Source organism: Emydura macquarii, unplaced genomic scaffold (assembly GCF_026122565.2).
Source record: "Emydura macquarii macquarii isolate MOO-44397 ecotype Brisbane River unplaced genomic scaffold, CSIRO-AGI_Emac_v2 contig_480, whole genome shotgun sequence".
Lineage (NCBI taxonomy): Eukaryota > Metazoa > Chordata > Testudines > Chelidae > Emydura > Emydura macquarii.
This window is the reverse complement of record NW_027130617.1, coordinates 6,037,425-6,325,782: the sequence shown is the minus strand read 5'-3', so window position 1 is coordinate 6,325,782 and position 288,358 is coordinate 6,037,425. Positions and strand designations below refer to the sequence as shown.

The following is a 288,358-nucleotide window of genomic DNA, read 5'->3' as shown; positions in this document are numbered from 1 at the left end:
ATCTCCAAGTGGATTACTGCCTGCATTAAAGCATGCTATGAGCAGGCAGGAGTACCCCTCCCAGGGCCGGTGAGAGCACACTCCACTAGGGCCCAGGCCTCTTCCGCAGCCTTTCTAGAGAGGGTTCCCCTGCAGGACATCTGCAGGGCAGCGACCTGGTCGTCAGTCCATACGTTCACGTCGCATTACGCCATCGTGGAACAAGCAAGGGAAGACGCAGGGTTCGGCAGAGCCGTGCTGTCTAGAGCAGGTCACCGATAACTCCTACCCTCCTCCAAGGTACGGCTACGCAATCACCTACATTGGAATGCATATGAGCAATCACTCGAAGAGAGAAAACAAGGTTACTTACCAGTAACTGTTGTTCTTCGAGATGTGTTGCTCATATCCATTCCAAACCCACCCCCGTCCCCGCTGTCGGAGTTGGCAGAAAGAAGGGACTGGGGACCCGCGCAGCCAGCAGCGCCCTTTATACCGCGACATGAGCGCGGCACTCCAGGGGGCGCCTGAGCTGGCCATGCGGGGCTTGCTAGGGAAAAGTTCCGGGAATCTGTGCACGGGGCGCGCACACACCTACATTGGAATGGATATGAGCAACACATCTCGAAGAACAACAGTTACTGGTAAGTAACCTTGTTTTTTTCAGCTATCCAAATGGGCCACTTAAAAGGGAGCAACACAATGAGCAGAAAAGGGAAAAGGACAGCAGCCTGAATTCATTTCACGAAACAGGTTCACTGTTGGCTATATGATTTACAAGGAGTTCGTGTACTCTACATGGGGAATGCATGCAACTTGTCAGGTAAGAAAGAAGCAAGAATTTAAGGAAAACCTAAATCTCAGCAATGCAATGTCACACAAGTTCATTCTGTAGCCATACTCTCCTGGTTTACAAAGCATTTTGCAGAGTTAACTGTAACAAGGTTAAACAAATAAGGGCCAAGGGAAGGAGAGAAATAGGCGATAAGCCCGTGTTTTCAAGACAAGAATTGAAAAAAGGAAGCTAGTCATTAAGGTGGATTGATAAAGGTGATTAAATGAAAACCACCGTTTTTTGTGGGCAATCTGCGGAAAAGTCCTGTGTGAAATTGTGTATAATCTTTCTAAATGAATATAGTTAAGTTAAATTACGGTATAAAAGTTCAATTATATTTTAGTTCATTGAGCACTGAATGGGACTAAATCAAATAAGTCAAATTTACCAGCTGTAGGCTCGATCCTCAACTGATGTCAATTGCTATAGTCTGTTTGGTTACTTAATAGTTTCTCATGCATAGTTCTCATGCACTAGTCATCAAAATAGGGGTGGAACACCTCATGGATACTCCATGAAATATGCCAACTCATTTCTCCTGTGAAATGACCAAATTACAGAAATGTTCAGGTGGCAGATAACAGAGATAAGTAGTCACTGTGTAACCTAATACTTGAAGATAAGATATACCAGCAAACACCATGATCTGACATTACCAAAAGAACTGCAACCAAAAAAAAAAAAAAGCTTTCGTAAGGCCACGAGTTGTGATGACTATGCCAGTAAATCTGTATTTTTGGAGTTGTAAGATTATCAGAGGAGACAGAGCCTTCTAATAAAGCAGCTTCCCTGTGAGTAAACAAATGTATGAATACTAAAAGAATTGTCCTTCCAGCAGCCTAGTATTTCTGGCGTCTCTGCAGGTAGCTAAATCTCATGGGAGCACCTTTTGATATAGTCTGTGGTAAAGTATGTATAGTCAGATTTATTTAATCCCATTAGATGCTTCTTTGTAACAAAGATTCAAGGGGTAACCCAATAATAATTATTCTAAACTATTCAGAACTTCTTAAATATATAAATGAATTGACAAAGACACCCAGCCATCAAGCTCTCTGAGATAAACAGTAGAATATGACTTGGGCGTAAAGTAGAAAACAAAGCCAAGAAAAGTGCTCCCAATGTGCAAAGCCCTTGGAAATAATGAGTTGATATCACATAAGAGATTGCAAAATAGTCTGACAATTGATGGAGAGATAATAGGTGTTATTAAAGCCTGCCACACCCAACTTTTCATTTCACAGGCCAGATGAATAAGATTCGTCTTTGCAACTGTAAACGTAGCCACACCTCTGCCATTCCATTTGTTGTGAGCATAGGAAAGCTCCCTTTGAGAAATTACACCATATTTGGAAGCTGACACCCTCCTAATAATATGATTAGTCACTTAGAAATCTTCCAAGGTGGAGAAGGTAATTCCTCTCCTTGCTGATCCTGCCAGTATTGTTGTTACTAGTTTCTAAACTCCATTTTTAGGAATCTGGTCTTAGATGGTTCCAGAGACAAGAACTGCTTCAATTACCAGTTCAGTTTCTGTTTTCTCTCACATTCTGTTTGTTTTTATTTTAACTTTTTAAAATTTTTATAATTTTTTAGAAATACTCTCATTATGGACTAACATGTCAAGCAAGTTTTTCTACCTTCTGAGCTTCACTTATTCTTAGAAATTTTCTTTTTAGACTTCTTGAACTCATTTCACTGCGGTTTTACGACCAGCTAGTTTCTTGTGTCTTCTAGCCTCACAGTCAAAAAATTCTGTGTTTAAGCCATTTAAGAGCTTGTACGTTGTGCTTTCCATCCTGACTCAACCATGGGGAGTTAATTTTCTAAATTCCATTTACTTTCTGTTTGTATGGCAGACAACTGCTTCAAAGAGTCCCCTTTGTGTGGGGGGTGGTTTGTGAGGGGTTTTGATTAGGGTTCAAAGTAAAAACTGTAGATAGTTTAGGAAGTAACACACAGCCCCATGGTAGAGTCAAGTGTGAGTCTCAAGCTTAATGCTTTGCTCTATGGTTTGGGAATGCCACAGAATAGTTAGTGTATTTGACCTCTGGGCAGACTTTAGGGTAGCTGGAGAAGGCCTCGGTCTCCGTGGCTAGAAGAACTGTTGACTCAGTGTGGGGTTATTAGGAGCAAAATGGGTGAAAGAGTGGATATCCTTGGGGTGCTGTGAGATCTGCTCCTAAAAATAATTATAGGTGAAACCTAATGAAGCTGTTCAAAATAGGATATGTTGAAGCACACAACATTCCTTCTGCAGTTCTCCCACACATATATTATGTATGGCAAAGTTCTATCTACATCTGCATCAGGATAAACAGCTGCAGGTCCTTGGTATGAGAACACCACAAATGCCACATGTTCCTTTTATAGAGTCTGGGTGGTTATTGTTCTAAATATTGGCTATCGAGAGTTACCATGTGTGTGTGGTGTTTCTCTCTCTCTCTCTCTCTCTCTCATATTCCCATTCCTTTCTCCCATTTAAGCCTACCAGTTGCGTACCCACAACCCTGGAAATTGCACTCATGGAGCTGATGGGATGACTGGATGACAGGAATTTATGGGCCCACATTGGTTTTTTGTTTTTTTTTAAATAATAATAATTACTTTGTCTCTACCAGTATGTGGGCATTAAAGAAGTAAAAATATCTTTATAGGATTATTGTTACATCACTGGAGCTGGTTGCTTTCTTTAGGCACATGAGGGTTAAGCCTCCTCCGATGTCACAATATTTAATTTACTCAGAGTTGCACCCATTCCAAATTTTTCACTACAGTGAAAAATCCAACTCAGCAACTTTCCAGGTTGCACAGAACAGCTGGATTTCCTTGTTTTTGTCCCATGTTATCCAAAAGTCCAAAAAGTTTTACTGCACAACATTCCTGGTGTATATGAGAATGAGTGGAAAGGTTCTAATTAAAATGAGAACCAATCCAGAAGTTTGCCCATCCTTTGAACTGAATTTGAACTTTACCCCTGTACTTCCTGTTTTAGTGGTAACAGAGGAAGAAATATTATTTACTATTGTTAGCATTTCTAAAGCACGCATTGCCATAGTATCAGAGCACAATTGCTAAAAAATGTGCTAGACATCTTTCTTGCTGGGCACATGGGGTAAAAAGAACTTGAGCCCACATAGTTAAGAATTTCTTCTGGCAAAATGTATATTTTTGTGTGAGAGGATATTGTCACATGTTATGCAAGACAGAGGCGTTTGGAAGGGTGGTGGGGAAGCTGTAGAGCTCCCACGTACCACAGTGTAAGCTCGGAACTGTAGACACAATGCAACTAGCCAATGTTTGCAAATCTGCAGCATCCTCCCTTTAGAGATCCCAGATTAGCCCAGGTGGGGTGCAGAATGGAGAAAATCAGCCATTGTCTCTAATGGCTTCTCCCTTGCAGCTGTGGGTAAAGCAGCAAGTGATTACCTGAAAATCACTTGTCTTCCATCCCTGCTCCCACAGGAGCTCCTAATGCAGCCCTCCACAGGAGCAGCTCTCAGGTGCTTGGCTGCATGCTCAGATAGCACAGCAGCCCTCAGTCTGAAGCTTCTCTCCTCTGTTCCTATAGCTCTCAGCTCAACTGCCAGAGCATATGTAATCCAACCCAATACCGCCACCAACGGATGCTCCAAATCCCAGTGGTGTGTCATCTTCTGCTAAGCAGAAAACAGGGAGGGAGAGTCACAAAACAAGCTTCTCTTCTCCAGGTCCCCATTCTTTGCTTACCAGTATCCCCAGTGCTTGGGAGAATCCTCCAGTTGACCTAGCTACTGCCTCTCAGGGAGGTGGAATATCTACACTGAGGGTTGATCTCCTGTCAGCATAGGTAACATCTTCACTGAAGTGCTACAGCAGCGCAGCTGCAGCGGTGCCTCTGTGCCATCATAGTGGTTTATGTGTAGACAAGTCCCAACAGAAAAATCCTGTCAGGGTACACTGCCTCTACACTGGGGGATATGCTGGCATAGCTATGTCAGCACAGGCTCCACAGTGTAGACGGAGCCATATACTCATTTAGGCTTACTTGATCTTAATGAAATTCTGATCTATTTACACATCTTGCAAACACATTTACTGCAGTGGGATTGCATAGGAAATAGGTCAGAACAGAATTTGGCCCTTAAAGTCACACACACGTACCAATATAAAACTCACATCCCCTTCCCCATCCAATACCTCTCTTATTTGCATGAGGAATTCAGAACATTAATCCAAATTAAAGGTGGGAATTTAAACTAGGAGTTTCATGCAGTTTAATTAGTCCACTTTAAAAATGAATTTGGTTTTAACTTTCCTGATTGCTCCCAAGTAGACCAGTTTAATTGGGTGTAAGGAAAGTTAAATGTATCCAAGGTGGTGTAACCACATAGCAAGGGGCCTGAAAGGAGCAAAAGAAGCAACTTCTAAAGCCTGGTCTATGTGAAAGAACTCCACTGGTGTGAACCGTTACTGTCCATCATATAAGATGACCTGGAGTCTGAACACAGTTGAGCAGTCAGTGTGGACCAGGGCAAATCACATTCATCATCCCGTCAGCTAATTGTGGGCAGATGCTGAGATTTGCTGACATGGTTTGTCCTGATATACACTGTGCTGCTGAATTATCTAATGTGATTATTGACAGTTGTATTCAAATATGCCAACAGTTCAGAGAGGGGACCGGAGCTCACATGCTTTTCTCGCTTCCATTCTGACCCTTTGGCATGTGCTTACAACAATTTAGATTCATAGAGAAGGCTTTACAGGGAGGTGTAGGAAGGTGCAAGCTAAAGAAGGCTGAACAGTATTTAACACCATCATCCTGCTCCTTGGCCTATAGGTTACACCAGCTTGCACTCCCTTCCACTCACATGCTCATCAGTAAGGCTGCAAGGAGGACTAAGGTATTAAGCATACAGAAGTCTGCATTATTGCATAGGCATCCAACTTGTATCACTTTTTATATCACTTCTGAATCCAAAGCCAAAACGGAATCCAAACCTAGTTTTACAAAAACATGTCCCACCCAATGATAATCTGCAAAACCAGAAAGGCATTCAGTCCTGCCAATTTCAGATGCTCCTGTGACTGCTCCAAAGAGACATTCACTTTACTCTCCTATAGACAGAGGCAAAGTGAGAGAAGTCACTCATGTACAGTGCCTTCATCCTGAACTAGGCAGGGAGAGGACTTTTTGCTGATTATTCTGCGTTATACATTGGGTAACTCATATTTAGGTAGCCAACTGGGTTACAGTCTCCTGTTCAGCCTCATGTGGGTGGGGGGAACAATACTGGATGCCTTTTTTCTTCTATAAATCCAGGATCATCAAGGTGTCTAGCAGAATACATAGACAACAACCCATAGCAGAAAAAGATGGCATTACATTCCTGAACTGAAGGTGTATCCCTGGTCAGTAAAATGAAATTAGTATTAGGTTCAACATCTGCAGGGCCTCATGTAATTATAGGCCTAGATAAATTGCTCCTTAGTTGCCCTTCTTTCTGAAATTGCCACATAATTATGCTCCAGAATGTAAGCTTTCATGTAAAAAATAAAAAAATGTCTCTGGCCCTTATGGTGGCAAAGAAAACGTATAAAATGTGAATGACGCGTAACCAATGCAATGATTTCTGCCTGAGTCTGCAGACAGCCTGAAACAAGAACTCTAAAGGTAGAAAGTGCCCCCTTCATCTCGGTGAAGTGTTAAGTCTGAAGCCTAAAGATCCTAGTTTTAATTTTAGCATGTACCATTTATCTGCTGATCATTTTAGACAGAAAAAGCAGTAAGCTAATGTGCTTCACCACCATTGTTGGGTGTGATGACAGATCGTGAGGTAGAGTACAGTGGGACGGATAGTTGCTGTCAAATGTTGCTAGGTGCAGAAAGATGAGAACCTTTGGCTGCTTTTTGTTTCTCTCGTGGAGCAAAGCAGTCAGAAAGCAAGCTTCCCCCGATACTTGGGGATTTCTCTTACATAAGAGAAACCTGGGGCAGAGAACTAGCTAAACTGCTCCTGTTCCCCAGTACAGGAGGTATTTTGGAGAAAGGCATACACCTGTGCACTCTGGTTTTCTTTGACTGTTGGAATGGTCCCTTGGGGGTTGTAGGCAGCCAGAAGTAGATTAGAGCAGCATTTGGGTGCTTTTTTTTAACTCAAGGGACTGGAGCAGGCCCTGGCCAGTTCCCAGAGCCAAGGGCCACAGAGTTGGTGTAAAGCCACCTGTGTCTCCACTGAGCACAGCTGAGACAGACCAGAGGCTCTGGCTCAGTGTTTTCATAACAAAGTATATATTTTACTAGTACACTGTCTGTGAATCAATTATAGGAAAACCACAATGACACACCCTCTACAGCTGTAGCTAGCAATTCCCAGAGCCTCCCTCCTCTCACAGCCTGTCTCTCCTTTTTGTTTTCTCAGGTCCTCAAGTGCCAAACACTTATCTTTAAATACAATAGAAATAATTACCCTATTACTGGACCCTTTAGTAAACTCTCTAGATATGGCTTGATGGATATTGTGAGGAAACCTGCCATGGGACAGCTTCCTATACTGTATCTGTTTGGTGTGGAGTAAAAGAAGACTAATGTTACCAGAGCTGTCAATCTGATGCCTTTCTCAAGCCTCACATTCAGTTTTAAAGAAAAAAAGAAAACCATCTCCCTTCTCCATTGAACAGGGAGGGATGGGTAGATACAGGTGTGGAAGAAGAGATGATGCTACATTATCTTCTGAATTAAAGCAAAGAAAGCCTAAATAACGTAAAACAAAGAGCAGGACAAGACAAGATGATGCTCATGAAAGCAAAAAATATCAAACTTGTGTGTCTTTAGGCACGGAAATCCATATACAGGGACCTAAAAAGTGCCCTGATTTTCAGAGATGCTGAAAAACTGCAGCTCCAACTAGTATTGTTAAGCTCAGTGACTAAATTTGTCCTTCACCTTGGGGTATGCTCATTTATTAGGGCTACCTTCCTGGAAGAGGATGTGATTCTACTAATGTACTGCTTGTGTTACTTGTGTGTTCAGAGGGCTACAAAAGCCCCCTCCCAATGGAGCTATCCTGCAGGACCTAAGGTTTTCAGGGCTGGGTTCCTCCAGCACCAGATTCAAATAAACCCCCCACAGATACACACACACATTTCAGATTAACTGAGTGCGTCTGAGCGGACTGGGCTGTCAGCTGACCCCTTATGCATCCCTGAACTCAGCAGGCTGGGTGACACCACACTTTCAGTGGCCACCCTTATATGCCCCTTTGCAATGCACCAGACTAGAGCATGCTGGGTCCAAACAGCACCTTTTTTGGCTACTCCCCTTAATTGACCCTGGATTCAATCATGCTGGGTCAAACAGCATTTAAGCTGCATCCTTATTTGCCCCTGGACTCCGTAGGCTAGGCAGAGCAGCACTTCTCAGTTGTCCCCTTCATATGCCCCTTTTACACCACAATTGTTCTAGCAGTAACCCCCTTGATGAGCAAACCGCATAGGATTTTTGGGCACTCCAGAGATCTTTGGCTTAAGTAAGAGAAGGGTTGCTACAGAGCAAGATAGGGACCACGAACACAAAGGAGTAAAATAAAGTTTGGAGAGATAGAGAGAAAAAGAGGCAACCAGCTTGATTATAACAGTTATTTTATTGCTAAGTATATAAACCTTATGATACTAATAGTAATACCATACAAGGAGAGAAAAACAATACTACACAATTACAGTTGGGGTGTTGGAGAAAGCTATCCCAGGTTTGATTACAAAAATAGAAAGTTATACCTGGACTGAGAGAGGGAGAGAGACAAAAAGTGTGTTGAGGAAGAAGGGGCAGGGGCGGGCGGTCTCATCACTCCACACAGCTCAGAGGTTCCCAGGAACCAGCTTGGCAGCTTAGGGTCTGGAGGCCTTTGACTCTGGCAGAATCCCCGCAGGATCAGTCAGGAAGAGAGGGAAGTTACAGTGGAACTGATGCAGAATTTTGGATCCAAGCATCAGAACAGAGGTTTGAACTTTGATAGGGGATTTGTAGATGCCAGGTTTGTTTATGGATAAACAATGTCTGGACAAAAGGATCTGATCCTTCCTGGAAGGGTTTTTTTCCTTGAGAGAGAGCTCACAATGCAATCAGGTTTCAGTGTTTTGCATACCAATAACTAGAATGGTCTGATAACTGCGGAGCTGGATGTGTACAGGTGTTAGTTCATTTACATCAAGAGCATAGATCTCCCAACATGCAGTGCTTCCCTGTTTCAGCAATCCCAGAGTTCAGTGCGTGTTCCATCTTTGATGTAGATGAGGCTTCTATTCTACATTCATGTGCTAACTGAGATGCTTATGAGGCATGGGGAGTTGTCTCACCCTTGAAGGGAGGGTTTTAGTTGTGTATCCTGCCTTTTCATATTGAGAATGCCTTTGGTTTCTGGTTCAAGCAGCCTTTGGTTTCTGGTGGGGGGGTAATCCAGGTGAGCCAAAGAGAGAGAGTCGGGGTTTTGCGCCCTGGTTCCCCAAGAACACAGAGCTGCCAGGTAACAGACAGCTTCCTATACTGTATCTGTTTGGTGTGGAGTAAAAGAAGACTAATGTTACCAGAGCTGTCAATCTGATGCCTTTCTCAAGCCTTACATTCAGTTTTAAAGAAAAAAAGAAAACCATCTCCCTTTTCCATTGAACAGGGAGGATGGGTAGATGCAGGTGTGGAAGAAGAGATGATGCTACATTATCTTCTGAATCAAAGCAAAGAAAGCCTAAATAAAGTAAAACAAAGAGCGGGACAAGACAAGATGATGCTCATGAAAGCAAAAAATATCAAACGTGTGTGTCTTTAGGCACATAAATCCATATACAGGGACCTAAAAAGTGCCCAGATTTTCAGAGATGCTGAAAAACTGCAGCTCCAATTACTATCGTCGAGCTCAGTGACTATATTTAGGCATTAAAGTTTGACTATTTGGGCCAAAATCTCTAGGTTTGATGCCATTCAGGGGCATGGGATTGACAGAGTTCCTGCAAGATCCAACATTTTCTGTCGGAGTCGTGAAAAAGGGTATCAGGGAAGTAACATCAATCTGTACTGTGCTACCCACAGTGAATCTGACCCTTCACATGGAGGTTGGAGGGCATAGCACCATATAACAATGCTTGAAAATCCCACTATGGACCCCCATCCTTTTTGCAGGGGAGCTTTCAGAGGACAGAAAAAGTCCTCTAGGGAAAGCGCTAGGAGTTAAATCATCAGGCCAGACAGGAAGCATCAGTCTTAGGGTGTATCTACACTTGGCACTGGGGATGTGATTTCCAGCTCATGTAGACATATTTTCATTAGCTCAATGAAAGCTAGCATGCTAAAAACCCATAGTGTAGCTGGGGTAGCAAAGACAGTGGCACAGGTTAGCTGTACTGAGTATGTACTCAAAGGATTCAGGTGGGTTTGTACTCAGGGCAGCTAGCTTAAGACACTGCTTGCTGCTGCCCATGCTACTGTGGCCATGCTACTATTTTTTGAGTGCTACCTCAATGAGAGCTAGCATGAGTATGTCTATGCAAGCTGGGAACCTCACCCCTACCTCATAGCATAAACATAGCCTTAGAAAGATAAAGGTGTCACTTTCCACTGAGCTACTAGGTGTTTACCATGGAGGGTGTGATGGTGTGGGCCAGGTGGGCTGAATCAGCTAATCAGGCTGCAAAGTGGGGGAGCTTGAAGCTGGAGGCAGCTAATTAGAGAGACGCTCACCTGTGGGGGATTGGTGGGGCTTCTACAAAAGACAGGAAATTGAAAGCAGAGGGCCCACAGGGACAAGTTGCCTAAAGTCTCGCTGGGAGAAGGCACAGCTGGGAAAGGCTGCAGAGATGAGTTGCCTAAAGTTGCTCCCTGGGAGAAGGGAAGGAAGAAACTGGCAAAAAAAAAAAAGTGGAAGTTAAAATCCTATTGAGGAAAATAGAAAGGAGCATAAACTCTGGCAAGTGAACTGTAAAAATATAATTAGGAAGGCCAAAAAAGAATCTGCAGAACATCTTTGAGTGAAAGACTCAAAAAAGTAATAGCAAAAAAATGTTTAAGTATATCAGAAGCAGGAAGCCAGCTGAACAACCAGTGGGGCGACTCAACAATCGAGATGTTAAAGGAGCACTCAAAGAAAATAAGGCTATTGTAGAGAAACTAAATGAATGTTATATATCGGTCTTCATGGTTGAAGATGTGAGGGAGATTCCCACACCTCAACCATTCTTTTTAGGTGACAAATCAGAAAACTTGTACCAGATTGAGGTGTTATTAGAGGAGACTTTGGAACACACTGATCAATTAAACAGTAATAAGTCACCAGGACCAGATGGTATCCACCCAAGGGTTCTGAAGAAACTCAAATGTGAAATTGCAAAACTACTAATTGGTATGTAACCTATCATTTAAATCAGCTTCTGTACCAGATGACTGGAGGATAGCTAATGGGATGCAAATTTTTTAAAAAGGCTCCAGAGGCAATCCCAGCAATTACAATCTGGTAAACCTAACTTCAGTACCAGGCAAACTGGTTGAAATTACAGTAAAGAACAGAATTATCAGACACATAGATGATTACAATTTGTTGGAGAACAGTCAATATGTTTTTTGTAAAGGCAAATCATGCCTCACCAATCTATTAGAATTCTTTACGGGGGTCAACAAACATGTGGACAATGGTGATCCAGTGGATATAGAGTACTTAAACTTTCAGAAAGCCTTTGATAAGGTCACTCACCAAAGATTCTTAAGCTAAGTAAGCGATCACGGAATAAGAGAGAAGGTCCTCTCCTGGATCAGTAACTGGTTAAAAGATAGGAAACAAAGAGTAAGAATACATGGTCAGTTTTCAGAATGGAGAGAGGTAAATAGCAGTGTCCCCCAGGGATCTATACTAGGACCAGTACTGTTCAACATATTCATAAACAATCTGGAAAAAGGGGTAAACAGTGAGATGGTAAAATTTGCACAGATACAAAACTACTCAAGATAGGTAAGTCCAAAGCAGACTGAAGAGTTACAAATGGATCTCACAAAACTGGGTGACTGGGCAACAAAATGGCTGATGAAATTCAGTGTTGATAAATGCAAAGTAATGCACACTGGACAACATAATCCCAACTATACATATTAAATGATGGGCTCTAAATTAGCTGTCACCACTCAAGAAAGAGATCTTGGAGTCATTGTGGATAGTTCTCTGAAAACATCCACTCAATGTGCAGCGGCAGTCAAAAAAGCTAACAGAATGTTGGGAATCATTAGGAAAGGGATAGATAATAAGACAAAAAATATCTTATTGCCTCTTTAAACCCACGGTACTCCCACATCTTGAATGCTGCTTGCAGACCTGATCGCCCCATCTCCGAAAAGATATAGTGGAATTGGAAAAGGTACAGAAAAGGCAACTAAAATGATTAGGGGTATGGAAAAGCTTCCATATGAGAAGAGATTAATAAGACTGGGACTTTTCAGCTTGGAAAAGAGACAACTAAAGAGTGGATATGATAGAGGTCTATAAATTCATGACTGGCGTGAAGAAAGTAAAAAGGAAGTATTATTTGTTCCTTCTCATAACACAAAAACTAAGGGTCACCAAATGAAATTAATAGGCAACAGGTTTAAAACAAGCAAAAAGAAATATTTCTTCCCCCAACTCATAATCAACCGGTGGAACTCCTTGCCAGAGGATGTTTTGAAGGCAAAGACTGTAATGGGGTTCAAAAAAGGACTAGCTAAGTTCATGAAGGATAGGTCCGTCAATGGCTATTAGTCAGGATAGACTGGGACTACTGTTTGCTAGAGGCTGGGTATGGGTGATGGGGGATGAATCACTTGATGATTATCTGTTCTATTCATTCCCTCTGAAGCACCTGGAATTGGCCACTGTTGGAAGACAAGATACTGGGCTAGTTGGACTATTGGTCTGACCCAGTATGGCCATTCTTATATTCTTAAACACAAAGGAGAGGGGAAGGCTGGAAGGTATGGAAGTGGCTCAGGGAAAGGCAGTAAGATGTGGGGAATGGACAGAACCCCTGAGCCAGAACCCAAAGTTGAGGGAGGGCTTGGGTTTCCCTGCCAGCTACTGCAGGAGTGGCATCATGAGGCAGTGAAGCAGGAGACTGCTGGAGCAGGAACTTGATACACTCCAAATGGGAAACCACAATAGTGACCTGGCCAGAGGGCTGAGTCACGAAGAGGCAGATGCAGCTGCTGGAGCAAGAGAGGGACTGCAGAGTGGCAGAGAGAGACAGAGTGACAGTGTGCAACCATGTGATGGGGTATTGCCCTGGCGAGCTATTCCCCAGAGTGACCAGGAGGAGGCGCTATCCTAGCAGTCAGAAGAGCAACCAGCATGACAGAGGGAAAGTGAGTACAAATAAAACAATTTATTTAAAACACAAACAAGCCATCATTTCTGCCTCATTGATTAACCTGATTGACCAAGCTTCCCTGCATAATGCAGACAGAGCTGTCATAGTGATGTCACAAGGACTCTTCAAACACCTGCACAGCAAACACAATAATTGGGCAACTATTGTGCACTCATACAGCATCTTCTATCTGAGGAGCTCAGCTACTTCACAACCATTAATTAAGCCTCCCAACATCTCTATGAGTTAGGTATAGATCATCAGCCCCATTTTTCAGATGAGGAAATTAAAGCACAGAGATTAAGTGACTTATCCAAGGTCACACCAGAAGTGGGAGGTAGAGCAGAGACTAGAACCCCACTCCCTGACTCCACTCCTGTGTCTTAACTGTAACCCCAGCCTTTCTCCCCACAACCATAACCATAAACGTGACTGGTGTCTGAGCACCACCTCTAATGCCACTTACTGAAGGAGGGGGAAAGTTGCTGAGTGGTATTTTCAAAAGTGCTAAGCATTAGCCAAATTCTGCCCCCATTGAAGTCAGTGAAAATTCCTATTGACTTCAGTGAGAGCAAAATTAAGCCAATGCTGAGCACTTTTTAAAATTTTCCTCTCTGAATTAAAAAGAGCTTGTTCTGGTCGTTCTGTCTCATCTTTAGCTAGCAGCCTCCTTGCAGCATCTCCTACATCCTCACAGGAATATCCATGGTATTTTCCTTGTCTTCCTGCACCACATCTTCCTCAACTCTGAACTCCCTACAATGGAAGAGGAATCAAAGAGGAACATTTGAAGAGGGGGATATCTATGAGGGGATATCTTCTTTGCCATCTGGAGCAAATTTCTCATGCCTTCTTTAGATATATCTCTTTCTTCTGCTGTAGAGATAAATAGCAGAAACTGTACTAAAAGAGAATAACATGAGATTGAAGGATGAAAAATGTCTCTTGATTTACATTGTCACATTTGGACCAAAATTCAGAGATGATATTTTAGATCCCCATACATCATCCCCATATATCTCCTCTGCACCCCATCCAAAGATTCCAGTAGCATCCACTATGCAGACCCTTGCTTCTCGGGTTAAGCCAGTAAAACTGCATGAGTACTGATTCAATTGGCCTGTTCCCAAATCCTCACCCTGATGTTAGATCAAGGAGTACGAATAGAAAGGCTTCCTGAGTAGTGTCTTCACTCCTACTCCACATAGTACAGCAGAACCCCACTCAGTACATGAGCACAATATTAAACTAAAATAAAACTTTAGTTGTCAGAGATGCTGAGACACCCCTCCACCCCAACTCCCATTGACTTTACGTTTAATGTTTCTCATTATTGCCATAGAGGTAGAGTGATTCCACTAATCGTTTATAATACCGTTAGGGATTTATCCAAAGTACATTGTGGTAGGTGGAAAGTCTCCCACTGACTTCACTGGGCTTTGGATCAGGATCTTATTTTCTAAGATATTTTATTAAATTTTGGTAAACTGCAGACAAATATTTATTATCTTGCAATGTGTAATTTCAGGGCATATGATTTAACAAATGCTTTTAGAAAAAAATTAGGATATTCCATCGTTACACATGCAGGACTAAAATTCTGGTATAAGAAGCACATGGGGGCATGTCTACACTTAAAACTCTACAGTGTAGACACTGCTTATTCCAATGATAGGTGTTCTTCTGTGGGTGTAGGTAACCCACCTCTCTGAGAGGTGGTAGCTAGGTTGCTGGAATAATTCCTCCATCGATCTAGTGCTGTCTACGCTGGAGGTGAAGTTGGTATAGCTGTGTCTCTCAGAGGTATGGATTTTCACACCCCTTTGAGATATAGCTATATCAATGTAAGTTACAAGTGTAGGCCAGGCCCGGTTGTTCAGGTTCAGAAAGAGAACAATTGAATGTGTGGAAGCTATTAAGAAATTGCTGAGGGTTAAGCAAGTATTCTGGCAGTGTGAAAATGTATGGCAAAGATCCTTCCATAGATGCTAAGCTGGACAAGAGGACAAGGAACGTGGTTTATACTAAGGTGGGAGTATTACATATGAAAAGAGTTTAAACTCTTCTGAGTGCAAAACCAGCAGATGCAATTGCACACACTCTCAGATTAATTTTTTCATTTAAGGGTGAAATAAAACTAACCACAAAGGCACAAACCACACGAGATGCAGAAATTAATTAATGGAATTCTATGGCTTGTGTTATACAGGAAATCAGATTAGATGATCAAAATGCTCCCTTCTGACTGTGAAAGCCATAAATCTATAAATGTTCGTATGCAACCTCAAATCTGACGATGAGTGAAAACTATAATGCTGGTGGGTATACATTTACACATGCACATCTATTTTTGAAAAGCACTTGGAGTGTCTTTGAATGAAAAGCACTATATAAGTGCAAATTTATTATTTTATGTATTATTATTATTACTATTATTTATTGTTATATGTTATTGCCTCTGAGGTTTATGTAGCTGGAGATTTACAACTGTAATATAAAAGTGACTATATGTAAGTAATTGTGCTAGTTATTACTTAGTAATAGGTAGTTACAATGAATGACATGAATGATATAGAAATTTCTGTTGTTTGAATGTGTTGTGCAGAGAAAGAAGAACTGTCCTGTAGGTATAGTGCAGGACAAGCAATCAGGAGACCTGGAGTCTCTTCATGCTCTGTTTAGAGAATGAAGGAAATATCTACGTTATTTTTTATAAATATCATGCACCTGAATGATATTATCCTGCCTGAATGCATAGAGTTAATCAAAGGAGTTTGTTAGAGGAAAACCAACAAGAAATGGAGCTATGGCAACGCTAAGCTGTAGTCCAGAGTCTAGCAGGGGGTCTTGGAGAAACAATGAGGAAGCTATTAATTCTGGGATGTATTCTTCCTGTCCCAACTAGGCTGGCAAAGTTTGTTCTTCCCAGGCCAAACCTAGGATCGATGGGGATACTAAAACAAAGATGCTGGACTAGACAGGGAAGTGGGGGTTAAAGTGGAAGTGAAAGTTTCGGCGGCTGCCCAAGGAATGTCAGCAAGTGCTGACAGGGATGGAAGGAGACAGTGAGAGAGAGACAGAGAGAAACAGCAGCAAGCAAGCTGCCTCCCAACCCAGAGATGGAGGTAACTGGCTGAATGGAACTTACCAAAACTCACAAGGAAAGATTAATGTTTAGGTATGAGGAAATATGTGTCTAGGCCTTTATTGTTTTATCTCTTTGCTCTGTGAGCTGTCTACCTTTGGGTGAATAAATAATACTCGGTTTTAAATAAGCTATTTTTGAGTAACTTTAATCAGCCACTGTCACTGGCTCCCAGAGGAAAAGAGCTTGCTGGTGCCAATCTGAGTTGGGCCTGTCGTATTAACACAGTTATTAAGCAGGGAGGTTGCTACCCAGACACTCAATCTAGTTGTGGCTCCCCAGTTCAAGAGAGGTGCAGGAAGCCAGATCTGTCACCTGAGGGGAGCACTCAGGGTAGGTTTGAGAGGTATATTAAGTTAAACCTTCCACTACTTTCCTTCAGGAGGTAAATTACACCAATTTAAATATTTGTAGATAGGGGAAAAGAAATCTGAGTGGAAGGCGACCTCATTTAGGAGGTGAATTTAAGAGGGAATGAAAAAGGTCTAAAGCACAATTTGCCCTCTAACCATGATACTGTCACAAGCTTTCTGAGTGACGTTGGCCAAGTCCCTTAATCTCTCTGTGATTCATCTGTATCTCATCTAGAAATGCTTCCTTACCTCACAGGGTGTTGTGACGATTAATTCATCAACCTTTGTAAGTAGTTTTGAGATTCTAATAAGGGAGGAATTGAAAAGTGTTGTTGTTTATTATTGTTGGAAACTTGTACAATATATATAAAACACTGCTGATCACCCTCTGGAAAAAGGGTTATTAACTGGAGGTTGTGGAGATTTGATGTTATCTGAAAGATTACAAGCCTAGCATATCCTCTCTGACTCATCTGTTGCCTTCTGCTTTTATAGTCTTCTTTCTTAGTACTCATGCATAAGTCATGGACATAACCAAATCTTCATTTCTGCAACGATCTCTGTGCGTAATCAGAGCATGCCTGTTTCCATGACAAGAAGCATCTGTGACAGCTACCCTCTTAGCCAACATACCAACTGAACCAGGGACTTCCAGAACTAAAAACGTAAGCTGCTGCAGATTGAGCTAAAGCTCCCTAGTTGGGATCCAAAACAACTCATATCCTCTGTAGATTGGCACAGGGAGGGGGACCGATAACACACACACACCACCAGGTTACATGTGTACATAGACACTTGACATCAACGTATACACACAATTGTGTCTGAGTCCCCTTGGCCACAACACTGATTCAGCACTTCTGCTATTTTTCAAATGGCCTTTCCCATACATACACTCGGGTTACACAATATAAAATATTTGCAAACACAAATATTAAGTGATTCTAATAGGTGTTTTGTGCAAGAAAAACCCTATTGATTGCCTATGACAGCAAAATTAATGACACCGTACATCAGTATTATGGCTCCTTCCTGTTGCATGGCTATAACCTTGTAATCACATCCTGGTTCTATAGCATGCCCTCAACATGGTGAATGGATGTTTAAATTGTGTATCTATGGCCAGGTGTAAAATCTACCATGGTTGGGCATGGTATATCACCTGTAAATGGTAGTTAATTAGATGTGACTTTGCCTTACAACATGTACTGCATATGTTAGCAGTTACACCCAAATACCTAGCTCAAAAGTACACAGAAACCATGTCATGTCTTGAGCTGCATTATATTGCAAAATGCATGAGATAAAAATTAAACAAGTATCATCACCCTTACACATGCTGCTTACGTCTCTTGACACTCTAAAGCAGCATGTAAATATGCAGCAGCAATGAACTATAGTAGGGTGTGGTTTGGTGGGATACCAATGAATATCTCAGGTGCACCTATAGCTTTCTTATTACACTGTTGGCATAATTGATTGCTATTAGTGTATGGCTCCTTTATTTTGAATTTAATATTTTTAAATATTTTAAAATGAATCTTCAGAAGGATTTGTGCAGTGTCTTTCTACTGTGGAAAATAGCTCACAGCAGAGCTGACCAAATGCTTATTCCATTTCTACTCAATCATACTCATGTGACAGTCGCACTGACATCACCTGAGTAAGAACTTCAGGATGTGGACCATTTTTATTATTTATATAGTACCATAGGTGTGCATAACACTTTAGAGAAGACAAGAAATGTGATAAGATGAGTAAAGATAAGAAACCATAAGAGGCAGAGATCACTGGGGAGACAAAACAAAAGATGGCCTGGGAGAGGAAGGGGAAGCAATTGGCACTTCAAAGGGAACAAGTACTGTCTCTTGGCAGGCCCTCAGATAACAGTGAGAGGAAAAAATAGGAAAAATCTCTCTCTCCAATTCCCTTATGTTTTATCATAAGGACAAGTGATGTGATCCCATTACATACGAATGAACTTTGATATGTGGCTGTGACATCACCACAAAAGACCAACATGAACATAATTTTATACAGCCAGTGTCCAAACGCACATACTTATATGCATTGTTCCTTGTTTTATGTTCTGTTCATCCCACTTGTCAGTGTTCAATCAACTCTTCTGTAAAGTCACTATAACTCTAACTATAACTTTTCTGTACAGTCACTATAACCTTGTATGTCAGATTCTGGAAATTGCCTCTTGTTCCTTGCAACCCGTTTATAGTAATGGTATGCACATTCTTTGGGATCAAATTTTGCACAATTAACAAGGCACATTGAGTTGGTTGATCCCAGCTGCCTCAAAAAGTACCTGTTCCTATTCCTTGTTGAACATGAACATCAATAAACATTAGGGAGCTGATCTCTCTTGTAATCCCTGGACATTGTCCAATATAGGCCACTTTGAGGCAGGGGCATGTGTATCTTTGATTTTCTGCATGTATTGAAGACTATTGTTGAACAATTGTCTGCCAGCAATTCCTGCATGGAGGTTGGTTCAGAGGTTTCAACTACGTCATTGGCAGCTTCTTGCTGCTCAAAACATCTGCTTTGCCATGGTCCCCCTTGTAATAAACAGTAACCATATTCAAACATATTTTGAAACAGTAACCGTATTGGTATACCCAAAGTGCCATTCACCTACATGAGCCCTGATAAGTTGTTGGTTCTTGATCTTGAAGTCATCATACCAATTGTTGGATTCAATCAGTCAGACTCCCATACTTCATTATTATGCATTGGCCAAAGGATTTCACCTGTGCTTTGAGCTCTTTGAAAAAACACGAGTATCCTCAAATGGGTTAAGCACAACATCAGCTGTGCACCCTTTTGACATCTGATATGAAGGAATACTTGAGACAGTTCATTTCCCACCACTGTCCTACTACCAAGGTCCTATGCATTCCACAGCAAGCAGAACCTAAATTTTGCTGCAAAATCCCTGGATTCTTTGGCACTTCTATGCTGCAACTGAAAACTCAGCAGCAGCTTCATTTAGATACTAACCAGTGATGTTTTTATATCTGATAACCACAGCTTTCATCCTGTGTTATTTTAAATAGAATTTATTTTATGCTTTCCAACATTTTCAGTGTTCAGTATGCCAAGGATTATTTTTAATGGACAATGCATGATAGCTTCACAGAAGTTGTCAGAAGAACACTGGAGGTTTTGGCAGTTGGGTAGGGGACAACTGGGGAGGTGTGAGAGGCACTTTGGGACTGCATGGTAAGCACATTAGCTGGATATATTTCTGCTAAATTGATCAGCAGTAAAATAAATAAACACTCACAGTAAAAATGTCATCTTTAATTAATAACCCAATGAGAAGAATGAAGAATTTCATCCCTCTCTGAGAACTTATGTTTCAGGCACTCTGCAGATTCAGGAATACAACACTATAGCACCTTACATTCAGTTCATGTTTTCAAGGTTGTCTGTATGACCACAAAGATCAGAAACAAAAGAACCGAAACCAAAGCCTAGATTCTACAGTCAGGGTGGATTGGTGGAATACATGAAGCCCTGCCTATGACTCAGATCAAACAACAAATTCCTCTGAAATAAACCAGAAGAAGAGAGAGGCAATCCTTATAGGATTGAGGTACTAGGTTTACAACCACTGCCCCATAACCTAATGGCTTAAGTCTCACCCAGCTGCCTTTGCACAATGTCTTACCAATGTTATCGCAAACAAAAGCATGTAACTAACTTTATCAGTCTCTCTTTATAACTAATCATGCACTGTAGTGCCACTGCTAGCATTATACCTTTCCATAAAACATTTTTTAAATTATATCAGATGACACAATCCAGATTCATCTGGCTCTTCAGAAGAGAGAGGATGCAGGGGGTACTTAATAGCATCACCTCTGATTTAAATGTCCCATGCTGTAATACTGGGTGAAACTGTGAAAAGCTGAAGACACGAGACATGGAGCTAAAGTGAAACATAATATAATATGATTTCATTTGAGATCCTTTATGAAATATTGATGTCTCTTGTATGTCTATTTTCCCATAAGTTTTAACCAATAAATATTACTTTAAGCTCACCCCTCAAAAGTTTTATGTACCCCAATAGCAGTCATGGCTTTAAGGTTAGAGAAGGCATGACTCATCTGTGATCAGTATGAGTTGTTATTTCCCCATCAGAATGGGGGAATTCCATCTGTGTCCTAATTTCCAAGGTGGAGATGCCAGTGTCACTGATTGGCTGCTTTCCTTTCTCCACCCTGTCTGTGATTGGTGGAATCTCCCATTTCTGCCTTGCTTTCTCTCTCTTTCTTTGCTCAGGCTCTTGCACTTCCCAGCTGCAGCTGTTCCACACTGACCACAGTGGGACCAGAAGTTGCTCACTGATCAGGACTCAACCAGTAAGGTGCGTTGCTGGGATTTTGGAGGGAAGATGCACTTTGATCAAATGCTATTTGTTCTCAAAGGCTTTAGAGTGTATTTATGGCTAATGAACAGGATTTAGGACTAAAAAGGGAAGGAGAAAGATGTGTGAAAAAAATGAGTCTGGGAAGAGGGTGTTTGTTGGGCTTAGGGGCTGAAGATTGAGCCCTAAATTGCATGCATGGAAAGGCTTATCAGGACTATATTTCAAAGGGAAATGTTTAGATTTAATTAAAGTGACATTGTTCATTATATTTTAAGGTTTTGTTTTTAAACAATTTTAGTCTTGATACAAGGATTTACCCAAAATTCTAAGGGACAATGAGAATCAAGTCACCAAATTGTCTGTATCTGAGCCCTCCAGATTTGGGACAGGGGAAGGATCTATATTTAAATAATTAAATACATCTGCAAGGACTTACATTGACATGAAGTTATACTAAATTAAATGTGGATGGAAGTTTCCAGAGCAAGGGCTTAGAAACTACGGTGATGGGGGCCCATGGAAGTATTTAGAAGGGAATGTATCTAAGATGGGGATCGCAAGGAAAAGAATTAGAATTTTGCTATCAGATATGTGCAGTACGGACCACTGCAATCAGTGGGAGCTGACTATGGGTATCTGAGGGCACAGGCCTTCAAATATGTTTTGTTTTGTTTTGTTTTGTTTTAAACCTCTTAAAAGCATGAAAATAACATTTTCCCCTAGAAATTTTGCCTACTTCCATTTGACAAATATTAATTTTTAGGTTTGCATCAGAAAGATGTTTTCATGAAGAAAATTATAGCTTTAGGCCAGCAAGAAATCATCATTACACTGGAATCTCTGTACTAAAGCAAAGGTTCCATGGGACTTATTTTTTCTTTTGGGATCTTTTTGCATTTATCTCTAGTCCAGACTTGGAATTTAATAAGGTGTTAAGATATCTCACCATTTTTACTCATTTTTAAATCCCATTCCCCAAGATGCCATTGCACAGATATATCTCCTCACCAGAAAATGATTGGACTTTCTTTCAGAAGTCCTTAGCATTGCTTTTCAACTGAAGGCTGATACACAGGGAAGTCTCTGTCATTCATAGTTAAAGATACAATTCTGTCACGGAAGTCACGGATTCCGTGACTTTCCAGGACCTCCAAGACTACTTCTGTGGGAGGGCTGTAGCAGCTGTCAGCCCCGTAGCTGCCAGAACAGTGGCTGCTGGAGCAGCTGACCAGTGGGCAGCCCCGAGGCCGCTGGAGCAGCAGCCCCACCTTACCGGAGCAGCAGTCCAGGTTGAGTCAGCCCCCTGGGCCTGGAACATCAGTGTCAGCTCCCGTGGCAGGAGCAATGGCAGGGCTGAAGCAGCTGCAAGCCCCAGCAGCTCTGTTGGTCCCCCCCTTACCTAGGGTATTTTTAGAAGTCAGAGACAGGTCATGGGCTTCTGTGAATTTTTGTTTATTGCCCGTGACCTGTCCCTGACATTTACTAAAAATACCCATGACTGAATCTTAACCTTACTCATGGTTCAGCACGCTGCCTTTGGTCCTCTGTCTCCCTACCAGCCAGAAATTGAGAAAATATGAGACTTAAGCCCAGTTTTCTTGCATGACAGACCAGGGTACATCTAACTACAGAACAGCTCCAGAAAACAAATATTTGAGGGTGAATTTTCTTGTCTCAGCTAGTTTAAATGCCATGGCTGTTACACTTAAAAATAGAGCAGCTAATTAGAAACCAAAACACTTCTATCTATGACATGAGTCAGACAGAAGGATCTCAACAACACAAAGACTAATTCATATTAAATCGCTGCTTATCTCAGCAGTTAATACAATAGCACCACATGCTGTACTTAAATTTTAATTAGAAGTGCGCCAAATCAACACTATCTCAGGAAAGTGAGTAACCACACCCACCTGAACATACCTGATCTCCAAGAACTCCATCTAAATGGCATTTTCCATGAGAGTTTTGGGAGAGAGAGTCTCTCCTTTAAAAGACATGGTCATTTGTTTAGATCCAATTGCTCACCACACTTACTGATTGTGGCATTTCACAAACCCTCATCAACTTCTCCCAGTGGGATGAATTATGATGCAGATGTTACAGCTGCCCATTTTGTTATGTCCTGACATGGTGGCGTGTGGCAAGTCATTCAGTTTCAGTTCAAAGTTAACCCAATGTATTCTTGGTCCCTTGCATCAGCTTTTAATATTTTTCTTACACACAGTGTGTAACACAAAGTGGTTTACTCTTTTTTTCACTAGCATGTACAAAATCAAATATTCTTCTCTTCTAAATGTGGAGCCAGAAATGAAGAAATGCAGCTTGATGAAAAAAGGACAGGCATCACTCGTACACAGTGTTAGAAGTCCTTTAAGAAATCCTGACCCAATTTCCACTTTTTGATTTATACTGCAGGCTAACGTGTCACCACAAGACAACCCAGCAACAGCAGAGATGAGAAATAGGGGAGGACTTTTAAATAGTACTTGGGATTTCACATTATATCAGCACAACTATCATTGGAACAAAGTAGAATATTCAAAAGGTTTCATGGCCTTATCAAATTATATGGTAGTATGGTTTAATATTAAGATTGCTTAGACAGTTGAGCAATAAAATCTAATTTTACTGGATTTAGAAAACTTCTGGAAAAAGTTCTCTGTCTTCTTCAAGAAGACTGCACCATTAGAGCCACCCCTGGGGTGAATTATAAGAACACTTCCTTCTTCCTCTGCTTTTTGTCTCATTGAAGTTCTCTGCAGCATGGATGTATTTTCACTCCTGCTCCCCATCATTTTTTGTGAAGTTGCACTTCTGAGTGTCATTTATTGTTAACTTATCTGAAATAGATACAGTAACAAAAAATCAAAGGAAGAGTTTAACAGGGGAGTTAAAAAAAATTCCTGGCAACCATTTGCGGTGGAATGGACGGGAAGAGACCACGCCAGTCATGATTTTTCTTAACAAGAAGCATCCTGAGGGACAAGGGCTTTTAAACTGGACATGTCTTGACTGTAGAGGGGTCTGAACCAAAACTCTGGATCCACAAATCTAGGACTTTAGTAAAGGCCTCTTTCTAATTGTGAGAGGCCATCATGAAACCAAAAAACTGGAGCCTTCAATTAAAGGAAGCTCATTGTTTCTGAGAAAGTATTGGTTAGCATCATTTACTGCACTGTTGCAATCACTATTTATAGGCATTTTATATTAACTGGTTTTCTGTAAAATATCTGAATGTGGTGGAAATCAAACCTTTTAGGTTTGTTCTGTTTTCTGGTCTGCAGGAGGAGAGCAAGAATGAGCTGTTGATAGGGGCTGGTCTGCACTGAAGAGTTACATCAGCATAGCTACGTCTCTGGGGTGTGAAAAATCCACATCCCTGAGAGAAGCAGCTAAGTCAGCCTCACCCCTGGTGTAGACAGCACTAAATCAATGAAAGAAGGACTAGCCTACACTAGAAAATTAGATCAACCCAGCTACGTTGCTCAGGGGTGTCAAAAATCCACACCCCTGAGTGACATAGGTAAAAGTCCCTGTGTAGAATTCTTCTATCACACCTGGCTGCCGCCTCTCTGAGAGGTGCATTTACTATAGCAATGCGAGAACCTCTCCCATTGCTGTAGTAAGTGTCTACACTGAAGATGTTACAGTGGCTCAGCTGCACCACTGTTGCATTTTAAGTGTAGACATAACCATAGCAACTTCTCTATGTTTTCTATTTTTCCACAGATGGACCGATATCCCTTCTTTGTGTTTGTGTTCTGTGGTGTATTTTTGCCACAAGTCCTTTGTTTTCCACATGGAACTCCTTCGATAGATTGTGATACTATGTTATTGCACCATGGAGGTGAACCACAAAACTCTACTCCACCCTATGTTATTGCTGTATCTTCTGATAAATATGATCCAGGAAACGAAATCCAAGGTAAACCATATAACTCATTTAAAAACTCTGTCTCCTTGTAAAGGTGCAGGCAGTCCTTGAGCTCCCTCTTGCAGCACAGCGTGGCCATGCAAGTGTGACCCATCTTCATTTCCCAAACAAAGCAGCAATAGATTCAGTTTAACAGCTCCGTGGCAAGGAGGAGCCGCCACATATTAACAAAATGCCCTCTCGCTTTAATCAGGTTTCAGGCCAGGAATCTTTACAACAAACAGTTCATCAGATCCCAGGCTCAGGACTCCCAAATTTATAGTCCACACCCAAGTCTTTGAATCAGCTTAGACTTGTCTCAAAATGCCTGAGAGAGAAACCACCGCCCACTGCAGCCTGCCTATCTTCTTCTCCCCGCCTGGTCTGCTTCCAATCCGGTTCCTGTTTATATGGCTCAGCCCTCAGGGTGGGCAGGGCCTCCTTCATTATCCCAGGCTGCGAGCTCTGTCTGTCTGTCTTTTCCCCATACACTGATTCTCCCAGTTTAGGCTGTGCCAATATTCCACCTTGTTTGCTTCTCCTGCATCTCCAAAATATGTCCATTTTTCCATCCCCATTTTTCCATACCCAGATCATATCATATACCTCTCCTTTTGGGAAGAGTTTTTCTCCAGTTTCTATAATTCTATAATTTTTCCTTTGCCTGTTGGGCAAATATGATTTCACCCCATTCCACAATGTCTATGATGAAATGAAAGTCAACTGGCAAAACTGGGCTACATTATTATTTATTTCATTTCATTTCATTTGTTGCACACCAGTTGTGTGCTCAGCGCTGTACAGAAGAAAGGGGTCCTACCCTCAAGTTGTAACCATCCTGCGGGAGAGTAAAATTTGCTTACAAACTCAACATGTTAAACTGCAAAGGGTGATATTGAATGTTGTGCCTGTCAGAGGTTCAGCACAGAATTTGCAGCCCAGACTTTATACCACCTTTGTACCGTCCCAATCCTGGGCTGGAGCAGTGCCTGGCCTGTCTAGGTCCCAGCAGCCTTCCTGCTGTCCTGTGAACCACAGCGCTGCTCAGATTCTCAGTTTTGCCAGCCTCAAGCAGTCAACACACATGAATCAGACTCTGGAATTTCATGAGACTGGATTAAAAAATCATGAACTCTTTTCAGAAATAATACATTTTGGTTGCTTTTTGTTTGCCTTCTAGTTTCTGAGTCTTTAGATCATACTCGCTTCATGTTTTCAAGTATTTCTCTGAAACTGAGAGGGCTAGAAACTGCCTTTTAAAAAAAAACAAACCCCAGCAAAAGCTAAATTCTCCTGTAATCTCTAGTTCACCAGCTGGGGCTTTAAGAAACACACCAAATATTGCAAAACTTTGATTGTTTTGAGAGAGAGTTGGCAACAAAGTGTCCACGGTGCTGCAAGCTACAGTCCCACCCGGACATATTCTTCCCTCTACTATTCCTGCCCTTAGCATACCTCTTATGCTGAGGTTTGAAAGGGGTCCTCAGAAGTAGCATGGTTTCAGCCCTTTCAAGAGGACAGCACAGGGGTAAGAATCTCTCTCTCTGAAGCCACAAGAAACTCAGGACCAAACTTAGCAGATCTCAGGCCTGCTCCTCAGCTCTGATCTGTGGATCCCTCTCTGCTTGGTGGCAAGGACCTAAAGAAAACCTAATGACTATTGACTAACCCCAACAACAAGCCTATATGTTACCTCACTAAGATGAACAGGCTGTGTGAAACGGAATTAAAATCAGGTCAGTTTCTACTTTAAAGTCCAGGCAGCTCAAAAGGGAGAACAGAGCAGCCGCTGTCCTACTGTGCCCCTAGAATGCCTTTGGAATCCCAGGAATCTTCCTTTCCTATCCCTCTGGCCATGCCCTTTTTAAATCTTGCCACCAGCTCCCTATTTTCCCTTGCTTCAGGTTTTAAGGTTCCTATTCTTGCCTTCAAGACCCTGCATAATTCTGCCTCTCCCTGCTCATCTGCTCTTCCCCTTTTTTCATTGTCCCCAGTTCCACCAGCGACTTGCTATTTATCTGCTTCTTTTAAAGCCACTTCTGTGCCTTAGTCCAGACTGCCTCCCAGTGTACGGACTTCCCTGAGTTGGCCTGTAGGCCACTATTCTTTCCTTTTTCAAATCCCTCTTCTTCCATGACATCTACAAGAAATTAGTTGATGATTATGGGCAAGTTGAGATATTCTACTGTTCTATTCTCTTTTAAATGTATTTTCAAGTACTGTATTATCAAGATGTGGCCATTCACTACCTTGACCTTGACTTGTATGTTGTCCCCTGGTCCTCCTTCATTTGTCTGGCTACCTTTGTTCTTAAGACAAGTTCTTTATATTTGGGAAAGCAGCTAGTACTTTGTTGCAATTACCAGAATACATTTATAATAATGAAAACTTGTCTGCATCCCTTTAAAGTATGGTTCCACTTTGCAAAGTGACTGTTCAAAATTGGTATTGTGCGGTTCTCTGTTTGTCTCTCAATTCTTTCAATAACATAATCGTTTACGAGTCAAACAGTGTGTTTCCTAACTTGCAACTCTGCATACTCAGCAGCCTGGGATATGAGAGTCAAGTTGGGGTTTTTTTTGCCTTGTACATCACTGAAAATAAAGATTCTGCAGTTGGAACTTAGCTCACAAAACACTGGCCCCTACTTCTGGGACTTAGCCAGAAGAGAAATCGTCTCTCTCAGTACCTCTTAGCCCCCTGCTGTGTTGGCTCTGCGAGCTGTAGAAGTAGAAAAATCTTTGTCACTAAAGTCAGCAAGCAGGACTCCGAATATACACAAGGAGCAGGTTGGAAGAATAGGAAGGTTTTGGTTTTACAGTTCACTTTGTAGAGCATCTGTATAGCATTTAAAAGTTGTTTGTAAATTATATGTGGTATTAAGTTACATCACAAATGTATTTAGTAAAATGTCACACGCATGCCTATGCTCCTTTGTTTCTTTTCCGCCTTGTCATTCTCAGTATTTTTAAAAAAAACTGCAGTTAGACACAACATTTTGAAAATATATATAATGGAGCTTAAGGCATTTCTGTAGATGTAAGATGCTTTGATGCATGGGAAATGTGATGTTAAATGTTATTTAAGACAGATCCACAGCATATGAAACTTTCTTTTCTTAAAATGTCTGTTTTCTCAGTGACTCTACAGGGAACTGCAAAGCATGGTTTCCAAGGATTTCATCTACAGGCTCGAGAACTTGAAGGAGATATTCCTGTTGGTTCCTTTAAAATTATAGATCCAAACACACAAGCCCTTGCATGTCATAAGGTTTCGGTATGTGCTCACTCTTTCATATTAGTTACATAGCTGGGTTAACTTTTATGTACTTCTGTTGATACTGATCAAAAGAAACATACATTTTTTCATTATGCAATATATGTGAAATTGTATCAGAACTCCAGCATTCTGGCTCACAAAAAGGAAAGGATTCTTGTTCAGTCAAATCATTAGAAGTGTTCACCTGTTTGTGGCCTATGATTTCCAAGCTTTTTGTTATATGATATGTGAGACTTCATTGTGACTGGAATTCAATGTCTAGAAGACACATTTGGATGCAGATCCAAATGGGTACTTATGCACAATATTGCAGAGGGTCGACTGCAAAACCAGAGTAAAATACCTGTAGTGCATGGCCCAATTCTTAGCACAGACCCAATGTTCCATCATGGTGCCAGAGGATTCTGCTATGCTGCTAGATATGCTGTCTTTTGGATGAGGTATAAATCCAAAGTCCTGACTTCTTGCAGCCATGTAAGATCGTTTGTCATGGCATTTTTTAACAAAAATCATGGAGATGTCATGGTAAATTTAGTTTGAAAAAGCAAACCATGGATTCAAGGGGAAATTACTTGCAATGTGAAGTCACAGGAGAGGAGGGAGAAACAGAGGAGAGGGTCAGGTCCTGTGCACAACCCCATGCATCAGGTCGCAGTGCCACTTACTCAGATTTGACCCAGCTACCTCCCCATCACAACAGAGGCAGCTGGGCCAAATCTGAGCGGTGCTGGGACCTCATATGCCAGGTCACTGCTCTTGGGGGAGCTGGGTCTAGTCCTGCAGGACAGGAGCTGCTGCTGTGGGGTGAGTCCAAAACCTCTTCTCCCCCCACCCCGGAGTCTCTCCTCTGCATAGGTGCTTTAGTAAAATCATTGACAGAAAGAAAAGTCATGGACAAACAGAGTAATCACTGTATCTGTGATGTTTCTACCACTTTGACAAACCTGCAGCCCTAACCATGATGTGGTAGCCAATTTCCTTTACTAATACTGTGTATTCAAGGACCTATAGGTGAAAAAATACTTCCAATTTTCATATGTATTTTTTTGTATTACAGAATTCAGCAGTAAGCCACACAAATTCAGAGGTGAAGCACAAAGTTACAGCTACTTGGATTGCACCTTCGGACATCAAGAGTATTCAATTTAGGTATACATTTGATTTTTTTTCCTTTGGCATTTTATTTTCATGGGACAATTCAATATGGTTTCCCTAAGTCTGCACTGACCTTTCATTCTGGCATGACCATGCTACGCTTTCCATATGTTGCCCCGGCATTGTTTTGTTCATAGTTTGCATTAGCTTCCCATTGTATTAATATAATAAAGTTACTACCATTTCAATATAAACTTTATTTAAAGTAGCTACTGTATATGAGGCCCAGTTCTACAAAGACTGACTCACCCAAATAGTTCCATGAAGGTCATGGCATTGCTAGTAGACCCTTGCTCAGAAAGCAATTTGTATGCCTGAGGTCCCCATTCCTCATGTACATGAGAAACTATACGCATGTGAGTAGTCCCATTCTACTGAAAGAAGCCTTGTATTGATTTCAGTGGGCTTTGGTTCAATATTGATAAAAGATTTGTTTTTTTAATAAAATAAATAATAAAATATATTTCTTTCATATATTTCATATGGAAAAAAATAATGATTAGAGGTGGGACTCCTTGAAGACTAATTTTAAACATCACTTTCTTTCGTTCTTTGTGGAAATGACCCAAGAAAGACACACACTGATTGAGCGAAGAAAGCAGCTAAATCCAAGTTATGCCATGTTTTTCATAACTTTAATTAGCTTGGCTTATTACAAAGCTTTGATTAACAACAAAAAGTAATATCTGGGCTAACAATATGTATGCTAAGTGTTAGCCAAAATTGGTTTGAAACAGCTGAGATATTAAACTTCTGAAATCTGAAGTTTACCGTGGAAAAGCCAAATCATTCTTAACTCCCTTCAGTCCTTACATGCAAAGAGAAGCAGAAAGACACACAAATGAAGTAACTCTTCTAGAGTCTGATAATCTCCTCTCCCTGATCCCAACAAAGCCAGGCTTCAGCCATGGGGTGAGACTATATGAATGTGAGAAAATCTGCCAAGGCCTCTCCAAACCCTGGTAGATATTTGAGCAGATATCCAGACAGGAGCCTATGCATCCCCAAGCAGCTTTCATTCCTCTTCTGCATCTTCTAACCTTTTATTTTGTTGATTCTTTAATGCTGGGCATTAATATAAGAATTACAAAATGAAAATGTTTTTAAGATTATTTACATATATTTCAAACTTTTTCTGACACCTTTTCTTGAAGGCTGCAGCATGAATTCATACGGAAAAATCATACATTTTCAAATAACTCGAGTGAGTTTTCTTAGCTGAAAGAAATCTTGTGACTTTATTTCATAATACACTGAAATATAATTTGCTAGAAAAAATAAATCTCACTGATCTTATTTTGCCTCCAGAGCAACATTTGTTCAAGATTCAGAGAACTTCTGGGTTGGAGTTCACAGCAAAACTATCACTCCTAGACATTCTCAGTCAGTCAACGTCACAAAAAGAAGGACTAGGAAGAAGGTACATTTTGGAATATCTTTGTCTGAATAGTGCAAATAAATGTGGAAGTTAAAATATACTTGCATGACAATGGGTCCCATCTGAGGTGTTTCAAGTTGGGCACCCATAAATTGTGTCAGGCAAAATCAGTGGCAGCTTTAGAAAATTTGACCCTATCTACTTAATCCTCACAATACTCTGTGTTAGTTACAGTATTATTATCCCATCTGACGCTAAGTAAACTCAGATGCAGAGGATCTAGAAAGTTTAGCCTATGAATACCATACAAAGAACAGAAGAGGGGTTAAATTGCAGCTTCAGGTGATCCAAGAGGCATAAGGCACATCATAAGCCCTGTCCTCCATGGCTACCACAGTCCATAAGGTTTGGGTGACTACACTGGATGTTCTTATGAATGTAAGTTTAAGTATCCAATTAATTTTTATTTTCAAAGAACTCCTCATACTAAACTTTCCCATAGTGTAGGAAGATGAAGTGAAGGAAGATAAACCAGAGGACCAGATTTTCCGCTGACGTAAATCACCATTGTTCCATTGAGTTCAATGAAGCAATGCTCATTTGCACCAGCTGATGATTTAACTGAGAATGAACATCTTTCTCTGGTCCTTCATTTAACCAACTGTATGGGAGTTTCTTTCCCAGAAAAAGGATAATATTCAAACAAACTCTTTTACAAAGTAATAACTGGCATCTGTTTTCTTTATAGTCTTCACGGATTCTGATAGAGATAGAATGTACCAAGGTAAGAACTATTTCTCTACATTTTCGCACAGTGTTTCTTATTTTTCGATTGCATGAAATTCATTATTTGTTTTGTGGAAGTATTTAAAGAAAGATATCACCATGTCCATAAATATTTTTCTCCTGAATGGTCAATGTGGCTCTCACAGGAAATCTTAATAAGACAGAATGACTTCTAAAGGAATGGCATTAATTTGAGGCTTCGGTTATCTCAACTTTAGAATTCCCATTCTCCATACCCTTCATCCAATAAATTCTGGTCCATTCATTCTATTAAGGCTATAGTAAGACATGGACAATGCCATTCAAACTCTTTCACAGAAAAGTGACACTGCCACTAGTTTGTACTCAAATCTGAGTGCATCTTTATCCGATTTGTTTTTATTTTCAAAGAGACACTCTATCAGTTCTCATATCAGAGCATTACAAAAAGTAGGGTGATAGAATGGAATCAAACGCCTCTGGTCCTTCACTCAAACCAAGCATGTTTTCTTTTCTTTCATGTGTTTCTTTTCCTGAAACAATATGGTATTTATACAACCCCTTTAAGAAAAAGTAACTGGATTCTGCTTTTCTTACAGAAAGGAGGAACTTACTCAAGCAGGGGTGGATGTGTCCAGGTAAACATTCCTTCTCTAGAGCACACCAACTCACTACTTGCCATCTACAAATATCAAGAATTTCTCACTTAGAGTTTCTCTCTTTTAAATTTAAACTGGTTGCAGCAGGGAGAAATGATATAGGTCAGCCTCTGTAAAATAGATCAGCTTCTGTGATAGACGAAGCTATCACACGTAGAAACATTCTTAGAAATTCTGATTGATGTAAATGGAACGATGCCAGTATAAGCCCACTGAAGATGTGGCCCTATAATATGTATATTTAGGTTTGTTTGGGGGGAGAGGGAAAGAGGGTTAAGCTGCCTGTAGTAAACTTTTTAATAGTGTGGATTGGTGAAATGAAATGATCAAAAAATGTCCCTTGTTGTATTTCATTCCACAAGGTAGTTCTTTTTTCCTGAAGCACTAGTTTATATAGAACTAGTCCTCTACAAAATTAATAACTGATTTCTGATTTGTTTACAGGGTGGATCCTCTGGTTCCTCTCAGACCGGTTATGCTATTGGTCAAGTGAGTACACAAACTCCCCTCTATTTATAATTTTGCCTCAGTATAACACCTAGTATACTTGAGTATCGAAAATTATAGAGGTAGAGACTGATGTTATTCAGAATTGTGGTAAAATGATAAGTCTCTGTCAGTAAGCTCAGGGATTCCAAACAGTTACTGACCCCCAGATGCATGGTAATAGGCAATAACCATACAAGATCTAAGTCCTTTCAGTCTAATTTGTTATTTAACTCAGAACTCACAATCCATATCCTCACAACAAACATAGCCACCTCTGCTTTATTAACCAAGCATTAAGATGATACTCTCAACAAAATAATAAGTAAATCCTTGTTTCTTTATTTATGGTGTTAATCTGGAATTATTAAAAAGGATTTTATTCAATGTATCCAACATGCTTTTTCACTATTTTGCTAGTTGCCTACTGCCCCCGTTGCGCCCGCCCGCGCGCGCCCCTTCCCCCCCCGACTTGGACAATAAAAATAGAATGGACAGTTTCTTTTTGTTTCTAGCCATCTTCATTTTCTCCTTCTCTTTCATTTGCAAAATGTTACCAAAGTTTCTGGCCTAATATCCTTGACATTCACTTAATTCAATAATCTCTGCAACATCATCTCCAGTGCACAACATATGATGACCCCTTTAATTCAGGACTACTTTTGAGATTGATTTCATTATCCATTCCTATTGGCCTTTTTAAATTCAAAGTGTAGTTATATCTGTATTATTATGGAACAAGTTACATCTTTTTAAATCAAAGGTTTTTTACACAATTATATTTGCACTTAATTTCCATCCTAATAGATATGGGCCTTTATAAACTTCCAGAGTCAAATTCCTTATTTTATTGCTATTGGCTTGAACTAAGTTAAACTACAGATATACTTGGTGTTTTTATTAGTGAGTTATTTGGAAACAGTTTCCACTTCACATACCCCCATCCCCATTACTTCCAGTTGGTACTTTTTACATACCTTGTTGATTCCAGTTATATCCAGCTATTGTGACGCTCTCTAAATAGGTATTTTTTAAGCAACACTGTTGCACAGCAAATACAGATTTCCTTAATCTTCATTTTCAAGAAATAATTATTCTATTTACTCTCTTTTCACCATGTGTATAGACTGGGGTTTAGATAGCCATGGCTTGTGGATCCTTTTCCTGGATTTTGCTTACGCTTAGGAAATCTTACTAAATCAGACTGACTCCTGAAGGAGAGGTGTTAAATTGCCACAGTGTTAAATGGCTCACTTTCATTAGAATTTCTTTCCTCCATTCTACTTGGGCTTGACCCAAATCCCACTGAAGTCAATGAATGTCTTTTCATTGACCTCACTGGGATTTGAATTAGGCTCCATATAACTAATTCAGGTCAAATATCCCCTCAGGACATGTGGTGTTTTTTCAAGTCTGATGGTTCTTCAGGTAAACAAAATTCTTCTGCCACCGCTATATTAAACCTTTCTAATGTAGAGCAATAGATTAAAGGCAGAGAAAATGGAGCGTGAAACTTCTTTTACTCTTTACCACACAGGAAATTACAGGAATGTTATTTTTCTAAAATAGTATGGTGTTTGAACAAGCCCTTCTACAAAGAAATTGCTGATTTATGGTTTCTTTACAGGGTGTGCAAGGTTCCTCAGTGGGGTGGCAACACCTAAAGCCAGGAAAGCTCTATTTCTCTAAAGCATTAGAATTAGTTTATTTATTTATATAGTTGATTAGCATCCAGCTCAGTAAGGCCCTGATACAAAGTGAACTGAAATCAATTTAAATACTCCCACTGATGTCAATGGGCTTTGGGTCAGGTCTACACTGCAGTGATAGTTATCAATTTCATCAGGTTCCTTACTTTTTGTTGTTGAGGCTCTTGCTGAGAGGTCACATTATTACAGACAGAAAGCAAGAGGATGACAATACCTCTTTTCCCTTTGACATCCCAGTACATTGCTTTCTATTTGCTGCATTTCAGACCTCTTCATCCCCATCTCTTTGCAGTTTGCAAAGCCATCTCACTAAATTGCATGTGAAAAGATTGCTTTCTTCCTGAATTTTTCCTCACATGGCACTTCTAGGAAATTTTATTAACACAGTCTTGTCTCCTGAAGGCTGAGTATGGAATTTTTGTGGGCCTAGGTACCTCGCCTTCCATTTTCCTCCCTTCCTTCCTGCTCCCTTATGTGATTAGCTCAGCTCACTGCATTTATTCCAAACAATGGGCTATCTTCCATTTTCAGTACCTTTCAGACAAACAAAACTCTTTCTCCAGTAAACTGATATCTTCTGTAGCATGGGCTTGATAACTCACTCATATGTCGTCCGTTTACTTTTATTTTCAAAGAAACCATTCCTTCACACCCAAATTTTATTTTTATTTAGCATGTTCATTACAGTGGTTCCTGAGGCCCAACCAAGAGTAAGACCCCATTGTACTAGGCACTGTGCAAACACAGAGAAGTAGATGGTCCTTGCTCCAAAGAGCTTACAGTCCAAATAGACAAGACAGACACAGGATGGCGGAATGGATAGAGCACACAAGCAGAATGAATAATATAATGGCAGCAAATATCATGTTAATTCCATGATTTTTGGAGGTTGTTTGTTTGTTTGTTTGTTTGTTTTTTGTTTTTTTTTTTGATGGGGTGGCATTTAAGAGTGGATCAGCTACACAGGAAAAAAAAGGAGGGGAAGGAGTGAGTGGGGCAGGGCAGGGGAAGAGAGGGTAAGAGGAGAAGATATGGAGCAAAGTTGAGGTGAAGGGACAATGAAAGAGGAGGGAGAAGGGGAAGCAGGAGGGTTGGATGAACAGCCAGTCAGCACAAGGCAGAGAATATCCAGTCAAAACTGTAGAAAGTTCTCTGACTGTCTGAAGGACCAGAGGTCCCTGCTTTGGCTATTTCTGCCTATATTGGCTGGGGTCTTTGGCTCGTTAATCTCTCCAGTTTTCCTCCAAGCCCCATAACAAGGAGGAGGGAGGCACCTCCTGGGTCCTACAGTCCCCAGAGTCAGTGTGGGGCTTCTCCCCTTCACAGTGTTAGGACCAGGAGGGTGTTGGGGTGTTTCTATCTGGGTCCATTTGGCCCCTTCCCTGCCAGTGCTGCTTTTGGCTGCTTCTGCCTCTACCAACTAGAAACTCAAACTGAAGGAGGGAAACTCTTCAGAGGTGAAGGGCAGGAGAATCGATGGAGGCATAATGGAACAATGAACCTGCCTTTATCCTTCATGTCACTAGAGAGGTAAATTGAGGGAATTTTCTGTTCCTAAAACAGTAGCTTAGTTTTGCAAGCCCTGTTACAAGGAAATAAATTATTTCCAATTTTTTTTATCATTTATCCATGTTGTCTCATAGGACAGCAACAGCTATTCCCAAGCCACCCCTCTTTCAACAGTTTGTAGAGGGTTTCCCCACAATATGATTTTTAGTAACTTTCCAGGTAGAGAACTAGTTCCCCACTTTTGTTGTGAGGAGTTTGTTGAAGGGCTACATGCCTGAGGATAAAGTTATATGGAAACTAAGAGGATGGCTGAGGTTATCCTATGGAAATGGAATTGTTCCAGGCAATCACATCACATGTGTATGCCAGAGTTACTGACTCAAACTGTATGATAACATCCACAGGTACATATTCCCAGTCTCCACATACGTTGCTAGCTGGATGGCAATGCAGACTTTTGGTGCTGTAAATTGCCGATTTATTTTCCTTTGTTTCATAAAGCATGTAAATAACTGCCATCTTCTTTCTTTCAGATTGGAATAATAAAGCCACAAGGCAGCCGTGGTGGATGTGTCCCAGTAAGCTCTTTTCTCATCTTCGCTTAATTTTGTCCGAATGTGACTATTTTAACTACAATGCTTAGCCATCAATTACATTATTGGTAATGTGGGAACTTTTGTTCTATGGCAAAAGTAATGTAGAAAAACTAAGAGATGGTTTTGACACTGTACTCAAATAGAATAGTCTCAGCTAATCAGAGAGAGAAGCTGCTGCACAGTTCATAGACTCACAATGTTCATAGACTATGCCAGTCTGTTTTCTGATTTGCTACTGACCTCAGAATTCAGCACTCCATGATAAATATGGCCACTTCCATTTTATATTCCTTCCTGTATTAAAGAGACACTGTCAGGTTAAAAATCTTAGATAGGTAAATCCATTTTCCAATAGGATATTAAGCACACTCAGTGTCCACTGAAGTCTGTGGGAGTTGAGAACACTTAGCACCTCACAGGACTGAGTTCTTGGAAAACATCTGAAACATTCATATCATGAAAGCTCGGAATAAATAAAACTCACTTCTATATGAATTTTGGATTCAGAAGAGAGAAACTACATTTTACTAATCAGTGTTTACCTTTATTTTGGAAAAAAATATCCTTGCTTGTGTTACTTACAACACATAAGATTGTTAACATTAAAACAACTTTTAAAATATACACTACTTTTCACCATTTATGCTGATTCTTGACATTTTACATTTCATTCACTTGGAACAATGAACATGGAAGGCTCCATTTAACTTTAGTTTCTGTTCAGTTTAAGCTTTCTGTTTTACATGCACCAGCAAAATACTACAATGTCGGGCTGTGTAATTGGGTCCACAAAACCCATACTGAGCATGGGCAGCGGGGGGAAGAAAGTTTCTCCTATTTACAAGCAAGCAGCTTGATCACAGCCCCACACAGCTGCCAGAGCTGCCACTCAAGGAGGCAGGCGCACACGGGCTACAACCAATAGAGGAGACAAGGGCTGCTGTAAAGAGGAGAATGTACAGAGCAGGTAGATGGAGGCAAAAAGGCCTGGCACAGCAAAAAGGCACACCCCTGCATCAGGCTGCTTGTATGAACACAGCCAAGAGACTGAAGGAGACTTCTGGATTGAATTAGAGGTGCAGGGCTAAGAACTGTCCCAACTGAAGGCAAACTAGCAAGGGCCAGTCAGGCAGGCTGCAAACATAATGTGGATGCTTTTTAAAAGCTAATTTAAATTATTTTTCTATTATATAATTTATTTACAAAATCTGTCAGAAACATTTCTGTTAATACCAGCATATATTAATTTATGTATAGCCCTTATGGGGAGGTACAGTGCAAAATTGGGGGAGGATCTTTTTCATCTCCTAGTCATGAGAACCAGACATAGTTGAGGTTCTATGTACTTGTGCCTGCTTTCCTTTAGTAACTACAACAACAATAACAAAAATATTACTTTTTGTTTCCTCTTCAGGGCACTGATGGCGTATACAGCAAATATGGCTGTAGAGATGTAAGTATTCGTTTGCCTGTGAATTTGATGTTTTCTCCCAAAATGTTATGTCATAACTCAACACTTCATTGCAAACTGTTTTAGATCCATTACAGACATTGTGCTGCAGAGTTATATTATTCTGAATAAATATGAGGAGGGAGCTAGAGGATGTCTGAGGTTAGTTAGCATTATATTGAAATGAAATTATCTCCGCTGACCAAGGCACAAAGATATTGTAGGGTTTCTGACCCAAAAATATGTGCTAATTGTCAATCTGTGTAATCCCCTGATTTGTTTGAGGCCTGACATGTCAACATACATATCCCTAAAACAAGAAAGGCAACCATAATTGTTAGGTTCTGTTCCCAGTTCCATATCCTGCTATTCCTTACCTTCATCTCAGATGATGCTCTTTGTATTATTTCTATTCAAGTATTGCCTGCTTTTAGGGTTCCTTCATTTAAATATTGTAGCTCATCCATCCCATATTCTGCATATATCACATTCACTACTCAGTTTGTTCCTTCTTTTCTTGGGGGAGTTCCCTTTGCATGGCTGAATAACATGTCCCATAACATCAATTTATTCGTTTAGCAACCCTTTTTTTATTTTTGTATCAATCTAAAGGACCTATATATTGTCAGCTTCCTCTTTTTTCCCTTTATCTTATAATTATATTGAGGTGACATTGTTTTTCATTTCTATTTTGAATACCATTGAAAAAAGCAAAATATTTTCACCAGAAAGGTGGCACTGTCCCCCATGGCTACTGAGAACTAAGGCCGTGAGCTAGCAAAGCATTGTCTACAATGACACTGCTTCCAGGCCATGCTTAAAATTAGTCATGTATTTACATGCTGTGCTGGATCATGACCTAAACATATGAGTGTACACTTTAATTTCAAAAGAACACCATCCATTAAACTTACATATGATGTAAGGTAGCTGAATGTTGGAAAAGTCTGATTTCACTTACCTTGGAGTAAATCTAAGATAGTTTAACTGAAGTCAGAGGAGTTGCTCTGAATTTATTCAGATGTAACTGAAATCAGAATTTGTCTTAATGTTTGTACCTTCCCCTAGCCCTCTACTCCACTAAACAGAGAATTCCATATAGGTTTCATTTCCAAAAATGGTATTTTATTAAAACATACTATTTTACAAAGAAATAACAGGTCTGTGGTTTGTTTACAGGATGGTGCCTCTTACAACACTGGCGTTTCCTATGGCGAGGTAAGCACACAGTCTCCACTGTACTTAGCGTTTCAACTTGCTATGCAGCTAAGTAACTAAACAGGTAGGCTCAAATGTTTCCTTACTGTGGGGTAATCCATGGGAAGACCTCAGAGAGGGATGCCCTGAAATTATTGGGTAATATTGCTAGTCTAAATGATTTCAGCAGATGAATGCTGCATTTGTGGAGCACTCCACAGTTCCATCTTCGTTAGTTTCCTTCTTCCTGATGAAACTGATCCTGGACGCATCATTCTTTCTGCAAGTGGACGGCAGATATTTTCTATTTTGATTACTATTGGAAGCAAACAGAATACTTTCTCTGGTGGATACTAAGAACAAAAAGCAAAGTTTTCATATAGGAGTTTCCCCTGGCTCTTCCATATGGGGAGTGTATGTGTGGGTCGGTGTGGTGGGAGGTTCCTGGAAATTGTTTTAAATTTCATAAAAACATTTCTGTTCATACGGAGAATTTCATTACTTCCAGGGGCTCTGTTCTACAGTCTTTCGTTGTGTTCTCCTGATGTTTACCTCTGATCAAAGGAATTGGAGTCTAACTTTCTACTGTCAACATATGACTTATCTTCCATTTCAAACAATAATTTCACTAAGCTTCCACCTAGATCTGTTACTTCAACTATTTGAAACTTTCTTTTCAACACTAAATTTGTTGTATGTGAAACTGGCAGAAATAATTGGCTATTGTGCCAGAAACAATTGGTGACAACTGGGTTACAATAACCCTTTTCCCTCTTCTGCTCCCATTAGTCAGTTACCAGTTTTATTCATTAATTGTCCCACATAAGAATACTTTTCTTTCAAATGTTTCGTGGTTTAGCACTCCAAGAAGATCTGATAGCTATTACTGTCTCCTGTCCAATAGGTACTGAATTAAATTTGGCAAACTCTTGTCTAAGTAAATAATTGGTTTCTGTATTCTTCACAGTCTATCTCCTCAGGCAGTGCACATGCTGCTCAAAAGGTAAGCACTCACTCTCTGTTGAATTTAAAGGGCCAGATCCTCTGCAGGTGTGAATCAGCATAGTGCCTTTGACTTGAATGAAGCTATACTAGTTTACACCAGCTGTTTCCTGTACTAACTGAGTGCTTGGTTTACTAGCTTTCAAATACATTAGGCTCGTTGGTTATATCATGGCAACTTTTGTTGATTGATTGACTGTGCTGTGCTGTGGATAAAGCTAATTTAGTTACAAATTGTTATATACTGTCTATATGTTTTTTTTAAGACATCCTAGAGTGGAAGGCATTATAGTTATTGTTACAATGGGAACTATAGGATGAGATTAGTCTAAATTCATGCCTGGTTTGAGGCCAATGAAATCAATGGAATTGGCACTAGGAATTAATTTGGTCCATAATATTGAAACGGAATAGTCTCAGACAAACAATTGGAGTAAGGATGTTGTACAGGGACCGAGTCACTATTGTATGGAAATGATCAATAAACACATAGGAGGCAAGTCCCTATACTCAGATTTGCTACTGGTTTGACCTCACCATCCAAACTGCTGTAAGTATGGCCACCTCAATTTTCTATTTATTCGAGTATTAAAAGAATACTGTCAGTTTTTTTTTTTTAAATCGCCCGTTTTTAAAATCAAATGGCCCATTCCTCTCTCTCATCAGTATTCCCCTGTAAATGTGATAAAATCACTTCCTGTCACAGTAATTACTACACTGAAGGAGATGGGCTATTTTCCTTTTTTTATTTCAGTAAGAACAAACTTTTCAGCAAAAAAATAACATTATGATCCAAACAGAACAACATATCACTATTCAGTTTATTTTAATTTTCAAAGGACCTGCATATTAAACCTTTCCATAGAATAGGAGTGAATGAATGGAATGAAAGGAGACAAAATGGAATGTGCATCCTCTTTTGGCCTTCCAGTCAAAGGACACAGTATGAGCCAATGGATACATGAGGAGACATAGGGTATGTCTACGCTACACTGCACAGCAGCAACAGCCTGCTGTAGCAAGTCTGAGTCCAGGTCTATAGACGCAAGCTCTGGGGCTCATGCTATGGCACTAAAAACAGCTGCATAGATCTTGCAGCTAAGGCTGGAGTTCAGGTTCTGCCCATTCTCCACCCTAGGCTTCAGATCCTTAGCTCCAGTCCAATCCTGAACATCTACAGAACTATTTTTAGCGCTGTAGCATAAGCTCCTCCAGCCTGAGTCTGTAGGCTCGGGTTCTGAGATTCACTGCTAGGGGCTGCCACTTGTAGTGTAGACGTATCGCAGAGTCCTATCCCTGACTCTGCCAGTGATTCACTGTTCGCTTTGGGCAAGTCACTTACTTCTTTGTGCTTCAGTTCCTCCATCTGTAAAATGGGTATAATAATACTTATCCTTTTTGTAATGTGGTTTGAGATGTATAAAAAAGCTGTACTGTATAAGTGCTAGTCATTATTATTCCATCAGACTTTTAAGTACAGAGAGGTTTCTTTTCATGGAAGTATACTGAATTTTAAATAAACCCCCATTATGAGAAAATAACTTGTTTCTGGTTTCTTTACAGCCAGTGTCCTATCCTGATAGCAAACCCTACCCACCTGAAGTAAGTACCCTTTCTCCACAACTCTTAGAGTTACGAATCCAAGTGCTTTTGAATATCCACATGCTTAGCTCTCAGATAGATCTAGTAGTCTAGTTGTTGGGCAGAAGTTTTTGTTGAGCAGGATTATATTACTGATGCAATTTTACATAGAGAAAGAGGTTGACTACATAACTGAAAGTTACATAGAAAGCTAAGAGATCACTGCAACTATTTGATGTTGTGCAGAAGTGAAATTGTCTCAGTCAGGTTGCAGGAATGTTGTTGTTTACTCACAAGTATATGATTACATTCTATAATTGTACAGTGGTCTTATTCACTGCTGATCCCAGAACACGCTATCCATTGTAGCTACCTCAAACAAGACCACTTCAACTTCCTGTTTCTACTGCAACTTTCTTCTGTAAACTTACCTCTGTCTTTAGTTTCCAGCTGTTATATTTCTACTTTACCCATTCACTTTGAAATCTTTCTTTCAGACTAAAATAATTTCTTCCTAAAAGTGAGTGAAATATTTAGGGTTTGTTTCAGAAGGAAATGTGGCAACAGAATAATGTGGCAAAATACCTTTTTTCCTTTGGCCTCCAGTAACATTCCTTAGTACTAAATCCTTCAAATTCCTCTATTCTTGGTGCAGTCAGCTGACTGAAAAGCCGAACATCTCTCCTGAATTATGGGTGTAAAATGTCTGGGGCTATGGACACCTCACCATGCATCAGAATTCTCCACCCATATCTCCACACGCACAATATGCTGAGGTTCAAAGCGATGACTCCAACAGACTCCAGCAGGCTTTGGATCAGACTCTGTGTACTCTATAGGAAGATATAGACTGCTATCATTTTAGTTGCTATTCAAATGAACAGAACTCCTTCACTAGGGGAAAAAAAGTGTCATCATTTCTACTGTGTATTCAAAACCAAATGGAGAAGTATATACACTACTTTAATTTTCAAAGAATCATCATATGTGGGAAACCTTTTCATAGTGTAGGTGGTGCAGTGAAGAGAGACAAACTAGAGTGTGCCCTCTTCTTTGGTCCTTCACTCCACCCGATTGATAGGGTTCTTTTTCTGAAGCAGCATTCTATTTAAACAAACCCTGGCACAAAATAATCAGATTTCTGATTTCTTTTACAGCGCCACACCTACCCATCGGTAAGCATGTATTTTCTTCTGTATTTATAATTTCATGCTAGTGTGAGTGCAAATGCTGTGCCTGGTTTTCCCCAGCCTACTCCCTTGTCCCGCCTATGGATGTCCATGATACCCGCGGAACCAGTGAGACTGATCTATATGGAAGTGGCATAGGATTCTGAGTGGCTTGCTGTTAGGAGATGAAATGGAGCTTCACCAGACAGCTTTCATTACACAAGATAAAAGGATCAAAGGACAGATATTACGCATCCATATAAGGCCCAGGCAGAGAGGGTGAGGGTGCATGAAGGCTTGTCCCCAACCTATCACTGTCCATATAAAGGCGAGGCAGAGTTCCAGTTTGTTCAAGGGCTGCTCTATCCCTATTCACACTGCAAGTGCACAGTGCCCTAACAGAGATAGGAAGGTCACCCTATGGGGATCACACCACCAGCTCTAATTGTAGATATACCCTAAGCTAAGCTTCTGCCCCCTGCCAGCCTGCTTCCTCAGACCTGCAGAGCATATGTCTGCAACATCTGAGGTAAGGATCTAGCCCAGAATTATACCCAGTTTATTTTTAGTTTCAAAGACTCTCTACAGTAAACCTTTCCATAGTATTGTGTGATGGAAATGGGAGACAAAATATAGTGTCACCTGCTCCTTCACTTCTTTAAGCAGGGAAGTATAAATCATTCTTTTCCTGAAAAGATATTTCATTTAAACAAGCCAAACTAAATGGCCCCTGGTTTCTTTACAGGTCTTGGCCAATTCTGGATACGGCCGCATTATCCATTCACAAGTAAGCACACTTTTTCCTGATTGTGTTTAGATTTTTATCCCAACATGTGTCAAGGTGAACTGAATGCTTATTCAGCTCCACAGGATTAGTTGAATGGGAGCCTTCATTAAAAATGGATAAACTATGGACAGAGAGCTAGGAGATGTCTAAGATTATGTAACAGTTGTCTGAGCAAGTCAGAGATGCTATAAATTAGTGACCCAAGTTATTTTCAGTAACAATACAATACGGAAGCCTTTGATTATTTAGTTCTCTCAATATCTACATAACTCTAACCATCTAGGCCTGCTCATCTTCCAAGGCCAGACCATAAGGTGATATAAACTGGCAAAGCTTCAGTCAAGTCCATGAAGATAGATGGATTTGTACCAGCTGAGGATCTGCCCTGAGTTTTATTCAGTTTTAAAAGGATTTTGCAGTTACAAGTCATACATATATAAAATTGTAATCTGAAAATGTATAAGCTCTTTTACATGGTAATAACAACTAGTTTCTGATTTCTCGACAGAGTTCTTCCTCATATGAGACAAAAGTGCATACTCAGGTGAGCATTTTCCTCTCTGTACCTATAGTTTTGTGACAGCATGTCTCTTTGTAATTAAACAGTTAATTAGCAATTAGATTATGTCCATTACTTTTATTGAAGGGTTACATCATACTATTCTATAGGCAGTTCAGTGCTCATACCCTACAAAGAGATAAATGGTTTCTGGATTATATACAATTTTACCCACCAGGCAAACAGTCATCTCTCCTCCGCTCTCCCTCTATATTATGATCAGTAAATCCGTGAGCCAGATTCTTAGTTTCACTGAAGTAGCTACACCAGTTTACAAAAGCTGAGAATCTGGCCCAGTGTGTTTTGTTATGACTTTCATGGCAAAAAAAAAAGCTACTTTAAGGATTTTTTCATACAAAATTATGCATTTGCCAGCCCAGTAAGTACTGAGTGAGATCCCTCCATGATTTTTTTCTAATTTGGCTCTATAAATGGTCACTGAAGTGGAATTTGGTTTTTTAAATGGTTTTAAACAACTTGTGTTGTAAAGTGAAGATGATTTATTTGGTTCCTCATAATTTCACATGATTTTTATTTTAAACTTGTGTGCCATGGCTTTTCTTTTTTAAAAACAAACTATAATTATGTCTGCATTTTGCATTTGGCCATGGCAAACAACCAGTCTTAATATAAGTGTAAGCTTATATGATTTTAAAACAAACCTGTGTTTGGTGAACAAGATTATTTGGACCCATAGGAAGTTCTATAAAATCAAACAGAACTTATTCTATAAAATGACATTTTTTCTAAGAGTATATGACAGCTAGATGTATAAATATTTTACTTTTATTTATGAAGAATCCCCCATAGTAAATCAGTCCACTAGATAGTGATGGAATGATAGGAGGGAAAACTGAACCTCATCTGGTTTTTCATACCGCAAGTATAGTGTGGTTTCTTTTCTTGAAACAATATACTTGAAACAATATACTATTTGAATTAAGCAATAAGCGGTTTCTGGGTTCTTTATAGATTGGACACAGTTTCTCAGGCAGTAGCAATATTTATGTAAGCACTCTGTATACACTTTGGGAACTTTGCCATTGACTTCAGTAGGAGCAGGAACAGTAGTATTTTGAAACTACTTCCCTGGTATTTTTATCCATTGTTTAATTCCATTTTAGGTTTCCCAGAACTTTTTCTAGATTAATTTATGATTTTCTTTGCTGAAAATTCATCTTTATGCTCCCTAATGGATGTACGTAAAATGCTAGGGCCCCAAGACATCCTTATCCATATTTCTGTGTGTGATAAACAAAGACAAATGAGTATATTCCACTCATTAGAGTTTCTCTTTGGAAACAGTACACAAACAATTAGAATTACGTTGCTGAAAGATTACATTTTCTCTTACTTACCTCTCTTACTTAGAAAAAAAAACACTCATTAAAACGTCCCATAGGTGTCCTTTGTACAAACAGTACACTCTTTTAACAAACCTATTTTCCAGGTGATAATTGGTTTCTGGTTTCTTTAAAGGGCTCCCAAAAAGGCCAGTCCTATGGCTGGGTAAGCCTCTCCCACTGCAGTTTTGCTTCCATGTGTTGCTTTCTAACTAAACACGTGCTTAGCATTTGATTACGGCTAATAGTCATAGAATCATAGAATCATAGAGTTGGAGGGGACCTCAGGAGGTCATCTAGTCCAACCCCCTGCTCAAAGCAGGACTAACCTCAATTAAATAATCCCAGCGAGGGTTTTGTCGAGCAGCAGCTTAAAAACCTCTAAAGATGGAGATTCCACCACCTCCCTAGGTAACCCATTCCAGTGCTTCACCACCCTCGTAGTGAAAAACTTTTTCCTAATGTCCAACCTAGACCTCCCCCTGCAACTTGAGACCGTTGCTCCTTGTTCTGTCGTCTGCCACCACTGAGAACAGCCTAGCCCCATCCTCCCTGGAACCCCCTTTCAGGTAGTTAAAGGCTGCTATCAAATCCCTCCTCATTCTTCTCTTCTGCAGGCTAAACAAGCCTAGTTCCCTCAGCCTCTCCTCATAAGTCTTGTGCTCCAGCCCCCTAATCATTTTTGTTGCCCTCCGCTGGACTCTCTCCAACTTGTCCACATCCTTTTTGTAGTGGGGGACCCAAAACTGGACACAATACTCCAAATGCGGCCTCACCAATGCCGAATAGAGGGGAATAATCACTTCCTGCGATCTGCTGGCAATGCTCCTACTAATGCAGCCCAATATGCTATTAGCCTTCTTGGCAAACAGGGCACACTGCTGGATCATATCCAGCTTTTTATACACTGTAATCCCCAGGTCCTTTTCTGCAGAACTGCTGCCTAGCTTGTTAGTCCCCAGTCTGTAGCTGTGCATCGGATTCTTCCGTCCTAAGTGCAGGACTCTGCACTTGTCCTTGTTGAACCTCATCAGATTTCTTTTGGCCCAATCCTCTAGTTTGTTTAGGTCCTTCTGTAGCCTATCCCTACCTTCCAGGGTATCTACCACTCCCCCCATCTTAGTGTCATCTGCAAACTTGCTGAGGGTGCAATCTACCCCATCTTCCAGATCATTAATGAAGATGTTGAACAAAACTGGCCCCAGGACCGACCCCTGGGGCACTCCACTTGTGACCAGCTGCCAGTCATGATTGTTGGAGCCTTGCTTAAAGAATTAAATAAATGTGATTAAAAATTGAGAGAGGTGAGTGAAGCACTTCAGGACAGCTCATCTAGCCAGCCAGTTTGGGATTCTCATGTCATGCAGAGCCAATATTGGCAGCACATCACCTTGTAGGGTATGTAGGTGATATAATACATCACTTTGCCCCCCTAAGCCCAGCACAGTATGTGTGGCAGGGAGAGGAGGCATAATAAAAACTGCTGTGCTCTATCAATTGCCAACTGTGGAACAGTCACTTGGGGAGATGTCGTCTACTCTAGATCTTACACTATCCAATTGGTAGCACTCCACCAGTGTGTTAGAATAGACAGGATTCACCCATTTTTAACACAGTTTACTGACGTGATAAAACCACTTGTGCCTGTTCTACAGTAGTACTTCATCTCGTACTAGCAGGAGAGTAGCACATCCCATTGGGAACATGTATGAAAATTTCTGGTGCAGCCATGGTTACAGCGGAGTCTTCTCCCTTCTCTGGTCTTTCCTCCACAAATAGGCAAATAAAAATAGGTGTCTTTTGAGCAACCAGTACAATAGTCAACATACAAACCCATTTACAAGAAAATAACTGGCTTCTTTACAGGGTTCATCTTCACAAGGTAGCCAGTTGTCTTCATCACAGAGTGGCGATAACTTTGGCCAGGCAACCACCATACAAACAAACAGAGCCCTTTGAATGAAAATATTACATTTCTCAAAACCAAACTATGTATTCAATTTATTTGATTTTTGGAGGAACCCCACCCACACTAAACCAATCCATAGTGCAGGGTAGATGAACAAAGGGAGGCAAATGTAAAACCCCCTTGATCTTTCACTCCACCAAGCAATTTACACATTTCTTTTCTTGAAACAGTGTTCTATTTAAACAATCCATTTTACAAGGAAATGACTAGGTTTCTGGTTTCTTTACAGGATGGACAACGTGGCAATCCTTGTGATCGAGTGAGTACTCTTCTCCCCCGTTCGTCCACTGTACTTGTATTTTTACCTAACTTGCCTCTTAGTCCAACTTGCAACAAAACATTTATTTACTAATTCTGTTATTTGTTGTGTGGGAGCTTTTGTTGAAAGGTAGCATTACTATGGCTAAAGTAATAGAGAGATCTAGAGGATGGAGGTAGCTGTTTGAATAATAAGTAGAGGGTTCTTCCTTTTTTACAAGGTAATAACAATATCCTGGGTGGAGTAAATCCTGAGGTTGAAAACCAAGGTATATATAAGGGAAAAAAAACCTTGACCAGAGGTGGAGTTTACTAGCCATTATATGATTTATTATGAAGTTGAAAGGTTATTCATTTTATTATTATTATTATTACACTGACATTTTTAATTATATTTTTTTAAATTTTCAATTAAATAGAAGAAAAAATACAAATAAACCAAATGGGTTGTAAAACTGCTGAGTGACAAATTGTTTAAAAATTCATTTCCCACTCCACATTCATATTTATTTACTATTACTTTCTTTCCCTCCCTCTCCTAGAATTTTCCTCATTCAGGTCAGCACCGCATTTCTCCACATTATAACTCTAATGTGTGTTTACACTGCATTTCTCTGAGTAGAGCAGTAGAGTAGACAAATGGAAATAGTTTTCTTTTCCTAAGATATGGTTGTATTGAAACAGCCCTGCTTACACGGAAGTAATTGTTGTTGGGTTTCTTTACAGAGTTCATCCTCCTACAACATCATTATCTGTAAACTGGTAAGCACACTCTTACCACTGTGTTTAAAGATTTGTCTTGATGTGCCTCTTACAGCAACCAGAGATGTAGGGCTAGATTCTGGCAGGGCCCTTACACAGGCATGCAGTGGGGGAAAGGGAGTTTTAAAGGATGACCAAAATTGCATCCCTTTCACAAAGGGGAGCACTGTACCTGAAGGGCCAGATAGGATTGGAAGGGGCATAAGTTAGCCATGACTCTGCCCTCCTTATGGTGAGACGTGTATGACATCATATCCCTTTAAAGGGGCAAAGCAGTTTGCACCTCACCCACTGTACTGGGGAAGTGTGGGAAGCTTTATGAGGCAGAATGTGTCTTCACTGCTCCCTGTCAATGGTAAAAAGGAAAATAGAGGCTTATCCAGCACTCTTGACTTAAGCAAAACTCCCATCAGATTAATATTCTGGCAAAACACTTCAGATTCCTCTGTAATTAAATAATTGTGTATGTACATTTGTCTCCTGATGGTTCATTATTCTGATTTTCCTGGGAGATGCTACTACCTCAGACTGACACCGAAAGAATGATCACTGAATGTACACACATCTGGACACCTCGGTGTTCATTAGAATTTGCCTCCTCTATGTCTCTGTATAATAGATTCAGGCCCACTCACTATATTTTCTCTGGAGGAGAAGATTTGGTTACCATTCAGTAAATGGTGCTGTTTCACCAGATATGACCCTTTCTTAAGAGTATACTCTCAACTTTCCACACTGTAGCCTAATGGAATGGAGACAAAAATCTGTACCCTTCTCTGCTCATTCCTTTAACCCTCCAGATAAATACAGATGAGTTTCTTTTCCTGAGACAGTATGGCATTTAATCAAGCCTTTTCACAACAAAATTACTGATTTATGGTTTCTTTACAGGGTCAATCTTCTACTTCACAGAACAGCAATACCAATGGCCAAGTATGTACTTTTTATCCATTCTATTTATGGAGGGGTTTGTGGTTTTTTTTTGTTTTGTTTTGTTTTTTTTTTAATCACTGTAAGCTTCTAAGCAACCAAACTCTTAAAATGTGGATTTGGTATATTGGTACCATTCGTGATGTGAGAGCTGTAAATTAATTAATTTTTTTTTTTGCAGCTACAGAAATCAAGTTTACTTTCTGTGACTATTTTAGCAAAGCATGCATGTGGAGAACCAAAACAAACGGCCTAACGTCAAATAAACAGCCATTGGGCTGACTGCAATTATTTGTGTTATTCTTAAACAAGAGCAGAAGGATGCTGTATAATTACTGCCAATCAACTCTATCTCTAGCTGTAACCATGCAGTGGATAAATTCCTTTATGTTGATTTGCTCCTCTCTGAACTCAATAATACATAGATAAATAACAGCTAGGGCCTCCATGGTTTCTCATTTTGTTTAACATTAATGTTAATTTAATTTTATAATTTAGATAAGTACTCAAGTTGCTGAGATTCATACAGTTAGTTTAAAAACCAAGAACGATTTTTCACATCTCTGCTCATTCAAACTGTCCTCTTTATTCCTGTACTAACTTTATATTTCTTGCTAAATAATTCTGGAACAGTTTCCATTTCCTCTGTTTCTTTTTCTTTCATCTTTTTGACCTCTCCCAATTTTCCCAAATTCCGTTTTAAAATGTGCTTGTCAGAAAATAAACACACCTATTTTCATTATGGTCACTATTGGTTAGGGAAGCTGTAATATGGTTTCCAGCCCTTTTGCATTCTAGTCATGTCCTCCATTTTATTCAAATGCCAAGAATTATTCATATTTAGATTCTCTCTTAAATGTTGTACAGAAGTCGTCATGTAGTTTATCCTTTTGCAAAGAAATAACTGGCTTCTTTAGAGAAATCAATCCTCCTCACAGAGCCAGGTAAACCATATTTATTTTCCCCCCGTTTTTTTCCTCAACTTTGCTTGCATTAGTTGAGCTACCATAAGAAAATTTACTAGCTCAAACCAGCTTCTAAAGGATGGTCATTCCATTGATGGTATCTTGGTACCTCATACTTCCTTAAAGGCTCAGGTGCACTCAACGACACAGACTCCATATTTTGAGATAGACTTTTGAATACAATTTAAACGAACAGCACTCTTGCATCTGAAAATCAAAAATGTCTATGTGTGCTCAAAACACAACATAACATCACTTTAACTTCTGGAAGCCCCATATTAGAACAGTGTAGTGGAGTCAAAGGTGACTGATACAGGGTTCTCCCCCTGTTCCTTTCGTCTCACAAGTAGGCAAATACAAAAGGTGTCCTTTGCACAAAGAGTATAGTATTCAAATACACTTTTTTACAAGGAAATAAATGGCTTCTGCTTCCTTCACCGGGTCAGTCCTCTTTCTCACAGGGCAACGAAGTAAGCAATCTTTTCTCCTCTACACTTAGTTTTCTTTTGAATAACCAATCACGTCCCTATTGTTTGGAAGATGTCCTTTAGTTTTGGTATAATTTGTTGTTGCAAGGTTAAATTACTACAGGTTAACCTATAGAGAGAGGGCTGATGGCAGGGAATGCAGAAATGCTCTTTGTAACTGGTCCAAACTAGAGTTGTCACTACACTGGGCAAATCACTGCACTCTTTTTTACTAATGCCCTGAAAGTATGCCAAAATATATGGGTCAAATTATCTACTGGTGTAAATTGGCACCACTCTATTGAAGTTAATAGTGCTGTGATGATTTATATCAGCAGAGAATTTGGCCTCATTTGTCTGTGTGAAATATGACTTCCTTGGCTTCTTGTTTCTTCCAGTTGAACACCATTAACAGGCTAGTTGTGCATTTTTACCAGAAGAGCAGTGATAGCTGGTGAGCTTTGGAGCAAATGGGGCAAAGCAGGGGGAAAAAAGAGCCTGGTCCCATGAATAACCTACCTGGCCTCTGGAGTCTGCATCAGGGCATGTGAAGCTGGTCCCAGAAATGTGTATGTGGACTGGAAGGGAGTAAACTGTAGAGCACGCTAAAGTGTTGCAAGCTAACTGCTCCACATAGGGCCCGCTGGCGAACTCTAAAGGGTACCTAGAGCATATTAACATAGCCCTGTTTGAAAGGGGACTACATCAATGAGAACTAGGTACCTTTTAGCATACCCCCTCAAGGTTTAACATGGGTCAGTAAGAGATGAACACTAGAGCACTCTACAGACACTGCAGCCTGTGGCTTGGGAAGTGAATCTAGTAATCCCAAACCCCACTGAAAATCAGTGTTGGCTTCACCTTTGGTTAGACCTTAACTACGTGTGTGCCAGTGGGGTGGTGGTGGTGAACACCCCTCTACAAAATACAAATGACAAACAGCAAATCTGTAGCAGAGTGCTATAGATTTGCTGTGTTTGCGATTCATATTTAGTCTCTCTCTCACACACACTCACTCTATATGTGCTTGCATACTTCGTTGAGGCAGTGCTCTCTATAGACAAGCTGCCACTGCAGAAAAGTAACATCTGTTTTCAGTGTATTCACAACTAAGGACTCCCATTTTCAAGAGTTACTTAGACACGTCGGAGCCTAAATCCCATTGAAAGACTACTAAACTGGCCTAAGTCACTTTTGACAATAAGAGTTAGGTTCCTAAGTCACTCAGGTGCTTCTGAAAATTGTATCCTGGGTTCAAACCCCATTGTAGTCAATGAGAGTCTTTCCATTGACTTGCGTGGACATTGGATCAGGCCCTAAATGTGTAAGTACCTTCTTCACTTTCATTTTGAAAGGTAAATCTTTCCATAGTGTAGGGATGGCAAGATAAAGGGAGATAAGTTGGAGAACTTACTATTCTCTGGCATGTCTCTCCTTCAGACAGAGCCATGTAGATTTATCTATCTGAAACATTATTTTTACAATGAAAATAAATTGTTGGGATTTTTTTTTCAGGTGGGTGGATCATCTTCCTTGGGTGTCAGTACTGGTTGTGGAGAGGTAAGTCCCCTTCCTGTCTGTATTTGGAGATTTGTCTCAATTTGCTACCTAGTATTAAAACATTTTGTTATAAATTGGGTTGTGCCCATTAACTGTAGTTGGAGCTTTGTTTCCATTTTTGTGTCTGAAATTTTACGGTGCAGAGAACCAAAGAGACTGATACTGACTACTGTACTGAACTGGAATAGCTTCGGTTAGACACTAGTATACAAGTAATATATACAATTAATGACCCATCCATTTTAAGAATAATCATTAACCATATAGTTCATAAATACCTGAATTCTGAGTCTCTACTCCTCTAAAACCAAGAACAAACATAGCTATGTTTGAATATTTTTCAGCTAAATGTTGAATTAGTAGTTTCCTGGTCAAAGACACCCTTCGTTAGAATTCCACTCCCCCATGTGCACACTTGTAATGAGCTCAGACCCAGTAACTCTGTATTGAATAGTGAGAACCAGACTATGGAAGGAGGAAAAAGGAATCCAATATGAGGCCAAAGTAGTGATAATGAAATTAGCTAAAATAATATAGTGGGGTTAATAATGAAAAAGCCAGATAGAGACAAGAAGCTTCAAGAGGAAAAAGAAGTTATTTTGCAAGGAAATGAATTGTTTGGGTGTTTTTTTACACAGGGTACTTCATCTGGCAGCAATCCCTGCCACCAGGTGAGTAATCTTTTTCTCCATTATTTTTAAGATTTGTCTTAATCTGTTTTTTTGTAATGAACTGTATTGTTGTAAATTGAATTTTTGTTCTCAAATGGTGGAGCAGTGCTGCAGACAAAATAATGATATTTCTCTGAAAAATGTGTACAAACCTCATTAAGTTTTTTATTAATATTAGATTTAGTTTTTTTTAAAAGCGTGCACACACCTACATACAATTTAGACCATTTGACTTTAGTGACAAAGTGCTTAAATGACTTAGGGCAAAATTTGATGAGCACCTAACTTACCTGGCACTTTCTTTTTCATTTAATTAAATTGGAGCTCCAGATCATTCCCCTCCCACCTATAGGAGTAGGTGTAGGGAAGGAAGTAGGCTCCCAACACCAACGTGGTACCTTTGAGGCAGTGAGATTTGGCCCCCTGCTAGACCTGAACCCAAACTCAACCATGTACTGGCCCATGGAGGGCACCCTGGCTCCCTGTCATTGTGACTACACTGAACCCATACCAACAGTATTTTTATATTTTGAAACTCATTTTAAGCACAAGAAGAGAGGGTCCCTCACTGTGCTGGGTGCTGCTGCAGAAGCAGCTCCTCAGCACCAGAGATCTGAAAGACAAGTGACCACAGAATAGAACATGAGCAAAGACAAAAAATTCCAGGGCCCTATGATGGGAGGGGGTCGTGTCTCCTAGTGGGGAGAGTACTAGCTCACAATCCTTCTTGTGGCTTAAGTCTGTGGTCAGCAGTCAGGGAACCCGGGCCCTCCCACTCCACCAGTTCCAACCCAGAGCCCTGGGACTGTCAGTTCAGGCATGCAGCCTGGGCAAGAGCATCACCAACCCTGCTCCCTAGGTCACTTCCTACAGCACTCAGTCTCTTTGGAGGCCCAATGTGGGCCCAGCTGTCAATTCACAACATGCCCACAACTGAAAAGGGTCCAGGGCTTGTCTCCTTCACCCATGGGCAGGCGCACCACAGTCTCTCTGGAGGTGGCCTGCAGTTCCCTATTAAGGTCTTTTCCAGGTAGCATGGGACTCCTGCTGTCCCCCAGCAGGAACTACCTGTGCAGGTCTACTCCCTTGCACTGACCACCTTGACTGTGCTGCGCCCTTTTACGCTCCAGCTCCAAACGTAGTCCATGTCCAGCAGACACAGCTGAGTGAGCCTCCTGAGCCCAGAGCTGCTCGTTAACAGAGCTGCTGTTTCCCAGTGTGGGGGTTGTATTCCTCACCACAGGCCCCCATCAGTTCCCAGAATAGCTCTTTACCCTTTGCACACAGGACACAGGAGAGTGTTGCAAACATAGGGATAAAAAGAAAACAAGGAAAGAAGGTACTGGCAGATTTGTGGTACAATGGTATTTGGATAGAAGGTGAAGTGATGGGAGCAGAAATTGCCCAGAGAGCAAGTGTGCAGGTGAGGAGGATGGAGATCCCCAGTAAATGACAAGTGAAATGGGGAAGAAAAGAGATGTTGCTAAAGTAAATGATAAAGAGGTCTACCAGGTATTCCAGAGGATATGAGGAACTTCCACAATTAGTGTATCCAATTGACTTATCTCTTTTGATTTTTTAATGTCACCCCATACCAAACTTTATCTTGGAGTAAAGTGATGGAATGAAGGGAACAAAGTGGAGTGTGCATCCTCCACTGCTCCTTCGATCCATGGGCGAGTAAGGAAGTGTAGATATGATCCTTTCCCTGAAATAAGTCTTATGCTTAAGCATGCACTTTTACAATGAACTAATTAATTTCTGGTTTCTTTATAGGATCAGCCAGCATTACAAAGCAACAGCAGTTTGGGCCAGGTAAGGGCCTTTTTCCATGAGAATACTGTTCCCCCACCTTGACTGGATAACTGAATCCTCTGTAATTCATTGCATTATTATTTCTATTAATTGGCATGTGTGCAGGGACAGGGCAGAGCAGAGGTTGGTGATGAACATTACACAGAAAGGAATGAGTCTGGGGAGGCATTTGAAGGAAGAGATAGAAATCTCTCCACGCACAGGAGGATGGCCTTCAAAATAAGGAAAGAGATAATAAGTGATGGGATCAGAAGTTGCTCAGGGATCAATTTGGAAGGGAGGGAAGGAAGGAGGGGACAACCTAGAGATCCCCAATAAATAGCAAGAAAACTGAGAAGTTGCTGAAGGAGATGATTCAGACATCCCTTGATTTCTGGTTTCTTTACAGGGTCAATCTTCCTCACAAAGTACTTATGGCCAAATAAGAGCTCTTTCTCCCTGAGAACACTTTTCCCAACCTGATGAAGTCTGCAAAGTATTTCATAAGACAACATACCCAAAACCACAGAATGAGAAACATGATCCTTCTACTGAGCGTATCTAATTCACCTTTATTTGTAAATGCACCCAGTGTTAAATCATTCTAAAACAAGCAGTGATGGGATGGAGAGAGACAGCCCCTCTAGTTTTTCAGTCCTCGGAGAGATTCTTACAGCTAAATTTCTTTTCCTGAGGCTTTATTGCATTTATATAAGTCCAATTACAAGGAAATAAATGTTGTGGGATTTTTGTTTTCTTTTTCACAGAGTGATTCATCCTCTTCAGGAAGCAGCAGTCCTTGTGGACAGGTAGGTTCCTTTTGTCCAGCCTCTTTAGATTTCTCCCAATTTGTTACTAATAATAGAATAATTATTAGATTTTTCCCATTAATTAATGTGGGAGCTTTTGGTGAAGGGTTATATTATTCTGCATGAAATTATAAAGAGCTAGATTGTGAATGAAATAATTTTTTGCTATACTCAATGAAATAGTTTCATCTAAAGAGAGCAGCAGGATGCTGAAAAGTAACTTCTTTCCTCACAGAGCTAGGGAGAACAGGGCATCACTCCAACTTCCGCATTGCTCCAACTGCCCTTCCCCCATCTGCTCCGGAACCTTCCATGTCACACCATCTGCTGACCCCCTAACCACTCCGGAACCTTCCACATCGCTCCCCACAGAGCCAGGGAGAACAAGGAAAGGAAGTGTGTTCTCTGGGACACTATTCCTTCCGAGAGCTCCTCCTAGAGATGCAGCCTTGCTATGCACCTTACATTGGGCTGAGCCTAATGACTCAATCTAGCCAACCGTGATTAAACCTTTCAGTATTGCAGAACAGTAAAATAAATGGTGACAAAAAGGAGTTTGCATCCTCCTTGGCTGTTCGTTCCATTGAACAAATATGTTCACAGAGGTTATTTTACAGAGAAATAACTGATTTGGGATTTTTTTCCCCAGGATGACGTTTCTGGCTCATACAGTAGCAGTGGCTGCGCCCAGGTAAGCATCCTTTCCTCATCATATTGAAATTTATTCCAGTATGCCTCTTGGCACTGGAACACTTCACTGTAATTTGCATTGTATCCATTAACTGTGATGTAAGAATTTTTGTCTGAAGGATGAAGTTATGTACAAAATAAGAGGTTGAATTATATTATTTGCTACTAGAGACACAAGATGGATGAGGTCCTATCTTTTACTGGACTAACTTCTGTTGGTAGAAGAAGCTTTCAAGCTTCACAGAGCTCTTCTAGAGTGTCACAGATAAATACAAGGTGGAACAGACTGTTAAATATAAGAGGTTAACACATGTTGCAGAAAACCACCTAAAATGAAGTGGGCAATTAATACCCCTGCAGTCCTTGAATAAAGGAAGGGTTAGTAGATTACAAATTGTTATAATGAGCTATAAAATCAATGTCTCTGCTCGTTTCCAAACTATTATGACTTTAATATACCTCTAGTTCAAAACAAATGTGTTATCTCAATTCATTTGCAATTTTTCTTTGAACAAAAAATTGTTTCAGCCCAAATTGGAGTAAATATTTGAATTTTGTTTCCTGAAAAACTGGTAAAAATAGAAGAAAATGCCTTTTTTTCCTTTTCTACTCCCAGTAACCTATAGTGGCTGAAATTCTTGGCTCTGTGAAGTCAATGGGAGAACTCCCATTGACTTCAATGGGGCCAGGATTTCATCCATTCTTTGTTATACATTTTGGATTTCCCTCTGGTTAGAAAGGTCATCTTGCTGCCTGACCTATGTATGAACTATTGTCAATTATTTTGGCATTCCAAGGAGATATTACTATTGTAGATCAGAGTTCCTCCTCATGGATGAATGTTGAACATCCTGGAGCCTTCATTTCAGACCATTCATTAAAATTACTCTCCTTGAAGCTTCCAGGTTCACATGTGACAAACTCATGCACAGTCACTATATTAATGCAATAGAAAGACCATATGAGGAGTGCTCCATTTTCAATGCCATCCATTTAAACAGAATTTTTACTGGAAAAATGATACTTTCTGTGGAGACTGTTTAAAATTGGACATATGAGTGCAATGTGAAACATTTAAAAATGGATGTTTATTGCGTCCCAATATTTATCTTTATACTATCAGATCTGCAGTGTTCACCATTCCCTAGTCCTTCCTTCCTTCCCCTAAATAAATACCAATAGAGTTCTTTTCCTTTACACAATCATAGTCAACCAATCCCTTTCACAAAGAAATACTTTATTTTTGGTTTATTTTACAGGCTGGATCATTGTCTACACAAAGTTATGGCAGTAGCCAGATAAATAGCTCTTCATTTTGCCTGTTATGGTCTTATTTTACTCTTGATCACAAACCTAACTAGGCTTTAGGGACCCTTTACACTACCAGAACTTTTTATTTGTGTGACCTTAATTTCCAGGCTGCAGGCCCCAGGATCTGTCCATTGTATTTAAACAATTCCTTTTATGAGAAAATAACTGATTTCTGATGTATTAATTTACAGGGTTCAAATTCAGGCAGAAGTAGCAATGGTTGTGATCCGGTGAGTACTTGTTCTCCAGCGTGTCTAGGCTTTTGTCCCAACTTGCCTCTTAGTACATGAGCACTAATTTGCTTGTCATTCTATATACACTCATCTACCAGTCACCTTTCATTCAGCTGTGAAAACTACTAACCAGTGTAACTTCTGTTTTTAGACACTATCACTTTTTTTTCAGGCACTAATATGGTGTTGCAATGTTTTTATTGAAAACACCAAAGAGAATGTCTCTAAATCCCAGATAAAAACTCCTGAAAACATTTGCATTAATATTGAAATTTGTAAACTATTATATGTATGACAAAATGTATTTAATCATAGGCAAATCAAACCCTCATTAAAATGCTTTCAGTTGAAGCAACACAAATTTATGCCAGTAAAGAATTTGGCTCAGAATGTACCAGTTTTAATGTCATTTCCTGGTAACGCTAGGAAGTCTTTCATTAGCATAAGGTGCGGGAATAACAAGAGACAAAATTGCGCCTGATACACTCCCTGTTTTGCACATTGTGCAAAGAGAGTGTAGACTGCTAACAGATCAGAATGGTAGGATTTCACATGCATTTGGAATTCATTTTACACCAGTATAAATAACTAGCCAAGATACAAGACAGTAAAGAATCAGGCCCACAGTACTCAATCTTCTATGCTCTTTCATTGCACAAGAGAAGGCAAGTTTCTGTAACTTTATTCTATTTAAATAAATCCTTTAACAAATAAATAATTGGTTTCTTTCCAGGCTGATTCCTTGTCATGGGGTGCTGGCCCCTTCCTGGGTAGCCTGGGCCCAGAGTCCCCTTAAAGAGCTAATTTTAAAGGGAAGGTGCCTATCTAGGCAGTTAATTGAATAATAAGCAGCTGAGCTCAATAAAAGGCCATCAGGACTAAGCTGTAGGGAGGTGCCCACACCCTCACGGAGAGAGATGCTATCTTATGGGACAGGAGCTCTCTGAGACTGTAGGCTCTAAGTAGGAGGGCTATGTAGCCCTAGAGCCAAGGAGTGAGACTTTATTTCAAGTTTATTTGAATTTAGTATAGTAAAATCCCAGCAAGGGAATTTTGCCTTACACTCTTTTGGACCGTGCTGAGTTCTTAACATGTCCTGGGAAAAGGGAAACTGAGGCACAGAGTGCCAGCAACACATACCACGTCAGAAGTGGGTGCTCTGGGGTAAACACACCCTGTGACACTTCTCTACATATGATGTTAGTGCTCAGGTAAGCTCTCTTTCTTTCTCCACAATACTGAAGTTCTTGTGCTGAGGTGCTTCCTACTAACAGAACACTTCAACATCAAAGATCATGGCCAGTAGTGTGGTGTACGGGTGTTTTACAGTTCAGTTGATAGTCATATAAAGATTGAAGCTATTTGAAACTATATTGATCTGTATAGACCCCTTCAATCAGCTTTCAAGACTGCTGCACAGTTGTTCCCAAATGTATAATACTTTTTAACACCATACAGTAACTCAATATTTAGCAACCATATAGTACTCAAACCCATGTGCTCTTACTGGATTCTTCCCTGAGAACTCACCATGCATATGCACACGGCACATAGGCACCTCAAGCTCTTGTCACCCAGAGTTAGCATTCGTTTAAATCTCTATGTATGCCATTTAAAAAAAAATAGTTCTCCCATGGCTGCATTTACCCCACCAGCGCTCTGCTCCTGGGCTTTCATCTGGTCAGAATCTGTCCCAGGGAATTTACCTTTGTGTATGTGAAAGAACTATCTTGTTACTTCTACAAGACAATAACTGTCTTCTGGTTTCTTCACAGAGTTCATCCAGTTGTTCAGGCAGCAAGGTTGTCGTTGCTCGGGTAAGCACCATATTTCTTCACTATATTTAGGGGATTTGCTCTAGTATGCCTCTAAGAAAATGAACAATTCATTTATTTACTTCAAGAGTAATATTATTGTAAAGAGAGTTAGTTTTAGGAGAAGGCCTGATCTTGTAAGGTCCTACTATGGTGTTCTGGACACCCTCGGTTTCCATTCATCTTGTAGAATTGGGCCAGACTGAAATTAGTGGACATTAAACGGGAATATTATGTCATCCAAACAGCACTTAGGAACGCTGTACAGTTGTTGCACTCAACAAACATAGGAGGCATGGACCTGGACTTTGAGTAGCCTCTCATCAGCCCATAAATAGAATTATGTACAAATAAGCCTTTATATTATAATTATGTATTATACCATTTAATGTATAGGCCAAAAGGTGTCTATATATCATAACAAATAAAAATATAGTCTGAATTGAAGCTTGTGCCTGAGTGTACATGTCAAAATTTTCTTGGTTACTAGCTCATTTCATTATCTTTTGACAGGACACATCTCATGCTCTAAACAGAAGCAGTTACAATGGACAGGTAAAGCAATACCTGTAATTTTTTCCAGAATTTTGTCTCAGAGTAAAGCTGTTGTAATGCTAGTATTTGAGTTCCTTGGTATGTTATCTGCAAAAATAAGAGATCCAGTCTTCAAGGAACCAGGCTTTTCTATTGAGTGGGAAAGGGTTTCTAGGAAGACGTTTCTGTTGCTTGTGGGGCAGCAGGTCTCAATGCCTAACCACCTCCCTGTAAGGCTGGTCTATGCTAAAAAATTAAATTAGCTTAACTATGTCACTTGGGATTGTGAAATCCATCTCCCGAGTGATGTAGTTAACTGACCTAATCTCTGGGGTAGATAGTGCTAAATTGGCTGAAGAATTCTTCCATCGACCTAGCGACTGATTCTCAGGGAGGTGGATTGCCTACCTTACAGGAGAATCCCTTCCGGTGGCATAGATAGTATCTACACTGAAGCGCTAGGACAGCACAGCTGTGCTGCTGTAGTGTTTCAAGGGTAGACCTACTCTACAAGATAGCAAGCAGAAGATGGCTAGCTGTCACCTAAACTAGTGGATAGAGACAAGGATAAAAGGTCACTGGACCATATTCCCCTGTTTTCCCTGGCTCCTGGCAAGTAGTAGCTTTTCAGGATAAAAGACCCAAGGTGATATATGCCTAGAGAGTAGTATTCAGAGTCTCTTTCTGTGTTGACCCCTCAGAACAGAATAAATTCTGTTAGTGACATGAAGAGCTAAGAGACAGATCAATCCAGAGGAGACAGAGCACTTCCTACTACAAGTGCATTCTAGATAGAATAATCTGTGTGAATATGCATGGAGAACCCGATATATACATATTGGCAAACCAGAATGTAAATCTCTAAACCAGTACAGTACTACATTTTGGGGGAAATCTTCCTGTAAAATTATTGTATTGTAATCAGTTGTTCTCACAGGGAAATTACTCCTTTTGTTTTTTACAGAATGAATTCTCTACCACAAATAGCAGCAGTGCCAATGTCCAGGTAATAACACATTCTCTGTTGTATTTAAAGTCTCCTCTCCAATATCCAAGTAAGACCTTTCTCACTCTATTTTAGTGTTTTGTTCTAAGGTGCCTCCTAGATTTGGAGTACTTAAATATAAAAAAAATAGGTCTATTAGTTGTAGTGTGTGAGTGAATTTCAGTATTTCTTTTGCAGACTGTGGATTAAAAGTATTTTAATTTACATTGATCTGGAATTCATTTATTTCAGTAGAGTTATAAAGCTATTGAACTTCTAAAGGGATGGCACATGGTATTGAGTGACCTCTGAACCTGTACTTAATGTTTTCCCAATTTTTTAAATAGGGATCCTCTTTCTTAGGACCAACCAATTTGGTGGACAGCACACTCTCCTCACGATATTTACCACTTTTTTTGGTTAAAAGTATTCTGTCAATTGAATGGTGTCCATCAGTTACTTGTGGGGCAGAAAATAAACTGTACAGCTACCTTACTCTGGGTAAATATTTGACAATACTGGCTGTTAATGTGAAAGGAAGTAGTCTCAAGAGGCTGAGTAAAAGAATTTGGCACAATCAAGTACACTTCTCTGTACAATTTTGATGCTCTTGACAATCAGCAAATGAACATATTCTCATTTAAATAACGTCTAATAGTTGTGAGGTAGCATCTTTTATTGAAGAGTTGCTTCAATTTAAAACAGTGATACTTAGAAGGTTTCTGTTCTTCCATCTGAGGTCTCAGAAAAATTTAAAGTAATTGAGATATATCAGTGTATGTTTGGGGTTTTGGTTTTGGTTTTCATTTACCCAATTGAAGATTGGGTCATCTCGCCAAAACAAAATGAGGGCTACTGTTTAAAAGTGCCTATTATCATCTTGATTGATCGTTCCTTCAGCCCTCATATAGACTGTGCCGATCACAACGTCTTCCATCTTCTCTTATGCTAGCCTTCTTTCTCCATGTGCGGCCATGTCTTTTCATGACAAAATCTGGCCACCTCTTTGGAGGTCGGCCAAGTGGTCATTTCAATTCCTGTGGGTACCACTTAGTCCATCAATTGTCAGTGAGCCTAGCTATACGGCTGGCCCATCACATTTTATTGTATCTGCTTTCAGCAACGACATCCTGCACTCCATTCTGCAGTCTGATCACTTCACTGGGGATTTGGTCGCAGATTGAAGTCCCCAGAATTTTTCTCTCCAGTGCCCTCTCTGTGACAGACAGTTGTTGCTCCTCTGTCTTCATCAGCACCCATGTTTCTCTGCCATACAACATTGTCAGAAGAACGGTTGAGTTGAAGAGGTTGGCGCTTGCTGCCTTATTGATTTTTCCTTGGATGACACCCTTGATAGAATTAAATGTGCGTCAACCAGCTTTCTTTCTCTGTGAGAGTTCACCTTCCTGACTGTGACGCATATTAATTTCTTGGGCCAAGTAGACATATTGTTCAACTTCTTCTATTTGTTCTCACTTAATTGTTATTTGGACTTTTGGCAGGGCATCAGACCGCATTAATTTTGTTTTGGAGCGGTTCATTTTCAGTCCAATTTGGCTGCTTTTTGTGTTTGTGCCTATTATAATCTCTTTTATTCCTAGTAAATTGGTCTTCCTGCTTTACAGCTGAGACATCATTCACCTCATTGCAGTCAGCTTCCTAATTGTTTTGTATATGAATATTGTTTAACTGAATGTGGCTTAGTATCTCAGTGGCAGAAAATCCCACTAGCACAGACAGACTGCTAAAAGAGAACTATTAAACATACAAGGATCAAAATACCTCACTCTTTATTAGCTTTCCCGACCTCAACATTTCAGTGTGTGACAAACCAGGGCATAATAACTGTTTACTCCATGGAGATACAAGACCTATTTTCCATGATGGATTCCATTCAATTAGACAAAATACTTTTACAGTTTCATGTGTGCATGGTAAACAATGAGTGTTTAAGAATCCACTTTTATTTTCAGACCAGCCCTTATTACCCTTTCTCATAGAGTAGGGTTGCGAAATGAAGGGAAACACAGTAGTGTTTTCACTCTCCTATGTTTTTGTTTGTTTGTTTGGTGGTGTTTTCATTCCATCAAGCAGGAAAGTACAAATAAAGCAGATGTCTGTTCCTCAAACTGAACTGTATTTTACCCTTTTACACTAAAATAACTGTTTTTCACCTTTTTTAAAAGGGATCATCTTTAGGAGGAAGCCATTCTGATGGAGATGTAAGTCCTATTTTCCCCATAGCGTTTACCATTTTCTTCCAGTAAACTGAAAACATAGATATCATTTGGATTAGTCTGTCAGTTCTAATGTGAAAAATATGATCAAAAATTACTTTACTCTGGACCAAAAAAATATGTAAGAATACTGGCGATTACTCTGCAATGAGGTAGTAGCACCAATGCTGCACTTCATAATGGGGAGTCATTACAGTTTTAATCCATTCTGCCACTTAACAAATCAACACGTGTGTAGCATAATGTAGTTCTCGTTGTAGGTCTTCAGGCTCAGTCCGTAAGAGTCATCTTGTCATGTAACTAAAAGAGTTGTAGTTTGAACTTTATATTCCTGCTCTCATTCTGAGTGCCTGAAATATAAAGGCTACAGTACACTCATGAGAAGATATTCTGAGAACTGACCATGTTAGAAAGCACAACAGCCTGGTTGTCATTTGAACTACACCTATAGTTGAGGCATGGGATATTTAATTGAAGACTTCCTTCAGTTTCAAACCATAATGACTCCACAGTAATCCCATACAAGGACTCGCATCTGAATGGCTCTGAATTTTCTGTCAACATCAACTTCCTTTTTCATTAACCAGAATGAAATAGCTTGGTCTCCTCAAAGGAAAAAATAGTGGCTGCTGTTTTGAAAATACTTGGGTTTTTAATCTTGCTGTAGCCAGACTTTTCTGCTGTGTATTTAAGACCACATATCTTACTGTAGTCAGCTCATTTAATGGTGAAATTCACACTAGTACAGAGGGTCAGCATAAATAAATGTTAGTGTACTTTTCCTTGCAGATCTGTAATCACAGAAGTTTTTTTAATACATTAAAATAACTGGTTTCCAATTTTTTAAAGGGTTCATATATCTCAGCCAGTTCGGTGGATATGCCACTTGCTACTTTGAAAATGTGGATGATATTTTGATTATATGTTTCCCTTGTGTGGGACATACAATGAAATACTCCTTTAATCTAGCCAAATGTCTGAGAATATTGGTCCTTCTGCTGAAATGGAATACTTTCAGAAAATATGAACACACAGATACTAGAAATCTCACTCTCTACTATACAGTTTTGGACCAATATGCCACTTAGTAACTAAACACACATTTATTATGAATTAAGTTTGTTAGTCATGGTGTGGGATTTTTATATGACTTGCTAAAATTTAAAGCCATAAAGTAGAAGTAGGCTCTGTAGTTCTAACCAAGGACATACTTGTAAATCACTTTAAACTTTGTTCAGCATAAACCTATTTTTACATTAATCTGACTTAAATATTTGGCTTTTCTTGCTAAAGAAAAATAACTACTCTTTAAAAATAACTGATTTCATTTTCTACCCCCTTTAATCCACCATTTTTGCTATGTACAGCAGACTCCAATCCACTTAATATCATCTGCTCACTAACAAATTGCATGTTAAATTGCTTTGCTGATTCTGGGCATGATATTATTATTATTTTATTTTATTATTAAAACCATCTAGCTCTTACACAGTGTTTTTCATCAATAGCTCTTTAAAAACGTAGGTTAGTCTCTTGGTGGTAGAAATCCTTAGTAGGAGAGGCTGATACGTGGAGAAGAGTTGTTTCATTTATTGAGCCCAAGATATCTCACCCTTCTCTAGCATTCTTCTCAGTATTTCAACATGTCATAATTGGAGGACAAATATATATTTATTCTATTCAATAACTTGAGCTACATTCCCTTTGGATTATTATTAAAAAATACTTACACCAGAAAAAATGACTGTGTTTATTTAAAAATAATATGCTATGGTCAAATTTCCCTTAGATTAGAGTTGTTTGATTGGAGACAAACTAGTTTACTCTCCTCAAGTCCTTCATTCCATGTAGCAGAAACATACTGGTAAAGTACAGTTAAACAGTGCTAGAGTCAAATAAGTCATGTTACATAAACCAAATATGGTTTTTAATTTTTTCATAGGGTTCATCTTCCTTGGAAAACAGACAACATGGAAAACCAGTAAGCACAATCCCCAAATTGTTTTTTCTTCCAACATGTCATTTACCAAATTGAAAACATAGATGTTGTTAAGTCATTTAGCAGTGATGTGGGGGATTTAAGAATTACTTTAAAGTGGATAGCTGTCTGAAAATAGTGAACACGATATTTAAATCAAATAGTTTTAGCAATGGAAGGATGCTGCAGAATTAATGACTCCCTACTGCAAAGTTTTGATTTAATATGACATTTAGTAATTAGAACATGTAATAATAATTTGGTCTAGGCCTCCTAGGTGTGATGCAAAAAGTGATGTAGGATCTTAGGTCTATTAATTCTGGGATGGAATCTTTCATTAAGGAGTTTTCAATTTCAAGATGAAATGACAATACATTTTTGTAGTTCAACAAACATCTCATATTACAATAACTTTGAAGGCTTTCTGACAAATATAGAGAAATTTTGCCTTAACCTGGATGTAATATGTGGCTTTTCATGTTTATGAAAATGGTGGCTAATCTTTGAAAATGCCTATTTCACCTTCTTATTTCTCAATAAGATAGCTAGTCTCCTATGCATTGTGAACCTTAGTCCTCTTATTAAGTGTGTTCAAGTTAGTGGAAAGATTCTCATTGATTTTAATGGGTTCTGGATCTACCCCTAAATGTCTTGTGTCTTTTCTCCTTGACGTACTTTTGATTCTCAATGGAAGAAAATCTTACTAGCACAGACTGATTATAAAGGGAAAATAGTTTCATTTGGGGCCATTTTGCTGTGCACAGTAGACCCCAATCCACTTATTGTATCAGCTTATTTTGGGTCCAGTTCCACCTTTCTTATTCACATTGAGTTAGCAGTACCTTACTCCACAAATAGTCCCACTGACTTCAATGGGCCTTTTGTAGATTAAGGTACTACTCTGTGTGAGTAAGAATGGCAAAATTGGGACTATATATCTTACGTAGAATGAGAATTCTCCTGAATGTAGCTTACTTTTAGTGCTAGAAGATCTTACTAGCACAGTCTGACACCTAAAGGAGAGCTAATAGGTCTAGGGCACCTCACCCTTTATTAGCATTCCCTACACTGGCGTTTCAGTACATAATCGTATATGCAACAATATATTTATTCCATAGGAGGATGTAGCCTATTCTCCATTTGGAAACTCATTCGAACAAATCCTCTGTATCAAAAGTTACAATTTCTGTGGTTTGTGCTCACTATCTGGTTATACAGTTCACTTTTTATTACAAAAAACTTCTCATATTATATTTTTGCATGGAGTTGTGTGGTGAAATGAAAGGAGACACAATTGTGTTTACCCACTTGGGATTAGCAGAAAAATACCAGTTAGAGGAAAAATTCTCACTGACTTCAATCTGGCCACGATTTTCCCCCAAGGAGTGTGTATTCTCATATAGATCTCTACTTAAAAGGCTTCTTTAACACAGAAATGAAACAAATGGCTTAAAAAAAGGTTTCATCTTCCTCAGGAGGCAGTCAATCTGGTAAACTGGTAAGCAAGTACTTTCCGTGGTATTTACTGTTTTAAATGCCACTTAAACAGAAAAGCTGGCTATCTGACTATGTTGTGGTAGACTTTTTTTTCTTCATATATTCTAAAGTCCAAAGGGACCCTTCTGATCATTCAGTTTGACCTCCTGCAATAACACAGGTTTTGGGACTTCTCTGATTTTAATTCTGTTTGAACTACAACATACCTTCTAGAAAAACATCCAGTCTTGATTTAAAACTTCCTAGTGATGGAGAATCCACCATAACCATTCACAAGTTGTTCCAATTTGTGCCTTATTTCAAGTCTGGATTTGTCTAGCCATTGGGACTTGTTATAACTTTGTCTGCTAGACTGAAGGATTCCTCTGTTATGAAATTTCTGTTTTTCGTGTAGGTACTTACAGACTGTGATCAAGTCACCCTTTAACCTTCTCTTCTTTTTTGATAAACTAAACAGATTGATCTCCCTTGAGTCTTTCACTATAAGGGATGTTTTCTAATCCTTTAACCATCATCATGCCTCCTTTCTGAACTCTCTTCATGTTTTTCAATATCCTTCTTGAATTGTGGACCCCATAATTGTGTGTAGTGTAAGTTAGCTGAAGGATAAGAAACAAAATAAATGTTCTTTCATTTCATTTAGCAGGACTTCTTAGCTCAAGTAGGTGAGCCTGATTCACTGCTCCATTTGTTCCATTTTATGTCCAGGCAACTTTGTTTTTGTGAAGTTACAACCGTTTAAATCCACTTTCCCAGAATAGAGAATCAAACCCCGCATACCATAATTTAAAAGCCATTTTACATATGGAGAGAAATAACTGTTTCCAATTTTTTTAACAGGGCTCAAATTCCTCAGAAGGCGGCCAAACAGTAAGCACTCTTCCCCCTAAAGCTTTTACTACAGTATTTTCTTCCAGTATGCAACTTACATTGAAAACATGGATATCATTTTGATTAGGTCTGTTTGTGGTATGAAGGATCTATCAGAGTTCCTTTAGTCTGGACAAGTATCTGAGAATATTGGAGAATTATAGTGAAGTAGAATAGTTTCATAAAACTTCAGTACAAGAATAATACAAAATACTGAATTTCCACCGTATTGCCTCGATTCAGCCTACCATTTAGAAACTGAACGCATGGTTATTACTTACTTTAGGTCTAATAATTGGGATAGTTCATTATTCAGAATCCTCTGCCTTAAAGGACCAGTATTTCCTTTTCAGTACCAAGTAACTGAACACAGTGCCCCATTGAAACTCAATAAAGTGAGCACAGCTCTACAGGAATCTATGGCATGTACCTCCTTAAACCAAGTCTCAATTTGGTGCACAGGTTCTGAGTTCTGCAGACAAGCCAAAAAAGCTAATTGTCACACATCCTCCTCCCATACAGTATATTTTTTTAACCCCATCATAGAAATAACTTTATGTAACACACTGGCTAGCCAGTACCTCTACCCAAAGAGATGATAATTAGTGCAGTTCTCTGGAATTTACCATGCTTTGAGACTCACAATGAATAAAACTGTTCTTTGCTTTGGATTTATCAAATTGTTCCCCCATTGCCTGGTTGTTTCTGAGACTGAATAAGATGTATTTCTATTCTCTGTAGAGCTCTGCTGGGAAACAGTCCAGCCCTGGTCTTTTGCTGCTCTTCAGTGTTTTGAGTGCCTTTGCCATCTCTTCTTCTGTTGTGCCCAAGTGGTTTATATGAACTTCTGAAGATATGACTGGAGTCCACAAAGTGTATTCTATAATAAGATTAATTTTCTGTACAAAATTCAAGTCAAATTTGAATACATAATTTGTCTGTTTGTTGTAATGTCGTTATGTATGGTTAATATGCCATACTTTTGATTAGTTCTACCTTTTTCAGTCTACAGTATGCCAGTTTATTTTTCAGTATTTTAGACATCAGTATTTTAGAGCTCTCACTTGTCATCACATAAAATAGAGCCAATCCTATAATTTTTATAAAAAGGCCTCAATGGAACAGAATGAGACAGAAAGAAAAGCAGTGTTGGAATATACTTACAAAAACACCATGTGTCTAGACCAGTGGTTTTCAACCTTTTTTCGTTTGCAGACCCCTAAAAAATTTCAATGGAGGTGCAAACTCCTTTGGAAATATTAGACAGTCTGTGGACCTCCAGAGATCTGCAGACAACAGATTGAAAACAACTGGTCTAGACCCACTCCCACTGTCTAGAGCTTTATAGAGAACCATAGTAGGGAGTGTAGCCCAGAAGAGGCTTTGGAAGGCAAATAACCTTGGAACTGTTAGGAATGTTTGAGAATTAGTCTGGCAACTGAAACTGCTAGTATCTCTGTATCAGCTCCCTGTCAGCAAGTATTTTGCCTAAACTATGAGACCTGATCTATTAGCAAATTTAATTCCAAGAATGATATTGAGATCCACAAACTAGTATTGCTATGCAGCAAACATGTGGTCCCAGAGATCTTTGACTGGCAAGGATTTTAAGGAAAGAAAGTTTCACATATTGCATCTTTTAGCAGTGTTTTCCTCTGGAGCTCTACTCAGAAGTGTTGCCTTTGAAAGGTTGAATATGTAATCTGGGAAGTTGCAGATGACTCCCAGAAAATGCAAATGCTAGTAGTTTTAAAATGTAACCTGCTCATATTCACTTTCACGCAATAAGTTCCTAGAGGCAGGTATATGGTGTTTTATAAATTACATCTTTATTGTATTGCTTCTAACATGTGTATGACTGTTGTAATTCTAATAGCATGGTGTTTTAAGATAGTGTCAAACGTTAACCAAGTGCACCTAAAATACTTTAAAAAAAAAATTAATCCAAGACCTATAGATGTTGTATTTAGTCTTAAGGCTACTTCGAACTATATTCATGATGGCTATAGTTTCTGTAAACCCCCTTGGATAGGTACATGGATGAAGGCCAGTCCCCATTGAAATCAATGGGAATTTTGCCATTGACTTCAATAGGGCCAGGATTTCACCCATTGTTTTGTTTTTCTATGTTCTGTACAGAGCACACTGTCAGCACTCCATAAATACTTAATACTATCAAACCAAATTCTGAAGTCATTACTCACTCAAAATGAGTTTTGCCTGAATAAGAACTCCCAGATTTGGCCCATAGTGCATATCTTTTCAACAGATTAATATATACAATAAAATAGTTATCTGATATGCTATACTGTGTAAGTGTTCATTGGCATAGGTATTGCACTGCTTTAATAAAGTTCATTGAATCCATACAATGTCTTGTCATTCATCACTTTTATCAGGTATAAAAAGACTTACAAATATTTTTAAACTGTTTTTAGTGTAATACTTGTATACAGTTGTATGTGAGTTTCATAACATACCATAATTAAGTGTGGGTAGGATGGAAATGCAAGGATTGTAGGTGTAAATATGTGGACCTGAGAATTAAGAGTTTGGGTGAAGTGATGTTTGAGAGAAAAATACCACCATTTTCCCTTATTACAAATTTTTTCTAAAATATTTATTGTGTGGCTTTGTATACTCTCTAAATCAATAGCAGGAACAAAGGTAAAATGAGATAGTTGGAGGTTCTAGGCAGAAACTCTACAGTGAATCAATGAGAGAAAAAGAGAGGTTGTATAGGTAATATTGTTTTCCTTATTCTAAAACTTCTTCAGCCATTAGAAATTTTCTGTGATTCTTTACCATTGGCACAAAACCACACACAGATAGATATGATCTGAGCAGTTTCTATAGTTAGTTGGGAGTTTTGGGCTGCCCACCTTTAGATGGGAAAGAAACTGAGTCAAAACTATTCTTTGAGTAGGATAAGCATCCAAGCTGCAACTCTGACAACCAAACAGAATACACATGTGTCATGAAGAAAGCTGTGGAAATTATTGTGTGTTTAACTTTGATCCAAGCACTTGCTGGGATTATTGTTTTCTATAGCACTTTTCAGAAGCATTAAATGGCTTTACAGAATTACAAACCACATTTACATGATAATTTCATTAAATCCTCTTGTGAACGGAGTAGCCTAAGCCATAACGTCATATAGCAAAATTGCACAACAGTTTGATTGGGAAGTGAAGAATATTGGATTAAACTGAAGTGAGGGGATGTATGCGGGCAAGAAGTAACTACCCAAACTGGAAGTTGGCCATGACATCAGGGTTTAGATCTTTACTCTTGCAAAAAAATGTCATGTGCTGTTTAACAAATGTTAATGTGCTGTTTAATATCTTTGATTTTGTGTCATCTGAAACATGGCATTTCATGTCCCTTAACACCATAGTAGGAAACTTGCTCAGTACTACCTGAAAGTCCTTATCTACATTAGAGAAAGTTTGCAAATCTTTTTCTCTGTTTCAGACAGACACTGAGAGCCTCAATGTTCACTGGCTGTTTGCTGCCCTGACTCTTTCTGATGTCATCTAACCATACTCAGGGTATGTCTACACTGCGGAGTGAAGTCGATTTATTCTAAATTGACTTTCACCTGATGAATTTTGAAGTCACAGGAGTGTGATCACACCACGCTCATTGCATCGGGGTCTTGCATCTCCACTAGCCATGCTTGGGTCGACAGTCAAAGCAGTGCACCGTGGGTAGCTATCCCACACAGCAACTAGAAGCAGAGGCTTTTAGGAAGGTTATTGTCCTCCCATGTTGTAACGTGCTCCCTCCCCATCCCAAACAAACAGCAAATGCTTTTTTGCACCGTTTTTCTCTGCCATGTGCACGCTGTTGCCGGAGAGGTTGTAGTCTCCCTCCGGGTCACTGGGGTAGAAAACAAGCGGCAGTCCCACAAGTCCCTCGCGATCAACCGGTGGCAGGTCTGGAAACCCCTCTGGCTTATCAGCAGCGGGCAGCTCCTCCAGGTCATAGGGCTCCAGGGGTTCCTCTGGTCCAGAGGGTTCCGTCAGTTCCCAGGGGTCCCCAGCATCAGGCAGCTCCTCCAGGTCAGGGCTGGCCTCGGGGTATTTCCCACCCAGGAGTCTCAGGTGGCTCGTTCCAGCTACTAGGGCCTGGCAGCCTCATCCAATCACTAGGGACCAGCAATCCGGGCAGGTTTTGGATGCTCCGCTCAGTGGGGCGGTTGTGCCAAACAGCCTCTGGATCTGGCCTAGGCCGTAGCCTCTAGGATGACATGTCTGCCTCCAGCGGCAGCTTCCCCCTTATTGAGCTGCTAGGCCGGCCTTTTATAGTTTCCCTTCCTGCCTTGGCTCTGTCTCTCTGTTGCTGGGCAGTTTGGCCTGTAGGGCCCTTCCTTGGGCCCAGACTCTGAAGAAGGCCATAGAGCCTTGCTACATGGGGTCACCACCAAGAATTGCATGCAGCTCCTCATAAAAGTGGCATGTCTTTGGTGACGAGTCAAAACGACTATTCACCTCCCTAGTTTCTGATATGCCTGTCTCAGCTCTTTAATTTTAACACGGCACTGCTGCGCGTCCTTGTTGTGGCCCTTCTACACCATACCACGCAATATCTTCTCATATATATCTAAATTTCTTTTGCTGGCTCAGAGCTCAGCCAGAACGGATTCTTCGCCCCACAGGCTGATGAGATCCAAGACCTCAGGTCAATCCATACTGGAGCACATTTGGGGCATGCAGTCACCATGAGCAATTCAGCTACAAAGCTCTCTTCAGTCTCCACGCAGACTAAACAGGAAATGAGAATTTAAAATTTCCTGGGGCTTGAGGGGAGGAGCTATTTCCTGTTTACATGGCCGCGGTGCAGCAGAGCATGAATGTCCAGAGCGGTTACAATAAAGTGTTATGGAATACCTTCTGGAAGCCAATGACGTCAATTTATGTTGTGCTCTGCCTACACTGACACTGATTCGACCCATAGAATTCGACTTCAGCGCTACGCCAATTGTGGAAGTGGTTTTATTAAGTCGAATTTTACCGCAATTTAGGTCGGTGGAACTGACATGTCAGTGGGGTCGATGTAAGCAGTGTTACATTCTATTGTCAGTGTAGACCAGGCCTCAGATGGATTAAAATGTCACTATCAGCTGGCCCATGGGAGGAATGCCAACAGTTAATGCTGAATCAGTGCTAACAACAATGAGAAATCTTTCTAAAAACTCCCTTACTGTACACACATTAGAAGAGAAGTGTTAGCTTGAAAACTCACGAAATCAGTCTGACTTTGATGGCAGTTTAACTGATAGCTAATATTTTAGGTTTACTTCTTTCAGCCTCAGTTTTATGATTTCTTCCCATTAAATCTGCCATTTGTTGTTTTATTTTCCCATTGAACAATTTAAGGGGTGGAACCATGTCTGCCTAAGGCATGCTTGTGAGGCCAGACTGGTTTTTCCTGTTTAGCGTAGAATTTCAGTTCAGTAGTTCGACCTTCTTTTTTTAAAAACTATCTCACTTATAAACAATGTATAACTAAGTTTGGGATTTTATTGTCTTTTTCATGCAAAAGAGCAGGTTGCTAACTGTGCCATAAATGCAAAACCTTATTTCCTTGAAATGAGATGTTGTGCATGCATAAGTACCGCATGTGTCATACTTTACACATGGGAAAGTGAATCATTTCAGGTTATCGTAATGTTAAAGGTTTACTGCTGTGGAAAGCATACAACAAACTGGGTTTCCTATGCACTGGAGGTTTCCATTCCAACAGACAAACAACACACAATGCCCGGGGGGAGGAAGGTTCTGTCTTAGGTCCTTTTACAAAGCTCTTGTTATAGGTGAGTTACATCCATCACCCAGAGGCCATGACCTCTCCTCACCATTGTTCCCCTGCCCCCTCTCTGACTCACAGCGAGTTTGGCGCAGCATAGTTTTGCTTGTCTACCTGCCCCCTCCTCTTAGTACCTGTGAGGGGAGACAGCGTGTGTCTCCGTAACCAGGCTGTCTTCCAGGCACTGCCCCAGTGCACCTGCACCTGCACCTATATGGCTGGGTATCATCCTCACACTCACCGCCTCCAGGTGCAGACCCCGCCCACCGCTCCTGCCCGTGCCCTGCCCTGTCCTGTCCCTCTTCCCGCCAAGGTAAGCAGCCCCCCCCCCCAATCCGTCTCCTCCCGTCGGGCTGGGCGGCCGGCGGCTGCTCCGGGCCGGCCCCTCCCCGCTGCGCACGAGGCAGAGCCGGGCCAGCCGGCTCAGAGCAAGCCTCGCCTCGCCTCGCCGCGCGCCGGGCCTGGGAACGGAGCGGCCGGGGCAGCGGCTGTAGCCGGGGCCTTTGCGGAGCGGGACCGAGAGGGACCGGGGCACCCGGAAGCGCCTGCACAGCGTCGGGCGGCTGCAGCGAGCGGGGCGCCTGGGGCACCCCGGGCCGGTAGCGAGGGGCTGGCAGGGAGCGGGGCCGGGCTCCCAGCGCGGGAGGTGAGACGCTTCCTCGGCTCGGTCAGGGCCGGCAGCCAGTGTTAGCGGGTAGCGCGGGATTGAGGGGCCGGTGTGGTAGGATTGGGGGGAATGTGTGGGGGGCATGGCACGGGATTGGGGTAGTCCGGGGCAGAGGATAAATTAGGGGTTCTCAAACTGGGGGTCATGACCCCCTCAGGGGGTCGCCTGGTTATTGGGGGGGGTCCTGAGCTGTCAGCCCCCATGTATGCTGGTAGGGATGGCATGGCATGGAGGTGATCATCCTTTTTGTGTGTGTGTGGGGGGGGAAGGGGTCATCAGCCTGAAATATTTTCAAAGGGGGTCCCAGCAAAAAAAGTTTAAAAACCTCTGTGATAAATGATGGGTTGAGGGACAGGGAGCTGTGTTGAAATAGCCAGGGAGAGGATGGTGTGAGCTCAGGAAGCAAAAAACATGGACAGCAGATGTTTCTTAGTTCCTGATGATGGAATCCCAGTTGTCACTCATCTGTCTTGGATTGTTTCTCTGGTTCACACCAATATAAAATAAACACAGAAAATATACATAGAAAAATATACACACCAAATAGCACATACATTAAACCACTTTTAACACAGTGCTAGGTGTACTTTGTTTGAAATATGTTACACCATCATAACTTTGCTTGGTAATTTTGAGATAAAAAAGACGTGGCTCCAAAAATCTTAGAATCCACATCAAGCAAACAGAAAATGAAGACAACGAAGGACACAGTAGTTCAAGAGTAACCAAAGATACTGAGAGTTGCATTATATTTTGAATGAATCTTACAGTCTATATTTTTAAATTGAGAATGTGGCAGATCAGGAATATATAGTACAGTAAAGGAGATCACTTGCAAAAAGCAAGAGAAAAGAAGTGACTTTTGAGGAAGAATTTGGAGGAGACAGAGAACATTTGGTTCTCTGAAAGCATGATGTTATTTGAGACAAAGGGAGCAATGTGGAAAACACATACAACAGACCATTCAAAAGTTAAGCTTCACATTGTCACAACAATGTTAACTCATCTGCATGGTACAGAGTATAATTTTATTTCTAATTACCTTTTTTTGCTGATAAGCGCCAGTGGGCTCATCTTCGTTGTGACAGTTAGCTTGAGTGAGAGTGGCCATATGTGAAACAACACTTGAACTACACAGAGTGTAATTATATTAGCAGTTATTTGTTGTGCTAACCCAGTCTGTAGCTGCATCTCCATTACTGGTTTGGATATCAGCAGCATTCATGCTTCAACCCATAACCCCTAGCTAGCTTGAATTTAAAGCATCACTTAATTCAAATTAGAGGCTTTTGTGTGTGGACAGGAATTGGAATGGGAGCAGTACTTGAGTTATAACGGGAACTAACACTGTAGTGAAGACAAGCCCTATGTATATGTTTATGTTCTAAGTGGGGCCTGAACTGAAACCCAGAACTGAACACCCCAAATTTTGGGGAAATTCAGATTAGGATCTGAAGTGTGCAGCTTGGGTCTGTCTCTACAGTGATCTATACAATGAATACAGTGTATGCACAGTTTAAAAAAAAAAAAAAAAAGAGTGGGAGGGAGGGAGGGAGGGAGAGAGAAATGTAATACTGCATGCCTTACTGCCTATGCTGACAGACAGGGTTTGGCTTGGTAACTGTTAGGTCAATATAAAACTTCTGCGCCAGTACACGTGTACAGTAACTCTTAATCTACTAAGGACTATTGATATTAGATTTAACTCGGCAACTTCCTCAATTTCTTACGTAAAGGAACACTGAAGTTTTATGGGTTCAGTATTTGATCTCTCTGACCAGTCCTCTCTAACTTGCAAGATGACGTTCCTGGGTTCTACATTTGTGTGTAAGAGGTGAGGCAGAGAAGGAGCTACAGATAACCCAGGTAACTTTAAATACCTGATGTGATACTTTCCAATTTCCAAGTTCTTGCTGTTCACATGTATGCATACAGGGTTGTGGTTTGTTTGTTTATTTTAAATAAAAAAGTTTCCCAAGAGATTTCTTTCATTGTAAGAATGTAAAGATGATTTGTTTTGCAATAGCACACAAAATTCTTTGCTTTCCAATAGCACCCAAAAGCCACAATCAGAATTGAATTCCCCACTCTGCTAGGCTTTCTACAAATACTTAGGAAGACATGGCCCTTGCCCCAAAGAAGTCACAGTAGTATTTGAATGTAGACACAGGCAAGTGAGGACATCATTGGACTATCTGACTTCAGTGATATTGGAGTCTTCCACTTAGATGATGTGCCAAAGTGTCACTGGCCTAGCCTCACTACCCTTGAAGGGGCCCTGACTCTTAGCCACAGAAGGCAATCAATTTGAAGCAGAGTTGAGTAGAATTCATAAAGAGAGAGAATTTTTAGCAAATAAGTTTTCTTATGTAACTATCCTGTGGAGAATTTTTTTTTTTTAAATGCATGTTCTGACACTCCATGATAGCAGCATGATTGTAAAAGAGGGAAATATGGTATTGTGCTGTGGGATCTCAAGAGCTGTGCTGGAACAAGGTGGAATCAATGTGTTTTTTGTACTGGATGCATTTTATTATTCCCATCGTGAAAATATTATTCAGTTCAAGTTATTTTGTTAAACTCCTTAACTGGATAGAAAAAGTAGAAAAGCTCCTATTGAACACAAAGCTTTGTTGAATGAGCAGGTTGTTCAGTTTCCGTAGGTGAAGAGAGGGGAGAAACTTTGCTAGAGCATTTTTGTATTTAATGTGGAAACATTGCTGAAGGAAGTAAGTACCAAGAGAAATACAGCTTGCTTTTACAGTGTTTTCTGTAAAGTGCCTTACCACAAACAAAACAAAAGAAAGTCACTGAGGTGAGATTTGAAATGACAAACTGATTCAATGGCTTGGATGGAAGAAGTTCCAGCTGTATGAAGCGGTACAGTTGAAAGTTAATAGGAGGGGCAGAGAGGAAACTAACGTTAAGTGTGATGTTTGATAGGTAGAGTGGAGCAAGTCTGTGGAGAGTTTTTAAAACAAGCAGCACAGTAATTGTGATTACTCCAAGTGAAATTATTTACAAAACCAATTGTGACTGTACATACACAGTATAGAGACTACATATGGAAAAATATCTTTTTTCTGATACTTATCATTTAGCAAAGCTTGTGACATTTAGGAAGTGTTAGTGGATATCAAAATTGCAGCACAGAAAATAGTTCAACAATACTTCTTGGTAGACTCTCAGTTGATATGAGTTTCTGTGCACTCTCATTGCCATCTGTGTACTGCTTCCCACTCACAGAATCTTTTACTACCTTAGATATACTTTAGTGAGCCCTTTGATCTTGTGCAGAAAGATGTACTGACACACACAGCTCCTGAAAAAGATTTAAGATATAGAACCATCATAGGGGAAATTTAGTTTTGTTATTTTAAATATTTCATGTTATCTGATATTGACAGAAGAATAAAATGTGAGAGTTGGACTGGAGTTTAGGAAGAAAGAGAAGGCACATATGACATTGTGCAGAGAAATCGCATTTGAAAATGGGTGCTTCAAATTCTATGTATCAGTAGCTTTGTATTCTATGCATTGCCTCAGTTTTTAGTAGAATTCAGACAGGTTTCCTTTCCACTCAGTTTTTCTGGTTCATTTTTCCCTTCTTGTTTGCCAAAGTCTTGTTAAATAATATTTCCCTCTGTAGTATATTTGTCAATTGTTGCATTAACAACTCCGTTCATGTCCCTCTTTTGTCCTCCATTTTCAGACAGCAAATGCAGATGGTATGCACATACCTGTTTAACTTGAAAGAATTTACAAACCTTTTCACCTTATTTATTTGAATGAGGCCAAATCCTGCAGAGTTTACTTTCTGGCAAACTCTCTTTAATATCCTGTTGTGGGTTTCAGAACTTGAACCATAGTTAAACTTACCCGATGCATTTACTTAGGTCCCGAGACTCCATTTCCCTTGAATCTCACTTTTTGCAGAAATGCAGATGTGTCTCTATAAAATGTTTTTCTGTTTTGATTATTTTTTTCTGTGCAAAAACATCTTGATAGTCAGATGAACTAACATTTCATAGAAGTGGAACGTCCTATCACTCAGCGCCTATGTTCTAATTAGTTTAGTTTCTAGCCATTCTGAGTGCAGCTTATGTTAGCAGATTAGGCTGAAAATATAACAATAAGAACAATTTAACACTGTATTTTATTTATTTTAAAATTTAACTTTTAATAAAACAAAAAAAACCCAAGATAAGACAGGAGCAAAAATTATTTTAACGCCAAACATTTTTGTGAATCAGTACAAAGCTGTTTAAATATTTACTCTAGCACTCTGTTATGGCACATGAAACAATGTTGTTAACACAAACTTTGTGTTTATTCTTATGCTGTTGTTTGTGATCTGTAGCCACAAACTAAGGCCCTAATCTTGCAAGCTATTACCAGTGGGTGAATACCTGCAGCTGCGTGGAGTCCCAGGGTCTGCCCATGTGCTACATGTTACAGGAATAAAGTCTAAAATGGCAATAAATATGCCTTCACTATTCTTACTTTCAATGTCCCTGGTTCAGTCAATACTGGAATATTCTGAGGATGCATCAATGATCACCAAAGTTAAATACACCCTGATGTATAGACAGCATGTTATGAAGATGTCTTCAGCATGCTTTAGTTTTACAATTGGAATACTTCTGCACTGAATCTGAGAGGTGCTGACCTCCTGCAGCTCACATTGCCTAAGTCCTTAAGGACTTGATCCTCAAAAGCAGTGGCTCTCAACCTTTCCAGACTATGGTACCCCTTTACAAAAGATTTATCTTGTGTACCTCACTTAAAAACTACTTGACTACAAAATCAGACATAAAAATACAGAAGTGTCACAGCAGACTATTATTGGAAAATTGCTTACTTGCTCATTTTTACCATATAATTATAAAATAAATCAATTGGAATATAAATATTGTACTCTCATTTCCGTGTATAGTATATAGAACAGTATAAACAAGTCACTGTCTGTATGAAATTTTAGTTTGTATTGTCTCTGCTAGTGCTTTTTATGTAGCCTGTTGTAAAACTAGACAAATATCTAGATGAGTTGATGTACCCCCTGGAAGACCTCTGTGTACCCCCAAGGTACACATACTCCTGGTTGAGAACCACTGTACAAAAGTACAGGGTGCCTGCAATTCGTGATGAGGCCTATGGGAGAAGTAGACTCTAAAATTGTGAATTAATTTTTTTTTAATCCCAGGACCTGACAGAAAATTACAGTTAAAAGAATTGTAAATGGATAACACCTAATAACAAAAGTAAGGAAATAATTGTGTATTATAGGAAGAATAGAGCCAGAATATTCATAGAATCGTAGAAAATTAGGGTTGGAAGGGACTTCAGGAGGTCATGTAGTTCAACTAGACATCAAGCCGTTGATCACTACCTGTTGAACCAGACAATCCCGCCAGCTTTCTATCCACTTAATAGTCCATTTATCCAACCATCTCATACTTCTTTAAATTGCTGACAAGAATACTGTGGGAAACTATATCAAAAGCTTTGCTAAAGTCAAGATATATCACGTCCACTGCTTTCCCTACATCTCATCATAGAAGGCAATCAGGTTGGTCAGGCATGACTTGCTCTTGGTGAATCCATGCTGACTGTTCCTGATCACCTTCCTCTCCTCCAAGTGCTTCAAAATGGATTCCCTTGAGGACTGCTCCATGATTTTTCCAAGGACGGAGGTGAGACTGACTGATGTGCAGTTCCCCAGATCATCCTTCTTTCCTTTTTTAAAGATGGCCACTATATTTGCCTTTTTCCAATTGTTCAGGACCTTGCCCAATTGCCACAAGTTTTCAAAGATAATTGCCAATGGCTCTGCAATCACATATGCCAACTCCCTCAGCACCCTCGGATGCATTGCATCCAGCCCCATAGACTTGTGCATGTCCAGCTTTTCTAAATAGTCCTGAACCTGTTTTTTTCACCACTGAGGGCTGCTCACCTCCTTCCCATACTGTGCTGCACAGTGCAGTAGTCCGGGAGCTGACCTTGTCTGTGAAGACCGAGGCAAAAGAAGCACTGAGTACTTCAGCTTTTTCCACATCTTCTGTCACTAGGTTGCCTCCCCCATTCAGTAAGGGGCCCACACTTTCCCATACCTCCTTGTTGTTAACATACTTGTAGAAACCCTTCTTGTTAGCCTTCATGTCTCTTGTTAACTGCAACTCCAATTGTGCTTTGGCCTTCCTGATTTCACTCCTGGATGCTCAAGCAATATTTTTATACTCCTCCCTAGTTGTCCAAGCTTCCACTTCTTGTAAGCTTCATTTTTGTGTTTAAGCTCACCGAAGATTTCTCTATTAAGTCAATCTGGTTGCTTACCATATTTGCTATTCTTTCTGCAAATTAGGCTGGTTTGTTCCTGAGCCCTTAATAAGGTTTTTTTAAAATACAGCCAGTCTCCTGGACTCCTTTCCCCCTCATATTAGCCTCTCAGGGGATCTTGCCCATCAGCTTCCTGAGAGAGTCAAAGTCTGCTTTTCTGAAGTCCAGTGAAATATTCTGCTGCTCTCCTTTCTTCCTTTTGTCAGGATCCTGAACTTGACTATCTCATGGTCTCTGCTGCCCAGGTTGCCATCCACTTCTATTTTCCCTACCAATTCTTCTGTTTGTGAGCAGCAGGTCAAGAGGTGCTCAACACCTAGTTGGTTCTTCCAGCACTTGCACAAGGAACTTGTCCCCAGCAGTCTCCAAAAACTTCCTGGATTGTCTGTGCACTGCTGTATTGCTATCCAAGCAGATCTTAGCATGATTGAAGTCCCCCATGAGAACCAGGGCCTGTGATCTGGAAATTTCTGTTAGTTGTCTGAAGAAAGCCTCGTCTATCTCATCCTCCTGGTCTGGTAGACTATAGGAGATGGCCCACAACATTACCCTTGTTGCTCTCACCTCTAATTCAGAGACTCTGAACAGACTTCTCTACAGTTTCATACTGGAGCTCTGAGCAGTCATATACTGCTCTCTTATATACAGTGCAACTCCTCCACCTTTTTTTCCCTGCCTGTCCTTCCTGAATAGTTTATACCCATCCATGACAGTGCTTCAGTCATGTGAGTTACCCCACCAAGTCTCAGTTATTCCAATCACATCATAGTTCCTTGACTGTCAGGACTTCCAATTCTTTCTGCTTGTTTCCCAGGCTTCTTGCATTCGTGCACAGGCACCTAAGATAACTGGCTGTTTGCCCTACCTTCTCAATATGAATAAGGAGGCCTTCCCTGTTGTACCCTCCTCTTCCTTGTGCTTCCTCCTGGTATCCCACTTCCCTGCTTACCTCAGGGCTTAGGTCTCCATCCACTGGATCATTATGTGGCTGCTTTTGAGTATTAGTCTCTTTATAACTCAGAACAGAATACTTAGATCTTTCTCATCTTGTAATGATAATAGTCTAACTTTTACAAATGTTTAATATCATAATGTGAAAATCCTAGTTGCATTGGAATTTGTAACAAATTCATTGTTTAAAACTACTACTTTTATAACATTTTTGGGACTCAAATAGAATACAAATTATAGTTACTAGTACTAAATCTGCATATTCCGTTCTGAAATTTTTTACAACTACCATAGAAGTTTTGTAACTTTGTAATCTCGCTACATCTAATCAAAATCTTTTTGATTTCAGTAAGACTGGCAATTTGTTACTTGGATGAGAATATATGAATCAATAGTAATAGTATGAAGTTTAGGGTTGGTAGCTCAGTTATTTAACAAGAAACTGCATGGTAAATCCATTGGTTTTATTTAGTGTTATATTCAATTGTGACTTTAATTGGCCCTTTTCTTTTTCCCTTGGCTTGTTACTATGAGGGATTACTTGCATTGTACTTTGCCTGTTCATCTGTGCAATGTAATGTTGTCACAGTGCTTTCTCTTTTACCTTTTCATTTGGGCACTCCTTGTTTTGGTATTCTGTTCTGGCGCTCACCACTTCTCTTTTTAATAATCCTAAAAAAGTATTAATCAGACTACGAAGCTGACCTTTCTGGAGAAGTTTCAGCAAGTCCAGGGAAAATGATGTGTAGGTGAGCTGTAGTAGTTGTGGAAAGTGGAATACAACCGTTCAACTTGAATTATTCAAATATAATGGAGGATACTGCATAATTTTGAATAATCAGAACACTGTCAGTGTGATTGATAGACTGAAGCAAGGAGCCCAGAGTCAGATGACTGAAATTTGGATAACCATGGTTAATCATAGTGGTGGTGGTTGTTTAGTTCTTGCCAAAACTAGAACCCAGGATTGATTAATTTAGTACTGACTCCTCAATAGTTTCTGTATATAGAGGCCAAATTGAAAATCACCCAGCAAGAAAGAAAAAGCAACAGCCTGCCTCCATCCAAATCATTGAGATATATTTCCCAAAACAATTTATTTTCTATTTCCCCCCCAAAATACTTGTGTAACAATAAAAAACAAGTTTGCAGCAGGAGAGGCCTCAGTACTTTTTCAGTGTTTCAGGAAGAAATGCTGTGAGAGCTATCAGAGCTAAGCACAGAGTACTGGGCTGTCTGATAGACAGTGGGCCAAATGTTCATTCCTGTGGAAAGTGTGAGTATAGTAAATAAGCTTTCTTTGGGGGTTTTCTGTGGGGATCAGTTTAGGATAGAATCTTATTCCTTCCTAAACTGTATAGCAGCAGTGGAGCTGCTCCATGTCGCTACTGCAGCAGCAGCTACAGCCTTTTCCCACTTCCTCCAGGCAAAGTTGGTAAGTCATGGAATTGCTGATAATGCTCCTGCTTTCAAAATCTCTTGAGTGGTGTGGTATGGGGAGCTACCACACAGCATTCTTCTATGTCAGGCAGGCGGAGCTAAGTACTCCTGTGAAGCATCTCTGCAGCTGGGACTCACACACAATGGAAAAGTGCTAGTTTTGCTGCTCTCGGAGCATTCTGCAGATCTTCAACAGGATTTGACCTTTAGTGAGCAAACTTAATGTATAGCTCATCAAAATTGGATACAGTACATATAAAATACTTGATGAGACCATAGTACTCAGACATAAAGTTTTTGCTGGGTCCCTCCTTCCTAAAAGATGTTGGGGGCCTTTGGAAGGACCACTTCTCCCAGGAAATTCCAGCCACTTGGTGCACTTGCAAAGGGAGTTGGGGAGCTGCTGAGACCAATGCGATGTATGGCAAAGGAAGAAAGGTATGATTTTAACACTTGTTAAAATCCTAGTGTAGCCAATGCTTTTTGTAGTTTTAGCATGTTAGTTGGTCAAGGTAAACCGTGGGCGGGAGCCTGGTTTCCCTCAACCAGCTAACGTATTAAAATTTCAAATTGTTTTGTCTACACTAAGATGTTTACACATGGTTAAAAACACACTTTTTCCTTCATGAAAACAAAGTGCCTATGCCACCAAATTCCTAGCTTTGATTAGCCCCCACCTCTGCCCTAGGTGTTGCTCGCAGCCACTGCTACTTTAATGTCTTGCAAAGTGCTGAGCACTGTGGCTCCAGCCCAGCAACTCACCTAAGCTTAACACCAAGCATGTGAGTAGTCCCAGTGAAGCCAATGAAACTATTCAAATGCTCAAAGTTCAGTACCCGTCTGTGTTTTACTGGATCCAAGCCAAAGATTGTACTGAGTTGTACAAGCTGATATGTGATTCTTCGGGAAAAGAAAGGGAAGAAAGACACAAAGAAAAGCTAATACACTTACTGGGAAGTTGCAAAGTGAAATGGGTGGGTGATTGTTTTTTTTGGAATATATAAATTCAACTGTTACACAATTTCTGGCATGTGACTTATCTGATATATAGTACCAGCCTACAGTTTAGAATTCAGTGTGATTATTGTGTACAAGCCTGTGTTGCTAAACACTGATGAGGCCACTTTTCATGGATTCTGTCCTAAATTCAACTCTCAACTTGTAGATTAATCTTTCCTCTACATCATTAACAATACTTAGTTTATTTTGCATCGTTTGTAAAACTCTGAGGCTTCTTAAGGGAATTATGAAATGAAAATATGACATTCTGCTGCTGCTACTTTTTTAAGGCACTTTATCCTGTTTAAAAATCTGCTTGGAAGGAGAGGGGAAAAAAGATATGGTTGGAAAAAAAAACAAACCCAAGGATTTGTGATGAATTTTAAGGAGGCACGGTTAAATAAATAATCTTACTGTCTTAAAATTGCTGTTTTTGGGAATCATGGCAGCTAATGAACAGAAGATTGTACTACAAAACAACATTTCTGTATGTATTTTTCACATTTGTCTAGTGTGTGTTTGTTTTGTTTTAATAGAAAAAATTTTGTGATGGTATTTATCTGTGCTGAATATTAATTTGACAATCATTGTAGCTAAACCATTAGTGCTATTTTTAAATGATTTAATACAATGATATGTGTTTCATCAATAAATGGAAATGCACAGTACTTACTGATGATGTGACCCATTTTAAAAATCATCTCAGAGCACTGTTCAAAATTCCATCTGTAGGGATGATATATATTTCAATATTGCTTTGCTAGTTCACAGAATACAGAAGTTCATAATCAAAGGATTCTGCAAAGGTCTTTATTTTAATTTATATATATTTATTTCAAAGGAATTTGGTTCAGAAGCATTTTGATTGTGAGTTTTAAAAGTTTTGAAAAAACCTATCTGTAAATGTGTTTTAGGAGAAATGCATATTCTCTTTAACCATCGAATGATGATTATATAGCGAGATCCCCAACACTCCTTGTTAAAAGAATGAATGGGTAGGTGGAATAGAAGGTGGGAGGAAAAAATGAATAAAAGTGAGAATTGGCAAAACTCTCATATTTAATATGCAAGATCACCTTCATCCAAAAAAAGAACAAGAAGAAAATATGGTGGCTTGGAATTCATACAATTTTTAATATGAAATTAATTTCATAAATACTACTGGGTTTCAGCCCTAAGATCTGCTGGCTTCAGAAGCAATCTAATGCAACATGGACACGTTGTAATCCCACACTTATAAAAATAAAACGGAAATATTAGGTCTCTTCTATACTGAGAAAATTAGCTCCCCTTTTTCACCTCTAATGTAGCTTCACTGTGCCAGCAACCGTGAAGGCTGTAGTGTAGACAGGATTCAGATGTTTGTCTACTGTATAGCCTCCACCATTGCTACCACAGATGGAAAGTTATCTAATTTTTCTTTGCGTAGGCAGCCTAAGCATAATGTGTTTATCCCACAGACTCAAATGCTGCCTCCTATACCATTCCAGGTGTCAAAACCCCAAGTACAGAAATCTTCAGTTTTACTTTAACATCTTCTCTAAAATAGTTATGCATTTTCAGTACGAAATCTACAATTAATTGAAAATATAAAAACGTTGGAGCAGCATAAAACTAAATTTAATATCAAATTATGTAAAGAGATGATATTGCAATTAACTGTATCATTCATTTTCATAGTTAAATAACTCAGTTTTTGCATTGATCTAAAACTGCTACAAAATCTCCAGTGTGCTGTACTGAATTGGCACAGCATGAAGGTCAGACTTGCTGCAAAGTATACAGGACCTAGTTTATATTGCTCAATTCTGGTTGATGCTCAACCAGATAATTTTCAACACCAGTAATCTTGTACTATCTCTTACTCTAGAAGTTTTTCTACTTGATTTATTCCAGTAAATACTACAAACAGTACCAATGGGTTTTTACAAAAATGTTTGCAGCCACATACTACATGCTGCAAATAATCTTACTACTTCAAGAATAGAAATGCAGTTAATCTCAGTCTATGGCTGAATGGTTACAAATCTTGTCATATTTTTGTTGTTTCCTTAAGGATCCATAGTTTATAGCCATTTTACTTACTTACCTGGAGAAAATCTATCTCAGCTCTGAGACACCATATCTGTGTAAGACAGAAATATATTAATAATACAAGTGTCCTGATCTGGGAAAGAAAACTACAGTTTTATAAAATGTATTTTGATACAGAACTAAAGTAATTGAAAAATAGCTTTAATTTCAGGTGCAAGTTTTCAAAGGTACATGTACCTTTATGCACAAAGCCTGATACTTACTTGGAAGTCAAGATTTCTATATGACCTATGTATGCATGTTCACTTCTCCACATTATGCATGCATTGGGCATTGCATGTATCAAGCACACAAACTTAAAAATGTGGACCACAATTTCTTGTCTGGAATATTACTGTTTGTTTATTCTACTTAGAGTAAAATAGTTCATGGACTTCCATTTTGTTTTATTTTTTATCTTTAGCGTTATTAAAGTATTACAATTTTGGTTCAATATACAAATAGTAAATGCTGTTTTTGGTACATTTTCCATGGAATGTAAAGTAGATATATCTTCTGTTTGAATCTATTTGTATGGGAAGCATTCATAACTAATAACTGGGAGGCGTAGAAGAAAATGAGGTAACTATAATGTACTTAATACCAGTGATACTGCTCTGGATTTCCTTGTTAAAATAAAGCATTTTGCTAGTTCTCCTAAAACAGGCCTAATCATCTCTCTTACTTTCTGTACTAGGTACTACTTAGATCAGGTTTGATAACTATGTGCTTAAAGTGATGGTAGCAGCCAGAGGATTCCCTCTTTTAGGATTCCTGATGTTTCAGTATTAGCTTCAGTGAATTTTCATACTGTAGATAGGTCTTTTACGCTTTGCCACTTGCTGATCTCTTTGCAGAAGTGGTTTTTTGTTCTTTTCATCTTACAGATATGATGTAATTGAAGTTACATCTGTAGTTATTCAGTGTTGGCCTTTCTCAGGGCTACATCATTTGGCATTTTTCTATTGTTTTCAGTTTACATAGCATGGACATTTGGACAGACGAATGAATTTTCAGCATAGGGATTAAGGTCCATCAACTCCACTGATAGTATCTGAAGTTACCGTGAATGTAATTAAGTAACTTGTATTGTACTGTGAAACATGTTAAATATGTGCATAAATGTTGCCCGGTTTAGGGCCTTTCTCAAAATTTCAAAAGTAGAGATTAGATGGGCTACCTTACTGACAACTATTTGGTAAATTAGACTATTTGGTAAACTAACTGGTAAATTAGAAGATACATAGAAATATGCATGTACCCTGAGAGAACCTGCATTAATAGTTATTGTGAAGATGTCTGTGACATTACTTTTCATTACCCAGTGCAAAGGGAGTATTTAATTTTAATACAATAATCAGTATATTATTTCTGCCCTCACTGACATGTTTGTTATCACATCTATATTCTTCTTATGTATAATCATGTATTATGAAAAGCATTTAAGGTTTTTATATCCCCCTTTTTATAAACATTGTCAAATTAGATGTATTTGTTTCAATGGAGCTTTGAGTGTGCAGGGAACCATTTTATTCATGACTACCATGTTACTATACTAAACCTTGTTACATGGAATATTTACTTTCCATAATCTTCAAGTATCAAAGTCCTATTTTATTCCATCCTTAACTGGAATGAAGTATGGCTAGTAATAAATATAGAGTGAGAATCGAGAGCATTATTATTGTAGGTGTTTCTTGCGTAATAATAATTATTCTTCCTAAGATTTTGGTAGTATCACTACACATTATTTTGCCCCACACAGCCGCCTTGAAATGAATTCGTTCTTTACACTGTTGTTTTATGATTAGGGAATTGGATAGACAAACTCTCTCTTCATTCCCTTCAGTGACTGTGTTCCCTGGATACCCTTTTAATATGTTAATTCACAGAAGAAATGTCTATTTGTGGTTTTAACTTTTTTCCCCCTTTTTATTCTGTTTCAGGAAAGTGAAAGTCAAGCAATGTCTACCAATTTAAAATATCTTTCCTTGGGGATCTTGGTCTTTCAGACCACTAGTTTAGTTTTGACTATGCGATATTCTCGGACATTGAAAGAGGAAGGACCTCGTTATTTATCCTCTACTGCAGTAGTTGTTGCTGAACTTTTGAAGATTATGGCCTGCATTTTATTGGTCTACAAAGACAGCAGTATGTTTCAGGTTTTAATCTAGAAGTAGCTTTCCTATATTTTATCCATTGTTGTATTTCATTGACAGCTGCAAAAACAGGTGTGAATGCTATGATAATGAGCTATGTGAAAGCCAATATCAAGAGAACAAAAAATTGCCCTTCCCACATCAAAATATATATGAAGGAGATCTAAATGTATTACCATGGGAAAGTTAACCTATTAACAGGGAAGACCTCTGTTTGTACCTCACACCTAAGCACACAGTATAACCATCTGTAAATTTAGTATAAATATATACCCAAGAGATTTCTATTGTGGGTCAGGATGTAGGGTAAGAACTATTGTCTGGCCATAATGAGGTCATGCAAGAGTGGAAGGAGGGAAGCTGTTCAAGTGTTATGGAAAGAAGCACAATATTCAAAAGAACTCACTTTATTTTCAAACTCACTTTAGTTCTCACATTGTAGATTTTATATAGCACAATCATTTTCCACTTTCCAGGACCTCAACATCTTGTATTTGGTTTTCATCTCTCAAACAAAAATCTTCACATCTGCTTCAACATTGACATATCCATAAACACATACGAGGTTTTCATAAGCTTGGTATAATGTTAAAGAAAAGATTTAGCGGCAAAATGAAACTGGTGAAGTTTCATGGGGAAAGATTTGCACTTAATAGACTTTCACTTTTTCTTTTTTTAGGAAGCCCTATTAAATTCTTAGCCACAGAAATTATAATCAACGTAGGATTTATTAAAATTATTTTGAATAATTGTTTCAGTTTTAGTATTTTGGGCTAATGTGGACACTTTGTATGATAGCAAAGTATCAGGAGTTGCATACCTTATAGAATAAATGTAAAAACCTGAGAGAGATCATACTTTTTTGAAAGCAAAAGTGCTACACACTTCTTATGATAAAGCTAAAAGAGCAATTTGTAGCCCTCCTGTTTTCCTTCCCTTTTTGAATCTTTATCTCTTTTATTATTTCTGTGAATAGAATGCAATTTACGGGCTCTGAACAGAGTGTTACATGATGAAATCCTTAACAAGCCTATGGAAACACTTAAACTTGCTATTCCGTCAGGGATTTATACTCTCCAGAATAACTTGCTGTATATTGCGCTGTCAAACCTAGATGCAGCCACTTATCAGGTATTGTATTTTTAGATTTTTCCATAATTGTACAGACAAACTAATGGGTTATGTAATAATAACTTTATTTTGTCTTTTCAGGTCACATATCAATTAAAAATTCTTACAACTGCATTATTTTCTGTGTCTATGTTAAGTAAGAAATTAGGTGTATACCAGTGGCTATCATTAGTGATTTTGATGACGGGAGTTGCATTTGTACAGGTAAATATCAATAATATGTGTCTAAGTGACCTAGGATTGTTTTCTTTTTATTAAGGGACTCAAGTATTTGAATGTAGGTAATTATATTCTGCCCCCGAAACTAATGAATTCAGATATAAAGTTTCAATAATTTCCAGGGAAGAATCGTAGGATAGAAGAGTTTGCTGATATGGATTACATATTTTTTGTCTGCTCTGTGGTTTTTGAGTTACCTTTTAATTTTTTTAAATCTCTTATGGTTCTTAAGAGACTTTTCAATATGCCTCTGCCTACAGCCTTGCAACATTTTTGTAAAATAATAAACATCATAAACATAAATACTACATATAATATCTTTCCTGCGATTGATTGAGAGTGGCCATTCATAAAATATGTTGGGTGAAATCCTGACCCTCTTTAAGCTAATGAGAGTTTTGCCATTAAGTTCAGTGAGGCCAGAATTTCACCCCTTATTCAACAGAATAAAAAGGAAAAAATTGTAGTGGTAGATTTGGCTGAAATTTTCAAAAATATTTGATAGAATATCAGACTTTACAATAGCACAGTAAACTGCATTTATCAGCAGTATAGATCCTTAATAGAAGACAAACTTGCATTCTATAAACATTACAACCTAATTTTATGAAATAATTTTTATCATTTTTTAAAATGTTCACTTATTGTTTTGTTTTTTCACTTAGTTGCCCTCAGATTCTCAAGCAACAACTACTAAAGAGTTGTCAGCAGGATCTCAATTTGTTGGCCTTATGGCAGTCCTTATAGCCTGCTTTTCAAGTGGATTTGCTGGGGTTTATTTTGAGAAAATTTTAAAAGAAACCAAACAGTCTGTGTGGATCAGAAACATCCAACTTGGTAAGTCCTGTTTTGACTATTTAAAGAAAAAGATACTGCATTCAGAAGAACTGTGAACGAAGATTCAGATGGACATTAACATTTTAGCATGCTGTGTATAATCAAATTCTTTCAAAACATTTAGCAAGTTTGATATCTGCTTTGCTAACAGGAACTCCAGGAGTTGCATCCTGCTCTGAACTCAGTTACTGTATTTAACTTGCTAATTCAGTGTTTGTAAGTCTGTTTGCTTTGATTTATAATAGAAATTAATGCCTTCTGGAGAATAGTTCCTACAGTATGTTGAATTTGGACTGTGGAGCATTTGAAATAATGTAATCTAGTGCAGTGTCTGTATATCCTATGTGATTTATTTGAAATATGGTTGTGACTATCTTCTAAAGTAATTAGGTAGACTTGATGTCTGTGTAGAAATATGAATCCAACACTTCACAAACACTGAATTGATTTTAAAGTATTGACATTTTATCTAGTAAGGTTTTTATAGAATTTAGAAAAACAGTAGAACAAAATAAATGTTTAAAGCTATATTTTTGTAAGAGAATTTGAAAATAAACATAACCCCTATGTCTATAACTAGAGGGATTATAGACTGACATTTTTAAAGACAAAGTGAACTCCTTTATCACCCAGATGAATTATGATCCTAACTCTCGTGCTAGGATCATGATTCTACCATTTCACTATCCTCATCTACTGCACATGCTCTCTCTCTCACCACCCATCTCAAAAGTGGTTCTGAATCCCCTGGAAACTGACTTTTGAAGATGACCAACACTATCCATTTTGAACTGGCTTCCACTTTGAAACCAGTTTCCTCACATAGGTGAGTGGAAAATATCTGTAAGCAGCAATATCTCCTCCCTTGTTCCCCTGCTTCTTATCTCCCCCCTTGTTCACCTTCTTCTTCTGATAGGCAGAAGGTGAACATATTGTCTCCATCTATGTGCAACTGTAGTCTAAGTACTTACATGTAAATAAATGCATCCAGCAGGATTTGAACTTTCCAGTGTCTCAGTAATGAGTACTGATGATCACACAGTGCCACAGTACTAGATCATATTGTCCCCTCACAGGGATTTGGCTCATATACTGGGGCTGGCATGCTACTGAATATGGACAAGGTACCCTGACAACTGCAGGGAGTGCTTCTTTATTAGATATTTGAAGAAGGTGGTAAAAAATTATGGATGTTTGGAAGTATGAAATCTTTTATTTTTCCTTTGACTCTGCTTGTTGCAATGAATTGAACTAAAAATACTCATAATTTGACTAGAACATAGAGTATTATAAGATTGCAATACATATTGAAGAGGTATTTTAATTTAGGGAACTGCATAAATCTTTCAAACTAGAGGGAAAATTAATGTAACTGTTTACTTACGGCTACTTACTGAAGTTGTATATATTTACACAATCTTCTTAATCTATTTTCTGGTTCCTTTCCTCGTGCTTAACAGGAAACCAAGACTCACTGTATTTCTGTCTACAAATCCCCCTATGCTCCGTTCTGAACACATTAGTTATGCTTACTCTCTCTTCGTGTCCCACACAGATTTGATCTCACCCACCCTTTGGGTAGAGGGCAAGAAACTTGCACTGAATCTTGGGTTTTCGGATGTGGACCACAAATACGAGTACTTTGTAGGGAAATATACATTTATTTGATTTAGGCCTTCATTAAGGCCAAGTCTAAAATTTCACTAGAGTTCTGAAGTAATTCACACTGTAAAGATGTAACAGCAGAGCACACATTTGAAATGATGACAAAGCAAATATTCATAACTGTTGAAAAGTGATTATTCTTTGATAAATTGTTTTGCAGTTTTTTTGCTACAGTGTAGAAAGGAATCTACAAAAACGGACAATTTTTATCAGTTTGATGTTGTCCCTGGTCCCTCATTAGTGTTCCACTGCTTGCTGTATGAGAACAATTACATTCTCAAAATATGCAAAGTGACTGCATGCGGTAGTGATACATTGACCTATGAGTTTAAATTTGAGGTTTATAATAGTGAAAGGCATAAGTCAACTTTTTCGGAAAAATATTTTAACATTTTCAGTTATTTTAACTTACCGTGGCGAAATAGTTTAGGAATGTCTGTTTCATTATGTTAAACATTTAGAAAGTTTTAAGTTTTCTCTTCAGAAATTAGAGGAATATTAGCCACAATTTCCTTTTAAATATTTTTATAAAATTTCTATAAAATAGGATCACGAAGTAATGCTCCAACAATTCCAACTCCAGTACAAGCACAATATTCAGGAGAATTCTATAGTAACAAACGAGTTTGTGAAATAAAACTATTTAAAAAAATATAAAGGAACAGACTTTCAGTTTCAAGCTTCTTAAAGATTCGTTATAAATTGCAAATAATTTTTAAAATAAAAAAATACTTTGAGAGTATCCCTTTTAAAAATTACACCCGTACACAGGAGTTATCTGCAAACCTAAAGTGTAAAGCAATATAGGCCAAGAATAAATCAGTCTTATAACTGAAATAATCAAAATCTATTATAAGAGGAAAAAATATTTTTAAAAAAGGTTTCTGTCAGACCCACTGGTTTGGTTTAAACGTGGTTGTTATATTGCAAACCAAGGCATGATCTTGAAACTTGATTTACGTGGGCAGACCCCAGAAGTCATGCAGATCCAGTTATAGGAGTAGGGACCCCCTTTTTTTTTCATTTCAAGCTTTCAAGTCTGTCTTTTTCCTTTTAGGATTTTTTGGTAGCATATTTGGATTGATGGGTGTGTACATTTATGATGGAGAACTACTGTCAAAGAATGGATTTTTTCAAGGATATAACAAACTTACCTGGATAGTTGTAGTTCTACAGGTAATGTATCTAAACTCATATGCTTACATAAAAGTGACTTGAAACTTATTCCCCCATGAATGCTTGGGGAAATCATGCTGCTAGTTCCCATTAGTGCTAAAAAGAATTTTGCAAGTAAATGACCTGTGCATCAGTGGCAAAATAGACCTCTAAACAGAGAAACTGGCACATTATTAGCAATCCAAACATTGAGTTATCAAGCATTGTGCAGAGTAAAATTATACAACAACATTAAATTTGTAATGTTAAAAATGAATTAATAAAGAAAATAAAGCCTACCACAAATTATACAGCCCTCCCCCATAACCATCTTTATAAGCCAAAAATGTAGCACACCCACTCACTAGTAATGTCGTCTGGCTAATATAATTGATGATCTCTGTGCTACGGAAGGAGTTCTGTTGTCAATTGCTTTCATCCACCATATCTACAACAGCATAAAATATACCTAATGCCTTTATACAGAACTAAAAACTTTTTAAGAAATGTGTGCAAGGTACTGAAATAGATGTTAACACTGAAATCATCTATTACGTGTCACAGTTTCAGGTAACTGCACCTTTAATCCTCATCTGTGGTCTTCTCAAGGAATGTCCACTCAGATTTCAGGCCTCTAGCCTTCAGCTCTCTTCTGGTCAGAGGCCTGCATCCCAGTATCTTTTGAGCAGGATTTTAGGCTGTGGCTGCCTGTTGTTCCATTGTGATTTTCTGCAGGCAGGTCTGACTAATGTCTAGCTCTTGCTCTCTGATTTCTCTCCAAGAACAAGGACAATGTTCTTACCGGTGGTTAGAGTTCTTACTAGTGGTTACAAGTTACCACACAGCTTTTTCAAAGTAGACTACATTTAATCTAGGATAAAAAGAGAATTTATAAAACAAAACCAGGATCTTAAACGTTTGACCACTAGTTCCCCATCAGTCCTGTGGAGACCCTGACAGACTCTAGTCTTTTAATTCTAACACATTGACATGGTTGGGTCCTCCAAAAGGTCATGTCCATTTCCCAAATCAAAAAGATGACTCTTGAATCTGTTTAAACTCAGCCTTCATACCCCAAAGGCCTTTGTTTCTCAGCTTTCCAAAAACAGGTAAAACCAGTCATTGCCCCTTCCTCTTCAGACAGCCCAAGCCTCAAGGGGCCAGGAATCTGCATAGTCAGCTTTGGGATTTTACAGTGATTGCCCCTTAGTGATTCCAGATTCCACAGGAAGTCTCCCTCCTCACCCCATGAGCTAGGAACATACAAATATATAGAGCATGTATTGATATAAAGATCTATAAATATTCCACTGGCTCATATCTTCTTGCCCATCTCATTATAATGATATGTGAAGAGTTTCCATGCTTTCAGGGCCTGGCTCAAACATACTGATGATATCTCTTATTATTAAATACAATAGTCTGAGGATAGGCCTGTGTTTGCCATATCTGTCACAGTAGATTTTTTAAAATATCTAAAATCTGTGCATATCTTAAGAGTGTCTCAATCTTTTTTTAGGCACTAGGGGGCCTTGTGATTGCTGCTGTTATAAAATATGCAGACAATATTTTAAAAGGATTTGCAACATCTTTGTCTATTATATTGTCAACATTGATCTCCTATTTCTGGCTGCAAGATTTTGTCCCTACCAGGTGAGAGTTTATTGTCCATGTATATGTGAATATAAAAGTTGCTGAAGATTTAGGTGCTTGGTAATATTGGTGGATAATAATGTATAGAAGTATGGTTGAAATTATTTTTAAAGGATTAGATGGTTTTCTGAACTAAAATATGGAGGTAAGGATTCTGACCTTAGTTTCATAATATGATAATTCATTAAATTTTCCTTAAGTATTGTAGTATAGGTGACAAAATTAAGTCTTCTCTGAGAGCCCTCCAGTCAGAGCCCAGGAAGTGATGTGGCAATGAACTTCCTGCTGCTATTTTTCTCAAAGCACTCTGCCCCAATCTCCTCCCCCATGCTTTCTAGCTTGCTCTTCTCCTTCCTCTCTCTTTCCTGTTTGCCACCCAGTTATTTTGCTTCCCCAAACCTTTGTTCAAGCATGTGGTTTCTCACTGCCTGTTTCCCTCCTGCCCTTCCATGTAGTTTTTAACTTGTCCTTTCTTTATCTTAGTTGGCCTGGTTCCACATTTCTTCTCTGTTTCTCTTTAGCTGGTTCTACCCCACCAGCTCCTCAGTTTTTACCTTACCCCATCCCCCTAAGTGTTTGTTCTTTTTCCATTCCCAATTTTGCACTTTACTTCTCCCACTCACTTTTCTGTGGGGCCTGGGACTTGTCTATACGTAGCCTATATGCACTGCTATACCACATGTCCAAGCTGTGCTCCCCTGATGATGGTTCTTTGTTCCCCCTGGTTCTTCAGACTGACTGCTGTTGCCTCTCCATGCTCATTTTCACTTTTGTTCCCCTTTAGAGCAGCATCCCAATCCCCAAGGTTGTCACAATAGTATTATCTGTCTTCCCCCTGCCATTGGCCTTATTTTTTTGTTTCTTGGCACAAGTTGTTATGGTTTCATAAAAATACCTAGCTCTTCTATAATGCTTTACAAAGGAGATAAGTACCATTATCCCCATTTTACAGGTGGGGAAACTGGTACATGGGAAGGTGAAGTGACTTGCCCAAGGCCAGTGGCAGAGCCAGGAATATAATCCAGGTCTCCTGAGTTTCTTTTTGGTGATGATTTTTTTTCCAAAAACAATATTGTATGTTTTAATGGGAGTATTTTCTTTAAAAAAAGACACAAATTCAAAGACCCCTCCAGACCTAGTATAATGTAACATGACCTTATGATTCTTCAGATTTTGAAAGGTCGTGTATACTGCCCTTATTGTGCATTGATAAACCATGCTATAATGACTTTTAATACTGCAACACATTTTAAGAATATTATGTATTGGGGCAACACTATGCCAACTTTTAGTTAAGTTAATGGGACTTTGCACAGGATTGTAATGGATCTACATTATTCAGAGTGGACTAAAGATTCAGACTGGAAAGTAGTTTTAAAAATAGTTGCTTGCGATGCACAGACGTTTCTTTCCAAAATAAAGTATAATTATTTGTAATATTTTAAAAGGTAAGTTACATTCTGTATTAACATTTTCCAAATTGTCTAAAAATGAAATAAGGCAATTATAGGGCCACAAAAAACAAAAATAAAACCTACACATTTTAGATTTTTGCTATCAATAATAAGAAGCTGACACTTATTTTGCCAAATAAAAATAAATTTAAAATGTAGTTAGCTATGTTGAGTTTCAGCCAGAAATACATTTTAATACTTAACTTGTCAGACCCTGAAAAATGTGGTTTATAATGGAAATATGAGTAAATATTTGAATGCAATTCATCCCATAAGGAGGATTCAAAACTTAAGGTATAAGCTAGTGTTAATCTATATATACCATATTGGAACAGTTTAACCCTATCTACACTTAAACTGATTCTTGGGTAACAACAACAATCTGGTTGCTGCTCATCTGTGTTCTGATCTGATTTGTCACGTTATCATAACAGGGTTAAAATAAACATACCCTAGCCTTAGTCTCTAAAACAGAAAAGCTTTAGCACGGTTTGACACATTGCATATAGGACTGGCAAAACTATATTAAAACATAGTTGGACAGCAAATAAATATAACTACTGTGGTTAGTTTTGCATGCTTGTGTATTGTAGATTGAACAAAGGGGACTAAATATGCAGCTACACTAATTATCCTTTGGCAGTTGCTTCGTGAAAGGACAATCCTGTTTAATCTTTGGAGTATGTCAGTGAAATACCATGTTTTTTACTTCACCGTTGATAGGTTCAGTCTTCTTAGTTGCTTTTCATCTCTCCCTATACTCATAGTTTAAGAATAACAGATGAGTAAATTGCCAGTTCATTATAAATTGAAGGAACATATTTTTCCTCCACTAGAAATACCCTAGAGAATGAATGTCATTTCTCCTGACCAGATAATACAAATAATATTTCACTGACTGAAAAAAGTCTTTTGTTTTTTGTTTTTTTTTCCATGTTCCATTCAGTGTCTTTTTCTTTGGAGCCATTCTTGTGATAGCAGCTACATTCCTATATGGTTATGATCCAAAACCTGCAGGAAATCCTATCAAGGCATAGCAAACTTCGTTATCAGCCTCTTTCTCAAGATTGTGCATTAGGGACCTCAACAAGAATTCCGTATGTCAGATTTCATCATGCACTGGAAGGAAAGGATCACTACACTGAATGTGAGGAAGAACATGTTAATGGTTTTGAAGAACCAAAGGGTTGAAGACAGAAAATAATGTATGTAAAGCTGATGAAAAAAATTAAAGGGGAAAGCCTAGTGCAAGTTGGTAATAAAAACTTGAACAAAATGTTTCCAAGTAACTACAATTAGGAATGTTTACAGTTTGAACTTGAGGTTATATCTAATGATTTTACTGTTTTGATTGCTGCAGAAATATATCCTATGCACTCTTTGCAAGAGCACATGACAGTTTTTGTCAGGTTATATCTGTTTTTGCGAATTTACTATATTTAATCTTAGTAAATGTGTTTTTAACTGTTTGTCTCTAGAGATCAAATCAGATTGAATATAATGGTTCTAATTAGGGATTCCTTATTAAAGCTGTGAAAACTGTGATTGAAATACATTTTCACACATCCAAGATTTTTATATTTATAGGTTGATTTTAATAAATAGAAATCTGAATTCTGTTGCTTAACGATATAAAGTTCTTATAACGTCAAGGTTCTGATTTAAATCTGTAAAAGAGAGAAATTCAGAGTGACGGCTAGACATTCCAGCTTTAACTGAGATGATCATTTGTGTTATAAGCCACCTAATAATTCTGCATCAAACACACCATAGACTCCTGCAATAACCAGGCACAATGGCATTGGTGTTAAAGATGGAGTGTTTGCTTGGATGACATTCATTCCCTTATTTCTATTGATATAAATCAACTTCTTAATATTATCTTAAAATAGCTTTTATTATTTCAGTTTTCTTTGGAGATTTTTTAAATTGTGTTTTTAAAAAAAAACGCTTAAATAAATGTTTTTAATTATTGTTATCTCTAACAGCTTGTTTTGGAGCCATTATGGTATATAATGTATATACTGTAGTGTACCATATTACGAAGTTATTTTTAAATGGGTGTTGTTTACTCATAAGAACTCCTCCAAGGCTTTTAGTACATATGTATATAATGGCTTGCTTAAAGATTTTTTTTTATTTTAGGAGTCACTGAGCCAATTGACTAAATAGCTCTTCTGGAGCTATTCAGTCTAGTGTTGGAATTACATAATTAGGAAACATGGTGATTATAGTAAACAACAAAATTATGGGGAACAGTTATTGTGTAATATATACATGTAAACAGATGATATTCTTTTTTTACCTAAAAAATACCAAAAGCAATTAGATCATATTATGGATAAATCTCTTCCTAAATTATTTTACATATACTTATTTGTTTCATTCATACTTCTCCCTTCCCCCATCCTCACCCCCAAAAAAGGCTTAAAATAAATTGTTTCATAAGATCTTTTATGACATGTATTAATATGAAGTAACTTCTCAGCTAAGTGTTATACTTGTGAAAGTATAAATTTGTAATAGAAATGTTGACAGTCCCTTACCTGTAGCATCACAAATAGTGAAAATCAAAGTATTTGATGTCGCGCACATACGGGTCAGCAGAAATTAAAACTGTTGTGATGACTGAAAAGTCTTTAAAAATGTTTACCAAAGTATTGCAATCAATTTTCCAAAATGTTTTACTGATGGACTGGTAATAAAGAATTCCACAGAAAATGCCATGAGATTTTAAAATAAGCTATTATAATGGAGAGGTCAAAATCATTCATCTTTCCAGTAGGTAAGAATGTTTTTTTCTAAGTAATAATGTGGATTAATCAGCTTTAATCCAACTTTTTTGTTTACTATTAGGGAAATAGAATAGAGGACTCCCAAATGTTATGGAAGGGGTTGAACTAGAGGTACTATTGCCTCTAAGATCTATGCATAATTGTTATGCTCTCTGATCTCCAGATCAAGCAAGGAGTATCATACCTTCAAGATTTAATCTTATAGGTTGTCACAAAGTGATTTACAAACCAAGTATGGATCACTTCACTCACCACTGAAATGCACTGCTGAGGTAAAGTATGTCAACTATTTAACAGTGCGCAGCAATACTTACATAACGGTTTAGGACAGGAAGTGAAGGATGCCTTATCCTCTTGAAACTACATAAGGAATTTAGGTAGTCAGACTACAATTATCTGAATTGGAACTTGGTCAGGACAATAATATTGTCAATTGCTTGAGAATTACAGCCGTGGCAATTAGCAGATGACTTCTATTGGCTACTCCATTGATAAACTTCATTCAACAAGATGAAAAGCCAGGGAAAGTGTTGTGGGGAGGAAGTGGGATCAAAAGGCACTGCATTGTCAGACCATAGACAGTGATTGTCGGTGTCTGCTGTAAGAAATCCAGTCTTGTTCTTTCACCCAGGGCTGGACCAATATCACAAGGAGCATCAGTTAAAGGGAAGAACAGACACTTATGATACTGGATCTGTGAATAAAATAGGCTTTGGAAAACATCTCTCTGCTTCACTGGAGCAAATCAAATCCTATTCCTGAGATACATGGAACCAATGTGGTTGCTGTGGAAAGGAATAGGGCAGGATTTGAAGAGGCTGCACAGGTTGTCTGCATCTCCTGTGTGAAGCAGTGCTATCTGGAAGGCACAGTTACACTTTTTCACAGAAATAGTTTCAGTGCCAGGTAGGATGACATGCAACTATGGATCCACTAGCTATCCATTCTTATGGAGAATATACAGGAACTGCAGAAGCATGGCCTCTGCAGAGCATTCAAAAGCCTGGAAAGTAGCAGAGACATAGTGTGCTTTACATATATCCCAAAGCTCATTTTTAGCACACAGATTAGTTTTCCAAGACTTAGTGAGACTTTCTGACCCTTTTTTTCATTCTTTAGTATAGTGAATTAATTAATTTAGTTGTATATTTAGGCATCTTATGTATACTTAGTACCAACCTTTTATTTTAATATTTATAGCGTTATAGCAAGGTATTTATTTACAACAACATGAATGTGTGATTATTTGTTTTTTGAAAGGCACACATTATGGAAGTACCAGTATTTTATTTAATATTGTATTTGGAAATCACTTGAGGACCTCCAGAATGTGCAGCAACAGTAAACTGTCAGGCCAGCTAGAACACAAGAAAAGCATCATAGCTTGAAACTACTGATACATGGAATTATCCTGCAAGTGAAATAAACCAGCAACTCAGTGGTGGGAAAAACATGAGTGAGGTAAAAAGATTTAAAAAAAGATTTTCTTCACAAATTGATAAAATTTTCTATCCACAAGTGCCCATTAAATCAGTTGTATCACAGAGAATTCAAATAAGCTTGGCTTGTGGCTGTATTAAACTTCTGTGTTTTTGACAAAGTACAACACAGTTGCTCTGTCACCAAAAATTTTGAAACCTGTGGGATTAGATTAATGTTCTAGTTCCTAGTTATATAAAATAACTTCTGTTAACTGTGATTTTTACCTTTTTGTTTCCTTTTTCTTCATGAAATGGATCTTGTGTATTGGCAGCATACCTGCTTTTCAGTTACTTAGACGTGTCCACTCTTTGGTTTGGGGAACATGTAATTTTTTGGGTTTTTTTTAACTTATTTTTATGGGTATAATTCAGAAGAATGTAATTGATTTGCTTTTTTTGTTCAACTGTTTTTCAATTGATAAATCAGTGTTTTGGCATTTTTTATGCTATTCACGTATTGTTTATTTAACAAGACTTTTCATATTATTTTCTTATCAGTCTTTCATGTTCTACTGTCTAGTAGTAAGATTTGTCCTTGGTTAGTCAGTCTCCAGTATTGATCATGATTAATTTTGCTTTTGTATTACTGATATTATTTTCAGGCTAACATTATTGAGAGGGGGGGCTATAATCAGGGCCCCCACATGGGGGGGGGGAGAGAACGGTACACTTTACCGGGACCTGGAGGCCCTGGGGGCCCCCACCCAGGCTGCAACTCCCATTACCATGAAGAAAAAAAGGTTCATGGCTCATGAGATTGTACGTATATGATGAGGGATTGTGGTATGTGTATGGGAGGGGGCCCGTGTTACAAGTTTGTACTGATCCCGAAAAAAATTATGCTTGGGCCCTGGTTATAACACTCCTTTTTCCTCCCCTCCTAAACCAGATATTTTCCTGTAATAATGATAAATATAACATTACAAATCAACTGCTTGTGTGACATAAAAGTTAATAAGTGTCTGACACTCAATTATTATGTGAAGGCTGAAGGAATGGTCCTAGACCAGGCTTTGTTTAACTGTCCTGCCCATTTGTAATGTTAATTTTTTTTTTACAGTCAGTCCAGAACTAAGGAATTCAACTCTTTCCAGGTGAGCACTTTGTGTGTATTCATAGATACATAAGTGCCTGAGAATCAAAAGACACTAGTGAGAAAGATATAGGGAGAAGTAAAGCAAAATAGAAGGGTTCATACTGGATGCCTAAATGGTCTCTTCTGACCCTTCTCTTTTGCAGCCAAATTCTTTCCTTTGATGAATGTATGGCTCCTACTAGAATCAGCGGTAGACACAGATCAAATTATAGCGTTATGCAATGTGACGCTCCTTCCTCAATGAGTGCTGCAGGTATGCATCCAAGGATAGAATTTCACCATCATATACCATGATGGTATTTTAAGCAAAAGCTGCAAAAAGTTTTGGCCTTGAACCTGCAAACTTTGACTGATGAGTTAATCCCATTGATTTCAGTAGCAGTATTTACTGGAGTAAGAACTACTGACCTCAGTAAGAGCTCCCAGACTCAGTCCCTTGCTGTCATGATCAGCACATCTTCCTTTTGGATTTTTGTAGTTTGACTTTGTTCGCTAATTAATTTTAAAATTAGTTTTACATCTATTTATCTTAATGTAAGATACACATTCATACATTGCTGCAAATGTCTTACGAGTTGTTTTACACATTAAAATTGATTCAGCATATGTATATATGATATATATTACATTTGAACAAACTCTGTTTCCCCCTAACAAATCTGGATGAATATGAGTTTTGGAAACAAAGGTGATTTTTCATTTGTCATCACTGTTGGCTGTACCATGGCATGCAGCTTACATGATCCAATGTATCAGACTGAAATAACTCCTTACCTATAATGGGAAAAAAATCCTACTACATTCCAATGTCATTGTAGATAATGTCACCATATTAATATGCAAATACAGCTATACTTCGTCACCAGTTTTAGTGAGAAAACAAGACATGATAGAAAACCTCTTAAAATCATCTGAGGGGGAGGGGTTGGAATCAGAGTTTAGTGTTAACCCATTTCAGAAGCAGAATTTAACATTCTTTAAATTGTATTACATAAACTTATCAGGATTTGACAACAATCATAGCAATATCCTTTGGCATACGAACGAACCCCCTGATTTTTGGGTTAAGCGATAGCTGTATCTCTCAAGACCCTATCTAAACTTGTAGAAGAACCATGAAAATTGGAGATGGGCAAAATCTATGAGATCATCAAGTCCACTGCACCTGCCAATGCAGAGGAGGGAAAAAAATCTGTCAGTCTTTTTGCAACTTCTGCTATAAAAACATGCACACGGGAAAACTTTCATTTTACTTTTACTTTTCTCTCCAGAGTTTTCCATCTTTGCCTTTAGTTTCATTGAAGAAGGCAGCGTTCAAAAATCCACACTTAATTAAATTGAAAGGGAAAATTCCTTCAGTTCTTAATGGACCTATTAGTCTTCATTTTCTTTCCTCTGCATCATTAACAGTAGATGACCCTAATAAATAATACAATGTTTCATCCAGAACTTTTATCATTTGACTGAGATCCAGATTAATAGATTATTCCCTTGTAGGAAGGTACTGTGGCCTTCCTCAGAGCCTGGGACCGAGGAAGGCTCGTGACGCCCCTGCAGAACAGGGCCTTACAGGCCAAACTGCCCCGCAACAGAGGGGCGGAGCCAAGGCAGGAAGAGGAGCTATAAAAGGCCAGTCTAGCAGCTCAGTAGGGAGAAAGCGGCTGTTAGAGGCAGATGGTCTGTCTCAGAGACTGTGGCATAGGCCAGACCCAGACGCTGTTTGGAGCAATCGCCCCACTGAGCGGAGCCTCCAAAACCTGCCTGGATTGCTGGGCCCTAGTGATTGGACAGGGCCACTAGGCCCTAGTGATTGGGCGGGGCCACCGGGCCCTAGTAGCTGGAATGAGCCACCTGAGACTCCTGGGTGGGAAATACCCCCTGGGGTTGACCCTGACCTGGAGGAGCTGCCTGATGCCGGGGACCCCCCGGGAGCTGACAGAACCCTGTGGACCGGAGGAACCCCTGGGACCTGGAGGAGCTGCCCTCTTCAGATGTTGCAGAGGAGTTCCCAGACCTGCCACCAGTTGACGGGGAGGGACTTGTGGGCCTGCAGTGTACCCCAGCGACACAGAGGAAGACTAATGCCTGCAGGTACCTGGGAGCAGGGTGGGAGGATGTGGCCCAGGGGCAGCTGACTAGTAAGTGGCTGAGTCAGGGCTAAACCCCATCAGCATGTTGCGGCTGGAGCCCTGCTGACTCGATGGCAAAATTTGCCACTGATAGGGCCCTGGGCTGGGACGCAGTGGAGTCGGGTGGCCTGCGTCCCTCTGCCCCCTTCCCTAACCACCCCGGGAGTGCTTGACATCCTCTGCGTTGGCTAGCAGAGGATACTGAGCTCTACTGGCCCCACCTGCTTGAGGGCAGGCCGGGGACACCAGACCCCATATCAGCCCTGCCCTTCGGGAGGGGCAGAGTGCTACCAGCTAAAAAGGAAGCCTGCCCCGCTGGGGCCGGGGCTAAAGACTTGTAAACGGGCATTGTTTGTTCCTCTAAAGGAAGGTGCTGTGGCCTTCCTTGGAGCCTGGGCCCAAGGAAGGGTCGTGACGCCTTGGCCGGACTGTGCCACTGGCTTACACCCTCTTTATCATCCTCTTTAATTGTTACAGTGGGCACCATAAAAGGCTACAGTCATACCAGAGGTTTCCCAAAAGAGCATACCTATTAATAGAACACCTTTTGTACAGCAATTTATGCTGTGTGGAATTAACAGATTTCTAATGTAACAACTTTACATTCCAAATTCCTATAAATGCAGACCTGGGATTTTCTAACTGGCCACAAGATGTCATCACTTTGTGGACAGTTCCTATTACTGCATTCTTTTTGCTGTTACACATACTTTTTGGACAATGAGGGAAGGTGAAGATAGAGACAACATTATATGCTTAAGAGTGACAGTATCAGTAGACAGTATTTTTCTATTGATTTTTTTTACAGATATTATTTACACTGGCATAAACACAAAATTCTGTGCAACTGCTAAAACTTACAAAGCAAAACTGCCAAAGCTATTCAGCACTGGGACGTAATTTCAGTCTCCAAACCTGTCTAGTTCCTTACACAATACCTGACATGCTGTTATCTGACAACCTAACTAATGATGTGTGGCATGTTATATACTGTATATATACTGATCATAAATTTTACTCTCTACTTCAGGTTGGCACTAACATATGCCCTTAAGTCTATGGGATTTGACATACGTGGTAAGGAAATAATTGCAATTTGATGTACAGTTTATTGAATTTTAAGCAACAATATGATGAAACGTTGAACAACCAGGGCTAAATAATACATGTGAGCAAAGGGAAGAATTATGTATGTAGCCTATCTTTTAAATAACATTTTAAAAAAATCAATAAAACCTCTTTGCACCATTCCTGAGGTCTGTCAGGCAAGAAACTAAATCGTTTCCAAACTCTCCAGTCTTAATAGTCACGTAACATCAGCAAAAAGGAGCAAGTTATAGCAACTTAATGATTGGGTAATTGCTTTGATGTCTTGGATACTATATTACTGTGGGTTAAGGTGCTGGGATTTCCTCCTTAATCAAGGTGCTAGTAATTGTTTTAGTCCTTAGTAATCAGCGCATAGGTCGGGCAGGTTGCAGGCTCGCCCTCCCCCTTGATGATCATCTCAGGCGGCGGGGGCGAGAGCCCGGGGGAGCGAGAGCGGCCGCAGCAGCTCCTGGCCCTGCGGCTGAAGCAGTGAGGAACTAGGGAGCACCAGGCCAGGCCCTCCGCGGTTTGCCTGCCTTTATGTCGCTATGAAACTGCAGGACGCCCCTGGGGCTACTTTACTGCTGCAGGAGAAGCGGGCTCAAGCCCAGTGGCCGCCGGGAGAGGGGCACTGCTGCCGGCCGTGGCTGGGGCGAGGAGAGTGAGGAGGCCCGGCGGGGCCTGGCTGAGCACTAGCCCTGCAGCCGCTGCTCATTAACCAAACTCCCCCCTTTTGTTCACGGGCTACGGCCACCGACCCGGAAGTGGCTGTAGCCCGTCAGCGTTTGGGGGGCGGGGCGGGGCGCTGCGAGCACGCACGGCTTGGAGCTGGGGAAACCCCAGCGGGGGGCGGCGGACTCGGAGCAGGAGAGCGCTCGCCCGGCGGCCCGGCTCTGGCTCGTGAAAGGGCGGAGTATCCGTGAGCACGTGCCACCTCTCAGCCAACCGGCTGATCGCGTGATGGGCGGGCCCGTCAGCGCCGGGCTGGATGCTGCTCCCCAAGATGGCGGCGCGTGGTCGGTGATCGGCGGCGCTAGCGGCGGAGGAAAGCGAGGGCCCGGCTGCCGTGCCGGGGAGGGCCGCTCGCCGCCTGCCGCTTAACGCCCCTGCCGCCCCGGTCCCGGGGCTCTAGGATGGTAAAATGACTCAAGGGGGGAAGAAGAAGAAACGGGCTGTGAACCGCAGCATCATGTTGGCCAAGAAGATCATCATTAAGGACGGCGGCACGGTGAGGCTGGGGGCGCTGGGGCCTGGTTTGCGCCGGCTTCGGGGCGTGGCTCGGGCTGCGTGATGGGGGATCCGTCTGAAATCCGGGGGTGCGTCGGGGTTTTGGCTGGAGGGGAAGGGAGAAGCCCTGGGCCTGAAGGCGTGTGCGGGCGCTGGCTTGACCCAGTGAGGCGGCGGGGGGGATGTGGGCTGAGGAGGGGCCTGGGTATATGTGGGACTGGCCGTTGCTGTGGGATTGGGGAGGCTAGGCTGGTGCACAGAGGCCTAGAGGAGCCCGGAGCCGAACTGGGTGCGGTGAGCTGTGTGGGGAAAGTGGCGGGCCTGGCAAAGTGAGGCTAGTGTAGAGCACGGACTGGTGGAGGGCTGTTGAAAAGGCCCACAAGCCCGTTTGAGGATGGAGAACTCAGCAGTGGGGTGGATGGATACCTGCAGACCTGAGTGCAGAGTCTCTGGTCTGGTCTTCAAGGGAGTTTGGGGTGGGGATGCTGAGTCTTGGCTGTAGGACAATGCCGAAGGCAGGTCAATCTGGGAGGGAAGTTTGGCTCTAGTTTATGAGATGACAATTAGGGAGACAATGCCATATGGTCTCTACTAGCTGGTTTGTGGGGAGATCCTCTAGCTGGAGCTACCTGGGATCTGTATGTGATGAAGCTGCTCTGTAAACTCTTCTGTTCCAAGAATACATGCCTGTGATGTCCAAATAGCTGAACATTTGACCTGAGGTCTAACTTGGCCTCTACTCCCTCTGGTTGCTTTCTGCCAGAGCTGAGTTCATGTTGAGTTCTGAAGGTACCACATGGGTGGAGCTTAGGAACTTTGTCCCCGAAGAATCTCTGACTTTTTCCATCATGGGGCTGGCTGGCAGTCTTGGCAAGAGGAACTAAAACCATGTTCTTCACTTCTGTTTTGTATGCAGTCTGGGCTGGAGCAGGGTTTTCATTTTGATAGGTTTCCTTGCTCTCAGATGTTTCCTCTCTATCTTATTGGCATCCATCTGGTCGTCATTTGTTAGTTTAAAGGTATTTCTTAAATAATCTATACATAATATGGTGATTTGCTTTTAATCTCAAGTAGTAAATTTATGAGTATTCAGCGTTTGTGTCAGGACTCAATAGAAGATGATTTCAAATTACTTAAATCCATGCATTTACGATTTTGTATAAATCGTGTAAATTGTGTAAATCTACAGCATTTATGGATTAGATAATATTAAACTCTTAATTTTGAAAGGAAATACTACCTAGGAAATGCTGTGCATTTTCAGACAGCAGTTGGCTTCACTATAATCTAGGATGATGGTAGGCAGTAAACCATTGTAGAATAGAGCAGAGTTCTGAATACAACAGTAGGATGTGGTTCTGCTGTTGGTGAAAAGCCCATCTGTGATGTGCTTTACCCATACAGTGTGTGCATCGCCATCATGGGATCCTTTGGTCTTTGTTCTCTCTCCTTCGGCTTCCATATTCTGAAAAAGAATAGGTGAGTAAGTGTGAGACGAACTTCTGTATCACAGTAGTACTGTAAGGTTTTCCAGTTCACTGGAAGTGTAATGAAATGTTTCCCAACAAATAATAGCTATTAAGTATTTTACCTAACAGAACTTGGAATCCTTAGTGATGAGTGAAGTGGCTGTTGATGTGTATTTTGTAAAAGCATTTATAATTCAGCATAGTTTAGTTATATTGAGAAAGATATAACTTGGTCAAACTAACTGTAAGACTTGCTTTACTGCATTTTGTATCTGAGATGTATTATCTTCAAAATGCATTAAAAACATATTATTGCTTTGAGATAGATCCTTCAAATAAAGTTAAAACATCAGCTTGGTGATCCTCCGTATAAGCAGCCAAAAACTACCTTAATCAACTTGATGAGATTACTTCAGGGTTGGAGGCAAAGCAAGTTCACATTTGACTGATAAAGAACAATATTATCAGTCTTTCATAGTAGGTATTTGTCATCTCTTTGCACAATAAAAACTTAGGGCATTACAAACATGTAGGCACATACATTTTTTGCAGGATTGATATAGTGAGTGCAGACAGAGTAACTTTTTCATGCTGCACTAGTTCATGCAACCTGTGAAATTAGAATTTCTAATTGAGTTAGTTAGGGTATGATACACATCTTCCAAAAGTGCCATTCTTCTAATTTCCACTTGGATGGAGTGCCTCCAGGGATGAAGAAAAAAGTTATCCAGTTATACCTAAGATAGTGCCTTCAGTGTCAGTTATCAGTTTTATAAACTGGTGCAAGCCCATTTGAAAGTACATTGAGTTCAAATATACAGAAACATGGCGTGAGAAGCATGGTTGCAAATGTTTGTGAAGTCATTAGACAACAAAGATATTGGTTTGTGATCTGTTGATAGAAATATTTGCCTATTCTCAAAAGTGGTGAAAAAGATTGAGAGTTATTTTTCGTAAGTTAATGACCTGTTGAGGCTGTATGCTGTTAATACTGTACTATATTCTTTATAATGGCAGCAATAACTGCTTATGTGTATGGATTACACTGTAGACATAAAAAAAATCCATAAATTTAGCCTTTAGTTCTATTGTCATCCTCCCCATTCCTCACATCCCTGACATGCTGAATGATATTTTGGGGCACAGGTAAACTCAAAGGGAGGGATAATGTCTTGAATTTCTCTACTTTGCAGTGGCAATAAAACATTTAAAATCACATTTTTCAATGTGATCAATCACTTATGGGGTAAATTCATTATTTTGAAATTTTTTTAGTCCCAAAGAATACATTGTCAGTGGCTCAGCTGCATGATAGGGCTGTTGCCTTGATATGGTATATGCTTATCCCTAGTGATTGAACCATTATTCTGATTCCCCTGTGCCCCTCTCCAGTTCTGCTACATTAGTCCAACGTTAGCTTTGCAATTGGGTTTCACATCCAAGCACATTCACAAATCTTTTTTTCAGAGAGTGGGGTGTATGCTTTCCTAAACAAGTCACAGAGGTACTTATACAATTTATTTCAGTGAAATATTCTGTAAAGAGACTAGTGTGTGGTGGCAATGTGTAGAAATGTCTTTTGGAATAATAACGTGGCTTGTTGTGTACTGTGTAATATCAGAACATCGATCAAACCTCTTTTGGCAGTAATGTCACTGTATTCTTATAACTCAGTCCTAATTACATTTGAGGATGCTTACAGCAGTGACTGCAAATAGACATCCTGTAGAACTGTGTGATAAAGACCTTGTCATAGTGCTATTCTTCTTTGTATAGTTGTTAAATAACCATAGTCAAAACCAAATGAAATACAAAATACGTTTATTAAAATACTTATAATGTAGACTCTCCAAAGGCGGGCAATAATAGTAGTTCAGACCCTCTCCTTAATTCATCCTGTTTTGATGATCTATTGCAATTCATGTCTTATGTATAATACCACTTTATTCTCAGACGACTGACAAAAGGAGATTTGAGCTATAATACTTGGGTATGACAGGGTGAGTTAAGAATTTGAATTCTTCTGCTCTTTCTTGTAGTTTATAAACTTCTTCTAGTTTATAAACTCTATTAATAACGAGTGTATTCTCAGCTTTTATGGTTTAGAGTTTTTACAGTGTTATCAGTAGACATGTCTTCTAGCTATGGTCCACATACATGTTTGTTTTATTGCTGGCTTGATCTAGAATACAAAATCCTCTTGAACTACAGAGACACCTTCTGTCTGATCTGGCAGTTTACTAGTTCACCTAGTGCTCCATCTGTCAGCCTGTCTCAACACAACTGCCTTGCTCAGAATAGATGGTCACAAAGAACATCTGCTTCTACCATGATTGTCAGATCCCAGTTACAACTTGAAGAGAACTTAGCTATACTTTTGTCTTTAGGCTTTCTTTTTTTAAGCTAAATTACAACTCTGTTGTTGAAGACACAAAAATGTTGTTGCTGTTTTGAAATGCATTTGCTTTTTTCTCCTGTAGTTTGTTCACACTAAGTTGATGCATACTGCTGTTGTTTTTTGTAATTCATTTTCAGATTCTGGCCTACTTGATGTATTAATCAAATTCCATGACAGTGAAGGTTCTGCAGAATCTTTAAACTTTCACTTTTATAAATTCTCTTGTACTTGTGGTTGCAAAGAAAATATTCCAAATGTGACTTAGTATAGTATTGTCTTATCATTGAATAGATAGAGAAGTTGATACAATAGTTCTGAAAAGTCAGCTCCCTTTCAGTTTAGTAGTCTGTTAATGCTTAAGCCTAATGATGATTTAAATTTCAACATTCATGTCTGAACATTTTAGCATAAAACATCTAGTCAATGTGCTTACGGCTGAATGCAGTGGTAGATAAGGGTAGTCACCCCCTCCCTCTTTTAAAAATATTTATTGCTGAACGCAGTGAAGCTCTGCAGTGCAGTTTTTGATTCATTTCCTTGTTCTACTCACCAGATTAGGTGTCAATGGGGTAGAGACAAACTGTTATTTCTTTATGTCTTGCCCAGAATAGAAATGTTGGGAAAGCTCTTGACCTCTGACTTTTGGGGTTAGGAGGTGGTTGTGGCTGCTGAGCAGCTGCCAGTAGTTTTTCCTACCTCCTGCCCATCCTGCCAACCGTTTCTTTACTCTCCAGTACAGTGAGGAGCAACAGATTGGAACCTCCTTCCCAGCTGCTTTGTGCAGGAGCAACTCTGATGCTGATCTGTAGCCTGGAAGGCAAAAAGAGTATTTGTTGCTCATGGTAGCTAAAGAAGATTACTATTTGGATCTTGTACTGAAGTAATGGTGGAGTGGGAGTGAAACCTAGAGGGGAAACACTGGAGCTCCTGCAGGCAAGGGTGATGCTATGAATTCAAGCTGCCCTCTGGCCTCTTTACAGAATGTTAGTCATCTCTGCTTCTCGGAAGACCGAAAGTATAGCAAAAGTATATTCACGAATATGCTTGGGGGTGTGTGGTAACTAGGGAAGGAAGAAGAAAAGGGCAGATATAACCATGGTACTAAGTGTTCTGAAGCATGTTTTCTACTGAGCATTCCAGAATATAAAGGCTTGTATTAGAGATGGGTCAAAACAAGAAGCTTTTTTTCCAGATCTGTTCAAATTTAATGGGTATAGGTGCAGTTTTCGAGTTCCAGTAGCTGTATTTTAGATGTGCTTTTATAGCTTTGGTTCCAAGTCATCTGATGCAAAACCAGACAAGGTTTTTTTTCTGTCTTGGATATAGCCAAAATCTTGTAAGAATAGCTGAATTTGAGTGGCAGAAGCCTTAAGATGGCAGAAGTATTGCAAGAACAGCTCACAAGATTTGACCACGCTTAAATCCAAATCTTTGTCTGTCTGTATTTAGTATGAACACTAGACTAAATCTAATTCAGGGCTGACCATTACATCTTCATTCTCCAGTTTCTCTTCAAGTTTGAAGGAGTATGTGTTGTGGCAGAGCTTTTGACCTTTTAAAAAACAAAACAATCCACTTCTGTAGCATTTTGAATTTGCAGGTCATTCTGTTGTGAAATAATTTTCCTGTGTTGCCTGACATGGATAGTAATGTATTGTAGCAGGTTGACATAGCACTTACTGAAGTATATAAGCCTAACCAGGATTTCTCTTCCCACACCAATTCCTTCCACACTTAACTTTCAATCTCCACACATTCACTTCTCTGGAAGCCACTTTTATCTTAACTTAAAGTAATATAAAGAAACATTTCAACCTCTCTCCCACTTTTGATGTCCATATTGAGTCTATTTGTTGCCTTCTCTAATATTTGGGGAAACTTTCCAAGTTACAGTTGTGGTGGGCTTCCCATTGTCTGAATTTTTCTTTGCTGATGTGGGTTTTAGATAATTTATTTCAACAGGTTTTTTATTTAGTCAGACACAAGCTTTTACTAATAGAAGCACTGTAAAGTTGGCCGATAAGACAATTAATCAGGATTTGGAATGTGGCATTGAGATTGTGAAAATAATCGGATTTTGAAATAATTAAACCTTGATTTTTGACTTCCAATTGCTATGTGAACTTAGTTGTTTCCTTTCCTGAGAAAAAAGATATGAACTTCCCCAAGAAAAGTCTGTCACTTCCAATATTGGAATCTTATTAGCAGGAAGTCATTTTTCCCCACAGTTTTCTGTGGATGGATACATGGATGTTTAATTGCCATTGCAGTTTGTACGCTGCAGTATGTTAAGACTCTTCCAGTCCCTTATGCTTCATAAATGGATTTACTGTATCACAGTTTACTCAAAACAGTTATTTAGATTCCTGAAACAGCATTGTTTTGAGCCCTACTTTATCTTATAATTTCTTGTTTGTAAGCCAACATTCAAACAACTTTCTTATTAGTAAAGCAGCTTTTTAAATGTTCTATGGTAATAACTTTTTTGTTTTTGTGTTTTAGCCTCAAGGAATAGGTTCGCCTAGTGTCTACCATGCTGTCATAGTGATTTTTTTGGAGTTTTTTGCCTGGGGACTCTTGACAGCACCTACCTTGATGGTAAGTATGTGGTTAATGCACTTCTTCTGTATTGCATGAGAAGGGGAAAAAATACTGCAATGAACTAACTATTTTAGCTTTCTTATCACTCCATTAAACTTGAAAATGAAGTATGAGTGGAATGAGCTGTTCTGAACTTCACACTTGGAAGAACATCTTATGTGTTACGTTACTGAATGTGGTCAAGATTAAACAATTTATATAGATCAGAGTTGGGCTTACATTGATGTGTGGCTAATATCAATATGTAACCTATCCTAATTGTGCACACTTAAGAAGAAATACTTAAAAAAAACCCAAGCCCCCACAAACCTCCCATTCTTCCTATTCTCCACAGAGGCCTGTCTTGAGCACAGGAGTAGGATCTAGGAATGCCTGGAATTGCAGTCCCAACTGTAAGGCCTTTGTGCCTTGATCTTAAGGGATCATTACTGCACCTGGCCATACTTCAAAAATAACTCATTAAATATTATGTATTTTTCTGTACTGTCTGTCCTACCTTTGGTAATTAACAAGATGATGGGAAGCAGAAACTTCCTTTTTTGTAAACATGTTTTCACTCCTGCATAAATAATTCATTTATGCTACAGTCCAGTGACATAGTGTGATACCAGAACTAAAGTCTGTGGACAAATATTGTATCCTGAGAACCAGCAATATATGCAAGAGATCTTTAACTATTATGCTTGCTAATATGCCATAATTGTGCATGATGGCTTGCAGAGATTAAAGCCAGGGCTAAACTTAAAAGTTTTGCCAGCATGGTGGATTGATTTAAAATCACCAAAAGAAAATCATTGATTTAAATCAAGTTTCCCACTGATACTACTTCACATATTTCTTAAACAATAGTGCAAATCTGATCACTAAAACATGTTAATGTACAGCTCAGTACAGCATTTTACAACATCTAGGATGGTGTACTTTGTGTAATTTTTTAGATAACTTGATTGTTATTTTAGGAAATAGTACATAATACTCATTGCCTTTGTCAAGCTGCAGATGCAGCAGAAGTGCATTCAATGAAATCTTAAATGTTTCACATTTGCAATTGTAGCAGTCTCCTGAGTTGCTGGCTGATGGCTGTCCTTAAACTTTTTTTTAATTTTCAAATTTTATTAACTCTAACAGACAAGTCATCACAACACTAAATGTACACAGTCCTGAAAACTTCTGCAACTAGCTCTCATCTTCCCCACTCCCTCTGTCATTTTTATTCATAGACAAACAAATACAAGTTTTCCTGCTTTTTCAACTCCCAGTCAATTTCTTAGCTTTGAGAGAATAATACCAAATGATGAAAATATCTTCTCTGTGCCTGCAGAGGAAGCTACTGCTGTGAAAAGTTGGCTTAGCAACTGAAGGCACTCTGTTTCAAGGTGCCTGGCTAATGATTTCCACCAATTCAGGAGAGTGACTTTGTTCAAAACATCATCAGTAAACATGTACTGTTTAAATGTTTCTACTCCAGCCCTGAAATGTATTATGACTGGCATAACTGAGGAGTGATTCTGAGATACCCATGCCATGGCAACATCATCATCTTCAGAAGTTAGGCATCTACCTTTTATATCTGGGGTCCCAAGAAAATGAGGTGGAGTTAGTGCTTGATCCATTCACTTCTTTATTGCCTGCAATTTAACTTTCTGGTGAGATTTCTTTCTTCAATGTCTCGAAGTGCCTTCCAAATTTCGACAGCATCACAGTCCAACAACAATTTCTATGAAGTTTGTTTAAGGCTATGGGTATAGGCTTCAGTATACTGAGCATATCCTCTACGTTCCTCTTTAATCCAATGTTAGATACTTTGGATGAGATACTTCCATCTATTTTATCATGGTTTTCGTCACAAAGTTTTATGAGACTAGGCCAGTTCTTAATAAATTGTTCAAAACAATCAACCACAGAATTCCGTCGAACATCTTGAGGGAGAATTAGTTTGGATCCTCCTCCTCTCTTCAGTGAAGCTGAAACAAAATGGTTGTTATGGAAGTATTTTGCGACTTCAACAGTATTTTCTTTTATTCCTGGAGAAGACGTACTCAAATCTTTGGCTAAAAGATGCATTAAATGGGCACTGCAGCCATATGTTGTTAAGGAGCATCCTTCTGTTTCTTCTAAGTATTTTCTCATCTTTGCCACGTTTACAGCATTGTCTGTGACAAAACTGCGCACGTGACAGTTGAATTCTTGTTTATTATAGCTTTCACTGCCACTTCTTTTAAATATTCTGTTATGTGGGCATTTCCGGATGTAGCTTTTGTTTCTGAAAGATATGCAATACCCTCTTCTGTTATCATATAGGCACATATTACTGGATCATTGTGTACATTGCTCCACCCATCAAGGCTTAAACCGGCAAATGTTCCCTCAGTATTTCTTGCACATTGTGTTTAGCGACCTTCCACCAATGTCTGCTCTACCAGGTGGAGTGTAGCCTGGTTGTAAGGACTCAACCATGTCAATGAAGTGTTTATTGTTAACAATGCGAAAAGGAGAATTTGTGGCATAAGTGGACCGAGCAATCTTTTCATCCAGGGTGTCTTGTTGGTATTTGCTGGTCCTTACTACAAACCCATCCATGGTCATGGTTTTACTGGATGATTGAAATCTTTTGCTTGCTACTGATACTTTGTTGTCTGACGAATGTTTAGTTGCAGCACTGCTGCTAAAAGTACCAACTGAAGTTGTTGCAGATAGAGAGTCACAATCAGTCACTTGTGCTTAAATGGAATCGTGAAAGAAAATTCAAAAATGATTTTGAATAGTCGTTCTTCTCACTCTATTATTCAGTTATTCATTTGTTTTTTCCAGCAAGGATGCAAATCCGATTCCAAATTACCAAAAAAGTGAAGACTGACTGCACTTAGAGTGCACTTAATTTTGGAGTAAGCCCCATAGAACTCACTGGCACTTCTGTTTTTTGAGAAAACAAGTATAGGATGTTCCCTTGGGAAAGTTGAGTTATGCTGAAGTAAAAATGGGAATAGACTTATGGCATCACCATTATGGTTTGTGGCCATGATGTTATAGAATAAGGGGCATGTATTATATAATACAAAATGAGAAAATGACACCCAGTGGCAACTGGCAACTCTAGATTTCTCTTACTGCAGCTTTCTGTACTGTATACTTGGATGATAGATTCTAAACCTAGTTAACTAATTAAACAAGCCATAAGGATTAGCTCAGCTAAACTTTTCTTCTAGCAACATCCAACATAGCAAACAGCTTGGGAATTTACTTGTTAAATCATACTTATACTAAAAAGCATAGAGAGAGTCTTGAAGAATGATGCATTGCAAAGTGAATTATTTAAGTTACTAACCAGTTGATCCACATTGTTCTTCAGACATATCCACATCATTTTCTCCCAATAAGCAGTTTTCATTGTTTCATTCTTGCAACTAGGCCCTGCATCTCCTCCTTGCGCTGCTTACACTTCACACACTTTCCTTTTTTACCCAGGGAAGGAATTTCTTCAGACTAGAGCCATTAATTCATTTTTATGAGACTGTAAGAGTAGGTTTAGCATGTTTGTGATGAGATTTAATTGTAACTCATTTTTTGAACGCAAGAGAAATTTAGTATTTTATTCCAGAGGGGTAGCCGTGTTAGTCTGTAGACAGCAAAAACAACTTGAGTTCTGTAGCACTTTAAAGCTACAGCTCACTTCCTCAGATGCAGATTTCTGCCAACTGCATCTGAGGGAGTGAGCTGAGGCTCCCGAAAGCTTATGCCTACTGAAATTAAAATTGTTCGTCTTTAAAGTGCGACAGAACTCAAGTTGTGTTTTAGTATTGATTTTTTTTTTTAAATTTGTGTACATCAGGCCTTAGTATACGAAAAACTGTTTTCAAACCATCTGTGCAGTATATACATTCATCATGTAATATCTACACATGTTATGGTACTTCTTTTGTGTTCTGTGATATTGAAGTCATCCTTTTAAGCCAAACAAGACTTTTGTGAAAAGTAGTGTGTATTTGGTGTCTGTCACATAAGTGTACCTTGTTGTAATTGATGTGTGTTTTTCCTTAAATAAGGAAATCCTACAACAGTATTCTGTCTTCATTGAAGTAGAATACTTCTTTCAAACTTAATGAAATTTTGTCCAGTCTTATGTGGTTAAAAGGTGGTGAACCTACACTAACTGATTTGGAAGAATGTTGTTTCCTAATTTTACTGACCTACACCTGTAGTGCTTAAATTGTGGCTTATTCACTGGTGCCTTTATTTCTAGGAAGTAAGAAGCATAGCATAATTTACTATTAGAAATCATGTAGGCCGCTTTATAAATGTCTGTCGCAGTTGTGGACTGTTTTGTTGCTATAAAGGAAAATTAACAATGAGATTACTGATGTTGAATTCATTAACTTCATGGTGGATTTTACTGTAAATTATATTTAAAATTTGGTATACCATCCTAGGTATAATATGCTTCAGATAGTCATACTTGAGTCTACATTCATATTTAATATTGTGAAATGTGAATAATGCAGTATGTAATGTGCATAATTCTTTTATAGGTTTTACATGAAACCTTCCCAAAGCATACATTTCTAATGAATGGCCTAATCCAAGGAGTAAAGGTAGGATGAAAATTCAGTCTAAATCAATAATTGAAAGTACAATTTAAAATAAATCAATGAAGGGCACATACATGAGCTGGAATTCTATTAAGTGGAATAATTAGAGCCCTCCAATATAGTTTTCAAGTTGTGAATAAAATTGTGAGAGTAAATTTACAAAGGAGAGTTCAAATGCAGCATTTGATTTTAATGAGGTCTTGCTTTTGCTTAAATTTTTCATTTGTGTTGACTGAGGAATAAATAGGCCAGTTGATTAGGCCAATATCATACAATCAAGTGGTGTCAAAGCACATAAGAAACCCAGATACCTGTTGGCATCCAATCCTTTCCTCTGGTGGTTAGACCACATGTACTCAGTGTGTTGAAAAACTGTATCTCCTAAACACAGCATATAAAAATGTAAAATGCATTTTATTAAGCTATGTTGACTGAATTTGGAATTCACGTTTTGGATTTCTGTGGGATAGTAAAATCCAAATTGCAGGTAACTGCTGCTGAGTAGAAAAGGGGAGTTAAGGATGCTCACAGGAGATAGCACTCCTAATTACCTTGACAAATTGTTCCATATAGCCAATATTTATCGTTAATCTGCAAAACAAAATCAGCCACTGTGTTAACAGTCTTTCAACTATTTTTCCTTTATTTCATGGTTTTTATTTAAAATTTGTTTTCACTTTTCAGGGCTTGTTGTCATTTCTCAGTGCCCCTCTGATAGGTGCTCTATCTGATGTTTGGGGACGGAAGTCCTTCTTACTCTTAACAGTATTTTTCACTTGTGCACCAATTCCGTTAATGAAGATCAGCCCATGGTTAGTAACAAGCGTAGTTATTTATGATTTTGTCCTTAGTGTGTTCTTGCTGTAATTACATAATATATATAGCATTTATAATAGCACATGTGTTCCATCCGGTTAACGTATCAGATGCTATTTAATTTTTACCACACCTTTGATGTTGGTGCTGAAATACTAATCCATTGCACAGCTGGGGAAACTGAGACAGGTCAAGGGACTTGCTGGAAGCCTCAAAGCCAGACTTAGAATTTGGGGTCTCCAGACTGTCAGCCCTGTGCTTGCTTCTGAGCTATTAGTACTTGAGTGACTTGTGACTTTCTTAGTGGTGGTCACTTATGTGGCAGGGAGAGCCCAAGAATGTGAAAGATGTGTGGCCTATGGGCTGGTATATTTATTTTTCTTGTACTTTTAAGCCTCTGTTGGGGGGATTTGGGTCCAATTATTTAATAGTTGAGTATAATTTATACAGTATATATCCCAGTACCTTAATAGAATATCTCTCTAATCCTTGAAGATCTTGATTTGGCTGTAATTTTCAGCAAAATCACTTCAATACTAAGTAAAAAGTGTCACTAAGAATTGAAAACGTTCTTCAGAACTAGCTTATACCTAAAGCACCCATGTGTAACATTAAAATTGGCACTGAAAAAGTAGCTGCAACTTTTTTACTATAATCGTGTTCATCAAATATTATTATCTAGCAAATTTTGACTAGCTGGAATTTTAGTAGGCTGTTGATACGCTCCATTCATAAATCTGATGTCCCTACGATAATGGCCAGTTCACAATTCTCTCAAACTTGTATTGCTCCTGAAGGTAAATCTGAAATAACATAGGACACAATCTTAGCACAGATAGAGGTCTGAGTCAACTAAGTTTGTGTTGTGTGTCAGAGGCTTATTCAGTTTATCTAGTAAATCTAGTTTTGTGGTCTCCATTTTAATCCCTATTTCTGGGTGATAGGCTATTTTTTTTAACAGTTTATATATTGCAACATGCATTTTGTGTGAAAAAGTTGCCAGTCTATGGATTCAGGGCTAAGGCTAATGTTGAAGGATCTGTAATGAACTATCCTGATTTAGCCCACAAAACTTCTTTTGTAGCGTGGCAGGTTATTCTGTTTTACACGCAGCACAGAGGAGAGATTACATAACCATATAAAGGCACATTCGTATTTACTTTATAAACATTTTAAATTACTTGTCAGAATAAGTTGGGCAGTCAGATACCTTAATTAATCTGGAAGCGTTTCGGCAGTTTGTGAATCATCTTTAGTTATGTTTGTCTCCATTGAGCTGTTTTCCGATTTATTTTTGTCCCTAGGTGGTACTTTGCTGTTATCTCTGTTTCTGGGGTTTTTGCAGTGACTTTCTCAGTGGTGTTTGCTTATGTAGCAGATATAACTCAAGAACATGAAAGAAGCATGGCCTATGGGCTGGTATGTATTTAATTCTTCTGCACATTTAAGCTTCTTTAGGTTCAACAACTAGAGATAATAAAGCTTTGTCATATTGTTGCAGGAAACACAAGGTTTTCAACATTGGTATTTTTCCCAAAATCTTATTTTTGGCCAGTCCGTTTTTGTGTTTTTTAAAAAAAAACTGTTCCAAACTGAAACTTGGTCCTGCCATCCAGTTCTGCATCTCCTGTTGAATGTCTTGCTGTCAGCTTCAATTTAAAATGTCCATTGTAGAATTTTTTCTCTCCAATCTTTTCTATTTCCCCCGTTCTTTGGTGAGGGTGGGACATGTTTGCAGGATGGTGCCATTTTCCATTATATGTATGTATGCAACTTTTACTATATAATGTGAATTCTTTGATTTATTAAGAGCCTTGGGTGTTTTGCAGATAAACATAGTTTCTCCTACCACCCCAAAAGAAAATGTTAAGGAGGGAAACTCAGTATAGCAAACCTATGACATATCCAGTTAAACTTGACACATTTGACACAATTACAAGCTATCAGTGTTGCCCCACTTAACGAAAAATTTGTTTTCATTAAAAACTTCAGATGTGTGAAATCCATGGTTGCTTCTGCAATGCCAGAGAAAAGAACTGTATGCTAGTTCAGAATTTTTCCACCTGATAAGGGTGATTTGTAACTGAGTTTCTGGAAGTATTCAGGGTGCCAAAAACGAAGTCAGAAAAAAATGAGTGGATAATTTTGGTCTTCTTTACAGATAAACTTATTTTCATACTGACTCTTATCTGTTACAGGTTTCAGCAACTTTTGCAGCAAGTTTAGTTACCAGCCCAGCTATTGGTGCCTATCTTGAACGAGTTTATGGAAACAGTTTGGTAGTGGTGCTAGCTACAGCTATAGCTTTGTTGGATATTTGTTTTATTCTTGTTGCTGTCCCGGAATCACTGCCTGAGAAAATGAGGCCAGCATCATGGGGAGCACCCATTTCTTGGGAACAGGCTGACCCCTTTGCAGTAAGTTATTTAAACATTTAAATAAGGAGTTGTGGCTTGATATATGCAGACTTGCATTTGTGCTGTTTTTGAGTCAGGAGAGGAACTGATAGTAATTATCACCTCATATGAGTTTTTAAAAATTGTTTGAGGAGTTGTCTAGGTTTATTGGGGAAGGGTGTGAAATTGTGTAATCTCAAATTGCTGATTAATGGGGATAATAGCAAGTGTATGCTACATCTGCTGAAGGAAATGTTTTAGCAGTACTACATATATATTAAAGGGCATCTGCCTCTTTCAATGTTAATTTTGTATATTGTTGGTTATGAATGATGAAGAGATGTTTTTTGTTGCTGACCATACAGTTGTTTTTTCTTTTTCCTAGTCATTAAAGAAAGTGGGCCAAGATTCCATAGTGCTGCTAATCTGTATAACAGTCTTTCTCTCCTACCTCCCTGAGGCAGGTCAATATTCCAGCTTCTTCCTATACCTCAGACAGGTAAGAATCTGTATACAAGGAAGAGTAAATTTATAGAAGTGAGTATTCTTTGTACTTGTTACATTACTTTATCAGTATACAGATAGTCAATATGGTTAGTAGCTGTTAGTGGCTTTTAGTTTCTGATACTTAATCTTTTAAAAGAGATGAATCTGGTCTCAAAGTATTTCTCATGTTTCTTAATCATTTGCATTATTTTTTGAAGTACAAATTCCACTATATTGCAGTGGTTAAAATTAGTTTTAATAGCTGATACACAGACTAAAAATAATATATCACAGTACCTAGTAGTATCTAATGGTCAGTTTTCTTTCAAGTTCCATACTCAATGATAGAAGTTATTTTATGTTTTCTCACTTTCTCCTTATTTTGTGCAAGAGTAAATGTTGTTTTGAATAAGTTAGGGGATTGAATAAAATCAAGGACACCTTCCTCTATTTCAGATGAAGCATTTTTCTGGTTACTCCATTAATTCTTTCTACTGATGTCACAAAACATGAGACATGTCAATATACATTTGAAGTTTAATGATCAAATTACTCCTTCTCTAATGTAGATAATGGGTTTTTCACCTGAAAGTGTTGCAGCATTTATAGCGGTCCTTGGGATTCTCTCCATTATTGCACAGGTAAACACTGATCTATAAATTTCACTAATATAATGGGTTCCAGTGAGAGAGCTAAATATTATGACAGTCTCTGTAACAATAATTCCAGGTACCCAGTCTGTGGTTTCAGGGGGTTAGAGTGGAAATGCAAAAAGGTGCTTTGAATTCTGTTTCGTCATTTTATAGGGCTTCCTTTTATTCCATCACCTAATATTTGACCATTTCATAAACAATTAATTCTCACATGATGTGAAGCAGAAAAATATCACCATTTTGTGGAAGAACTGTGATGCATAGAAATTGCCTGAAGTCTGTCAGAGCTGGGAATATAACCCACATCACGAATTCTAGTCTGTCTTAACTTTAACATATTTCTTCCTTAGCCACACTCCCAAACCCTTTAGAAGTTGATTCACTTGTCTCCTTAAGTTTTTAGTTTGGGTTGAAAAACAGCTTGTTGAAGATATCAGGGCAGCTTAAATAAGTGTTGCACATCAAGAGTGAAGTAACAGCCTCTTCACTTATCTGTTTCCCTTTGTACATGTTTGTCTCAAAAATACTACATTCAGAGAACTTCACTTTGCTTCTGTCTGAACTAATGAACATTTTATATGTATTTTATAACCTGAATATAATTAAAATATTGACATTCTTTTTCCCATCAGACAGTAGTTTTGAGTTTACTTATGCGGTCCATTGGAAATAAAAACACCATATTACTGGGTCTTGGATTTCAAATATTACAGCTTGCATGGTATGGCTTTGGCTCGGAGCCTTGGTACGTACATTTCATTTTAGTTGAATTAATGAACTGACATACTGAAATTTTAAATTACTTCCTACTTAAGGAAATATTCAGTTTGGGTTTTTTTGTTTTTTTACATGCATCAGTTTTACATGAGAGGTTACAGGGAACAAACACATCCTTTTGTCTCCTTGATGCTGAGGACATTAATTCTCTTTCCTCCTCACTCCTCCCCCAAAACAATGGGATGCATCCATGAGTAAGGATCTTAAACAGGAACCTTTGTTTTTAATAAAGATGTAATTGGTTATACTTGGTGCAGTCAAATAAACACTATCTGGTCAAACATCCCAAACCGAGAACTTGGCATAGTACTGTATTATTGACCTGAAGTCAATTATTATTGACTGTATTATTGACCTCTTGTGTCAGTCTTCATAAGACCAAAAATTGTTCATGGATTTCTTTATCTAAAAGGAAATGGATACCAGATAACATTGAAAAATAATGCTTTGTTCTCTTCTCTGGTAGAAAGTCAGATATTCTTGATTTTTGTCTTGTTGCTTGTAGTTGCAAATTGACATCTTGACAAGCATCATCAATTGTAGCACTTTCCCCCATGATTGCCCCTTTTATATGTACTAACATACAAATGACCTAACAGAGAAAACTAAGTTAAGATTGCTTTTTGGGTGATAAAATCTCCTCCCAAATTAAGGTTACAAAAAATATGATCCTTGCTTCCCAGCAAGGGTCAGGACTTTGCAAGGATTGGGGAATTCCCTAATCATTTATTAAATTATTTTACACAATTTGTTAAACTCAGAATAATTGATAGGTATGAACTCCAGCAATGATAATAACTTGTGGGTTCACTATTGTATGGGTAGTGTGCAGTTTATTCTAAAATTTGCAGTAAGAGGTGTATGGAAGGCGGACATTCAGAACTGTTGTTTTGTCTTTCTCTAACACTTACGTTTTACAGGATGATGTGGGCAGCAGGAGCTGTTGCAGCAATGTCTAGTATTACGTTCCCAGCCGTAAGTGCGCTAGTTTCACGAACTGCTGATGCTGATCAACAGGGTATGTTGTATAGGTCCTGTTATTGTAATTATAACGATCGTTCAAACCAGAGGTATTCTGACCTCCTTAGCACCAGATGTATCAGTGCTGTGTTACTGGTACTGAAGGGTTATCCTCAACCTTTACCCTAGTTTGTAGGATAAACTAGCCAACATATACTAGTATGTTAATGTAAAATACACTGATGTTTCTCATTCTACCTCAGTGTAGAAGAGTGGTAGTTCTCAAAAGTGATAAAACAGTTGTCAAACTCCTGTGGACTGTTCGGAGGCTACTGGGCCATGCTATTCATGCAAGGAAGATGAATAGTGAGTGTTTCTAAAACGGGAAAAACCATGCATTGGAGGTAGCAAAACACTTACATCGCTACTTCTCTTGGTTCAACACATCAGCTGACCATGTTTCAGTTATCTTCCCCCCCTGCCCCAACTCACACAGACTTAATCAATTGTTGAGGTGCTTTTATTTATTAGTATTACTGTAATGTCTAGGAGCTCCAATATTGTGTGTTGCTTTTCTCTGAAGCATGAGGCAGACACAGCATATCAGATTTGGCAACCTTTTGGTTCAATATGCTATAGGAAATTCAGTGTTTTGACTAAAACATAAGGTTAGTCTTGCCTTCCCCAGAACAAAAAAAAAAAAAAGGGAACATTGGGCATGATTCTTCTCTCATATCAGTCTTATATTGGTGTAACTTCATTGACTTTAGTGAAGTTATTCCCAATTTACACCAATCTGAGGAAAAAGTGATTCAGGCCCCATTGCATGTTATACACTTGTCAAAAAGCATTTTAACCAGTCTTCATTGTATACACATTTAATTCTAAGGAATATCTCTTTTAGGTGTTGTTCAAGGAATGATAACAGGAATTAGAGGATTGTGTAATGGTTTGGGACCAGCATTTTATGGTTTTATATTCTACATATTCCATGTAGAATTGAATGAGCTCCCAATGACTGAAACTGAATTGGGAGGTAACGTGGCTACACAACCCCATTCACAACAGGTATGTTCCTCTTTATTTATAATTTACAAGAAATGCAGCAAGGATAAATCCTAGGCATTAGGAAGGAAAAAAATTGGATCTTCTAGATCGTCTCCCTGCCAATTCAAGACTGTACCCTCAGACACATTCTGCAGTGCTTTAGTCAGTCCAGCTTTAAATGAATCAAGCAAAGGGACTTCTCAAACCACTTCTGTTGTAAGACTCTTCACCTGTCTAACTCTTCCCATTAAGACAATCCTCCTGATATTGAGCCTAAATTTTCCAGTGATTAATCAATCCCATTGCTCCTTTGGATTGCTTTTTAAAAGATTCACATTTTTAAACATTTTCCTATCCTCAGACTTTTGGCCAAGTTTCGTATATCGGGTCTTTCTTTGTACATTGGTCTCTCCTGCCTTTTGACTTATGCTTTTCTCTAAATTCTTTCCAAGTTGTAAATATTTTTTTCTGTACTAATGTGCACATAATTGTATCCTAAATCTATTTAATATTTTAAAACATGATTTAGACTGGATACTAAAAAGCTCAATAGACTTCAGTCTTTTCATACTTCCTTTTGTGGCACATTTCTTGTCAGCACTTGCCAGTTCTTTGTGGCACTTTCTCTTTAACTGACAGTGGAAAACATTCTGGCATGTTCATATGCCTCTACCTACCAGGAGGCAAAAATTACCAATGTGGTCAGTGTATACCAGCCTATCCACTTCATTGCTTGAAAGTAGTTGAGTGCCAGGTCCTCCCAGCTGTATTCTTTTAAAAATACATATCTAAAACTTACTGCTGAAGAATAAAAGTCTACAAGCCAGCCAGTCTTTTTGATGGTGTGTTGAAAGACAAAGCTTGAAGAGCTTGTTGTCTTTTATTTACGCTTGACTGGATAGGGGGGTTGTTCTGAAGTTTGAATGCTCCATTCGCTTGAGTCTCTGAATGAAAACAGTAACAAGCCACAGAAGGAAATCCAGACATTAAAGTAACTTTCTCACTGAGACAAAAATAAGGACAGTGAATTAGATCAGAATACCTTTTGCATAGTTAAATGATTGACTTCTTATGGTGTCCAGGACTATGAACATTCTACACCGTTATAGACATTACAGTGGTCACAAAGAATGAGGGAGGTAGTCTGCTTTTGTACTTTTCCATTTAATTCAGTCTTTAACTTTTTAAATAGTGAATAACTTTGGCTTCGCTGGTTTCAATGTGGCTTTTTAGCTACATTTGAGTTGTGGGAGGACCAATTTTAAAATCTTGATAATCCCATATTTTTTCCCAGGTCTCCTGCATTTTGGTATAGACAGAAAAATCTTGTGCAGTAAGGGCTAATGTGACCTTTCCTGTGCTCTTGTGTGTTTTTAGTAGTGCTCTTTAGACCAGGATATAACTGGCTGAACAGCTCTGTATGGTCCTAATCAGTTTCACGCTGCTGCTGGAAAAGGACCAGTGTGTAATATTACTGATGCAATTATGAACTGTGTGCGCGAGAGAGTGAGATCTCCCTCTTATCTTTCCTGATCATTTCTGAGAGCAGGGAAGTGGGAAACAAATGTTGCTAGCAGTTGACTCTCTTCTTAGCTTGCTGTCCTGTAGTGCACATTTGAGAATTGCCTGGTGAAAGACTAGTCTGTTCAGTTAACTTTTAAGTTCAGTATCTTATGCACCTTACTTGTTGTCTGTGAGCGTGTCTTCACTGCAGTAGTTAGTTCAAGTTACTCTGCTCTAGCTAGCCTAGCTCCAGTGAGAGTGACCGCATTGTTAATACAATACTTGAGCTACACAGGGTGATTGGATTAGCAGTTGATCTTGGATTACTATCTCCAATGTCAGCTAGTAGCTACAGTGGATTTTAGTTATGTGGCTGGAAACTGCAATTCCGCTGTATGATTCTTTAAGTCTATTTCTGGCAAGTCGGATACTAGGCATTGGCACATTTCCTGTGAAGTCAGGAGAGAGAATTCTGCAATTTGACACCCAAAGAGAAACTTCTAACAAGATTTCTCTTCTAAGTTTCCTCTCATTCTCAAAAGTTGAGGGTCATTCATCTATGAATAAGGTTTACTAAGGCTGGGTACTAAAATAGACCACTCAAGAGTAATAAAACTCCTTTCCTCTTCTCTGTCCTCAACTAATGAAATTGTAAAAGGTTTTTGCATTATTACAGAACATGATGTGAAACAACCAGTATCTGAACTATGGATTTACTTAACTGCTCCTCTAAAAAATGTTTTTTTTTTTTTTTTTCCCATTTTCAGAACTCCATAATTCCTGGACCCCCATTCTTGTTTGGAGCATGCTCTGTGCTGCTGGCTTTGCTTGTTGCCTTGTTTATTCCTGAACACACTAATCTAAATGTACGGTCCAGCAACTGGAAAAAACACTGTGGCAGTCATGGCCATCCACACAGTCCACAGGCCCCTGGTGAGGCCAAAGAACCTTTATTGCAAGACACAAATGTATGACGACAAAATCCAGAAAGACATTTTTATATATCTTGTTTTATGATCTCCAGTTCTGGATACACATTCCATTGACATCAAATTTCTTAATGTTATCTTAAGAAATGTATCTTTCTGCATGAAATTTGTAGGAACTACAGGAACTGGAAATTTCTCCAAAGATGTTACAATTAAATTATTTAACTTGCTTTTAAAAAAAACAAACCAACTGAGCACTGGTTTCATACTATTAATATAATTAACCTTTTCATCCTAGCTCTGAGACAAAAAGGAAAACATTCAAGGTATCAGCATGCATCCCTGTGTCCATTTCCTTAAGGTGTTGAGCTTTAATTCTCTTCATGCTAAGTCTCAATGAGACATACTAGCATATTTGTGGACCCACTCATTTTCTGTTGTAAAATTTTGGGTCAGATGATGCAAAGCCTTAATGTAAATGCAAGGAGAAGGAAAAGGTGAATTGGGTTCATTTTAAAATCATTGTAGGGGAGGCTTTATTTTAAGTTTCTACTGATATAAAATTATGTGGTGAGCACAGTTGCTGAACAGTGAAAGTTTTTTATGTAAGTGCATTACTCTGATACTATCTTGTACTCAAAAATGAAAAAGAATTAGCAAACATTTAGTATTTAATTAGTGTCTTTTGAGCCTGCAAGATTTTAATACAGGCTCTAAAATTCTGCTTTCCTAAATACAGTTTATTATACCACTATATTTCTGACGTTTGCGTAATCAGTAAGACCTCAAAACTTGAATACACAAACTGAAATATAAGCTGATAGCCTTGAAAATGTCCGTGTGCTATATTGTGGCCTTTCGGGACTGGCTAGCAACATTTACTTTACAGAGCTAATTTTTAGTCCTAAATTTTCAGGACCCTAGTACAGGAGAGAGAGCTTTATACAATTACTGATGTGAATTTCTCTAAAAATGTATATTTTTGTGTCCAGTTGTATTATTTAAACAAGTATTCTTCTGTATAAATTGTGTATAAAGTATAGTTTAAAATGTTTTCATCTTGTGGTTATTGCTTACTGGTTTTTTAACTTTGAACATTCACCATGGTTGACTAAGAGATGGAAAATATGTAAATATACTGTTAATAAAGTTAAATATTTTAATGCATTTTAAAAAAATTGTTCTTGAAATCATAATTCAAACCATCTACAGGGTATATAAATCATGGAATGTGGCTTGTAACCTGCTTCTATACTGTAGCGTTAATATTGCTTTCTCACTTCCTGTCAATGTTTTGGTTACTTAGTCCTTTGAATGTAGTTTGTGATGCAACAGATGAACACCAAGTGTAGGTAAATTGTGTGAATATTTTACCTGTTTTCTTCCCACATACATGTAACAGCTTATTTGTCCTGGTGTAGTACAATCTTCATGAAAAGCTTTTACTTAATACAGTAGTATTGTATTAAATCAGCAAGAAACTAAAAATAATGGGCCCTGTAGTGCCAAGTTTAATTATATTTGAACTTGTGATGGTGGCATTACCAAGCCAATTTTTTATACTGTAAGTCAGGTTAGTTCTAAACCTAACTGTGATGTACTTATCCTCTGAATGATACTTAATCTGATGCTGTCAAATGTACAGCTGTACCTCACTCTGTTTTGAACAAAATGAGCATTGCAGATAGTTATAGCAGTAAAGCCAACTTTCAGCTGACAGAAGGTATTCAGTGGATACAAGTTCCCACCTCTCCCAGGGGTGGGGTGGCGGTGGGGAAGCTGAAATTCATTACTTTCATTAGGAAACTTGTATGTACCTGTTTGAGGGGAATGAGTGGGTCCAGCTAGTTTTGTAAATGAAGTATCAAAGGATGTACAGTAGAACTGAAGAGTGATGAACTGACCAGTCAACCAGTTGGAAGTATGCAATGAGTCAGCAGCAGCCAAAAAATAAAAAAGCAGGTACAGTAGTGTGTTAAACTACTACAGCAATAAAGGGAAAGCAGCATTTTTCTTCTGCATAGTAATGTTCAAAGCTGTATTGTCAGTGTAAACTTCTGAAAGAGCACCCCTAATGTTTTGTTCAGAGTTACAAACAACTTGGGAATAAAGGTGGTTTGTAACGGAGGTTCTACTGTAGTGACTGATCCTGTCATTTACTGGAGATATCGCTTTACTCAAAATCCACCTTTCCTCTCCAGCAAAAAAAGAAACCAAAAAAAAAAGTTTGTCCTAACTCAAATGTTAGTACTTGCAAAAAGGGGTCAGTGTTGCTGAAATCAACTATTACTCATGGACTTGTTAAATCAGCCCCTAGAGTAACATAACTATGTTCAATGATTGTTACTGGCATGCTGTTCTTTTCTTAATATGCTAAAAACACTGCTGAATAAAATCCTTGTTTAAAAAAACCCCAAAAAACTTAGTCTTAAACTTAGTTGGTGTTAACTAGTGTTGAATTAATGAACTATGCATTGGAAGCAAGCTACTACTAATTAAAAGATGGACTTGAACTGTATCTACTGTGATATATCAAGGGCAGAGGGTGGCAGGAGAGTCTTTGAAGGGAGGTATATCAGCCCCAGGATGATCAGGGCTTTATTCCCTGCAGCCTAATTGGAATCATGAGGGAGCAATTAGGAGCCAGGTGCTCCATAAAAGGGCTCTGCCCCAAACACACAGTGCACAAGTTGGAGGAAGCAGAGGTGTTGTGCTGAGTGGAGCGGAGCGAAGCAGCAGATCGGAGAAGCAAAGTGGGGGAGAGCAGAGGAACCCCAAAAGGAGGTACTGAGCCCAGGAAGGGGTGGCCAGAAAGACTGAGGGGGGAAAGTAGCCGGTGCTAGGATAGCAGATCATGTGAAATAATCAAAATGTGATACAAAAGGCAAAGTACAGCAATATTACAACTAGTACTTGAAAAAGAAAATTATTCTGCCCTCCAGGCTTTATGCATGGAGTAGTTCCTCCCCCCAAGACTTTCTTTTATATTATTGATGTACGGTTTTTAAGTTGCCATTAAGCTGCTTTGAGCATCTAGTCTGTAGCAATAGCAGCTGTGCAGATATCACACTGTTGGGTCTTGGCCTACCTGCCCTAGCTCTGTTTTTTTTTTTTTTTTTTTAAAAGAAAAAAACCCTCATCCTGGAGTGGGATAATGTGAAACAGTCTGTCATGACCATCCTGTGCCACTCCTGGCAAGTAACTACCAGCACGCCCTTGGAGAGTCTCCTTATGAGTCATTCTTCAACTGCTTCCTAGCAACTCTATTCAGGAAAGCAGAACTACAAGGTAACTTCTTATTCTAGAGGAAAAAAATTACTGACTGTAAATTACTTAGCAGATAGGGGATCCATGTGTTCAGTGCATAACTCCCTAAGCATTGTGTAAGCCTGGATGCCAGGCTGAGTCCCATGGGGCAGCAACATGCAAGTCCCTTTATGACTCCAGTTCCCCAATGCCTTAAGTTTATACTGATTTTTGAGACTTGTGCAAAAAATGTATTTAGTCACTGAAAAAAAATCTATTCTGAGCAGCTTTTGTAGACTAAGCAGCTTGATAGGTGGGCAAAATGGTACGAGTGCATGGACTGTAGTGAAATCACTATAACTTTGCTCTAATTCTGGTTTTAAATAGTTAAGAATAAGTGAAACCTTACTCTTCCCACTCTATTTACCTGAACAGATTTTTACTGAAACCATTTTAATATTTCCATTAACTTATACATTAATACAAAGTCTGATTTTAAACAAATATACAAATTTTACACTCAAATTTAATATACAAGCACTTGGTCAGTAATGTGTAAAACAAGGGTGATAGTTAAACATACCTACATAAATTGAGGATTAGATTGATACAATTTAAATTGTATTATACTGTAGTGCTAGTTTTGAGATTAGAATAGGGTTTCTACAAGCTGAGTAAATATTTACATAATTGGCTTCCTCACTGGAAGAACAGACTAGTATGATTCCACCAATAAAGCCCAGCATTAACTACAGTTAAATTTACTTTGTTCTGTACACCAGTCACCATAGAAGGCATTTTTGTTTAGCTGTAGCAGAATATGAAAGGATTGCCAGATGGTCTAATTAATGCTCCATATTATCATGAACAAGACAATTATTCTGATACTTGACTGTAACTTCTACTGTTTTACAAATTGGCCATTACATGGAATCCACAATAGGGAGAAATGGATATAAAAATTAAGCAGGGGCCTTCACAATGTGAAATTTTTGGCCATAACTCAATTTTGTGCTTTGAGGTAAATGTTTAGGATCTCATTTTTAAGCAGCTAAATGTTTACTAGTGATCCACAAGACAAATCTGTACTCAAATATATTCACAGCTGAAAAAAGTAGTTGTATCTTAAGAAACCAATTTCCAAGCCAAAGAGAGAAACCACCTGAAACTTACATTAAATAAACATACTGCAAATATTTAGTTTGATACCAAAATGCTTCACCTCTTCAAGTTTAATATGCTTCAAGTTTTTAAGATATTTGCTTCTGGTTTAGGACTCACATTTAGGCCCTTAGGTGCTTGTAATTGAGCTTCTGAGGATGTGTCTCTACTTGCAACCACAGGGTGTGATTACAGCTCAAGCAAGCAGACATGCATACCCAAATTGGGTAGACTGAACTGCTGCAGTAGCAGGTGTATCAGCATGGGTTGTACAAGTCTGCCCAGAACACTGGGTAACTACTGGTGGAGCTAGTCCCCAGTGAAGCAGTTTCACTGCTCTGATATCCCAGCTAGTTCTATTAAAGCTCATTCAGGTATGTCTACTTGGACTATAACATACTGTGACTTCAGTATAGCCATACCCTGCAAGGAAACAATGTTTCATAGGTGGCAGGTCAACTCAGTGAATAGGCCTCTGCACAAATATTCCACATCCCCCCCTGCATGTTACAGAAATGTTTCCCAGGGGTGAATGCCAGAGTGTATATTTCATCCACACATGGAGTGAGATTGGTGGATCTGCACTGTATGCAGATTCACACTGCCAAAATTCTGTACATGTAATACATGCTCGGGTCTTAGCTGACTTGGGTCATTATTTTGGTATCCTGGCACAAGGGTTTAGTTAGGAGTCCACAGTAAATTGAAAATGCTACACAAAACATACCTCTTTCAGTGTGGAAACTAAAAATTAGATTCAAACTCCAAATGGATGTAGGACTTACTTGGGAAAAGAAATTGGACAGTTTTCTATATTAGGACAACTCCCATTGCCTTCAGGGATTGCTGAGGGTGCTGTGCACCTTCCAGAAGCAAGCTCCTAAAGTTACAAGGAGAAACTCCAAGTAAGACTGAGTTTCAGCATAATGGTGATGGATCTATGCAATATCATGAGTTTGTGGATTTTTGGGAAGGGGGGAAAAATTAAACCATTTATAAACCTTTTTAAAGACTTCCAGTGATCATTTCTAAATAATTGTTTTGTAGCATGATATCTTCATGTGAATCAAGTTAATATTTTTCCCCTCCCTATTTTACTTCTGAGTGGAATGTATCCTGAAATTTATGTAAATCAGTTTGCTATCATCACAAAAGCCAAAGATTATACAAATCTATGATAGTTAGCCCTCTATAAAATGAGTTACTGTAACATTTTGACTGTCATTTTAAAGGATAATAATTGTATTCAGTCTCAGTTAAAAGCCATCCAAAATCCTTGGTAGTTTGTAAAACAAAAGATTTTATCTAATGATTATGTTGGCTGCAATCCAGGGAAGTAAGCAGAGGCTGTAGACTGTGGTTCGGGTTTTGCTGACGTTGGTGTTTTTGTTGATATGGAGGACTTTGGATACTCTGCAAATAGAGGGAAAACGCTATTAACTTCTGAGGTATAAGTAGCACCTTCTGAAGTGGAAACTCTTTTGAAAGAAGAGATTTTTTTTTCTTTTCATTCCTACCTGAGTTGTTAAATATATTTTGGTTGAGACCTCGTAAAGGAATGCTGTCTTCCCTTTTCTTTAAATACTTTGATTCCAATCCCAAATTCTCACCACTGGCCAAAAGAAAATAGAATCATATTTAAAATAAGAAAAAACAATAATTTCCTTTTACTTTTGTTTAGCTAATTTGTGATTTGATGTAGTAAAGCTCACTAGTAATACACTTCAGGGTCTAAAATAAAAATACATTTCACTTGCATAGTGCTCTTCAAAGAGATTTTAAGACGGACTGAAGCAGCATAACCTAAGACATCTCAAATACTTGTATTCACCATACTAGCCCTTATGACATCAATGCAGGTGCCAAAATAATAACGTAAAAATGGTTACTTACCTTCCAATAACTGTGGTAATTTAAAATATTTTAATCCATAGTGCATCCCGCTCTAGGTGTGCACATGCCTCAGGCATGCAAGCCTATAATCTTTTAACAGCAGTGTCTGTTGGGACAGTGCATGTATCCCTGCATGTCTCGAATTGGGGTACAAATGGCAGGGCGGCCACAACAATCCCTAAGGTTTCTCATGAGTCCAGAATCCCAGCTAGAGGAGACTCCAAAGAAGCAGGACTGGAACATGGTTTTGGGAGCTACTCGGACAAAACATCTAAGAACCTCAGTTACTGCCAGCTAAGTAACCACTCTTTCTTCTTCAATTGTATGTCCATGTAGATCTCATTCTAAGTGATTGGCCAACAGAACCCCATCTGGAAGGTGTGATAGAGTAGTCCTAACTCGCTAACTAAACAGTGATTGCAACAATGCCCTTCTTATTTTGGCATCTGATCTCAAAGCCAGCTCCAGGGTACAGTGTTTGGCATCTTGATGAAACATAGTATAAAGGAAGTCAGCCATGAGGGACTGAAATTCATTGACTCACCTGGCCTATGTAATAGCCACCAAAAAGTCAGCTGAGAGTAAGGTAGTGACGAGAACATTCGGAGGAGTTTAAAGGGGGACTTCAGGAGACCTGGGAGGATGATATTTAGATGACAAGAGGTAGATGGATGCCTGGAAATATGTTTGGTTCAGCATTCTGGTCTACCTTACCTTAGATGCTAGCAGGTAGTACCAGCCTTTGGGGCCTAGCTGATTTCTGACAGTTGTGGATGGCCTGTCAGATCTCTTACCAGTACTGGTCTTAGGCATCGCCTTCTGGCTCACAGCAGGACTGACTGACTGGGACTCAGAGGTGGAAGGTCCTATGCTGGAGCCGGATACCTGTTCTTCTGGGTCTGAAGTGCCCCTCAAGTAATTTTAGACAACTATCCCTGATTTTCTCAATCTTGACAAGAAGAACCGGCAGATGGCACAAGTGTCAGACAAGCGGCTTCTGCTTAAACTAAATAAACAATGTCTGTCTGTGGGGAATGAGTTCATTGCACGATGAACAGAGAGTTCAAGCCTGATGGCTTTGAATCCACCATAACCGCAGTAGTGGTGATGCAAATCGCCAAGCAGTAGGAGGGATGGGTGGGGCTTTATGCCATCAGATAGGGAAGGTACAAGGACAAAGAGTGGTAGGCACAGCTCCAACGAACATTGCTGTTCAAATATTCTGATTTCACATGCATGCCTACCTAGAGTGGGATCTACATGGACAATTAATGTTAAATTTATGTAGTATACATAAAATGTTTACATTTTATTTTATAACTTTTATATAGATTCAATACTGAAGCCATCTACACAGCAAACAACTTTTTGTAACCAGTCTGACACTCATCTAATCCAGTTACAACAAATGTGATAGTTGTTTTGCACAGCAACATTTTCCACCTCAAAACCACATACAACCAGGTTTGTTCATCCACGTCTATAACAGTGCCAAAAGGTCGTTGGATCAGCATCTCTCTTAGAAAATTTGGGCAGCTATCTCAGTGACTCAGCAGATGAAAGAATTTCAAGAAGTCATAAACACAGAGCAGTGCCACCATTACCCAGAGCAATGGATTCTGGGATATCCCACACAGAGCAGTAGAGAACTGAAAAGGAAAGTCAGCTAAGACACAGGTACAGTTAGAGGTCCTATCTACACCACAAAAACAGTTTGCAAAATTTGCAGTGTAGACAGAATTTAATATTTTCACTTACTCATCCCACTGGGTCTACCTCCTTCATTAGATGATTTCTAAAACCACTCACTTTTCTCACACCCCAGCACCACCCTGGTAAACTGAAATAATGAAATTATGTCATCTGCAAATAGAATTATTACAGTCACATTACTTTAAGCAATAGGTACCATCACTATGCAATATGCCATCACTAGCCATACTCGCTGAGGCAATCAGCATTTCAGCAAATGAAGATTCACTGCCCTCACTCTACTTTTCAGGTCACTATGACATCCATTTCCAGAGTAGCTGGTCCCCACTCAGCTGATACTCCCACATACCAGTGTCACAGCTATTGTGGAATGCCATTGAAGAAAAGAATGGTCACAATAAGGGGTCAGGTACAACCAGGTTTGAAGTCATTAGTGCAGTTTTACAAAGTTTGCTTTTTGTAGTGTATCTCAAAAGGGTTGAATAATGAACAATTAGACTACTTTAAAAAGGGACTGAATCTATGACAAATAAGCACAATATCTTTTTATTTTGGTGGGGGAGGGGAAAAGTAAATCTGCCAAGAGAACAATTTAATATTTCACTAGACATGCAATATGGTTCTCTCAGAACTCTCTTCATAAAACAAAAAAGCTAATTTTGAAGACACTATGACAGAGGACCACATTTTCAAAAGCAGCCTCTAAAACTACAGGTATAACTCCATGCATGCTCATTTTGAACATAATACAGTTTGTATTCACAAACTTGGGCATAAAAACTGTTTTAAAAAAAATTCCAATAATTTCAGAAAGGCTGGGTTGAGGACTCAGAGAATTTGGCCTAAAAATAATTTCTATAGGCACAATCATCACAATACTCACTTTTCTTTATTTGTTGAATGACCAGCTGCAACAAGAAATCCTGGCTGAACATCTGAACATCTATTTATTTTTGAAAGTTGCATGTTAAACTGAACCTGCCAGAAGATAAAAGGTTTCACACATTCAACATTTTGGACCCAGATATGATTCTGCACCAAGAAAACGTATAGTCTGAGTAGTTCTGTCAGACTGTGAGCACTTCAGGCCAATAAGGTTCCACACAGTGCTTAGCATGTAATGTACTTAAATAAAATAGTGTGGATATAAAACAAAGAACCAATTCAGTTATTGACAACTCTGCTGTGTATAATCTGATAACAGAGGGTAAATTATTGATACATATCAACATGGTTTTGCTTTCCAGTATAAACAGGAAATAGTTGATTCACGTATTTTTAAGTTAATGCTAAATTTAAGTCTTTGAGGAGAGCAGCAGCTTGCAGCACACTAATATAGTGCTGCTGACTGATATCAGAATAAAGTCGGTTATGTCAAAGGAAAGCTGATATTTCCCAAGAAAGCCTTTGTTTAAAGTTTTAATTTCTTCAGTATTCTGTGTTTTGTTTTTTCTGAAACACTGATTTTTTTAGTTAAATAAGCTGAATGTAACACGGGGGCTACCTCTTTAAGAGCCTGAGGCAGCAATACCTGTTAATTGACCAGATTCAGCTGATCAGGGAACAGGCATTCCTAATAATTAGCCTCAGCAGAACTCATTTTTTTAAAAGGTCAATGGAAAATATTATTTAAGTTTTTAAAAACACTTTAATAATTTAAATTTTCAAAGTTACTGGAAATTATGGGGGGAATCAGACGGACAATTATTTAGTGACAACAGATACCGACATAAAACTTTAAAGCTTTATAACCACACACAGATATACAAAGTAAATATCCTTAAATCCAAACTTTTCAAGCAGCATTTTTCTTACTTTGACTATCTGTACATATTATTTTTATTGATGGAAATATATATAAATTTTTTTTTGGGGGGGGAGGAGGAGGTTGTGTATGTATGCTGAAATTGACGTTTCCCAACATTTAGCAATAAAAATCAAATCCTTCCAAGCCTACCTATAAAGAGCAGCAGGAAGAGGCTGCAGAGAGCAGAAAGCTCTGCAGGCCCTCCCTGGGAATAGACAGACAGGCCAGAAGCTGGGAGACCTAGGTAACGGGAGCAGGAGATGGAGAAGCAAGAGGAAGACCCAGGGAAACACACTCTTGGCCACCATCTTGTACAAGGGCAGGGAACTGGGATTGAATGCAAGAGGAACATCATGGGAACTTAAAGTCCAAGGTGGGCAGACACTGTTTGCATTATTTGCTTGGTCTGAGCCTTTGAACTCTAGTAGGGGACTCCACAGGTAAGTCTGACAGTCCTCCAGTCTGAAAGGCAATAGAGCTAGAGTCCAAAGTGGCGGCAAAGCCCAACCCTTTTGTGTTACGGTATTGAACTTTAGTTTGTGATTTGAGGTGCCCCTATTAATATATTACCCCATGACATGGGTGTTAGGCTATGGGAGGGTTGGAGAAGTATTCTTGAGGAACCCTGAAAAGAGGAAACATAGGGTGAGATGCCTGCAGGACCAACCCATGCCATCAGGGGCACTCTGAAATGGTGACACTATGACCTTGAGCCATAGTAACTTCAACCCCAAATTGTGTAGAATATATAAAGTGGGAAGTGCACCACAAGCTATTACTGTAAGGAATTAAGAAACACACAAAGATATAAAAAGAACAACTGAAGAGACCCTTGCTGACTTTGAGAGCTTCTTACTAGTTTACAGTAGGATGTTTACTATAATCAAATAGAAATTGGGAGGTAGTGTGGTATATTAGACTAAAAAAGCAGGAGGGTAAGTGCCAGGAATTCTCATGTTCTAGGTTTAACTCTAGAACTAGTTTGCTGTGTAGCTTTTGTCCAGAGGGGAATTCGTGACAAGGTGGAAAATACCTCACAGGAGAGTCATGAATATTAGGATTTGTAAAGTGCTTTGAAGATGCCAAGTGTTATTACCATTATTATAGTTAGTGCTTATAGCCAAATTCTGGCTGTCAGCACAAAAACCTTATCTCATGGCATATAAATACAAATTATGTTGTTAATTTTTGGAAATATCCAATTAAGTCATTGTTCAAAAATGTATGGATAAAAATGTGTGTGTTGAGCATAAAAGTAAAAGTAAATGCCTGCCTTTGGTCCTGAAACCTGATGGTTGGCACTTTTCACAGGTGCTGTTTCTGGAAAGTTTTGGAAAGCACATACAGGAGAGATGGGGTAACAGAATCCTGAGCTAGTAAAAGGGAGTCTGTTGTCAAGCTGTAAGAGAGAAAAATAAAATGTATAAAAGAAAAAGGTAAATGGCAGTGCAACAGTAGAAGATCAAAATCTATGCCTCTCTAGTTCCAGCTATTTCTCTCTCGCTCTTATTTTTTAAAAGTAGAGTTCAGTTAAAGTAGAAACCAGAAGTTCAAGAGCACTGAACAGGGACTCAAGGGACTTGATTCTATTCCCAGCTCTGCCACTGGCCTGCTGGGTGTCCTTAGGCAGGCCATGTCACCTCTTGGTATCTCAGCTTCCACATCTGTAAAATGAGAATAATGATACGGACTTCCTTTGTAATGCATTTAGAGATCCGCTACTTAAAAGCTAGATATTAGTATTAATCTTAGTGGGTAATCACAACTGGCAGGCTTCAATGAGCATTTAATTTCACTGAGCCTAGATGTACAGTTTAAAACTGATCTTTGTAGTCACAAAATATTACTGCAAGTTAGTCACTATAATGTATAAACAAAGTACAGAGAAAAACAACTTGTTTTCCTATGCTTACATTCTTAAAAGGAATATTGTAGAAAGTGAATGGATATTAGACAAGGTAAGCATTCTTTTTACTAGCACTAAACCACCGGATTTGACTAATATACTCTGATTGCACAGTCACATAGAGCTCTTTGCATCAAAGAGAAAATATAGTAATGTAAACATTTTTTAGATTAAATGGCTGCAGATCTACAGTCCTTACTTACTGGAAAGGGAATAGAACAATAGATAAGTAAAACCTGCTAGCTGAGGTAAAATGGGCACGTGCTATATAACTGGAACCAAAAAAATAATAACCAAATAAACACTGATTGATAGATTTGAGAGCTCCTTGAAAGCATTGTACCACATATCAAGAGCCAACAAGCTACTTTAAATTTAGCCTCTTTCAACAAGGGCATTTTACAAGAATTTTTTACTCCTCACTAGCCCTAAATTAAAAAGCCATGTTAAATAATGACTATCTGGAACCTTTATTAGTAACCATTTTTAGAAGCTGAAGTATGAAGATGCCAACTAGTAAGACAAACCCGCACTTTTTTCTTATACAATTTCTATTATTGTTGTAACACTTTTCTTTTTCCATCTGTTTTGATATTATAACCTCTAATCTCATGTTAGATTTGAAAGTGAAAGGGACTTTCGGCATGTAGTTCTATTTTTATCAGGTTACCAGAAGCTCTAGATCCTCCAGGCAGGGGAAAAAATACCTACACATCCCCCTTCCCCCTAGTAAATAACTGGTAGTTATATAAACAGCAACCCAAAATGCTTTATGACTTCTGCTTAGCAGCATCTCCAGCATATGTTATATAACCTACCTTTCTATTCACTATATGATTTCTGGTTTTGGTGTAAGTGCAGTGCGAATGACTTACTAGTTTGAGAAGGACATTGACTCATTTTAGAGAAGGATCTTAAGAATATTAGACATTTGTAGATGCATACAGTCACACTTAGTAAGCAGATGCCATTGAACTAGCCCAAATGGGTAACACAAATCTGTACATTTTATGTTGTTTATTCAAGACTGAGAATTTAGGAAGTTCTTACTATGATGCTAGTGATTTTGGTGCATCTATTAACAGCAGTGCACAACATGATGAGAAAAATTCACTAATAAGACAAAAGGAATACCAAGGCATTTCTCCTAGGTACTGTAAGCACTTCATTTGGTGTGTATCTATTTCTAAATGTTCAGAAAGTACCAAGTTTTATCAACTTGGAGATCTTACCATATTGTGAGGAGAAGTGCCAGTTCTCATACCGTCATTACTTGAATGTATAGGTGGAATGGTAGAAGTTCCCAACATCTGTTGCTTTCTTGACATCTGAATTTCATTCAGTTGCTTATTTAACCATGTGATTACTATATAGAAAAGGAGTTAGACAAATTTTCAAGCATTTTGTTTTCCATCCTTTTATTAGTACTATAAATCTAACACAAATTACTATAGAACAGTGTTTCTCAATTGGTGTTCCGTGGAACATTAGGGTTCCGCGGGAACACTGTTAGGGTTCCGTGAGCAGCTGTTCTCTGCGCCACGGAAAAAGGGAAGATGTCCTGGATTTTTTGGCAGAGGGTATCGAGTATAAGTGTAATTTAATTTATATTTAACAGAGAAACGCTGACCTAGTTTGTATATAATTTGCTTATTTCTACTTTTTTTTGGCCCCATATGTAAAAATACTGTTAAGAGTTTGGGGGGTTCCCCAATTATTTATCAAGTTCAAAAGGGTTCCGTGGCCAAATTTAATTGAGAAACACTGCTATAGAAGCACATCAAGAAATCATATCAATGATTCTTTTTCATGTTATATTAGTGAACAAAACGTAATTTGGAAGTCCCGGTCTCTTACACCCTCTCCCCTCCAAAACATTTTCCCTCTAGCTTCAGTACCAGACTCCTTGTCCTGTCCCAATCTGCTCCCTTGGCTGCAGGAACAGCACAGCCCCTCTGCATTGAAGTCAGGCAGCAGGATCACAAACCACAATGAGGAGCATTGACAGACAGTCTCTGTGCTCAGTTCCTGTGCCTGGCATCACAGTGGCCTGCAACAACCAGGAGAATTGAAAGGAAAGTCCTGCATGACCCTGCAGCCCTGGGCTGAAGGGAGCATGCTCAGTGCAGATGAATCTTTGGAGAGTTTATCTGCCAACTCCAACAAGTCTCTGCTGAGTATGTGCAAACAGACTTTTCAAAGGCTTATAACTTGGCCAATTCAGGCATTTTTTTCCCTCTTCAAGAACAGCAAACCCCATCCAGGGCAACCTCCTCAGCCACATTTCAAACCCTTGCTCTACACGGAAGGGCCAGAGTTCAATAAAAATAAGATTTTTTAACATGGCCAAAACAAATGTATTTTCCCCTAATTCTATTCTCAGGAAGGACTGAACCATTTATGCTGGCAGGGAGAAGAAGGGGGGAGTCAGCCTGAAGCAGTCACCCACTATTGAAATCTCAGCCTGAACAGTTAAAGTTTGGAAAAGTTATAAGCAACTGAAAATAGGACCTTATAAGCAGCACTGGGCAACCTTAACTATATGTGTTGCTACCAGATCTGCCTGTAATAAATACAAGAGATTAGTGCCTAAACAGAGTGGTTAGATTTTTCCAGCAGCAGAAAACATTCCCACCCCCAAGTCCCATCTCTCAGATGACAGATTAACTTTTTCCTTCAACCAGTAGATGGCTTTAAAAAAAAAAAAAAAAAAAAAAAATCAGGTCACCTTAAAGAGCATAATCATCTTTCAAATTTCCATTATGATTACTTAATTTTTCATAAACAGCAACACAGAGTATTAATTAGAATATATACATTATAGGGAGGTAAACATGTAATATTTAGAGACCATGGAGCTGGATTTAAAGTTCACTGAGTTCAATATTCTTTTGATTGTGCTGCAGAAAGAGTAAGACCCCAAACCTGTAGGATATCTACAAACATATTTAACTTTAAGCAGGTAAACAGTTTCATTGACCTTAGTGGAAGGGAAAGCTTACATGCTTAATGTTAAATATGTTTGTAGATATCTGTTTGTAGATAGCATAAGCATGCGTATTAGTAGCATGCAGGATTGGAGCCTACATTTTCAAAGCATCAATTTGTAATTTAGCGTGCAATTCTTGTTTTAACTCATGCAGTCATGTGGCTTAAATTTAGAATCACATGTAAACCTTCTCAAATTCAAAACTGTAACACTTGGAAAGTTATAAGGAAAATTCTGTTTTATGTGAACAACCACATCAAGCAAATTAGGGCTATTATAATATACTGAAAACATGAGCTGAGGGGTTACTAATTGTTTGATCCTTGTGTGCTGTGCGGGGGGGGGGGGGGGGGGGGGCAGAGGAGTGGGGCAGGAAATTGCAAGTATGCTATAATGAAGTGAGCAATCTGTGCTATTAGCATTTGCAAGTTAAGCCATTTCTGCTTTCACTATATAGCTTCAAGAAGTAGTAAAATGTTTTTAATACAAAAACAAGAAAAGACAGACCTAAAGAAGGAATCCTGCAAACCTACCATTTTCATTAGTTTTTAGCAGCTGCTTGCTTTCTTCCAGTTTTTGTACTGCAGTTTCTAACTGTTCTTGCAACTTGCATACCTGAAATGTTTCCATACTAATTATTTTAAGCATAATCAGGAAATGTCAATAATTAAAAACTGAATAATAGTGTAAATAAATATCAATGACCTAGAAGTAAAATTGATCTTAAAGGGACACAGATTACTTAGATTCAAAATTAATCATAGTACAAAAAGATCCTTATTTTCTTGGGATTGATTTCAAATGCACAGATGTCAGTTAGAATTGGACACCTATTTATGCCTCTGAAAAACTGCTCTCTCAACTTTTACCTGTTTCTGCAATTCAGAAGTATGTTGATTCACAGTTTTGTACACTCAGTTGTATTTGCTGAACATTTCATACTCTGTAAAATCTGGCCCCATACAAATATAGCATCCTCTCTTTATTTGTATCCAAAGGGGTAACAAGGTGAAGAGTTTTCATTGTTGGAGTTAGGTTTAGCAAATCTTTTAATAAAAATTAACAGTAACTACAATCTGAGATGGCCCTGAACCCCTGCTTTCTCTGCTGGAAGTTCAGTCCAGATACAAAGTATATAGTTCCAAACCACATTCATGAAGTGTCTGTGGGTTTTTTTATTTAAAACATGCAAGAGAACCAGAAAGTGAACTGACCAGTATGTTTTCATTCTCCGAGATAAATAAAATACAAAATGCGAACAAAGCATAAAGAGAGGAAGAAACTTAGATTTTTAAAAAAGTCTTTCACTTTTATCAAAATAATTTTAGTAATACAAGAAACGCTCTAAAAATAAAGATTTTTTTAAAATCTGAAAACGTGTTTAGGTCAAAAGCATGTTGAATCCAAACAATTAAGCTTATAGTTATATTAACTATTTAAAAAATATTGGACTTAACAATTCAAGCTAAATGTAGGGCTTTTACTAACATTTATTGAGCGTTTTACCTGAACTGGGCTCTCTATTTCCTCTATGCTATAATCAAGGAGAAAAATACATTACACTAACATTTGCCAGAATTCTGTTTCAATAAACCATTTCATAAATGGGTAAAGTCATTCAGTTTTATAGACAGCAATTCAAGGCCCTGCTCCTGCAAACACTTAAATGCACACACAACTTTAAGCACATGCATAAGTGGTTATAGCACTAAAGTTTAAGATATTGAATTGTTACCTCTTGCTCTTTTATTCGAAGAGATTGTCCAGTCTCCTGCAATTCCCTCTGCTCTTTCTGTAGTTTCTCTTCTTTTTCAGCCAAGAGTTTTTCTTGCTGAATTGTTACCGTATTTTTCAATTTCAATTTACTCATTAGAGTTTTCAAATCTCCTTGTAACTTCTTGATAATTTCATTAGCCTATTAAACAGAGTAATTTCTAAATTGAACAACAATGCATAAAACTAAATGAAGAAATCCCATGATTAGGACAATTTCATGTTTAAACAAACCTTAATAAGTTCAGCAGATAAGGACTTGATTGTTGCTTCAAGTTTTCCTATATGAATTTGTTTCTTCTCTGTATTTTCTTCCAGTATCACCTTCAAAAAATCAAAGTTTTACATTAGCAAGGTTTTGTGCGTCAAAAAAAAAAAAAAAAAAAAAAAAAAAGCATAATACTTAAATCTGATTTATATCAAACTCATTAAAATTTGCGTTAGGACAGATTTGTTCACCCTGTGCAGTCACTATTGTTCTTCAAGATGTGTCCCCCTATGGATGCTCCACTTCAAGTGTGCATGCACCCATGCACCTTCCAATTGGAGATTTTAGGTTGCAGTGCCTGTTTGGCCTGTACATGCACTCTTCTATGCCTTGTGCTCTGCATCGTGGCTAAATATAGCTGCACAGAAGATCCACTCTCAGTTCCTTCTCAACCACAAAGCTCCATAGCAGAGAATTCTGAAGCAGAGGACAAAGAGGTCAAGTGGTGGAGCATCCATAGGGGGACATCTCAAAGAAGTAGTTACTGAACAGGATGAGTAACCTCTCCTTCTTTGAATAGGCTGCTCCACTTCAAGTGACTACTGAGCAGTACCCTCTAAGGAGGGGAGCGGCTTCGGAGTTGAATCAGAGATTGAAGACAGTACATTAGAACCAAACAGCATCAGAGGCTTAGTCATGAATTACTGCATAATGTTCAGAAAAGGTGTGTATGGAAGTCCAAGTTGTGGCTCTACATATCTCAGCAATGGGAACATTCTTAAGGCAGGCTATTTAAGTAGAAAGATATCTAATTGAATGGGAATACTCTGGAAGGAAGCTGGAGATCTTTAGTCTGATAACAAAATGTAATACAGCCAGATATCCATGTACAAAGTCTTTGCTTGGAAACTGGAAATTCCTTAGATCTTCTACAATAGACAAAAAAACAACCCAGGACATTTTCTAAATGGCTTTGACCTGTCCAAGTAAAAGGTTAATGCCCTCCTCATATTGAGTGTATATAATGCCTCATCCTCCTTATTCAGGTGTGAAAGAAAACCGGAAGATGAATAGATTGGTTAATGTGCAAGTCAGATGACAGCTTTGATAAGAATTTGGGATGTGGTTGCAATGTAACCTTGTCCTTGAGGGATACTGCAAAACAGGGATAAGCCATCAGACTCCCAATCTCTCCAACTCTTTGAACAGAAATAAAGATTACCAAGAAGATAAGATAGATAAGTCAAGAAATGAACATAGAATCATAGAAGATTAGGGCTGCAAAGGACCTCAGGGGGTCATCTAGTCCAACCCCCTGCTCAAAACAGGACCAACCCCAACAATTTCATCCCAGCCAGGGCTTTGTCAAAACAGGTTTAAAAAACCTCTAAGGATGGAGGTTCCACCACCTCCCTAGGTAACCCATTCTAGGGATTCACCATCCCCCCAAGAAAAATGTTTTTCCTAATATCCAACCTAGACCTCCCCCATGGCAACTTGAGACCACTGCTCCTCGTTCTGTCATTTGCCACCACTGAACAGCCTAGCTCCATCCTCTTTGGAAGCCCCCCCCTTCAGGTAGTTGAAGGTCGCTATCAAAACCTGCCTCTTCTCTTCTGCAGACTAAATAAGCCCAGTTCCTTCAGCCTCTCCTCATAAGTCATGTGACCCAGCCTACTAATAATTTTTATTGCCCACCGCTGGACTCTCTCTAATTTGTCCACATCCTTCCTGTAGTGGAGGGCCCAAAACTGGACACAATATTCCAGATGTGGCCTCGCCAGTGCCAAATAGAGGGGAATAATCACTTCCCTCGGACTGCTGGCAATGCTTCTAATAATGCAGCCCAGTATATGCAGTTAGTCTTCTTGGCAACAAGGGTACACTATAGACTCATATATCCAGCTTCTTGTCCACTGTAACCCCCAGGTCCTTCTCTGCAGAACTGCTGCTTAGCCAGTCAATCCCCAGTCTGTACCGGTGCATAGGATTCTTCTGTTCTATGTGCAGGACTCTGCACTTGTCCTTGTTGAACCTCCTCAGATTTCTTTTGGTCCAATCCTCCAATTTGTCAGGTAACTCTGTATCCTATTCCTACCCTCCAGGGTATCTACCACTTCTCCCAGCTTAGTGTCATTCACAAACTTGCTGAGGGTGCAATCCACCCCATCATCCAGATCAGTAATGAAGATGTTGAACAAAAATGGTCTGAGGACCGACCCTTGGGACACTCAACTTGATACTGGCTGCCAACTAGACATTGAGCCGTTGATCACTACCCATTAAGCATGACAATCCAGCCAGCTTTCTATCCACATTATAGTCCATTCATCCAATCCATTAGCTTCTTTAGCTTGCTGACAAGCTTTAGCTTTAGACAATTCTTTAGCTTGCTGACAAGAATACTGTGGGAGACTGTATCAAAAGCTTTGCTAAATTCAAGGTATATCACATCCACCGCCTTCCCCACATCCACAGAGCCAGTCATCTCATCACAGAAGGCAATCAGGTTGGTCAGGCATGACTTGCCCTTGATGAATCCATGCTGACTGTTCCTGATTATCTTTCTCTTCTCCAAGTGCTTCAAAATGGATTCCTTGAGGACCTGCTCCAAGATTTTTCTGGGGACTGAGGTGACGCTGACTGGTCTGTAGTTCCCCGGATCCTCCTCCTTCCCTTTTTTAAAGATGGGCACTATATTTGCCTTTTTCCAATCATCTGGGACCTCCCCCGACCACCACAAGTTTTCAAAGGTAATGGCCAATGGCTCTGCAATCACATATGCCAACTCCCTCAGCACCCTCGGATGCATTGCATCCAACCCCATGGAATTGTGCATGTCCAGCTTTTCTAAATAGTCCGGAACGTGTTCTTTCACCACTGAGGGCTGCTCACCTCCTTCCCATACTGTGCTGCACAGTGCAGTAGTCTGGAAGCGGACCTTGTCTGTGAAGACCAAGGTAAAAAAAGCATTGAGTACTTCAGCTTCTTCCACATTATCCCTCATTAGATTGCCATTGGCTCAAAGGGAAGTCTTGTAAAGCAATTAAAACTAAGCTGAGGTCCCAGACTGGGGCAGGACAGTTGGAGTCATGGAAAGAGATTCCCTAACCCCTTGAGAAACCTTACAATCATCAGATGTGTGTTCACTGAAAAGCCCTCCACCAGGAAATGGAATCCATAATAGCTGCCCAGTGTACCCTAAGGGAACTTAAAAACAAACCTGTCTTCAGTTCTAGAATGTAATCTAGTATATCTGACAGCAAAGAGGACGCAGATGAATAGTGTCTTAAGTCACATCCGTGGCTGAATCTCATCTATTTTTGTAGGTAAGTATTACACGTAGACTGCTCCCCATTATGTAACATTACTCTTCTCACTTCCTCAGAATAGGTCATTTCTAACCCTGTGAATCAGCAATCAGCCATGCTTTGAGGTGAAAAGCCCCAAGGTTGGGGTGAAGAATTTGACTGACATCCTGAGACAGAAGATGAGGAATGGTCTGGAGAGTGACTGGTTGACAAGCAGCCAACTGGATGAGGTAAGGAAACCATGTCTGTCTTGGCCATGTTAGAACCACCAGAATAACTCTGGCCTTGTCTTTACTTATCTTGTTCAATGGCTTGGATATTAGAGGAGTTGGAGAAAACACATACAACAGACCCGACATCCTGCAAAGGAGAAAGACTTCTCCCAAGGAATGGTGGCCCAATCCGTCCATCCCCCAAGTAGAATTGAAAGCACTTCTTGTTTCTGGCCATAACAAACAGGTCTACCTATGGGATGCCCAAACACTGAAATATGCAGTGGAGTACAATCCCCCATTCATGATCCTGACAGAAGCATCCGCTGGAGGTATCCATGGTGATGTTTCAAATGCCAGGATGGTAAGCTGTTGAAATACTGATGTGACTTCATACACACCAATTTCAGAGTCTCACTGCCTCGGCGCAGAGGGATGGTGATCTCACTGTCCCTTGATGGTGGACATAAAACATGCATGATGTATTGGTTATCATGATCTTCACATATTTGCCCAGATCAATGGCATAAAATGGAGACAAGCATTCATGAATGTCCTGAACACCAGTAATTTGATGTGTAGTGTTGATGTGCCCTGAGCAGTTAGCGTGGAGATGTACTCCCCATCCCAAAGGGATGCATCTGTTCTAATTATGGCTGTTGGAGAGGACTACCAGTTCTATTCATTCTCTCTGAAGCACCTGGCATTGGCCACTCTCGGAAGACGGGAAAATGGGCTAGATGGACCATTGGTCTGACCCAGAATGGCTGTTCTTATGAGATGGCTGAGCAAAGGGGACTTCTAAACAAATGTTGTGAGGGTCTTTCCACTAGTCAAGGGTCTTCTTCATAATAGTAGGAACCAAGAATAGTTCGTTCAAGCTGTGTTTGCTCAGTGAATAAACAGTTCTGTGCCACTCAGGGAGGCAGCACATGTGTAATCTTGCATAGCTTATCATAAAAGTACCAGCTGCCATATGCTCCAACTGAAGACAGTTTTTGACCAGTGTCTGGAGACTGAATTAGGTAGGGTTGTAAACCTGTGCATTGGGAGGTAGGCATCAGCTGCTAATGCACGGAGATAAGTTCCTATGAACTCTAGTCTGTGTCAAGGTAAACTTCTGAACATCTAAGTGCAGTCCCAAGCCAAAAAACAATGCTATGGCCTTTTGCATAGCCACCGAGGTTTCTCTGTAGGTGTGTCCCCTTTAGCAGCCAATTGTCAAGATATGGGAATATTAGGATTTCTATTCTGCAAAGCCGCCATCACTAACAGAACCTTCAAAGCACTCTGGAAGCAGAAGAGAAACCAAATGGAAGCACTCTTTATTGAAAATGGTTTTGACCCTTCTGAGGGAAGGGTGAATCATTATATGGAAATATGCACCTGATTGGTTCTCATCCCTTGACCTATCCCCCAGGTCCAATAACAGTATTATTGCTGCAAGTGTTACCATTTTGAATTTCTGTATCCTCAGAAACTTATTGAGAAGCCTTAGATCTAGAATGAGTCTCCACCTGCCTCTCTTTTTTGGAACCAGTGAGTACCTGGAATAAAACCCCTTCCATCTCTCTCATACAAAACTAGTTATACAGCACCTAAGTTCAAATGGAAGTCTATTTCCTATTTTAGAGATGCTTGTGAGAGGGGTCCCTGAAAAGGGATGGGGAAGGGAAGGGAAGTAAAGAGGATGGAGTATCCTGCTGATATGATCTCTAAAACCCACTCGTCTGAATGATACACTCCCTCCCAAGCTTGTTGGAAGTGAAAAAGGCAGTCCCCAAAGTGAAGAAGCCATGTGAACCATTGCAGCTGGTAAGAAGAAGGAGAGGTAACTCAGAACCTCAACCACCTTATCAAAATTGGGTTTTTTTGGTGATGAGGTTTGCAAGGTTGATTCCTGTACAGCAGAGGGTCTTTCTGGAACGTGTCTCTTTCATTGATTGAGGTTCATAGGGCCCCTGGTAGCTGCAGAACTGAACAGGATAAGATCTCTGCACTGTCTGGGACTTACTAAATTTTGTGGTTGTGTAAATTCCCAAGGAATGCATATTGACCCTGGAATCTTTTAATGTGTGCAGAGACTTGTTGGTATTCTCTACAAACATTTTTAAACCGTCAAAAGGAAAGGTCCTTGACCTTGCTCTGAAACTCAGAGATGAAACCAAGAGGTCCTTCTCATGACTACCACTGTAGAAACAAACAGAGTGAGCAGCTATGTCAGCTGCATCCAGAGAGGCCTGCAAGGATGTTCTGGGAATGTAATGATTCTTGTAATGATTGACTGAAATTGGTTCCTCTGTTCTGGTGGCAGATGCTCAATAAACAAATTGAACTCTATAGCTGGTGTGATTATATTTCACTATCAATGCCTGATACTTGGAGATTTTAAATAATGGAGTCACAGTCAAATATAATTTGCAACCCAAATAAATCAAGACACTTCTGATCTTTATAGTATAGCACTGATTTAGCGTTGTGCTGGCTTCCACGTTTATTTACAGCCTCAACAACTAGGGAGTTGGGAGAGGGATGAGAAAAATTCCAAATCTTTAGATGGAATCTAATGTTTCTTAGGAGCCCTTTTACAGGTAGGTAGTATTGTCACTGGGGTATGCCAGATTACTTTTGCAGGAGCAGCAGAGCCTCATTAATAGGTACTACAATTTGGGCAAATGAAGCTGTATGCAGAATAATCTAGCAGTTTATGTTGTGATTCCTTAAACTCGTCAAGTGATATTTGTAAGGAGACCACTCTTCTTTCAATGAAGTCCTGGAACTGTTTGAAATCATCAGCCTGGGATGATGGTGAAGAAATGTTTTTAGCAGGGTAACCTCATTGTCTGCTCTCGCCTCCTGCACCTCGAAAGTCTCTCCTTGTGGTTCAAGGCCTTCAGGATGGAGGGGACTGTTTACCCTTATCATGGCAATGAGTGATGCGAGGGGTCCTAGAGAATTATTGGCAGTATGCCCTCAGAGATCCCGGCACAGCCATTGAGGGTGTCCATGCAGTATATGTGGAGGTATTCACAAATGCTCATACCACTAAGATGGAACTTAAGGGTGTCTTTCTCAAATATGTTCCATCTCCCTAGCAGGCTCCAGAATAATCTGAGTGAGGAGAGGAACTCTGAACCTAAATTTAAGAAACCAGTGAGGAATTCCCATCATCATCACTTTGTAGAGGTGGAGCACCAGTAGAAAAAGGTGGTGACTCTGTTGGTACTGGGTGAACATCTTGAGACCCAGAAGTCCTCGGTGCCGATCAAAGGGGAGTCGGGCATCTTTGTAACTGTGAGGTGTTGTGAAAATCTGAACTCCTGCAGTGCCGACACGGTGATCGATACTGATGCTGCAGCCTGAGCAGAGGTGATTATGATGGTACTGTAGGCTTTATGCACTACAAAGAGCGACCACTAGATGATAGTCTGATCTTCTGCAGTACAGAAATAGAAGATACCACAAGCCTGGTTAATCCTACAAGGATCTTTTAAGTACTAACTTAGAAGAGATAGTCTTCTCCTTGTCACCTCAATCTTCTGACAGTGCCAATGATCCCTTAGATTCTTTGGGTTTAGTGGTGCTCACAGTACTTGAGAAATCAGCAGTCTCATGGGTATTGGAGTTGGGAACTGATGGACACAGAAGTAGTTGTCTCAATCGGCAACCAGTGTTTCTTTGAAGCAGATTCCCTTCCTAGCGAATCTGAGCTCTGTTTCCTAGAGTCTTTTTGAGAGGATTTTTTAGTTTTCCTCTTAGAAGCTGTAAGGGAGTGTTACGCCAAAGTGGTTGAGGACCTCAAATTTGCTTGGAGACCAGTGTATGGAGGCAGGGTCTTCCGACCTAGTTCACAAGCTGGACAGAGGGAACTCTCCATCACAAAACTCAATTTAATCTCCTGATTTTTTCTGGCTCTTGATTTTAACATTTGATTTTTAATTTTTTTTGGGGGGCGGGGGGGGGAGGGGAGGGAAGATATGGATGAGTGACTTCCCAAGGCAATGGATGCACTGGAAGTGCCCATCATTCATCGGGGTAGCCTCCCAGCATGAAAGGTGTTTAAAAGCCGATGAGCTGGGCACACCCTCCCAGCAACCTAGTGTTCCTCGCAGGGGGAAAAAAATTAAAATTAAAAGGACAAACAGTCCTTACCAAAAATAAAATAATTACTACTACTACCACCACCACAACTAGCTACCTAAGTAAAACTACAAAAAAAAACTAGTTGAGGTAAGCTCAACTCGAACACTCCTGAAGTTCCATCTCAGGCCAAGGTGGTGGACAAGGAACAGTTTGCCCATGCAGCTCTATATAACCACAGTGCAGAGCATGAGGCAGAATAGCACACGTGTGGGCCAAATGTGCCCTGCTACCTAAAATCTCTAATAAAAGATTCATGGGGCACATACACACTTGAAGTTGAGCACACATAAGGACACTACTAGAAGAATCACCTCGCTAATTTTCACATCACTAATCCAGTTTTTAAACATAGAAAACTCAGTTTCATATGTCAGCAAAGATCTAATAGTAAGAGATTATTACTTTTACAAAATATATTAGTGTACATTTACTTACTGTTGGACCATGAAGTATTATAATTGTTAACTAAACTACATTGGTCAAAATGAGTCAAATATATTTTGCAACGCTGTAACCTTAATTTTTTAAATCATGGTAGATCTACTTGCCACTTCACAAAATCTGCTGATCCACAATAGCCCAGTTGTGAACAACAATTAAAGCATGATTCTACAGTACTTTAGAAATAGTGCATTTAGAAACTAATGGAACCTTTTGTTCTTGTGTTGCATCTAATACTTCTTTTGTCCTAATAATTAGCTGGTCTTTATCTTTGATCTCTTGTTCCAAAACAGCAACCCGTGTTTGTAGCTGATTAATGTGTTTCTCTTTTTCATGGCATTCAGCATCCAGGGTAGTATTCTCCCGACGCAATGACAGCACTTCTTGCTTTGCTCTCTGGCACTCCTAAAATGTTTGAAAGAAATATTGTTTAAATAAAACAAACACTGCACTAACTTAAGTTTGAATAAGCATATCTAACTCTTAACCCAGGTTATAAATAAGACAATATAAAAAGTTAATGAAAATGAAGACTTCAGAACCTGAAGTATGTATTCCCACTATCTGAACATCTGCAGTATTCTCAACTGATCACACTGTATATTGTATGAGTATATTGACAGTGTTATCCCTATAAAAATATAGATTTGAAAATACAAATGAACATTCCATACATCTTCTATCCCAGAAAGTTTTGCTTTAAGTTCTCTAATTGTGGAATCTCCTTTGTATCTCCTTTCTGTTAGATCCTTGTTGGCAATCTCTAGTTCTGATAGTCGATTCTGAAGCTGTTGGATACTTCTCTGATGCAAACTTTCCAATTCCTTTTTCTGTTGTTCATGTTGTTGTTGGTTCTGAGTCTGCACCTATAATGAAAAGATAAATTGGAAAACAAAGCAAGAAGTGCTTCAGTGAACCTAACCTTAAACTAAAAAACTACTAAATGTGTATGATTTGTTTGTTTCTCTTTTGGTTCTCATACCTGGAGAGCTTTTTCTTTCTCATTTGTCAATTCCTGAGCATGTTTATTTGTTAGCGTTGTTGTATGTGATGTCCATTCACTTCTCAACTTATCTAATTCCCGGCTCTTTTCTGACAAGCTCTGTGTTGGTTGAGACAGCATAAAGAATCTTGAAAAATATATATTATACTGAATAATATTTTGCACTATATTGTGATTTTCATCTGCAGAGCTCAAAGTGCTCTACAGAAAATTAACGGAATCTTCACACTACCCAGTGATGTATATCTCAGTTTTGCAGATGGAAATTAGAGGGTAATCAAACAATGCTGGTAAAGGAATCATAATTCCCAATCTTATGCTCTAACCGCTACATGGTAGTCTCTCCTATCAAGTAGAAATAAGGGTAAACACACTCAACAGCCATGCCATAGAACTGTAAATACAATCTTTTCAATAGGAAAGCATCTTGGTAGCATTTTTCTTTTACATTTGCAATGACAAGTGTACAGCAGTTCCAAGTCTATAAAAATTACAAAAAAAGGAATTAGATAATATGTTTTAAAAATTTCAACTGCCTGACAAGCCCACAGAAGAAGAAGAAAAAAAAAAACGGAATATAAAGGCTCTTTATCCTTAACTCAAGAACTGCCAAAGTGCTGTCTGTGTAGTTTTACAGTATAACTCACAGCTATCATCCTCTTTAAAATGGAAGTGAAACCACTACTGGACCCACCATCCATCTTAAATAGAATTTTAGAACATACACACCCACAATTTTAATCCTATTTTTCTTTGCTTCATACATCACACAAAAGTAAGGGGTTTTGAATTATCTTTATTGTGTGGCACACATTTCAATGTAGAAAGTCTTATGAACTACTTATTCTCCTATTTCTGATCACAATGTTCTAATGGCAATTGCTTACAGGGAAAAGTAAAGTGTTTTTAGTGTGATGTTTTGACCTTTCTTCAGAACAGCTCATCATGCTGGCTATTTTTGCACTTCACCTCCTTCTGCATGCCCAGACCTCTACTGGCCACTAGCAGTAAATGCTCCACAGGCCACAACATTCAAAATAAATGCACAGATATAAGATTAGATACGAAACAAGAAAAGACAGTATTTTACAAAGCGGTCTAAACTGGACCCTACTGAAATTCTCAATTTATAATACATTTTTGCATGCGGTATGCTATAGAAAACTCAAAACACTGAACACTTGTTATGCCAAAGACAGGAAGACGTAACATCAGTTACCTGCTGTATGTAGCTCAGCTGTCTAGTAAGGTCATCTTCAGTTTTTTTAAACTTTTGTTCCAACAACAACTTTTCTTCCTACGTATAATTGACATTTTAAATCAATATAATCTTATTTTCAATTTAAAAACATTTAGCATTGTATTCCATTATTTCAGCAATACATTCTATTGTCCAAAAATACATGTCCATTACACTAGTAGCAAAGTCTTCTCAAAACAGCCTAAATACTGAATAATAATATTTCACAAACCCTAAAATTGAATTTATTTTCCCCAAAATTTCCCCAAGAAAATAGGATCTTTGCAGAAAGACTATTGTTTAAAAAGGAGTTGCATTAACACCTAGATAAGGGTTAAGATGTTAATCTTTAACCTTTTCTTTTAGAAATAGTTTATGTTAAAGAGGCAGTTTACAATTACATTGCACTAAAATAGAAAGACAAATATTACATGCGAAGAAGTTAGTAGGAAGTGGATTGCAGGCTGAGGATTGAGATCATTGTTCATTTCACATTATTTAAACCTGATATGCTACCAAATACATCAACTTCACTTTCCAATCTACAAACAGCAAATGAAATCCCACTGAACTCAAGAAGGCTCTGTATTTACACAAAGGTATGCATGTACAGATCCAACAGCAGGATCAAAGCCCATAATTTTACAGTATTTCAGTCTTGCATTGGACAGACGATCAGCACAAAGCCATGAGGCAACCGATAGTGAGAGGCTCATTTAACTCAACAATTGCATTGCCACATTCACCACACATCTAAAGTCTCTATTTTCTGCTAATTCAGATAATCATATTTAGTTTTAAATAGACATAGGTCTATGATATTTTTATCCTTAGAGAGAGTATTGATTTAATTATAAAACATATATCTAAATAACTATATGCAAAGCCACAACATGAATTAAAATTAGCCACAAAAAACCATTCCACATCATTAAGTGTTTAGAGGATCAGGGTCTAATTAGGAATATTGCAAATCTAGTCTTACCTTAATACATTTCAAACAGATTGCTAAAAACTTCTTTATTTCTGCATCATTTCCTGGCAGGAATTTTAGTGAGAGATGTGTAAGATGTTTAAATGGGTTTGTCTCCACTACATTTAAAAAAGCTGGTGTGTGATCTAAAACAGATGCTGAAGAAACTAATTGCAGCAAAAACCTAAAAACAAAATAGTACAACCACATTTAGTACATACCTTTGTTTACCAAAACTGTTATCTGTAAATTCCACCATCTCTTTATAAAATAATAATCACTAAGGCACTTATCACGCAACTGGCTCTACATAGATCCAGAAGCACCACCTGCTTGGAGGATTCAGTTGTAAAATCAGGGCCTAAATCTTTACTGACTTAATGTTATGTTAACATAAAAGGGACTCCAAGACTGCAACAGTATTTTCACATAAATATCATATAATGCCAGCACCAAAAATATTCCTGCATGCAAAATAAATAAATGAATATGTAGTTTTTGCTTTTTCTGAGATTTTATAAAAGTGAGTCACTCATATTACAAATAAAAATACCCTAAAGATGCATGCACTTTAGAAGAACTTAATGAAAATAAAACACACTGGATAAGGGACAACATTTTCAGAGGCACTGAAGTGAAAATTCTCATTTTCAAAAATGAAATACGCACTTGAAGTCTAAGTTCCATTGACTTTCCTTGGTCTTATGTTGCTTCTTGAGAGTGCTTGGCTTGTTCTGTGTGTGTGTTTTGTGTAAGGATTTTTTTTTTTTTTTTTTAAAGTTGGTAATGTGGTACCAAAATATTATTTACCTGGGGGTATCTTTGTTTTGTTCCTGAATGCACTGTTGAAGTAGATCTATAAATTTTTGCGGAAAAGCAGAGAAATCTACCAAAAGACCTTGTTGGCATTTTAAACTGCATAAAGAGAGAAAAAATTAAAATCTTTCAAATTAAAATCATCTTTGAGCACACTATATTATATAGGGTTAACAATTACTTGGATAAATGTATTAAATAAGGGCCTTAACAATGTAAACTCTTTTAGGCAGGAACTTTCTCTTATTGTGTGTATATACATTAAGCCTAGCATAATGGAGCAGATAGGACTATGGCCTCTAGGATTTACTAGAAATAAGTTTGGGATTTTTTCCTCCTTTTTAACTGCCACTCTATATTGAGCAAAGATTTTCATTGAGCTGTCCACATTGAGGTCTTTTTCCTGAGTTATTACAATTAAACTGAGACCCAACAAAGTGATGATCCAAAATATACCTTTAATTGAATCGCCCAATTCTGTGAACCCTTACTCATAGAAATAATCCTTGCTTTTGAGAGTAATCCAATTGAAATGCTTGCAAATATTCATAGACACCCAGAAAAGGTTTTAGGGATACAAAAGTAGGAGGCAGTGTGGTCTAGTGGATAGGGTACCAGACTGAAAAATCAGGAAACCAGGTTTCCATCATTGCCCTGAATGACTTTGGACAAGTCACTTCACCTCCCTATTCCTCAGTTTTCCAGCTATACACAGAGGAGAATGACACTACAGTAGAACCTCAGATTTATGAACACCAGAGTTATGAATTGACCAGTCAACCACACACCTCATTTGGAACCGAAAGTATACAGCAGCAGAGACCAAATAAAAAAATAAAGCAAATACAGTACCGTGTTAAACATAAACTACTAAAAAAAGAGAAAGCAGCATTTTTCTTCTGCATAACACAGCTTTGAAACCTTACTACGTCAATGTTCAGTTATAAACTTCCTCTACATTTTGTTCAGTTACAAACATTTCAGATTTATGAACAACTTCCATTCCTGAGGTGTTCGTAACTCTGACATTCCACTGTATCTTCTTTGATAAAGTACTAAGCAATCTTCAGCAGAAAATGCAATAAGAGCCAAGTTCTATTATTTGATTGTCAAGCAGAACTTTTTAAAATTAAAAAATTATCCATCCATTCTTAATGTTTTATAAACAGCACATTAACTTAACAACTTACCTTTGAAATTCTTCTTCAGATATAACAAGGTTATAAAGAAAAAAGGGGTCAGTATCATCAGTCAACTGGACAACTAAGTCCTAAAAATAAACATTTTTAAAGGTCATTATTTTAAACATTATAAACCGATTAATATATTCAGACAATACACAAAAATGTTTTAACTTTCTACAGCAAATAAGAGATACCTATGACCGCTAAGAGTGAAAAAACATTATTTATATTGCATTGTAATGCAATTTCTATTTTAAGTATTACAGAAGATAGAATGCCACCTCCCACAAAGATCCTAATTTTAAAGCAAAGCAGCTTAAACTTTCAGCAGCCAAAGATTTCCAAAGCAAAGGTATAATTGATTGTATGGTCCTGTTCCAAGTACCAATGATAAATATGGACTGTATTAAAAATAGAACAGAAACCAATGGAAGGTAACCACCAACAGACCAACTAACTACTAAGGGTGAGTTTCGGTGCTGCAGCTCTTAGAGGCATAGCACAGAACACACAGCCCTGATGGAGAGAGAGCGATGAGGGTTTTAAACCAGTGGTTCTCAACCTTTTTTCATTTGCAAACCCCTAAACATTTTACATTGAGGTGCCTGTCTGTACATATAGTTGAATTCTGTTTAGTCAGTTTTCAGTCTAAGGGCTTGTCTTCACTTACCTCAGAGATTTGGCAGCAGTCGACCGGCGTTACACAAGCTACACAAAAAACTTGCGTAACTCCCGTCAACTTCTCTGTTTCTGTTCTGCGCGCCGTCTTCACTGCACTGCACCGACGGAAACCGCGTTCCCGTCGCCGCAGTGCTACGCCACTTGAGAAGGTGGTCTTAATATGTCGATTTCTGGATCGACTTGAGCGGGTCTTCACCAATCACTCAGTCGATCCAGAGAAGTCGATCTGACGGCAGCGAATTTGCCGCCGTCAGTGAAGACATAGCCTAAGTCTTTTGCAGACCCCACAGATATGCTCCATAGACCCCCACTTGGGACCTGGGCTTTTAAAGTCCCTTTTCATTGCTGTGACCCTTTTATCCAGCATAAAAAGAGACTGGAGAAAGGGTGAGAATTTCCCCGTGATTTAAAAAAAAAAAAAAAAAAAAAAAAAAAAGTAAGTATGTCAAAGATGTTTAGGAATAACATGAGGCCTTTGTCTTGCAATAGGCAAAACGATGCTATGATGATGGACTACATATATTCCAAAAAAAAAAAATCTAGAGCAGCTATCTATAAAAATTACAATGTATTACCTTCACCATATCATGAAGTGCTTTTTTTAATTAAAGAGAAAAGGGAATTGTGTGAAATTCAGACAACACATCTTTTTAATCAACAACAGTTTAGAATTCTAAAATAAAAGAGTCAAACATAAAGAAGATGGGTCATTGCTGGAAAATAACTCTGTTGCTAGCCATGGGCTCTCTAAACTGTTGTGGTTATCAACCCTCAAATGCATCATGTGTTACTAAGACCTATGAAACTGTAAAACTGAGATAAAGGGCTAATAAGGCAAGGAAAAAACCTAACCCAACAAATGCAAACAAACACGAATACTAATAAAGACCAGACTTTTAAGACCCTAACCTGCTAAAAACCCAGATGTGGTAAAACTTCATTTTGCTATCTTTGCTACTGCTATCAGTAAGATATTTAAAATACTTAAAGAAGAACACCACACACCTTTCTATGAACAGGATTAGAAGTTGATTGTAGCTCAATCCTCACTCGAACATTTATCCTCCTATGTAACAAATATGCAACTGTAAAGTACTAGAAACAATTCAAGAACTCATTCTTCAATTATTTAAAAAATTATTTAATTTTATACCAGATAAAAATAATGTATCTTAAAAGAAAAATGTAGATCAAATGTCAAGAAAGCATTCATAACAATGAGGACTAAAAGATTGTAGCATACCATCCCAAGTGAAATATTGTAAGTGCTGTGACTATTATAGGTGGAGCTGGTAGTACCATCTATACTTTAAGGGTACCAACACTTCACATTATAACACTATGTTTTCAGTTGCTTATAACTTTGCCCAACTTTAAGGATTCTGGCTGAAATTTCCCAGGCCAGATACCGGCCTAAAGGCTGAATTTTCGTTGGATAGTTTCAGCAAACATGTAGCAGCCATTTTCAAGAATGAGATTAGGGAAAAGTTTACTGTTTTGTCTATATTAAAAAAATTCTTACACCCACCGCATTGAGAAGCTTTAGAGCTTCCATGCTTTGGAGCAAGGGCTTGAAATTTGACAGGGATGTACTTATCACCATCCCTATGAAAAACTAAATTGGCCAACTTATAAACCCCTAAAAAATTTCATTTTGCACATGCTCAGAGACTTGTTAGAGTTTGTTAGTTAAATTCTCCAAAGTTCCTATACACAATGAGCTGGATTTTCTTTGCAGTTGCTGTGGGTCCCAGTGGTGACAGGCCCAATAACTGAAAGGAGGAAGACTCTCCTGTGTTCTCAATGCTCCACCTGCTGGTGCCCAGGCAGCATGGAGAGAGAAAGAAGCTACCTTACTCAAATGCAGAGGGAACTAGAGCTGGACCAGGATGGGGCAGCAGAAGTAATAGTCTGGGACAAGGAACGGGGGTATATGAGGGAAGGGGAACCTGAAATTAGATGAGGTGCTTGGGGGAATGCAAATTTGGGACAAGGAGGCTGATGAGAGACTGGCATGAGGATCCCAGGGAGGGAGACTTGGAACCAAGAGAGGGGCAATACTGGGATTGGCTAAGAGTGGGGATTGAGAGGAGGGAAGGCTGAGGAGCTAGGTTAGTGGAGGATGAGGGAGGAAGAGAAGTCTGGGACTCAGACAGGCTGGAGGGTGCACAGGCAGAAGGGTCTGTGGCCACAAGGTTCTCTAGAACCTGATGGAACTCAAGATTCCTGAGTCTCAGCATTCTTCTGCTGTAAGCAAACATCTATTAAATTCACTGGCAAAGGATCTCTCATCCACCCTCTCATGGCTGTTCCACATACAGAGTATGACAACCTACTACTTCTATAAATTACTACTCTGAGCTCAAGTGAAACAGGATTGTAATGTGAATCTATAGTTTCTAACCCTGCTGATGAACCATATGGAAGCTAATGTGTCACCATATGATGAAATTTCTGCTTTTCCAGTTAGCTTGTTTTTTAAACTTAGGAAATTACACACAAAAATATACTCTCTAGACTGGTCCTTGAAGTTGAAGCATTAGCTTGACTTTCCCAAACACCATCAGCCAAACCCATTATTTGAGAACTCACTTGTTAAATCCTACAAGGCAAGTTTAGTTAATGAGTTTGGTTCCCAACAGGTTCATTCAGTGATGTTATATCTGGTTGGGGAGGCCTGAGAGAGATTCCTGAATTTTAGAATGGAAAAGCTCTGGGGAGATGAAATTCTTTCCTCCGCTCCCCATTCTAATTTACACTCTAGAAACCATTGCACATGGAAATGGAGACAAACAGCTAATACTTCGGTATTATAAAACTTCTCTTGGGGCTTTTAAGTAGTTTTGAGTGGAATGGTGATCATACCAAGGGTATGTATCTTGAGTGACCAAGGGACAGGAAGAGCAGCTTGCAGAGTATTTGAGTACAGCAGTAGTTTTCAACCTGCGGTCCCAGGACGGACCCCAGGGGTCCACAGACTAGGTCTAAGATTTCCAAAGAGGTCCACACCTCCATTCGAAATTTGTTAGGAATCCGCAAATGGAAAAAGGTTTAAAACCACTGGTCTAAAGTGAATAACATCAGTTTGCAGGTGATCTGCTAGGGGCTTCCCAGTGTAAACTCCACGTCTGCAAGCACACAGCACAGGGGACACCATGGAAATACCAGTGCAGCCCAGCGCGCTCCGACAGCGATCCGACAGGGTTTCATGCTTCACGGCGCTGTTTGTGTGAGGGATGCCATGGCAATCCCGGAAACAGCCGTGCAGGAGCCGCTGGCTGGGGTGAGTGGCCCCCGCCCAGCCCTGCTGCAGGCTCTGGCCTACGGAAAAAGCCGCAGAGACTTCAGCAGGGCCGGGATTTCACCGGGACGGTCTCACGGGCTGCAGAGAAACGCTGCGGGGCTCCCCTGGCCCGTACTGCGGGCGCTGTCTGAGGAGCCCGCCCCGGTACCGTCCGGCGCTCGGGGCCCACCTCCCTTGTCGGGGTCCTAGAGCCCAGGGAAGGGGCCGAGCAGCAGCAAGGCCAGAGGCCGCCCTGTCACGGGGGCGAGCGGACAGCGAACACTCAGCTCAGCCCCGCCGGCCTCTCGCGGCCGCCAGGGGATGAGGTGGCCTCAGGGCGTTGCTCTGGGGTCCGACAGGTCCGAGCCCCCGTGCAGAAGGTCTCGCTGTGGCCGCGCCTCCCCTCCCTGGCCGTTTCTCACCTGTCCTCGCAGCCCTGGCACTTCACCTGCACCGGCACCGAGCGGCTGAACAGACTCTCCGCCGCCATCTTGCGCTTTGAGTTTGGCGCTCGGCTCCCGCGGGGGCGGGGCACCAAGATGGCGGCCGAGCCGGCTGCGGCGGCGCCCGGGCGCGGCGAGAGAGCGGCCGAATCCGCTGGGCTCCGGGCTCCAGTGCCCGGGCGCTGCGGTTACTTCGTGGAGCGGAAGAAACGGTTCTGCAAGATGGTCCCGGCCCAGGGGAGACGCTTCTGCGGGGAGCACGGGCACCAGGAGGTACCGGGGCGCTGGCAGGCGGGGGATGGACCCGGCCACGGAGGGCTGCTGGCGCTGGCCAGGTCTCGGCTGTGGGGAGGGGAGGGGAGTCCCCCGGGCTGTTTTATAGCCCCCTGTTGACTCGCCTGGGGGAGGGGCTGACACGGATCTTCCAGAGCGAGCCCCGGCCTCCCCGCGGGTTGGTGGGGGCCGCCCGGTGCCGTCCCTGGGGCTGACCGACCGCCCGCCCTGTCACTGCCCAGCAAGGGCAAGGCCCGCGCAGCCCCCGCCCCGCTGCTGCATATCCCAGGCTAAGGAACAGTAACCCACTTCGTCAGAGAGCAGGTATGTATATACACATGCATACCCAGGGCTAAGGAACAACCTCCTTACCCTCTGATAGGTATATGTATATATATATACACACACCTGCTATCTGATTTCTGTTCCTTACATCTGTCGAAGTGGGTTGCTGCCCACGAAAGCTTATGCCTGCAGAATTTAAATTCGTTAGTCTTTAAAGTGCTACAGAACTCCGGTTGTTTTTGCTGTGTACAGACTAACAGAGCTACCCCTCTGAAAGCAATTACAACAGCCTGAGGGACCAGGAACACATGTGCCTCTCTGTGCTTGGTGGTGTATTAAGGCCTTCGCTTGCACAATATTCCTTCATCCATCACCCGATTAAATCGCATGGTTTATCCGACTGAAACCCATTTTATTGCTCCACTTGACTTAATTCCAATAAATTGACGTTAGCAAAGCTTTTAATTTTTGTGATCCATGGACACACTTGTAGGCAGCATGTCTAAAATGAGGACATTGCACCATAATCATGTGCTAACTAAATGAACATTTTCTTTTCAATTAGGAAGAAAGTGACAGGAAAAGAATTCCATGCCCTCTTGACCCAAAACAGTAAGTGTGTTTTAAATACATTTGTATGTTTGTTGTTAAAATTGTGACTGTTGTTGCTTATTTCTCTTTCTCTGATTTTAGCACTGTATATGAAGATCAATTGCAAAAGCATTTAAAAAAGTGTAATTCAAGAGAGAAGCCGAAGCCTGTAAGTGCAATGTAAATTAAATGCTACTTCTCCAGAAAGCCACATAATTATATATATTAAAGCAGCATAAAGCAGTGGCAAAAATTGGAGAGGGGGGAGGGACTTTTTATATTTGTTTAAGGTTCCATAGGCCACAGAGCCAGGGGGCCATGGCTCAACCACTTTTAAGCAGGCATCCCAGGCTGCCCCTGGTCTGTAGTGTCACTCTGGCTGCGTGATCACAATGCCACTGAAATTTGTCCTAGCTGCCCCTCTGTACAGATGGAGGGATGACAGTGCCAAAAGGTGTTAAACCTGGTACATAGGGAATCTGTATCTGTATGGCAGTGCAAAGAGGAGTCCTCTGAAAACTCAGCACTTGGCAGCACTGGCTCATGCACTGTGTGGGTAAGAGAGAGGGGAGACTCCCCAGCCCAAGGAGACCTGGGAACCATGAGGAGGAGTGGGAGGAACAGACAGGGACAGGAGCCAGAAGCAATTTCTCCATACACACACGCACCAAGAAATATCTGAACTGGGTGCCAGTGGTATAGAGAATTTATCATGGACTCAAATCAGAGAGTCTTATAATGGGGAGAAATTGAGTACTGGATGGAATGGAATGGAATTGATGCCTGGTGCTGTAAGAATGCTTCCCAGTGCTGTATGGAAATTTGTGATCCTACTTTAAGATATATTTTTCAGCCAGGAATGGAAGTGCTGCCCAGGTACCCACACTGAACTAGCTTTCCTCAAAAATGTTCCTGGGGAACATTGCCCCACCAGGCCCCTAGAATTAATGAGTTATGACTTCTGCTATGAATGGATCTTGTATATTCTATTGAGTACTGCGGTTGATGTGTCCACTCTCAGATGATGATAGATGAACTTGGTGCACACACAACAACCAAAAATATGAAGTCAGCTCTACTGTGATATTTATTATCCCTGAATAATATTGTTGACTGAGGCAGTCCTCCCATGCCTTGTCATGAAATTAATGTCTTCCTTTCTGGTATATGCTAAGAAGGCAACTTGTTTTTTTTTAATGAAAAAGTCTACCATATATTAAAAGTCTTGCATATCTACATGACACAAGTGCTTTTGCCCGTATTTGAAAACTGGATTCAGATATATATTCAGCAGTCCAGATGCCAGTGTACTGCGCTGTACTTCTTTCCAATGAATACTGTGCTGCAAACACACCTGTTTGACTATATAAAGCTTAAAGTACACCTATATATATGAAATTACATTAATCAGGAGGCTTAAAGAACAACTATTTGAAAGAGAAACTCCTTTGATTATTGAAACATTCTTATAGTACAAATAAGATACAAAGTGCTACTACAGGACAGGACCCAACCTTGCAAAAGCATTAGTAGCATAGAGTTTGCTATGATGCTTAGTCCCATTAAAATCTATCAGACTAATCACCTGGTAAGCACTACACCCATTGGAAAGTGTTTGCAGAGTTGAGCCCTAAAACAGTTAGAGAGAATTTTTTTCTCAGAACTGTTTTCTTCATTTGTAATTATTTGACTTTTATAAGATGAATTATTGTAAACACACTATAAGTACATTTTTTTTTTGCTTTACAATGTTTTTATTAAAATCTATTTGGTTTTCATGCTGTTTGTTTTATTAAGGCCTACTTTGTTCAAGATATTAATGCAGGATTAAAAGATGCAACAGAAATACTTGAAGAACAGGTGAGCCCATCTCTTTGTTATTTTAAAGAACAACTTAGACGAAATAAGAGGAGAGCCTTTTTGGTTTTTGTATTTTTTTTCAGCAATTACCAATTTCTTCACTGTCTAAAGAAGAGTTAGAAGACTTAATAAGAAAGCTGAAAAAGGCAAGTAATGGTGAGTCTGCTTAATTTTGGGGATGAAATATTTTAAATTGCTTTCTGCAGAATTGATCAAATACTTCATGGCCATTTTGGTGTTAAATATCTCCCCGGATTAAAAAAGGAAAGAGATTAATAGGAATACATATTTTTGTCTCTTGACATGTCATCTGAAATTGAAATCTTTTAACTGTTAAAGAACTGCCTATGTGACATTGTTAGCTAGTATTTTTCCCCATCTCAATCTAGTTTGTTCTTTTGAGTGAAAGTAAATGTTGTTTTTAATTAAATTAATAACTTTTGTTTACTTTCTTTTTTGTGCATCATCATTAGGTGATGACAGCACAGCTCTGGGAAAAGCATCTATTAGTAAATTGTTGCTTCTGAACCATTAGAGAGAAATCACACTTATGTAGTAGGTTATTTTGCTGGTGTCATAAAATAGGGAAATTTTCAAGTTTTGGATTAAAAACAAAAATATATGTTTTTAATCCATTATCTATAACATGATCACAATTTTAAGGTGTCAACTTGTGGACTTAAACTATTGGATAATGTCCCTTTCATTTTTATTGTTTCAAATAGTCGGTATGCTAACTCCGTAAAGACTCTTTAGAGTCAAATACTTTGCATACTAAGTAATGTACACGGTCACATCAGTATGAACGTGGGAGCAGGAGTGATATTGGGTGTCCTTTTTAATTGAACCTATGAAGAGTGCTTCTGCATTTGATACAGGTATAAAGCCAATACTTAAGGATCAAACACTGTCCCATCAGGCCTTACAAGAAGCCTTAAATGACCCAAAGAATGGAGAGTCTGCTTTCAAGCACTTGAAGCAACAGGTATGGCCATGGTCTTACTAGTAGTTATCTTTACTGTGGCTTTTCTTGTTCTGGATTTCAGCTGATTACATACCACCAGTTATTTCACGTAAAGGAAACTTGTAACAGTTCCAGAGTGCACCTGTGCTACCAGCTTAAGTATTAGTCCATGTCTACACTTACAAGCATACAGTGGTACAGCTGTACCAATATAGCTGTGCCGCTATAAGAGTGCTCATGTAGCCGCATTATACTGACAGGAGAGAGCTCTCACAAAAAAAACAGTTCAGAGGGTGGCGGTAGCTATGTCGGCAGGGAGAGCATCTCCCGCCAACATAGCATTGTGCACAAGAGCGCTTGTGCCAGCAGAATTTGTTGCTCAGGGGTGTGATTTTTTCACACTCTTGAGTGACAAAAGTTTTGCTGACATAAGTGCTAGAGTAGTCTATCTACAGCACAACACACTCCTGTTTCTCCAAATGACCTGGCTGGGGGGGAGGATTAGAAAGTTCAGATAAACAGAAGTGCTATGAACTAACTTTAGGGCAACATGGAGGACACACTGTAGATTCAGATAACTAGGATTTTTGGATAAAAGGGATTCAGTTAACTGGAATTACACTGTGTTGACCCCCTATGTTGTCTATAACTGCTTGAAATTATAGGTGTTAGTAACAGAAGTTTATTTTAATCCTGGAATACTTAACAAGCTTATCTTTTCCTCATTCATGAGTCTAGATGATCTGCTCTTGTGGAGAATGAGAGAGGTTAGAAAACTGAGATTTGCCTTATGATGGTTTCAGGAAATGTGCTCCTGAGTAGGAGGGATTTTTATGGGGTACAGAGTGAGTGGGGGGTGAGGACTTCCAACGCAGCAAATTCTGGAAATTCTTGGGGAAGGGAAGCCAGAGAATGACAGAGGCTAAAGGTTCTATGGGAATAATAGTAGTTCCTATCTCTTATATAGTGCTTCCATCAGTAGCTCTCACAGTGTTTCAGAGTCTTCTTTCATGTATTTATCCTCACACTACCCCTGTAAGGTAGGGAAGTACTATTATTCTCATTTTACAAATGGAGAACTGAAGTGTAGAGAGGGTTAAATTACTTGCCTAGTGGCAGAACGGAGAACTGAACCCAGGTCTCCCCAGTGCTAGACTAATGCCCTAAACACTACCCTGTTGGTGCCTTTGCAGAACACCGCTATAAAGTGTAAAACTACAGTAGCTACAGAGAGGGTTCTGCAGGAGGTGATGCTTCATGAAAGTCCAATGGAACATCCATGTGACTTTTCCAAGGATCAGCTGAGAACAAAACTCCAGTGTATGCCTAGTCCCCAACTCTATCCCCAAAACCCAGTGGGTAAGATTCTGTGGGTGTTAGAAGAAGGAAAGGATGATACAAAGGAGGTCTACCCTTGCATTGTTGAAAGAGATGTTGACATTCTGGAGCCTGGTTATTTATTCAATAAGAGCAATGGGAGAGGCTGCTGATTGTGAGTTCAGTTAGCATTTTTCCCACAGAAATCATCAGACAGAGTGTATATTTGGTTTGGTTCATAAATAATCTTTTGAAGTTTGTAGGCTTCTATTTTAGGTAATATGGAAAAGTTACATTTGCTTGGGCCAGGAAGATGTTTTATTGAATTTGGAGCTGGACGAGGAAAGCTGTCTCACTGGGTTGATATTGCCTTACAAGATGCTGAAAATGTTCATTTTCTGCTTGTGGAAAGGGCAACTACACGATTCAAGGTAGGACAGCCCATTGTGGAGTTGGTCAAGTCTTATTTCTGGAACTGTTTTTGGTAAATGTGGCTTTTGCTCAGAAGGTCTGGTTACCTTTGAAAACAAAAGTGGAAAGGTATATTGCTGTCACATAAGGGCTTTGAAAAGTTTAATTGGCCTTTATTATAGTTTGAAGTCATGCCAATAAGACACTTGGGGTACAAGATGCCTGCTGGCTGATGCTGAAAATATTAGTGTTCATTTGAAAGGGGCTTGTTTTAAAAAATATTAATAACCTTAGCACATTCTTGTAATTATTTATTAGTTAGGTGCTCAATACTTCTTAATAATATGATGTTCTGTTCGCACAGGTAGATGGTAAACACAGAAAAAGAGACTACATGTTTGAAAGGCTTCAAATTGATATCCAGCACTTATGTTTAAGTAAGTTTCTATTTGGCTTGTATAACTATCAGCGATACTAAGATGGTTGCTTAAAAACTTGATTGTGTAGTACCAGAGTGTAAGAAAATTTTACCTTAGTATAAATTAATTATATTAATGTTTAGAAAATTGTTCTCAGTGTGTTGGTCATTTTTATATTGTACTTTTGTTTTTCAGTTACTATATGAGGATAATATAATTTTTAACCATATTTGTACAAATTAGCTTGAATTTATAGGACTTTATTTTGGTTCAGAATAACCAAATAAAAGGAAGCCTTAACAGTTTCAGGGTTAGATGCTTTTACTTGTGTATTTTAGCCATGCTGTATTTTGATACAAATATCATGTCTGAGTGGGGCAAGTCTCAGATGTCCTTATTAACAATGAAGACGCGGGGAATCTGGAACACCACATTCAAAAGGAGTTGTCTTAACAGTCATGTTTTCACTTTACAAATAGTGGGTGGTTTATGGTGATGTTCAGAACTTGCATTGGTTAAATGGGTAAAAATGATTTATCACATACTAAACCAATGTAATATTATGCTTTGTCAGTGTGATTCAGGTCCTGTATTTCATGGAAAATATATATACGTATCTCCATGCCTTTCCTTGTGTTGTTGTAACTGCATTGGATCGATCCTCTGGGATATGGGTGGCTCAGTTCCCATCTGGTGTACCACTGTGGTTGTAGTTCCAAAACAAATACAGTATATACTAAGTCATTTAATTCCTTATAGGTATATCTTCCATGACTAGATCACGTATGTTTGGGCCATACAGATGGTTGAAACTTTAATTATGAATTATATATATAGAAAATTAAAAAGAATAACATTTTATAAACAATGAGCAAGAATGTTTGCTAATGTGATGTGCACACAGAGGGAACATGGTGCATTGTAGCATGTTAAAAGGTAATTCATGTTCCTCTTGTATTTGTCTTCTGTAAAGTGTACATTCACTTGATTTAACATTGGAAAGTTACATGAGGATATTAATCTACAAGGGGTAGGACAGAAGGTCTTATTAAAGCACAGGACTAAGGGTCCAATAACCTGGAATTTATTACCAGCTCTACCAGAGGCACTGTCAGTGTGATTTTAGGCAAGTTACTTGGTGTCCAGCCCTGCTCCCAAGGTCTTAAACGGGGACAGGTCATGGTTTTAATTTCTTTCTCAGTTCCCCATTTGTAAGGCATATTGTGAGATTAAATCAATTGATGTTGGTTAACTGCATAGAGACCTATGGGTGGAAGGTTCTGTAGAAGTATAGAGTATTACTGCTGTTCAATACATGTATCAATTTGGCCTGCTATATATGAACGGTGTCTTCTGGAGTGTTGGGAGGGGTTGGTTGTCTTTTTTAAATATTTGACAGATTTTGAATTGCTGTCAGGAAATAATCTTATGTCTAGATGAAGTCTGGATTGATTTATTGAGGAAACAGACCAACAATAGCTTGAATGCCCCACAGTAAGCAAAAACTATTTTCAGAGCTTTGTACTTTCCTGCTTTTGTACTGGTGTACAAAGTGAAGCTTTGACTTTTGCTACACTAGGAACATAACATAATGTTTGCAGACTAGAAGGGAACATGTCAAAAAGGAAAATAGTTTTATTTCCAAGCTGCTAACAAAGAATGTATAAACAAAATTATATTTTGTTTTCACCTTATCTTTTGCTGTGACATATAGCCCTAGCTGCTCTTTAGAGATGCAGACAATTAAAATTTTTATATAATAGAATTGTTGAGGGAAGAATTTTACATGAGTTTTCTGACTTACTGGTTCAGTTACATGTGCGGGAATGATATTACCCAGCAAGATGATGTCCAGCTCCGGTCATTATTCAGGTTCTGTTTCTTTCAGATAAAGTACCTATTCTTGGGAAAGAAAAGCTTCCGGTGGTAGGAATTGGAAAGCATTTATGTGGTGCTGCAACAGGTATGAACTACACAAATGTATCTCCAAGTAAGTGCTGTTACAAAGTGGAATGCTGATTCTAATCCTCTTGAATAGTACGATGCTTCTAACAATTCTTGTGAACTGTTCTTTCTGTCTAATCCTTTGCTGCCTACTATAGCAGTTATGTCTTAAACATCCATTGATTTCAAAGGAACTCTGATTGGTTGATAGCAAACACCATGGAAGACAAGCTGCAACGGGGTTAATCTGGATGGAAATAAATGTTAATTGCTGTATACAGCAAAATGAAAAATGTTTATGTAATTGTGTACTTAAACTGACAGAAGCATGTTTTTCATTGTACTTTACTTCCCACTGGAAATAACATGTCTCCTAGGCTTCGACAATAATTTTGGAAAAACTTAACTTGAATAAAAATGTCCTTGACAACTTGAAAATACTGTAATGTAGAAGATCATTTTCAACTTGTCCAAGACATTTTCAGCCAATTACTTTTTTTTTTTCAGCATTACATCCCAGGTATATGGGAAAAGCTGTTTCAGGCATGACATACTGTGTGTGTATATATTGTACACATTCATACATTCTATTGGAACATTGTTAACCATGATATCTTTGTAACAGTATTTACAATTCTTAAGTAAATGGATTGTGTCCTTTAATTCTCTGTCAAACTTCTACATTAACATCCTCTTGTAATAAAATGGCCAGGGAGCGGAAGCCTTCCCACTGACCTGTGGAACAAGTATTCTCAAGAGTATTGATCACTGTCAGATCGGGTGGTCTTATTGTCATTTTGTAAATTCATTAAGTATGTGGTAAACTGAACTTGAAATACATAAATTCATTTTAAAGTAGCTGACAGTATTTAGTAAACCTCATTAACTTGTTGCTTTTGGGATTAATTTGTAATGTCCTTTTTTATCATCCCCTTATTTTTGAGGAAAGTTCCTTTCCAACTTTCATATGTCCTGTATAAATGCAGCACCCTGTTTGAGAGCTTTTAAAAACATATCTGTTTGTTCATAGATCTTGCTCTGAGATGTTTGGTTGAAAGTTATGCAGCCCAATATGATGAAAGAAATGAAGAACCTTCACCTAAACGCTTCAAGGGTGATGAAACAGACATAGCTTTTAACAGTTCTACTGATGAAAGGACTGGAAAGAATATTTCAGAAAACTGGCAGCCTGTGGCTGGAATTGTTATTGCACTGTGTTGCCACCACAGGTGTGAGTGGAAGCATTATGTAGGCCAAGAGTTCTTTAGAACAGTTGGACTTGGGCCAGTGGAATTTAATTATTTTCAGAGAATGACTAGCTGGGCCACTTGTGGCATGCGAGAAACCATCACTGACGCCTCTACAGTTGATGCAAAGAGCAAAGACCAAAGTAGTGATCCAGAAGAACATGACCAAGTTCACAACAGAACTGAGTGCAGTTCTGATAGTCTACAAGGGTAGGTGATCTTTTGTAGCATGTAAACTTCTCTGGAAAGGTAAAAATAATTGATTAGATAATAATTTATAACTGAAAGACTAAGCATTTTAGATTGTCAGAATGGCTCATTTTACAGAAAAACATATTCACCTGTTGTACTTAAAATGAAAAACATGCAAGCTTAAGTGACATAATAGGCTTCAAAATCTTATTCCAAAACAGTTACACTTTATCTCCATTGAAGTCCATCAGTTACAATTTTTACAGCTTTTCTGATCTTGAACCATTTGTTTTGACTAATTCATGTTTTTTCTTTTTGGAACTAGGCTACTTACTGTTGAAGAACGAAAGCAGATAGGTCATCTTTGTAAACTTTTGATTGACCATGGACGGATCAAATATTTACAACAGAGAGGGTACAATGTTGAATTACAATACTATACAGATTCTGCTGTGTCCTTGGAGAATGTACTCTTGACAGCTGTACCAACTCAGTCTTCAGTACTCCAGCCAATTGCATAATGGGAGACAGATTTAGAAGGGGCAGGACACAGAATTCTACAAAACTTCTCTGGATTTTTTAAAAACCTTATTCATAGATTCAGTACTTATACAAAACATTTTGTAGTCTTTTTCTGTACCTACAAAAGCATTAAATTTAAATTTCTTTTGGAATCACAAGAAGATGCCAGGTGAATCTTAGCAATATGAAAATCATAAGGCATTTTTGTCTCTGCACATTGCAATGTTGCTGTAGTTTTCTCTGTTCAGAAGAAGTGGAATTTATATTTTCCTCCAATTACAAAAGTTCAATTTGGCAGGAGCTTTCATTTTTTAATTATGATCATTAATGGTGACAGAAGTAACAGATTTACAATTTTCCAGGTTTTCTGAAAGACAATAGGTTAAAATGTAAGAAATGGATATGCTTAATAACCTGTCTCCATTTTGAACTTTGTGAGAGATTTTATCATGTTTTCTATGCCTAGAATTTTATTTCATGAGTTCTGATTCTTTATAGAATTGGCTAAAGAAAAACATTTGGCTGGAAATCAAATGTCACCTCTTTGTTTTTAGTAATTACATTTCCATGCATAAAGCTTTGGTATGGAGAAGAATAAAAGCTGAAATTAACGTGATCTCGAGTAAACCTCTTTATTTTAGCAATTTATTTTATGCTTTCATAATATGTGGGGGAATGTACTGAGATGAAATACTGAAATCCCGAATCAGTTAAATTCGCTGTTCGTATAACAGATATAGCAAAGGGAAACTGGCTCATGATTTTCTGCTAATGTAACTCAATCCTGACCTTCATTTATAGCCTCTGTAGGTAATTCATTGTCCAGTCTGCTGAGAGAAGGACAGTACTTGGTGTGCTTTGTCATAGGGCTGTTTTTCCATGTGGGGTGGAATAGCTAATTGATTTCACTTAGGTGACTAGATCTTCTTGGAAACACCTCATATTCCCTCATCACATGTTGATGCTTTTCCACCTACTGGCAGAAAATGCTGGGAACTCCAGAAATTTCTTAGCAAAAGTACCAGTTCCTCCTGCTACTCCCTCTTCAATGTCCTCTACCTCGTGAGTCTTTGCAGCACATCCAAGAATGAAGGGGCAGTTGGGCTCCCCCAAAGAGAGGAGGGAGCCACACTTTTTCTCTAAGGGTATGTGTACTGGGGAGCTGGAATGTGTAACTTCCAGCTCAAGGAGACATATTCTTCCTAGCTCTGATGGAGCTAATAAGCTAAAAGTAGAAGTGTCACTGCACTGGAACAAGTGGCAGGAGAGGCTTGATAGCCAAGTACGTACCTATGGTCTTGGACAGGATCATATTCAGGGGTAACTACACTTCTATTTTTAGTATGCTAGCTCAGGTATGTCTCCTCAAGCTGGAATTCATACCTTCCAGCTCCAGTATAGACCCATGCTAATTCTGTTTGACTACATTTCTAATACTTTTTTATTCATGCTCTAGTTAGAGACAGTACAAATCCCATACCTGCTCTGATGAGTGACTCTTGAATATACATATGCATGAACTGAATACCAAACAGTTCCCGTTCCTCTTCCTCTTCAGTATTCTCGCATGGGGGAAGTGTTACTTGCAGCTCCAGTGGGTTGTCTCTGAAGTTGACAAATCTGGAAATTCATCAGGAAACATTACCTTTGTAGTTTCTTTTCCCCAGACAGAGAACAACTGTTTGAAAACTAAATTAGGCTCCATTGAACAGTGCTTCAGCAAAAAAAAATGTAATTAAGGGCAATTTCCCAGGACATTATCTTTCAAGTACATTCTCTGTTTAATTGTAGTGTGATAGGTGTTTATCTTATTTGATTTAGAAATAGTCTTCATCTGAACGTTACTTACATCACTTCTTAAAATGGTTACTATGCCAAATTTCTAGTTTGTACAGTTTAACATAGATGTGGGCTAACTAATGGCATGGCTAAGTTTTAAGAGGGTGTAAAAATTGGCATCTGCTTCCTTGGCTCATGCTTACACACGTGTTTTATGCACACACTTGAAAGTTTAGGCCTTAGTATTAGTGGTCACTGTCAAGGCCAATTCAAGCAAAGCTAGAATCTCCAGTGAACAAATTCAGGTGTGCTTATGTGTATTTAAGTACACACATGTACTGCACAGTAAGATGACTTTATAAATCTGTTACATTTTGATACCAGGATACATAAGCAGATGTTACTCTGAAACCAGAACAAAATACTTAAATGAGATCTATTTACAAGAATTTTTATTTTTGGTAATAAAATACCTGCTGCAGGTATGCATCCCTAGATAGAGCACCATCCCCAAATAACTTGAAACCAGCAATTGCCCTATTAGATCAGATTGGGTAGTATGTACTCAGCTGGCTAGCCTGAGCCCCTGCTCATGCCATTCTGGTTGCACTGCTATTTTTACCATGCTTGCTGAAGCAGCGCTTGCACAGATATGTCTACGCAAGCTGGGAATCGTACCCAGCTCCAAGTGTAGATATACCTTTAGTTTGGTATCCTGTCTCTGAAAATGGCGAATACCAAGTACTTAAGAGAAAGCAACAAGAAACCCTGTCATAGTGAATAATAAAACAACCTGCCCATAAGGATTTGAAACAAGTTTTCCCCTGTCAGTTACTGGTTAGCTTATGTCCTGAAGCATTAAGCTTTATAGCTCTTATATATTTATATCCTCAAATACAAATGGATAGTCTCATTCTCCAAATCCAAATATCTAAGCCAGTTTTGAATGGTTCTAGGTTCTTGACCTCACTGATACCTTGTGGCAGTGAATTCCCCAAGTGAAATATACATTTTATAAAAAGTTTTCCTTTTATCAGTTTTTAGTTTGTTGCTTTTCAATTTTTTGGCCCTTGTTCTTGTGTTATGAGGGGCTAAAACAGTGGTGCCCAACTATGCCACCACTGAAGACCAGCATCTATACCCCTCACATCTTATGAAGATTACCTTAATGTTTGGGACCCTAAATATCTAAATTTACAATAAATCCATTTGATGAAATGAAGGAACTCTTAATTCTGCCACACAAGCTTTCTGGGCCAGATTCTCACCTGGCATAAATCTGTAGTTCCACAGATTTCAGTGGAGCTATACCAGTTCACACCAGTTGAGGATCTGACTCCATATCTCCACTTCGTTATGCAGCAATCTGCACCATATGATGTAGGGGCATTTTTAAAGGCAGCCTTCAGGCACATGCAGTGTTGTTGCTATTTTACCTGAGATTTGTCATTTGTTGCATGCAAGCAGGAATATTCCGGAGTTTGTTGTTGCTGAGGACAAGAGTACTCAGATTTTTCATATTACTGATGGTTTCTGGTAAATGGGTTATTTCATTCCTTTGGAGCCATAAGGTATGTAGGTTCTCCATTCTGTAGAAGTAGAGATTTCTACAATGAATCCAGCATTTGCTAATAATCGATGGTTAATTTAAAGAAGATGATTCATGTCAACAGTCATGTATTTGATATAAAGAATGCAGTAACATTTAACAGTTTGGGAGCATATGTAATTTGGTGAGCAAGTTAATGATGGAAAGGTAAGGGAGGTGGTCATTTGATTAATGAAATCTACATAATTATAATTTCAATGGTGTCACCTTCTATGGCATAGCAGAGGGGACATGCTGCCCTCCCCGGCTCCCAGCTCTACATCCTCTGGTTGGTGGAAATTCTGATAATACATGTCATCAGAAATGGATTTAAGTTGGGTACCATTTGAAAGCCCTTTCTCTCACAAGCACAATGGCACCAAAACTGACAAACCTAGAACAATTATTTGGCTATATATTCAAGAATAAAGTTTACAAATCAACTTTTTACATTCTACTTTAACACAGGGATGTTGATTGATTACATAAAAAAAAAGACATGAATATTAGGAAATAGGTCCAAGATAGTAACCTAAATTGTAAGATGAAAATTTCTACAGCAAGAAGATTTGACTTGATAACAGGAATTTAATGTCGTCTTATCTATCAACTCAGTTGCAAGCAATTTATCTTAACAAAAAAATTAGTTCTAATGAAATATTCTTTTTTGAGATATTCCAGTTATTGTAACAGTATAAGTAAATGATTCCATTTTAGAATAAGCAGCACAATATTAAGTATCTTGCTTTTATTTTGTTATAAAGTCAATGTTGATGCCTGTTAATATTTTGGAATAGAGCCAGGTAACTAGATTTTCAATACAATGGAATTAAAACTAAGGGGTTTTTTTTTACCTGTCCATGGTATCAGGGAGTTGCTGAAGTTTGTTGCTCCCCATGTCTAACCATTCTAGACTTGGCATATTCATGATGGCTGAAGGGATGGTAGTAAACTGGTTCATACTCAGATCTACATGGTAAAGCTTCTTTAGGTCACTGAGCTAAATAGAAAAAGGACTTTTAATAGGATTCCTTAATGCACTTTTGTACAGACTCTGCAATAAGTGATGTTCCATCACAGCTGCAATTTAACCATCTTGACCATAAAGACAGAAAGATTCCGAAAATACTACATGTCTTGGAATCATAATAGACAAGGGTTTCTGGGCTGTGTTAGCTGACAGACACACAATCTCATTTACACCATTGCTACATTGATGTAAAGTGTATAAATGAGTATAAATGAGAATCTGGTCCAGAGTCTTAGAATTTATTTTTGTCATGAAACATTCGCTTGACCTTATAAAGTATTGCTGATATTGCTGGTTCAAAAAATGGCCAAATAGAGTTGGTAACTTCTGTATTCAGTTAATATTCTGTCTATATTTATTTATTTTTAAAGCTGCTCAGTTTGTTGAATTTTACATATTTAGTATTTGGACTTAAATCTGCAGGGCAGTGAGCGCAGCTTCAGTCTCCAGTGAAGTCTGTGAGAACTGAGGTTACTTTAATACCTGTTAGGGATGTGATTTTTGTAACAAATGCAAATAAATAAATATCCAAAGTATTTGGTTACTTTGTAGCCAAGGAACTGATAGGGAGACATGGATCCCTTTTCACATGGAAGTCGCCAGTGCAGATTCAGCACAGGTAAGTAGAGACCAAAAGTTATTACTCTCAGCTGTTCTGTGTCTTCTGTGAAAAGAATTAACTTCCCTGTGCATAGGCAGTTGCCTGCATCACACAAACAGCTACCACAAGCAGCAGTCTCTGTAGGGAGATAAATAATTGAGTGGGGAGAGAATGAATTATGCTCTCAGGGTGACTCCTCTGAGTCCTGGTTGATCCAGTGGGCCGGATCCTCAACTGAAGTAAAACAGCATAGTTTAATTAAAATCAATAGTCCGATGCCAGTTTACAGCAGCTGAGGTTCTGGCTCATTATCTGTATACTTCCCTGCAAGCCTGGGCAAAATTAGGCTCAGTTCCTGCAAATATTTAATTACTCATGTGGTTAGTCCTATTGAATCATAGAAGATTAGGGTTGGAAGGGACCTCAGGAGGTCTTAGCCGGGCTTTAAAAATTTCTAAGGATGAGATTTCACCACCTCCCTAGGTAACCCATTCCAGCGCTTCACCACCCTGCTAGCAACATACCCATTTGCTTAAATGTAAACAATTCATGTAAACAAAATTTATGCATATGCCTAAATATTTGTAGAATCGGTGTCTTAAAAATAAAATGAAAACAACCCACCTATTAGACAGTTCTTGGAAACCTACTGTCATTTTAAAGTCTAGAAGAAAACTGCAGTTCATTTTTTTTTCCTGAGAATAATTATTTTTAGCTAGTGGAAAAAAAACTAATATATTCCTATAAATAAAGTAATTGTTTATCTCAAACCTGAAGTGGAAGGTCACAGATATTCCTGTTCACAGCCAGTTCCAGTCTTCCCAGGTTGATGCAGTTACTTAGCTCTTTTGGAACAGACTTAATTTTATTATAACTGAGAAGCAGCTCTTGGAGGTTAGGCAGCTGGCCTGCAGAAGGCAATAATCAGAGAAAATGTGCCTGAATATTTATTGGGTCTGAGGAATAACTTAAATCTTTCAGCTGTAAAGTACTGGGATTAAACATTACTCTGTTGTGCTGCCTCATTAGCATAGCGTGAGTGGTCTTGGTCTGCTTCTTGAAATAAAGATTCATTTAAATGAAAATTATGAGATTTTGGTGTGGTGGCTGCTTAATCCAGAAGCAGTGCACCAGTGGAGTAACACAGAATGGCTTGTTCTTGTTTTTTGGGGGTTTTTGTTTGTTTGTTTTAAATACAACTCACCAATTTCTTTAGGTAACTTTTCAATGGAATTTCGGGATAGGTCTAGCACGATGAGATTTTGAAACCTTCCAATGAATTCAGGAATTTTCACCAAACTAATTCTGTGAAGCTGCCATTCCTGAAGGTGGTTCAGTTTCAGTAAGCAAGAAGGTAGCATCTAAAAATAATATAATCAAAAAAAAATTTTTTTTTAAAGAAATTCCACTTAGTATATGGAATGAGTATGGGATCATGGTTAGTGTAGGAAGATTTTGGAAATATGGACATTTAGTATTATGCTACAGGAAACAGTTTTGGTTTCCTGATCAGTAGACCATACAACATGTAGAAATTAACTCCCATTACCCTGCTAGACTAACCAGCCCTTTGGTTTGTTCCCACTTAGACACCTGCACTGCTGAGACTCCTCAATGCAAGATCCTACAACCAAAACAAACAAAAATGTTTGAACTTAAATGATTAGTGCCTGTCCTGGATTTTATAACATCTGTTCAAAACAAAAATGTTAGTAGAACATTCTACAGTTAGTACACTGTAGAATGTATATAAAGCATGTTTTATATTAAAAAAAACAAAAAAATCAATAGACCACCTATAGCTTCCAAGATAGTACAACATTTCTAAACAATTATAGAATAGCTTTAGTAATTATGTTTGAAATACATTGCTTTGAGTGGGTTACACAGAGTTTGGGTGGAATGGAGGAACTGCAATTCATAGGGAATTAAATCCACCCCAAACTCCTGTGTAAGGCACAGCACCTCTTTGGACTGTAAAGTCTGAGGCCTTTTTCTGCAATAAGTAGCACCAGCAGCAGCCATGAGCTAAAAAGCAGAGAATCACATCCTCACATTCCATCTAAATTTCATCAAAACAATGTAATATCGGGCTGTTAAGAAGGCACTCTTGTCCTAGTACCCACCATCACCATGTAAAGAAAGAAATTTTAAGATGTTCAAAGAAAACTTTGTTTGATAGCAGTGAGTCTGGCAAGAAACCACTTATTGACAGTTGTGATTGTGAAATCTATACTTCTTTATTGTTTTGCCTTTATGGTCCTTACTTCTCTATTGTTTATCTGTATGGTCTTTTATTCTTTAATTGGTTCTGTCTGTTGCATAACTAATTTTTTGCAAGATTTAAATCAACTAAGGTGGTGGAGTTAAAGAATTGGTTAAAGAATTGTTTCGTAATGAGCTAGGATTGGTGAAAAATACTGTTTTGTAGTACTTGACTTTAAAATGATTGGTTGAGATATAGCTAAGTAGGACTCCAGTTTAACTATATAAACTGGGGTCCCAAAGGAAGTTTCTTGGAACCTAACTGTGGAACACAGCCCAACATCAGAGCTGCCAGACCTCAACATCCTGCTGACTAGACTGTGCAGAAGCCGGAGTCCCCTGATGATCTAATCTTGACTGGCCATCAAGAAAAGTTTGTTTGCCTTATTGGGAGTGTTGAGCATTATATGCTTAGCATGTGTATTCTGTGGATCAATTGTTGTTAAATAGAGGTTAAGGATATTATTGTGCAAGAGTCTTTCACTAGTAAAAGCCCCCGCAAACCCACAGAAAATTACATTCTGAGCCCTAGGAACTAAGTAAGGATAAGTGTCTTTTGCTTTAAATGCTAGGAACTGAGAAAGGGTGGGGGTGCCTAAATTAACCAGGTTACGCCTTCAGCCCACAGAAGTGGATGCCCTAGAGAGTGCGGGTAACAGGACTGGAGTAGAGACCACGACTGTTACAGTGAAAGCTGAAGTCACACCAGCACCAGCCTGTACCTAAACTCCCATTAACGTCAATGGAAAGATTCCCAATGGCTTAAAAGATAAATTGGCTTAGGCATTCTGTCATCAACTTCTCCTTAATGGGAGGCACTGACGCTAGCATAAAGTCAGTTCTGTAACTTTCAGGGACTGGCAGAGTACACCCTGCCACATAATCTGCAGCTGCCGACTTCCCACGTGCTGGTACCACATTGGTCCCACTGTTCTGAGCGCCTCTATGCCACTGGGTGAATTTCACCGTTAGAAAGAGAAGAGAAATAACCTTAAGAAATCTTCATTTTGTTTACAACACATCACTTTCACATTACAGTATATGTGTGTGTAGTTCTGGGGCATTAGCAAAATGAATACTTCTTGAATTAAATGCATAAGTCACATAATAGCACTAAGTTTTCCTGTTCATGTGGAGACACCTTTTGGGCTGTGGATTAGTGGTGAAATTACTTAGCATTCAATATTCTACTGTTAGAGTAAGCATGTTTTCAATACAAGCAGGTTTGACTTACATTCACAGAATAATTCAACTCTCAGTCCCTGATTGTCTGTGTTTTATACAGTGCTGAGCATATTGTGGGCACTTAATGGATGAAAAGTAATACAAGTGGCTGGGCTAAAGATGTAAAATAGCTTAACTCTGTCATTCACTAACCACACAACCCAAGCAGTTTCCTACTAATATTACCTTCCATTCTTCTTGTTCTATCTTTAATATAACCCTTCCATCTTCATTGATGACTTTTTCTTTGAGCTTGGCTAAACTGATTCTTTCTTCCCAGACAAGCGTCAGTCTACAAGACAAAGAACTCTAGTTGTGCAGCTATTAATGTGAACAGCATTTACTATCCCATTTTGATCGCCTGACATAGCAAAGAGGCAACTTTTTGGTAAGACGCATTAATGGAGGTCAGACAAGTATTTATCGTAATCGGATGCTAGAGACACGTTGGGAGGGCTGGAAATGTGAGAATTTACAGGAATTCTAATGTTCTGGGTAATGTAAAAGGTTTTGCAATTCTGTGAAATCATACTTTAAAATCTGCACAAAGTAAATTATTAAACTAACTTCTTCCATCAAGTTTTATAACATTTCACCATGAACAGCAGGAAAAAAATACTGCAAGGGAATGGGCCCAAAGACAATTAATTTTAATGGGAGCTTTTAGCTTTTTTATGGGTGGCGGGAGCACTAAATTCCCTTAATCTTTTCAATTCCACAGCTTCTAACTGCTGTCACATAGATTGTATGTCAGAGACAGAAATCTGGTCATATGATGACTTTTTATTATTGAGGTCATAGACAAAGTTTGAGTTGAGTTCTTTACAGTCATAGTATGTGTGAAGTCAGCTTGAATTCAGGTAAAGTTCATGCAAGTCTTAATAGACTAATCAATGAAAATAAGAGATCAAAATAATGGTGATTATTAAGTGGAGACTTTCTAAATGGAACGCACTTGTCAACAACTTGTTCTATAAAAACATGAAGAATTTCTTTTACACTATTGCAGCTCTACTAAAATAGTGAAAGCTGTTGTACTTTTGATATATATACCAGTAGGGTTAGCAGATGTACTAATTTCTATTTGCAGTTGAATGTAATTCTCTGGTAGACCTGAGCCTACAATCAGATTCCCGTCATGGGAATTTTGTCTGAGCAAGGTTTGCAGGATGGGATCTTGCATGATCCAGAAAAGACCAACCATAATCTCCTGTGTTTGAATATAGAGTTTAGTTTCACATTTCTTCATAACTTCCTAGGAACATACCTGCCTGCAGCCCTCTGTCTGAATTCCTTTTCCTTCCGTAGTTCTTCATTTATTTTCTGAATTCTCACTTCCCAAAGTGACTTAACAGCAGAGAACGATCCAATGCATGGTGCAGTTTCAGTCATGTTTCTTACACATTCCAGTTCAGTCATAGGTATCTGCTTCTGCATCTCACACTGATTGTCATCATTGTAATATCACATATGAGCTGGGCATGCCAGAAGGAGACATCGATGTACAAAACTTGATATGCCTATTTGATTAATTAAACACAATCAATCAGTGCATGGAGCTGATGGAACGCACACCAGCTGACTCCTGTCATGCATTTAGAATAGTTAATCTTGTGTTCCTAGTTACCATTTCTCATAATACAAGAATAAGGGGCTAAAGAGCATTAAAAAACATAAGGGATAACCTTTATGCTTCAGGGGATAAGTCAACCATTAATTGCCTGGGGTTTGGAAGAATTGCCCTATGGGCAGGCTACTACTAATTGCCTGCTAAAGATTCGTAAACATTCTGGTTCTTGCTAGGAGCAGGCAGGATACCTGGTCATTCCTGTGCTCCTGGCTGAGGAAGTGTGCCTCTCAGCTGGCCTTGTATTGATTGGGTTTTTGTAGTCTAGTGATGGGCTAGAGCCATGAAGTTCAGATCTGGAGTTTGGGGGCAGGGTTAGACTGGGGTTCTGAGTGGGCATGTAGATTTGCAGAGATATGTAGTAATGCTATGACCACACTAAACATAGCAAGTAGTTAATTTAAATATTGCTGCTCATTTTTTATTATAAATGCATAATACTTGCTGGGAGAGAGAGAGAGAGAGAGAAAGACTGTCTCAGACACCCAGCTCCAGTCTGAACAGCCTGAGGATGTTTTTCAGCCAGCCAGACAGCTTGCCTTCCAGCAATAAAAGTGGAGTGTGAGCTTTCCCCTACAGGCATCTTTCTGCCAATGGCCAGTGCAGAGTCACTCAAAGGAACCTTTCTCAGCATGCTTTTCTTTTAGCTGGCCTTTTAAATGTGACAGAGACAACCCAGCTGCTGCAGTAGGGTGGCTATTTGGTAGCTACTTGCTGGATATTTCTACACCAAGCTGGTAGGTATTCCTACTATGTTTTCCCTTTCTCATATCATTACAATGGAGTATCCCCTACAGCCTGATTATATGTGGGCACTTACTTACATCAAAGAAATATAGAAGATAGAGTACAAAAAGGTAGAAAAAGTATAAAGACATTAACACTGAAAATTGCTCATCATTGGAAAGACGTATAGACTGTAGAATGAAATTCCTTTGGCGTTACAGTGATGTAACACAGGAAAATTTGTCCCAACTATTTTTGCACTGATTCTTAACTGTGCTGTAAGAATAGAAGTTGTTAAGGGGATGCTGGAGGTTTTCACAGGTGGGCAGTTGGTGCCCAGGAAGGTGCGAGAGGTAGTTTGATTTTGGAGCTCTCAAACAAATGGTTGAGATGTTTTGCAATGGAGAAGGGATGCATCTTCATCTCCCTCCCCCCATGCGGGTATGAATATAGGTGTCTTGATGTCTCTTCAGGGATTAACTCCCCACCACAGTAGTCCTTACCAATAACCAGCTATGCACTGCTTCTCATCCCAGAACCTGCACCCAACATGACTGACACAGTAGCTAAATGTTTCTGCTAAATGATTCATAAGTGATATTTAAATTGTCGTCAGTAGGCTTCAGGGTTAACTCCCATTGAGTGAGATCAGTCAGTTCATGCTTCTCATAGATATTATTTTAGGCTGTTTGGAGACTGAGGAAACAATATTCCAACAGTTGACATTCAGTTCAAATTCCTGTACTATAAGCTTTTTACATCAGGAATTGTGTTTACTACACATCTATGATACCTAACATAATGGGATTCCAGCCCTGACTGGGGCTTCTAATGCTGCTTGTAATACTAAAAAATTGAAGGCTTTTTGGCGACCTATTTTAAAATTAAACTTAATTTGTGGACCACTGTGCTATGGCAGGGGGTGGATTCTTCAGTACATTCCATATCTATAGAAATCATGCAAAACATGAGGCTCCAACTATAGGCTTTTTTTTCCAAACAAATGTAACTATGTAATGAGAAGATTATAGAAAACAAAGTAGAGAATTTTGCTCCACTCTTTAAAGTTCTTTCTGGTAAACATGATAATACAATAGCGATCATGAACTGCCAGCAATTCAGAAGTGTTCCCAATTTTGGCTGTAAAACAACTGCAAAGTACTCTTCTGTAACCAGATCTCCTGCCCACGATCACCTTCCCAAGTTCACTTCCAAACATATAGAAGCATTTTAGAACTTACCTAAATCATTTGATGTATTCACAGGTTTTCCACGCCTCATTGATTACTGTGCAAGAGCAGAGATAGGTTATGAATCTAGCCTGTGTTATTAAAGTGTGTCTCTGACACAGACTCCAATGAAGTGAAGTGAAGTGAAATGTAATGCCAGCCAACTTCTAATTTTAATCCATGACACTGCTGGGAGCAGCAGATATCACATGGGACTACATTGCAAAGCCTCTGAGCATTTACCACTGAATGTCTTTCCACTTTTGGGAACACAATAAGCTGTGTAAATTGTTTATGGAATCAACACAAATCAAGACTTGTGACCAAAAAGAACCCGTTAATATATTTGTTTTGCTTAATAACACAAATCTAAACAAACTAGGTTAGAGTTTAGAATGACAATTGTTTGCTTTATGCTTGCAAATAATACAGCTTCACAAAAATACTAAATGTTTGGCTACTGTGAAAAGTATTATAAAGCAGAATGAAAACTAAAATGCACTGGAAGAGGAAAGGGTTGCTTTGTATAGCTCTGATCAGTTAACACTTTTAGTACATTTAAACATTTGTGAAATTCCCTGACACTCTGTTATGCAATTTTTTCTCTTCACAATAAAGTCCAGGGTTCCTGCTGAACAGAGATAGTACTGAACCAAGAAGTATTTCACTAAGTGCTTCTGGCTGTAGAAGGAATTTGAGATGTTTTGTTTTTGCTGTTTTTTCCGCAGAATCTTAGTGTAAATAACATTCATAAAGGGCCATATTGTCCTCCATGCAGAAAAAACCTGCCCAGGAAACTGTGTTTTAATTTGCAGGGTTTCCTCCAATATGATCCATTATGGGAACATGGATTAGAACAGGCAGAGAATTTGGGCCTCTAAAATTATGTCTGTCTTGAGATCCATGTGAATGACAGGACACTCATCTCCCTGATGATCACCTGCTTTTCCAAAGGCAGTATAGTTCTCTCAGAAGTCTTGCTACTCTCACTGACAATGGGTCTCACTCGCTGGGAATAGGGATGTCATTAAGTGGAAAGAAACCAGTGTAAGAGCAGTATGATAAGATCAACACTATATTACGCTTCACAAATCCCAGGATCAGGAGAAAGCAGCATCTCCTATGCAAGTTTCCCTGTCTCCCCTTCTTCATTCCCACCCAAACAGTACTTGATTGGGCTCCTCTTTGCAGGACAATTCCATCTGATAAATGTTAAAGGTGACCTTTCAGGGGAATGGGGTTTGTCTCTCTACCCCAAAAAGAGGCAGAGCACTGCCCTCCAAATCTCATGGATCCTCCAAGATCTGAGCATATCTCAGACAGGCCTCTGCAGAACTCTATCCCCACAGAGATCCTGTGCCTCTGTGTTGGTCCAGGGGCTCCCCGTCCTTGAGCTCCCTGAAAGCACAATGCCAACCACAGACATTCCTAGGACCTCCTGTGAAGTCAAATCCACATGCAAATACCCAATGAGCTTAAGGGAATGGAGCACCCAATGACCAGCTCTGTCCATCTTGCTCACAGCACAATCTATTTCCAGCTGGGGATCCCAAGTGAGGGCTGTCTCAAGAAGGGGACAATAATCACAGATCACTGTTTGATAGAGAATCAGTAAAACGATGTCCTCTTTACGGACACTGCCCATAAGAGTGCCATTTGTGAAGAAAGTTTTTGTAATGTAGATTCATGAGCACTATGTCAAACCCTTATCAAATAGCAATGATTTTCTGTCACTACCAACCTGGGCCAGATTAGAATTGGTTACATGTAAAAAGGCTTTACATAATCCATCACCAGCCCTCTGAACCCTATCAATTCCTCCAACATCAAATAAAGATACCAACTGTATGCACTTTTCAATTCCCTAAAATTTTTTTCTAATCTAGTTCATGAAAATGTCTTTTAAATACCTAATTTCCTTCTTCATTTAATCAACTACTCGAATAATTAGAAATGACTGCAGAAGACAGGCTGTCCATTTTGTTAAGGATTTGACAGACAAAAATAGAAATCTTGCTCCCTTTGCTGGCAGAGTAGTTTCATCTAAGATATTTCTAAGGCACCTATAATGTTGTATCATTCCTTCAGCACTTCACTTTGGTTCTCTTCCATAATCATAAGGTTCACATATGCATTATTTGGTTTGCAGTCCTTACAGCAACACAACTTATAGGTAAATAGCCTTTAGTCTGTGTCCTTTTAATAAGTCTTGAGAGAGGTAGACTCCAAGCATCCCTTCTTTGTGATCCTAAAAGGCAGTAGAAGGTTGATTGTCCTGTTCAGGATTGTCTGCATGAAATTCCCAAATAAAAAGATCCAAAACCACAAAGGTTGTAGTGATATAAATTTTATTAACAGAAAAATTAGATTAAAACAAAATAGATGGTATGCATATCTTGTCCGACACTGCAAAAGCTAATGTAGATAAAACCTATTATGCTGCAACAGGAACATGAGTAGCAGCTTACATTTCTGGTGTATATCCTCTCCCCGCAACTTGAGAGTTTCTCCCTCACCCTCTTAGCAGTTAGTACATCAAGAACTGGGTCTCTAGTGACAAGTGTCTTGTATCTCTCTCCCTCCCTTCTCATGGTCCCTCTGTTACACCTTTCAGGTTACTTAGATCTACTCACCATAAGGCCTCACCTGCAAAGATATTCAGTCAGATGTACCCTCCAGACAGGAGAGGAGTCTCTTATGAAATGTCCATTTTGACTCCTGCAAATTGTTTGGTCATGATTGTTATTCTTGTATTCTTTGTACAACTCAAAGTTCTCTGGAAAGTGTATACATACATACACAGTTTTTTTCTTTGCAAACCAGCATTTCCACTTTCCATCGTTTTAGCCTAAAACAGCATATATGCTATTTGTCCTAGGGGTGCTTACCTGAAGCCTATTGACTGTTTGCCTTGCATACGAATTTAGAGGAGATTCATCTAATTCTTATGCTCTGTTTACAGAGACTCTGCTTCATGCAAATATTGATCTGTCACGCCTTGGTATCTGAACAAACAGCTGGCATGTCCAAGGTGATAACAGGCTTTTAGAGTTCATCTCTTTGTGAGGTTATGGTAATTATAAACAATGGTGATAAGCAGTTATTTGTTTAGTAATGGAATACCTAGTCATGGAATCCTTTAGCAGGCTGTTGCTTCCCAGAAGGAAAGTCTAAATGAGTATATAATCAATCCTACATACTTACACCATACTCTGGTGGGGGGAAAGACAGTTCTACAGAGTTTTTACAAAGAGCCGTTGGATATCAGTAAATATTCTGAAACCGTGTGGGAAGTAAATTTTTTGGGATGTTGTCATCTTCCATTGTCACTTGAAACTGAGTACCTGTGCTAAGAGCTTTCTTTGCAGAAGAGGACTAGAGCAATGTTAGCACCATTAAACAATAAAAAGCCCATTGGACATTTTTAAAGATAAGCATAAAGACATTTTATTTGTACATGATTTCTGCATAATTTCTTTTAGGAACTTGGAAATATTCCTTTAGATTTGTTAAAATAAATTCCTGTTGTCAACCAGGAATAACTGTGACATAACTTCCCTTCTATCCAGAATAAGCAGTTCAAAAGTACTGCACACACGTAGACAAACTTTCTTTCAATAATGCCAGCCTACTGACAGTCAGGATGTATTATCACAGACACTAAAAACTTCCCCCCAACACATTTAGAAGTCACACCATGACCTATTAAGTATGACAGCCTCCTGTAGAATAAATTACAGAACTACTCATTTAAATGGAAAAGAATGTAACAGGTTTTCAATAAACTGACATAGGGTCTTGAGACCTTTCAACCACATAATATAATTATATAATAAGAGAAGTACTAAAGGGCATATGCTAGCATAGCTAGCTTTTATAATTGTTGAGTTTAATTCCCAAAAGTTTAAAGATGTGTTCTGGCATTAGTCTTCTTTATTTAAGATCTAGCAGCATGGAAGCAGGGTTCTCCAAATAAGATTTCCACAAATTAGAAAAACGGGCCATTGTAGCTCCATCAATAATTCTATGATCAGCTGACCAGCTCACATTCATTATTTGTGCTTTAAATACTTCCCCTTTACCATTAAATCGGGGAAGAACCTAGAAATAAGAGAAGAAAAAAGGAAGCCGATGAAAGAGCAACTATACAAATATGATTCTTGTCTTAACATTTGCTAGAGTAGATATGGAGTAGTATTTCCATTAAGAGATTACTGATTACAGTTCCCCCCCAACTGTTTGTGTAGTGGGTCTAAAACAGAATTACCACCTACCACACCTAAGCAACCCTGTTGAGTTTATCATCATCCTGGACATTCTGTTACTGAGGAATTCCTCCCCAACTCCAAAATATCCTGCTAGCCAGTTGACTGAATCATTGGTACGGAGGTGACACATACCTCCCAATCCCCAAAAGGCATTGGGGAAAAATATGAAAGGTATTATCCATTAAAAAATTAGGGGAAGGGGTCTGTTTTGTTTTTTTGTTTGTCTACACTGAAGAACGTACATATCTGACTAGATTTAAATCTCAGGATCACATAACAAAACTTAAATATCAGATGAAATTCGTTTCAAGTCTTCTCTTGGTTTGAAACCGTGCAAGTATTCTTTCTGAACAAAGATGGTATGCTCTATTATAAAATTTATACAAATATCAGAATATAATCTGATTTTTTTCTTTTTTACCTAGAAGCCAAGAAATTAAATAAAAACATCATGAGGTGAATATAATGAGCTTCTGGTAGACAATCGCGAGACAGTGACAAAAGATTTTTGTTTATAATTTTAATTACTGTGCTCAGCCTTTTACGTCTTAAAAAACATTGTACGTTTTCATTCACAATGTTTACAGGGTATCCTTCTTCCACATCTTGTAGAAAAAATGCTTTCAGTGAGAACAATGTATAGAAGGTAAACCAAATGCAAAGTTTTCATTGATCATGGTCTTTCTACGTACAATCAAACACCTGTATCTTTGTGGTTAAATCAATATACACGTACCTGTATCTTTCCAAGAGCACCAATAGCTACTTCAGGAGGTAGTATCACTGGTTTGGCATAGGTACCACCAATCTAAAAAAGGAAACCAAGAAAATCAGCTAAAAAATATTCCAGGAGCATTCATTTGCAGCAGCAGCATGCTTCTTGCATGCTGTACTGTAGCATTTGTTATAGAAAACACTTTTTTCCCCATTACATTTTTATCAGTGTAACAGATGGTAGTTATTTTTTAAAACCGATTTTAGATGTAAAAAAAAAAAAAAAGTTTTTAACTCACTGTGCCAATATTGGAGAGAGTGAATGTTCCCCCAGTGAGGTCATTTGTTCCCAACTGGTTTGCAGAGCCCAAGGCCAGTAGGCGATTTAATTCAGAAGCAATCTCAAACACACTACAGACCTGAACATTTTTCACATTAGGGACAGTCAAGCCTTGCATTGTGTCCATAGCAACTCCAATGTTGTGAGAAGCCTACAATATATGCAGTTACAATACAGTAAGTTTCACTAACCAACCATAAATTATACCCAAGATAATGCAAAAAAAAAAAAAAAAAAGGAAATGTGAATTTCCTTTATTTTATACAAACTGAAGTGCTAAAATATTATCATCAGTATTTCCACTAAGGAAATTTCTGTTCAGAATAAACCACACGCTCAGCAGATTTTAATTTTTTTAAAGACAAGTCTCTTTGGTACTCCCCATCCAATTCTGGAACAGGAAAGGCAACCTCCAAACTGTTTTGGGGGGAGTTTAAATCTAGGAAATATAAACTCCTGAGTTCAACATCCGCTTAGAAATATGAATTCTTTATTCTGTCAACAAATCCGTGCACACATTGTAACAACCACCAGCACCTTTGTGCAGTCTCAAAGAGAGACCGAGTTTAAAGGGAACAGACTGAGCTGTCCTTTCATTTTCTATAATTATTCAGAAAGAGTAGCACTGAGAGATGCTGGGGTAAGACAGTGCAAAGGAAGCTTGCACTGCTACCATCTATGCCATATCATTTCTGTAAATATAGGAGTTCAGTCCCCAGGACCGTTAATCCAGTAACTTTCAAGAGCACAAAATAAATCCATGCAAAACGTGTATTTTGCACAGCCCTGACTACAAACTCCTTATATTTTCAATGCTGCATGTCAAACTTCCTGCTTTCTGTCATACCAAGAAAATCCCCCCTCCCCCATTTTTTTTTTTTTTGTTAATAGAAAGTGACTTATTGAAGACATCAGGGTCGATAGCTAGAACAGTGGCATCATTGCCACAATAACAAAACATTTCTACCCCTTCATTTTTAGGGACTATGGTTTGGGACCTCTTGGCCCTTTGTCAGAAAGAAGAGCAACAAAGCAAGTTGCTAACATGCTAGCAGTGGCATGTCTTTCTTAGCAGGAAGCCTAATTAGACTGGTGCTATAAAATGGCATAAATTAGATTAATCTAGCCCTCTCCATTCAATCTATTTTGATATTAGATAGAGGTGCTGGTGTATGGATCATTTCCCAACACAATACTTAAAGTTGTTATGGGCTTTGCTTTTTTTCCTTTTCCATTAAAAAAAAGTTAATTTATTTGTACTGAAAAGGAGCCCTAACTATTAGATACTTAGAGAAGCATTAGTTTTTTGGCACAGGAGTATTTTCGTAAAATTGCACAAACCTTGTATGTGATATTTTGACAGTTTTCATCCACAGTGGCATTAAGAATAGGATAATGCAATAATCCCAGAGAAGCTGCCTGTTAAACATAAACAAAAATATTAACTCTAAGAGTTCTCTTAATACTCTAATCACCCAATGGAGAAAGGAAGGGACAGGATGAATGCACCTCAGGCAGCTTGTAATATCCAGAATGCAATCAAGTGTTTGTCTAGGTTACTCTAATTTCTATTCCATATAAGTACCTAGATAGGTGAAGAGAGTGGGTTACTGTAAGCAAGAAGAGTTCTCACTGTAGAACTACAGAGGGTTTTTGTGTGTTGCTAATCTGTAATGATGCTGGAGATAAAAAGGCAATTTATGAAAAGAACTAGATGAAAATAAATGAAAAAATGCAGAGGAAAACGGAGTTTTTCCTTCTTTCCCCTGATGCTCTTTGTGTCAACAGTAAATGCATCGGGAATCCAGTTTTGAAATGCAGCTATGACTCACCTTTATGAAGAAAGGCATGAAGGAGAGTTTAACTCCACGAGCTTGTGCTACAGGTTTCAATTCTTCTCTCAACTGAATGAGCTGAGTTAAGTCAATCTCATCACAATAACCAAAGTGAGGAATCTTCAGTGCAGCACTCATAGTCTTTACCATTGCCTTGTGAAAGCCTGAAAAACATTCAATGGGTGCTTTTACCAATAAAAAGTTTTTGAGTTAGTTAGTCTCTAACATTCAGAATTTATAATATTGAATATAATAATTGAAAAATTATAAATCTCTCTTTAAAAAGTTGGTATAGAATCCATTTATGATCATTCGTGGTTGGGCACCAAATAACTTAAGTAATACTACACCAATGGCTACTAAAATAGTACTGGATACAATTGAATATTCTGAGTACCTTTCCCAGACCTGAAGAACAGTAGCTCTTTTTAAGCTTAAAAGCTTCTCTCTCTCACCAACAGAAAACGATCCAATAAAAAATACTACCTCACTCACCTTGTCTCTTTGGATACAATCGGAACCTTATCATGAGTGTGAAAATATTGACGGGAAGACACTGTTATACACCTGAAGTAGGTACCAGATGATTTCAGTAACGAATTTATGCTTCCCCAAATGTTTGGAATTATTTCCATATCCTAGCATCTGCCTCCAGATCACTCCTATAGGATAACCACGTGTGCAAGACCCACAAATGTTAACCTACATCAGTCTTTTCATCTTCTCTACCCCAATATTATATAACTGACGAAAAGTCAAAATGTAATTTGCTCTCCCACTACATCTTGTTTTATCTGTGCCCATCTTAGATTGGGAGCTCTCCATGGCAAAACTGAACATCACACAGTGGATTGTTATTTAAGCACTAATAAACAATTCTACTTATTGATCCTGCCAATTAATGACATAATGATTTTCATAGGAATAGTATTCACAATATTGTTTAAAGAATTCCAGAGTACTTTTTCCAGAATTTTGCACAAAATGTATTCAAATGTTTATAATGCATAGTTAAATGTTTTTAAATGAACAGGTGCAAGTCACAGCCCGGTGGTACCACCTGAGAACATGATGAAACCACTCAATGGCAGAGAAGAATACTGACAACCTGTCTTACAATCACCCGAAAAATTATTTCAAACTCCCCCTTTCTGCAAGGCACACTTAACTTTCCTGTTTCTCATTGTCTCAGCACACTAGTGTGATTACAAGATGAAAGTTGGCTCTCTGCCAATGGGAATAGGAGAATCAATTTAAATGTTATCATTCACTGACTAATTATTTAGAAGTAGTATCAACTATGAATGCTATTCCATGATTGCATGTATGTTTTACCTGTCACAGCTTCAGTTTTATCTTTCCCTGAAAACACGATGGGCTTGGAAATGGGTATAGGAATTTTAGTTCCTTTGTCCTTTGGAGCAGCTGGCGCAGTCTCTGATTTTGGTAATGGTGGGATCATTTCAAGTTTTGGTGATGGAGGTAAAATAGCTCCCGTCTGCTTGGCCAAATAATTGAGAATGTCTTCTTTAAGGATGCGGTTATCTTTCCCTGTTCCAACAACTTCACTTAGTTTAATCTGAAAAGTATAAAACAAACTATAGAACTTTTGCTATACAGCACAAGTAGAGAAATCATATGTTGCAACTGAATTATAAATACAAAAATGTATTATGGGTACTTGAGTAACATTTCACAGGTTAATACCTTCTTGTGACTTAGTATCTACTCAAACATTATCTAAACTGTCTGCAAGACCCTCTTTGTTCATAATTACACATATTAAGGCCAAATAATGATTATTTAAAAGGTACTTTTTTCTTATAGGAGAAATATTATGAACAAGCAGTTCGCAGCTTCGACAATGAAACAGTAGTCATTTGAAGCAAGCCATTTATCGACAACTTTTTTCATTGTTGCTCCCTGGCAATTCATCACCAGCTTTCAATTTCACTAGAATTTTATTGCCCTCCTAGATACAGTCAGACTGATCTACAAGCAACGGATATTAAGCAGCAGAGCCTGCTTCAATAGAACACAAACCTACATTGTTTTCCATGGCAAGTCGACGGACCGCAGGAGTTGCCAATGTTTTATGGCCTTTTATCTCTTGGTGTGTGTGTTCTTCATGAGACACAGCAGGTGTCTCAACAACATCCTCTTCTGAGGTTACAACTGAAAATAAGATAAACATTGCTTTAACTTTCCTACATGACTCCAAGTGGTTTGGTTGTAGGTGCTAAACTTGCAATATGTCCATCTTAAAGGAGATGTGTATACAGGCTATGGTTACAAATGTATGTATGTCTATATATATAAAATTGGAATTGTAACTCTCGTGGGATTTCAGCATCACCTCACAATAGGGTGGGGTGAAGCAATCAGGCAGGAAGGGGCTACCTCCCCAACCAGAGGACACTGGTTTCAAGCACCTTGCCACTTCACCTTGAATCGTCTCTCAGGGTATGTCTTCACCGACGGCAGCAAATTCGCTGCTGTCAGATTGATTTATCCAGATTGACTGAGCAGAAGTGAAGACCTGCTCAATTGATCTGGAAGTTGATTTAATAAAACCACTTCCCCAAAAAGCATAGCACTGCATCAGTGGGTCTGTATTCCCATCAGCGCAGCGTAGTGGAGACGGCGCACAGAAGAGGATTTAGAAAGTCGACGGGAGATATGCAAGCTACTCTACATAGCTTGCACAACTCCCGTTGACTGCTGCCGAATTTCCCCATAAGTATAGACCAGGCCTGAGAAAGTGGAGAAAACTCCCTCCTTTGAATAACTGTAGTGATTGAAGAAAAAAACTGCAACCCCTTTTGAAATGGAAGGAGTTTGTACTGAAGATCATCCAAATCTTGGAGGACTGTCCAAGGGTGTCCATGAGTGCTCGATCCCACCCACAGCTAGGGATTATGCTGGGAAACTGTTTAAGGCAACAGGTAACTCTTATTAGAAAAGGGATTTTAGCTGATATGAAAGTGAAAAGCTTAAGCTGAGTCTGTTTGTTTTCTGTGTAACTTGTATATATGTCTGCTGTTCCTTACTATTTCATCTTTGAATCTGTGGTTTTTCTATTGAATAAACTTCGTTTATTTTCATCCCAAGCAGGTACCTAGTGTGCAAACTGTGTGAAGTGTGTATCAGTGTATGCCATAGTGAGGTAACTGGGAGAATGGTATCACGGTTTTAGGGGCAATGAACCAGAGGGAAACAATCCAAGTGTCTGGTAATTCAAACTCAGGGAGGATTTATTTTGGGGGACTTGGGACAGGGAGGGCTGTTGGTGTCTTCCCTGCAAAGAATAACTGGGCTGGTGAGAGCCAAGGTAAGACCTTATATTTGTGGGCAGGCTATTTGTATCAGGGAATTGAACTGTAGTTTACCAGCACAAAGGCCCCAATGGTTACAGGGCAGGCTGTGACAGAACTCCTTATTGGTCTGGATGGACCCCAAAACATCACAGGTAACCTTATAAGAAACTGTCCATTAGGGGACTTTTTAAAAACAATCACTAGCTCAAATAAAGCAGTTTTGTCAACACTTTTTTTTTTTTTTAAAAAAATACACACAGGAAGAGAATTAGTCTAGAAAATCCATAATTTCTTGAATCTCTAACTGATTGTAGGAACAACAAAAAGACCTCTCCAGTGTAAAAAACCCAAAGATTATGGAGATAAAAAACTGTGTTTAAACATACATAGTTTTTTTTTTTCTTTTGGCAATAATACTGCCAGTAAGATATTTCACTTAGCTGAAGTAATTTAAATGTAATTAATATTAATACATTTAGACTTGAATCAGAAAAATAGAAACAAAAAATACTCCAAACACATTATTTGCCATTATTAAAGTGACTAGTGCCACGTCAAGTTAAAAAAGCTCATTTGCAAATAAAGATTTAAGGTATCTATGTGATATTTAAATAAATTACTAAATAAAATGTATTTGGAGTTCTAATTATTCGTTAGTCCCTTACATTTTACTCCCTACATAAAAGATAGCTCAGAAGTGTGTGTGTTGTTACAGGTAACAAAGGTTCTAACAATTGAAACAACCCCCAGTGTTGAAGTTTAGAGAAGCAGTTGTTCACTATACAGTCCTCTAAAATATTGCCCTGCTCAGAAGTTATTGTAATTCTCTCCAATACCTTTGGAAGCTGAAAATCTGGAGAGAGTGTATGTTTTGCTACTGTGTGATTTGTAGCATTTGCCATCATCATAAAAAGAAAACAAGTAACAGTTGCAGATTTACCCGGTCACATTGTATGTTGTCCAAATCATAGTTTCTCAACCTGTGGCACGTGTATCCCTGGGGGTACGCAAGACACAGGCAGGGGGTACGTGGCAAAAAACCCAATGAAGGGAGGCGAGCGGCAGCTGCCTGCTTCTGGGGAGGCCAAGTGGCAGCTGCCTGCTTCCCGCCTGGTCCCAGTTCCCAGTGTGATTTGCCCCAGGCCTGCACCCCCCTAGGGATGGCCATGGGGAGCACTGCTATCCACTCTGGTGGGCCACTTGTGCCTGCTCAGACCTCACAAGTTCCGGCCTGTGCGAGGAGAACCCATGTGACCCCACCATCAGGCCATAGTGATTGGCTAGCATTGACCTTTGCTCCTATATGGAGGAAGGGGTTAAGGAAGGAGGGGAGAAACAGCAGGGGGTTTTGTGATCTGCCACGGAACTCAGAACTCTCCTGCTGTACAAGAAATACAGTCGTCCAGCGGTAAAAGGGAAAAAGATTGTATTTCTCAGAATGGAAAACTGAGTGTTGGGGTACTTATTAAAATTTTCAGAAGTTAGGGGTACTTGCTACTTAAAAGGTTGAGAAACACTGGTCCAAATTATAGAACTGGACTATCATACATTTACATAAAATAGATTTTATTATTCTTTTTCACAAGTATGTTTCATTATTGTGGTTTCACTTGAGATTATCACTTTAGAGATTTTGGGTAACATTTTAAAAAACATCTCAATGAATGTCAGTAGGGCTTAGACTAGTATGTTATTTAGATTCCTAAAAATATTTCACAATTGCAAGTACAATATAATTATTCAACAAGTCATCAGGTGGACCCCTAAGATACCTAGTATAGTTTTATTCCCCTCCCCCCAAACCATAGCTAGACTGGTACCAAATACAAAGATAATATGCAAAACTGGACCACTAATTTATTTTATTGAGTTCATTATGAAACTGTTCCAAATACTTTACTGAAGGCTTCTTTTTCAATATATAGCTACTGAATGGAAATGCAACTCTTCCTCTGTTATTAAAAATAAGCTAATATAAGGCTATTTTTAATATACAGCTGAACAAAAGAAAAACTTTAGCCCCTCCCAGACACAGAGCAAAAACAAATCTTTTTGCCCCTAAGAAAATATCAGTCACTGTCTGACAATCATTTATAGACAAGGACAAACAAATATATCCTCCTCTTAAAATTGTTTAAAAAAAAAAATCTATATCGAAGTTTAATCACTGAGCCTTATATGATAAATATTACACACAGCCCTCCAGGCATGCAAAGCCTGGAAAAGCTACATAAACAGGATATACAGAGGTAAAACCCTTAAATTGACTACAATGGGCTAGGATTTCAATGGCAAAACTCCCAATTACTTCAGTGGGGCTAGAATTTCATCCCAAATCTTCTGGAGGGATTCAGGGTAATTTGCCATGCACTACAACTGCTGACTCTATCACTCAGGCTAGAAATGTACAAGAATGCAAAGCTGCGAGTATGTCAATACAGTGTTGTGGCTGATTTTAAAAGCACAAAGTAGTTGAAATTCAAAGTTTTGACTTCCAGAGCAATTCATTCATTCCCCTTGTGCAGATGCAATATTGTTTAATTATTGTACAGGATATCAAATTGCATGCCTCTACATACAATGGAGCTTTGGTGATTTTCATGGAAACCATGATTTTGAATAGTCTGACTTATAAATTTTAAAACTCTACTGCCACCCACTTTGAAGTTTTTTCTATTTTTGGTGGGGGGGAGAGGGATATAAAAAAAGTGAAGAGAATGTTGATAATATTTAAATGCATGGATAATTGTTCTACGTTGTGTAGTTTCTTATATACAGAACTTAAATTTTATAGATTTTTATTAAATTCATTTTCTGCAAAAAATGTAATCTTAATCTTGAACTCTCCTGACTACCTGGATAGTTTTTAACAACAAAAATAAATTAATATTGAAAAGAAGAAGTTTTCACAATACCTTTCAGGACATCAGTTTCTATGTCCACTAATGGTTTTCCAACATAAGCAATTTCATCTAGATTATAATGGAGTTTTCTAATGACGCCATCATAACGACTAGTGATAGTGACAGAGGCTTTATCACTTTGTACTTCACAGATGCTATCAAACTGAGATACGCTATCACCTTCTTTTACATACCTATGGGGCAGGGAGAAAAGATAGGCTTACACAGCACAGGATGAGAGTAAAATCATACTGGCTCAATGTATTCTTTTAATAAACCCAATTATGAACAACAGCATAATGTAATGCGTTTTTAACAATGTTAATATATTCTGTTGTATACCTCTTGCCAGCCTATAGGCAGGAGAACTATCTTTGATATGCAAAATGTTACAATGACTTGGGATTCCTTCCCACAATATATTTGTTCTATCATTTTACTACAAATACAGTAGTGTTTTCTTGACAGTATACAAACCATTTCTAACTAAAGCCTCATGTTCAGTGATGAAGGTATATTTAATTAATTAATAGCACAGCTTTGTCTGATCATGATAATATAAGCATGTGACAGGGAAGCTCTGAAGTTGGAGAATCTATTTCGTATTACAAAAGAGAAGTACATCCTCTCCAGCTGACATACAGCACAAAGAATTCCATGCTGCTTTCCCCTTAGCAGAGTGTCCAATTTTACCCAATCAATTGTCATTGGGTTTTTAGGAATGATTTCTGGGCTATATTCTGCCATTTTAAAAGGGATTATGATCCTAAATTATTTAGGATCCTAAATTACTTCCTAGCCAGAAACTCCTATCCTGAATTCAGCCTAACGCATGTGGCCCAAACTTAAATCTCCTGCAACCCAAAACTAGTCACTGTGGAGGGAAGGGAAGATTGCTACCTACAGCTGTAATTAAATAATGGGACCTTCCCCAGAGCCAACCATGACGGTGTAGAACAACAAAATATTAAACTCAGATTATATAGCGCATGGGTCATCAAAATGTGGCAAACAATTAAAAAAAGCCTACATTGGTAACAAAAAAGGTTATTCACAATCTATTGATAATATGTATACATTAAAGCATTTTTAATTTCTAAATATGTTAGTAAGAACATTAAATTTACCATTCTTTCACAGTCACCTCTGTAATTCCTTCTCCAATATCAGAGAGCTTAAACTGGACAATTTGGCCATTTGTAACTTGAAACAGATAATGGGACAAAAATAGCATGTTAAATATTAAATCTAAAATACCAGCTAGAAAAATGTTAATACACCAAATAGACTAGATTATGTACTACTAATTAGACACAAATCACAGGCTACTAACATAATGCAAGTGTAAAATAAATTACTTACATATGAAAAAACTTACTAGCAGATGTTCTGAACAATCTGTGTTGATGACTAAACTTGACTGCAGATTTGTCAAATATGCTCAGGTATTTTGACTTTATAAAGCGAGCACTGCTACACGATTTAATATGGTGAACACAGATCTGGAGGAAAAAATCTGAAGCATTACAATCGAAAACATTCTATAATGTATACAGATTCTAAATTAGCACAATCTTTATATGTCATATGTACTTATATAGTACGTGTATATGTACTTATATAGGAGGTCAAAGACATCAAAACATCACAGTATTTTGTCATCACTAGTGAACAAAAATCATGACAAGATTTGTCATCAGATATCTAGCTGCTATTGTTTCTAAGTAACTGGCATATGTTTTACAAAGATTACTTACATACACAAATACAGCCATTTGAAATATTCATATGCAAAATGCATGCTGGAAAGAATTCTTAACATGAGGAAAAAAATCTGCACATTTTCCTTTGTCACTATAGTATCACAGGTTGATCAGAGGTGTTAATTAGAAAGAAATTGAGACTAGAGGGCACAAACAATTGCCTTTCCATTCCCATTTAAAATGATCTAGGATAGGCACATACCTTCAAGTAAGCATTCTTTAACATCAACTTTATTAAATTATTTATACCTGGGTATAATTTGCATGTTTTCTTTAGCTCTGAAATTATATGCAGTCCAGAAACCTATTTCAGGAATCAATACAATAGTCTGAAAAGTTCTTCACTATAGAGGCATTGTATAGTCACAGAAACAGTAATTCTAGATAACAGCATTAGAGCCAAGAGTGCTCCCACAGAAGTTAATGGGTGTTTTATCATTAACCTCAATGGAAGTTAGATCAGGTCCTTAGAGACAGAAACCAGTTTCCTACTTCAGCATAAAATATGTTTATTTTAATTTAATTCTGGTGTTATGTTGTCTAAAAATGATCCAGAAAGCTAACAAAAATAACTTTAAATAAATTAACTGTTGAGATTTACCAAAAAAAAAAAAAAAAAAAAAAAAAAAATTCAGGTGCTACAATGTACTTCAAGTGGTTCAGACTGTAAAATTTAGAAATTATCTTGTTAGAGAACCCAGAAAACAGGACACCTGCATGGGAAAATTTGCAATTATATGTTTTAACTTAATATTTTTTCTCTCTTAGTTCAGACAAATAGCAAAGCATATTATAGATTATAGACAAAGCATATTAAACATCTCCCATAGAGTAGGAAAGGATTTAGTTTTATGTTACACCTTTCATAAGAAAGGTAACCCAGAATACTATGCTATATTGAATTAGATACTGTTCATGTATTTCTTATGCATATTATTATATATAATTTGATCTGATATATAAATATCGATAACTGTTTCCTTTCTTTCCAGAAACAAATATTTATGTAGCACAGGCTAACTCTAACAACATTCCAATGTCATTTTCAGCTACCTTTCAGCTACTTGTTACTGAGACAGTCTCTGTTGAACCAGAATGAGTATTTTTCTTATTCCCCCTATGAATAATATCCCATCCTGCCTATTTTCATGACTAAAATTCAGCAAAATTATATTAACAAACTATAGTTGTTCTTGTTTCATAAAAGGATTTAATGTTTATGGCAAATTAGATTACATTCTAGTAAAGTGTGAAGAACTTTTCTGCCTTGATTTTTGTTTGTTTGTTTTGTTACATGGTTATCATGGCTATATTGTTAGACTGTTTATAGATCATGGCTATATTGTTTGCTCAGTAAGGCTTATTCATTCAGAACATACAATACAATTCTTATCCCCTTATAAAGCCCCTACCTGGAAAATGCCCAATATTTACCTGAATAGATGATCACAAGCAGCAGCCTCAAACCTCTGAACTATCACTAAATATGAAGTTTCATGAATGCCTTCCATTTGATTTTAACATTAGGTAACCAGTGAAGATAGTAAATTAGTATTGTCACTGCCAAAAAAACAGACTGGTTTTGGTACAGAAGAGTTTCAGTGCTGTATTGAGTTGACATTTGTAGGAATAATTCAAAATTACTGCAGTTTTTTAAATTAAATCTGTCTTTGATTTTTAATTCTTGATGTGTTAACATATTAAATGAATCATCCAGTATGTAGTCTCTTTATACAGTAACATGTTCCTTTCTTAACAGCTCAGATCCAAAGACTAAAGATGTTGGTAATTTCACTGCAGAATATCATTCTAGCAATATTTATTGTTTTATTAAACGCATTAGGAAATAATTTGTTATTATAACATGAAATAAGAGAGTCATTCTATTAAACTTATACTAGCTGTACTATTTAAATAATCCAACAAATATAAGAACGTTCAACACATACACCAATATTTGTAGGATTGGGCCTTAATTAGAGACTGAGTCAAATCAAGCTGTGTAGGTAAATCCAGAAAACATTTATGAAAACAAGTGCTTGACACACAGGGTATGTATTACTGTACAGTTAACCTGTTTGATTAGCACCCAGATCTGAACACCAGAGTTAGCCTAGACTGGGTATGAATGTTCCCATAGTAAAGCCATACTCGTGTTATCGTGTCCCCACTGTTTCTGCACTCACGTATGTGTATCCATGGTTCTTTGTGCTGAGGCAATAAGATTCTTTCCCAGGCAATTGTGGGAGAACTGGTCTGTCCTTTGAGAGGAACTATAGGAAGGTTTTGAGCAGGGAGTTGGAATAGACGACCTCCTGAGGTCCCTTCTAACCCTAATCTTCTATGATTCTATTAGAGGACTACCAGCACTCCAGTGATTTTGCCTGCATCCTCACTATAGAGTGGGCTAGTTTTTGCCCAAATGAAAGCACCACTCCGATTCTAAATTATACCCTCATTCACGTAAGATAGTCTGGATCTGAAGTATCTCCAAACCTTGGTCACAAGATTTTCTGTGTGGATAAGGGAATTTGGGCTAAAATCTGGATAAGAATAGCGATATTTACATCACCACTGCCAATTTACTGACAATTACAGTAAAACAACAGTCTTTCCATGCAAATGTTAAACATTATTTCCAAAATGGTTTGGACCGAGAAGACTGAGGCGATGCCCATGCATATACACTATTGTAGCCAAAATGATTCTCAGCCTTGGTTCTGTTGGATCCAGTTTTGCTCCTGGATTTCTAGATAGCCCAGGGGCCCATTGTACCATTCTCTATCTACAGCTGTCCAGGAGACTATACTGCTAGTTTCACAACAGCAGTTGATGCCATATTCCCTTCAGGCTTGATTACCATTATGTACTCTACTTACAGCTACCACTTAAGTCCACGTGGAAGCTTCAGCTAGTGGAGAATGAAACTGTTCTTTTCCTAACTGGGCAGCTGGAACAACACCTGCTCATACCTCTGCATTCATTGGCTGTTAGTTTGCAAGTACAAGTCAAGGTGTTTTGCATACATTTTCTATATTTGAAAGTGCACAGCTACCTTCATAGAAAAGAGTAAAATAAAAGTTTTATTACAATGTTATGATTATTTTGTCATTAAACCTCAACATAAATTACAGGCAAAACGATATTTACTGAATCCTGATAACCCTCATGACTCTTTGCAGTGGATGTTTTCAGGAAGAGAAAACATACACTTTTACCTTAACATAGTTTATTTTATTCTTTTAAGAATAAGGGAAAATACATGAAAGTTAGGTGTCCAGTATAAACAGATAACTCACTGACGCAAGATAAAACAACCACTTTTACCTTAACATCATTTTCCTCTGGATATGAAAAGCAGGCATTAACAAAACAACGTGCAGAAACAAGAAACTGGTATTTTCAAAATGCTTTGACAATTACGGTAAATTGAATGAATACTGTCTAAAAATGGGTGATTTCAAAACTGTCTATTGAGAATTGTCACAAAAATCCTTCATTACAATATACATTAAATGAATCCCAAATGAGAGGGGAAAACTTGGTAGGCTGTGATTATATAGAAGTGGATCTAATTGTTTATAGCTGATGAAACGTTGGGGGGGGACAAAAACAATATCCACTTCTCTCACAAAACAGTTAATTTAAAATGGTTTTTTTGCTTGGAAAACCTCAGATATTGTCACTTTTGTGAAGTTCCACACGACAGCAATCATATAATCCCACACCAACATGCTTCAATAAAACAGTTACAATACAGAGACAGCTGCAAATGACTGATCATCATTTTACAAAACCATTTTTCATTAAGTGACGAGATTACAAGTTTTATTAAAAGCAGACTGTGATAACACCTTCCAGTAAGTCTGGAGGCTGCTTATTCTAGCTTTTTGGAGCTACAAATACAATGTGGTTGCGATGCAAAGACACATGCACAAGGACCATACGAAACAAATATGGAGTGGGTGTGCTTTGGTGTGGCTTGGATGTACCTACAATATAGTCTATGAAGAGAAGTAACATCTGCGTGGATAATAGGTAAAGCAATGGGAAAGATGACTATAAGGGTTACCTAAAACTGGCTAATGGATGTGTGTTTGAGGTGTGGGTTTTCTTGTAGATGTGTTTGTATATGGAAAGGATATGAAACGGTAGCGAAATATCTGTATTGGATGTTTCTGGGCTGCGGGGTTATGGCATGGGGAGGGGTCCACATTGGGGTGTCTGGAATGGGGGCGCTGGCAAGGGACAGGTCCGCACAGAGGACTCTGGGATGGGGGGCTATGGCAATGGGATGGGTCTATATGGGTGCCTGTGATGGGGGAATCTGGGGTGTCAAGGACGGGTCTGCACTGTGCCTGGGACAGGGGCAATGACACGAGGATAGGTCCGCACTGAGGTGCCTGCGATGGGGGTATGACACAGGCGAGGGACCGCACTGGGGTGTCTGGGACGGGGGTCTGGGTGGGGGACGAGTCCGCCGTGGGCCTGCGCAGAGAGGGGGTGTGTCTGGAGCGGTGATCTAAACTGAGGTCTCTTCTCTCGGGGCCTCCCTCTCCCCAGCCCAGCCCAGCCCAGCCCAGGCGGGACAGGGTGCCAGAGACGCAGCTGCCCGGCGGGCCCGCACACCTGAGAAGACGGGGGTGCACGCGCTGCCTGTCCCACTCATCACCTCACAAGCCGCCCCCCCTTACCAGACGGCCCGCAGTCAGCGAGCAGCTCCTCACCACCCTCACTGCCGCCATCTTAATCAGGAAAAAGAAGGAGTCGGGATCACGGAGGAGCTCCCCCCATCGCACACCAGCCCCTCACACCTCCCCCCAGTCAACCAATCAGAAGACAGCCTCGGACACAGCAGCCAATCAGAGGGCAGAGGACTAGTTCACTCCCCCCTCGAAGGCGTGGAAAAGGTCTCGGGGCACCCCTTTGGACGCGTCGCGGAGCTTTGTGACTCGGAGTGGCTTGCGCGTGGGCGTCGCCGGGGGGTGCGAGGGCGTCCCTGAAAGGTGAAACGTGGGGCTGGTAAGGAGTCCAGGGAGGAGACTCGTACCACAAAGCGCTGGGGGTGGAGGAAGGAACCGTGGCACTGGCAGCTTCAAGCGGTCCCGTCTCACCCGCGTGAACTCTCAGGGCGGGGCCCCCGCTTCTCCTGAGTATTGGGAATGATCCTTTCCCCCATTCTCCTGCAGGAAAGAAACTCACGCGGGGGCTGCGGAGGAATGAAACTGACTAAAGCACTCCGCCGTCATCAGTGATTTTTTGCACCGATTGAAGCACCCGCAAAAGATGCTGTCAATGCACACTGTCAACCAACTTGGGGGGAAAGAGGAAGTGCTGGTTTTACTTCTATCTTCACTTACAGGGATTTCACCAGTTACCTAATAGGTACAAAAATATCAGATTGAAATATGACTATAAAATGGAATTTTTCTTTTAAATTTCATAAGGAAGATGAAAAGGTGATCATCAAATAAAGTTGGCATTTCTCAGTGTTTTAGTTTTTTTAACTCTTTACTCTTGGAGATTATTATTCATCTTGTTTTTATTCACTTCAGTGTTGGAGCTTTCACAAGAATTGAAAATGCATACTATCAAAATTGTCCCGTGTATCTACACATAAGGCTTGTCTGCATACAATATTCCTAATGTGGATGCAGTTATACTGATGTAAAAGTGCTTATAATAATATACCTTATTCCTGTACAGGAAGAATAATAAGCTCTACCACTTTTACAGCAATATCACTGCATTCAACTAGAGGTTGTACTGGTATAATTATTGCAGTAAAAAAAATCACAACCCCAAACAATTATATCCATAAAAAATCTGTAAGAAATATATCCTTTTATTTTATGCTCTTTTTTTGGTCTTGTTCATTTTGACATCCTCTTGCAGCCTTATGTTTTGGATTGATAGTTTTCTTAACTTTTTCCCAGTTGTTTCCTGCTTTAGGAGCTGCTAAAGCAACTATGAAACTAGGCTGGTAATTTATTCCACCGTCTTGTATATAGTTTACAAATTACAGTCTGCATCAGTATCCTTAATTTGATAATTTTATTCAAAACAGATTCATAATAATATTTGGATGTTACCAATCCACACCAGCTTTGAAATGATTACCTATTGTCATAATAGGTAATGTCCCTTGAAGTCACTGGGACCTGCGGTGCCTAAAATTAAGCATTTGCAGAATGGGGGACTGAGCATTCTTTTTTTGTATATTGAAAGCAATTCGTTTGTTGTCTGTAAACATCTCTTACCCTCATTAGTGCTAAGTGGCATGCTGGGTACATTTAAAAATTAAGTTCTTCCTTTGTGGTCCCAGCACCTACTAGTAGCTCCTTAGAGTCCATCAAAGTTCTGCTGCAAATTTCTTCGGCGGTAGAAAGAAACATGCTGGTGGAACGTAAGACAGCTTCCAGCCACTTCCAGCAAACAGCTGTGAGAAGCCAGGCTACTTTATGATGAGTTTTTCGGGCCTCTGGCCATGGCTGATCTCATGCTGCGCTGCTCTCCATGCTTCACACATCCAGGAATATGCCTTGCCCTAGGGTGGACTAGACAAGAAGGCAGCACAGTCAAAATATGGTGATGAAGAAATGTAAACAAAGGCCCCTCTCCAGGGAAGTGCTCTCACTTCTCACTGACTTCAGAGGGGGCCAGTGGCGCTCAGCGCCTGTCAGGAGCGGGGCCAAGATCTATTTACTCCTCCTCACTCCCCCAACTTCTCTCCCGAGAGGGGCACTGGTTCCGGGTCGTGCCCCCTTCCCCGCAGTGAGGGGGAGTAGTCGGCTCTATCCTCTCTCTGGGGTGGGGCGCCCAGTAGGCAGCTGCTGCGAGCTGCTCCTCCTCACAGCTAAGCCGCCCCCCCCCCGCTCTCGAAGCCGCAGTCGGGAGGGGGCCCAGCTCCCCGCAGCTGCCAACCAGCCAGTGGCCCTTCAGCGCCGGCTGCAGCCTCTGCCGCTAGCTCAGAGCGAGCCCGGCTTCTGCGCTCCCCAGCCACGTGTTACCGGCTCCAGCAGCTCCCTCCCCCTGCCCGCCTTGTGCCGGGCCTAGGGAGGCTGTTCCGCCGGGGCCTCGCTCTCTGCAAAGCCCAGCCAGCTCCCCATCGCCTCGGCCGCTCCTTCCTGGGGAGGCACCGCGGCTCCCTGTCGCTCATGGACGGGGACAGGCTGGAGATAGATGGCGGGGTCATGGAGGGGGTGAGTACAAGGACCGGGCCCGCGGGATCGGCCCGGCCTTCCTGGGTGGACGGCTCGGGCTGCCGGAGGCCCCGGGACTGGGCTGGCCCGGCCTGGCTCCCGAAGAAGGCGGGTAGAGGATGCATGAATGGCCGGCCGGCCGGGGGGGTTGGTCTTGGCTGGCTCTCTAGGGAGCGGGCCGCGCCTGGAGGATTCAGTCTGTGCGGGGAGGATCCGTTCCTGGCTGGTGATGGGAGGTGGGGAAGGGGTTTGGTCTGGGGCCCTGATGGGGAGGAGCAGGGCGGTTAGCCCGGCTTATGGGGGGGCCTTGGAAATGTGGGGTGGGGCTAGACCTCTGCCCCCGCCATCCCTGCCCTGTGCTCCGATGCCGCTGACCACCTGTCTCCCCTCCGGAACTTAGGGTGGCCAGATCTTGCGAGTCGCCACGGCCTTGAGCTGCCTGCTGGGGCTTCCCTTGCGGGTGCGAAGGATCCGAGCTGGGAGGAGCCAGCCTGGCCTCAGGTAAACATCCCCCAATGCCCAGGAACGGTGAGACTTCCCATTGAAACATGCTGAGGACAAACCGGTCCTAAAGCTGTGAGAGGGGTGGCAGGGAGAGCATCCTGCTCCAGCACACCTGGCACTGGCTGTGCCCACATTGACCCTTTGCTCAAAGTCCCTTTGTGTTGCTGTGACACTAATGCAACTCCAGCACAGGTAGCAGTGGTGGTGGTGCTAGTGTAAGTCGGGGCACAGGCATTTTTATCACCACTTTGCCTAATCCTACCTATATCAGGGTTTTGAGGGCACAATAATAAAAATGCCACCTGCCAGTTTATATTAGTATTCCTCTTCACTGGAGTTAACTAGTGCTACTGCAATAGCAAGAGATTTTTAACGAAAGACGGGTAGAGACAAGGCTGTTGTGTCAGGAAAGGATACAGGATTGAACTCCAGAAACTCTGTGAAGCCCTAACCTGTTCACGTAATTCATGTAAATGTATCTGCCTCTGGCGTACACTTTTGGCATCACACACATAGTTTATCGTGGCAAAAGAGTATTTGAATTTGCATCTCCCAGGAGGGCTTCTTCTCCATGACACTCCACTTGGGTCTTGTTGCCTGATTCCCTTTCCCATCAGTTACACTTTATTATAAGAATGTAATATGATGATATGAGATTTCAAATATGATTAAAACTGTAAAATATCTTGCTGAAAAATGCAGCAAAATATTCCATCCCTAACAAGGTAGACTACAAACATGTCTATAAACAACACCTCTGATTAGTGAGTCTCCCCTACTAAGGTGTGAAGGTCTGAATGCTTTTACCTCGACTCTTTAAATTGCTGATGTTGAATGACTTTATTTGGCTGGTGCCAGTCCTGTTTGGGTTTTGCGTAGGACACTTGGCAATAATTTTAGAAGCAGATCCTGAAACAACAAAGAGCGGTCATGTTAAGAGTGGCCATATTTGATTTTAAAAGATTGTCAGAGGCCATATGCTTTCTTTCCAATGTGGAAACTTCAAAAATATTTGTTACAATGTGTACCTATCTAACTCTATTCAGTAACTGAGGTTCTTGTCTCCAGGCCTCTTCTGCTTCGTTCATTAACTACTGTCTGTCTTTGATTTGTGTCATGCTACTCTAATCACAATGTGACAGTTATGAGGCTATGACATATAAAAGCCAACAGAGCAAATGGTACTAATTACAACATTTTAATCTAAATCACAGTGAAGGGAAACTGGTCCCCTAGCAGTTGTATACAGACATTGTTTATGTATTTAAGTTGACAGTGTCAAGTTGAAGATAGTCAGCTTCACCAAAATGAATTAAAATCATTTTGGTGAAGTTGACCTGCCCTGCCTTTGAGTACCCTTGCACACGTCAAAAAAAGTTTTGACTACGTTTTCCTGTTTTATTTCCCCCCCGTGTTTTTCTCTCCTCTTCCTTTGTGGAAGACCAACACAAATAGGAGAGTGAATGCATGCACAGCAGGAGCTATCAGGCAGGAATTTCAGGAGAGCTCTGGTCACCCTGCTGTGTACGACTCTGAGATGCTGCTGGAGTCAAGACTTGACTGACTGCTCTTGATTGTATGCCAGTCCTCCTCTCTGGCTCAATGTAGGGGACTGGGATGGAGGTCATCACCTTTCCCACTGCATCTTGGCCCAAGTTTTAACAAGGTCTTGCAGGGAGGGCAGGGGATTCCTGCTGCACCCCACTTCAGTCCCATCTCTCTACCCTGTCCTACAGTGGAGGATGAGAAACAGGATCCCCCCTGATTTCAGAACCCTGCTGTGCTCCTTGTCTGTTCCTGTAGGATTATGGGAAGCCATGAAACTCTGTGGGAATCAGTTTGAATTTCTACTGTTTTGGTTTGGGCTGAAGTTTGCAATTGTTGTATTATTACTAAATATGTAATATTTTTGTATTGTAATGTGGCTTAGTAGGCAGTCTGCATGTAAGTCTTAATGTAGTATTATGACTTGAAGGCCTCAACATCTGTCTGGACTAGAGATGATTCGAGATTTGTGTGATGGGCAGCTGGAGGGTGGAGAAATCGGTTCAACAGAAATAACCTTCACTCCTGGGAAGATCAAAGGTGGAACCCACATAGCAGATACCAAAACAGCAGGGTATGTGTGTTGTAATACCTACTGTTAACTGATGTAATAATTAGTGTTAACTATTCTTCTGTAGATTTAAGGTTATGGCAAAAATGAAAAAAACCAAAAACAAACCCCAAGGAAATTCATGCTGAGGAATGATGGTATCCCCATAATCCATGCTGTCTAAGACAGCTATTTCTGATCCATGAAACCTGTTTTTTTATGTATCTACATTTTGGTTATCTGACCTTACTATGGGCAGGATCTTTATTAATAAGCACTTGCAAAAATATCAAACATAAGACAATCACTTTTGATTTAGGGCATACCAAATAACTCATACTACTGTATGATTGAACCCAGATTTCTGAAATGTGGGGCAATCATTTCTCCCTTCCCTGTATCTCTTCCTATCATGTATTTCTATATCTAGCCCTTATTGGTGCTATTACTTTCTCTACTCTGCCTGGAATTTGTGTGCAGAATAGTGGAGCACTAATTAAAGGGAATGAACCTAGTTGTGTGAGAGTAGCATGAGCAGTGACCAGGAGGCATGAGGTGCCATTTAAATTACACCAGGGCTTTTTGTAGGCAGGTGGAGATGCAGGGTAATATATTATTGAGGTTATCTCCTTTTGGATAAACACAGCGATGAAAAGCATAGAAAGACAACCTAATAGAAGAGCTTGTGGCTGCATGCTGACAAGGAAGCAGCCCAAAAGCAGGATGGCCCACAAACATTTGAAAGGTAGACTTAACAAATAAAAGCTGCCCCCTTAAACCAGTGACTTAATTAATTATTTTCACAGTTCAAAATGTTTTTTGAAACTTAAGTAGAGTAAGTAGGCATTTTGGATCAATACAGAATTCTTTGATCATTGTTGGAATATTAAAATTCATTTTGGGAAGTTTTGTTAAGAACCATGGAATATTTCAAAGGTTTATTGATGGGAGTGTCCTTTCGGACTACACTGTTAAAGGGACATTGAAATAATTTAAAACCAGCATCTTCCATCCCAGCATTATTTGGTGGGGAATGTTGACTGGGATCTAAATGATTAATCATTTTAGAATAAAAATATTTAGAAATTTACATACACTTTTTGTTAAAATAGCTACACACGCCTTTTATGCCTTTCTCCCTCTGCTGGTTAGCCTTATAGTTGTGCCAATACTATTAATAATGAAAATGTACAAGGGACATAAACAAGAAACCTAGGTTAATATCCATGTCAAATGAGAGTGTATGCAAAACTAGACTGATCAAAGGTATAACAAAAATCTTAGGGAAACATCTTTATTTTCAGGCTTGTAAAGACACATCAATGACAAAAAGGTACTGATTAGTATTTTGGTAGGATAATATATGTAAGAGGAATGTGTAATGTCATTTCACTAATCATTATCTTCAGAATGAAATATTCCAACTTACATCATATGTAAAATGCTCTTGAAACTTCACTTGCTGTCTGATATTTAATGGTTTACGTGCATTATGTCTGAATTACCTGTGAGTGTTTTCCAATTCCATTTTAGGAGTGTGTGCCTACTGATGCAGGTAGCAATGCCCTGTGTGCTGTTCGCTGCTTCCCCTTCAGAACTTCGTTTAAGAGGTGGGACTAATGCTGAGATGGCTCCACAGATAGACTACACAGTAATGGTAAGGATCAGCTTCTTTGCCTTTCTAAATCTTGCAGGTGCACAAGTAACTTGTATACTTCTGTATGTTCCTATTGCTGCTTTATATCATCAGTGGTAATTGTAGAGTAATCAAAGCTAATTTTTTTTCTTTTCTTCTGTTTCAAATATGAAATAAAATAGGATAACCTGCTTTCTATTTAAACTGTAAAATATCCAAGGGAAGAATAGTATGCTTGGTATTGGACTACTGTACTATTGATATACTATATGTTTATAGGGTATCTAATGCCGCACATAATTCCTTGAAACACAAAGAAATCTGCCTCTACTTGTCTATTTCTCTTCCTTTATTTTTAGTTGCTAAAGCTTATTTGAATTAAAACAGTCTCTTTGCTCTACAAATGCTAAGTATTAGTAGGGAAGGAGGGGAGTGGGTCCATAAGAGAATCTTTCTTACTAGATAATCTGCAGAATAAAATGTGGAGATCCTGTATGACACTGAATATTTTCTGTAGTGTATTTTGAGATCTTCGCAGTAGACCGGTATATATATTTTTCTCTTTGAGGGTTCAGTGTTAGGGTGGGACATGTTAAACACAAAATAGTTCTGTATTTTTAAAGTATGCTTACTCCTCAGGTCTTTAAACCAATAATTGAAAAGTTCAATTTGACCTTTGACTGCGACATAAAAAGGAGGTAAGTTACACTGTCATGGCTTTTGAAATACTTTGTGCTGGGCCTGTTTCTCTAAGTAGAATGTGATTCCTTTACATTTGAGTGCTTTCAAGCACGTTTTAAGAATACGTCAGTGCCTACTAAAGACAAAGGGAGTTTTTCTTTTGACTTCAGTGGAAGTTGTATCAGATCTGTTAAAGGCCTTTATGATCTTCATTTTCCCCACCTATGAAAAGAGGATAAGATGTATCTACTCATGGTTGTTGAGTGGCTTAATGAATGTTTGTAAATTGCTTTGAGAACCTTAAATGAAAATGTTACTAAATGCAAAGCATTATCCTAATTTCTTACATAGTGCTTACCATGCTAGCTTCATAAGATATACGGTGTCCACCCAAAGAGCATACGGCCTCTTTTTAGACATGGCTCAAGAGATGAGAACAACAAACAGTAATATATGGAAAAAGATGTGAACTACACTAATAAGCAGAGTGGATAAAAATTGATGATTAAAAATCATTACATTTTGTTTTAATTAATTTTTTAAAAATTAAATTGGATTATTTTTATTTACATTAAATACAGGTTTATTTTAAAATAATTAACCTATTTAAAATTAAAAATCTAAAATTGACAACCTATGTTAAGGCCTAGATTTATTATAATCTATTAAGATCATTTACATTAAATACAAAAAAATAATATTAAGCAGTGCATGGTTGCTGCCAAGTTTTAAAGCAAAGCAAACCACTGAACTAGGGGAAGGCACTAGCTAAGCACTTGGAATCAGAGTCTGTTGAAGTACGAAACTAACATTTGACAACAGTGATGCCTCTTCTGCAGGCACAGAGAGAATGTTTTCTTCAGTTTATTCAGCTAGTTCAGTTTAATGACTATATCATTCATAATTAAGAAATCAAGTGGGAGCTGAAAAAGCAGGAAAGATTATTTTCCTCTTCCAGGTCATGTCTACACTACAAAGTTAGGTCAACTTAAGTTATGTCAATGATCATAAGTTGCTTTAATAACATTGGTTGAACACATCCACACACACCTTCCTTTTGTTGGCTGATTGCCTCCAGAGTCATTGCTCTTGCATCAACAGAGCATTGCATCCTGGGTAGCTATCCCACTGTGCAGCTTGCCACCCTTAGTCACCCTCTGCTGCTGGGGGCTCTGGGAACAAATCGTGGTGCATTGTGGAGATGTGCTCACCGTCCCAGAATGCAGTTCCTTCTGTCTCATCATTCCATGGGCTTCCGACTTCGTTTTGTGCTGTTTTTCAACAGCACTTGTAAACTGTGTGTCCACCATCTCTGCCTGACAGCATGGATCCTGAGCTGCTGATCATTGTGGTGATGAGCTTTATGAACACAACATGGCTGGTCCTGCAGGATTTCATGAGCTGTGAGACAAAGAGTGAATCGGTGATGCTTGCCCTGCTGTCTGCCATAGAAACTAATAATTCAGGATTGCTTCTGGCATTCATGCAACAACTTGCCATGGTGGACCATCTGTACTGGGTTTGGAAAACAAGCACTGATTGGTGGAATCATATTGTGATGCATGTATGGATGACAAGAGTGGCTGCAGAACTTTCAGATGTGGAAATCCACCTTCCTGGAACTGTATGCAGAGCTCATGCCAACACTGCAGTGCAAGGACACCAGAATGAGAGCTGGCCTCACTGTGGAAAAGCGAGTGAAGATCTTTGTGTGGAAGCTGGCAACTCCAGATGGGTACCGGTCAGTTGTGAATCAATTTGGAGTTGGAAAGTCCACCGTGGGGGCTGCTGTGATGCAAGTGTGCAAGGCCATTAAATGCTCATGCTACGAAGGACTGTAACTCTTGGTAATGTGGAGGAAATGATGGCTTTGAGGCAATGGGATTCCCTAACTGGAGGGGCTGGGGAGGTCAATAGATGGAACGTATATTCCAATTTTGGCCCCCTGACCATCTTGTGACTGAGTACATTGACCAATGTACGGGGCTGTTTCACTGACATTAATGCGAGGCTCAGGGAAGGAGCATGATGCATGCATCTTTCGGAACACTGGACTGTATAGAAAGCAGCTCGTGGGACTTTCTTTCGAGACATGAAGATTCCAATAGGGGATGTGGATATGCCCATAGTGATCCTTGAGGACTCCGCCTACCGGTTGCTCCTGTGGCTCATGAAGCCTTACACCAGGAACATGGAGATCAGCAAGCAGCGCTTCAACAGCAGGTTCAGCGGGTATCGAATACCATTGAATGTGCCTTTGGCTGATTAAAAGGTCGTTGGTGCTGTCTTTTTAACCAGTTAGGCCTCAGTGAGGAAAATATTCCAATGGTCATTGCGGCCTGCTGCATTCTCCATAATATTTGTGAATCAAAGGAGGAAAAGTTTCCCCAGGGATGGATCACTGAGGCTGATCAGTTGGCTGCTGATTTTGAGCAGCTAAATACAAGGGCAATTAGAAAGGCACATCAGGAGGCTAGTGGAATCAGGGAGGCTTTGAAGGAGCATTTTCACAATGATTCCCAGTAATGTGTTTTTATGTGATGCCCTGGACCAGGTAGTGTTTACTTGCTGCCTTGAATTTCCCCTGTAGTTCTTGCTTCCTGAGTGTTAATGGCAAGGACCAAATATTCCTACCTATAGCCACTGTGTTTCAATGTTAGCACTGAGCTATGTATGTATGCATTTCACAAATAAAGACTCATTTAATTTCAAAGGCTCAAATTTAATAACATGATCACACACAAACTTTTGGTCACCCAGGGGACATGTCAAAGAAGAACAGTCTCACAATTAGAGCTCTCATAGCTGGGTGTAATTGGAAACCAGTCTCTTGGTGTGGAGTGCACAGGGTACTGTGAGGGACCAGGAAAATGTGAGGAATGCAGTTGGGGAGTTTAGGGAGGACATGGACCAGAGTTCTGTAGTGACTGGAGGGGCAGCCTAGCACAGATGTGCTCAGATTGAAGGTTAATGAGGGACTTCAACAACTCTGTCTGGTCCTCCAGAAGCTTTATCATCCGCTCATGCCCCTGTCTTTTCCTGTCAGTCCAACCTGAGTCTCTTGCTGATTGTCTCCCTTCATGCTCTTGTTTCACTATGTGCTGCATCTGTTGACTGCAGCAATTTGCGAAACATATCCTCCTTATTCCTCCTGGGCCTTTGCCTTATCTGATGGAGATGCTCTGCCGGTGTGAAGGAATGGGTCCTCAAAGGCACATCTGCAAAAGGCAAAGTAAAACAATGAACAGAAACAGTTTTATGAGTGCGCTCACAGCCATGATCCACAAAAGTTACACACACCTGTTTTTCACTGTTCCTTGGCTAGTACACAGGTCAGTGTGAGTCCCAAATATAGTAGGTGTGGAGGGGTGGGCAAGGGAAAATGGGCAAGAAGGGACAAAGGCTGGTTTGTGAAGGGGGTTACTATAAGCAGGTAGGGAGCCTATTCTGAATATTGGTACCCTTTTCTACCGGCTAGCGTAGTCTAACCTGATATCTCATTCCTAAGGGTAACCCAGAATGTAAGTGTGCATCTCCTGCATGCGTGTGGCTTCAGATTGGCTTTGTATGCCACTCGCCTGTGTGCCACTCTGGTCCCTGCACAAATAATTGCTGGGTGATGCAGCAAATTTTCCTGCATCGGGGGGAGAAACAAGGCAGCTCTGCTAAGAAACCTTCAGCAGAGGATTGCAGAATACAGAAACAGGAAAGTTTCCTAGAGGTCTCTATGGAGGATTCCAGGGACTTCCCCGTGTATTAACAAACTTTTCCACTGTGGCCCCATGGCATAGATGGACAGGCTCTGTTCTTAATTTCTGTCCCTTAGCCATCTTGTACTAAATAACAAAGTACATGAGAGCTCAATCTCCTCTCACTGTACAGCATCAAAGCAGAATGAGCACATACTGGAGCTCCCCTCTCCTATATGCTGTGCGCCAGAACTGGAGTGTGGGAACTGGCTAGACCCCTCCGGAGTGGAAATGTTGTCCTCACTCGATGCCACTGGACGACCCTGCTGTGTGCTCCACATCATTCTCCAGGTCCACTTCCTCATCCACCACTTCCTTGTCTGAGTTGAGTCCTCTGGCTGCTGCCTCCAGCTCCCCAAAGTATCCATGGGGCTCTTGGTGGTAGAGGTGGGGTCTCCACTGAGGATGGCAAGCAGCTCCTTATAGAAGCAGCATGTCTTCAGCATTGCCCCATAGCGACGGTTGGCCTCCCTTGCATTCTGGTATGCCTGCCTCAGCTCCTTGATTTTAGCATGACACTGCTGAGTGTCCCTCTCTTGCCCCGTCTTGTGCATGCCACCTGCAATCAGCCATAAGTATCGAAATTCCTGTGACTTGTGTGAAGCTGTGACTGCACAGCCTGCACTCCCCATATACTCAGCCGATCAAACAGCTCCAGTGTGCTCCACAAGGGAGAGTGGTGCGTAAAGCTGGCATAGTCAGCTGGGAAAATGCTGTGTAAACTCTGCATGCCAAGCAAATAGGAAGAGGAATTAAAAAAATTCCTGGGCCTTTAAAAAGGGGAGGGGCACATACCCGTGTACCTTCAGGGCAGCAGAGTTCAAACTGCTGACCAGAGCGATCACGATGGGCATTGTGGGATACCTTCTGGAGGCCAGTTAGGGCAACATAAACCATCCCTCTAACTATGTTACAAAAAGCTCTATGCCGCTCGTCAAGGTGGTTTTATTTTGTCGGCATAGCAGGGGCGTTATATTGGTGAGAGGAGCATTTCAGTGTATACACCTCCACTGTTTTGTCGACTAAAGCTGATTTGTTGACAAAATTGTGTAATGTAGACAAGGCCAGTCAGTGAATAAAAACTAACCGTAAGAGAATGAGATCTACTCATTCTAAAATCTTGCAGGAGATGGTGACCAGAAACAATCAGTTGAACTCATTAAAAATAGATGATGCTTCTTTTGTTTCATAAAATCAGTTATTTTTAAATGCAAAGCACGTTTTGATAAGAAAAATGTTTATTGAAAAGTTTATGTATCCACCATGTTTAAGGTAGTTTTATTTAATAAAAATAAAGCTGTTTGTGCACTTTGAATTGAATTTGAATTTTCCTCCAAATAGAGCTTGACACAAAATAATCACAAGTAAAAAAATTAATCCTCATCTGGTAAATAAGAAATGCATCATTCATCATTTTCTAACATAATTAAGAACTTGAATAAATGTAAATTAAGTTGCATAACGCTTAAATAGATATAAATATATCGTATCCTCCTGGTTAGAAAAAAGATGCACCTAATTAAATATAAAGGCCATATTTAGTTGCAAATCAACATGTTTTAACAGTCACCAACTAATTAGAATCATTAGGAAAATAACTAAAAAATACACATGTAAAACATAGTTAAAACTGATGATTTAAATCAAAGTTTCCTGCTTGTTGATTTAAACCATGATTAAAATCAGTTATTTAAATCACGTTGATTAAAAAGAATCAATCTACCATGTTAATATGATTATGTTATTAATTCATTCTATGCATGTGGAGGATAATGCAACATTTACTTTTTGTACACATTTCTATGGCACGCATCACTGAAGTTTCTAACCTCCTTGGCCTGTCTAAAAGAGCATGCTAAGGGTAAGACACTTATTAGCAAACAAATATGCTAAATCCATTTTTAGTTTTCTTGCTTATAGGAATAACTTAATTTGTAATGTCATGGATCCCTTTTCTTTGCATTTAAACATATCTGATTACCATTATTAATAGGGGCTACTATCCCCAGGGTGGTGGTGAAGTGATAGTCCGAATATCTCCAGTCAAACAGTTAAGCCCAGTAAATTTAACTGAACGTGGCACTGTAACAAAGATACATGGAAGAGCATTTGTTGCTGGAGCCTTGCCCATTAAGGTGAGTGCCTATAATATTCCTAGAAGTAAGAGTCTAATGTTATGTGAATAAATATTGTACAATTATTTGTATATTATACAATCTCTATACATAGTTCTATAAATTTATTGGTACTTTTTTCTATAGTTTTCCACCTGCAAACCGTGACAATGATAGTAAATGAATCCAACTGTACAGATCTTCCAAGGAGAGGAAATTATAACCAATACAAACTTAGAGGATACTAAAATATAATATTAGTATATAGATTATGGTAGCACCCAAAATGGGAGGAGACCCTGTTGTAATCATTCAGAAGCCCATGGCAGAGACTCAAGACTGGATGCCTTTCTAAAAGATAGACTTTAGGTCAACCAGAAGTAATGGCTTGGCCTGTATTATACAGAAGGTCAGGCTAAATTAACCTAATGGCCTTAAAATCTGTAACCTATGAAAATGTTCTATGAGCTTTCCAAACACTGAGGTAGATACAGTTTCTGTCCCAAAGCATTTGTGAACTGTGACCTATTTTAGCAGTCCACTACATAAAATTTTGTGATTTTTAAGATCTGATATTGCAAGATTTATCAGGGCTAGAAATAAAATCCGTACCCTGTAGAATAAGGGGAAAATTGTGAATTTGTATTGGTATTGAAGCTCTGGTGTACAGCTTTAAAATCTGTCATTGGTCCAGGACTGAATATTATCTAAACTTTGTGCAAAAATTGCACACTGAGGGGAAGTAGGAGAGGTTAGATGTCAGCTTACAGTTTGAAGTAGTTTCCACTAATACATAAAATATACTAATTTTAAAAGCCAGTCTCGTTATAGCTTAGAAGAACATTATTGAAGTATGCATGCATACGGCTATGTATATAGGAAAAATGTTATATAAAATTTTGATTTTAACTACTGTACCTGGTTCCTTTTTGTTTTACCATGTTAGCTAGCAAAAGACATGGCATCAGCAGCAGTGAGATGCATCAGAAAAGAAATCAGGGATCTTTACGTTAATATTCAGACTGTTCGAGAAGCTGATAATCAAGCCTTTGGAACTGGAAGTGGAATCATGTGAGACAAGACACAAACCTCCTATTTACTTATCTTACTGTGTTAGTAGTTGAGAATATGGTGATGATCCTTCTTTGACTGAGAGGGGTAGTAAAAAAAAACCAAAAAAAACCACTATCTCTTTCCTGTTTTAAAAAATTAAGAATAGTAGTTAAAACCCTTTGTAATAAGCCAAGAAATTTATAAATATTTTTATTTCATCTTTGGCAGGAAAAGTTGGAGTGTTTGAATCTTTAGCAAGGAGAGCTTTTCTGCTAAGAGTTTGTCAGGAGTTTGAATTACATACATGTTAACGAAAACAAACTAAAGCTTTGTTTTTAAGCATCTGACAGAAACCTGAGCAGTTGGCAGAGAAAGGGATTTTTAGTTTTGTGATGTTCTAATTTCAGTAGTTCTCCAGCCATTCCTGGAGTTCTCCAACAAAAAAAGAGTTGTTCTGGAGTTCCCCCTCCCCCGGCCAAAAAAAAGGCTCTGGTGTCTCTCGTTTAAAAGCAGGAGAAATTTTTTTGTTGGTTTGGAATAAATGCAGGCCTGTTTCATGTCACAAAGAAGCAAAAAAGGGAACAAATGTTCTCTCCTTTTCAGGTCACTTTTTTTTTTTTTTTTTTTTTAAAGAAATTGAAATTCAAAAAACTATATTAAAGTCACATTAAACATATGTATTTAAAACAACACAGTTACTAGTTAGGTCACTAAATGTAGACAGTATGTATAATGTGGGTAAGTATTTCTTTTTCTATGAGGATCTGGATTCTCTAGCTTTTTAAAGTCTATCACCTTCAACGCTGAATTTGTGTATTTTCTATGCATGTCACTGTGCTTTTCTGACATGACGACACCTCCACCAGCCTGGTATCCTCTAGCACAGTGTTTCTCAACGTTTTAAGTAGCAAGTACCCCCTAACTTCTGAAAATGTTAATAAGTACCCCAACACTCAATTTTCCATGGGATTTTATACTTACAGACTAATGCGAGCCATATGTTGGAAGAAGGGCAGAGTATATAAGGCCCCGATATGACAGATGTCAGATCTAGTGTGGGTAGGGTTACCACCTTTACACCAGGGGTGCACAACTCAAGTATATACCTGGGCTAGAGGTGATGTTGGCCAAAGCTAGGAGGCTTTGAGCAGGATGCCAGTGCTGGGGAATATAAAGCGCAGTGCCAAATTTTATGCCAGAGATTTGAGAGGAGGTAGGGGTAAGGGAGAGACAGGGAAGGAGGGTACAGAGAGAGAGATAGGAAAAGATGAAATCTGGGTCTGTCATAGTTGTCAATTTCACTGCTCAGCTAGAGCAATGAAATTGACAAGTTTTTTGGGCACTGGGCTTTGAGCCAGGGAGGGGGCTGCCACTTGGCTGCCAGCCCGAGAGGTGGGCGACTGCCACCCAATCCGAGCTGGGGCAGAGGAGGCTTCTGCCCTGGCTGGGACCCAGGGATGTGGGCAGGCGGCTGCTGCCCGTCTTCAAGCTGGGTCGCTGGAGGCTGTCCCTTGGCTCGGAGCCAGGGCACGGGTGACTGCCACCCAGCTGCGAGGCCAGCTCGCGAGATGCAGGAGGGCTGCCACCAGGCTCCAAGCTGAGAGCGGCGGGAAGCGGGGGGCTGCTGCCCGCCTCCCCCAGAAGCTAGTGGCTGCCGCCCATCTCAAAGCTGGGAGCTGTGACCAGGAGGGAAGCTGGGGGCTGCCACCCACTTTCCCCAGAAGCTGGGGGCTGCCGCTCACTTTCCAGCTGGGAGCTGTGACAGAGCGGAAAGCGGGCGGCTACAGCCCAGCTTCCCCAGAAGCCAGGGACTGCCACACGCCTCCCATCTGGGAGGTGGGGCCAGGTGGGAAGTGGGCTGCTGCCGCCCGGCTTCCCCAGAAGTCGGCAGCTGCCACCTGCCTCCCCTTCACTCTGTTTTTCCCTGGGTACCCCCTGCCTGTGTCTCACGTACCCCCAGGGGTACATGTATCACAGGTTGAGAAACTATGCTGTAGCATTACGTCAGGGCCATCAGTTGGTACTCACTCAGAGGAGTATCATCTGCTGAGTTAGCAATGAACCTTCTCCATCCCCTGTGTGGTTTTTCTCAGACGTTTCCCATCCAGTTAGAGTGAAATCAGCCTTTGAAGTCAAAGTGTATGTTTCCATTGACTTTACCAGGAGTTGGTTTGGGACTCAAGTACTGATCAAACCAACCATTCTTATCTTTTTATCATAACCCAGTGTGTTATGGTTTCAGATAAAGACCTAATTGATAACTGGTAATATACTTAATTTTTCTGTTTAGTATTGTTGCAGAGACTTCAACAGGTTGTCTGTTTGCTGGATCATCACTTGGTAAAAGAGGTGAGAGTTGTGTAAAGCATATCCATGTTTTGTGCGTTTAGTTTCCTACTGGGTAGTACATCCATACTGTTTAATAACCAGGGGCAACAGAAATCCACAGATTTTAGTTTTTCTTTATAGAATCTTAAACTTTCATTAAAAATACATTAAGTCTTTACATCAATGTTTTTTATGCAGCCTGGCAAACCAATCAACAGGGTTGTGAATTTATCCACTTATTTTAGTGGATTGCTAGAGATTGCTGATTTGGGAAGACTTCTGGATTTTTAAAATGTACATATTCCACCCCAGTTCCTCTGATGTAGGATTTGTCCTGTACTATATGTAGCAGAGAATATATATGTTAAAGGCATAGGAGTGAATTGGATTAAAATTGGTATCTTGTGTGGCTAAAGCTGTTTCTTAAAGCATAAGTGGGCCTAGACTGTTCCCAGTGCTTAGGAAGTATGTGCCATACTTATTCAAATGCACTAGCAGGATGATAGACCATAGTACTCAGAGGGTGTCTGGTGAACATTTCAGGCAAGAGCATGGCAGTTAAGTTGCAATTAACTGTCTTCTGTTTCCTGTTTTTTCACATTCTACAGTTCAGGAATAACAATGTTTTGGAGCCGCTTAATCCTCCTGAATTCTCTCCCTAGGTAAGAATTCTGACAGGGTTGGAATTGAAGCTGCAGAGATGCTGCTTGGAAATCTTAGACATGGGGGAGCAGTGGATGACTATCTGCAAGACCAGGTAAAAATCCCACACCCTGACTTCAAGATGAAGTTAAGGTAACAAGTGAATTTGACTATGTATTACCTATAAAGAATCTAAAGATCAAAAAGAACCCCAGGAATTTCAGAGTTAAGATTGTATTTCCACAGCAAGTCACAGAGTTATATTCCAATAGCCACCACAGCCATAACTTTAGGAGACATTCAGGAGTCTCCCCTGAAGTCGTAGGGGAGGAGCTAGTAAGGAGCCTTTTCTGGTCCCCACCCTATAAATCTTAAGTCATGTCTACACCAACAGCATGTGTGGTGAAGATGCTCTATGCTGACGGGAGAGAGCTGTCCCATCAGCATAAAAAAAACACTACCATGAGCGGCATAGGCTATGTTGGCAGGTGAAGCTCTTCTGCTGACATAGCGCTATGCACACTGGCGCTTATGTCAGTGTAACTGATGTCACTCAGGGGTGGAATAGTCACACCCTTGAACAACATACATTTTGCTGACATAGGCAGTAGTGTAGATGTAGCCTTAGAAGGCTCCAGGGAGACCTCGCAGCATGACTGGAGCTATTAACCCAGCCTGGATAAGCCAAAACGGACTTGTTAGAAGTTTAAACAAGCCACTTAAGGCCCTTGGAAAACACAAATGACACCTGACAAGCCTCCTGAGGCTCATAAGAGGGGTGTCAACTAGCTTCCTATGGCTCACTCGATGTTCTCTTCCTGCAGACCTCAGTAAATCCAGAGAAAAGGGGTGGGAATTTCCTTCCTCTTCCATCTAGATCCCCTCCACACAACAAATTAAGGTGTGTAAGAGCAGGGTTCCCTTCCCATGTGCCTCAGGAGGGGATTTGGTGAGAGCAGAGGAGAACAAACTAAGGGGGCATTTTTCTCCATCTTGCTCACCTGGCTCCATCAGGAGATCTGGGGAATGAAGAACCCCCTCAGCTTTCTCCTGTTGCACCCTGGCCTGTAGAGCTGCTGGTGCACTAAATGCAGTGTGACAATCAGCGTGACAGAGCGATGTTCCTAATTCACGTCAACCTACTACGTATCTAGTGATTACCTCTTAGAAACCTCATTCCCAATGTCATTCAGGAACTGCATTCCTAAGATTCTGCTCAGTCCCAGATGTAAAGTCAGATTTTGGGGCCACAGGGGCGGGGAGGACGGCACTGTCAAGTTTATAATGGTAACACAGTTGCAGTCTTAAGTATGGAATGGCTGATGCTGCTCTATAATATGCGTAGAAGAAGCAGACCTGCCTCTTTTCAGTCCACGTATGTGCTGCTCTGACTCTTTCATGGAGTTGTGGTGTGGAGTTGCAGTAATGATTTAAAAACTAATTATATTTCTTTTCCTCTTAAGCTGATCATTTTCATGGCATTAGCCAATGGGGTATCTAAAGTGAAAAGCGGACCAATAACTCTTCATACTCAAACTGCTATACATTTTGCAGAGCAGCTAACAAAGGTGAGTCCAAAGACTGGAGAAGAGTACTATCAATGGCCTTCATCCTGTGGCTTAGGTCTTTTCTACACATAGACTTAGTGTGCAGCAAGCCACAACATGAATTTACAGCTAGCTTGCTGCACACTAAGGCCGGGTCTATATGGTAGACATACATTGATACAACTATGTTGCACAGGGATGTGAAAAATCCACATCCCTGAGCAACATAGTTATACCAACCTAATGCCCTGTGTGGACAGTGCTATGTCGACAGAAGGGCTTCTCTGGTCAACGTAACTACTGCCTCTCACAGAGGTGGAATATGTACACTGATGGGAGAAGCCCTCCCATCAGCGCAGGTAGCATCTACACTGAAGTGCTACAGCAGCACAGCTGCACCACTGCACCATTTAAGTGTGGACCTGCCTTAAATCACTGGGTGGACCCTGCTAGCAGCAGGCGCTGTACATTAATACCCCAACTTGCCACGCACCAAGTCTCTGTGTACACAAGCCCTTAATATATATACACTTTTGTAGTGTCACCCTCTGATTGCTTTTTTGTGGTGTATCTGAAATGAGTTTGGTCTTGTGATACAGGTGTTTGGAACACCACAGTTCGTACTGACTGGCAAACACCCTTAAAAGTCATGAGTAAATGAGTAAAGAACAGTGTGTTTAAAGTTCAGTCCTTGGCATTGGTTAGATGCCTTCACAAACTTAATTAAAAATATTTTCAGTGGAATTAGTTATATTATAGACATCTGTTTGACTAAATATAATATTATTAGACATCTAATATTCAGGGACTGTTCTAAGTACATTTATAAGTTTTCTAATACTTTATCCTCATGGTTGCAGGCCAAATTTACTGTCACAAAATCAGAAGATGAAGATTCCACTAAAGATACCTACCTTATTGAGTGCCAAGGAATGGGGATGATAAACACAAATATGTAGTTTTTCTTTAAAGAAAAAACATACCTCTGATGTATCGCACTACATTTCAATTGACATATACTACACAGTGGGGAACAGGGGTTACTTTATCATAAATAATTGGTTTGATTTAAATTCAGGGATGATGTAGTTATTCCTTGATATGCTGAGAACATTTCCTGTCCTGCAAAAGGAGTACAGACAAGAAATCAAATGGAATAAAATGCAAGTGTTTGGGGAGAGCTGAAACACAGTTGAGTAGCTTTAACAATATGAATGCACCAGAGTTGATGACTACCATTTCAACTTTTAAAAGTTACTTAAATGACACAGCCATTCCTCTAACAGCATATAGGTTTATCATATGGGATCCTTTACATATCTATGTTATGAAATAGAAGAACAGAAATGAACTATTGTGTGTCTCTAAATTATTCTGTTTCTGAAATTGATATGGAAAAATAAAGCAATTTCAGTGTACATTCATTGGATGTTCTTTGCTTATGATCTCACCAGCAGTTTTTGTTAGTGTGGTAGATTCAGTGGTTGTGAGATAAGTTTTTGCAAACAACATCTAGTAAGAACGCCTTTTCAGTTATCCAGGAAGAACTGTAAACACTCTGTGCTTAAAGTCATCATCTTCCTTGCATTAATCCCATCAGATGGGGTCACTCTACCAGTCCTCTCCTCCAAAGTGCTCTCTCCAGTGCCAACGTGTCTTCGTTTATGACTTTGCTTACAATTGCAGCGGCGTGTAGGGTGTGTGTAGCTACATGCCACAGTGAAAGATAGGCTGCATTCACTTTCAATGCAGGGTATAACATTGAAAGGCTCTGGCAGCCGGGAAAATCTCCAGCAGTGGAGAACTACTGGAGCCTTTCCTTGCTGACTCCCGCCTGCCAGAGCCTTTCTGTCCTGCCGGAGTCTTTCCCTGTGGCCAGGAAAGGCTTTGGCAGCCTGGAGGCAGCGGGACACAACACTGCTAAAAAAGGCAGTGTAGACATGGGAGGCATGGCTCAGGTACATGGAGTGCCATATAGGGGATATACCCTAGGGTTCAGGTGTGTAGGGCACTGTACTCATCTAAACTGTGCCACACCATCTACACTGTTGATACCCAGGCTAGCTGGAAATGCAGTGTCTGTACACTAATGGTTCTAAACCAGTGGTACACATACACCTGGTGTGATAAAGTCAGGCCAGAGGGCCTCAAAAGGGCATACCAGGGCCAGAGTGTGAGCCCTAGAATGCCAAAAACCCTTTTTCCTGCAAGCAGGGGAGAGATGATTGCAGGGCAACTAGACACACCTGGACCCAATGAAGGGCTAGTCCAGGTGTACTTAAATCCTGCCTTCCCTAAAGGGAGGGGGGGAAGCACAGGAGACGGAAGCTGCCAGAAGGTTTGTGGCAGCTGGAGGAGAAACTTCCCCCAAGCTAGGCGACGGTGTTTCTCTGCAGCCCGAGGGGCAGAGAAGGAGACAACCCTTGGCCCCAGCTGGCAGGAGGGAGCCACAGTAAGGTACCTCCCCTGGCCCCAGGAGCACACTGAGGGGAAAGGACAAAAGACTTGTTCAGCCTGGGGAGACGGGGTAACCAGTGACTCCCTGGCCCACTACAAGGGGTAGAAGCGTGAGACCCACTAGGGTGAAGCCGGCTGTTTGCCATACTGGGCATCTACAGAGATCTTCCAGAAGGCGCATCAGCTCATCTAGATAGTTGCCTCGTTTTACAACAGGCTACATAAAAAGCGCTAGCAAAGTTAGTACAGACTAAAATTTCATACAGACAATGACTTGTTTATGCTGCTTTATATACCATACACTGAAATGTAAGTCAATATTTCTATTCCAATTGATTTTTTATAATTATATGATAAAAATGAGTAAGTGAGCAATTCTTTAGCAATAGTGTGCTGTGACACTTTTTTTTTGTATTTTTATGTCTGATTTTGTAAGCAAGTAGTTTAAGTGAGGTGAAACTTGGGGATATGCAAGACAAATCTTGTATACTATATACACCTAATACCATATCCTGTTTTTTCCTCTGTTTATTTTGAGCCCATGTCTCTCTGCTTAAAGTATTTGTCTAATAATCTGATTGGATCTGAAGTAAAATGCATAAATTCTCTTAATGCATATCTGATGCCCAATTTTTTTTCTATTTTAGGGGTTTTTTTTTTTTTTTACTATCACTCATCATTTAGAATTTGAGCACTAAAACCAGACTCATCACTGTAATTAATGGATACATCACTTATCTTGGTGAAAATATGCAGTACTTAACTTAAAATGGTGTGTATCTTATATACAAAAAAATACTGAAAATCTCACTGCAGAGGCAACATAAAACACAACCGATAGTGAGCTGATTGAATTTAGGCACTAGTGATGTATACCATGTTTTTAGGCACTGCACATATACATAGCAAGAGACAAGACACTGCTCCAAAGAACTTACTCTAAATACACAAGGCAAAGGATGGGGGATGGCGTGGAAGTTCTCCGTTTTACATGTGGGGAACTGAGGCACTGAAAGATGAAAGGCTAGATCCATGCAGGGCCTCCACCATTACAATGCCTAACGCCATGCGATAGAATCTTCAGCCTCGAGTAAGTGGCCATGTTCCCTGTAAAATACATGGCACAAGTTAGGTGCCTAAGCATGCGATTCAAGGAAGCCATCACATTGAGGGGGGCGCTGCCCAAACTAGCCAATAGGAAAGGCTGAGTAGAGGGGTGAGGCCTACACCTCATCCCCCCAAAATACCTATGTGCTTAACTCCAGGTGGAGGGAGACACCCTCATTCTGTTCAGGATTCTCAGCCGTGAACCCTGTTTTGGAGTTAGGTGTCTAAGCCAGGTCAGCCCTTTCTCAAGAAAAACCACAAGAGGGACCCCTCTACTCCATTTTAACCAATAGCCTAGTGGTCAGGGTACTCGCCTGCAAGGTAGGCGACCTGTTTTTAAATCCCTGCTCTGCCTGATTGGGAGCAAGGACGTGAACTTGGGGTCTCGTACATCCCCAGTGAGTACCCTGCCCACTGGGCTATAAAGTCAATCTCTGGCACCCTTAATTATTTATATAAAGTGGAACACCTTCTGCACCAATAGAAACGTAGGTAGCTAAGGACTTGGGGCATCCAAAGCGTTAGGCGGCAACTAAACAAGGATTTTTGAGGATCTTGCTAGTACCTAAATGTTGGATTTGGGCACTTAAAGAGGCCTTTAAGCACCTAAATCCCTTTGTAGATCTAATCTGAAGTGACTTACCCAAGGTCACGCAAGAAACTCTAGCAGAAGCAGGAAGTGAACCTAGATCTCCAGCAGCACACACAAGAATCTGCACCAAAAGACTCTTCCTACGCTAGAGTGGGTGCCTGGTACTTGATTGTTAAAGCTGCAGCTCAGGTGCAGTACTCTCATTTCTCTTATGTTCATTCAGATCCTTGGCTGTGCTTCCTTCACTATGTGCATTTTAATTGGAATTAGAGCCCTGAAGTTAGAACTGAAGAATGCACACTGAAGCTAAGAAATAGCTGTATGTGTCTGGTTAAAACTATCTACCTCTCCTTAGAACGCCTTTCCTCTCAGAAATATGTCATGCGCAGAAATTGGACAGGATTAATTTTTTAACCAAGAGAAATAGCTCTTAAGAAGCTTATATTTCTAATATTAGGAGTGGCCTGGTGGTGGCAGCAGGAAACATCATAAAGCAGTTCTATGAATTGAAATCTAGTTTTGAAGTTGATATCAGGAGCACCTAACCCTTAAACACCATTCCAGGCTTTTGATTTTCAGTGCTAGCAGGGGGAGATGAAAGACTCAGAAAATGCTTATCAAGAAGTGGAGTAGCTTCAAGGGAAGTGTACATACAGCTAACATCTTCTCTCATCAAAACATGTTGCTCTAAAACAGACATTACATAGGTCTTCACTTGGATTTCTTTTTTTATTTGTACTACACAGGAGATTAGTATACATTCCTTCTTTTCCTTTAATGGACAGCTTCCTGGTGAATTGTTAAGCACTTATTTTCTACAGTGGCAGCTGCTATAGAAAAACCTAGGACAACGAAAGGGAGAGAGAATTGATGACATTTTAATTTTGACACATCTCAGAAGATACTAACGTGCACCTTAGGGGCAAGGAGCATGTGGCGGGGAGCACCTCTATCCAGTTTAAACTAAAAGTAATCAAAACTAAATTCTTCGGGTCAGTTCAAAACATGAGAATAAGAAGAGGCAATGGTGACTATGTGTTTCCTGATAGTGGGGTCAGTTTGGTCCTGAATGCAAGTCAGACTCGCAGAGTTTCCATAAATTAGGCTTAGTTACAGTGACGACATTCTAATAGCAGCTCTGCTGTTCACCAACACTGGGAGGCCCAGAGAAGGTGGCAAAGAATCAGCTATGCCACTTCTACATTACCAAGGTAGTCCTCTACGTCTGGAGAATCCTGAGGTGGCTGGCTTTTGAGCTGCTTTGCTCTGGAAGACTGGCACCAAGCAGCCATACTGGAGCCAAGATTTAAGTTGCTCTAAAATCCAAAGCAAGAATTATGACCATTATGACACAATTTAATTCTAGTCACTGTCATATGTTGTTGTTTCAAAAGCTTGAAACAAAACAGAAAAGCCTCCTCAAATGCAGTCTGTCACGTATATATGTAAAGGCAGGATTTCTAAGGCAGTATAATTGCTGGATTATAAATGAATTAATGGTTTTATAATAGTACCCTATCAAAGACTTGATCAGTCATATTTGGAGCTCTCCTAGGATGCAAATAATCCAATTTAGATTTCAGTGCTAAGCACTTTAAACCTTTGTATAATTTATGCACTTCACAGGGGATAATTACACTGACATTCTTTTTACAAGATATCCACATTTACTTGAAAAGAAGCAGGAGTGCTTGCTTCTCCACATATTACAGTTCAGCAACTAATGCTTTCCCTTCAGATTAAAAATAGAAAATCTTTTAAATACTGTCCTTATTGCCCTATACTCACTGCTGCATTTTAACAATCAAAGAGGAATGTCTTGCTTTGCAACCACAAAGAATCCATTAAGCAACAATCATGCTTAGGATATGTTAATTATTAGACATTTGAAAGATTAAATGAACCAACAGAGTTAATCTCTTTAATGTTAAGAAAAGCCTATAAATGAAAGCATTGGTAAATTAATCTACATCTTTTAGATTTATGTAGTCCTTTATATTCTTTTGAATGTGTATGCAACACACACTGCAGTAAAGGTAGTATTTAAATTTAGGATAAGCATGGATATGATTTAAAAAAAAAAACACCACACACTCTTGAGCCAGATGCTCAGAAGGTGTAAATTGTCATAGCTCCATTTCCTTCTGCCCCCTTATATGTACTACTTGCAAATTGAACAAAATAGTTTTTTTAATCAAGAAAGGTATGATTTTAAAACCTGGGACGGTGAGTCAGCTAATCCTAATTCTATCACTTGCCCCCTCCATGGTTTTGGACAAATCACTCCATCTTTCTGCCTCTTGTTTTTTCATCTTCACATTGGAAATGGTTTTCACAAAAACGTTTACAAAAATTAATTTAGCAAAATGTGAAACTCACCTTTTTTCTTCACTGCATTCATTGGCATGAGGTATGTTCAGAGTCATTATGGGCCACTGCAATGCTAATGTTAAGTACAGACATTTTGTTATTAAAAACAAAATAAGGAAGTTTCAGTGCATAACACCTACATTAACATGGCATTGATTCTATGTGTATCCTTTCTACCAGTGTCTAGGGCAGCAACAAGGGCTGGGTTCAGAAATGTGTAAGGGTTCTTCTTGGAAAATAATGCAAACAACGACTTGAGTGCCCACTCAAAGTCTTTGATTTCAACTCTGAGAAAAGTAAAATAATCTCTCCAGATCACCTTTAGCAGGAGGTTCTTCCCCACTTGCATGGACTCTTTAGTCTGTTTGGAATATAAAACAAAGGAATATTTTAACAGGGGAAAAGGGAACAGACAAAAGAATAGAACTGGTTGGAGAAACGTTAATGGAACCTTATTCCACTGGAATGTGTAGTTCCATCGAAATCAAAAATGTTTTGCGAAATCAGGTCAATTTCATTGGAATTTCCTTTTGGAAAAAACATAGGAAGAAAGTTCCAACAATGTCAAAACTACTAGGAATTTATCCAAAGCTCATCACCACCACTACCACCAGCCTCAATAAATGTTCGATAGCTGGAAGTCCAACACCCTGACCATCCACAATTCCACCCAGCTGAAACCCTACTCACAATTTGAGACAGTTACAAATGGTAGCCCAGGGCATCTGGTGTGGCAGCCCTCTGCTGACCCAGCTCTAGTCCCATCAGAGCTGCTCAGCCTGGTTCCACCCTGAAGCATGACCACCTGGGCCAGCTCCTGATTCAGCTTGCTTCAGCACTGAATGGGTCAGAGCTCAGCAAAATCTGCTCAGCTTCCCTCTGCCAGAACAGCTGTTGGAAGCCACTCCACTGGTTCAGAGTTTGCTTCCCTCTGCAGCTGGTCCAGCCGGTGTTCACAAGAAGTGAACTGTCCCTCTCAGCTGCTGTTGCAGGCCATACTTGTCAGGGGTCAGCTTTACTCCCTTGTCCATTGCTAATCTGATCAAGCCTTCTCGGCAAACTCTTCCTCACAGTGTAAAAGCTCTCCAGATGATGGGAATCCACTACAAACTGTACTCTTCAATAAAGCCCCTCTCCTTAAGCTAGAGCTCTAACCCCTAAACCAAAACCTTTCCCCTACCCTGTTGGGCCCAAGCTTCATTATCCAACTTTAGTTCACATCTTACATCCTGTATCACATCTTATATCACCCAAGGCTTGGTTAGCGCAGCTCCTATACCCTTTCTTTAGACAATAAGGATAATTACGTATGACATGCATTTAACACAAAGTTTAATCAAATACACCAAAAACAAACATGGTAATTTACGATATGTAAATTAAGCTGGCCTGAGATGACTTTTCCCCTTCTCATCAACAGAGGGTTCCATCCCCCAAATCCCTAATCCTCTGGCCATGGGGCTAGCATATGAATTTAAATTTACAAGTCAAAACACGGATTACAATTCTCTTAGTAAATAACAGTCCTACATTGCACTTCCTGTACATACTTGTGTTTACATTTCACAGCACAATTAGTCATAAAAAATTCCAGGTGCAGTGTATGTGAGTTAGTTGTTAGATAGCTAATTTCCTGACTCTTGTGAATCGGAACTTGTAACTGTCATGCTTAGCTGGAGTTTTCACCTTTCATTAATATCCAACTTAAAATCAGATAAATTGTCTGATCGTGATAAGGCTAGAATAAACTATCTGTAAGGAATTTATTAACCTTTCGTTCAGCACAAGATTAAAGTTCACACACACCTGCTATATAAGTATCCCCTGAGTTTTCTTATGTTATTTAGGGCAAATCAGTGTCTCACATAAAAACATCACTGTGAGTGTTTAGTAAAGGCTAATATGATTATATTCACAAATAAGTGCCTATATGTATCATGGAATCAGATGTGGTTAATCATTTTAAATTGTCTCTTAATTGCCCTGTCTACTCTGTTTCCACTGGATAAGAATGACATTTTAAAGTGAATTTAGTGGTCAGAGTGGATTGAAAGATGTACAAACTGAAGTCCTCAGCCAAAAAACATGTACATTATATACAGTCTCCCCGTTACAAAATTTTCCCCAGATTAGAAAATAATGAAAACCAGTTTTGATTAAATTTCAGCCCTCCCAAGAAGAAAAGTAAATTTTAAAACCTTTTTTTCATCTTGCCCTCTGAATAGGACTTACAAGTCCCTGCCTGAGAGCCTGATGTTAACATTTTGCAGTGTTTACACACAGGAGTTGCCTGGGTTTAATGTAAATCACCTAAAAAAACTGATTTAGTTAAACAGGTGCAAACCCTTGTGTGGACAGTTATCGGGTTAAACCTGGCATATATTGATTTGGATTTCACCTTATCAGTATGTCCACAAAGTTGCTGATCCTCCTGTTTCTGGGCATGAATCACTGCTGTGTTATTCCAGTTTACTGATGGTGTAACTCCAAACTGGGGTAATGCAATAATGAATCAGGCCCTCTGATTTTTAAGGTTGGAAAATGCCCTTATGAAACAATATTTTTCCCTTCTGTGTGTTTGTAACTTGTATCTCTCTTGACCCTGGGTATTTCATTCTAATATTAACATTAGGCACTCAAATATTATGGTGAGGAGCAACATTATAAAAAACAAGGTGGTCAGATGTTCATGTTATTATTACAGTATAAAACTGGAATGCAGGTTCTACAAAAACAGAACTGAACATTTTATAGGTTAGAGATTATGAATGTATTAGGTGTAGTTTAAATTAAAGAGATCACTTTATAAATGTCATGTCTAAGCAACTTATTGATCAAGCCCAAGGGAGAATCAAAGAATTTCAAAGAAATGCTCCAGTGAAGACGTGATGCTTTTTTTTGAAAACTATTACTTGTTTTGTTTATTAACATGACCTGTATATTAAATAAAATATTATAAGTAATAATGCTATGTCTATAAAAATGCTCAGATAAAATCAATAGTTTGAAACTTTAACCATGGAAAGGTAGCCTTGTTACATTTTAGAATCAGAGCTACTTCTCTGACTAAAAATGAGCTAGGAAGTAAATGCACAGAAATAATTTACTGGATACTAAAAGGAATGTGGTATAGAAATCTGAGGCATAAAACTAATACCTGAAAAGCAAGTAAGGTGTTCAGACCAGTTGAAAGAAGAGCTCTTTCCTCCTTTCATTTAGTAACACATTGTAAAGGTCTGAAAAAAATCTCCATATAAGGTGCTCTCCAGCTGAGACCATCAGTGGCACAGAGGAATGTTGAGTTGTGTGCAAGTGGAGACAGAGCTGTGAACCAACCAGAGCACTTTCTCTAGGCCAGGAGCCATTGGCACATTCCAGACCAATCCCAGAGGCTATGTCTACACTGACAGTGGCAAATTCACCGCTGTCAGATTGATTGATCCGGTTTTATTGAGTGGCAGTGAAGACCCACTCAATAGAACCAGAAGTTGATCTATTAAAACCACTTCCAGAAAAAACGTAGCACTGCATTGACGGGTACGCATTTCCCATTGGCGCAGCATAGTGGAGACGGCACATAGAACAGAAGTTAGGAAGTTGATGTAAGTTACGCAGGCTACTCTAGGAGTGACTTATATGCTAGAGGCTGTTTGTGAGCAGTCCAGGAGTGGAGGCAAAAACCACAAAGCAGGTCAGAGGACAGGGGTGACACATATGCTAAGCAGTCTAGATTGCACCCTGGGTATGTCACATCCACTGTACATTCCCTCTTTGCATCCAGAATAACGCTGTGGAATTACTCTGAAATTACAAGGGAAATAAATTAAAGATTCCTGCCTCATAGCAGTTAAGAAATATTGACATGTGTTGACAGACCTTAGATAAAGAAGTGGGGCTAGTCATTGTGGAGAACTGAGGATAACCACATGGCCTGTATATGTTTAAGTGATGGTGATGTTGTATAAAGCTCTTATCTGAAGCAAGATTTCTAGCATTCTCCTCTATGCTGGGGGGTTTATTTTTGTGATCAACCACACCTCATAGATTTGCTGACTAGCAAATCGTCTGTATATTCTGGAATAGTAACAGGAGGATGTATGCTCAGAGATCACAATATGAATTATATAATGAATTGTGTTCCAAAAAGCCAAGTTATCGGGCCTGATTTTGTCATATTTACAGAGACAAAACTACCATTGACTGCAATAGGAGTATTTGCCCGAATAGGGAGTACAACACTGAGCCCCTGCCCTGCAGCTATTGCGCTGTTCACAATTCATTTTAATTTGACCATCTTTACTATTGTTTAATTGATAAACCTTCCTCAAATTAATTAAAGGTTCTTTCTCCCCTTTCCAAAATTGCAAGGCCTCTGGCTTCAAAGACCTTTGAAAACAGTACATAGTGCTGGATGAGGAGCAATTTGAAAGAGAAAGATCAACTTGTGAAATTGTTTGTACGGGAAGGTTAAGGAAAGACATCTCTTACCATCTGAAGAAGTCATTCAAAGCAGCTGATTCTGTTCAGCCTGAACAGCATCTAGATTCTGGGTCAAAATGATCAAACTTGGATGCTTAAGGTGGGCAGCTTTTCAGAGCACTGAAGTGATTTAGGAATACAAATTCTATTGCCTTTCAATAGGACACATGCTCCCAAGTCACTTAAGTGCATTTGAACATCCCATCCCGAACCCATGTGTCAAATATGTGCCTATTTGAATGTGTCTACTTTTCAAGATGTTGAACATTTGCAGTTCCTTTTGAAGTCCTTGGAAAGTGCAGGTGCTCCACACCTCGGAAAATTAGGCCACAGGTGCCCAGCTGTGTGTGAAAATGTGGGCTTTACTGTTTCATCTCTGTTGCTTTAGCATGTTTGTCTTACTGTTTCACTAAGCTTGGTTAGTTTGCATTCCTTTGTCTTTATCTGCTTTAAAAAGTTTTCCTTTCCAGAAATGACTGAGTGCCTGTTGGTTAGTGGTAATAAATTAAAATATTTATAAGAAGATAATACACCTTACTTTACAAAAAACCACATAAAACATCAGAAACGTATCTGGCTCCATCTGCTCTGTGACAGGAGCTTGGATATCTGAGACAGTGTTAAACACTATTCTACTGAGATAAGGTTAAAATTATTTCAGGCTAACATGCGTTAACCCCACAAATAGTTTTGAATCCATGTTCCCAGGCAGTTTTCCTTGCATCCCATTTGAAAGTTTGCGACTGAGCTTTATGTCAAGTAGCCAACTAGCTGGCTACTTCCTCTTTCATTCCTATTTATTAATATAAGACAATTAAAATTACTGTTCTTTGCAATTGGATCAAGTGGCTGTGTAAAGTTCAGGTTTCCTGTAAAATGGAGGCAGGTACTTTCTGATGGGACGGATAAACAATCTATATTCCTCCATCCACATTACAGTGGTTTCTGTAAATGCCACTGACTACTAGAAATGGGTAGGAAACAGTGGAATACCTCCAACAGGAGTGAGAGACTGACTATATCCTTGTGGTTATGGCACTTATCTGGAACGTGGGCAACCTTTGTTCAAGTCATTGCTCTGCTGTTCTCCCAAATCCCAGTATAATGCCCTAACTCTGTGGCTCTCAACCTTTCTAGACTACTGTATCCCTTTCAGGAGTCTGATTTGTCTCGTGTACCCCCAAGTTTCACCTCACTTAAAAAGTACATGCTTATAAAATCAGGTATAAAAATACAAAAGTGTCACAGCATGCTATTTCTGAAAAATTGCTAACTTTCCCATTTTTGCCATATAATTATAAAATAAATCAATTGGAATATAAATATTGTACTTACATTTCAGTGTATAGTAGTTAGAGCAGTATAAACAAGTCATTGTCTGTGTGAAATTTTAGTTTGTATTGACTTCACTAGTGCGTTTTATGTGGCCTGTTGTAAAACTGGGAACTATCTAGATGAGTTGATGGACCCTCCTGGAAGACATGTATCCCTGGTTGAGAACCACTGCCTTAACTGTTAGGCTGTTCTGGGGTGGGGGGGGTCTCTCTTATTTTGACTGGAAATTCCATCCTAAATCACAGAAACCTTCCTAACTAAACTTTTGTCATAATTGAAATGTTTCCACAAAAAGTTTCCATTTTGATGAATCAGCATTTTTGGGGAAGGCAGGTGGTGGGAGATTTCATTGAAAAATTCCCAACCGGCTCTCCTGACTACATAAGGTACATTCAACCATTTGGGAAACCAGAATCAATGTGACCAATATACCTAACTCAACCAGCCAACTGAGATCAATTCATGAAGAAAGAAACCGTGGTGTTTTTTGTTTGGGATTTTTTGCAGGTGGTCTTTGGGTGCCACCATAATACAAATTTGAATAATACTTAATTTACCTCAGAAAAAACCTAACTGCAAAATTTGTAGGGTCCGTTTTAGAGGCTGGCCCTCAGACATGAGCCTGGCACATCATGAGGTGCAACATTAGAAAACTGCCCAAGGAGGTTCCTTTTTCCTACAAATAATTGTAGAAATATCCCTTCTGTATCTCTTCTGGAGCTGCTCCCCCTTTTCATGATAACTTCTGAATAGTTTACGTCTGATGCTGATCTCAACTGCAGAATAAGGCGATGAACTCAGGCGAAGAGCACCAGAAAACTCTGCCGGCAAAAACTGTACACGTTGCTGCATGACCTTGTGTTTCCACTACTAAGGGTCATATTGCAAAATCCATAACACTCAGCAGGTCTGGACTACACATTTTCCTTCTACTGATCTAACATTTTCTTTCCTACTTTTTCACCTGTTCAGTCACTCTTCACTCGCTTTCCTTTTTATCCCTGGCCCTGAGGCCCAGTCCCATGAAGTGCTAAGCACACTAACTCCCATTTACTGCAAGGGAGGCTCAATGACAGTTGGGAATGCTCTCACCTAGCGGAATCAGGTCTTATAATTTAGTCCTCCCATTTATATGATCCTTCCAGATCGTTTTTTTGATCATCTCTGCCATGCTTCCAAGTTCACTTCTTTCCCTTTTTTTTCCCCACATTGCTCTCTCTCCTGACCCCCCCAGCCTCCCCAACGCTCTCATAGATGCTACACCATGTCAGCATTGCTAAAGCGAACGCTTTAGAAAGTTCCATTATCTACAGCTGGTTCAAGCAAATCTGGATCCCTGCAAAGTCATTGGATTTCCTACCCTCTGCAACAGCTGGAAGCCCTGAGTTTCAGTGTATGATTTTCTCCCTAAATCCATCCTACAATTCTATGTCATGCCAGCTGCACTGCAGCTCAGTTCTATGGGAGCAGGGTTATGCATGTCCAGAAGTGCAGAACTCACATGTGTTTGTGGTGGGAGTTAGTGGAAAGGTGGATCAAGATATCCTATTTATTAGTACGGGGGCAGCACCTAGAAGTCAGGGTCCCATTGTGCTAAGTGTTGTTCAAACATATAACAAGAAGCACCCTAATTTCTCATTGATGTTAACAGGGGACGAGGGCACCCAGCACTTTTAAAAATCAGGCCAGTTCTCATTGAGGATCCTATTGTTTTATTAAATCTTGATCAAAGACTGGATTTCCTTATTATTCCAATGGTGATCTTTGGAGATCGAATGAATGATCTCAATTCCTTCCTTTCAAAAGGCCACATCTTTAGCCAGCCACCAGTGGTGGTACTCAATATTTTTAAAAATATTCAGTTACGTTTTAAGGGTAAATCCTTAACAGAAATAGTGCTGTCCTAGGAGTCTGAATACCTTTCTTTAAAATAAGAATTCGAGCTTTCTTTCCTCTACACCTAATATTACACGAAAACAATTCACCTTCACTTTTGCTGGATAATGAGGTGTCCTGATAATGTTTATCATTTTAAAAAAATGCATAAGGATGAAAAACAGCTAAGAAAGTTCTTCAGATTTGAAAGTGAGGTTTTGCTTAACTATCCAGAACAAAATACTGTCATTTCCAATCTGCATTTACTGTATTTAGAATCGTTGTCTTTACCAGAGGTAGGTACGTTCAGTCCAATAGCTTCATTTTTATGTTATCATTGCTGGACTTTTTTCTCCTACTGCTGACAGGTTGCAGCAATGTTGTTCAGACTGCCTGACACCACATTCTGTCAGTCCAATGTACTAGCTAGAAATACGACGCATTAGCTCAGCAGTGAGAGGCTGCTCGAACTTTTGCCTTCTGGTTTCCTTCACTTTGGGAGCAACGATTCTATTTACCTAACGGGAACCCTACAAAAATGAAAAACAAAAAACACTACCACACCTTGGCGGCTAGGTACTCACAGTCCTTTGGGGCAGATCCCACTCTGATAGAAAAACCTGTAGCAGGGCAAGAGAAACTCAGAAAATCTTGAGTGCTACCCTCATGGCCTATGCACTCATTGAGGTGGAATTTGCCTCTCATTAGAATAAGCAGGGAATGTGGTATTCCAGCCCTGCAGATGTCCACAAAGCCATGAAGAAAGCCAGAGTGTCGGGACATAGGACTAGCATCTCTATATAAACTCCCTTGGCTCCTTATTCCTCCTGGAATGCCAAGTTCACATGTGGCTCCTTCCAGAACCCTGGACCCAATGCCTCATCACCAAAGCTGGGTATTTGCGGTCACTCCCCTCCCCAAACACACATGAAGGTTTGCCACTGTGGAGCAGGAACCCCGGCGATGAATGTATATAGGGGTCACATTCATTTCTGCCAGTACATCCCAGTGGTGTTTCCAGATCCATCCATCCTTCCTCCCTCAACCTTGTTTCCTCTCCACTAAGTTCTGCCCCCAGCAAATCCAAAGATCAGTAGCTGTGCCAAGTTCACACAAAAGGCTTCCATAAGGTTGAGTGGAAGTGTAGCCCACAGAGCTATCTTAGCCTTTTATTTTACTTAGCAGTAATGCAAGAAACCTACAGGCCTGTAAGACACTGGCTTAAGCAGGTTAGCATATCTGGCATGCCAGGGACAGCTCTCCTATGTCTCTTACCACCAGATCCCCAAGGAAGAGTGTGAATACAAGAGTGGTAGGTACAATAGACTTAGTCTCCCAAATCAGCTGCAGCCAGAAGCTCCTCCACTGCTCTGCCTTGCCCACACTCCATCCCTGCTTGCCACATGCCACCACAGGAGGAGTTGGCCTGACCCACCCCCCAGCAACTGCTTCTGCATCTGGCAGACCCAGCCCAGGACAGGCCCAGCGCTGCAGCTACTGCCCTCCATCTTCACGGGGAACGCAGTGTGGGGCCTACTGGGGGCAGGGCCTGGGCTGTGCCCCAGAAAGCAAAGGGTGCCCTCCCTCCCTACCTGGTGGCATGGAGCCCAGCTGGTTCAGGGGATCCAGGCGGGCCCTGCTCTTACTCCACCGCCTGCCCCAAAGCTCCTCCACATCTGCCGCTCCTGCCTCTTCGCCCTCCTCCCCAGAGAGGCTCATTCTGCTCATTCCTCCTCTCATACATGGATTAGTCACCATGTGTATTTTTTTGCAGTGCATATAGCTGCTGGCTATGCCTATGACCCACCCATCCTCATTCCCTTATGCTAAAAGGGGCAAGCCCATGGAGAAGTCCTCTAAATTAGTTTTCGGGTCTAATAGAGAGTGTGGCTACAGTATGTGTTATAAGTACATGTTGTATGTATATTATGTTTGGAGTGTACTTAAAACTCTTCTACTGGGAAATAAAACGTCACATAATATGAATCAAATATCTTGTGCATTGTCTCTGTTACCGTCATAGATCCAGAGGCTTGTTTGGATAGTATGAGCAAGGGATTTTTTCCATCACGTTCTTTCAGCTCTGATTTTTTTAATTCACATTCATTTAATTATGAGTCACTGGGAAAAGTGGTTTGTGCCAAGGTCACCCTGTTTACTGATAAACCTTTGGCAACCACAAACAGAATCTAACTGCCTACCTCACCACACTTCCTTATCAGCACCAAGGCCTTCATTCTGAGCAGAAACCTAAACAAATACCCAACAACAATGTGGCACTGGGCTGGTGCTTTGTATGTGCGTAATGCAAGGGCCTTTCCCATCGTTTCTCCTAGAACATGTATACAGAACCCACATTGTCTCTGCAAAACAGTTTTTGTTTCTATGTATGTTTCAGATAAGAGAGCCGCAATGTCTTATCCATCATGGGAGAAATATGCCTTGCTGCCTTACTTTCCTGTTGTGGTACTTTGCTGTAGTTCGGGTGGGAAAATGGTCCTGCATTAAAATCAAACTGTGCAAACCATAAGAAAACGATAGCAGCTAACTTGTTAAATCCTTTAAAAATATAATTCATCCTCACCCCTAAAACGAGTCTCTCAAGATTTTGTTTGCTCCATTTGGTTATTGTGTTGGCTGGTGACACTGTCAGAAGCGGTGTATAGTACTAAACAGAAATGGGTACAAGCTACACCATTTGGGAATGGGTACAGATCACAAAACATATGCGCACCCTCAAATATGAGGGTTTTTCTTCAGCTCTCTAGCAATAAAATAGGCAAACGCTGCTTTTGCTTCTGGTGCGCTTAAGTGGGTTGATCAGAGGATGGGCACACTGGCAACTGCAAACCTATGCATCATAGATCTCAGTTTTGTGGGAGTTCCCTTTGTGACTGAAGATAAGGGCAGGACAGGGTCAGTATCTGCTGCTGTGCATGGGTCAGGTCCTCTCCATACACACACACAGCACAGTGCACTGGACTACGGAGGGCTACTTCATCCAGTAGGCTGAAGTAGCCTCTATGGAGAGGCTTCATGGGCCAGTTGGGAGGATGGCTGTATGAGTTACACAGCTTCCATCACTGCAGTATCTGAACCCTCCCAAATATTAATGAACAAAACATCTGTGAGTATTGAAATATTACTATCTCCATTTGACAGGGTTGAGTCACACTGGAAGTCTATTGTTTAGAACCATAAACTGAAGCCAGATCTCAAGTCCTGTACTGGTGCTTTTACCACATGATTACATTACAATGTAGGAGAGGAGCTGGGGGATGTATCTGCTACACCCCGCCCCTGCAAGAACTCAATGGGTCCTGGCTTTTGCAGATACCCTGAACCTTATGTCTGGATCGGGAAGGAGGGTTCCATCAGCTCAGCACTGGCATCATTTCTGCCGTCTACTAGGACTGGCTTCCACTTAAAGGGAAGAGAAGATCTAACTCAAGCAGACAGAACTGGCTCTCAGGATTCACAGTACTTTGCTTTAACACAGTTAAATCCAGTGACAAAATGGCTCGGTCACTGTGGTTTATGCATGTTTCTCTCTGTTTCAACAAGTCGTTTATATAGCTTAACTATTCCAGTGCAGGAACTCAAATTAGATCAACTGTATATGGCAGTTAGTGACATTCTCAGAAGGGGTGATTCAGTTACATCTCATCTGTGTGTCCCACATTGAATTAATCCATTCCAGCTCACATAATCCTGGAGTTCCAATGGGTCTAGGAGATCAGAGATCATCTCTCTTTTGTTGACACAAAAGTTCTTCCCACATTTTTGAACTCACAATGGATTGAGGGCACAAATCCTAGCACTTAAGGTATGTCTGCCCTGCAGCGGGGCTCCAGCTAGTCTGTTAGAAAACAGCAGTGTGGATGTTGTGGCTCTGGGACACTCAGGCTCGCTCTCCCAGCTCGGACCCAGGGGTTGGGTGGGCTTGAGACCCCAAGCTGCTGCCATGCAGCACCATCCGCAGTGCTATTTTTAGCAGATTAGCTTGAGCCAAGCTAGCATGTGTTCATGATCCACCTGGGCTACGAGGCTTGCGCCAAGCTGCAGCATAGTGTAAGCATGCTCTTCGGTAGCCAAATACTGGCTTTGCACCTGTAAAAAGTGAATGCTGCCCATAATGTTGTTAATTGACATTTTTACAGGGGTGTCGGGGGCACCTCCGTGACTATCCAATGAACCTGGACTAGTTCAAGTGGTTCTGCACTCATAAACACACACTAGGCTGCTTATTCTTCACCAGCATCTGCATTTATTTCCCTCTTACATCACAATAATAGGCAATACAGGCTCATAGCAAGGACAGACTTCTCTGCGGCCTTGATTCCACAGCTCACCCTCTGAGCTTCCTTCTACCCTTCTCTTGAGCTCCCTCCTGAGCTTACTCTGCTTCCGGTTTCCTCTCCTTATATTCTCCCTCCCTCCCCTCCCAATTACCTAGTTAACTCAGTGATTGTCACCCAGCTGCTCACAATCCCCCATCAGAAAGTGTATAATTGCCCCCAGCTGGGGCTACAGCACTGCTAGTGATCAGGGTGCTGCTACTGCTAGAATCCTGGCACAAGGGACCAAATGTTGCCTCCTTCACAGGCAGTCCTGAATGCTGCTGCTGCTGCTGCTGCTGCTCCACCACAACCACCACCAGCAGCAGCAGCAGCAGCAGCACCACCACCTTTCCACTATGCAAGGGGTGAGGGCAAGGTATGGAGGGGATTTGCAAGTGAGCTTTACACCTCATGTGTAATAGAGCTCTGGTTCCATGCTCTACAGCACCATGGAAGGATTTACTAGAATACCGCAGTGGGGGAGGAAAGGCAGTGAGTAAGAGCCTATGGATTGACCACTGTGGTTACTGGGTGGCTGTCCAGTTACTCGGTAACAACAAATATGACTCCACTAGTTAAGGAATGAGGGGACGGTGTGGCCAGAATAAACTGCACTATGGCTATTCTCTGTTAACCATGACCTGTAGAGCATGCATGGAAATCAGAATGTAAATTAGAGAAGCCCTAAGGCTGCTCTGAATTACACCAGGAGCCTGGAAGGCACACCTCCAAATATCAAGAGCACAGAGATGTCTTAAAGCCACATTTGCTTCTTCCCAACCACCCCCACTCCCTCAATTCCTGTGCTCCATGCAGGGACAAGTGATCACAGAATCTGGGCCTATGTCTTTTATTCACCAAAACAATGTTATCTATCTTTTAATTCTAGCTAAAACTTAATTTATCATTGTAACACTTAGCAATAGCATTTGGAAGTGTCTCATTCCCAGTGTAACTGGTGAAATTGGGGATGAAGTCAACTGAGGATGAAGTTGAGCCATTATATTAAGTGAAAAAACACTTCTATGTAAATATCATCATTTTCTAAGACAAATAGCTATTTAAAAGTGATGTCTTAGAATAGTGATATTTACATGGAAGTGTTTTTTCACTTAATATAATGGCTCAAATTCATCTTCTGTTGACTTCAGTAGCATTGCAGTGGGAATGAGTTTGGCCCCGCTTATTTATTTTATTTGCAGGAGAAATAGAAAACAGAGTATATTACTCTGGTAACTGTTATGCTTCTTTGTATGTCATCACTAACAATTTTTACTGTTTGGAATAATAGTTCTGCAAGAATATAACAAATGTAATAGAACAAGAAACACAGTGGATATTCAGTGAAGGAGAAGGCTATTTTTCAGTCCGGTATTGCAGTATGTGGCTGTTCCTTAGACAGTACCACCTGCTTCCCTCTCTAGCTGTTCACGGGTTGCCCCTTCTCTTTCATCAGGGGCCAGCTCTTGTCCCAGATCTCAAGCCAGTGGCAGCTGCATTCAAAGAGGGTGCTGTGGGGCCCACTGCTGCAACTGCTGTTGGCCATTGAACGACCTGGGGCTAAGACTCCCCAGAGTGCACTAGACTAGCCTAAGCTCCCCGAGGTGGGAGGGGCCAGGCCTGATGAGAGAAGCAACCATGGTGTTATAGGTAAGGTGATTCTGAGAATACAGAAAGGGAAAAGGGCCACTTAGAGGAAGGCTCACCTAGCAATGGGCAAGCTGGTTAAGATAGTGCCAGTAACCCTCTGAACACTGAAATGCTCATCCAGGCAGAATCTAAACTCAGAACTTTTTGTAGTTCAGTCACCATTTATCCTCTCTCCAAGCCAACTAACTAATGGAAAAAAAAACATTGTGATTTTTTTAATAAAGCATGTTCATTCTTCTGTGTCAGATGACTTCAAGGCTGTCTGATTTACTGGTCTGGTGTCAAAACTCTTTCAGGGTTTTATTTGCTCTGCCAATAGAGATTGCCTTTCTCATCTGTTATTTTATCTCTGACCAGTACCTTTACTGCTTTTTTATATGTTGCACCTTGTATCTAGAGGTTGGTTCCCAAACATTCACTAAAGGCAGTATAAAAATACATCATATGACATCTTTCTCAATGGTAAATTTCCACTGTAATTTTTACTGAACATGGATCTACAACCCGAGAGAGATTGGCAAACACAAGAATTTAAAAAATCATGAGTTACATGCCCCAAAATCATGAAATTAAAAAAAAAATACAATTTTGGGTTCTCTCATTTGCCTTTTTGTTCCTGAGGTTTTAGGGTGCTCTAGGATTTGATCCACAAAGGGATTTAGGCTCCTAACTTTCATTGAAGTTAGGAACCTAATTACATTTGTGTATCTGGGCCTAGCCTCAATCTTTTGTTGTTATCTCTGACAAAGAATCTATATACCTAGAACATGTATATTCCTATAACATTCAATTTTGTTTTGGACTCCCCTACCCCCTCCCTTAGTTGAAAAGTTATAAAACATCCTTATTTCTGAAAGTAATGCCCCATCCTGCAAACACCGAAGCACATGATTTATTCTTCTATTTCTTCATTTGCTACAGATATCAATATTGATTTTTCTACAGAATTGTTTACATTTCTGTTTGCATACTTTACAGTTATTGCCTTTTACGTATGATACACATCTTTGCTATGATACATTTCAGTGATGTTCATACTGACTAGTTTACGGTTTTGCACTGCCAAGATCAATATTTTTTTAAATGAATTGTTCTGTTACTCCTTTGCATTGGTTGAGCAGGGGCATAGTGCTGACCTCATCTACTTTACTTTTTGGTAAAACTAAAATGCTTTGTCTCCATTATGGATTTACAGTGGGCTATCTAATGCATGTTAGTTACCCTATGGTAAAAAGCACTACATTGTTACTAGCCCCATATGCTGCACACCCTTCCTTTTACTAACAGTGTTCTCCTAAGAAAATGTAACTTACAAGTATGGTATTGTCTCTTTTACCTTGGTGTTATGATAGTAATATTTATGAGTGCATGACTGTGATAGCCACAAAGGTGTGAGGACACATTCTGATAGGCTGAAATAAAGATGTTTCCAGCTCACTTATAACATCATATTGTGTCTCTGCACAACTGCAGCATGCGGGGATATAGTCTAGCCCAGAAACATTCAGAAGTAGGGTGTGGTGGTTCCTAGACATGCTCTGTGTTTGTTTCTGAAGCTGTATAGGCAGTTTTCATTGTGGGCAATCCACCTGGCTGGTCACTCCCTGTTACTCACCTGATAGTTAAGCCAATCAGACCAATCAAATGTTATAAACATACCAGTTTAAGACAGTCACCCTCTGACATCTGTGGCTCATCACTGCAAGAGCAAGCACATGTCTGCTGTGGGGGCTGGGTTTGCCAACAACACCGAAGTATTTTGAAAAGAAGCTGACATTCTTATCAAGATACAAAGAAACCAGATATATACACTATGTGTGAGGGCTGTGTTATAGAGCCTTAGGTCTATGAGCTGTTCTGAGGTAACAGTGCAGTGAGGACAAGGCCTGAGAAAATGTCTCAGAAATAAGATCAGAAGGTGACCTGCTGATGTGTGTATCAAAGTACAGAAATGTAAATTTGGTGTTGAAACCTTGTTGTTCAACATGTGTAACAGTGACAAAGAACAATAGTAGATTTTCTGCCTAATAGCTTGTGTTCTATTTATAATGCTTTACACTATTTTCAATGTTTTGTGTGTGTTAAATGTTTCTTTACTAAGAAACTGTGTGGCCTACTCTGAACTGGAAAGGGACCAATAAAGAAATACTAAAACCTTCACTCAGGATTTTACATACAATAAGTCAAACATTTAACTCCATAGAATGTTTTCTAAAAAGCTCTAAAAAGACAAAAATCTGGGCTTGGTCCCTATTGCTCCCAAGAGCTGACGTTCACTAAGGGATGTCTCAAAGATATTGGATGACCTTGCCTAGGCAGCTCGTCTAAAACTAAGTGCCACTTAAGATTTTTTTAGCTACAAGCTTAACGGAGATATGGTACTTCAGTTATACTGTGATGGAACATGGGATTTGACAGCCCATATAGGGGCATGCTCCTCCGACCTAGCTTACCTGTCTTTCTTACCTCAAGTGTATCCACTTACCGTTCTCCAGTGAAATAACTATCCTGACAAGACAGCTTGTTCTTCAACATTCTGTGAACCCATAACAGAAACCCTATGTACCCAAAGATTTAGGACCTCCCTGGCTGAGACCATCAAGCTCCAAATGGTCAAGGACATTAAACAAAGCAAAACCAAACCTGTGAAGTCACTTTGTGCTTTTAAAATGTATGTCATGCGTGTGATCATGATACTGAAATGTGTACATATGAATTTACTGTTTCTTGCAGCTGCTTTTGAATTGTGTTGAATTCAATTTGAATTGTGCAAATACTCTGTTTTTTCCAAAAAATCCTGTAATAAACATTAGTGTGTCAGCTAAAGGAAGGGTTTCAATATATTCTGTTGTTTTTTTAAACACATAATCCAATATCCGTCTACCCTTCCTGAATTTTTCTGAAATTCACATTATCTTTGTGCTGTTATATTTCCTGGTCCCAGTAACTATGACTTGGTTAAAATGTTATAGGTGACCTAATTAACTGAAATTAAACTTGATCTCCATTGATTGTATATGGGCAGATTTTATATACATATATGGAATTTAGGCACCTAACTCAAATGTGCTTATGCTACCATGGTGATGTCCTGTGAATGCTGCATTTTTGAGTTTGGCTTACAATACTTATATGTCTGCAATTTATTTTACATATCATACCTACAAAATAATGTTTGATTTCTATGCATATGGATACCACATGTTTGCAGTTATCTAAATATCAGTGTGTGAAATGTTTTCTTCTGTCAACAATACTTAGGGAAATCTTTTGAGGAAAACATTGCACAAGTCTTGGAATACAAGAAGAATAACACATATCCTAAAGGCATGAATAAAATGGAGATTTAACCTTCGTTGATTTTCTGCTATGTTTTCATTGGAAGGCAAGCTACCCTTTTTTTATGTCATAGAATACAATGAAATCTTCAACACATACATGATGGGCCTGATCTCATACTACTGGGTTGTTTGGAGTATTATCATTAACTTCAATCGGACCAAGATTAGAATTGCTGATTTTCTTTCAACATCCCACAAAAATCTCCTTTGCTACATATTTAGTTACTCTAAGAAATGTATTTGTCAGTTGCATGACAAATGACAATAAATTAAAAATATGCTATATCAACTTTATTTCTGAATTAGGTTAGCAGTATATCCACAAACAGCAATAATAATCCATACATTTTTACTGAGCAATGATTTCTGATTTTAAGAATTTTCAATATCCAATTACAACCCTCTAGTACAATTCCTCCTCCCCATCCTCAAGCCATCACAACTCATACTCTTTACAGATATCTTTAATATAGATTCTTTAAAAAATATGTGCTAATTGCTTAACTGTGATACTTGATATCATCATCACATCTGCATCTTCTTTGACTAGCAGGGGGAAAACTTTTCCATTCTGCAAAAGATAAAAAAGTTGGAGTTGTGCACACGATGAAACAATCCCTACAACTGTTTGAATGGTATAATGACAGTCTAATGAGTGGACATCAAGGAATAATCAAAACGAGAATTGCACTGACATCAAAATACTATTGGCCAGGAATGGCAAAAGACATCAAGGAGGGGGTATGTAAAGTAATGAACCAAAATCCTTTCATTTAAATTTAAATACAAATTAGAAATTTATATTGCAAAGAAAGATATTTAACCATTGGTGTGAAAATGCAAGCTCCATTCCTTTGCAATAATATTTCAATACATGAATATTAATGTCATCATATTATTCTTTCCAAACAAGAGTGAGAGATGTCTGCATTGTCAGAAAGTAAGAAAGAAATTAAATTGGGATCTCACCTTGAAAAATGGTAAGGTGAATTTTGGATTCTCATAGGTAGTAGACATATCTTACCAAATTTTTTTTTGCATCCATTCCATTGTCAATGCATTAGGAACATTCTCAGTGCAGTTTACATGTACATGATACACAGTCTTATTCACTTTCCTAAAAAGCAGTAAGAAAGCTTTTAAGGAGTGTCCAAGATAATTGATTGTTGTTATTTGTGTTTATTATTGCTTCACAATACGGCCTCCAATTGGTGACAAGTGCAATGCATACAGGTGGCATGACATTGTGCAACAATGATCTCTATTGCTCCTGGCACTGGCACAGCATATTTATGCAGGTTTACTCTTGCAGGACTTTTCCTATCCCATGCATATATTTCTTTACTCTTTAAAGTAAAGTGGATTCTGGTTGTGTGCTTTAAACACTGTGAAAACCACATTACAGTATTTATTCTGCTTACTACATATGGGCTTATTAAGAAAACATAATAGGAGAGATTCAAAGTGTAATCTGTACTCCTGCATATCGGTCCAGAGGCCCTGGGAATGGATTTAATGGGACCATTACCACTAACAAACAAAGGAAACCAGTGTAGATGGACAGCTACAGATCATCTTACAAAATGGGTGGAAGCATTTCTACTTAGAAATAAGACAGCACATGAGGTGGTGAAGAAAATCTGTAAAATTATAAATTGATTTGAATGGCTAGAGCAGATACTGGCAGATCATAGTTCTGAATTCAATAATGAGGTAATGATTTATTTTTGAGATTCTTTTCAGTATTTCTTCAACTCTACAAGCAGGTCAGAGACATTCAATGGTGAAGACTGGCTTCATTGACTTTGTGACAGTTTTTTTTTTTAAACTGAATATTGTTGCTGACAACTTTTTCTGTGTCCTCACAGCAAAACAAAACAAAACAAAAAAAGCAACTTGATTTACCAACATATTTATTTTTCCACGTAGTAATACTCAAACCACACTAGTATAATATCAATGGGAAACAGGGGAAGGAACATAAATGCAGACATTTCCAAAGGAAAGTTTACAGCATACATTCTTTTCAGTTTAATCTTGCCTTTTGTGACAGCAATGGAGATAGAATGTAGCTTCAGCCTATACAGCCCAACCACCAACAAATCCACCCAAAGGTAATTTTAGGGAAAAAATTTCCAGTGGTAAAGATAAGTAGAGGGGACCATGCCATGAACTGTGTATTGGTAAAAAATCTTTGAAGTCTTTTTACCATATCACATGTGAAATGAAAAATTATCATAGCAGTACATTGTGATGTCCTCCAGTTCACACCTTGTTGAATCTATACCATCCCAGTCTTCTGTCCCAGAAGCTGCCTGGGTGATGAGGTAAATTTCAATAATAGTAAACAGGGAGGGTGACTGGACTGATTCATGAAATATTTTTGAAAAGTTAACTTTGCCCTTATCATCTAATGTAGGTGATCAATGCAAATGTGAATGTGTTGTCGAGAAAGCAAGCAGTCAGGTAGGCGACTTCTTGTGACAATACATGGACATATTAATTACAGCACTAATGAAACCGCAAGTGTCTGCTCTACTCACCGCAGGTGCCACCTCCTGGTGATTCAGGGGAATAGCTCAGTCAGGCCAACGCCCCTTCCAGCAATTACACCCCATCAGCTTCTTTTCTACAGCCCTTCTCTCACTCCAGGAACCACAGCATCCTCTTGGTGACTCAGCCTGCTGGCCAGGTCACTGTTGTGATTTCCCCTTCTACAGGGTGTGTATCCTACAGTCTCAGGCAGTCTTCTGCCTCACAGTGCCACTCCCGCAGTGGCAGGCAGGGGGAACCCAGGCCCACCCTCTACTCTGGGTTCCAGTCCAGGGACCGTACACAGCAGTTCTGGGCTGTCCTCCCCCAGCCCTCACTACTCCTTCCCTGGACTGCTTCCTACCACTCCTGGTTCCTCTCTTTGCTTTGGGTGTAGCAGCTCCAAACCCTTCTCCCTCTTCCCAGGGAGTGACTGCTGTTTCTCTGGAGCAGCCTAATTAGCTGATTGGGCTCATCTGGACTAATTCAGCTCTTGCAGGGCCAGTGTGGGGAGCACACTTTAATCTCAGGAACCATCAAAATAATGGTTTTAAAACAAGTCCAAATAGCATGGAAGTGTGAATAGAAACCAATAGATGCAGCATTTTGCTGTACTTCCTGCTGCCAAACATGGATTCAATAGTATTTTGATTTATATCCCTGAGGTACAGTCCTCGACATGTTGAAGTCAACATTAGTTTTGCTATGGAGTTCAGCGGGGGCATGACTTCAACACTGGTATGTGCACTGGTTATTTTAAAGCAAGTAAGACAGAGGACGTGGGTCTTAAAAATAAAGATATGCACGTAATCTCTGTTCCATACTAGCTTATTTTTAACAGTGAGTATCCCTTCTGTATATGTATTTATGAACTCTTTTATATGCCAGAATGATTAATACATTTGTACATGCTTATGCGTCAACAGGCACAAGCCATCTCTGCAGTATTTTCCATTAGCATTCTGTGGGAGAGCAAGAGAAATGTAATTTGAGAAGCTAAATATTAACAATCTTTCATGTCCAACCTCGGGACAAACCACATTTCAATAAAGGCAGTTAAGCACAGTCTTAAGTAACAGCAAATACAATTTGATGTAAGGAAATGAAAAAAGGTAAGCAGGTACCTAGGTGTTTATTTAAACTGGAAAACACAGTATAATCTCAACCCCATAGTTTGCTTACTTGACAAATATAAATGCATTTTTTTTCTCTTTTTTTTCAATGAACACAGAGTGGAATTATGCAAAATGATATCCTGTTGCTTCCTTACAATGCACCAGGTGATTGGATTCTTGTGTCAAAATGTCTTCCATTATTATACTTTGGAATTGTCTCAACTAATGTAGTACTATATAATAACATTCAAATACAGCCTAGTACCTGTGATGTTATTTCCTGAATTATTATTGTGAGTTTTCAACAAGTTTAATAGATTCAAATAAAAATAAACTTCACAGTAAGGTTTGACATTATGAGGACTGCAGTTTAAAAAATAAAATGTTAGTTTGAAGAATTTATTATTATGTAGATAATGTATATTTAAAGAACACACACTGCAGTGTTTTAATAGAGGAACTCAAAATATAACTTTCTCATGGATATTAGTGAGAAATTACAAATGAGATTATCGATAAGGAGTGTTTTGAAAAATTCTAAAATTGTTGGAATTATCATATCAACAGTGACAGCTGTGTATATATATTTACACTTACAGATAACATTAATGGAAACAAAAGAAATGTAAATAATTGAATCATTCTGTGATGAGACGAGATAAGAAATAAACTTGCTGAGTTACTAGAGGTGATTTAAGATACTTATTTCTGTAGTTAACATGAAGTGTTAATATGAAGCTCTTGTCAATAAATGTGATATAACAGCAATATAAGAGAATATGTTCCTGATAACTACAGCTAAACATGGAAACAGCACATACTTGTGCTTACTCTCTTTAATAATGGACATTGACTGAATTGGTAGGATTTGAGCATGAGCCTAAGTTCTTCACTCAACCAGGGCCCGAAACACTAGCATTTAGCATGAGTGTGAAGGTTGTATTAGCAACATGGTCCATAGCAAATCAAGTGATATATAGTATAACACTCTACATACCATACCATGAAACTGAGTATGTATATATGAGCATGAATTAATTGCAACCATTTATTAAATAAAAAATAAAGCATTACTAAACACCAAATACTTTAAGTAAACATGAAAGTCACTTATAAAGTCCCTTACTGCCACATACAGTCACTTACTGTAAATTTCAAATTATTCATCTATTGAGAAATTGGAAAATCTATACTGAGACTCAAAACAAAACAAAACAAAAATTGTGGAACACAAGAGACAAGGGGATGGGCACAACTGTGGGACCCTCATCCTAAAAGTATTATTTTTTAATGATGTGTTATTATGATGCATTTTCTAATTAAAAGTTTTATTAGTTTGCAGAAACATTTTTGGAGCATAAAGACATTGGTATTGTGGAAATTACACAAGAGACCCTAATGCTATATAGGAGAAAAATAGCAATTATTTTATGACAGAGTCAGGTAATAGCTTTGTTACATTTCCTAGTGAGGCCAAAGCCTTTGGAAAGATAACAGGAGGAGTGGAATAATGTCAGATAACAGACAATTATCTCAGTACATGTACTGTGGGATCTGTCACAAGTTTGATATTCCAATAGTAGTGTTCAGGGAAAAATGAAAGAAAAAAAAAAAGTTGACATTGAAAGAGCAGTGAAATCTAATTGGAAATAGTTGTATCTACTAGCATTAATCTAACACTGATATAAATAGATGAGGATACTAATTATAATTTAAAATATGACCCCCCCCCCAAAAGAAACATATTTTCAGATCATTTAATTATTGAAATAAATGACATTCATGAATTAGTCAAGATTTCTTTTTTATAAATTTGGTAAGTAGATAATCATCATTTTATTAAATTATATTGATTTTCCAGACAGCATGGGAGACTACTGCCTTTACTGCAACCTTGTCATATGCAAACTGGAAAATGGAGATTGCATGATGGTAAGAAACACAAAATTGTGGTAGAAACACAGACCATATGTGTGAGCAGCTATGTAAACAGAATATGATTGTGCATAGTACAAGAATCAATAAAGACATCCAAAACAATAAGACAGTGTATAACTGCATAAAGTATATTTAATTGTGATGTTTACAAAACACATACATTTTATAACTATTTTGTTAAGCTAAATATTTTGGTTTTCTTAGAATTATGCAGTTGAAGTACTAATGAAAATGAGTAATAGTGTCAATTTGAATGTACATCCCAGTAAAGAAACAAAATAAATGTTAATTCTGTTTCTAAAAATGTTTAGATGCTTCAGAAATAGTGTTGAAATGTAAACTAAGATTCTTGTTTTTATACCTTATTACTATAACAAACACAACAAGAGATCTGTGGCACTTTAAAGACTAACAAATTTAATATTTGCAGACATAAGCTTTCGAGAGACTTCAGCTCTCTTCTTCAGCTAAAGTCTCTCGAAAGCTTATGTCTGCAAATATTAAATTTGTTAGTCTTTAAAGTGCCACAGATCTCTTGTTGTTTTTGCTGTATACAGACTAACACGGCTACCCCTCTGGAACTACTATAACAAAGTTTTCCAAATTCAAAAAAACACCTCTTTATGGTCAAATTTAAAAGAGAAGTTTCATAATAGTAGCAAATTGTGAGGGGAATGCCCCCATCTGTCACAACTTGCTACCCCTAGACCATGGGATGGGGAAAGGTGGAAGCAGCCAATTATGACAGGGCAGCAAAAGAAGACTCTCTCAATGTCCGTAAGTGCTACCAGCAGCAAATTGTGCTGGCAGCAGTTCATAACCTTAACCAGTCAGAAACCTTGTCCCAGGGAGAACTTTATCTGCTGGTCAGAGACAAATGCACAACTATGTCCAACTCAAGGTTTCTTACCCAGATCCATATCCTTGGGTACAACACCATCCTGCTCCCCATGCACATTCTTGCTTCCTCTTCCTGGAGGAGTAGCTAGTATGGTTCCTCCCAGGAGCCCTAGGTAAGCATGAGTTCCTATTTGCCCAGGTATGGCAGAAAGTCTGCACCCTGTGGCAGCAGCTTTCCTCCATGTTACCTATCGCAGTTAGAGCTGCCTGAGCTGTTGTCTTTTTTGCAAAATTCTACAAGTCACAAGATAAATTATTTGACCATGAACCTTTCATCCCTTCCTGTGAAAAATGATGGCCCAGATCAGCCCGTCCCATGAAAGACTCACAGGATCAGGCTCTGGGCGAGGAAATCACCTTATAAATATCTCCCTACATTAATCCATCAATAGGGGCAGTTTGTCCTCCATAGACAATGCAGTAGGACTTACCCCTCAAATTGGCTGATCCCAGGGAATCTGTGTGGACAGAGTCGTCAGTGTACATATGGGGTGGTGGGCATGGGGGAGTGTTACTTGTCCCCCTCTGCTAATCTGATCCACAGAGGAGATGAGTTATCATCCCCACCAACAAAACTGTTGCTCTTTAGCTAAAACTGTAGCAGGTCATGCTCTGAGGTCCCTGGTTCAATCCCCAGTGTGTTAACCAACATGGCAGTCAACGCAGCTGCATGAGTCGCAATCCTGATGGCTTCCGAGCTCCCTGGCAGTGCAGCTCTTTCGGACCTGAGCTACCAGAGGCTTCCCTCAGGCCACAGATGGTCCTGTGGTGGATTTGCAGAAAAGATAACAGGTTTCATGGCACTGCAGGGGCATGATATGGATTCCTGCTCATCCATCCTTTGTTCGTCCCAGCCCAACCAGTCTCCACCCCCTCTACTAGAATGGAGGGAAGGATGATGTTTGTCATGCTGTCTGGAGTGGCTCAATACTGTGAATGCCAGCCTCAGGGCAGACTGTCAAGAATCAGGGCAAAGACCCCACATTGGTTGTATGTTCTATAATTAGATTTCACCAACCCAGTAAGAAATGTGAACTCCTAAAGCTCTGTAACAGTCTTATCTTGGTGTCTCAGACAGTCCCCTTGGGCATTCCAGTCTATCTTGCCACCCAGGCAAGCTAGACTTTATGATAATTGGTTGGTATGCACCAAGGATCACAAAATATTCAGGTTACTCCCAGTCACTTACTCCAGGTCAATTTGTATCTTAGCTCTCACACCAAAGACAACATTGTAGCCAAGTGAATAGTAAACTATCTAAGGATTTAGTAATTAAGAAAAGAAATTAGAGTTATTACAAAGTTAAAGCAGGCAAGCATATATATAAAAATGAGTTCGTGTCTTTGGCAGGGGTGACTAAACTGTGGCTTGTGAGCTACATGCGGCTTTTTTACAGTTAAAAGTGTGGCCTGCAGAGCCCCCTGTGGTCTTCCCCCACAATCTCCACCTATCAGGCTGGGGTGGGGAGCTCAGAGTTTCTGCCCTGCGGCACGGTGGTGGGGCTAGAGGATTCTGCCCAGCAGGGAAGGGGGTGTTGAGGAGTCAGTAAGTTTGGCCACCCCTGGCCTATGGTTTTACAAGGTGATAGAGTGGTCATGATCAGTCAACTCTGAATGTCTCTTAGGGCTAACCCAGGTTGACCCTGGGGATCTCTGTTTCTGTTTCGTAGCTCTGGCCCTGTGAGAGTCAAAAAGCGACAGAGATGAAAATTTTTTTTGTCAACTGTTTTTATTTCCTTCTTCCAGAATACAAGCTTATGGGACAAACACTTTTGCACATAGCCTCTTTATGGGTCCCAAGGGGACAATTAACAAAGTCTTTGAATTGTGATGTTCCACAATGGCCCATTTAAATTTTGATACCTCTTCTTGAGGGCAGGACATGATCCCTCATGACTAGGTTCACAGTTTTAGAGCGAACATTTTTTATAGTTACAAAGCAAAAACTTAAATGTTACCTTATAGCATGTGATAAAGAAATTATATGTGACATTAATGCATGCCGCAATTTACAAGAACTTCGTAAAGTCTAAACACTAACCACATTGTTATAAGTTCAATACCCATCTTAACCATACTAACACACAGGTGAAACCGACAAGTTTCCAACAATGAATTTGTCAGTGCTCGGCTGAGGCCTAAAGACTTGGCACAAGCTGGCATCTGGTCTGCCACTGTCAATGGTACCACAGAGGCTGTGGATCCCCCTTTCCATGCAGAAGGAGAGAACCTGTCTGACGTTCTAGGGAGCACAATTCATCTCTGAGAGGCTCAGTATTTTTAAGACACAATGACGCTGGCAGACCTCTTACACCCTTGGAGTTGTGCTCCAGGTTCTGAGACAGGCTTTTTAACATGCTTCCTTAACTAGGGCAGATCTTTCTTTCTTCAGGATTGGCAGAAACAGCATGCCAGGTGCCTTTTACATAGAGTAAAAGAATGGCATCTCTTCACTTATTCTCCTGACAGAAACTTCTAGTACTCAGGATCATGTACTGCTTTGCGACAACTAGCCCATAATACTTACTGAGTCTGCTACTGCTGCTGCTTTTGGGTTGGTGCCTTCTATAGAAATGTTCACATTAACTCCCTGAGTTTTCCCTCATAAAGGCCAGTCTGTGCCCTGGATCCCATTATTGCCACACATATCATACAAGAAAGAAAACGATAATATTTACAACAAATAAATACACCACCTAGTTTCAGAGTTTTGACCACTTTGGTATCCACAAAAATAAGGATTAACAAGTGGGAATATAGCAAACATACATTTTGCGTCTTACTATTACAGGGGCATCAGTTGGGCATTTTAACTGAATAAACATTTCTATGAACAAAAATACTGTACCAAGAACAGGAGATGGTGAAATATTTAGAAACTTCACCTAAAGACTTTAGGTCAAATTCTTTATGATGAATCTATCAAATTCTGTGTCAATTCAATGAGAGTTGAATACGTGTATTGGAGCCTTATTACCGTTTATGATTAACAGCAATAAACCCAAGATGGATTTAGGTTAGCGTGAAAGTCAATACAGCATGTCTAGTTATAGCAACCGTCTAAATTATGGGCCTGATTTTGCTGTGGTTGAAATGAATGAAAATCTTGCTATTTATTTTAAAGTGTCCAGACCCCAAATAAATATCATACCATTGCTACAACAGTTGATTGTACCTTATGCCCAAACAGATACTATGAATAACATTTATAACTGTGACATGCCTATCAGACGCTTTGGCACATTTATTAAACAGAAGTGAAAAAGTTTTAAATTGACTCTGAGGGATTTAAATGTGTGACAATTAATTAGAAACATAAGGCCAAATTCTCATCTCATTTATACTGTGCAGTTTTATTGGAGCCAGTGGAGTTATGCTGGCATAAATAAGAGGAGGATCTGGAACACATTACATGCAGTAGGAAAGTACCACCAACAAATATTTATACAAATTATATTTAAAACTATTTAATAATACCAAAAAAGCCTAATCAATTCAAACAGTGTTGATTTATATCTCAAAGAACAGCATTTCTATGTACAGCTGCAAAAGGATATTGGAATTTCCAAACGGATGTTCACTTGAATGTGTTTATAATACATATGTACAGCAAATTACATACTATCTACAAAATTAACACCTTAAAGAACTCTTGCTGAGCGCCTATCAATAGGGAATTAATTCACCTGTTTCTAAGGCAGTGTCTTACTTTTCTCTTTAACTTAGAGATTATAGTACTTATGAAGGTACAGATAATTTTTTCATGTTTTTCACATGACAGTGTTATAAAAAGTCACTTGCATGTCATATTAAGTTATGAAATGAAGAAGGTTAGTCACTTGATTAAACATTTGGTTTCAATGCATTTACAGGATGGTAGGATCCATTTATCTTTGCTTTCCTTGACACGTAGATCAATATTGCAAGTACAGGAATTGCCACTGTTGATAAACAAGAGACCATAACAATCACAGGAATCATGTAAGCTGGTTTTTTCACACTTGCTGCAAAACAGAAAAAAAAAGAAAAAAAGAAAGCGGAGACAGAAGAAGTTGATTAAAAATTGCTACAAGTAGATGTATCCACATCACTGTATGTATGCTACTGTTAAGTCATTTTCCTCTCCTCCAGGTTTGAGCCTATTACCTGATCCCTTTGAATTCTTTCACTGGATTCCTGTCCTTTACTGCATCATACTCAAGGTCTTGTCCTCATGTACAAGGCCCTGTAATCTTGGCACATCTGCACCTCTGACCTATTTCCTCCTATTCCCCTCATTGCCCTTTTTCCAATCTTTCCATCTTTCTGTTGCCATTATCTCCTCCCACACTGGGTCACACTGATTATAATGCAGTTCCCTATGCCCAGTAGTGTCTGTAGGACAAAGATTTTTTAGGGGGACTCTAGCTTTCCTGAGCTCTACTTATGTTCACTAATTCAGGGTGTCTTAGAAAGTGCCCCTCAGTGCTGTGCTGTGGCTGTTTTGGCTGCTCCATGATGTTCTCTTCTGGAGCTCCAAAATGAATGTGAATACGTGCATGATATAGCCCGGGGCACTGGAGCAGCTGTTCCACATGAATCCTGCTCTGAAAAAGCTATCCTCTAACGTTAACAGCTACAAATGGGTGAATTTACTTTATTATGCTTTTAGTTTCTCATTTTTCTGAGTGGAGCAGTGCCCCAGCTGTTACAATGGGACAGACCCTATTGCCTTCATCTGGAACATTCTCCCTGTTCTCATCTGCCTTCCTCCTTCAAATCCTTTCTGAAAACCCTCTTCTTCAAGCAAACTGCCTTACAGTCTCTTCTTCAATAAACACTCTCCCTAGGCAGCTTAATCGTTAGCCAGTGTCTTGAGTTTGTTAGTCCTAGGTAAGTTCAGGCCTCTTTGGCCTAGTACACAATAAAGGGTGTTGTAAGCAGACTGCCTCAGGGAGAATCGGGAGGCATTCTCCCTCAAGCAGACAGAATGTCTCCAGCAGCTCCCCAGTGCACCATGGGGCACCCTTTTATCCCCTTTTGTGGAGCGCCAGCTGCTCCTCTCTGTGTGCCAATCTCACTCTGCAGACTGGTGCGTAGAGGAAGTGGGACAATGCCAGACTTCTCCCCACCTGCCTTGAGCCACTGTGTCATCTTGGGGTAGTAAAGTTAATAATATCAGTGCTGTATAGGAGGTTATTACATTACTGATATTCGTTAGTGAACTGTTTTATTGTTAAGCCTGATTTTTTCACCACTAACCATGGGATATCTATGCCTGGGTGAACAGTACACTAGCTTTGCTAACAGTAACCTTTCATTCAATAGAACGTAACAATAGAAGTAAATTCAAAGCAACATGTCTGCCTACCTACAACAGCTATCTCAATCGCTTCAGTGTTATTTTCAGCCTCATTGTAAACAACAACCGGGAATGTGCCTGTGTAATTTCTGATGACTCTATAGAGTGAAGCGGTGCCATTCTGTGATGAGAGGATGGTTGTGTTGCTTGGATGGACCTTTTGCAGGACAATCTGTGAAGGTGGATTACTATAGGTTGTACTCGTAATAGTGACCTTTTCCCCTTCATCAACATTGTCTGATGGATATATTAACTCTGTAGTGTTTCGAGAAGGAGCTAAAAGAAGGAAAATGTAACGTAAGATATAACTGCAGATGTAGAGACTGACAATCAACAGCAGGCTCTCAGAGCCTTAACTCAGTTGATAGATTCATCACAATCTTTTCTTTAGAATCTACTTGATCACTAGCTAATGGTACTCTCTCTTTCGTCTTCACACAGTACAGGCAACAGCTGCTGGAAGGAAGGATATTTTATTAATCGATGGACTTAGTACCCTTCACTTTTTTTTCTTTTTTTAAATTTAAAGAGATTATTTATATTCATGAAAGGAGGCAACTTGACAGCCCTGGGTTCTGAAGTCCGCATTCTACAGAACGGGTACAGCAAGGGCAAAGACAAAGGATCAAAGTCCTAAAAAAGAGCATGTTTGCCCAGCTTTCAGACATGTGACCTTTCTCTGAAAAAGCCATTAGGATTCCACAATTTGAAACCCTGTTTTGAGAGACTGTTAAAATATTTTGAAGAACAAATTGTTTTCTGATGTCTGTATCTTTCTTGAGAACAGTCCTCGCTGTTGCTCTGTTCCAACCAATTATTTATGACAAGACCCTGGCTAACTCCCCACACGATTAAAAAAAAAAAAAAAAAAAAAAAAAAAAGGAAAAAAGAACATTAAAACCCCAGGGAATAACCCCAAAACCTAGAGTCTGAAGAAACTGGCTGATATTTTAGACCATGTTTTACCCCTCCAACAGAAAAAACACTTTATTAACATACAGAACATTATTTTAACTGACCTTTGACATCAAGCATTATGTTTTGAAATTGCTGTCCGAGCTCGTTTCTGGATTCACATTCATACACTCCTCCATCCTCTTGCTGAGCCCCGTATATGGTATATCTGCCATTTTCAGACACAAGCACTGGGTCCACACCTCCTGTTTTCTTTCTCAAGATGACCTGAACAGCTGGAATACCCTTAGATGTGCAAGAGAAGGTAACACTGTCTCCTTCTCTTACAGTGTCTGAAGGAAAAACTGAAAGCATTGTGTCTTTGGGTGGAACTGCAAAAAAATAAAGAATGAAGAGAATGCAGATTAGTAACAGAAGTGATCCCTGTGCAACATAGTATCACTGTACAGTAAATACAAATAGAAGAGCAAAGGCAGAGAAATCCACATATTTCTTGTAGTCCACTTGTGACTTTTTAATGTAAATGACTAATAATATAGTAATACAATAATTAATATTTTATTAATTAATAATAAGCAACAATACCATACACTTATATAGCAGTGCTTTCAATTTGGCACCTTTCAGGTGTACTAAGCTCATTAAAGTTACATTTGGGGGAAGGGTGTGTGTCTCTCTCTACCTCCCTATCTATCACAAGTTATTGTAAGTAGAGCTATCTAGTTAAAAGATTTTTTTTTTAAACCTTAAGAAGGTTCAGGTTTGGTTTGCTTTGAGTTTCTGATGAAGGTCAGGGTCAGATCTTGTTTTCCTCAATGGGTTCCCTCATCCCAAGAGATAACCAAAAGAATAATATTCCCTAAAGGTGAAATTAATCTTTCACTGCACAAAAGCCCAGGTAGCCAAGTTTTCAGTATGAAATGAAGCAGGGCATGGGAGAATAGGACTCACAACCCCACTCCACGGGCACTCCTTCCAGACTGGCCATTTAGAACCAGCATTCCCTCTGCACTTTTTATGTGTGGACACTTGAAGCCAATCCAGCACCCAGTCTCTGTGTGCAGGGATGGGGAAACTCCCCTGTGTGGCTGCTCAACACAACCACAGCCCCTGAGGTGCCCCACAGGCACTGTGAATATGTCTATACAGCCCACGGCAGAGAGCCTTTGAGCTTCTGGCTTGTGGAGTTGTGCTACCTATTAAAAATTGCTGTGTAGATCTTGTGGCTTGGGTCGGAGCGTGGGCTCTGAAGCCCACTTCCTGCCCTAGGTTTCAGATCCTGAGCTCCGGCCAAACCACAACATAAACATGCTGCCTACACTGCTGTTTTTAATGCAGTAGCTCAAGCCCCATGAGCCTGAGTCTGTCAGCCCAGGGTTGGAGGCCTCCTCGGGCTGCTACTGGCTGTGTAGACATACCCTATGGGGCTCAAGTGATTCAGAGAGCTTTGCATGAGCTATCTGCAGTGGGGTAAATTTTACTCTTAATAACTATGGGCCATCCTCACAGAAGTCATAGGCAAAATTCTCACAGACTTCAATTTGAGCAAGATTAGCCCTAAAATTTCAAAGCAAGGCTTACAATCTATCATGTTGTACTAACCTTGAACAATTAATTCCACAGCTTTTTTCTCTCTTCCCAACTGGTTAGCTCCTTCACACTCATAAACCCCCAAATCCTCAGTCTTTATATTATTTATAGTTAAAGTTGCATCTTCAGAAAGAAACTGAGACTCTCCACTGATCAAATGCTTTGTCCAGGAGATCTTTGGAGATGGATTGCCATAGCTAGTACATGTCATTGTCACAGCTTCCCCTTCTCGCACTGTGGCAGAGGGGCTGACAGAGACTGTCGTATTTCTTGGTCCATCTAAAATGAAGGATCCATTATTAGTTTTCAGTAAGATGAGCAACGATAGGGTTTTTTATTAGGTGCTAAAGTGTCAGCCCTGGGCACTGAAATCCTCTATTTATCCTCAAATCAAATACAACACAGATCGCTTCTGGGTTTCAGTGCAAGCCTCCCTTAGCCAATGTGCCTCAGACCTGGCCAAGAGGTTCTGCACATATGGATGGGGAGCAGTTTCAATCCCTGTCCAGTCCTTGACCTGAGACTGCCATCAGCCTGAGGGCTAAATGGGGACTAGCCTTTACACACTGCTCATTGGAAGGACTCCCCTCTCCTTTTGTACAGCCCCTATTAGGGCCACTCACTCATAATCACAACCTCTGTGCTCAGGGGACTGTAGAGGAATTACTGTATTACTCCCCTCAGAAAGCAATTCACCAAGAAGTGGGTGGGGTGGACCAGAGAGGAGGCAGAATGATGGCTCTGTTCTGCACTTCATGTTGGTCAGTCACACACAGAGGGAGGAGTACGCACAACCAAATTATGGTACCCCTCCCAGTTCAACTGTGAAGTTCCAGAAGGCATTCTGTCTTAAAGAGATAATGGGCTGCTTCAGATCTCCCCTTATTATGGGCTGCTCCTAACAAGCACAGTTCATTTCTTAGTCATGGTTTTGTTTTGAGGATTATAACCAGACCACAGTAAATGATGAGCAGTTCACAGAAAGAACTATTTTGTTGGGTCATAGGAAATGCACAATATACACTTACATTCCACGCTAAGTGCTGCTGCCATTTTGCTTTTCCCCAGTGCATTCTCTGCTTCACATTCATAGTTTCCAGCATTTAGGAACGTCACACGTGGGACATGGAAAATTCCATCCTTGCTATAAAGCACAGTATCTTCACTGTCTGATTTTCTCCTTAAGACAATCCTGGCAGCAGGGTTGCTTTCAACAGAACATATAATGGTAACATCATCTCCTTCTTGAACAGTTGTGGAGGGTTGTATGGAGAACTCTGTAATTCTTGGCACCACTGCATGAAAAGAGGGAAGGCCTTTCTATTAAAGAGGAAATAGTTTCCAAAGTAGTACTGGGTTTTAAGAATATGGGTGAGACCTGAAGAACCATTTTGCATTTCTTTTGGTCCTTGATCCAAACTGAGCTCCTAGGGAACTACCTGTATACTAATAACAAATTGTACAATTGTATACAATGGCTAACACTACCAATCCAAAGAGATGAGTGGTGTCTGAGAATCTGCTGTGTGGGTAGGCTCATACCTGAATGAATTGAAAAGGAAAAATGAAATGACCAAGTTTCACCTTATTGAGTCAAATTATCAATTTAGAATCTATGATTAATATCATTTTCATACATATGAAGTTTTACTTGTACAGCCAATTTTTTTTTTTTAAAGAAAACTTCTAATTTTGTACACAGAATTAACTATGGGCAGAGGTGTTAAATTTGGATATTTAAATCCCTAGATTTGTGGACACAAATAGAAGTTAGATTTTGATACATTTGATTTGTGCCTGTAAACGAGGTACCAGACCCCTATATTGTCACATTTGTGCCTGCAGTCAATTGCAGGTACCAAACTGGGCCCTGATCCTCCAACAAGCTCCAGAGGGATGCAGGGATCTGTCCAGGGATGCTCAATACAGGATTGGGGCCTTAGAGGATAGAATGACACCCCTTTGGAACTTTGGCCATGAATTCTAATGTGTATTTGTTTCTATGAAGATGCTATCCAAATGCAATTAAACTGGATTAATTATAAGGACAATGTTATTGTATACACCACCTGTCATACAAGTGAATCACATTTCAAAATTTCCTAACAGTATTTTATAGGGTTGAAAAATGAAATAATAAATACTGGTGAAGCAAGGGACTCTGACTTGTCATTGACTGGTTGTTTTTATTGATACAATGCATGTAGGAGTCTTGGCAACAGTCTTACATTCTAAATAAACAAACAAATAATATAGGGAATGATCCTGCAGTTCTTTTTCAGGGACTGAATCTGAATTTGAGTTTTGCCAAAGGCGGGCCTACAGGATTGGGCCTTTAGCAACAGAATTATATAATACAATTACAATAAGAAAAAGAAAATAATTAAAAGGCATAGGCAAAGGTGAGAAGATGGGTTTTTAGGTGAGATTTCAAAGAAGTACTCAATGCAGCAGATATCAAATGACATCTATAATTCAGCATATTTTAAGCTTTGCTGGGGGAAATGGTCTCTGACAGACTATTCTGAGCTCAGAAATGAAGATATTTCAAAGATAACATCTTACACAACATTTATTTAAATATCAGATGGCTTAGCAGGTTTCATAATACAAAGTCACATATGTCGGCAGCCTGGCTGCATAGATAATCCACTTGGAAACATAATTAGGTGGCAGATTTGGGGAGCAACACAGGACGCCTGAGAAATGTGCAGCACACAGCTACTTGTGCAGTGCTACTTGTGCATTCTTAAAGAAGGTTATTTTCCCTTAGACATTTAAAGTGAATACCATATTCACATGGTGCTAGAGAAGCTGGTAAATGCTTGTTTTGCAGAGCAGGCTTAAATGTTGGCTGGGACACTGAGGACATGAAGGAAACCTTACCCACACTGGGCCACTGACTGGGGGAGCTATGTATGTGTTTATCTTAGCCTGAGAATAAGGAGAGAAGCAATTAAACATTGTAATGCCAAGAAAAACCAGACACTGCACTGATAAACATGACTCCTGAATAGCAGTGGCATACCTATAGTCAACTCCTGAATATACAATAGTGGGGACCCTGAAATTTCCCAGTTTCATTATTACAGGGTCCCCACTCTTGTTCATTCAGGAGTCATCTGTAGATAAGTTGAAATTCTAAGCTTCATAGAACCAGACAAGTCAAAGTCATGCAGACTCATACCTTGTACAGAAATGGCCACTGTTGTTCTCTCTGTTTTATTCATTGCGTCATTCATGGCTTCACAGATGAACAGCCCTGAATCATTCATCTGGGCATGTGGAATGAGAAGGGTGTCATTGTCTATAATGTGCTGAACATTTGAATTCTCCAGCTCTTTTCCCCATACAATCCTTGCTGGTGGATTACTTTCACTCCTACAAGTGAGCATCAGCATGTCGCCCTCCCTGATTGTGTTGCTTGGAGACATAGTGATGTTAGTATTTCGTGGACCAACTTGAAGAAAACAAAAGAGAAAAGCTCAATGAGTTAAATTAATGAGACCTGACGCCCATGTCTCTGAGGCTAAATGATCTCAAGGAAACACTTCAGATACTGGGAAACATTTCAAAACAGTGATCTCAACAATGGAACAATTTTCCCACAAAGCTCATTGAGGAATCAACACTAGAGATTTCCAAGATAAACTTTTTAGAGCTAACTTCTGCCACCTACGTATGCCTATGGATCCCATTGACTAAAATGGGAATTACATGGGCATCCAAGGGCAATTTTTCAAAAAAGCACCTCTGCTCATGTAGTTATTGCTCTCTCTGACTCAGACTATGTGCGTTTGCTCTCTGACTGAGTTCTGCACCAGCTACCAAAGAAAAGGAGGGAGGAATGAGCCACAAAGGTGGTGCTCAGGGTTCACGTGTATAGTTTTTTCACTGTTACTGAATGCAACAGTTAACTTTAATAACCCAGGGGCGCTTCCTGTGGAGAACACTCATTGAAGTCAGTAGTTCACACAAAGGGATTACAAGACTGTGCCCAGAGATGGTACTACCTAAAAGCCATGGTCCTATCCTTGATCTTTGTGCAATACAGTCATTCACATCAGCGTGAGATCAGGAGTACTTTTTTTAATATCCCTAACTTTGTAGCCCTGGCCCAGGAATCCTAATGTAAAATTTAATTTGGTTTGAAACTCCTAATATAAATATACTTACAGTTTACATTCAATCTCTGTGAAGTTTGTCTTCTCTTGGGTTCAAATTCCATTTCAATAATCGGTAATTCAGCCACACAAGTAATCTCTTTCCCAATGTCTTCAAAGATGGGGATAAAAGTCACTGTCAGACTTTTTGTCTGAGTAGTTTCGCTGGTTTCCATATAAAACTCTTCTCTGGCAAGAACAGATCCATCTTTCTCCAGCTGCATCTCCAGTCGGTCAGAAGGATACACTTTGGCAACCACACAGGTGACACTGGCTTTTTCCCCAACATTCAGTGGTGTGCTGATTTCAAGGACTGGATCGCTAGGAAAAGCTAAAAGAACAACACCAATTACCTTTTACTAGAGACAGGTCAAAGAGACAACCTTTGGAACTAGAGTCAGACATCAAACACCCTCAAGTTCACAGGTGTTCATGACTTGGCTTTTTGTTAAGCTCAATAAGAAATAGGTGCCAATCATGAAATTTGGATCCGTATTTTGCGTTTTTTGGTCCTCCACGATCCTTTTCACACACACACACACACACACACACAGTTGGAGGTTTTAGGATCTGGGGTATGGACTTGCTTCATCTTTGCTTTTTATACATGTCATGGCATATCATGGCATTTTATGAAAGATAGAAAAATAATGACTTTTCCAAATGATGGTAGCTACCATTAAATATAAATACCTTCCCAGACCAAGCCAAGATATTAAGGTATATGGGACGGATTTTTTCCCAGTGAACTCAGTGACAAAACTTCCATTGATTTCTGTGGTGTAGAAGTATGCCTTGTATTGGCAGATAATATAGTGGCAGGCAGAGTGAATTTGCAAAAATCCCTGTAACATGGGCCAACTCCTGCTCCTTCACAAAAGTAGGTCTCTTGGAGTCAATGGAACAATTTGTGTCAATCAAGTGAGCAGAATTTGGTCCTAAAGGCTGGATGCTGTCCCCACTGAGTCAACAGAAAGATTTCCATTGACTTCAGTGGGCTTTGGATCAGGCCCTTTATACTCAAATTTTCCCCAAACATTTCCACCCATAGCATATTTTTTTCAGCTTTTTGAACACTTCAAGGGGACTATCTTCTGGCTTTCATATATTTTGAGGAATACACCCAGAGCAAATAAAACCAATAAGGCTAAATTTACTCTAGGTAGCTAATTAGAAGATGCCTAATAAGAAATCCCTGCACCAATCTATGAATCCTACCAGGCAATACATGTTTAAAGCATAGCAGAATCGCTATGCTAGGGATATAAATTGACCGTCCACTGCAGTTGTAGGAATGATTAATCACATTTATTATGATTTAGCATTGCACCAATGTCATATAAAAAGGAATTAAATGACTTACAGTAAACATCAACCTTGATGTTTTTTTCTTTTTCCACATTGTCACAAAATGCATTGCAGAGATAATCATGCTCATTCGCCAAGCCAACAGGATCCATAGTCAAGATGGAGATGTTCCCTTTATTGTTCACTGTCCCACCTAGAGGGTTGTCCAACTGGGTTCTCCAAGAGAAACTTGGAGTCTCACAGTCAATAGTACTACAGGTCAGCACAAGTTTATCTCCAATCTGAGCAGCAATTCTGTTTGCAGGTGCAATCTCAATGTCAAAAGCTTTAGCTGAAAAAGGAAGTAAAATGCAAACTCAGCAGCATTCTTATTGCTCATATTCTCTTTTGTACCAACAATCTAGTATATATAATATATCTAGTATATGAGATTATTAAAGCATGCCTCTTGTTTGAATATTTTTAACTAATTGCTGTGTAGGGAAAGTTAAACTAATTATACTTAGCACTTATATAGTGCTTTATATCTCCAAAATACTCTGCAAATATTAACTAATTATTCTTTAAAACTAGGATTAAGATTCAAATGACGCTATAGGTCAGATCTTTAATGGGTGAACAATGTAAATCCATTGAAGTCAATGGAACCACACTAGTTTACACTGGTTGGAATTTGTCTCTAATACTTTGCAGCAGACTAGTAGGTAAATAAGTTACCAAGGGAGGTTATAGAATCACCTTCACCGCAGGTATTTAGTGCTATACTTGACTGATACCCAGCAGGGATGCTTCAGGGATAATAAAATCAAACCTACAGTGATGTGCTAGAGATCTGTCCTAACCTTAACAATTCTATGATTCCATAGTGCAATACATTTCTTAGTAAACTAAATTACAGAATGACTGTATTACTACAGAATACTCCACGCTAAACACATTTTTCATGATATTTAAACAAAACATCTAAACTGACATTACTGACATTAACAACTTTTTATTTACTGAAATGTAAAATCATTTCAGTAAAGAGAAATGATTATTTTGAAAAGTAAAATGCAAATTAATTAATAACAAAACAAAAACTCACAAGTCACGAACACCAGTAAAAGCCCGGTCACTGATGGAATTATTCTTCCCATTTGTCTAAATTTGTGCAATTGATATTATGATGAAAAGAAAGCAAGCTCTAAATCCTGGATCTATGTTCTCTCTGAAGAAATATGGCATGAGTATGCAGCTCTGAAAATGATAGTTGTAACAGTTACTTAGCTCTTTATAACGGTTCTGCTTGGGGTGGAGAGTAGGAAATGCCTGGGTGGGGAAATCCACAATGCAGTTAGGGAAAGTCCTCCTGTGGGGTGTGGTTTCAGCGCCCTCTTCTGCTTTCAGATGCAGGACTCCAATGTTTCTTTTAAAAGCAAATTCCAAAATTGAACTAGCAAAATAAATATATCAGAGATGGAGAATATCAAGACCAGTTCAGATGAGAAAAATCTTTTTAAGCCCAGGATGAAAATTAGTTATTTTAGTATTGGACTGAGTCTGCTGGTTCCACTAAGGCAAGTGAACAAGTTCATTATTTTTCATGGCAGTGAAAAAGCAACTGCCTCTCAAATGGCTCTTTTTTCTGGGATACCACTGATTTATTTTTGCCCTAGATTGTTGATCTATTTCTGCAATCTTACATTGTCCTATTTAAATAATGGAATCAAAACAGCTGAAAAATTTCAGGCTGTTAAACTATATGGGAATTTTTTTAAAAGTTGTGTATTTTTAAATAAAAACCAATTTAAATTGACATCTTGCAGCTTTCATTTCCTTACATTTTAGTTTTTACTGACATGAAGATCTGAAGTTGATTTTTCTTACTGATAGTAAACTTTTTACTGACATCACTAAAAATATCATAAACAATACAATAATGCCACAGAAGTGTGTACTCACTTGCATTATTCTGTACACAGGAATTTGGAATTCTGTACACAGGAATATGCAATTGTTTTGGCTGCAGTTAATTGATCAATCGGGTTCCTTGGGCGTGTGCAATAATAGAAAACAGGAAATTGATACAGTCATGATCAGTGTAGTTTTATGATACAAGAAGTGATTCAGAACAATGACAATCAATGTCAAAATACAACATGTTTTATTTCTACCCAATTTTATGGACATTTTCATTTATTTACGGATTTATGGACAGTGTTAAAATTGTACATTTTTTTACTGACTGTCCATTAATTTACAGACGGTTGGCAACCCTGTGCTAAAATGACTGAACACTGTAATAAATGCACAAGCCCCAATAAGAGGCCCAATACCACATCCAATAAGGGACAAAAGAGACTATGTTTATAAACATCACAGATAATAAACTCACCAACAAAAAATAATAAGTGTTGAGAAGCAAAAATTGAAGCCCCAAATAGAAAATGGACATTCAAGGTGAAGGAAACCAAAAATATGGCAGAGTTAAACGAGACAACCCATGAGTTACCAAGACAACCAGACAGAGGCAGCTCAGAATCCCTTACCTGAAGAGAAGGCCATAGAGTTTGTCACTGTGGACAAAAAAAGAAAAATCCCCTCAGGAAATGGAAGAAGAGAATATTATGGAGTGGATCCCACACATACTTGAAAACCCTCAAATCAAAGAGCACAGAATCTGTGCAGTGTACAGACTGGGTAATGGTGCTTTGACTCAACAAAAGAAATTTTTTTTGAAGGGGCAGTAAAATTCCCCTTCTTACTAAAATTGCTGATAAATGCTTTGTCATCACAAGAGAGGAGAGAGATCATAGATGGTGCTTCCAAAGTTCGGACTCTTCAGATATTTCTAATTTAGATTTCCCCAGGAGTGAGACAGCATAAAAGCAGTAGGGCATGTCTGCACTCTGAGAGCATTGCAATGGAAAGCTACAAATGCAGTGGAATCTTTCATCAAATAACATGGAATGGGAAATGTCAGCCTGATCCAACTGCCATTAAACTCAGTGGGACACTTTCCATTGACTTTGTTGGGAGATGGATCAGGCCCTGAGCTGGTATGACAGGCCCTGAGCCAGCTAGACATCAGCCGTATATTTAGCACAGACTGCAAAAGTAACTGTACTGCTATCTGGACAAATACGTTGCTGGTATCAGAGCAGTGCCAGTTTTACATATTGTTAGAGGAAGGGCAGGACTCACCAGAAGCAGTGGTTCCTCATTACAGGAAGATCTTGACTTCCATATGAACCTTTCTGGTTCCTATTTTAAAAAGAAATGGTACTTTCTTGCTGCCACTGCCATTCCCAGCACTGTGCCTGCCATACACACACCAGGGTCAAGGGAGCATCACTTTTGTTTGTTCCTAGGATTGGATCCCTATGGAAGCAGATAGAGAACAGCTGGCAGTATTAGGCATAGACCTCAAAGGTTCCGATACCCCAGATTTTAATTCAAATGACATGAGGGGAGGTAAAAAAGAGAAGGGGCATATAGAGAGTCACAATGAAGATGAACAGCACAGAAGACATTGGCAGGGAATCTGACACGCAGCAGGCAGAGTGTAATGAGGCTGTGTGCTAAGTGTTACAGGAGTGCAGTATAAAAGATGTCTGCATATATGTTGTTATGATTAGTTAAGAGATAAAAGGGCCAGTAGATAATGTTCAAGAATATCCAGCATTGTTCCTGAGTTTTGTAAGACCAATAAAACTTGTTGTGCACTACAGATGGCTTCTTTGTGTGCTGCTCTTTACATTCTCCTATGCAGCTCTTAACTCTGTGTCAAAAGGCGGAGTTCTCCTTGTATACGGGCCCATGGTTAGCAATATCATGCAAGATGACCAGCTGAGAAATAAGATCAATCCAAAAGCCCTTTTGGAAGATTCTCTTTGTTACAACTGCAGCAGATTTTGGAATTAAAGCTAGAGCAGTAAGTAGCAGGAGGCCAGGAAAATGCAGGAAAGTTGTGGCACTGCAAAAAAAAGGTAGAGAAGCTACTTCATCTGAAAACATTTTCAACAGCCTGTTGCAAATCTGAGGAGTATCAATGTGGAACATGATTTCAGTTCTTCACATCAATTTGCTGGATTCCCCTCCTCCCCTATCCTGTTGCTAGCAAGCTGCATGGACAAAGGCCTGAAAGAGTTAAAAGCCGGGATTGAGCTATCTTTCCACTATTTCCAATAATGGAAATTCACTTTACTTAAGTTTGGAGGGGAATTCCAGATGGCTGGTGACTCAGAAAGGGGTTCACCTACAATGTAATTAGGCATTTTACCTCTGACCTGAAAACAGGACATAAAGCTGCTTTTCCATAAACTGAAACTGAAACTGACGTGAGATTTTTCTGGCATGTGAAGAGAAAGGAAAGCCAAGTTGCGTCTATAGTAAAGGTTCAGCATCAGCATTCGTTCATGCTGCTATAACTTTGCTAGTGGAGTTCAAGAGGCCAATTTGCTCAAGACATTAAAAAAAAATCACAGCATACTTATTTATTTGATCAAATATTCTTGTGATCTGCATGAAAAATGGGCTAGTCCCTTTACTTTTGTCTTAGAATTTCAGAATTAGCCATCATAACTAAGGGCTCAAATCCTATTGGATGGGGACCATGGAATTAGATGGCACTCCCCATGTTAACAACTCTCCCAATTTTATCACAGCTCTCAAGACAGTTGGTGTTTTATTTAAGCCCCAGCATCTGGAGTCAAGTGATGTGAGAATCTCAGATTTTTTTTTAAATCTGTTTCTATCCCTCATGATTGTGGGAAAAAGCCTAACAATGTGACTCAGTTGCATTCTGATGATACTTAAACAGAAGGCAAAGAAAAAGAATCCAACAGCTGTTCTTTTTTTGTGGGGCTGACTCATAATTTTTGAAACTTTGGGGCTGGTAATGCTGTACTCCCCATCCTTTTGCAGGTCTTCTCCCTGTTATTGCCCTCTCCAGTTCAGTACTGATGGGTTACTGACTTATTTTAACATTAAATCTAATGTATTTTACTCTGTCCTCACATTTTCAGTGTGCTGCAGAGCTTTGTATTGTAACCCATTGTTGCCTTGTGGAAGGTTTCAAGAGAAAGCTGGAGGGTTTGATTAGGGAGTAGGGGAAAGTTGAGACTGCAGCACCTAAAAAAGACTGGGAGGTGGTTTTGTGTCCAGGAGACAGCTGAGATTTTTAGTACTGGGGAGGAAATTAGTCTCTCTCTCTCTCTCTCTCTCTCTCACACACACACACACACACACACACACACACACACACACACACACACACACACACACACACACACACACACACACACACACTTTCACACACACACACACACACACACACACACTATTTTCCAGGGATTTAAATGACTTCAAATATGAGAGGTGTGGGTTGAGTTTTAATTCCTTATTTTCCCTCCAGCAGCCTTTGACAGCAACTAGCTGCTCTGCTGCACCCCACTCCAGCATGTGTCCCTACATCCAGCAACCAGGCATAAGTGCACCCCCTTGATATTTCTGCTACAAATGCTCAGCATTGAAATAGTTAACTTTATATTACCACATAAAGCTCCAATCCAGCAAAGCATTTACACATATACATAACTGTAAATACCTATACCGTCTCACTGACGTCACCCATTGGTGCTTCTACCCCACCAGCACCCAGCCTCAAAGACAGCATTGTAGCTGTGCTATTTCTGGTGTGTGGATGATGTGCCATCCCTCCCAGTCCTGATGCCTTCCAACACAGAGCTCTCTCCTGGCTCCATCTAGTTCCCACTTTCTCCCTGCTCCCAGAGCGTGATATTGTCCTCTAGATAATTCCAGGAAGGGGAAGTGTGCTACACTGCTGCTAAGTCAGTTAGTCCCCTTTCACCTCCCATTTCTGCTGAGAGCTATATAGAGATCTAATTAAAGATAATTAGGTGACTTGGGCAACCTTAACTCTGTTCCTACGTACATGGGCAGGGCCCATGTATCGATATGGAATCCACCCCTTCTTGTAGAATTGTATTCCAAGATGTAAGCTATCATCTATTTAAAACAATTCTGAGAAAGTTTTTTCTGGCCCACTTTACTCCTTTTGCGCTCCTTGGAAATTCCCAGGTGTGTAGAAGTGACATAGCTGACTCATACATCATCCTCACTAACACAACATAGTTACTCCACTTTACATTCCTACCAGTTTAACAGAAAAATCTCTGAAGCATTCAGACCCAGGAAAAAACACTATCAAAACTAAAATAAATGTTACGCATTTGCAAAGATGCTAAAATAGATAATGTCTAATTAGCTTCTGATTAAAGACACCATTTATTTGGTTTAAAGGATCCTGATGTTTACATGCAAAATAAATAAACCCTGCAGCCACCACAAAAAAAAATCCTGATTTTCATCTTAACATATTGTTGTTGGCAGAGAGTGCAAGCTGTGGAAATTCCAAGTTTTAAGTATCAAAATGAGAAAGCAATGACTTTCATTAATAATGCTATATCTAACATGGAACTTCTGGTGCATATCCTGTTTTTAAACCCACGTTGCCAGGATAAATTTGAACCGCTTAAATTCCATTCTCTATAATGGTGGAATAAAAAGACTTTTGTTTTGTTTTTTTAAATTACAAATATTTCAAAGATTCAAAAATGGGAGGGGGGGATGTATTTAGCAAGCATGTGTTCAGTGTTCATACAGTTCTGTCTTGATTTCTATACCAAGTGCATGTTAAAAAGCAGTAGTGGTATTGTATATGCAACTATATCATTTCCAATAGCTTATCCTTAAAACTGGGTTTGTAATAGACAAAAAATTGTATGAAGAAATTGATATGGAAAATCTTGCAAAATTTGCCAGATAAATTATTAGAAAACCTGGATCTCTACCTATAAGTAAGGCTGGGCTAGAAGCAAAGCCCTGGATTCAAACATCTCCTAAATTCTGCGTGATGTAAAATCTGACACCTCAGATTCAGACCTGAATTTTGCAAGTGACCCCTGTCTTCAGAAAGGTCCAAATCCAAACACTGCTAAACGCTGAGATGTTCAAAACCTCGATTCAAATTGTGCAGCTTGAGCCGAGCTCTACTTCTACATTTTTGTTTGTCAGCCATATGTATTCCAACATGTCAAAAGCACCTGTCCACAGCCCAGTTGAAACCCCCTAGAGTTATAAACTAAGAGACAACACTTGTTTTGAATTACATTTGTTGTTTTCATGTATATAGCTGTTGGACTTTGGTCTGGATGCACTGGACTTCGGCCTGGGGCAGACTGCAGGCTCAGAACATGTGCAAGAACAAAAATAATTCAAGCTGCAAACACGTAACAAGGAATTAGAAACAAGCTGCTTACTTCCTTGAGCGCCAGCACCACATGTGGCAGTTCTCACTGAAGGAGAGCCCTAGGGTACAATGCTGGCCCATTGGTGGTCAATAGGACTTTTGCCATTTCACCTCTGGTCTTCAGAACTAGAGCCAGTCAAGGAGACGGTGCAGGTGAGCTTTGTGACCAACTTCGCCTATTGCCCACCTGTGACTGTGCAAGGGCACTGCTCTCCAAGAAACATGTGGATCCACAAACATGACAAAGGCAATTGTTGAGAGCATTCGTTGTAACAAATGGTTGGTGTTACACTTCAAATCAAACATCACATAATAGAAATAGGTTAAAAAAAATCCTATGCTGACCCTTCCAGCTACACTGTCATTTACTACATGAATGTCATTCTGATTTATGAAAACCAAACAACATACAAAATGTCAGACTATACAAGTATCCAACCAACTATACACCATACACTATGTTCTTCATTTTTTTAATAATGCCCCTGCTCTGGAAAGCTGTGCTGGGATGGGTGGATAGTTATCTTAGAAGTCCCACAATGCACTGGCACAGCAGTATGCAGAGGAGTCATATATATATGCCAATAAGCCTAGGGAGATGGAATGGTTTAGCTCTGTGTAAGTTCAGAAACTTTAAAATGGTTTAGTCTTATGTAAGTTCAGGATGAAAACTGGAGGATGGCACACTTCCCTGATTTTTCTTTCCCCACGTCCCCAATTAGTGAATAGGACTATTCTTTGATCTGATGAGCACTTTCTTTTTTCTCTTGCAGGAATGAGCTGGAAACCTCATTCCAGGAAAAACCCCACTTCAAATAGAAACAGAAAATAAATGTATTTGGTTTTGTCTCTGCCAAGCCACTCCAAAGACCCAAACACCAAAGAGATAACACCATTGCAAGTGCATTATGTTACTACATGTATCATAAAAATATAGCAATTTTAAAAGCCAGATGCTGTCTATGACTAGCTTGGCACTTTTTCTGTATGAGCATCATGGCATTAGTTTTTAAATCAACAAAATTCCATATTTTAATCTAATCTAACGTCTATGCATTTTTCAGCAAGAAGCATCATCCCAGCACCTTGCTCTGTTAGCGATTGAGTAGCAAGCACATGCTGAAGTATGAGTAGCTAACCCTGATAAGAACTGTAGGCAGTGTGTCTTACAGACAAGCCAAGTTAATTGAGATATGAATTGTTGGGATTTATTCTCCCTTTCAAGAGAATTATTTGGCCAGGCATCAAAGCCAAGAGTCCTTGTTGCTAGAGATAGACAGTAAAGCAAGAATGACTTTCATGGTTATGTCACCCTCTATCAGAGGCCATGGTACTTTTTAAGCGATAAGAGAGGTAACTTGAGAAACGTGATGCATGCATGAAATTGCTGTCAGGCACTATGAAGCTTTGTTCTGAATTAATTCAAAAAAAGTGTCTGACTTTTAAAATCACCATGGTTCTTAGCAAAGGAAGTTTCTCAAAATGCTTTTGTAAAGTTAATTCTTAAAGAACAGATTGGTCTGAAGATCCAGTTAGTAGGACAAATTCTGCCTTCCCTGACACCCTGGTAAATCCCAAGTAGTTCTACTGAAGTTAACAGAGTTACTCTGGATGTCTATCAGTTTAAATGATTGCAGATTTGTCCAATTCCTTAGGGGGGCATGCTAAATGGTAACACCTGAGACAGTCTCCAAATACAGTTAAGTTTTGTTGCAAGGCATATTAACTTAATCTTGCAACCATACTTCTGTAATGTTCTTTGTACATTTAACATCTATCTGGTATGATGATTTAAGATCCCTAAGACCACCAAACTAGGTGGCCATTTCAAGTTCCAATTGGCAGCCTGTTTTAATATTCATAGGCAAACTCATCTATAGTTCTCTGCTTAGGTTTCACCCAGATTACCCTGGCTCCTCAGATGCCTATTGTACTAGAATGATTATAACATATACATATCAGAGTGAAAAGAATTAATCTTCACTTATTTATATTTACATTTATAGCTAACATTTGATTTTGTGTCCTATAAAACCCTCAACACAGTTAGATTTTTGGTAAGGTCTTATCATTTACCTGAGCTGCTGTTTCCTCTAATACTACAGGGAATCACAATTCCTGGTCTGTTTTCAGGTGGCAGCTGATTATTTGGATTTCCTTCAGCACTTCAAGAGTAGCTTGTTCCACGAATGTGTTGAATTCTGAGCTGTAAAGAGGTATTCCACCTTGGGATCAGCATGGTTGCTGGTCACTTTTGAAGGAGAAAGTGTATTTGCATGTAATTTTTTAATCTGCAACTATAACCTATTAATTATATAGGATCTCTGACAGTTTAGAAAAAATGGTTTATTTTATAAATATTTCAGTTACCCTTTGTTTGTCTTTTGTTCTTTACCCCAAAAACATAATATGAAAGTGCCATCTGGGCATCGTGGGGTCTAAATAACTGCATTTACTAAATATACAAAACCTGGGAGGCCTACCTATCTACATACATACACTGCTGCTCTGGCTGGTTTCAAAACCATAGAACACAGTGAGCAACACTACGGAGATCACAAACTATGTAAAGGAATGCTACCTATTCTTGTGCACTACTCCTTCAAAGTACAGTTAGACTTTGGCGCAAGACGCATGAATCTGAGCTTGCAACCAGACTTCTGTAATGTTCTTTGTGCATTTAATATCTCATATGGCATGATGACTTGATATCCCTAAGACCACCAAACCAGGTGGCCATCTGAGGTTTCATTTGGCAGCCTGTTTTAATATCCATGGGTGAATTCATCTAACTCGCTGTTCAAAATTCACCCAACTTACCCTGGCAACGTACTTTTCATGAATGATTGCACCATAAACTTATCACATTGAAAAGAATTAATCTGCAGTTATTTCATTACTATTTGTAGCTATCATTTGATTTCATGTTCCTATAGAGAACGTCAGCACACTTAGATTTTTGGTAAGGCCTACCCCAGTGGTTCTCAACCCATGGCCCGCAGGCTGCTTGCAGCCTAATCAGCGCACAGTTCCGGCCCATGTGGCATCCTCAGGGCTATACAGATAGTATATATATTGTATGGATGCAGACCACATAACACATAGAGAGCTACATATGTGACCCACAATGGTAAGTAGGTTGAGAACCACTGCCTTAGCCTCTACCTGACCTACTGTTTCTTTTGTCACTACTGGGAATTAAAGTGCATGTCCATGGCTCCAAGCTGCAACTGCTGAATGGCTTGTTCCATGAGTGTGCTGAAATTTATGAAGTAATTATAGTATTTCTGTGAGGTAATCCTATCTTGGGGTCAGTGTAAAGTTGCTACTGGTCACTTCTCAGTTAGGGAAAAGTGTATTTGTGTATAATTTTTTAATCTACAAATACATCTGATTAATGGTTCTGAGTCTCTGACAGTTTTGAAAAAATTGTTTTATTTGATAAAGTATTTCAGTTCCCCTTTATACTGGAAATTGCTGATAGTAAAATTATGCTAAAGAATAATACCAGTAGAAGATTGCTATATGTAATGTAAATGAGAACAGATTAATGTGCTCTGTATTGCCTTTCCCTGTCTTCTGTCATTGAATACACGATATAGGATGATTGCAGGAACAGGAAGCAAAAGCATATCAACTAACAAACAAAACAAGCATTTTCTTTATATTATAGGTCATAACTCCAGCTGTGCGAGTAACGATTTTTTAAAAATTTGCTTCAATGCAGTTCAAACTGAAACAAAATATTTCATTTAATTAACAAGTTTACCTCTATTTTAAATACAATTGAGGTAGAATTTGAAAAAAAGTTGTTTCAAATCAGAAAATTGAAATGTTTTGTTTTGAAAACGCTGAAACAAAAAGTTTTTTTAAAATTTCAGAATTTTTTTTCTGTTCTTTTTCCCATACAAAGCAATTTGGCTAATCTGATGTGAATTCATGAAATGTTTCAGTCAACTCAATTATCTATTTTTCACCTGAAAAACCTTTTGGTCAAAAATTTCGCCTATCTCTAGATTCATAGATTCTGAGGCCAGCAAGGACCATTGTGATCCTTTAGTCCGATCTCCTTTATAACAAAGGCCACAGCACTTCCCAAAAATAATTCCTGACGTGTAAAATCTCAGAGAAAAAGATTGTGAATAACTGGAAACCGGAATGCATGGTTAGCAATTCATTGTTGACACGATCTAGCAGCAAATTACACCCCTCACCTTATGCAGGCTCAGTTACTCTCACAAGCAATTGGTCAGGATGGAGCCAAAGCTCTGCCCATTTTCCACCCTTCCCTGCCCACCTGCCAGAATAAGTGGCACTTAGCTCTGTATACTCCTTCACGTCCAGAGCAAAGGTCTGAGTAGCCTATGCAAGGATGCATAGGGGTTCGTACTTCCTTTTACTTCCTTCAGGTGCTCAGCCTGAGTCAAAATCTAGCCCAAAGGATATAAATCAATACATGTGATGGAGCCAGTTACTCAGGCAAAATTCCCTCTGAAGTTAATCAGGAGTGCGAGATTTGGCTCAGTCTCTGTAACCTAATTCCTGGTGCATGGAGAAAGAAAAGCAGAAAAAAATTCTGAAGAAATAAAATACCAAGTATTCTCATACAAATAGAGTCCCTCTCTTCCACAACTGCTCCAGATGTTTCCAGACAAATCTCAGCCTTGTGGTCAGGAATATAATTTACAAACACTCCACATGTCATAATAAATAATGCTAAGGGAGGAAGAGGAGAGAGAGGGGATATATTTCAGGAAGTAAACAAGGGCTCCGGCTGAAACCAATCAGAAAAAACATTTAAAAAAATCTTCTTCTGGAAGATCAAATGCTGCTGCCACTTCAAATTTAAAGACCTGATGATGGAAAACATAATATTTAGAAACACTTCTTCTGATCTGTCAGATATGTTCTGGGATTGCAGTTCTTCCCTTATTTATTCTGATTAGGGATACTTGCATGAAAAAGGGTTCCTGGCTCTTTACAAGTTCTGCTGTTGCTGGCTGCCTATTTCTGTCCTCGATTTTGAATGTTCCATTTATGACATCATAATCTGCATGGTAATGATATATTGTAATAAAAACATAGTAGCTTTGATTTAAAGCACAAGGCATTATTTAGGTGCCATCGAGAAAAAAACCAAAGGATGCCTTTTGCCCAGAAATGGAATCAATTCATCTCCCACCATAGTATTTAAGGGGATTAGCTCAAAGTACTATTGTCTGTCTGTTGATGTGGCTTTTGATCCACTGTGCCCAATTTCCCAGGACAGAGAAGTCTGTGAGAAACTGCAGGATTGAGAGGAACCAGGGTCTGAAAGGCAAAAGGGAAAAAACATCAGTGGGCATTTCTATGGGCTGGATTTTATTGTTTTCAGGTCTGGCTGAAATCCAGTTTTATTTCTTCCAGATACTTTAATGCATTTAGATTATTATTTTTATAGAGCAGAGATACAATCCCAGAAGGGCTGCAGTTGGACTCAGTACTAGAGGGCCACAATTAGATAATGCAAGAATTTTGCCTGTATGTTGAATGGGTTTTGGACTCTGTACATGCTGGCTCTTAATGCACATAACATTTTTTCCAGATTTTGACGTAGACAATTGACTTCTATTATTTGTACCTAATTTAGATGTTTACCATCATTAAAGTCATTACAACATTTTCCCTTGCAAATTGATTCTTTTTAGACTGAAATGTTTTTTCAATGGCAGAATTTAATACAAAAAGAAATCCTCAGGCATTGACAGGAAGATTTTCAAAAGTGCCCAAGGGAACATCGACTTTTGTGACTTGTGCTCCTAAATCTCTTTGCTGCTTTTGAAATCTCCCCAAACTAGCTTATAAAAATAAGTGATCCCCACAATGCTAATTCATCTAGAGTTCAAAGATCACCCATTTGCCACTATGCCAGTGCAAAACCAACTCAGTTGCCCCCCCCACCCCAGATCCTGCCTCTGGACCACTGCTGCAGAGCCACTGCTGATGCCTCCTAATTTTTACCTCCATGCTGTTGCAAAACAAGCTCAGCCACCCACTGAATCTGTCCTAGATGCTGCTATTGCTAAGCCACCTCAGATGACCCTGTCTCAGTCTCCCAATTCTGTATTTCTGCTTCTGCCAAGCTGCTCATCACGTGCCAACTCTTGCATCCATGCTTCTGCAATGCCACCTCAGCCAGCCCCACGCGCCCACCTCTGTGCTGCCGCCACACAGCCACCTGCTGCCCACTGATTCTCACCTCTGCATTATTAAGCTGCCCTGGAGATCAGCGCGCACCTGCTGTCTTGTACCTTCACTCTGGGCCAGATCGAAAATCCAGAGGAAATCTTCCCGGGACTTCACTGTACTTTGAATTTGCCCCTTTGGTCCCAGTGTGACTCTTCCATATGGCCAGATTTTAAAATGTTATTTCTTAAAATTGCAACTGTCAATATTGATTAGTATCAATGGGAATTTCTTTCTAATTTTTTTTCTGTACTGCGGAGAAAACTAAAAAATACCAGTTTTCCAGGACCGGTTAGAAAATGTGTTTTCGCCCATCAAATATTTTGATGACAATGAGGAAAAAATCACTTTTGAGAAAATTTTTTAATGGAAAATTCATTCTATTTCTTTTTAAAAAGGGAGGCAGGATTTTTCTACCAAAACCTAGAAATTTTTGGTCTTCAGCCTAAAAGTTTGACAAAACTCAATATTTTCCACAGAAAGCAGATACTTTATAAAAAATTGTTCGGTTGAAAATCCATTTTTCTGTTGATAAACAATCTTGATAGATAACTTTTGATTGGCCATAGAGTTTTTACTTTGTCATTAGTTTCCAGAGCACTAGGAATCCTGTTTAAAATTTCATAAAGTCGCAAACACATTCAGTGCTCTTATTCCCAACTGGTGGTGAAGCTTAAGGAGAATCTCTGGGTTCAAAGAAGTTATTTTTCACAGGTCTGTGTTCCTGTCTCAGAAACCAAATTTCTCCCTCCGGGTGTCTCCACTTTGTTTCCCCAATTCTGATAACAAATAAGCTCCCTTCATAGATTTTCTTACCCGGCTCATTAAAGTAGTAGAGGTCAACTACCCTAGTTAGTGGACTTTCAGATGAGTCTCAGTTTACTTGCCTCCAGACAAACTGGAACACTTGCTCATACAATCTACAGCAACTGTGCTTCCAGGGATCCATATGACTAGATTAAGGTTGTGACAAGGAACTGGGTTTCTATAAAAATCACTGGTGGCCTCTCAATACATTTAGCCACTCAACACTTGAGATGTGCTTTAGGATGGGTATGTTTTTAGTCCAGGAGAGTCTCTCACAAAACGTAGAAGGGCTTGTATACTCTGTTACCATAGGCGTGCGTATGGGGTGTGCCTAATGCAGGGGTTTCAAACATACGGCCTGCTGTGTTTCAAGCTGATGCTTGAGGGTAGAGCTGCCGCCGAAAGAGTGGAGGGCGTGCGATTTCTCGGCGGACAGCAAGACACAGCGAGCTGCCGCCGAAAAAGAAGGAGCTGAGAGATTTTGTGGCGGATGGGAACACGCCGCGATCTGCTGCCGAAATACCGTTCCTCACGACATTTCTCGGGGGAGACTAGGATGCGGCAAGAATTCCACCGGCGGGTAATTCAAATGTGGCCCACTGGTGAAATTCAGTTTGACACCCCTGATAAAGATCATGAAAATTCCCTGGGTGCACACCCTAATGAAATGTGCTGTGCACGCCTATGTCTGTTACACATGGGACTTAAATCTTTAGCTAAATAGTGAATGTTGGCATTGCAATATAACTAGGAAATTTATATTTTTATAACCAATCTCACAGAACACAGGGAACTTTCAGATTGAATATACAGAATGTTAACTCTCTGAGGCATGTCTAAGGAGACACTCTTCCTTCCCTATATTTCTTCCTGTTATGCACATATGGCAAAAGATGCCAGTTAATATTTCAGTAGGATCCATTATCACTTCTAAGCATTTTTAGACTTCAGCAGAAGACTTTTTGGTTTCCAAATATATCATATGTGAAACCTTTTCCGTGGCTTTTGTCCTTTTCAAAATCGTACGGTCACATAGGGCACAATGGAAGAGACAGGATATCCAAGTAAAATACACAACAATAGGAAGAAGTTTGTTTATGAAACAGCAATCAAACTCCTGACATATACAATATTCTTATTGTTTTTTTCCTTTGCCATCATATTTTCTGAGGCAGTTTTGTTTTCCTGGCTGATTTATTCTTCAGCATTGTCTATCACCGGGCATATTTATGCCAAAAGGTGAATATCCTTTGGAAGGGAGACCCCCCCTTCCCCACATACACTTCCTCAAGGACAGTGAAGAAAGAACATCAATTTGTTGTCTCGACAAAAGTTGGCCACCAGGACAAAGAGTTATATTAGCACTCAAATAACTTCCGTCATATTATAGTGCTTTCTGGCAGGGTTTTCCTAAAGAACACATGTTTTGCTACATCAGCAAACTGCCCATTCGTCCTATATCCTGCTTCTGGCAATGGTCCACAGCTAGTGCTTCAGAGGAAGTTGGAGACTTCACATAAATGACTTAATTTACTGTGCAATGCTAGAAATTATTTCCTCATCTAGACAGGTTTATGTCCCTAGGCATAAGAGTTGATTTTCTTTCCATTTCTTAGTTTATTTTGACACTAATTTTCTTTTCTCACCAATGAAAAAGATGTGTATAGTGAGAACTGATTAAATTAATTAATGAAATATACTCATATTACTATATAAAGCTGCACCATTTTGTCTTTAAAAAATAAATAAATCTGGAAGTCTCCCAAGTGTGGCATGAAACCCATTCATTGCTAAAAACATCAGTATCAGTGGAGAAATTACTGGAAACAATACCAAATCCAGATGTTATGAAATAGAAACTATTTCATTCAAGGAATAAAATGTGAACTGACTGGAAATGAGAGAAAGGTTTCTTTTGCAGAAGGATGTTTGCTTTTCTTTTTCTGATAAAAAAATCGCTTCTATGGCTGCATTTAGTTTATGTTGGAATATTCTGTATTTTGAATACGAGCTAAGTATCTGACTTTTTTAGTGATTTACAAGAAGAAAGAGGGAAATAAATGAAAAAGCATAGCTCCAAAGAAATGAAGTGCTGAGATTTGTACTAGTCTAGAAGTTGAAATAACTGCCATGCAGAAACTAATGATCCTCTTCTTGTATGTTATAAATAGACTCGGTTTACCTCTGTAGTCTCGAGGTAATTACTGAACCTTTAACAAGAGAAGAGTCTCTGTCATCAAATGGAGGCATAAAATAATAGCAGATTAAATGTAAAAAATGTTAGTAAATTAAAGTTAATACATTCATCAAAAGAACTGAGGCTAGAATGAGTCATTATAAAACATCAAAGCAGAAGTACTTTAGAAATCTACAAGCACAAACAGATTTTACTCAAGTGAATGTCTCTGTAATTGACTGTGTTTTGTTTTAAATTGACATTTTCCCCCCCAGGACAATCACCACATTGTTATTAAGACTTCATACAGAGAGACTGTGAGAACCCAGAAGAGAAAACACACAGAACTTGAAAGCACACAGGTTTAGGATCACCACCACCAGATATTTTCTTTGCCATTAGCATTTTTATCATCAGACATTATTAATCCTTGTTAGACTCTTCTAGGATTTTATTTCCCAGTTACAGTTTATTAAAACCCATTCTAGCCAGTCTTCTTGCTTAAGCCTCTCTTTCTAATACCCAAAATGGCTGACTGCATAATTAAGAAAAGAATTGTCTGGATTACATGATACATACACACTGCTGTATACATATCATTATTGTCTGCATCATCTGCATACCAAACTAGGACCAATTTGCAAAACAGGAGAGAGAATAAAAAAAGCAGATAAGTTTTTTTATCATCATCATCATCATCATCATCTTTTGTTCATTTTTGGTAGCGTATTTAAATTTATGTATTGCAAATTTCTACTTGAACTATTTGCATTGTAACAGAAAGGACATTATTTTATTAGATCTTGGAAGTAAGTAAAATGTATCCTCAAAGATAGACTGATGGGGCATTGCAGTATGATGTGCGTGTATGTAGAACTGCCATGAGCAGTATCATATATGTGACTATATAATCAATACTAAATGTGTAGGGAAGAGAGAATCCTGATGAGCTTCAACATGGTATTAGTCTGCTCTCTCCTGAGAGTAGAAAACCTACAATTAAAGCAGTCCCCACGTTAGTGTAATTTGATCTCACAAATAATTCGTTTTTTAAAGGTTTATTCTGCCTTGATTTTACAGAGGTAACTGCCATTAACAGTGATGGATTTTGTGTGTGTCACACACCAAAGGGAGATTATGGACTCCTTATCCTAATGGAATTTGTTAATCTGAGTTCTTCTAGCAAACTCATTGGGAGTATGGGACACTGTTCTAACTGGGATAAAAAAACTCTTCATTATTAATAAGCTACACCACTAAATCTTTTAACAAACCTAATGGAAATACACGCCCAAAAGGAAAAGGAAAAGGAAAAAAAATATGATCTTTCAAATGGATGTCTACAGATAAGTAAAGACTGAAGTGCATGTTAGATGCTTTGGCTGTACAAAGAGACATAATTATGCCAACGTGCAGAGGTACCTCCTGCCCTACAGTGTGCCTGAATTCCACTACAAAAGGTAAAAATAAAAAAGGAACCATTTTTGTTCTTTTGCTGAAAAACTGGAAAATTTCTATCAAAATAAACACGTTTACACCACCACCAGCTGTAGTGTTGATTTTGGCATAACTATCTTCTTTGCTCACTTGCAGGACATATAAAGCATCCCAAAACATCTCTGGGGCAGAAGTATCATTACCTTGAATACCCTTTCATAAATAATTCATGCTGCAGTCCACTTTATGTAGTGAAATGTACAGTAGTTCCCCCTTGTAATTTTATCCTACCTGGTAGGTAGTTGCTATTCTTATTTCTATAAATGCCCAATCCTTTTAGCAAACAAACAAAAACATACAGTACTAAGCTATTTGCCTCAACGACAAACCTTGGCAAAATATTCAGAGTTTCAAAATCTCTGGTTGGTTTTAATTTATTTTCTAATATAGATGTCAGATGGCAATGGAAACTAGCCTTTCAGCTTTTTTTGAGGAATTAAGGGAATAGTGTTGCTATGGAATAAAGGCTCAGTGTTATTAATATTGTAATAACAGGCATGTTCTTCTTCAAGTGCGTGCTCATGTCCATTCCACTATAGGTGTTTGCATGCCTCTGTGCACGGTTCCCAGAACCCTTTTCCCCTTAGCAGATCCCGTAGGGCCGGCTCCAGAGCACCCTGGAGCCCGCACACATGCTGCGGTGTACGAGGTGTTGCTGGCCCTACGCCCCCTCAGTTCCTTCTTTCCCCCTTGACGAGTGCTGGAACTAGCCTCACTCGCAGCAAGTCCTATTCCTCTTGTTTGAATTTGTTTGATATTCTAAGTTAGTTTTAGTTAGTTAGTTAAGTAGTAGTTAGATAAGGCAAGTCCCTGCAGGGATTTAGTGCTGCTGGGCCATGCCCCGGTCGCCGGGATTCAAGCCGTGTGCCTCCTGCAGGAAGGCCTTCCCGCTCAGCGACCCCCATGACCGCTGACTTAAGTGCTTGGGGGAAAGACCACAGGAAAGAGAAATGTAAAATCTGCAGGGCTTTTAAACCGAGGACTCAGAAGGACCGAGAGATCCGGTTGAAAGCCCTATTAATGGAGGCAGCGCTCTGCCCGGAGTCTGAGCCGGCCCGCTCCACCTTGGCACCGAGCATGACCTCGCTGCAGAGTGCTCTGCTGGCACCAGCCTCGACTCAGCACCTTGCAACATTGCCGGCACCGAAGAGGATGAAGCAGCATGCAGAGCACGGACACTCCCCTGCGCCGTTGGTATGGGCAGGGTCGAGTACGGAGATGCACCGGACCCAGCCCGTCAAGTCTTCTCCAGTGGCTGCATCTCCAGCCAGGGAGCCTCCCCCGACTCCTGGAAATGGGAGAGTGCCCCTCCAATGCTGTCGACACCGGAAACTTTTCAGGTGGCAAGAGCCTTGTAGGCCCTGTCCACCAAGAGAGAAGGGGCCGGTGTCACAGGGGAAACACATGTTGGGTCCCCCTGAATGGCGGTGGAGATCCCCGGTACGGGGAGGAAGATCTCCCGCCAGACGGTCTCCAAGGGCAGAGAAGAACCGCTCCCCCAGCAGTTGCTCCAGGTTGGTGTCGAGCCGACCTGCTCCAGCACAGGATGAGGAGTCTCCCTCTCGGCACTAACGTCGATCCCAGGCACTGGAGGCACCGGTTGAGGTCTGCCAGGCGGCGCTCGGTCAGATCCCCGGCACTGAGGAGTTTGCCCATACTCAAATGGCGCAGAACCCAGTTGCCAGAGTCTGGCTTGGCACCGAGGAGCTCGGTCACCGAAGGTGTCTGCAGAGCCACAAGGCAAGTGGCCCTGGAAATCATCGGTACCGAGACAACGGTCCGGTACCTCTAGCTCTTCGTCAGCACTGCTCACGGTGACGGAGGGAGTCCTCATCATCCTCCACATCAAAGGCATTAAGAGGGTGGTCCCTGGCACGGAAGGGCGCCCAGGACCAAGGATGGACACGGCACTGCCGGTCCAGTGACTCGGGGTCTCTCACAGGGGACAGTCATCAGGAGAGCCGACGCCCCCACAAAGCGCCAGAGCCTGTGCACAGTCAGCCCCAGGTTGGCCCCAGGGTCAATAGCCACAACAATGGCCTTATTGGACCCTTGGGGTATGCAGATGGGGCTGGGGCCCCAATCCCTTATGTCATTTGGGGTGCAGTCCATGCCTCCGGCACAGGAGAAGGCCCATAGACACCACTCCTCGGACGAGGAGTCGGATCCCATGAGGGACCCTCAACAGGTGCAACCCTTCGCCACGATGGGGCACACCCGCAGAATGCACCTCAACAGTCCTCTTCCTCCTCACCGGACGAGGCAGTCTCCTGGGACCACTCAGTGCCACTGGAGGATTTCAGGGCGCACCAGGAGCTGCTCAAGAGGGTGGCCTCCAACCTGGGGCTGGAGGTGAAGGAGTTAGAAGAGGCCAAAGATAGCCTCTTTAATGTGCTGTCAGTGGCTGCCCCAGCAACAGTGGCCCTCCCAGTCCATGAAAGGGTCCTTAAGATTGTAAAGGCCCTGTGGTAAATCCCTTCCTCGGTTGCCCCTATGTCAAAGATGGCCGAGAAAAAATACTATATCCCAGCCAAAGGGTCTGAGTATTTGTTCACTCACCCTGCCCCAGGAACCCTGGTGGTCAATGAGGCTAACCAGCAAGACAGGCCAGGTCAGCCAGGGTCCACTCCCAAGAACAAAGACAATAAGAAGATAGACTTGTTTGGGAGAAAGGTTTATTCCATGGCAAGCCTGCAGTTCAGGATTGCCAACCATCAGGCCCTCCTAGGCAGGTATAACTTCAACCTGTGGGACTTCCTCAGGAGATTCGCTGAGGCCCTGCCCCACGACCAGACTGCAGACTTTAGCACCATTGTGGAGGAAGGAACCACGGTAGCTAGGGCAGTGCTCCAGACATCCTGCGACGCTGCTGACTCGGTGTGCAGGGCCTTAGCCTCCACCATCTGTATGAGAAGGTGCTCGTGGCTGCAATCCTTGGGCCTGTCCCAGGAGGTGCAGCAGTTTATTCAGGACCTCCCTTTTGGTGGGTTAGCCCTATTCTCTGACCAGACCGATGCAAAGTTGCATGGTCTGAAGGACTCCAGGGCAATGCTTCTCTCCCTAGGCCTGTACACATCCCAGTTTTCTAGGCATCAGTCACGGCCCCAGACGCAGCAGCAGCCAAGGCCTCCGCCCAGGCCTTTTCAACTCTATAGGGATAGGAATAGGGGGTTTAGAAGGAGAAACCAGATACCCAGCTCCCCAGCAGGGGCCCCCCAGGAGGTTGGGCAACCAAAGGAGACCATTTTGATGGTGCGCCCAAGGGTGGCGCCCCGACTGCCCTCCTGGATCCGCCCCGCCCCTTCCTAAACAGGTTAAGGCCCTTCTATCCCGAATGGGCAAAAATCACTTCAGACTGTTGGGTCCTTGGGATAGTCTCAGGGGGCTATGCCCTGCAGTTTACATCTACGCCCCCCCCAACAACCCTTCCCCTCCGTCCCTCTTTAGGGACCCCTCTCACGAGCAACTCCTCTTGCAGGACGTGGACAATCTCCTCAACATAGGAGTGGTGGTTATGGTTCCTCAAGGGAAAAGGGGAAAGGGGTTCTATTTGAGGTACTTCCTCATCCCCAAGGCGAAGGAGGGTCTGAGACCTATCTTAGACCTGTGTCATCTAAACAAATATGTCAAATGACTCAGGTTTCGCCTGGTCTCCCTAACCTCCATAATCCCTTCCCTGGATCCAGGAGCCTAGTATGCCACCCTCGACCTCAAGGACACATACTTTCATGTGTCTATCCTCCCCAGCCACAGGCGTTTTCTCTGTTTCATGGTGGCTGGATCCCACTACCAATTTACAGCCCTACCCTTAGGCCTATCCTCGGCTCCAAGGGTCTTCACCAAGTGCAAGGCGGTAGTGGCTGCACACCTGAGATGAAAGGGTGTGCAAATTTTCCCATACCTGGACAATTGGCTGATCAGGGGCAGGTCCAGGTCCCAAGTGCAGGAGAGCATGACCCTCACTTGCTCATAAATGAGCAGAAGTCCACACTAACCCCAGTGCCGCGCATAGAATTCACTGGGGCCACCCTATACGCTTCCCAGGCCAGAGCCTTCCTGCCTCACCCACGTTTCGAGGTGATGGTCTCCATCATCTCCCAGCTGCACCGATGCCCCACGACAACAGCCAGGCACTGCCTACAGCTGTCATGGTGGCCTGCACATACGTAGAGAGACTAACTCACCTGAGGCTCAGACCGCTTCAGGCTTTGTTGGCCTCAGTATATGTACCGAGCAGACACCCATTGGACCGGGTGGTCACAGGTCCCCCGCCCGTCTTAGCCTCCCTAAACTGGTGGTGGACGCTCAGAGCAGTGATGAAGGGCATTCCGTTCAGGGAACTGGTTCCGTCAGCCACCCTAATTTCTGACACTTCAGATGTAGGATGGGGAGCCCACATCAGAGCCAACCAGAGAGCTCTGGTCAGGGGAGGAGGGGCACCTGCACATCAACATGAAGGAGCTGTGGGCCATTTGCCTAATGTGCAAGGTGTTCCTCTGAATCCTGACAGGCAGAGCGGTACTGGTGCTGACGGACAACACCGCAGCAATGTTTTACATTAACAGGCATGGGGGAGCACGCTCCTCGGCTCTCTGCGAGGAAGCTACCCATCTGTGGGACTTTGCCGTGAGGCACGATTTCCACTTGACTGCCTCTCACCTCCTGGGAGTGAGAAACGATGAGGCAGATCATGTCAGCAGGTCGTTTCTACCCCGCCACGACTGGTCGTTGCACCCAGAGGTGGTGGCTATGATCTTCCAGAAGTGGGGCATTCCCTAACTGGACCTATTCAAGTCAACCTGAAACGCAAAGTGCCCAAGGTTCTGCTCACTCCAGGGTTGCGAGACTGGGTTGAT

The 288,358-nt window shown here is 39.6% G+C and overlaps 9 protein-coding genes and 1 long non-coding RNA gene across 19 annotated transcripts; 6 read left to right on the top strand and 4 right to left on the bottom strand.

The window, feature by feature from the left end:
- Positions 1-21,008: 21,008 nt before the first annotated feature.
- LOC137146792 (putative defense protein Hdd11-like) lies at positions 21,009-39,239 on the top strand. The gene is made up of 11 exons (XM_067538275.1): positions 21,009-21,056; positions 24,792-24,987; positions 28,115-28,251; positions 29,312-29,403; positions 30,718-30,829; positions 31,536-31,571; positions 32,152-32,190; positions 32,656-32,700; positions 36,449-36,493; positions 37,926-37,964; positions 39,141-39,239. Exons 2-11 carry the CDS (start codon positions 24,792-24,794, stop codon positions 39,237-39,239), a joined length of 840 nt encoding a protein of 279 aa, XP_067394376.1. The 5' UTR covers positions 21,009-21,056.
- A 20,561-nt stretch (positions 39,240-59,800) lies between these two features.
- LOC137146751 (uncharacterized) lies at positions 59,801-68,944 on the top strand. The gene is made up of 7 exons (XR_010918033.1): positions 59,801-59,835; positions 60,346-60,387; positions 61,331-61,372; positions 63,538-63,573; positions 65,531-65,569; positions 67,904-67,933; positions 68,675-68,944. It is a non-coding gene; the product is annotated as an uncharacterized lncRNA (long non-coding RNA).
- Positions 68,945-73,944: 5,000 nt separating this feature from the next.
- On the top strand, positions 73,945-105,804 carry SLC35A3 (solute carrier family 35 member A3). 5 transcript variants are annotated; one of them, XR_010918060.1, is made up of 10 exons: positions 73,945-74,057; positions 88,160-88,364; positions 89,349-89,503; positions 89,585-89,707; positions 90,388-90,559; positions 93,282-93,400; positions 94,899-95,032; positions 97,433-100,742; positions 101,823-101,856; positions 105,018-105,804. XR_010918060.1 is itself a non-coding variant. In XM_067538381.1 (8 exons), exons 1-8 carry the CDS (start codon positions 73,959-73,961, stop codon positions 97,459-97,461), a joined length of 1,074 nt encoding a protein of 357 aa, XP_067394482.1. In that variant the 5' UTR covers positions 73,945-73,958; the 3' UTR covers positions 97,462-101,727. The 5 variants fall into 5 exon arrangements, 3 of the variants coding, with proteins under 3 accessions (XP_067394482.1, XP_067394481.1, XP_067394485.1); XR_010918061.1 differs by lacking the exons at positions 101,823-101,856; positions 105,018-105,804 and having other exon boundaries at positions 97,433-99,553; positions 100,542-101,722; XM_067538381.1 differs by lacking the exons at positions 101,823-101,856; positions 105,018-105,804 and having other exon boundaries at positions 97,395-101,727.
- A 144-nt stretch (positions 105,805-105,948) lies between these two features.
- MFSD14A (major facilitator superfamily domain containing 14A) lies at positions 105,949-129,436 on the top strand. Of its 4 annotated transcripts, XM_067538377.1 has the most exons (13): positions 106,582-107,782; positions 109,726-109,772; positions 112,673-112,768; positions 117,298-117,360; positions 118,042-118,169; positions 119,478-119,592; positions 120,372-120,590; positions 120,955-121,068; positions 121,625-121,696; positions 122,341-122,453; positions 123,406-123,503; positions 124,350-124,513; positions 126,763-129,436. In XM_067538377.1, the coding sequence occupies exons 3-13, from the start codon at positions 112,766-112,768 to the stop codon at positions 126,967-126,969; spliced, it is 1,296 nt and encodes a 431-aa protein (XP_067394478.1). In that variant the 5' UTR covers positions 106,582-107,782; positions 109,726-109,772; positions 112,673-112,765; the 3' UTR covers positions 126,970-129,436. The 4 variants fall into 4 exon arrangements, with proteins under 4 accessions (XP_067394477.1, XP_067394478.1, XP_067394480.1 ...); XM_067538376.1 differs by lacking the exons at positions 106,582-107,782; positions 109,726-109,772 and adding an exon at positions 105,949-106,304; XM_067538379.1 differs by lacking the exon at positions 109,726-109,772.
- Positions 129,437-130,719: 1,283 nt separating this feature from the next.
- On the bottom strand, positions 130,720-161,636 carry SASS6 (SAS-6 centriolar assembly protein). Its single transcript, XM_067538388.1, has 17 exons — positions 161,330-161,636; positions 158,630-158,690; positions 156,950-157,029; positions 155,754-155,858; positions 154,956-155,127; positions 153,950-154,027; positions 152,710-152,829; positions 152,402-152,593; positions 151,938-152,132; positions 143,647-143,736; positions 143,375-143,554; positions 142,173-142,254; positions 139,883-140,016; positions 138,018-138,143; positions 135,821-135,915; positions 132,849-132,943; positions 130,720-132,744 (listed from the first exon to the last, which is right to left on the bottom strand). Exons 1-17 carry the CDS (start codon positions 161,395-161,397, stop codon positions 132,644-132,646), a joined length of 1,974 nt encoding a protein of 657 aa, XP_067394489.1. The 5' UTR covers positions 161,398-161,636; the 3' UTR covers positions 130,720-132,643.
- Positions 161,398-171,991, top strand: TRMT13 (tRNA methyltransferase 13 homolog). Its single transcript, XM_067538391.1, has 11 exons — positions 161,398-161,623; positions 162,474-162,520; positions 162,602-162,668; positions 164,297-164,359; positions 164,443-164,515; positions 165,238-165,344; positions 166,904-167,071; positions 167,416-167,488; positions 169,359-169,433; positions 170,445-170,871; positions 171,179-171,991. The coding sequence occupies exons 1-11, from the start codon at positions 161,447-161,449 to the stop codon at positions 171,372-171,374; spliced, it is 1,473 nt and encodes a 490-aa protein (XP_067394492.1). The 5' UTR covers positions 161,398-161,446; the 3' UTR covers positions 171,375-171,991.
- Positions 171,606-183,568, bottom strand: LRRC39 (leucine rich repeat containing 39). The gene is made up of 9 exons (XM_067538393.1): positions 183,457-183,568; positions 181,130-181,382; positions 180,049-180,154; positions 177,578-177,734; positions 177,145-177,281; positions 175,597-175,742; positions 174,591-174,743; positions 172,856-172,995; positions 171,606-171,742 (listed from the first exon to the last, which is right to left on the bottom strand). The coding sequence occupies exons 2-9, from the start codon at positions 181,297-181,299 to the stop codon at positions 171,687-171,689; spliced, it is 1,065 nt and encodes a 354-aa protein (XP_067394494.1). The 5' UTR covers positions 181,300-181,382; positions 183,457-183,568; the 3' UTR covers positions 171,606-171,686.
- Positions 183,569-186,865: 3,297 nt separating this feature from the next.
- Positions 186,866-203,349, bottom strand: DBT (dihydrolipoamide branched chain transacylase E2). The gene is made up of 11 exons (XM_067538373.1): positions 203,279-203,349; positions 198,200-198,323; positions 197,949-198,024; positions 196,834-197,015; positions 192,649-192,776; positions 191,937-192,180; positions 190,599-190,765; positions 190,108-190,185; positions 188,726-188,917; positions 188,449-188,520; positions 186,866-187,545 (listed from the first exon to the last, which is right to left on the bottom strand). The coding sequence occupies exons 1-11, from the start codon at positions 203,327-203,329 to the stop codon at positions 187,378-187,380; spliced, it is 1,482 nt and encodes a 493-aa protein (XP_067394474.1). The 5' UTR covers positions 203,330-203,349; the 3' UTR covers positions 186,866-187,377.
- A 1,871-nt stretch (positions 203,350-205,220) lies between these two features.
- Positions 205,221-223,553, top strand: RTCA (RNA 3'-terminal phosphate cyclase). The gene is made up of 11 exons (XM_067538375.1): positions 205,221-205,786; positions 206,187-206,287; positions 208,266-208,409; positions 209,919-210,042; positions 210,661-210,719; positions 216,445-216,586; positions 217,512-217,636; positions 219,909-219,967; positions 220,609-220,703; positions 222,052-222,156; positions 222,996-223,553. The coding sequence occupies exons 1-11, from the start codon at positions 205,742-205,744 to the stop codon at positions 223,092-223,094; spliced, it is 1,098 nt and encodes a 365-aa protein (XP_067394476.1). The 5' UTR covers positions 205,221-205,741; the 3' UTR covers positions 223,095-223,553.
- A 30,336-nt stretch (positions 223,554-253,889) lies between these two features.
- Positions 253,890-266,692, bottom strand: VCAM1 (vascular cell adhesion molecule 1). Of its 3 annotated transcripts, XM_067538370.1 has the most exons (9): positions 266,570-266,692; positions 265,538-265,813; positions 264,188-264,505; positions 263,199-263,471; positions 261,040-261,306; positions 260,024-260,290; positions 258,526-258,792; positions 257,516-257,782; positions 253,890-256,169 (listed from the first exon to the last, which is right to left on the bottom strand). In XM_067538370.1, the coding sequence occupies exons 1-9, from the start codon at positions 266,619-266,621 to the stop codon at positions 256,009-256,011; spliced, it is 2,148 nt and encodes a 715-aa protein (XP_067394471.1). In that variant the 5' UTR covers positions 266,622-266,692; the 3' UTR covers positions 253,890-256,008. The 3 variants fall into 3 exon arrangements, with proteins under 3 accessions (XP_067394471.1, XP_067394472.1, XP_067394473.1); XM_067538371.1 differs by lacking the exon at positions 257,516-257,782; XM_067538372.1 differs by lacking the exon at positions 263,199-263,471.
- Between the last annotated feature and the right edge of the window lie 21,666 nt (positions 266,693-288,358).

Bases quoted from the DNA above. Each gene is read 5' to 3' on its own strand.
- LOC137146792 (XM_067538275.1), top strand. From the start codon at position 24,792: ATGGACCGATATCCCTTCTTTGTGTTTGTGTTCTGTGGTGTATTTTTG. The intron at 31,572-32,151 runs GTAAGAACTATT...CTTTTCTTACAG, and splicing joins TAGAGATAGAATGTACCAAG to AAAGGAGGAACTTACTCAAG. The intron at 37,965-39,140 runs GTAAGTATTCGT...GTTTGTTTACAG, and splicing joins GCAAATATGGCTGTAGAGAT to GATGGTGCCTCTTACAACAC.
- SLC35A3 (XM_067538380.1), top strand. From the start codon at position 73,959: ATGGCTGGGTATCATCCTCACACTCACCGCCTCCAGGTGCAGACCCCG. The intron at 93,401-94,898 runs GTAATGTATCTA...ATCTTTTTTTAG, and splicing joins GGATAGTTGTAGTTCTACAG to GCACTAGGGGGCCTTGTGAT. The intron at 95,033-97,432 runs GTGAGAGTTTAT...TGTTCCATTCAG, and splicing joins CAAGATTTTGTCCCTACCAG to TGTCTTTTTCTTTGGAGCCA.
- MFSD14A (XM_067538376.1), top strand. From the start codon at position 106,218: ATGACTCAAGGGGGGAAGAAGAAGAAACGGGCTGTGAACCGCAGCATC. The intron at 112,769-117,297 runs GTAAGTATGTGG...ATTCTTTTATAG, and splicing joins TGACAGCACCTACCTTGATG to GTTTTACATGAAACCTTCCC. The intron at 124,514-126,762 runs GTATGTTCCTCT...TCCCATTTTCAG, and splicing joins CACAACCCCATTCACAACAG to AACTCCATAATTCCTGGACC.
- SASS6 (XM_067538388.1), bottom strand. From the start codon at position 161,397: ATGGCGGCGGAGAGTCTGTTCAGCCGCTCGGTGCCGGTGCAGGTGAAG. The intron at 155,859-156,949 runs GTAAGTTGTTAA...CTCTTTATGCAG, and splicing joins TCTGAAGAAGAATTTCAAAG to TTTAAAATGCCAACAAGGTC. The intron at 132,944-135,820 runs GTGAGTATTGTG...TCTTTTGGCCAG, and splicing joins CATTCAACAAATAAAGAAAA to TGGTGAGAATTTGGGATTGG.
- TRMT13 (XM_067538391.1), top strand. From the start codon at position 161,447: ATGGCGGCCGAGCCGGCTGCGGCGGCGCCCGGGCGCGGCGAGAGAGCG. The intron at 164,516-165,237 runs GTGAGTCTGCTT...CATTTGATACAG, and splicing joins GCTGAAAAAGGCAAGTAATG to GTATAAAGCCAATACTTAAG. The intron at 167,489-169,358 runs GTAAGTTTCTAT...TGTTTCTTTCAG, and splicing joins TATCCAGCACTTATGTTTAA to ATAAAGTACCTATTCTTGGG.
- LRRC39 (XM_067538393.1), bottom strand. From the start codon at position 181,299: ATGCAGAAGCAGATACCTATGACTGAACTGGAATGTGTAAGAAACATG. The intron at 177,735-180,048 runs GTAATATTAGTA...TATTATTTTTAG, and splicing joins TAGAACAAGAAGAATGGAAG to ATGCTACCTTCTTGCTTACT. The intron at 177,282-177,577 runs GTGAGTTGTATT...TGCCTTCTGCAG, and splicing joins AAAGTTACCTAAAGAAATTG to GCCAGCTGCCTAACCTCCAA.
- DBT (XM_067538373.1), bottom strand. From the start codon at position 203,329: ATGGCGGCAGTGAGGGTGGTGAGGAGCTGCTCGCTGACTGCGGGCCGT. The intron at 190,766-191,936 runs GTAAAACATACA...AATGTTTTTCAG, and splicing joins TAAAACTGAAGCTGTGACAG to GCTTTCACAAGGCAATGGTA. The intron at 187,546-188,448 runs GTACGTGTATAT...TCTTATTTCTAG, and splicing joins GTGCTCTTGGAAAGATACAG to GTTCTTCCCCGATTTAATGG.
- RTCA (XM_067538375.1), top strand. From the start codon at position 205,742: ATGGACGGGGACAGGCTGGAGATAGATGGCGGGGTCATGGAGGGG. The intron at 210,720-216,444 runs GTAAGTTACACT...CATTATTAATAG, and splicing joins GACTGCGACATAAAAAGGAG to GGGCTACTATCCCCAGGGTG. The intron at 217,637-219,908 runs GTGAGACAAGAC...TTTTCTGTTTAG, and splicing joins GGAACTGGAAGTGGAATCAT to TATTGTTGCAGAGACTTCAA.
- VCAM1 (XM_067538370.1), bottom strand. From the start codon at position 266,621: ATGGGAAGAATAATTCCATCAGTGACCGGGCTTTTACTGGTGTTCGTG. The intron at 265,814-266,569 runs GTGAGTTTTTGT...TTCCTTTTTCAG, and splicing joins TTTACTGGTGTTCGTGACTT to CTAAAGCTTTTGACATTGAG. The intron at 261,307-263,198 runs GTATGAGTCTGC...CTTTTCATGCAG, and splicing joins AGTGGCCATTTCTGTACAAG to TGGTGCCAAGAATTACAGAG.